This window comes from Lagopus muta, chromosome 5 (assembly GCF_023343835.1).
Source record: "Lagopus muta isolate bLagMut1 chromosome 5, bLagMut1 primary, whole genome shotgun sequence".
Lineage (NCBI taxonomy): Eukaryota > Metazoa > Chordata > Aves > Galliformes > Phasianidae > Lagopus > Lagopus muta.
In genome coordinates, this window is record NC_064437.1 from 172945 (window position 1) to 459561 (window position 286617).

At 45.6% G+C, this 286617-nt stretch overlaps 6 protein-coding genes and 1 long non-coding RNA gene across 17 annotated transcripts; 2 read left to right on the forward strand and 5 right to left on the reverse strand.

Annotated features, from left to right (window-relative positions):
• Positions 1-3620: 3620 nt before the first annotated feature.
• LHX8 (LIM homeobox 8) lies at positions 3621-22404 on the reverse strand. Of its 9 annotated transcripts, XM_048947073.1 has the most exons (10): positions 16451-16846; positions 15772-15956; positions 14873-15046; positions 14435-14593; positions 11445-11566; positions 9829-10049; positions 9258-9361; positions 6332-6427; positions 5126-5309; positions 3621-4353 (listed from the first exon to the last, which is right to left on the reverse strand). In XM_048947073.1, the coding sequence occupies exons 3-10, from the start codon at positions 14951-14953 to the stop codon at positions 4277-4279; spliced, it is 1044 nt and encodes a 347-aa protein (XP_048803030.1). In that variant the 5' UTR covers positions 14954-15046; positions 15772-15956; positions 16451-16846; the 3' UTR covers positions 3621-4276. The 9 variants fall into 9 exon arrangements, 8 of the variants coding, with proteins under 8 accessions (XP_048803030.1, XP_048803025.1, XP_048803029.1 ...); XM_048947068.1 differs by lacking the exons at positions 15772-15956; positions 16451-16846 and adding an exon at positions 17330-19558; XM_048947072.1 differs by lacking the exons at positions 15772-15956; positions 16451-16846 and adding an exon at positions 17000-17282.
• Positions 22405-82372: 59968 nt separating this feature from the next.
• On the reverse strand, positions 82373-86622 carry TYW3 (tRNA-yW synthesizing protein 3 homolog). The gene is made up of 5 exons (XM_048946245.1): positions 86359-86622; positions 85606-85704; positions 84825-84896; positions 84374-84507; positions 82373-83618 (listed from the first exon to the last, which is right to left on the reverse strand). The coding sequence occupies exons 1-5, from the start codon at positions 86605-86607 to the stop codon at positions 83396-83398; spliced, it is 777 nt and encodes a 258-aa protein (XP_048802202.1). The 5' UTR covers positions 86608-86622; the 3' UTR covers positions 82373-83395.
• A 112-nt stretch (positions 86623-86734) lies between these two features.
• On the forward strand, positions 86735-92770 carry CRYZ (crystallin zeta). 3 transcript variants are annotated; one of them, XM_048946244.1, is made up of 9 exons: positions 86735-86975; positions 87126-87250; positions 87568-87720; positions 88267-88430; positions 89054-89105; positions 90390-90539; positions 90843-90944; positions 91034-91129; positions 91395-92770. In XM_048946244.1, the coding sequence occupies exons 2-9, from the start codon at positions 87134-87136 to the stop codon at positions 91554-91556; spliced, it is 996 nt and encodes a 331-aa protein (XP_048802201.1). In that variant the 5' UTR covers positions 86735-86975; positions 87126-87133; the 3' UTR covers positions 91557-92770. The 3 variants fall into 3 exon arrangements, with proteins under 3 accessions (XP_048802201.1, XP_048802200.1, XP_048802199.1); XM_048946243.1 differs by having other exon boundaries at positions 86736-86963; XM_048946242.1 differs by having other exon boundaries at positions 86736-86939; positions 91395-92769.
• Positions 92771-92965: 195 nt separating this feature from the next.
• On the forward strand, positions 92966-117326 carry ERICH3 (glutamate rich 3). The gene is given in 19 exon segments (XM_048944262.1): positions 92966-93333; positions 97723-97816; positions 98649-98774; positions 99211-99246; positions 99770-99841; positions 101581-101709; positions 102328-102411; positions 102849-103007; positions 103464-103682; positions 104082-104262; positions 105601-105787; positions 107383-107681; positions 110123-110341; positions 112463-112966; positions 113736-113882; positions 114008-114076; positions 115063-116537; positions 116540-116563; positions 116979-117326. Coding segments are annotated over 19 exon segments (4449 nt in total). The 3' UTR covers positions 117036-117326.
• A 128-nt stretch (positions 117327-117454) lies between these two features.
• On the reverse strand, positions 117455-164881 carry TNNI3K (TNNI3 interacting kinase). Its single transcript, XM_048944841.1, has 25 exons — positions 164739-164881; positions 164035-164143; positions 162610-162695; positions 161047-161144; positions 160444-160554; positions 159046-159144; positions 157436-157574; positions 154933-155077; positions 154748-154852; positions 153626-153720; positions 152829-152978; positions 151213-151299; positions 149927-149983; positions 148826-148918; positions 148683-148740; positions 148365-148559; positions 147921-148025; positions 132312-132364; positions 131630-131682; positions 131143-131275; positions 129469-129578; positions 125013-125072; positions 123292-123461; positions 120988-121067; positions 117455-118833 (listed from the first exon to the last, which is right to left on the reverse strand). Exons 1-25 carry the CDS (start codon positions 164776-164778, stop codon positions 118763-118765), a joined length of 2502 nt encoding a protein of 833 aa, XP_048800798.1. The 5' UTR covers positions 164779-164881; the 3' UTR covers positions 117455-118762.
• A 3785-nt stretch (positions 164882-168666) lies between these two features.
• FPGT (fucose-1-phosphate guanylyltransferase) lies at positions 168667-174372 on the reverse strand. The gene is made up of 5 exons (XM_048944263.1): positions 174184-174372; positions 173813-174011; positions 173391-173558; positions 171853-171945; positions 168667-170990 (listed from the first exon to the last, which is right to left on the reverse strand). Exons 1-5 carry the CDS (start codon positions 174370-174372, stop codon positions 169540-169542), a joined length of 2100 nt encoding a protein of 699 aa, XP_048800220.1. The 3' UTR covers positions 168667-169539.
• An 8762-nt stretch (positions 174373-183134) lies between these two features.
• On the reverse strand, positions 183135-186365 carry LOC125693569 (uncharacterized). The gene is made up of 3 exons (XR_007377155.1): positions 186321-186365; positions 184750-184826; positions 183135-183829 (listed from the first exon to the last, which is right to left on the reverse strand). It is a non-coding gene; the product is annotated as an uncharacterized LOC125693569 (long non-coding RNA).
• Between the last annotated feature and the right edge of the window lie 100252 nt (positions 186366-286617).

Consider the following 286617-nt stretch of genomic DNA (forward strand, 5'->3'; position numbering starts at 1 on the left):
CTAAATGGTTTATGGGTAGCCTGGATCTGCTACAGTTTGTCCTGGAACCACTGAGCTAAACAGAGACCTTCATAAATTATGAGTTCTTATTTTTGAGAGACACTCAGTGTCTACAGCTCGGGAATGAGCAGAAGAAAGCTGAAAATTCAACAATGCAATTTAATTCTGGTCTGATTATTTTATTTGAGAATTTTAGAATATTAATGAGATTGGTGATAACAAGAATAGAAACAACTTCCTTTCAGGGTAACAAGGGCGGCAGCTGTGTGGGTGGTCAAGATGCTGCACATGTCTCTTTCTGACAAAAGCAAGATAAGGAAATAACCTAGGATAGAAAATTTGGAAAATAAGTACTGGCAAGCAGTTCAGATGATTCCTTCTCCTATTAAAAAAAATGGAATTACAGAAGAATAGGTTCTAGTCAGTATTTTAGTTCATTACCTGAATGTCGGCATAAAGAGAGGCTCACTGCATTTCTGACAACAGAGAGCAGACAACACTGGGGAGTTCAGAACTGCGATTCAGAATGAGTGACAGCTTTGAGAAGCAGTGAGAAAAAAGCAAGGTGAAATTCAGCGTGTTACAATATAAGCTGCTCACCTAGGCTGCAGTCATCTATGGCAGCGAGGCAGCAGTCAGAAATGAAAGTTGGAGTGTGGTGCTGCTAGAAGAAAAGCAGTCATCACCGCAGCGCACACAGCCACGAGCAGCTTACATGCTCTCTACTCTTCCAGGTCAGCATCATTGAGGGCTTTGCTAAAACTGAGTTTTGTGCTTTGAGATGGTGGGCAAAGAAAAAAGCACAGAAAGAATCAGACACCTCACAAATACATGGTGTGAAAAAACCCAGAACCTCAGTGAATCAGTTTGGTTTGGCAGAGAGAAGAAATTCTTTGTTTTGGTGTTGGGGTTGTTTTGTGTGGAGGGGAAGGAGGAAGGGAAGAGAGCATCAGATTTCCTGAGGATTCTGCAAAAATATCTACTGTTGGAGACATTTAAGACATTTCAGGACAGTTTAGTCAAGTAACTATATCAGCAGTACCTTGGGGTGAGAAGTAGACCAGAAAATGCCCATGTGATCACCTGATGCATCTACATATATATATATATATACATATATATACACATAAACCTGTACCTCCACTGAGCAGGTGGAGTTTCAAAATGTCTGTATTGCAGTATTTAACTGCACTTTGAAATACTTCTGAAGGATCTTGAATATTCTAGAATAGATATTTCTGTACCCTGCAAACCGAACTACTACTACTGGCTTCTAATAACAGACTTCCCATGTTGTGAGATTCACACAGTGAAAGTTTTCTATCCAGATTTTCCCCCCTTTCTGTAAGAGACAATATAGTGCATTTTAAGTCATATTTTGCAGTGTAGTTGTACTCACCTGTCCTAACACACAATAATACAGGAGCCAACCCCAGCTTGCTGGCTGGACCTGAGGGGGAGAAGACTGAAAGTCGATAGCCGATCTTCTCACAGTACATTCAAGACAGATGTGTGTTTATTTTGTTAGTGGTGTTTCTTCCCTTGAGAACTTCTTGATACAAAGTATGTTTTATATAATTACAGCTCAATTTTCAATTTCTTCACTAATAGTATCAATGCCACATGTACAAAGTGCCCTCAGAATAAAAAAAATTAAGGGTCGGAGGGACAAATGCAGTTCTCTGCAGAATTATCCAAAGAAGTAGAACGCTAAGCATAGATCTGTACCATCTTCTGTTCAGGACAGACTACTTTTAAGTGACATGTTAAAACCAATCTGTTACATAGATTAGTTTATTCTACACAACATTGCTTTTCAGCTTTGAAAATCAAACCTACGTCATCTAGAAGGCTCAGCATGCTATTTTGTACTCCACTGTAGTACTAGTGACATTCTCTTCCTTGAATTTTCTGAGCACAATGCCTGTTAGTGTTTCCTGCTTTAAAGAAATACAACAACGGAGCCGGGTCAGAAGAACTCAGCAGCGCGTTGTCAAAAATGCAAGTGCACAACAAGTAGAAAAAGATCAGCCTTCAAGTCTAAAGTCAAGCTACAGCAACAGCTTCAGTTGAGAGCATCGGAATAAAACTCCTGGCCTTCCATACATTTGGTCAGCTGCACACAGCCTGGCAACTGAAGGTAGGCAAGTAGAGCAACCTTTACATGCTCCAAGGCGATGCTCACAGCTCAGATCCACTACTGGGACTCCCTGTTTTTAACTCCGCATTTCCCTCCTCACTTTGCAAATAGCTGCTCAAGCATTCACAGTAGCCAAAGATAATTTCCTCCTGATTCCTTTTTTCGTAAGGAAGCAGTAACACCGCTCATTTTCTTTAATCCTGCACTGTTTGTGGAACTGGACAGGTTTCATAAGTAGGTCTGCCTTTCTTTCTCTCGAGGAACCGGAAGCTGCTCGGTTCTTCACATTAGAGTGAACAAGTAGTTTTGTTCTTTTTCAGAGGGACTCACTTCAAGTCAAGTTGCACTTTAAAACAGGACAGTTGAGTAGTAGCTTACATTACCAAATTATGTCTGATTTACCATCACTCATGGTGCTTAACTTTAAAACTTCAGCAGTAAGATTCTCCTACTTGCACATCAGGTCTTACAAAACAACAAGAATTGGTTTGTCTACTATTATGCATGCAGTTTTGTATCATGCAGCCACAGGGGGTATTTCAGGTACAGAAAAATGATGTGTTTAATTCAGCATTTCACCCAGCTATTTCAGCACGATGCACGTTAAAATAAAAATGTAAAGTTCCATTCAAGTTCCACAACAGCTTGTGTCCTCAGCATTATTTGTGGCAGGGTGTATCAGCCTAGACAAAGCAGTGTGCTTTTGCTACTCAGTTGCTTGGGCAACTGAGTTTAATTTATGGAACATGAATAATTCAAAAGTTGCCATTGAAGTGATGGCTTTGGAGACCATAATCTTTCTATGGTGGCAAACCAAACTGAAATGATTTGACCAGAGCAGATAAGAACTTTCACACACTAGAGACACTGAATCCATTGGGAGAGGAAAAAAAAGGACTCACACCTTCAAAGATTTCCTTCAGATGCAAGTAAAGCTTAGGTGTGCAGATAGGATCTACCAGTCTTAAATCCTTGAAGTTTCCAGTCCGTGAAGACAAAGACCAGTTCAGTTGATGGTATGCACTAGCCTACTGGAGCGCCCTGCTTTCTAATTCCAGCTTAACAGTTCTAATTCACTTTAACAATTAGATGCAGCCTGGTCTTGAGCATCTGAATGGACTGCAGTTTCTATTTGTATGCAGTGTGATACAGGTCAGTCAAAACATGGAACTGAAATGCAGACTATTTAGACATGCATTGCTCATCCTCCTGCTAAACAAAATCAAAGGTAAAACCATTGAAAAAAGCAGAAGCTGAAGCAGTATACAACTAAATATGAAAGCAGATCTCCACTCACTGACTTAAATCACAGTCAAGCCTATCTTGTGCATCCACAGTTTCCCTTGCTGTGCAAGTGTGCAACCTCACTCTGAAGAAAACTGCTGTTTTGTGAATATTTACTTTAAAGCAGGCACCTATTTCTTGTGCTTCAAGACCAATCTAAACCCATTAGAAACATCTTCCAGATCAATTGAGACAGGTGAACACTCCTGAAAAAGTCTAGTGCAGCATACCAGGTGTAACCTGGAGTTTTCTTTTAAAGTTGAGGATTTAAGTTAAGCACTTCACAAATGCTCACGGTTCAACCATAGACACAGCAACGCTTTTGCTTAGCATGCTACAGCAGAAACTTTATTTAGTTCATTTTGAAAATATTTGCAACCAAAATTTATTTTTGCAAATTCACAGAAATAAGCTTTAACATATAGGCTGTATACAACTCAAATACAAGTAATACTTTCAGCAATAACTTACTAATACAAACTAATGATAAGCTACAAACTCACAAAGAATTGTAAACATTTTGCACAACTGTCAGTCCTCTCTTTTAGGCAAAGTGCTCTTTTGATGACAAATAAATTAACAAATACATAACTAGAGTGATCTACTTCCAGACAATACAAAAAGATGTTTAATAAGGCTTGTAAACAATGTAATATGTAATTATGCAGAATCCATAAAAGTGTCTTGCAGGCTAAATGTATACTTACAGACTTGGGCAGCAAAAACGTTCTTGAAAATGTTTTAGTTGTTAACTAAAAAGTTAACATCAGTATCTTTCCAACGGTAACTTTCATACACAGTAAGTGACTTAAGCTTACATCCTTAGTAGCTTATATCCCTGATGGAGAGAAATTAGGTATGACTTATTGGCAGTTGTGTCATTGAGTGGGGTAGCAAAGGCTGGAGTCCAAGAGCTGTAGGTGAATGAGCTACAAAAACAGAAAGATTTACTTGTCAGCTTCATCGGAAGTAGAAAAATATAAACTAGTAAAATCCCACTGGTCCCAACCACCGAACCACACCGAAGCACTGTTCTCTAAACAAGTCTGATGCCAGGAGGCACGGGTGGCATCACAACTGCTTCCACCAGCCCCATACTTCAGGCCCAGAGCTCACTTGCCTCCAACCACAGCCCACCTCACGCCACTCTGGAGAATAATGAGCTCCGGCCACACGTGCAGCTGAGAGTCCAGGCCTCCCAGATCTTTCAGACACTCCAAGTCATGAGTTTGAGCCCAATTTGTTGACACATCAGGACAAATAACACACAATAACATTTTTTAAAGCAAAGCTGCCCCCATTATTTGTTAGTGCGAAGGAAGCTCAAGTTTTCAGTACACCTACAGTTCATGTGGTAAGGGTCCAGGAGTGGCTGGTCAACAGTTTTCACTAAAATTAGATATTGAAGAAAATACAGCATGAATGCTGCAAAAACAATTGTTTGAATTCTTGCTACTAATACTCATGGTTTGGAGGGAGCACAGGAAGTAGTCTTCACACCCAGACCTTCAGCTATGCTACTGCAGTGAGTGCTCCTGATACAAGTGCCTTCTTCACAAGGCACAGAGAGCAAATACTGTATTAAGATATTCTATAAAGCATAAAACAAGAACTCTGGTAAGCTTCTTTAATGGGAGCCTGGTAAACTGCTCTTGCCACAGTCAAGAATGATTTTACTTGGATGTGCAAAGTTGTACCTACCATCCATGTAACTGTGCAGGGCAGTTAACATAGTCCCATCTGGGGGTACATATGCTGAATATGCCATTTCTTCTAGCATGGGTGGAGACAGCCTGGAGGGCTGAACTGCTGTGACTGGAGCAGCAGATGAATGGTTAGGACTAACGTGTTTCTTATGGCGCGCTCTGCAATTCTGAAACCACACCTGAAAAAAAAAAAGGAAAAGATTTGCATCACGCAGATCAGTCGCATTCTGCTTTGACATTAACTTGATATAAACCTCAGAGCTCAGGTAGTTAATTGGGCCTCAAATGTAGCACCGATAGTCCAAAAGAAATACCTACTTTGAAGATGCATGGCGCCTTAAGCACACATATGAGCAAGTCAGGAAAGCTTCTGTAGCAACAAATGGCCCACAGGCACTGCGAGGGACTGCGTGGTTGCTGGGGCAGGCGCCTGGCTAGGCACCCACAGCTGCTGCATGCAGGGGCATGGCAGGGGTGCAGCCACCTCCTGCGCCTCAACGCTGCTGGCAGGAACAGATTGTTCAGGGGACACCGATTTTTCTTTTCCATGTGAAGTGCGTGAGCTTCAACTTTTCAAAAGCTTTACCACAGTTTCCAGCTACCTAATTCCTGTGTATCTGTCAGATCTCCTGGGCTAGGAGGAGATAAGGGAACAGCAAGCTTCTTTCTAATTATATAAATTTATAAATCAATATAACAAATACGTTTATATAGAAAAAGAGCATGAATGTGATGGCTGCCAAGAGGAATCTTCAGGCAAAGTAAGAACCATAAGAACCTAAGTTTGTGTTTCTCAGTTTTAAATGGCTTGGGCATATATTTTACCTCTGCTCTCTAAAACAGATCGCTAGGTAATCGGTCCTAATGTCTGCTGTATATCACAAATCATCTTCAGAAAGCACAGCTCTTAAGAACGTGCTACTGAATTCATGAATTTATGTTTATGAGAAGCTCAGTGCCAATTACTGCTCTTCAGGCAGTAAAGTTTCTTCCTTGACAATTTCTAATCCTCCATACAGAGCGCAACACTGCAAATTGCTCACAGTGACATTTTGGTTCTAGACCTACTCCTAGCTAAGAACAGTTTTAATAAGCCACCACATTAGATCTTTCTCCACCTCACAATAACTACACTAATTGTTAAACTGCCCCTGAGCATTTCCAACAGATGAGTGGCAGATTTGTAACGTAGAGCAGTCACCTGTATAACGCGCCTGCTCAGGCCTGTTCTTTCTGCCAGTTTTTGAAGCGTTTGTGCATCTGGATTGTTGTCCTGAGCAAACTGTGCTTGCATAACCTGAAAAGATAAGAGTTAGATTTTTTTTTGTGCAGTCCCAAGGGTGGCAACAGAGAGTTCTCTCAGACTGTGATCCTTTTCCTTCTCTGTTCTAAGGGAACTGTTGTAATCTCTAGTCCCCAGACAGTCCCCAGTAAAAGGGAGAAAAACATATTTTAAATAATCCACTAAATTCACACCCAAAATAGAAGCCCCTTATACTGCTTAACTGAACCGCGACTTTTATGAAAAATGAATTATGCTTGGAAACAGTCAGAAATGGAAGCAGCATTCAGTTGTGATTGTACTAAAGGGGCTGTGTGAGAAAACACACTGCGAAGCAATTCAAGCACACTTGATGAAGAGAATGGTTACAGCAGCAGGCCACAGCAAATGGCATCAGGAGGAATTGAGCTTTGGTTGGGTTCTTTGAGCTTGTCAATTGCTACCTGCCTCTCGCACCGTACAGAGCAACTTGATGCTCTTTCCAGCTATGTGGAGAACGGAGGCAACTTGGAAGCTCCTCGTACTGCATTTACTTCCCAGTGATGTGAGGGGCACTCAGGCTGCACCCTGACAGACCTGTGCTATGCAGCTCTTTGGTTGGACCCATCTTTTGTTACAAATCATCACATTAATCACCTGAATTGCAGTTCTTGAGGAAGTAGATGTCAACCTGACCTGCATCCTGAACAGCTCTGGAACATGTAAGATTTTACCTTAATTAAGAAGTAAGACTTCACAGATTTCTGCAGGACTTCTTCAGCAATTTAGTAAACTGCAGTTTCTCATTTCTGGATTTTGTTCCTTGATGGTCTGCAAATTTTGCCTTGCTTCATCTCTGAGGAGCTCAGACAACTACTCTTCAAATTCAGAATGTTTAAACTATTTACTTTCCTACTGAGTTCCATAAAAGAACATTAAAAACACAGACATCCTTCTACATCCTTAGGCACACTACTGGAGGTCTTGTGTCAAGAGCAGGTGCCGAGATGCACAGATGCACTGAGCAGACAGCAAGCGTCTGAAAAGATCTCGTATCTGCTGAAGTAGGCTACAATCCAGTAAAACGGAAAAAGCAAACACGGAAGTTTAACTGATGTCAAAACAGAAGAAGGCCTGGATCCAGTTCCTACTCCGAGAGCTGGACCTGATGTTCATTCAGCTCGTGTTGGGAAAGTCTCCTTCCTGCAGAAATTCACACCTGATACCCAGAGCCTTTGCACCTTACTCCCCTTCTAGGTTGTGCTCTTGTTTTAGATTAACAGCACCTTGACTTCAGTCATGGATCAAACAGCAAATCAAGCATCATACAATCACGTGCCACGTTAAACCAAGGTGTGATAATCAGTGCATAACTAGACTTGACCGCTTTTACTACAGACAAGGGCACGTGGCAAAGCAGAACAGTAGAAAATGAGCACTGCAGTAACAGTGTGCATCCAGGAACTCACAAGGGAATATAAACTGAACATGAAAGACACATAGCTAGAGCTAGGGAGAAAGCTGCTTCCTTTCCACTGCAGATTCAGAAGTGTCAACCTGGTCTCGCTGTTGCCCTCCTCACAGTGAGCTGGCACTGATCGAGCTGTTTTTCCCTGACAGGCTCACTTGGTGAAGTGGTGATCCGGAGGCAGAAATTAGTCATATTTGAGGCAATCCAGAGTCAACTCTTGTCAAGACAGCAACAAGACAAGAAGCTCTGAGAGCAAAGCAGATGCAGGCAGCTCCCACCCCCACGGGGCAGGCATAGCCCTACCAGGAGTTTTGATTTCATACTTCCAGAATTCCAAGGCTCTCACTTCCCTTTTGTCCTGACACTGGAAAGGAACATAACTCGTGGTTGAGCTCATATAACAGGATATTGAGAAAACATGTTTTGATAATGCATGATCAAGAACAAATTGGACAGTAAAAAAACTGCTGCCAAGAACATCAAATGCACTTCGCCTCTATTTCACTCCACTCAGCTCCATGAAAGAGCTGCCAGCTCCCTTCACTCTCAAACATGCAGCATTGCATACTGAAGCTGGGCTCTTGAAACATGACACCAAGTCTACAGAAGGCAGTATGTTTAAACAGGCAGCAGCAAAGCTCAGAGATACTTTGAGATCGAGCATGCTTGTGGAGCACCTTGGGAGGGATGAGAGAAAGGGAAGAAAAGAGGGAATGACAGCAGACATGAGTTCCTACTAAGAGCCTGCCTTCCGGTGCACATCAACATAGCCAAGACATGATCTAAAAGACAAGCATGTAGGAAAAATGACGACGAGATATAAACATGCAATTATTCCCCTTCCTCTCTATAAAACAAAGAGAAACAACACATTACTTGACAGGAGCTGAGCTGTATTCATGTGAACATTAACAGGAACCCACGACGCTTACCTGTTGTTCTGAGAACACAAACTTGTGCAGTCCTTCACCGAGCACTGCAATAAAATCGAAGCTTCCTGCCTGCTAAAGTCTTGAAGTCATATCCAGTACCCATCTCTAGTGCAACTCTTCATATTACGTAACTCTAAAAATATTCTTTATTATGTGCAGTGATGTAAATGTCTGCTGAAATAGATTTCATCGAGCAATCAAAGTAGATCAACCTTTTTTGTTTCCACTCTGCAGAATTACTGGCTGCCCCCAGGGAAATAAAAAGCTCGAAGGGTAACTATTTCATATGAAACCGCTGGAGCTAACAAACTATTCCAGAAACATGCCGTGTCTTGATAGTTTTTGAAAAAGTATAAAGCATACAAGCTTATTCTTCCCCCACATATGCATCTGATTTCCTATCAGTTCAGAAGTTACATCCTGCATAAACCTGAAGTACTCGAGTTTTTAGCATTGCCTCTACCTGGAGTTGATCTGCTGTGAAGCTGGTCCGAGCTCTTTTTGCTGGCTTTGGATGATTAACATCTTGTTCTGTTAGCAGTGCTCCTTCCACACTAACCCCATTACCTGAAGCATTAAAAAGAAGACACTGTCTGCTAAGCATTCAAAATGATGTTATTCATAAATCAGATGGTCGTCTAACAACTCACAGTGGCTGGCCAGCTGAATTTCACGTGCAGAAAAGCCATGTTTTGTTCAAAGTTAAATTGACCTGACGCCACCACCCATCCTCCCCAACTGACTCCCTTGCAGATTGGCAGAGGAAAGAGATGCAGCATGACATTTTATCAACTAGATAAGCTTTGCCTTCCTTAGGATAGGAAACAAGTTACACAAACTCTCTCTCTCTCTCTCTCTCCCTCTCTCTATATATATATGAAAACATTAAGTAATTTGCACATTATTTTAATTCAAGAACCTGTGCTTCCAGCCTTAGTAAAGCTGGATAATTAGCTCTTTTAAGACGGAAGATGAAGTAAAACCCAACAGTTTAATTAAAACTAACCACAAAGAGTTCTTAAAAGCAGCGTTACCGTTTTCAACTTCTCTTTTCAGATTGTCCAACATGCAGTCATAATGTACTCTACAAAGGACTTTCTCTTCAACCAAAGCAAACTCCTCTCCAGTAGAAAGCTGTCTTTTGCAGGAGAAGCAGGCAAAACACGCCAAGTGGTACACATTTCCCTTAGCCCTTCGGACCCAGTCTGTGGAATGAATGTGCCTCCCACAGCGGGAGCAGCGCGTGCCGTACCGCCTGCAAACAACGAAGGCCAACAGAAGGCTGGAGTCAGATGCTAGCCAACCCAGGCACAATGGTTGCTCCAGCAAGGTTAGAAGAAAGTGGATGTGGAAGCACAGCTGATATCCACAGCAAGAAGACTGACCACACAGAGCCAGAGGACCATGTAACCGTGCTTCTACAGCAATAAAATCAGCAAGGTCGCATCTGATAACTCAAGGCAAGATCTCCACTGACCTATAAAAGTTAATAATTTACTTACAGCAAAGAACAACATTAAAGCATTTAAACTGCTACGTGAACTCACAAATCTCGCCTTTCCTTTTATGAAAGTCATCTCTGTAAAGTTGTGGGTGGGAGATCGGAACAGCTGGCTTCGTGCTCGAAATTCCCCCGGTTATTCAAACACGTTTCACTATACAGGCAGCCCAGGTTACTTAGCTACAGCAGCCTTCACTGTTCATTGTCCCCTTCTGCTGAAGGGGAGAGAGCCTGCACCTCCTTTTCTTCCTGAGTTATCATCACATTTATGATTTTATCATCTTCAATAGAAGTTCAAAGACAGGCAAATATTTACACTGTTACTGTATAACGTTCTTTCGAGAGGAAACTGACAGCCAGGTTATGTTGGATTACGTAAATGAACATAACTTTGTTTTTCCTCCCCTGAAGTTCACCATCCTCAGCCTCAGCTGACAATAATCCACTCTCTGTACAGATGTGAATCCCATAAATATTTTGCCTGAGGAAAGTACTAGTGGTCACAGCAAATTTTCTTCCTGCTTTCTGCACTGAAGATTCTCTTATCTTGAGCACTGAGGCCATAAGTGTCTTTCTATGCCACTGAGAATTAATAATATTCTCCCTCATGCAATTAGATCCTAATATTAAGAATGCCTCACGTTCTAAATCAAATTGATCCTAGAAAGGTGTAGCTGCTGAAATCCTTTTTAAAGGTTAAAAGACTGACTTGGAGTTAATAACAGCATGTGGTATCCTAAGTCTCATACCCAAGTGCTAGTCTGAGCAGAAAATCATCTCAGCTTGGCCTTGTCATCTTAGTCAGCATTACACTAAGAACGATTCTTTGCACATAAACTAAATTTACTGTTATTTTGATAGACTTTGACTAACACCCACCCCTGCTTCGTGTCCATAGAGGTGAGTGACTAGAAATTCAGTAGCTGGCACAGATTAAGTAAAAGGTTTGTTATGTAGTTGCATCAGACAGGTGCAGGGCTTCCAGGTCCCTCTGCCATAAATATCCATTTAATTGCTTACAAAGTGATAAACTATATGCGTGTAAATAAGCGAGCGGTGAGAACCTAAGCACCCATTTTATTTACAGACTAAGCAAAACAAGCAAGCGTGAAATTTTGTTAAATAAAGTGCTACTGCTGCACGGCATACCTGAAATAATCAAGTTTGCAGAAGATATCCTTATCTTTGATGTAGCAGCTGGTGTGCCTGCCGAGGGACGTTCTGCAAACACTGCACGAGAGACAGCGAACGTGCCAGCAGAGGTCGTTCACCTGCAAGAACACCGAAAGAAAAGTACTCCTCAGAGCTTGCGCTGCCAGCATGCGTACTTTGTACTTACAAAAACTATTTATTTCTTTTCATGCAACCAGAAAAAGGCAGAAATGACACGTGCCATGATTCACGGAAAATAAATCCTCAAGGCAAATCTGCCTATAGAACCGCATGTGTTAGGGGCTAATGAATGTGACAAAAGTCTTCAAAATAAGCTTTCATGGCTTTGTAATTCAAAGCACAGGAAGAGGAAGCAGGAGATCCAAGTTCCATGTGGATATTTGGTGCCTGGCTCTGTCCTCACATTATTGGGTTAACAGAGCAAGTTCTAGCATCACCTTACTGCTAACTTGCACTCTGATTTCCCAACCTGCAAAATCTGTCTACAATGAACAAAATCTGCAAAGTGATTTGAAGTTTTACAGTGCAAACACTGAAGAAAAAAAGCAAAACAGTCTGTCAAGTAGAAACACAACATGAGCTGCATCTTACCAGACGGCTGGTAAGCACAGCTGGTGAACGGAGTGGGAGCTCTGAAACATCAGCGGTTGTTTTACAGCTAATTCAAAAATTGTTTAAAATATAATATCCATAGTGCAATTACAGCCTGGAAAGCAGCAGCAAATCAGGGGCTTTGAGAAGCCATGGGTAAATTTTGGGCAAATAAGTTACCCAGAATTTTCATTTCTTCATTCTTGTAAAGATAATTCTTCATTGTGCAGACATTCTGCACCACCCATCAGACAAATCATTTCATTTGAAAATCCAGTACTCCCAATGACCAAAAAAATTAAGTGATAACCCCATGCATAATTCTGTATCATACAGGAGAACTTCTGTGATCCAAACAACGTCAACGGGAAAACTTATGTGAACCAAGCAATAAACAAGTTTGCATATGTACTATTTCCTTTAAAAACTTCCGCACCAATTTTCCATCCAATAGGGAACAGCAGGTTTGCCAGCCCTTACATGAGGAATGGCAAAGCAGGGATCTGCCTTCCGTCAGAGCGCTGCCAGACAAGGCACAGAGAAAACGCGATGCTGCCTGACGGGTCAGGCTGAGGCAGACCATTGCAGTCATCCTTCATGTAATACTGCAGCTCGCAGTCACCCGGTGCTCTCCCAAGATCTATCCTCGTTGGCAGCCATAGTTTCACACACTGACAAATTTGCACCACAGTATAATGTGAAATCGTTGATAACAGCTGTCACCAAATCGATCCTCTCAACTATTTTGTTAGATGGGCACAGTGCAGGCAAAAAGGACGGCAGCACCAGGGCCGGTTGAGCGCGCTCCACAGCGGGGCTGCCAGGGGATCAGCTCCTCCAGCCCAGCAGGCAGCCGCGCACCGCTCTGCACGGAGCCCCACGCACGGACTGCTCGGCACAGGCTCTTCCACAGAGCTTTGTCACACGGCTGACGTGATGCCACCCACCTGCCTTTATCATTGTACGGGGCTGAATTTAGGAGACGTAACTGCTGCAGATCAGTAAGACGTCTCCCGGTTGTCTTTCCCTATCTATACAGAAAGGAATGATGTTTAAGTTGAAGTCAAAATAGTCATTTGGGGATCTTTTGCTCTGAGCTGCATTTACACAACTTCTCAAAGAGCAGATAGCAACATTCAGGAGATGAGCAAGCAGAATGCCGCTGGAGTTCACAGAACCAGAAGCAATTTTCTGTCATCCCTGCTCCGTTATCCTGCTCCGAGCGCAAACGCACATACAAAGGTGTCCGGGGTTTAACGGAACAAAAGGCATGCGGAAGCTCTCCACGACCTGTGCATACCCTGCTTTAAATGAGTGCCGACCTGGCATACGCATTCCTTTGACCTCCTCGTTACAACTGGACTCTAAAGAAAATTACCTAAAAAAAAGAACGTTCACATTTTCGGTGATGCTACAGACTTCCACTTTGCAGGATATATTATGAATTCAGTCTGCATCTGTTGGAATCGAGCGACCTAAAGCACAACTTTCTAATCTCACTTCTGAAAGGACAGAAGGCAGGACTCTGACCCAGCATAACTTCAGTGGCTGCAATCCAGATGGAAAATTGCCACCTTCGAACTGCCTTGACATCTTATATTCAAAGCCACACTTTTGTTAAATAATCATGCTTAGTCCTGAATGCTAAAACTAGCAAAAACACTTTTCAATCATGCCAACTTCTCAGAAATTACTAGAACCCCTTTTTGAAAGAATACATAGTTTCCACCTTCTGAATAGGCGCTGCTTTCCTTTCAGATTCACAGCATCGCACTGAGTTCTTTAAGATAACAACGAACGGGTCAGTGCTACCAACTGCTTTGTCAGGAGCATACAGCACAACCAACACGTTACCCACACCAGCGTTCCTTCTCACTCCCTTATGAAACACGAGAAGGATACGCAGCCCTAAAGCAGGAGAGCGTCCTCACAACACAGGTATCGCTTCAGATCTGTGAGGCCCGAATCTCACAGACGCACGCTTCAGAGCTTTGAAAACGTCCGATTCTGCAGTAATTCTACTCATCTCTGCAAGTCGAAGAACAGGCTCAGATGTTACGGATGCCGACTGCGCAGCAACGGCGATGAAGGAAAGCGGACGAGAAGCATGCGAGAGAAAGGGCAGGACTCCTCAGAGCTCGGCCGTCCGCCCGCAGCGCCATCGCGTTTTGCCACCGCACTCAAATCGGCCGTCAGATGCGCAGGACGCGGCACGGCTGCGAGACGCCGGAGCCCCGCGGCCCAGCTCGTCCCTCCCCTCCCCGCACGTCGCGGTGCCCGCCGCGGCGCTCCGCCCTCCCCGCGGTTCTCGGGGTGCGGGACCGATACGGCCGCCTTGGCGGTGGAGAGGCGCGGGGCCGGCGGGACGCGCTTACCTTCAGCAGGTACTTGTCCACGATCTCCAGGCCGCAGCTGCTGCACACGCACTTGCTGGGGGCGCAGCCGGAGCCAGAGGCCATGGACCGCGGCGAGGAGGAGGGCGACAGGGCGGCGGAGGAAGAGCAGGAGTCCTCGTCGGCCGCCGCGGGGCTCTCCTGCGGGGAGCGCACGGAGAGCTCTATGAGCGCGATCCGCCGCCGGCCTCGCGCAGAAGCGGGGAACGCCGCGGGGAGCCCCGCCCGGCCCGACCCATTCGACCGCGAGCACCTGCGGGGCCGCACCGAAGCCCCACGGGTGGGTCACGGCGGGAGCCGGAGCTCGTCCGCCGAGCGGAGGCCGAGGGACCCGAGCGGGGAGAGACGGAACCGCCGGCGGCCGCGGAGCACACAGCCCGGGTCCCGTCCCGCACCAGGCAGCGGCGCGCGTCCGCTCACCTTCTCCGAGGGGCCGCCGAGCGCGGGCAGGTCCTTATCCTCCAGCCTGCACACGAACATCGGGTCGCTCTTCCAATACATGGCCCGGCCCTACCGCATACCAGCTCCGCGAAGGGCGGCGGAGCGCCACGAGGCTGCTCCGGGAACCTCGCTCTGAGCCTCTGCCCTCAGCGCCTGCCAGAAAAAAGTTTTGTGTGTGAGGGGGTGGGCCGTGCCGCGCGAGGACGGCCTTCCGCGCCTGCCTGCTCTGCCCTCCCGCGCAGAACCCGCCTCCGAGCGCTGCCGCGGCAGCGAACCCGCACTGGAGCTGTTAGACAGCAAAGAGCACCGTCAAGGAAAAAAGGAAAAACCCAAAGGACACCACATACTCCTCCTCTTTCCCCCCGCCTTCCCTCCCCGTTTATCTTCGTCGTTTGTCACAGCTTCTCCGCCTCCAGCCCCCCGAGACTAAACAAAAATTCGAGCTGCATCTCCCTCCACATCAGCGAAGGAACGCAGCGGTGCGGGTGCACGGGAGGGATTTTCCGAGCCCCGCAGCTGAGCACAGCTCTGCGGCTCACGCACTCCAAGCGCCGTCTGCGCCGTGTTCACGCGTGCCTTCGCCGCCCGGATTCCATTATGAAACCTTTCTCGTTAAGCTAAAGAAGGAACACCTGAGGTGACCAAAGGCCGTTGTTCTGAACTCAGCCTGTTGCTAATTATCACTGGTGTGTTCGTCTGCGCTGCATTTGGAGGCTGCTCGGGGCCGCCCGACCGCAGCACTCCCAAAAACCCGGCCGCGTCCCCTAACGGGGGGGCTCCCTGTGTTACTTGCGCGTTTTTACTACGATTACAAACTCTCCTCCCAGAGTTTCCCCGACTACTGCCGCGCTCGGGACGGTGCAGAATGAGCAGCTCACCCGCCGCAGGTGGCGGCGATAGCCGCGGACTGCTGCTCCGCGCGTGCTGAGCCGGGCAGGTGACGCTAATTAAAACTGCCGTTACATCCCTGTCCTGTGCACCTCTCTTTGCGAGCTTACTCCGATGACAGATGGTGAATTTTCTACAAGGCGAACGGAGAGAGCTGCCGCTATGCGGTAATGCTCTGAGTTTGAGAAAAGGGAATTCAGTTTTTGAGGCGCTGTAAGAAAGGATGAACCCCATACTCCTCACTCCCCTTTCGCCTTTCTTTCGGGTTTGGGGCCCTGTCTGCGAGACTGGGACGGAACTCCATGTACCGCTGCACCCCGTTCGCTTGCGCGGCGTTCTAACCCCTCAGCCCGAAAAGAATCTCACTTAAATCATTAGGACCCCAACAGCTGCCGCCCAGTAACGTAGCCGGGACGCTGGGGGACGCGGTGCTTCGCTCTAAGTGCAGCGAAGTTCGGGACGGCGCGGTGGAAGCCGTCCGGCCGTGCTGGGCAGCGGGAGCGCTGCGTCCCGCCGTGCCTGCCCCCCCCCCCCCCCGTGCTCCCCGCCCCAGGGGAACTCTGCGCCCCGACGGGCGGGGCGGTCCGGAGCGACTCCGATCCCCGAGCGGCCCCGCGGCCCTCCGCGCACACCTAGGAGCGGCTTTCGGGCGTCTCCCCGCCCGGGTACCTGCACGCCCACGGCGCCGAGCGGATCGCGGAGGGGAGGGAACGGCTACGGCCCCCGTCGTCGAAACGCGGCCGGGAGTGCCACTGCAGGAGGCGAGCGGCGGAGAATCTCTCTCCGTCCGTCCTGACCGCCTGACCTTCCCCGTCAGATAAATCCCGAGGCACGGCACGAGAGCTATCGCCTATTCCAGATGGCACCGCGGAAAAGCGGCACCTGCCCTGGGGATCGCCAGAGAGATGCGACGTGGAGGAACCAGAGGCAGAGAGCCGTGGAGGAGGCCGGGGGCCCCTGCAGCGCCCTTCGTTGCGCCTTCGATGCTTTCCCCTCGGTACTAACGAGTTTACTGCGCAGTGTTGGCGTGCGCTTCACGGAAGGCTGCGTTTTGGATTTCTGTGAAGCAGCGCCTTCCTGCACGCGCACCTTTAATCTCTGATAAACACAGCGTCAGGAGCCAACAAAATCCTTTCGCGCGTTGTTCCCCGCAGCGATAGCAAAACGCGCAGCAGTAATTCATAAGATGTGTGCTGGAGGAAGGAAAAAAAAACGCACGGGAGATTTATCGGTGTTTCTTCTCGTTCTCGGTGCACGCGGCCGCGACTGCACCGCGCCCCTCAGCCCGTCCCGCGCGGCTCCCCGCGGCCCCACCCGCGCTCTGCTCCGTTCCCGCGGCCGCGTCGGTCCCGCGCGGCGCTCTGGGTCCGGCCGGGGCCGATCCCGCGGCCAGGAGATAGGCGGCCCCGGGGACGCGAAGCCACCGAGGGACGCGAAGACGACGCGCCTCGGGACCTCAGGCGGAGACAGTGAAGCTCGGCTACTTCCTCAAAGTCCTGTCTAAACTTCTTCGCTTCGGTTACCCTCTCTCGGAATATTAGTAAGTACCGCTAGCGTAGCATCGTTTTTGAGGAGGTGAAAGCAGGCGGCCGCACAGAACTTAGTGTCAGGGAGCAGCGGGCCGAGGGGAGCGGAGCTGCCGGGGGCGGTCTGGGAGGGCCCGTGCTCGGCCTCGTCCCGTCGGGACTGAGAGCGCTGCGGAGAACCCGGGTGGGAGCGCGGAGGACCCTCCGATGGGGGACCTCGTCTGTTCCTCTGAGAAGTAATGCAAGGACAGATGGAGGAAATGCTAATCATCTGCGCGCAGGTGAGATCTTTTAAATATGTGACGGCAGGGCACGGGGCTGAGCGCGGACAGCAAGAGTTGTAACGAGAGGGTGTTGGCATTGGGCTTCTCGAGCAAAAAAAGTACCGCGGAGCACTGCGCGCGGCGGGACGCCTGTTTCTGAAGGGAGCTCCAGCAAAACGTATTCACAGCGAAAACGAACGGTCTGCTGAGAAATTAAACGTGGCACCGCGGTCTGTTTGCAAAAAGCTGACACCGACACCAAACTGTGGACAATCTGAGCTGCCGCTTCCGATTGCCCTGCCGGGCTCGGCCCGCTGTCGTCGCCCACCGCTCTGGGTGTCCCCGGAACAACGGCTGAAGGCTCTGACCCACCCGCGCCTCCGCCACAGCCGGACCCGGGGAGGTGCGGCGGGTTTGGACTGAGCGCGGGGCTGCGGAGGCGAGCGGCGCTCCGCTCGCGGTGTTTCACATCGCTGCCGAGGGGAACGCGGTCCGCCCTGCGGGATGGAAATGAGCTTTCCTCTGCGCAGCCCGGTCTCGCACCCTCACCTCCCCGCTCGTTTATGTCCCGCGGGGGTCCCCGCGCCCCCCGAGGGCAAGGCGAGGACCGCCAGCAGACGCTGCCGTGACTCCGTGCGGTCCGCTCTCTGTGCAGCCCAGGTCCACGCGGTCCCTTTCTTGGCCAGCAAGCTGTCTGGAAAGGAGAGATGGGTTAAAATGCGGAGCTGATAACTGTGGGGACAAAATTGACTTCCATGCACATTGCCTTTTCTGTCTCAGGCATTCTCTTTCTCATGCTTTAACATTTGCCCACCTATGGGTATCTGGAGGCTTTTCATCTCTAGGTCTCAGCATCCTGATCTCGGGGGGATGGGGGTGGAGGGGATGGATTGGCGGCGGCTCTGTGGCGGAAGTCAGGCAACGAAGTGAAGCCAGCACACTTGGGCTTTCTCTTTGTGAGTTCTCACTCCCCCTGGCTCCAGCCTCTGGTGAAAGCTGCAGAGTTTGGTCTACTCCTGAATTTCTGTTTCTGGACTGGGTTAGCAAGAAGTAAACCAATCGAGTCAGTCTCTTACCCGTAACTTGTTTTCCATACCCGTGTAACACACTTTCCTTGGGCAGGGCCGTTTGTCTCCAGCTCTTGCGTCCAGCATTTTCTGTATCTTCTGCTCATGACTATTCCAGCGTGGAGCTCTGTGTCTCTTGGTTGGGAATGGCCAGATGGGTCTGAGGGAAAAGTTTCTGTGTCCGACTTGAATGTGTGAGACAGTGGCTCCCTCACCAAAGTTCAGAACCTCACACAATGTACGTTTTTATTCTTTACTTTGCAGGAGGTGTAAGGGCAGAGGAGGCAAAGGACAAGTAGGGTGTTAGTGGGGTACAGGCCTGCATTTTTTAAGGGCAGTCGCCCTTGCACTGCAGGAGGAAGTGCAAAGTCATTTCAGCGCCCTAGAGAATAAGGGCAGTAATTTTGCCCTTTTTACTCTTTGTTGCACTTCTTGGTCCCTGCACCGTGAACAGGTATGTGAAACTTGTGCATGTTCGAGTGGAGTGCTGTGTCTACGTGTTCCTGACGCTTTGGTGAAAACTTTACATAGAAGTTGACTTTTCGAGTTTGTAAACATCTGTGCTAGTTGTACCATACTGTCATGCAGACAGAGAAAGTGTTGTGGACAGACGAAAATAAAGCAGCAGTCGAATGTTATGAAAGAGCATTTTGCCCTTAGCAGAACCAACACGGAAAGCATCGACTATGTTCAGAAATACACGGCTACAAAACTTACTGCCTGCTTTCCGTTGGAGGTACGTCCTCTTCTCTAAGAGCGCGGTAACTCCACGCTGAAGGGCCCGAAACGTTTCCCTGGGCTGTCGGATCTGCCCGCTTAATTCCTTTCACTTTTGTTTACGCGCTGAATAAACACTGCTCTGTGGCAGCAGACCTGAGCCGTCAGATGGAATCGGGGGGCGGCGGGGGGCCGCCGCAGCGTCTCGCGCAGCAGCTTCAGTCACCGCCGGTGAGGACAAAGCGCTTTTTTTTTTTTCCGCCGGGCGCCTTTTGCCGGGCCGCGGAGGGGCGGCCGCGTCGTCCCTTCCCCACCCCGGCCTCTGCGGAACGTCCGACGGAGGACGGGTTCGGTCCGCCGAGCCGCCGCTCCGCGCCGCAGGCGCGCAGTGACCGGCCGGAGGGGAGCGCGGGGCTCCGCGGCTGCGCTCCGTTCTTCGCCGTCGGGCTGCCCCGGCCCCGCGGGTCGCGCCGCGCTCTGCGCACGAGTTGGCAGCGGCCGCCGCGGGCGGAGGCTGGAGGGAAAGAGCGCTGAAACAATTGAGATGGCAAAGAAAAACATTTGGAGACGAGGCTGTTGAAGCGAAACTTCCTGCTGGCTCCGAGATCGAGCCGTCGGGCGAGAGAGGGCGTGGGGAGGGCGGTGCGGGACGGTCCCGGGCTCCCCCGGCGCCGAGGACCGGGGTCGGTGCTTCCAGCCTCCGGGAGCTCCCAGGGCGGCGGGACCCGGACTGCGGCTTTCCGACAGGCGAACGCCCCCCTGTAACAGCTCCCAGAAAGGAGAGGTCCTAGAGTGAGCACAGGGGCAAATACAAATTACGGGCAGGAGAATCGGGTCTGAGGGTCTCCTCGCGTGAGCTCGCTTGCAGAGCAGGCGCCTGCCTTTGTCTTTCACAGGACTTTCCTTCATCTGAGTCGTACCACCGAATGCCAAGCGCAACTCAGGGCAGGAATCGGAAGTTACTCGTTTCAACGAATGAAAGCTTCCCTCCCTTACACGCCAACAAATGCTTTTCAGAGAAAAGCTACATTTGCTGCCTTGGGATGACATCCCTTCTCTTTCCAACGCTGAAGGCCGTGCTTTGGCAAGCAGCATGCACGGTGTGATCCTTAGTCCCATCTTCTCACACGTACCATACTCTGAGCACAACAGAACTCTTGAAGTGTGCTTGCTTTTGCTTGACATTTAGTCAGGGATTTCTAAGTTGCTAATTATTCACAGATTTCATCTTTTATTTTTTTTTCCCCTGGAGCTCAACTGCAGATGTTCAGGGGGCTTTGCCTCAAGTAGTGCTTAGCTTGGTAGAAAACAGGAATCAGGTAACAGTGTTACCTCTGAGGCTGAGAAAGTCTCTCAGACTTTGTGTTGGGACTTTCTGGTGAGGTGTCCCTACAAGGAACTCTTCCTTGCCGTGTGAATTAAAGGACAGATTCACTTCTTTTCACAATGTAGGCTTTCATAATTTTCCCCGGCTAGTTTCTTACTTTGTAGACTGATAAAGTGCTCACTATGCGAATTAAAATGAAAACGGCTGTCAAAAGAAGCACATTTGGGCATCCCTAGCTGGAGGTGTTCTGTTTACTGAATTGTCAAGCTGGGAAGGAAGCTCATGGAAAAGGTGATTAATTTGTACCAGACCTGAAAACCACAGAGGATCTCCAGATCCCAGTTTCCTACCCACAGGTTACAGTTGCCAGAATATTTGCAAATATGTATGAACAAGAAATCAAGGCTCACACAAGATTTATAATTTTGTGACCAGTACGTACAAAGTGCTACTGCAATCCTCTGAAATAAATTTATTTTGAAAGTGCAGCTGCAGGTGTTCAGTTGGTGTCCTAAGCAGAAATAAGGGACCTCATTGCTCTTTTATCTAACCCTTGACTGACATGTGGTAGGGGAAATGGGGGAAATTTTACTTAGTGCCAGTGTGATGTTGCTGTAGAGAATTAAATGTGCAGATAGTGTTTCAGCCCAGACATTTACTTTTGTTGAATTCTGTGCTTGGAATTAGACGGGTACTTCTGTGCAGAGGGCATGGTATGGGAAATGCCAGCTAGGTTTAACACAGTCCTTTTGTCCTCCTGCTTGTTTGTAGAAGTTTTCTGAGATCAAATATTCATTTACACAAAAGCACACTGCTCAGTGCCTCGTGCATCTGTGAGCACACTGCAGCTCTGATATTGAGGGATCTGGATCCAGCCCTATTCGTGATGTGACCAGCAGGACCTCTGGCTATTCTGCTACTGAAAGAAGAGTTTTACAGAGCATAAGTTATAGAAAAAGTTGCAGAACAGATTGATAACTTACAGTGCATTTTACTTTGCATGCATTACCTTAAATTCATTGCTCACATACATGTTGTTGCAGGAGTTGTCCTCACTGCTCTGCACAGAACCGTCTGCTTTGCAGGGCCCAAGAGCCATCGCGTTCTCACGTTATGCTCTCAATATGCCTCGAGCCCCACAGTGAAAGTTTGACAAAAGATAGCGTTTTACTGATAACCTAATAGCCTTTTCATTACTTCCATTTGGGTTATGAGGAGAAGAGAGGGGAAGAGGGAATCACTGGAGATCTCAAAGGCAACTGTTTCAAGCACTGCCAATAAACATTCAAAAATGAGTCAGCTCTGGCTGGTTACCTAGACAAGACTGTAACACAAAGCAGCACTTCACTGTCTCACGTTTTGCTGTTCTTTAATACCATCTGAATGTTGATGCTCGAGCAGAAGAAGAACTATTTATCTAATTTTTGAGGAGAGAGGAAATTATGGGATGAAAGAAAACTTAGAACTGGTGGAGCGCTGAGGTGCAGTTAGGGTTATAGAGCTTGCAATACTGCTGCCATTCTGCTGCCGTGTTGTGCACACTCAGATACTTAGATCATCAGCAGATGGCCCCTGATAGCATTCAGTGGCAAGGTTACAAAATGGAAAACTCGGCGGGTCTGTGCTCAGCACACCATGCCACAGGAACGTGGAACTGTGGACTTCGTATTGTCCTGCTCCTAACTGCTGGAGGGTCCCAGAATGTAGAGCCCAGCCAGGGCTGAAGTTCACGGTCAAGTGGAAAGACGAGTGCGTGAAAGCTGATCTGCCCTGCGCGGCTCACGCCAGCCATGCTCTTGCCAAGGTCTATTTGCTTTTGCCTCCCACATGGCTGTGAGCAGAGAGGGGAGATGTGGATCCTTTCTGTTCTATTTTACTGTTTATGCTCTGCAGTGGTTTTTGCTATGTATCCACTCCTGCTTTGCACTGTTATTTTGGGAGCCTGGGTTTCCTGGTAAGACAAGATCATGGTTCAGAAGTAGAAATTACATTTACCCTGTCTTTGCTGCATCCCGTCTGGTGTATCTGCAGTTCACGCTGGGACTTGGGGGATTTTCATGAAGGTGACTGATCATACCCCAAATCATGTTTTCATGTAGGAACAGGCCAGGGCATATGGTGCTCCTTTATGTCTCCGTGGCAATGTAAATTGTGGTATGCAGGATCCCATAGCAAGCATCTCAGCTCAATCTCTGCAGAGGCACAAAAGGAGAACATAGGGATTCTATTCAGTGCTAGAAGTTACAAAGGTGTTGTTTGGCTATGGTAGCTATAAGTAGATGTTTTGTACAAGAAGAATGGTGTTTGACCAGGCATCTCTTATACTGAGAGATGAACAAAGGTGAAATAATGAAGGACTCCTTCCCATGATAAATGAATAATGAAGTAGGTTTAGAATGACTGGTGCAGCAGATACATGAAATGATCGAACGTGTCGTGCCTCCTAACCACAAATACATCTCCTAGAACAGCTGAAGGCACCAGTTAGGACTCATCCTTCCAGCAAGATGCGACTGGTCCAGTCCATAGCAACACTTCTTGAGTGGATACAGCTCACTGGTATGCTTGCCAAGATGACAAACAAGGTACTGTGCTCTCTGCCTGCTGTCCTGCATATCATTAGGAGCTCTCCCTGCAATGCTTCTTGATTTATGCCATCATTGGCCATCTGAAGTGTGGAGGTTAATTTTGGCTGCTTCTTTGGTGCATCCCTGTGTAGTGGCCTTTGCTGTTTGGTGTTCAGCTATCAGACTGGCTGAAGATCAGTGGCTACGTGGCAGGTTGCCTTTCTCAGGCTTCCTCCCTTGCATGTGCACTGCATGCAGCTGCAGGCTCAGCTCTTGTTAGGCTGCAGGAGCAGCCCTGCTGCGTGGGTTCATATGTGCTTGCTCAGGGTGACAGGCTTATCATGCTGGGGAAGAAGCTGGGCGCCACTCAGGAAAAGGCCAGGTGAGAGGAGAGATACATGAACCACACCTTGTGGTGCGAAGGCACCCGGACCATCCAGCAGACCCTCTGCTCCACGCTATGTTTTCCTTCTGCCTTGTAGCAGGGGCATGGCTTCTAGGCCAGGACTCGCACTGTGACTGGCAGCAGACATGTGGACATGTGTAGGCAGTTACACCGCCCTGGATATGAGCGCAGGTGGGGCTAATCTCAAGTCCAACAAAGATTCGGAGCCTCCAACTTCTAGCTGTTGTGCACACATTTAATTTATCTCCGCTGGAGTTTGTGGGGACTCTGCTCTGCATCTTTCTCAGCTCATGGCAGAGGAAATGTCTTATCTGGATGTAGCAATTTTATCTGGATGTGGTTTTTTATCTGGATGTAGCAATTCGTGATTAGGATTTGAAGAGAGGACTTACAACAGCTTGGCTGAGTTTTACATACTTATTTTACACTGTCAGCAAAACAGATCAAAGTGGGATGAGCAGCTATAATTTGCTGTCACTAATTATCTGATTAAAACCTTGAACACAATAACATTTTTATTTGAGTTCAAAAATATGTATTTAGAAAGAGGTGTGTAGAAGAAACATGATTTATTCTCAGGATCATCCTTAAAAAGCAACATTCCATATATTCCTGGATCCTGCTTTCTCTGTAGTTGGGGTCACTGGAGGTGTTCTGCTCAGTGAATCTAGCACTGCCTTTCTAGTGCTTCTTTCCTGCTGCCTTTCAGAATTTCTAGAGATGTATTTTTTACTGAAAGTGACAACTAGAACAAAGGAAGTATGTTTTCAGTGATCTGACTTGGCAAACAGACTGTTTTTATCCCTTGTGTTTAAGTACCACCTGTGTTATGGTGATAAGAACAGTTAAGGAAGAACAGCTGCTCTGCAAGTGTACCTTCACGATTTTGCTGACCACAAAATCTCTCATTTTGCCACGGGGAATGTAGCAGGCAATTCCTTCCACATCACTTGCTGAGAACCACTATATATTGGCAACAGCAAATTAATCCTTTTAAAGATCAGTTGAGATAGATGCTCTCACAAAGTGCATTAGTCTTTAGGTAGGTTCATGTAAGGATGTGCAAGAAGACTCCATTCATCTTGGCCCGATAGAGGGGTGAGCTTTTATCATTTCCGTGATCATCTGAAGCACAGAATTCCTGCACTGAGAGATGGTGGGCCATACTGGTGCAAGATTTGTCTGTCTGCAAATCGCCTTCTGTTCTTTTAGAAGAGACATGATATTCAGGCGGAAGCACAAGCTAATGGTTGTAAAGCAAAATGCTTCAAAGATGACCAAGAAGGAAGAAGAAAACAGAACTAGTCCAGCTTAGTGAACAGAAGTCGTGCTTTAAATATGTGCCGGCTTACATACGTGTGTGCTTCCTTCCATTTAAATTCTCACGTCAAAACAGATTCTTTAGGGAAGCGCTGGAAGAGCAGTGTATCCACTTAAGGGGTGTAATATCTTCCTCTGCAAAAGGGCACTGGAGGAAGAGGTTATTTTAAGGTTATATGCATACAGTTTGCAGTGCTAACAAACATTCCTATGGATAGATTGTGTAAACACTCATGTATTTAAGGGCAGGCTTCATGTCAGCTTTTCATGGTACATCCAGAGCTCTGCCTCGCAATCTGTAACCATGGATCCCATCAGCGATGCCTTTGCTGCTCGTGTAGAAGTTCAACTATCCGCAGTGTGCATCTGAAAGATGTAATTTAGGCCCAGGTTGGCCCTGCGTGAGGTTTATCCTGCTCTGGGTAAAGACAATGGATCTATTGACTTAAATGGGGACGAGCCCGGGCCCACTGCCTTTGGCACAGGACATTGTCTAGGCTAGCAGGTCCCTGTGTAAATAGCTTGCAGAACCTTTGATGGCTGCTTCTGATGCTCAGCCACTTGCCTCACATGTAGGCAAGTTATTCGGCGATGGGAGGTTTGGCACAGTATCCAGTTCCAGAGTTCCGAATGGAAAACACGCTCTCATGCCCGAGGCGCGCTGCAGCCGGCTGTGCAGAGCTCCGCACTGCGCTGCCCTGCCTGCTGCTCGGGGCTCTGTGCAGGAGCTGCTCGGGGCTCTGTGGGGCGGCAGCCCCTCCTGCAGTGCTGCCCGGCTGGGCGCCCGCAGAGACCTGTGGCCATGGCGAGCCAAAGCCGGCTGCTGCCAGGGAACGCTGCACCACAGATCTTCACTTCTGCAGTTTTTACAGGGGGTGTAAAGCGCTGTTCTGCAGGAAAACGGTGCCTGTTTTACTTGGCGAGGCCAAGCTCGGGCTCGAGGACATTTTGAGGCTCTTTGACTCGCTCTGTACGGAGCAGACCGGTTTGGAGTTCAACTACACCTCCCGAATTGGAGTCACGGCGATTCAATTGACTGAGTTGTCAGATTGTTTATATTCCTCTTAGTATTAAATCTTTCATTCCTAAGAAAGGCCACCTTAGACAAATGGTTTATTTCACATAATGGGTTATTTACATTTTTGGATGCAAAAACTAGTTACGTATTTGGTGATGACAAGCGTGGATGTTCTGTGTTTAAAAACCAAAATTGCAGCGTTGTTCGTGTAACAAACCTCCTGTTCCACACTCTGTCAAAGTGCCCGCCGCCTTCAGCCTGAATAATGACTGCAAGATTTGGTCTTCTCTCTGAGGATTTTCAGTTTCTCATGGAAGTATGCTTGTACACAGATGAAATACATATGTTTGTTTGAAAATGAATGGCTACACTGATATTTTAGATATGCTGAGTGAAACGGTATAATCCATAAATACGGGCGAACACTTCATGGTGCAGCAGTGCTTGCATTGTGTTTTTCATTCTGTAGTGAAGTTTATGACTTTGGCCTTTCATTCCAAAACAGACTTTTTTTTCTCCTACTTTTCCCATGAGCACAAATTCTTAAAAAAAGAAAGAAAAGGATCGAGCAGTCTGATTAACAAAACTAAAACTCTTTACTGAAAAGTTTCTCTTTTTTGACAGTTTTATTTTGCAGTTTATTTTACAGTCTATTGAGCAACATTAGTTTCAAAAACTGAAAAAAGTATTTCCAAAGAGGCAGAAATAGAATGCTTTGTTTTAGCTGAAATGATTAATCACCATCTTTACTTTAAAACTAAAGTTTTTTCCAGGGTGTTGTGTTCTTGACAGGCTGTGTGCCGTGAGGCATGGTTGTCCATCAGAACATTTCCAACTGACACCGGCATGAAGTCGCAACATTTTTTGTTTCGAGATAAAGCCCAGTTTGTCTAATCAATTGATTTCTGCTTGGGGTTCAAGCTCCATGCACGAGTCTCCCTGAACATGGGTGGGATCCAGCCGTGGTGTGGGGGATGGGGAGGGATGGCTTTGCTTAAGCAGGAGAGGTGCTGAGGCCAAGTGCTGTCCCCGTTGAGGGGGAGGTCAGATCAGAGCTGTGGGCAGTTCTATCGGCTGTCCAAGTGGAGAAAACACACCAAATTGTATCTTAAATATTCAGGTTAACCTCTGCAGGAGGACCAGCAGGTTTAACACCAACCATACCAGATTTATGTGCATTCAGCTGTCGTACCACTGATGTACAATAGAAGAGATCAGACTGCATTTCTTCTGAAACCAAGGCCGTTTCTCTATGGAGGTGCATAGGCAAAGCTCTGCTGCTGTGCTATGGACTGCCAGAGGGCACAGCCCTGCTCACAGTGCCACCTCCTGCCCATGCCATGGGAGATGTGCTGCAGGCCTGCAGGCACAGGAAGGGTGGGAGAGCTGGGTGTTAAATCTGTGCACGCTTCAGGTGCCCTGCATGAATAGCCGCTTATTTTTGGCAGACGACGCACCCTCTGGTGGGAGCCTGCTGGGGACTATTCCACCACTGCACACAGAGCACTTGGAAGGCCTCCGAATCAAAGCAGTACTGGTCTTGATGCAAAGCCAATGGAAATATCTACATTACATTTAATGGCCTCTGGAGCAAGCACTTACGGAAATGTGATGTCTTACTGGGCTGCTTGCTACAACCACACCCATGAAGGTGAGTTGTTCAAATGCCTCCAAAATACTGAAACTATCAGCTTTAAACTTGATGTGCCAGCTTCTTTTCCTTTCCTTTCCTTTCCTTTTTTTTTTTTTTTTTTTAATTTTCTCTTTCCAAGGACAGATAATTTTAGTCTGAAAAGTGAGAAGTTTGTCTTTAGATCCCAACTAAAATATACAAAAAAGGGAACCCCTGATAGCTTTCGGTCTGTGCCACAACAGATGCTCCCCCATTCAGACAGCTCAGGCTGTGGTCCTCCTTCCTGCTGAAAGAGAGCCCCTCATGATGTTCCCCTCAGACCTTAATGAGTTTAGTCTGCATTACTTCCTCTTCTGGTGACATTATCAGAAGAAATTACTGTGTACCATTACCTTTCGGCAATGAAGGCTGACAGGGCCTCCCTCCTCTCTCCTCTACCAAGCTAAGTGCACTTCCCCAAGACAGGAAGGTATTGTCTAGCTTTGACCCTTTGAAGTTCCCCTCACCTCCACCTACAGCTTGCTGCAATTTCAGTCTGTGCTCCCCTGTCCTGTGTGCTCAGAGGTGGTGGATGCCCCTGTGACTGTTACAGCTGTGATGCCCAGGACAGAGGATGCTGCGCAGGGCTCCCCGTCACCCCTCCTGTCCAGTCCTGTTGGCTGGGCCTGCTGAGGAGGGCATGAATCTGCAAGCTGAGAAGGCTGAGGGGATGTAGTGTAATTATCTCTCAGGTGACTTCAAAACTGCTGAAAGAAAGAAAAACGCGCCCAGAAAAAAACGGCCTCTCCAGTGGTGAGAAGCGAACACCTCACCAAAGTGCCAGGTTCAGCCTTCATGTTATTTCCACTGGTTTCTTGCTCAGCAGCAATCCCTTTGAATGGACCTGGTGCTTGTCCTGGTGTTTGTCCTGTTACCAGGTTGCTCTTGATGGCCCTGGGCTGAGCCGATGGAGATGCACAGACTGTGGCAGGTTTGTGACACTGAACCCAGGGTTCTGGCCTATTTGAAGAGAAAAAAAAACAATTCATAAAGCAGTCAAGTTTAATTATTCTTGGAATAACTGCATGTGATCTCCTTAAGTATTTTTTACAGCAGACAGAGCAGTGCTGTCTGGCTGCAGAACACTCCGGGCTGTGCTGGGCATGCAGCACAAAGCCAGCCTTCCTGCTCCCCGTTGGTGCACTGCAGCAACAGAATTGGTGTGGAGATGTGGGAATGTGCTGCCTGCAGGGTGCAGCTTGGTGATCCCAGCACCGCTCACTCCCATTGCACCTCAGAGACAAGCATGACTGAATGTGTGGTAGCTTGGTGGTGACAAATTGTCATAACCATACCCTATGAATGCCAAATTAAGTCCTTGGTGAATGAGGGCTGCATTCGGAGGCAACTAATTGTGTCTGTCCTGTGCTGTATATTCCGTGTTTGTATACATGACTGTTCAATATCTTACGAATTTTCTCACGGAATCGAACAACACCCCTCTTAAGGGAGTGGTTTCCCAGCAGTTATGAAAAACAAGATGTTTTTCATCTGGAATACACAGAACTACAGCCAAACAACACTTTGTTACAGAGTCTTTTCCCCTTGATTTTACTTTTAAGCATTCATTGCGTGGCTGTATCATTCATCTTGAGCATTTCTGAGGAGTGTGTCTCAGGAGGGTTTTCTCTCCTTAGGACTCTGCTGGCCTCACTTTATGTCTTTTGGCTGTGTCTGCAGCCAGGCATTGTTTAGCCTGCGTTATGTGACTCAGAATGGTTTCAGTTTACATACACTTTATCATTCTGTATCTCCAATAAAATCACTATACCCAGATACTTAGACCTCTATACAGTTAGATAAAGAGCTGTAACTGTATGCATGAACTCCAAGGGCACTATAAATGCCTATAAATATCTATCTAGGAAAAACGAGGAGGCCTTGTTGCAAAAAGGAGTATCTCAATTCCTGTCTGGTAACTTTGAGTAACAAATGCACTGTTCTGTGGCATCAGCACTGGGAGGGTGAAAAAAGGCTCAGGAAAATGTTCCCATTTCAGAGCCTCTTGGCTTCAGTGCTGACTTCATGGGTGCTCAGGAGAAGAATCTTCTCTCCTGACCGTGACTTCTTTGCTTCTTTCTTTCACCTTGTAGGGGAAATTCACTCTTCAGAGAAGGAGCCGATGCAGTTGTTAGCAGCAGTTAGTTCTGGTATTGCTTTCTTCCCTTTCTTCTGTCGCCCAAGATGCTGCATTGCAGGCAAATTCTGTGGCAGTGCTTGAAAGCACCACCCCCTCCGAGCGCCACGGACGGGGAGCTAACGTGGCACAGTCCTGTGCCAGCACGGAGCAGCTGGGCCACTGCTCCTCAGGGGGCGCTTCTGGCTGCAGCTGCTGTTTGCCAGGGGGAACAAAGGACCTTTCCTGCTCCCAGGTATGACTGCAAGTCTCAGACCCTGAGTGAGGTGTTACTGTGGATTTGCATTCCCATCACTCTTCCTAAAACTATAGCTTATGTAAAATTTCATTAACCCAGTTACTTGGTTCAGAACTTGGAGAATTAGCGTACTTTCCTGTAACTGAAGATTTCATATAAAGCTTGATCTTGGTGTAATTCTCAGTCTCTTTTGTAATTTTATTGGGCCTCAAAGTTTTCTGTGGCCGGGGGAAATGCTCTATGTAAAACTCAGAGCTTCATCTGGTAGTGATTTGTCATTTACCATGTTTTGGGCTTGCTGCCAGGTCAGCTGTCACCAAATGAAAGGAAGACCAAGGAATAAAATGATTATCAGGAAAAGGCTTAGAAAGGTTGCAAATGAAATAAACGAAGAATAGCTTAAAACTGAGAGGAGGATATGTATAATCAATCACAGAAATCACAGGGCAGGCAGCAAGGGAGCTCGGGTTTCCCCTAGGCTGGAGTCCTTTTCACACTCAAGGCCCTTTATTGTTATCCTTCAAAGATGTGTGATCGAGTGGACCACCAAGACAAAAATTCTAGTGAACCTGTAAAACCATGATTACCTCCACTTTGTGTCTCTTTATATGGAGTATCCGTTATTAGTGATATGGTGTCTGTTACGATTATGTGTTCTGCAGTGAGAGGGGAGGCTGAGACGCAGGCAAGGAGAGAACAAAGGGCTGCCCCAGCAGTGCTGCACAGGGCAGGGATCAGAGAGGGATGTCCTGAGGTGCACCTCTCACACCTGGAACTGCTGAGAGAAGGTCCTGGGAGTTAATGGGAGTTTTGGTTTGAAGGAGTAAGCAAGACAGAAGAAAAAAATTGTAATTCGTGCATCAACTTTCAGAGGTTATATTTGGTTTACGTAAGGGGTTGTTTATTTATGTTTTGACTACTGGGTTTTGGATTAAATGCACACTTAGACAGGGATTGCGAGTTGGTGTTGTGAAAAAACAATAGGCCAAGAAGAAAAGGATGGTTCAACAGATACTTTATGCACACATTAGCCTCTCCTCAAGCCTGTGAATCTTTCTGGGGACAGTTCTGCAGCTCTGTCAGCAGCCAGCTGTGAAGGGAATTTCCCACAGCTTTTGATGTGTTCTTAGTTTAGTCGTTATTGTTCTCAGCTATGTGAGGTCAGTCAGTAAAATTGAATAGCTGCAGAGGCAGACGGATGGCTGGCAGAGGTCTCACCGTGCCGCTGTGTGGCTGTGCTGTGCCCTGCTGCAGGGCTGCTCTGGCGTGGCGCGGTGCGCTGCCCTGCCTGCTCAGATCGCTGCACACTGTGTGAGCGCCCCTGTGCAGATGGCTGTGTTGAGCCCTGGGTCAGGAAGGCATGAATCCATCCTTCCGTTTCTTGTTGGGGTTGCACTGAGAGAACGGGCATGCTGGTGCAGAAGCAGTTTATTTTATTCACCCCTGTGCAGCGGTCAGAGGTGAGGGATGAAGTCTGGGCCCTCCGTAAGAGCAGGAGCACTGTAATCCTCCTGCACGTACCTGATGTGCAGGTGTAAGCTTCTCTACATGCGTGTCACCTCTTGATACAACAGCGTTGTACAAAGAAGCAGTAATTCCACTGAAGGATGGGGACCACTTGCTGTCCAGTTAATGTATACTATCACTGCTATGGAAGAAAGGCTCAGCTGTCTCCTGGGCTTCTCCCATTGTTGATGCTGTCCTTGGAAAAGCCAGTAGGGAAACGCCGTTCTGCCTTCTCCCAGCCCCAGAGGAGTTGCCTGAATAAGATGACTGTGAGATTGGTATCCTGGGGCACCAGGGAGGAAAGGAGGGAAGGCTGAATGAATTTTTCAGCAACTTTCCTTTAATCTCTCTGTGAAGGAGGATGAGCAGTGATGTTCCTATGCTGGTGGGACTGCAGCTCCCGCAGCCCTATTCACACGAGCAGTAACAGCAAGCATGGGTATTTGTTGGGCCAGAGAGGAGCAACACTGGGGGCAGCATTCTATCACTGTAAGTCAGGTGCACCCCCTGGGCTGGCGAGTGAGCCTGGCTGGGCTCCTTCATAGTAGCACAGAGCCTGCAGAGCTGCATGGCCTTGGCACTGAGCTGGGGAGGAGCAGACTGAACTCTGATGCGATGTGTGAGGAGGCTGGGGTTCTGACCTGTGATCAGTGGGAAGAGTAGGAATTTTCTTTTACTTGCATTGTTGAAAAAACTTCAGTCAGTGTATGCAGACAAGCTGACTTTCCCTTGCTACTTAGTTGATGTCCATCTAATAATGTAATCATGTCGTTAGCTTTTCTGTTATGGTGTTTTTCTCCCTGTGTTTTTTTTTTTTTTAATTATTTTTTATTTTTTCCCCTCAAATCCACTTGCTCTTCCTTATTTGCAGTCCTTATTGTTGTTATCCTCCTCTGGATACTAGTGCTACTTTCCTTTCCTACATTCCCTTCCAAATCCACTGGTGCTCTTCCTGCCTTTAATTTTTCCCCTGCTTTGAGATGCATATTGCCTTAGCTACCTTCCCCGCTGTGCCAAATTGGTCCTTGAGGAAGGCAGTGCCTTTCCTCATCACATAACATGCTGATTTTCCCTTGCAGAAAGCAGTGGCTGCTGTCAAGGGAGGACTGGCCTTGAAGATATGTGACTTGATATCTATGATGGTTGTAGTCTTCCAGTACACGAGCGAGTGAAATTTTCTTGTCTTGTCCTGTTCTGTGGTCTTTTTTTCCCCTCTTACTTTCTTTCTCAAAGGTGCTCTGGTACACACAGAATAAGGAGCTTAAATTGAGCTGGTAGCAGTTTCCTTGTGATATCAGAACACTGCAATACAGCTCTGTTTTACTCAGGAGAGTAGAATGCTGCTGCTTTAGTGTCAGATGCACTCTATTGCGCCACTTGTTCTCCCCACCCAAAGACTTCATTGATGCTGAATACTTGAATATGCTGGTGAGCAAATGAGTCTGTACCTTTTTAAAATAGTTGTAGAAACTTAAATAGTGAGCCAAATGGAGGACAATGATCAGGGAAACGTGTTTGGTTTTTTTCCAGACCTTTAGACTGACTTCCTTAGTAGTAATGAATACAGTGTTACATACAAACCTAACTTAGGAAATGCTAATTTGAACTGAATCTTGTGGGTACAGCATGCGCTAGAAGAAATATCGGTGTATTGTTCTTCAACTTCTAGTTAGTGAAGGCCAGGATCCACTTAGAAATAGAAGGAAAGGCTGCTGAGATAATTCAGAAACCCTGAGAAAGACTGCTGGAAAACATGGCAGTGATGACTTAGAAATGGATTTGTGTTCAGAATCACAGAACGGCCCGGGTTGGAAGGGACCTTGAAGATGATGAAGCTCCAACCTCCCACCACACGCAGGGCCACCAACCTCCACATTTCACAGCAGCCCAGGCTGCCCAGGTCCCCATCCAACCTGGCCTTGAACACCTCCAGGGATGGATGGGGCATCACAGCCTCTCTGGGCAGCTGTTCCAGCACCTCACTGCTCTCATAGCAAAGAAATTCTGCATCTGTAGAGCAGTGACATATTTACTTTTTCATATTTGGGAAATGTGGAACTCTATGTCATGCTTTCCTAACTGTGAAAATATCTACGGCCATCACACTGACAACACAATAATTCAGCAGATCTGCAGAGGTCAGCCTTTGAAATGTGTTTTAGTGTGTCTGTGTGCATCATTTGAGTCTGTGTAAGAAGCAAATAAATTAGTGTGGTGCAATTCAGCCTGTTCCACACTGCAGTGTGTCATGTTGAAGAATCAGTGGGAAAAGTTGCCAGAAAAAGAAGATGTGTAGCGTTCTGATCCCAAGCTGCCAGCTGCTCCTTGCTGAGAGCCTGCAGTGTTCTTGGATTCACACCCACAGCTTCACTCAAATACATCAGTTAGCAGCTAATACAGTTAATAACGAGAAGGTGCATTTACCTCTTTATTGCTGTTGTTACTGACATTCTGAATAAATGTAGGCTACAGGGGTTCATATGGCAGCTTTGTTGGAAACAAGTGAAGGTAAATGCTGTGGGGGTTGGCAGACTTCATCTGCTGTCATCCTTGGAGACGCTGAAACCTGATCTATTGTCAGAGTTCCCTCACTTTGAGCAGGGGTTGCCAGATTGCCTTCCACAGTTTCTTCCAACCAAAATTATTTTATGATTCATGATAACAGCATTTCAGAAAAAAAAAAAAAGTTTGGCTTATTTATTTATCCTCTGCTACTGCTGCTTTTCTGTGAGAATGTCCCATTTTGAGTAACGGCTTCACAAGATTTCTGATTTTTTACTGATACATTTATGAGCAATTTGTGCTCCCTTTGTACAGGTGGTGAATTGGTCAAAATCCACATGTTATACAAACAAACAAACAAATAAACATTTTCCTTGATTTTCTTAATCCAAGCTGCAGGATTTATCTAACACTTTTGTCTTCTTACAAACAATATGAATGCTGTTTCTAAGCTTTCCTTGGTAGAATAATAATAGTATCCTTTGAAAACAGGAAAAGTGAAAAGAAAATATTTACAATTCTGAATAAAATATCTATCCAGGCAGGCAACAGCTCTGACAAAGACAGGGGATGTCCTGAGGCCGACAGAAGTCAGTGTAGTCATGTGGGCAGTAAGAATGGCAGGGAAGGGTAAGAACTGTCACTTTGTCTCTGAATTGAAAGAATTTATCACAACATTTTTCACTGCACTGTAAGTAGCTAACAGACTAAGTCAAATTAAATATGCTTCCAGGAAGACTTTCTCAGCTCATTACAGTCTTTTTTTTTCTCCAAGCTTACAGATAACCTTACCACTATTTCCACAGAATCATAGCTAGGATTGCAGAGTACCTGTGGCTGACTGGGACCTCTGCCAGATATTGCCCAGCATAACCCTCCTGCTCAGGCAGGGGCAGACAGAACAGGCTGCCCAGGACCATGTCCAGTTGAGTTGTATCTCCACAGATGGAGACTTCACAAGCTCTCTAGGTAACCTCTGTCAGTGTTCAACCACCCTCACAGCAAAAAATTGTTTCCTTATGTTCAGAAGGAGCCTCCTGTGTTTCAGTTTGTGCCTATTGCCTCTTGCGCTGTATTCATACACACAGTAAGCCTGTCCTGAACACTTTCTCCCTGAGACAGAAGAGCCCCATATCTCAAACTCTGCTTATTGCCCAGCCCAGGAAAGCAGCTCCCCAGGGCAGAAAGGTGCAACAAGCTTGTTCCTGCAAGATTTCCATCTTATCTCAGACTTGTCGCCTTGATGAAACTCAGTTTGTGAAACACAGAGGAATTTCTCAGAGGGCTCAGTGTCCTCAGGAGCCACACTTGCTGCCTGCAGCCCTCCTGGCACGCTGTCCTTGGGACGCAGGAGGTGGAGGCTCTGGGCACAGCCCCGGCACGAGCCAGCAGCTCAGTGGGCCTCCTCTTGGAGGCTGTTTCTGGACAGTGCTCCCCTCAGCGCTCCTGCCTGAACCAGCTTCTCCACTGCTGCCAGACAGGAGAAGCTCAGCTCAGCCTGGTTCAGCTGCTTTGGGCATATTTGGGACACGTCAGGTCAGAATGTTACATTTTTGATAGGCACGGGTCAACTGTTCCAGACTGAAAGCAAGGGCATGCTTCACTTGGTTTTTCAGTGCAGTGAGCAGTGAGAGCGGAGGGGTGAGATCGGTCAGAATACGGAGCATCCTGGACACATGGACAGTCTTATTATGTATAAAAACAGTTGAAACTTAAAACTGATTGGAAAAAAAGAAGTGACACAAAAATGAGATTCTTTTTGATGACAGGATCGACTTCCATTAAACCATCCACAGTTGAGAGCTTGCTGCCTTAAAGAGGCAAATGGCAATCTTGATTTAAAACAAACAAACAAATCTCCCCTTTTTCCTGTTTGCTTATGCCACTATTCCCACTATGTAATCTGAGCATAAAGGAAAGCATGCTGCTAAACTTTCTGAAGCCTTCATTTAGCATCTGCATGTAGAACTTTAAAAGAAAAAATACAAACAAGTTGAACATACATATGGAGACTCAGAAGATTGTATCACAGATAAGGAAAACGCTTAGGATTTTCTTTTTGTATGTGTAATGCCTTTGCAACCTACTCACAACGTTATTCCCTGCATGAGGGCCCCCTAATTATTTCATCATGCAGCAGGAAATTCTGGTAGGTCATATATAAACAGCCCGAGGCAGGGACCTCTTCATCAGATAGAGCGTGACATCTGACATCTGCGCAGCCTGCCGCTCGCATGCCACAATTAGCCAGGCAGCCCCAACACTAATGCAAGAGCAACTGGGAGCGTGGGGCTAACCGGTGTGGCAAAGGTCTCCCCTAATCCCGAAATAAACATAGGAAGTGTCCCTTCCTAGGTCCACGTCCACACTGAGCTCAGCAGCGGCGCAGTGCCGCCTGCCCACACGCTGTGGGGCCCCGGCCCTCCTTCACAGCAAGCTCTGTCCACGCGTGGGGAGATGCACACAGCCCTCTGTAAGCTCCGTGCAGAGCCAGCTGTCCGCAGGAGCTGTGCCGCGGCCAGGATGCTGTGCCAAGGCAGCAGAAGAGCAGTGCAGTTCCTGTGCCGTGCTTGGAGCATGCCCTGGCACTGGGGCACCGCTGGGGATGGCGTGGCTCCACCAGCTGAGAGGCAGAGATGTCACGGTGAGAAGCAGCTGGGAGCAGGAGACAGCTGACAAATCAGGTGACTGTGAGGAATCAGGGCTCTGTGTCACACACGATCCACAATTGCTTATTTTTTCTTTTAACCGTACTTATTTAGTTCCTCTGTAAAAAAAAAAAAAAAAAAAAGCAAATTATTTTTCCTAAAATGAGTAATGGTCAGTGGTATTTCCTTGGCACAGAAAAATGGCTCCTAAGAGAAACTGTTGCAAGTAGCATTCCAGGGAGAACTTTGAAGTAAGTGGAAAAGTGCAGGAAAAGTGTGTGCCACCATGCTGCCCTCCAGCATTTTTACCTGAAATTCCCTGCTCTTCACCTCCCCTGCCTGTGCAGGCTTGCCCAGGTCCTGCCGTGAGCTCAGGAGGGCTGTTCAGCACTGCTGGCTCTGGCACTTGGTTAGCTCATGTGCCTTTCTTGGATGAAAGAGACCCCGGGAAAAACAAAGGAAAACTCCAATTGAAGGAATGCCTCAGGGAAAGAACAGTTCCATAAGGTGACGTGTTTCTTCCCTCTGGTGTGTATTTCCACAGCCTTCAAACATACCACTCTCTTTCATTCCTATTAATATTGCTGTTATTGTTCAGACTATTGGTTTGTATTTTCATACACCATGGCTGCATTGAACTAAAACTTTTCTTTCCTGAATGCATTTTTTGTCTTCAACCTTAAGTCCAGTACTAGCAAAGTCTATGTTTAGCAGTTTTCTGCAGTCTTTCAAAATCTATTTACATAGGAAAATGTTCTTTTTGTTAGTGTGCATTTAAAAACATGATAAATTCTACAAGATTGAAGAAATCGAAGGCAGCCTCTTAGGCTTGCTATAGGACTGCTGGGGCACGAGCTCTGCTGAATCTCGCACTAAGAGTCTTCATACAAACAATTCATAATCGGTCTTTTGTCAACTTTCAGTCATTCAGTAATGCTTAGGATTTCCTGAAAAGTCAACTTTTTTCTCCCCCCAGGGTAGGTGACCGAATCAGGTTAAGTTTGTTTGCTGCAATCAGCCATTTTACAGTCAAAGTGTATTGCTACTGAAACTCCTATTTTCCTCTGCTCTTCCCCAGCATACTGTCTGCATTAGCTGCATTTATAACCAGCCAGTTCCTCATTAACTTTTTTCCCAAGCTACTTTTCCCTTATTCCATCACGACAAATTTGACTGTGAACTTTTACTTTGAAAACTGTAGCACAGAGTATTTTTTTCTGCAATTTGTGGAAGTTTAAAATCTAATATCTGTGATGGATTTTCTGTATGCTTTCTGCTTAAATAATTGTGTTCTTATCCTGCATTCCTGACCTTGGTGGTATTCCTCAACATCTCTTTTTCTGTACGTTTAATAAAGGGAAATATTCAACCTTAAAACTTTCAGATTTGCCTGTCAGTGAAAAAATAAAAAACCTACAACCTCTTTTACACAGCTTCTAAGGGGAAGTTCCCATTTACTTGTAGCTTTCTCTGCTGTATTTGCAGCCTAAGACCAGGACGTTTAGCTGGAAGCGATGTCATTTTCATTTTTCTTTAATCCATAAGCAAGAACAGTGTCCTATGAATGTAAGGCTAATATTACCAACAGCAAATGATGGTGCACTGCCAAACTTCAAAGCATTCAGTTTATTGTCATCTTATTATGGAATATATAACAGATCATTTCCCCCCTTCAATAAACATTGAAGCAGTAGTTGTCACAGGGGTGGGTTAGGAGGGAATCCTCTCAATCCATTTTTTAATTCACTTTTCTGTGCAAAAGGGAGCCAGCACGCTGGTCACAAACCGGTTTCCCCAGCAAGAATTATCTAATGGAAATTAATGGCGTTCCATTTGCTGTAAATGGAACAGTCCTGTACCTCTGGCAGTGAGCTTGTCACTTTGCATGCTTTGAAAAATGTTCACAAACATTTTCATTATATTTAGAAGATACACCAGAGTCATTGTTACGATTCTTGCTGTCTTGCACTGTTCTGCATCTGACAGCTCCTGGCAGGTAACTGGGGAAGCTCTGCAAGAACTGCCTCTAGGCCTTGTGGCAATCGTTGTGGAGCCATGTCAGACGATTCCTTGACAGGAAGTGCAAAGTGGCTCCTTCACTGGAAGTGGATCTTGATTTGCGGGTGTTACCCTTACAGCCCCTCTCACAAACCTGGCTATGATGCAGGTGGGGATACAATTCAAAATCTGCTTTAATAAGACTGAAACAAGTACAGTTAGCATAAATAAGAACCTCAGCTTAGGCTATGATCGCCGTTTCTGTTGCTCCTCCCTTTCACTGATCGATACACCACAGACATGGTGCACCATGAAGTATTACCACATGACATGTGTGGGGTAAAATTAGCTTCTTTCCAGAGTAATCCAGTGTGCAGTGTTTCTAGAAAAACTACAGTTATTCTGTTAATACTCCTCAAACAGTTTATCTCTACTTTTCATCCATTTCCAAAAAAATTTCCTTCTGTTGCTGGTTTCATTCTATGCTATGAAGCCTTCTGCTGAAGTCTCAGGAGTTCAAGCCATAGACTTTCCCCCAAGGAACTCATGTTCTCCTCAAGTAATTGTCTACTTGTATGTTGATCACTTCCAGAGAGCTCTCCTAGGTCTGCCCCAGAAACCTTAGTCTTGCTAGGAGAGGCTGAGCTGTTACTCTCATTCCAAGCCCTGATCCCCAAACCTTTGCACTGTAAAATCTTGGTGCCTTCCTCTGCAGGCACAAAGATTCCCAGGGGCCTTTTTCACAAGGTTCTTTTGTTGCTGGCCCTGGTCTTCCCTTAGTTTTTAGTGCAAAAGCAGAGGTCATGTTTGAGATCTCTAGCCTACCAGAACACAAAACTGTGTAAATGGCTTTTATCTGAGGCATGCCGGTAGAAACCTTGGGACTGTATAAGGGCTTTGGGGTTGATTTCTATGTAATGAGTTGATTTCTTCTTCAGGCTTAATTTCACATTGAAAACAAAATTTAACTGCCCCATTATAGACATGAGCCAGGCAGCCACTCCAAGGAGGCAGGGTACCAGGAGAGGGCTTTGCAGAAGGGGAGCAGGCTAGGGAAACACGGTCCTGACTCAGCAGACCAGGATAGCAGCATTGCTAGATGCTGCTGCAGAGCCAGATACCCTTCCTGGTTGCTTGTTGTCTCCATGTGGTTGGGCAAGATGGCCCTTGGCAGTGCAGATAGCTGCATGCATTGTCCAGGTAGAAAACACGGGGAAGCAGCATTACTGTCAGCACAGGAGAGAGGCCAATACTCAGCCAAATGTGAGCGCTAACAGGCCATGATGGCCCTGACCTGCCTTGTCTAGGGCTCACAACCACCCTCCTGCCCATGGGACCAGGAGTCCCACTTAAACTTGGGCCCTGTTCTTCAGTCTTTGCCTGAATGATATTGCAGTGGTGCTTTTCTGCTGGGTAGACCTTCAGGCCGTGCTGCAGGTAGCTTGTTACCTGATCAGATCTCAAATGTAAACTGAAGCTTATCTCCAATCCTGTCTTTGGCTCTGTCTCCTGGGCAGGCTTGAACTCACATGGTACGCTTGTTTCCAGTCCTGTCTCTGGGTCCGTCTCCTTTTGATCCTGATTGAATTCCCTGGCTGGATGTTGGACTCGATTAATCTCCATGCCTTGTCTGGGGCTGTCAGTAGATGCAGTTACCAGCCCCTGGCTCTCTTCGTGTGCCATGAGATTGCACCAGTATCACCCTCAGCTCATTCCTGGTATGTGATTGCTGCTCCCTGCAGCCCTGTCCCAGCACAGCTTTTCCTGATGCAGGGGCAGTGAGGGCTGCTGCAGCCAGATCTGAGGACAAAATACAAAGAGAACAAGTAACTATGGGAGACCTGGGCTTGGTGAGGCTGAACATGATGAGCTGTGTACTCTTCTGTACTCCTTGCTCTTATGTGCGGAGGAGAGGCTGAACAATGTGGAGTTCAAAGCTGCCATCTCAGGAAACAGCGCCAAGAATGACGCACCCTGTGGAAAATAACAAAGCCAAAGGCAACGTCTGTCATCTGCAAACAGCTGCAGGTTATGTCTAGGCAGGACTGTGTAGGTGCTAAGGAGAGAGCATGGCACAGGTGGAGGGGATGAGAGAAGGAGCAGACAAGAAGACCGCTGAGCCGGAGGCGGCTGGTCCTGGTGTGGGCTGCAGGCTGCCACAGGCCTGGCTGTTTTTCCAGGTGCAGGAGGAGGGCAGCTGCAGTGCAGCGCTCACAGGGCTGAGATCTCCTGTTCTGGCTCACAAAAAATGACATTTGTAACAGATACCCGCTGCTGATTATGAGCTCAGTCCTTTGCATGGGATACATCCAGTGAAAAGGCAGCAGTTTCAGAATACATCTTTCTGGCACAGAGCAGGACAGAGTCATACTCCTTAAAGTTGCCTCAACCGAAGGCAGAGCCCACAGCTGAAGCAACTTTGCCTGATTGGATGTGGGTCAGCTGGTGATCAGAACTACAGCAGCAGCAGGAGTTATCTATCCTAGGGAAAAGCCCGGGCATTTTCTCTAAATTCTCATTTCTGATCTGTTTGTAGTGCATGGTAATATGCGTTTGAGCAGGTTTTTGATGTAACTAGTACAGTTACAGAAAGAACTTCATAGGTCCCAGGGGATTTCTACGGCAATAAAACCTTTCCTGAGCTTGGTGCTGTCTTGTGCCTCAGTTGGGTGTGTGTTTTCACCAATGCTTCTGTAATTTCTACCTCATTTGAACCTTCAAATACTGCAGGTAAGCTTTTTTTTTTTCCTTTTTTTCTAAGCTTCCTCCATCATAGGATGCTGTTTGATGAGCTGTTTCTATTAAGAGTTTAAGAAGTGAATTTTTATTCCTCTGCCAAAACCAACTGAAATTGATGAGGGGTTACAAGGTGGTGAAGTGTGAAGTGAGAGATTGTAAAGGTATGGATGCATGTAGCTCTGCTTAATGCTTGGTCTGTTTGTTTGTTTGTTTTGTGTTTGTTTGTCTGTCTATTCTTCTGTGCAACTTTGCAGAGGGAATGTTTTCTGTTTCCTGTGGGAGACACTGGAGAGAGATGGGCGATGATACAATAAATGTTTTTCTCTCTATCTGGCGTTTCAGGTCCTGCCAGAAGCTGTTAGAAAAACTGGTCACACGTTCGTGTGTGCTCATTGGTTCCACTGGGAGGCAATTTCTACACATGGCTGCTTGTGATTGGCACCTGAGACATTTCCCCATAAAACAGAGAAGATTTTTGATGATGTTGAGAAAGAACCAGAGCTCAGGCTAAAGCTGAACAAATAACAGGCAGTTCTGCGTGAGTGAAATTGCAGACCTGGGGTAGATATGAGCAGAGTCTGAAAGAGTGAGCTTGTTGCTGAGGTATGGTGTCGGTGAAAGAGACACTAAGGGGCACAATGAAAACTACAGAATGCTGTTGTCTCTGGTCTAGCTGCTGTGAGAACCACTGTGTGAAGCACTCCTTACTCAGTGAAGTGCTTGAGAAGCTGCTGGAGTGTGCTACTGTGTCTGAGTTAGCTGTAGTCTTAGTGCTAAGTGAAAGTGCCCAAAAGAGTGTTGCCACAGCCAGCACGGATGTGTTTGATTGTGCTGCAGTGAGAAGCGTACTTGTGCAGCAGTGGTTCTTGTAACTCTGCTCTTTGTTTTAATTTTTAGGTAGATCATATGTTCTTGAAATTCTGTCATGATGAATGGTTGTTAATTGTTTAAATTCTTAATTGTTATCAATTTTTCTAGGAAATGCTGGCATAGAAAACTAGTATGAATTAACTAATAACTTTTTTTTTTTGCTCGTGGTAGGCTCTCTAAACTATTTAGAACTGAAACACTGAATGTAAGAGTCTTCTGGCTTATGAGTTGATTACTTGAGCAGCTGTATTAAACTTGTCAGTCTCTGCAGATGGTTACAGCTATTAGGTATGAAGCATGCTGTTTGGTGCAGAGAACTGGCAGGGGTGGGTGGTGACGGACAGGCACGATACTGGGAAACCTGTCCCTGTGCTCTGGAGCTCTGGTGACCTCCATACAAACTGGTCCCACCTGGAGAGGCAGAAGGACTTTGCACTCTGAGAAGGGATTTCTTATGCATGAAGAGCTGGTTGTGAACTGCCCAGGAGATCAGAATCCATGTGCTGTGGTGTGGGTCTGTTTATGTGGGCTACTAGAAGAAAGGAAAAAAAGGGAAGAACTATTTTAAACTCAATCCTTTACCAGTTTTGAACCTGATCTATTTGTTCAAAAAAGAATGAAATCCTATGTATGCAGTGCTTGTTTCCCTCTTCTGATGTCAGTTCTGGAAGTACCGGTGTCGATGTATCTTTTAGTATGCTGGTCTGAACAAAGGTGACTGTTAGTTTAAAAAAACTCATTTGGCTGCGTTTGGAGCTGGCGTCCTTTTTAACAGTGCCAAATAGTTGTGGTGCTTAAGAAGACCTTGAACAATTTTCCAGCTGCTTTGCCAATTCCTCCATGGAGCTGCGTTGCTCAGTGCCTGGGACCCAGCTGTGCAGGAGAGCTGGCTGATCAGTGGAAGGTCAGGCTGCGAACTTCCTTGATTCTCAGCTACTTGAATAATGGGCTTGTAAGCAAGTTGGTGTCACTGCACCTCCAGAAGCTGTTGCTTTGTTTGCCTAGATCACTGATTTGGCTTGTATCAACAACAGTAACTGAGTTCTGAGATAATTATGTTTCAGAAAGCATGGATCTGTGAGAGTCACCAAATGTCTCGTTCCAGATCAGCTGAGCAAACAGGTTGCAACCAATTCCTACCTTTATTGCTCCTTTACTCCATAGCTGCTCGGTGGGAATGGCACAGGTGCTGTCTGCAGTTATGCTATCTCATAGTTCCTTTCTAGAGACAGGATGCTGGAAATCTGATGAGATTGAGGCGGGTTTGTCTAGGTCAATAGACATGATGCTTTCTGATTCAAGTTCATAAAGGCTCTTGCATGCATCCAGCAGTTAAATGGAAACTGCTAGGATTTGAGCACCCATTACATCCTGGCCTGATTGCTACTTGAGCTCAGTGCATGCTTGGGGTATTTTAGAGCTGGCAATTGGACCATGTGTTTGACAGGTGATTATTTATCAAGAAAGCCAAATGCTTTCTGCTTTGGGGCTTCTGCATATTACGTGCTAGGTTCGTAGAGACTTGCCTCCAGGAAACTTTAATTAAGTTTCACTGGTTCTTTAAAGCTTATAGGTAATCAGCTATATCTGGGGGAAAAAGGGAATAAATCTGGCAAGTGGTGCTGAGCTTCTGTAGAAAACAAAGATGTTCCTGTCAGATATTTCACTAGGAGGTTCTACTGCAAACTTGTGACCTTAGCAACAAGCAGATCTATGGTGTCCTTCTCAAAGAAGGACTTCTTTCCCCAACCTTTCTCCTCTTCTTTTTTTTTCCACATCTCCTGATATGCAGATTGGCTTCTGAGATCAGCTGTGTAAGGCTCTTAAATTGATTTCCTGCAAGTTGTGGAAGTTCCAGGCAGGGGCAGCATGATCTCCTTGATTCTCTGTAATGGCAGACGTGTTTGACTGTGTGAGTGAAACGTTTGGCTTAAAATAAGTCTTTCTTCATGTCATTGCATCTATGGCTGATGAGGTTTTGAGTGGTGATATGACAATGGAAGAGTATGGGTAATCGTCCCCCCTCTCTCTATGACCCTGTTAAATGCAGCATCTTGTGAAATCCATGATCCCTGCAAGGAAACACTTCAGGCTTCAGCAGTGAGAATGGGAACAGGGTATTTTCCAGTATCTGTAGGAAACCTACTGTAAATGCAGAAAGCAAACTGTGGAATGGATGGAAGTGAAATCGGTGTCAGGGTGGCCCTATTGAAGAGCTCAGTCTGGACTCGACTCTGCTTACCTGTGTCTTTAAAAATCCTTCACTAACAAGTTGAAATTTAGTCGTTAGCAATTATGTCATCAGCACCATCTGTTGGAAATAGTTGAGACTCAAAATGCTGAAGCTTATTGAGTAATTCACTTGCACCAGCAACTGTATGCAATGAATACCCCCTGCAGTTGTCTTCCTGAAGAAGATAAAGATCTGTATTTCTCTCTCTGCACGAGAGTCTTATAATAACTGTTGAAGAAGACTGAGAAATATCTAATCTTTATTAGGCATTACATAAATGTATGTATAGTGTGAAATATTATTGGAGGTGGTAATGGTGGAGTACCGTATTCCTACTTAAAAAGACTAAAGATGCATGTGTTGAATGTAAAACCTCAAAAATAAAAATCCTCTGAAAATAAAAATCCTTGATGTGGATGGGAATTGCATGAATGACTTTCTCTTCCTTTTTACCTCTTTAATGAAGAATACAGGTAAAATTGCAGATTCAAAGACTTTTGAGTACTGGGGCAGGCAGGGGGTTGATTAGAGTTCTCTAATTATAACTAATGACAGAAATAACATAGGCTCCTGTTTTGCCTAGATGATGTATGAATCGAGCCACCTCACCTTAATACGATATGCTTCCCTTTTTCCTATGGCATATTGTACAAAACCAACTCAGAAAGCTGTGCTGCTGTTTTGGATTAAGAGCTGGACACCTCAGTCTGTCTCAGCACTTGGAACTCTTTGCACTCCCGCTGATGAGAGGTGCTATCCTGCAGTGGTGTAACAGCAGGTACTGGAGATTAAAGCTGTTTTGAGTGTGCTTGCTCCCTGCAGCCTGTTACAGGGGAGGCTGGTGCCCTGCTCAGGGCTCTGTGTGACTCGGTCACTCTGAACTGTGTGTGCTGTGTGAGCAGTTACCAGCAGACAGGCTTCCTCTGACTAGAAATGGCTGTGCTGCTTCTGTAGTGCTACCCTGAGACTCCTTGTCTGTACTTTAATGCTTACACAAACTTTGATCCGTGTACAGCCCCCTAGGCAGCACAGGGCAGGAAGAATGCTTTTGATTCAGGCATAGAATGGGATATTGACAGAAGTGTTTATTACCTTTCTCCTACCCTGACAAGTGCTCTCCTTGAGTCCTGTTTGATGAGAGGAGGTCAGGACTCCCTGCGCAGAAGTTAGGTGCCGGGGAGCAGGGATTCAGACTCTCCCTGTGCAGATGTCTTATTCCTTGCAGCTGACTTCTTACGTGTAGCTATCTGCACAGGGTGGAGGACTGCTTTTAGGTAAGGACTGTTTAGAAACATCTTCTAATCCTGTTTGTTTTGTCCACTAATGAACACTTTCACCGAAACAGGCACCTTATTTCATGAAGTGAAGTCCTAGTGCCTGCGGGAACAAAAACGACAAGTATCTTTATTATTTATTGCTCTCTGTCAATATCTGTGTAGCTGAGCTTCCTAGATAGCTGTGGGAGTATTAACAGGAGAGAGGAAGAATCCTTGAACCTATAGCTGACTCTAAATTAAACAAGCTAGCATGCATTTGTAGCAAACTAAAGAGCAGGATGAAGTGGAGAGCAGTTAAATACAGCATCTTTCACAGGTGGACGGAGCACAGCTCCAGCTCTTTGTCTCAGTAGCTGTACCTGGATAGACTGCAGCGTGGTTACCAACCCCCTTCCTGGTGGGAAGGGGCTGTCTGAGCACACGTCACTGCTTTTGCTCTGTGTCTCTGCCTGTCCTTTCCCTGCCCCGTGGCCATGAGGCCTACGTGTGGAGCAGCCAGGGCACATGGTGCCTGCTGTGGCTGACCGTTCTGCTGGCACTGCAGCCAGCTTAATCAGCACAGGTGCAGGGAAGGGCTGTGCCACCTCCCCCTGCTGTGCCCTCAGATCTCCTGGGCAGGGTGTGGGGAGTTGTCAGGAAACCCAGTAGGACGTGGCTGCCCCTGAGCAGACCCTGGCATGTTTGCCTGGGTTACCCTGGTGGCTGCTGCCCCGAAGGGATTTGTTCAGGTCAGCTGGAGCCACAGCACTACAGATGCAGGGAGCTGCAAGAGGAGATGCACGTTCATCTTGGTGACCATTGCAAGAGCAGTGGGACGCAGGAGTGCTGAGAAAGAAAACCAACAATCTGGCATGCAGACTGCAACAACCAATCTGGTATTTTTTCCTTTTTAATTTCCCCAAGGAGTTGCATGCATTTATTAAAATGTTAAAATCTATTGTCTCATGCTTCCCCCAGGCTAATCCCAGAATTTGCTAAACAAATAAATAAATAAATCCCTTTTTGTAGCGAATACATAGTAAATCCTGTTCTGCTTTATTAGGATTCATTGCAGAACTCAGTGCAGTTCATCACTTAAGCTTTGCAGTTGCAGATCTATATGAACAGCATGGCTTTGCTCGCAGTGAGAGATTCCATGCAGACAAGGGGCAGAGTTCCTTAAATCTCAGGAGAAAATGAATATGTGCAATACATGTGGTGAAGTGTAACTATGGAAGTAGCCCAAAAAACTGTTTTTCATGAAACCTGAATTTCTTTTTCTTTTTTTTTACTCCAAGAAGCAGAATCAGTGTTTCCATTTGAGATGGTGTGCAAAATAGGAATTGCTTTGCGATGCTGCAGAAGAACAATTAGAAACTTTTCACAAGAATTAAATATGTGCTGCGTAAGTGCCTTTCACGGTCTGGGCGCCTGAATGTTATCACCAGCCCAACCTTCCCCGGTTCTGGAGCCCTGGGCTGCTTGGCGTTGCTGGAGCACAGCAGGGCGCTGGCAGCAGTGCTCCTGGGGCTGGGCAGCCAGCTCTGGGGCAGGAACACAGCTGGCTCACAGGCAGCAATTCTCCTGTGGGGCAGCAAATCTGTTGCCTACAGGGCCAGGCTCTTGGCTCTATTAAAACCAGAATAGAAGGAAAATTGGGGGTGGGAAATCCCCGAAATACGATCTTTCAGAAGTTTCCACCTATTTCCTTACTTTCTTGTTGCTCACAGGCTGAGTTAGAGCTGGTTACTGTGCTGGAGTTGAAGGATAGCTCTTAAAATGGCTGTGTTGAAAGAAACAGATGTGAATTACCTGTGCTGTATCAGATGTATGACATACAGACATACTTTTTTTTAAGATGAGGTCCCCTGCTTAGATTCTCAATATAGGATAAATGGCAGTTTTGCTTCGGTGGTCAGAGGAATTTCAGAGTTGTACTTTCATTAAAATTACACATTAATTAAGTTTCTGTCAAATACACTCTGTGGTGCCTTTTGGCCTCACTGCAATAGAAGACTGCTGATGGTTGTACTAGACTTCCTGTGCCTTCTCCTAGAAACCCTGTGCCTGTTTAGCTGTTGATATGTCACCAAAGGATAAATGCTGTAAGTTTAAGCACTTCCAGTTACACCAGCTAAACAGTCACAGAAGACTGCAGGTAACCGATCCCCTGAAAGACTGTATGATAGCCTGTAAGGGTTATCATAATAGTTAATAGTTTGGAAATATTTTTTTATTCATCATATTTATGAGTAGTTCATGAAATAGAACTTTGTATGAAATCTGGTTTAATTCCCTGGTAAATACTTGAATCTCATGTTTAGTGGGAGCTGATACAGTGTAGAAATAATTGCAGGACAGTAAAAATAACAGCAGTGTAAATTAAAAGCATAAAAATCTGGAATAGAGCAATTGCCAGGGAACCGCAGTATAGCTGGAGAGCAAAGCTGGGATTTGACAGAAGTTTCAGTTCTTAGACTACTGTGTGCTACAGTGTAGAAAGTGGGATATAAAAACTGAGGTGCAGCTTAACTGAGTCTATACTGCGTATGTACAAAGGCCTTTGACTCTTTCAGGTGCTAATTGTAACAGACAACTCCTTTTGTGTTTGTTTCTGTTTTGAACCATATTAGACTTCTGGGAGGAGCAACCAGGTGTTTTCTCAAGGGTTTGCTGTTACTCTGTTCAACTAACAGGCAGTGAGTCCAAGCAGAGCGGTGGTGTAAAACTGGTTGAAGAGTAGTAAGAGTTCTGCTAACTGGAACGACTCACCTGTTTAAAGCTGCCCGTTTGTAAGACCTTGCTCTCTTACTCGCTGCCAAGTAAATCTACTAGACTGATTTTTGAGTGTCTCATTTGTAAGGTAAGGGATTAATTCTGTTGAGCTGTGGGGCCATCTCCTGCTTTCCTTCTCCTTCTGCATGGAGAGCTCTCTTGCTTCTGTGCATGTCAGCCCGTGCTGTGCTGCTCTGCTATGCAGCTCCAGAGAGCGCAGCCTGACTTCTTGTGGGACCAGCTTCAAATCCACAGCTTGCTGCTAAGGAGCTACAGAGCAAGGTGACACCAGTCCCTTCATTTTCAGCTGAATGCAGCAATGCAAGAGATTTCTGCACTGTCAGAGCAGAATTATTCCTGTGTTTCCAAATGCACTATAGCAGAGGATGGCTCTTTTGACTCTATATCGTTCTCAGAGTCACTCAAGCATATGATTATTATTTCTGAGACTTGTGGTTGGTACCATTAAAGATTTAAAAAAAAAAAAAAAAAAAAAAGTCCTAAGGCTTATTGCACTATGCACTTCAAAATATATATATATTATAAAATATATATTATAAATATACACAATTCCTTGTTCCAAAACCTTACTGTGCATAGCAAGAGAGACCGTGAGGGAGTTCTTGAAACTATCTTTTCCTCTTTTTCTAAAAGAACTCAGTTTTCTATGTCTGACCTTCCTTTTGGCTTTATGATGCAGTGCCCTACAAATGCCCTCTGCACTTGTTAGTATTTTATGTTTCTGGTAGGGCTGAGAAGTGATTCCGAGTTGGTAATAACAAAGTGAATATCAGTTGCTAGTGCAATATGCTATTGCTTCAAGCTCTCTCTCTGACTTCCCTTTGTGTTGGAAGTGATCTTTGTTTCTATGTGTTGTGGTTGCTGGAGGCCCTGGCAGGCAGTTCTGAGATGACTCACCAGAGGAGCAGAAGAAACAGAGAAAGCAGATGAGAGGTAGATGACTTTCTTATATATATATATATATTTTTTTTTTTTTAAGGGATTTTCATGAGAAATGACTCTATTCTGAGGCTGGAAGGAAAGCAATGGTTGGAATTGTATCCAATGGCTGACATCAGTATCAGCCTGTAGGCAAGTTATAAGGACAGGATTTGGTTTGAAGCACAAAGAGCCTTCCCATCCAGATGAGCTTTGTTAGCTTCAGCAAGCACTGGGGGTGTGAGGGTTTATTGAGAGCTCTGCCACACAGTGTCACACCTTCAGCGTTTAAAGAAGGCATAAAGCTCAGTGTTTGTAAAATTCTGCGTGACTGTTTCCTTTAAGCAAAGGAGGTAGTGATCAAGATGTCCTGCCTGCAGTACCACTGGAGGTCTTCAGTGTTTGTGAGGACCTGTCTACAACGTACCCTGGAATGGGCAGAGTATTGGCATCCAGCACCCCGTGCTTAGCTGTTGAGGACAGCTTTCTGGTTGTGATTTGCATATGGAAGCTTCTTTCCTTAGCCCTGTTTTCTGCCTTTCCCTAGGCATATAAACAAAATTTTCACTGAAAACTCATACATCCTTTTGGACAAAATTTTCTGTCATACGTCTGCTGTGAAAGCAAAGAATTACATATAATTACAAGTAAAATATATGTCAGTGGTGCTAGGAATGTGATCCGTTTCACTACTGGTGGAACCCCTGCTTAAATGAAAGTTGTAACAGTTGCATCTGGTCCAAAATATTTTTATTTGCAGACAAAGGAGCAATGCATTGCTGTGGTGCTGTCACTGTCAGTATTTTCTTCCATTTGCATGTTATGACTTTGCATTTTGCAACTACTGAGTGTCTGCATGCATTTCAGTACAATGAAGTCTTTCCTTACTAGGAGAACTTTGTAAATAGAAACAGCCCAGCTGGGAAACAGCTTTGTGATATTGACGAGATCTCAGTCCTACTTATGTGTCACCTAAATGTTGGCCTTGAGTTTTACCAAGTCATGCTATTGCCAGAACTGCTGCTGCAGTGCAAGCTGTTGGGAAGCATCAACTGGACCAGAGAGACAGCTCCAGTATTGAAGTTACTGGATTTCTGTGGTCAGACAGAAATAAATGTGTGAGGAACGACTCCAGACCTATAAATGCCTTGAAAGGTTGCTATGAGCAATTAAAGAACATATAATGAAAAGAAATCCAACACAAAATATTGTGCCTTGAAGAGAAGTAATCTTCACTTTGCTTTGCTGTTCCAAAGGCAATGTGTGTGATGTTTTTATTTTGGAATTTCTAATATTTCAAACTAAATATGCATGGAGGCTGGGGAGAAAAAAAAAAAAAAAGTATTTTAAAATGCAATGTATCCTGAAAATAAGTTAGTGCTTTGTCCAGGTTCCCATCAATGTGATTTCAGCACCATGAGTGATGCTAGATGGCTAATGAGTCAAGGGAATAGAGAAAAGGACCTGAATTAGAGACAGTCTGTGCTGGATTAACCTAAGCTGACAACTGAGCATCCTGCAGCCTCTTGCTTGCTGCTTCCCACCCCCAGTGGAGTAGAGAAGGTGATCAGGAGGGTGAAGGTGGGAAGAATGAATGGTTGGATATAAAGACAGTTTAGTAAGTGAAGGAAAACAGAACCAACTAATCAACCATCCAAGGGATGCAAAGGCAATTGCTCACCTCTCAGCTTACAGGTCTGCATGCAGACAGGCTCTGAGCAGTGGCAGCCTTGGAAGGATCTTTATTGATGTGATCAGTCACCTAATTGCTCTGTTATTGGTGCTGGCAAAAACCAGAAATGTGCTGGAAAATCTGGAGACGGTACCAAAACAGAGAAGGGTGGCGATGTCATGCAGGGGAAAAAGGCAATTTTCCTGGAGTGGAGTGATGAGAATTTTAGCAACTTCTCATTGCACAGATTGCTGTATTTCTGGACTGGTAACTAGTTGTTCTGTGGTACGTGGGGAGTTCGGTAATCGGAAGCAGTGAAAATGATGAGAAACGTGACTGACCATAAGCCACTCGTGGGCTGCAGTGAGAAGCACAGTGTGTGGGGTGAGGTCATTTCTGGGACAGCAGATGCTAAGGCTGTTGTCACCAGTGCTGATCTGCTCAAGGAGTGGCCTGTTCTGACTAGCCTGATTTGCTGAACCAAACCGCCGGTACAAATAGGGTAACAGGGAGGCCAGAACCATCCAGTGCGTTCAGCTTGGCAGCCAGGAAAATGTTGTGAGAAACACAGCTCAGGCTGACTGTGCTCTGTGTGTGCCAGTGGAGAAAGAACCGTTCAGGCTGTAAGAAAGTACTGTTACCAGAACTGTCGCAGTGTGTGAGAGGTGTCAGAACGGCCAAGGAAGGCTTAGGCCACAGAGCTGTCTGTAAGGAGACTGAGAAGGAGTGTGCCCAGACTAAGGGAGAGAGATGGCCGCTAAGCTGCATGTGCTGACCTTGGTGGCCTCTTCCACAGGTGGTTGTTCTCCAGGAGACCTCCAAGAAATGCAGAGCTGCAGTGGTATTATGTAACCAGGAAGGGGCAGCCAGCATCCTGCAGGCTGACTCCAGGTTATCACCTGTGCTGGTGATCTTCCAGCGAAGAGGTCGGTTCACACGAGTGTTTGCTGCCCCAGGGATTTTTGGTGACTGAGCTGATAGCCCTGGAGCAACTGAGTGAACACCAGGCTGCTGTGTTAGTTTATCTTAGCTGTGCTTGTGGTGTGTGGCATCCATGGCCCTTTCTAGATTCCAAGTAGTGTTGGGCAACTCTGAGTTCGTATCTCATTGTGTGCCTGAGCACTTCTATGAAAGCAGAGCAAAAAAGTTGTTACACTGTTTGGAATTATTTGTTTGAAGTTGTTGCTTCTGGGGGATGCCTAGGAACAACTTTCTTTAATTTCTCTATTTTTTCCTCTGCTAAAGGATATGTTTTCAGAGGGAATAACCACTTACTGTTGAGTTCTGGGTGTCGGTGGGAGCGTTAGCATTATTTTTAAGTGGAAAATGATTTCTAAATAGACAGAATGCCTTTTCTTTGAGTATTTTCTTTGAGTATTTCAGAGTAAACCCAGAAACCAAGGAAAAATATTGGAAGAAAACTCACTTGTCACTTGTTCCTGTTTTTCCCAGGAGCTGGAGGCAATCTTAGCTGGCCATAGGACTCAGCTGCTGCCTGCTCTGCCACAGCACTCACGCTCTTCCCAGAAGCACTGCCTTGAGTGGTAGTTACAGGAATGTCCAAAACCAGATGGTTGCATTGAAGCCTAAATGATTCAAAAACTGAAATGCTTTAGTCTTAAATTCCTCCCTGATGTTGCTCCATCAGAGCCAATTGATTTGGCCTCCTGTACCAGCATCCTCCTAAACTCTGCCAAACCTCTTCAAGCTTGCTGCAGTTGCTCACCAATGGTTTTATAATCAGTCCTCTTACCGCGCCCTCCCACTCAGAGCAGCAGGACAAAGACATCTTATAAAGAAGAGAGCTACTCCTGCCTAGGAGGTAGTATGCAGCTAGAAGATGCTTTCTACTGTGTTTTAACTGTGGCTCTGAGAAAGCTGGGTGGCTTGTAGAGACAAATACCTGAATTTTGCCTGTTTTAATGTGCTGCTCTAATTGTGTCAGAGTGTCAGCTGTTATGAATGCTCTCTTCCCCAGAGAAGGGAGAGTTACTATAGTGAGAAGATTAAACCAATGCTTTGAGAAAGCTGCACATTACTATTTTTTAAAGGGAAATTAGCTGCTAAAACATTTCCCTTTTCAGTGCTTTAAAAAAATTAAAGATTGCACTCATTGAAATCTGTAAGCATTTGGCAGCAAAACTGCTCATGTTAAGAAGCAATAGATGGCTCAGCAAGTGATAACCTGACAAGATCCATTTTTTCTGGGTCACCAGTTCAGATCCAGATGGATGACGACCAGCTGTTCTTTGGAGAAATGGAGTGTAGCTGCCCAACCTGAGCCCAGTGCTACAGGAGGGTATGTCGGCCTCCTGTTTGCAGCTCCTCTGCCGCTGAACTCATCTTCAGTCTCAAAGGCAGGTGCATGGGTGGGAAAATCGTAGTGGGATTAGAAGAGTGTCAGAGTGGGGGTGGCAGGCTCTCCCTGCCGGTATAACACTTTCAATTTATTATTTATGTTGAAGATATTTTCATTAGCATCAGTATCCCACTAAGAGTGTGCTGTTTAAATTTCCTTTACGGGAAGGGAGAGAAATGGAGAAGTTGATTTCCTCCCCATTTTGCAGTATCCCCAGACGTAACTCCGGTGAATTTTCTGGATTAACTCTGGTTTAAAAATCAGAGAAACTGAGAGAGGTTCTGCATATGCAGTTCTTCAAAAAGGCATTTCTTGGAACTCACCTCATAGTGCCACGTAAATAATTACATATTGCAGTCTAAACACGATATTTATCAGAAATGTCCCAGAAAGGAACACAAAACTACAGCACTGGTGCTGACAGAGCAGCGACCTGCAGTGCCTGGGCAGGGAGTTCTTCCACCCAAGGGCTCTCGGTGGGGGGTCGGGGCTCTGCTGCTCGTGGTGCCGCTGTGCCTATCTGTAATGCAATGCTGCATTTCCCTTCTGGAGGGGGTGAATTACATCTGGTAATGATGTTATTCTTATTGCATTCGTGTGTTGTGCGGACCTTGAAAATACATATCCAGCCATCTGATACAGCTTTTTTTTCACTATATGCGTTCACTTGCTCTTCAGCTCTGAGGCATATTGACTTAATTCTCTCTTTTCTAATGCTGTGTGTGGTTTAATCACATACTCAGGAAGAGGTGTAATTATTAAACCACAGGAAAGTTAATGATGGGTATTTGGTCTTCAGCATAGCTAACTTTGGTGTCCAGAATTTGGCATGCCATTCAATGGGGAAACCAGCTTGGGGATGTAATCCTCAAACCACATATGGTTTTCCAGTGTCTTATGCATCTTTTTTTCCCTGTATCAGGTGGAAGCATAGCTTGCTGATTGTTTTAGAAACGTGTTTTTACAATCCAACTGCATGGTGTTCACTGTGAGGCAGAACATGGTGCCCTCTGAAAATGATTCCCTGGAATTATCTCCTATGTGGGGGAAGGGTGCTTTGCCATATGCAAAGTAGATGCTACATAAAATTTGCATATTTGTGTAAACGTTGCCTGCAGTACTTGTCATTACACAAATGCATAATTCAGGGTGTTCGGTTAATTCTAAAGCTCCTAATATACTTTGCTTATTATGTATAAAATCCTTAGGAAATTGGCTAATAATTGCTCAATGTTTTCTTTACTGAAGGGATTTCCTGGTAGCCTTGCCAATGGCAAATGCTCATTTGTAGCTCTCTTTTTTGAGTTCTACTTAATTACAGATATGCTAAACTACATAAAATTTTGTATCTGTTGAAATGAAAGGAACAGAATCCATTAAAATGCAGTGTTTCTGCTTTTGGTTGGTGTTCTATTTAGCAAATGGTGTTCTGGAGTCAGCGCCCTGCTTCCTGTCCATGAGGTTGCTTAATAGTAATACAAGTTTAGAAGCAGGACCAGTATAATCACCTTTGCATGAAGTTTGGAAAACCAAAGAAATGTGGTTTTACAATAGGATTACCTGAGGAGCTCCTGCATTGGTCTCATCACTGCTTGCATTTGTCTTTGCTCCATTATCCGTTCAAACAAATAAATCGAATGCTGGAGAGAGAATTTATGTGCAGAAGATTAGGGAACAGTCAGAGTTTTCTTTATGGGTGAAGGAGATTTGTGCAGGGGCTGTGCACTGTTTATGGTGTATGAAGCCCTGAGGTGAAGGGAAGGCATATCAGTAACGGATGGACGGTTAGATCAAGAGCAATTGTATGAAAGTGGGGAAAATACCCATGGAGTAAGGTGCTATTTGGTGTGAATAAAGGCACCAGGACTGCAATGAGCAAACTTGGACACCCCCCCCATCTGTTTAAAGAAAGTTAGTAATTGCTGTGAAAATAGAGGCCTTGCAATATTCTTAGGGCGAGATGGGCATGGCGTGCTTTCTGTTGCTTCGAATGGAATAAACTAGAATTAAATTAACAAGATCTTCAGTTGTGTTCTGACAGTTCTATGCTTCAGTGTTTGCGGTGCTTCTACTATGACAGGGTGTAAAATTAACTCCCTCTAATTAGGGCATTTACGCTGAGCTTTCTGTGGGGTGGGACTGCTATTAGAAATTACAGAAACACTGAAGGGCTGGATCTGGGCTCACATACCAACTTTGCACCAGTGATGTTCTATTACATTCGCTGGGAAGACTTTCTGATTTCATATATTTCAGTTTAAGAATGCCAGGATTCCTGTTGTAAAACAGTCCTTACAGTGTTGCTTAGGATTTTCTGGCCCTTTGTGCATCAGAGGGGACAGAAAGCTTTCCCACAACGAGGTGGAGACTGTGGAGGAGTGGAAGTCTCACCTGCTCTGGGCACTGCAGAACCAAGGTTTGGGACAGGAATTCATCCTTCCTCAGTCTGGACACCTCATCTGCGTCCTCACCCTGGCAGCTCAGAAGGACAGCTGTGGTGCCCTCAGCACTGATGATGTTTCTGCACCCTTCACGTACAGGTAAGTTGCACCGGTGATCCTCAAGGGAAGCATTTGTTTCCCACCTCCTGTTTGAGAGTTTTCTGGGAGCCAGGAGGACCACGCTCCTGGGAAACTGGCTGCGTGCTGCCAGAGGTACGTGTCTGTGTCACCACCTCACTTCAAGGAAATCAGATATCAGATGGTCTGAAAAACGAACATGTGTGTGGCACTGGAATTGTTCTCATGTTTTACGTGAGGTGAAATCCAGGAATGTGCTTTTGTTTTCATACGTTTGGGGATCTCAAAATAACAGAATGTCATTGTGGAGCAGGGAAACCGTGGTTCGGTTGGAAAGTTTGGAAGTTCTTTTTGAAGCAGGAGAGTATTTTTTTTTTTTCTTTTTTCTTTTTTCTACCCCAACCCCCCCCCCCCCCCCCCCCCAACTCTATAAATAACTCTTGGCAGGCAGAAACAACCTTGATTGCATGAGATGAAGTAGAGCAACCAGCAGGCTCTACAGCAGAATAAATGGCACTGTGCCAAGAGCTTCATCAAATGAATAATAGCTTCCACTTGACAATCAGTAAAGTGCCTCTTCTCCTGTGGATTTAGTTTTAATGATGATTAGAGAGGATGGGCCCCTAAAATTTCTCTGGTAGAAATGACCTCCTATTAATTTCTGTTACTTGAAATGCTGAATTTCAAAGCTATTTTACAGCTGCAAAACCAAAGGCACTGACATAAAGGATCTATTATCTTTGTAATTGTAGCAACAAGTACTAAATTTGTTATTGATTAGCAGAGACTTCTTTAACTTTATGATCCTTCTGCTGGCTCTGTCCCTTATATAATGTTCTGTGATTTCCAGATTGCCGTATTTAACGAGTATAATGTTTGTTAGAGTGTGAAAGTCTATCCTGTGGACTAGAACCCCTTTCTGCACTACTGCCTTTTTCTAATTTAATTCCTCACGTTTGGTTCTGATCGCTGTGGATAGCAAAGTACGTGTTTCAATGTGTGTGGTACAGAAGAGCCTTCCCCAGGCGCGCACTGAGGGCAGGTCGGGGTGCTCTGTCAGTTGATGCCTCAGGGACGGCCAGAACACAGAAATCCTTCTTGCTGTTGTTCTGAGCAGAGGGTCTTCCCGGCTCAGCTGAGTAAAGAAACGTGGGGATTTTAATGACAAAGGAGTTTAATTACCGTGAAAACATGGGTGTGCAAACATACCGACTTATCCCATACCTCATTTCTTTGGTGTGGTGTTTTGTTAGCTTGATTTATAAAAGCAAAGTAGTAGAAAGAAAGTTTGGAGAATGCTCTTGGAGCCTCTTCGAGAGGGGGAGTTACGAGAGCGGTTGATTACGTCTCGCCTCTTGATTAAAATATAGAGGCAAATTGCAGCCTGTCTGGGCTTCTGTCCTTGGGCTGCCACTGCTGGTGCGCAGGGATAACACGCTTCGTGGTGTTTAATAACACAGTGTGACTTTACAAAGATGTCAAACACGTCGCACAGTCGCCCCAGTGTTCGAAACATCCCGAAGGAACCTGTTTCACTGCCAGCACGGGGCCAGAAGCGCCCGGTTCCATGCGAGTGTCTGCACTGTAGGGGAGAGCAGCCCTGCCCTGCCCTGCGTGCCTGTACGGGTGGGGAGAGGAGCCGAGCCCTGAGGGCAGCGGGCTGGGGTCCTCCGATGGGGCTGGGCATCGTGAATGGGCTGAAGGGGGGGGTGATGGGGTCACCGGAGTCTGAACTGTGCAAAGCAGGAGGCTTTGATGGCTGCTGATGGTACCTAGAAGAATGCTGGAAGGAGCAAATGCAATGAGTCACCTGGGCAGGAGGAGGCACTTTAGTCGTGCTGGTCAGAATAGTTGAAGGAAACGTGTGAAAAGCAACAGAGGCAGAGAGATGGAACAGAGTGAGGTGGTCAGTTGTAAGCGTTTGCTGAAGATATCTTAAAATATTTTGTTCTGAATTTGTTTTGCTTTCTTTTCTTTTCTTTTTCTTTTTTTTTTTTTCCTGTATTCACATAGTGAAAACCAATAACAACAACAAAAAAATTGTTTTGAACCACAAATTGGAATTTTTCATTTAGAATATTGAAACTAGATGGTCTCAGTTTGTCATAACTGACCTTTTCCCTCCACACAGAAAACCCACTGTTGATGAATCAGCATATTTATTAAATAAACATTTCTCTAAATGTCTTGGCAGGCAGTGTAAGTAAACATAGCAGAGCAGGCAAGCAGAGATGGTCATTTGTTCCTGGAACTGGTCATTCTATACGCGTATGGTGGGACTTGGGATTTTCTTCCATTTTGTCATATTTGAAAATTGTTTTGCAAATCTCTTCTGTAGATATTTATTTTGGCTGCCTTTGTGTATTGCATGCTATTGTGGTTTTGCCAAGTCAACAGAAACTCAAACTGGAATTCTCGATTAAGAGCTTTGCATCTGCAAGTTTGGGTGTTGGGCGGCTTGCGAACCTTGCCTAGTGTTTGCATTGAACTGCTGTGGCTGTGGTGACTGCTGCTGTGAAGTCGCCTGGCATTTGTGCAGGAAGTGAACTGCAGAGGTGCCACATGAGACAGAGCAAGGAACTACAGGATGTGGGGGCTCAGGTCTCCCTGGGAGCTGTGGGCCACCTGAACCTGGTGGCAAAGGGCCACGTTGGTGCTGGTGCCGTGGGAGCTGGGGGTGGGGCTGTGCCTAGCTTATCTTGCCAAGGACGATGTGGGGCTTGCACAGAGCGGGACTTGATGCATGTGTTTGTTGTGAGGATGTTATAGTATTTCATCTGTTAAAGATCGATCTTGGATTTGGTTGCCTGTTCCAGGCACTTCTGCGAGCAGATTTATGGCGTTTGCTGTCTGCAGCACCAGGATGTAACGTGGAGGTGCTCAGAATAGTGGTGGCTGTGTTTGCAATGATGGGATGTGGTCTCAGGTGGTCAGTGCATCATCCAGGCAGTAACTCTGCTCACTGGTCTGTGGGTTACCTCCGCCCTGTCTTTGCAATGGCATCACAGTCTGTTTTTTCTTCTACAGCTGCTGGGATCTGTATTGTACTCTAACACATTCATGTTTTTATGGTTACTGGCAGAAGTTTGCTTTCATTTAGCATGGAGTGCCCTATCGCTTAATCTCAAGTTCTCTCATAGATGATATGTTATCAGTTAACAACATAAAAATTAGGTTTCTAACCCTTCAGACATGTACTCCAGGAAATTTTCACTGAAGCTATTGGAACTCTTATCAAAGTCTGGAGAATACAATGGAGTATCCAGTGCTGGCAACACTGAATGTCTTTCATGAGATATCCCACCACTTCAAAACTCATTTCCTGCTTGCAGTTTGTGGGAGTTTTCCACTACCTTGGACATTGCTGTGCGGTAACCATTAGTAAATGCTTCTTTCACTGCAGCTGTGTGCGACTGACACAACGCTACGCGGTGCCAAGGTAGTCATGTAACCTCTGTCTGCTGTGCAAGAGCTGAGAAGGTGAGCAGATGCAAAGAAGTGCTGAGAAAATCACATGAATGTGGTGGCGAGGATTTGTTTCTTTTCTCAAGGTGCAGATGCTCTGTAACATAAATTGTAGATCTGCAAAGCTCACGCATAGATGAGACAGCAGTAAAAAAACCTGCTTTTGCAGAGTTCTACATATAAATGTTCTTTGCATACCGCTGCATCTTCAAAAAAAATATATCCATCACTGTGCCTAGAAATGCATGGCCCTTCTCTCCTTTCTTTTTGCACCGTCCTTCATCACAGAATAACTTTCCATCATTTCAGCTGGAGCTTCAGTGTAAGTGCTGACACTCTCAGGACATGCTTGATAAGGTTAGTGTTGGTCTTTCGTATGGAGTCAAGTATTTCTAGGCTATGCAAAGATGCTAGCACTGCTTGTGGAGCTGTTAAAGCCCAACAAGGCTGTAGGGAATGTCCTATCAGTGATGCTGCCAGCATTCTGAGTTAAATTTGACCCAAATGTATTGAAGTTTGAGTTTGTTTTCAGTTGCTGAGTATGGCTTTAACTCAAGACAAGAGAAGAAACCAGGTTATGTGGCTTTAAACAACACAAGAGTGATTTCCCTTGCAATTGTTTTCATTTTTCTTCATGTTGATGTTCAGTTGAGTAAGGTAATCAAAGCACTCTGTAGGAATGAGAAACTTTTAAAGTATTTTATCCCAGCAGAGAGGTTCTGATAACTTGTGACAGTCCAGAACACAGAAAGTTGTCAAAAGTACCAATTGTAAATATTAGGAATCAAAATTGCCTTTAGAGACCAGTCCCTTGAAAAATGCTTGTGATTTCAACTTGCAGAAATCAACCAGGCTCATTTGGAAAGCTTTGTCACAAACATAGGTGTATTCTGTATTTTCTTAAATTTTGGAGATGGTTCATAATTTTGCACAAGAAGCCTACCTCTGTATTCTTAGTTTTTTTTGTGGTGATAAAAACTACAATTATATTCATCAAAAGTCCTTCATTCTTCCAGTTTGCATTCTCTAGCTACCTTAAAGAAAAAGATGCAGTCAATTAGTTTAGCAAATTGTGAAGTTACAAAGACCAAGAATCTTCCTTCCATAACAACCTCCTAACAGTTTCTTCAGCTGGAGCTCAGAGGTTTTGTACTGCTGCGAGTTGTGAGCTGCTACTCGTGTTGCAAAATGGAACTGCAGTCTTGAGGTTCCTTCTTTGCAGAACTGAAGTTAATTTTCATTTTATGGGACAGGTTCTTCTCAAACGGGTGGTTGGAGTCCTATCAACTGGAGGTCAGGCTATGGAAATGTCAGGAAATCTGAATGCAACTGTAATCCTATCGTACCTTATTGTGTTGGATTTAGCATATGAAATCTCTGTGAATGGACATTCGGCTAAGTAGAACTCAAGGCAAAAATGAAGAACGGAAGGCCAGATCTTCAGATGCTGTTAATTAGCTTATTTTATTGATTCTGGTGTGGATTTTGAGCCAAGGGAGGTGAACTTGATGATCCTTATGAGTGCCTTCCAACTGAGGATAGTTTGTGATTTAATGAACTCTAGGCTATCTGCAAGCCATGCTGCCTATGTCTGCCAGTGAATTAGGATTGTCTTCACTGAAATGAAAGCCAACTAAGCTTTTGTTTTGGCATAACGTTCATGTATCACTGTTCCAGAAGCATTTAAGATGCGCACTTTATCTGTGGACTTAGTGCAGTGTCCTTCCTCTGCATGGCTGAAGCTGAACTGTCCACCCTTATTGCTGAACAGGTGGCAAAGCTTTGGCTCCGTTGAATAAATGGCAGTGAAGTCTGCAGCAAAGTTGTCTTCAACAGGCTTTTATTGCTAATGTAAAAGCTTTTTGTATTTTATTTTCATATTATGCAAACAAGACTGCTTATGAATCCTGATTTTATTTTCCTTTTACTTTATTTATGAGGAACATGGTGTTCCTCATAAAAGTACATTAAAAAAGCTTAGACCTCAGTGAGGATGAAGTTTAATCCTTGCTGTTCACATAGGATTACCTCCTGCCATGAGACAGTTGGCTAAAATAGCCTAACAGTTTCTTGAAGTCAGTATGCATTTGTCTTGAACTGGTAAGCTCTAAAGCTGAAAGTGGGATGTAGCCATGCTTATTGCAATATTCCCAAGGAGCCCTGCATAACAAATGAATGTATTTGGAACTCTGCTTTGTCAATGTGGGAGTAATAATATATTCATTCCAAAATATAACATGGAAACTTGCATCCCTTGCTCTTTTTGTGGTGATCAATATAACTGTATTTCTCCAGTATCGTGATACTGATCTTCCAAAGTGTGAACGCCGTGCATGATGCAGCTCAGTGACTCACCCAAAAGAGAACAATGCTCAATTATCTTTTTTTAATATGCATTTTTTTCAGGAAATTTAAACCCCAGAACAGCCGTGTGGAGGCAATCAAGTGTTTATCAGTGAGCAAAGCCTTTTGTGGGAGCGTATTTGCAACAATGTATGGGGAGGGGCTGGATGTTTCCTCACCATCAGTGTCTGTGGGGAGGGGTCCCTGGAGTGTGCTGAAGCCCTGGCCCGCTCCCGGTGTGAGGAATTAATTCAGGGACTCCATATCTCTGTCCATGACTTGGCTCAACATCTTGCAGCAAAGAGAGCACTGAGCAGTAAGAAAACCCTGCTCACAATAGAGAGCTGCCAACACTTGAAAACCTGCCAAAATCCAGGCTAATTAGGTGCAAATTAATTAGATGGGAGAGGTGCATGTGAGGAGAGAAGGCATGTTAAGGACCCCCACTGGCACCAGGGCTGTAAGGAGCTAAGTTCTGCTCATGTGATGAGCCAGGTGCTCTGCACAAGGCTGCTGCAAGACTGACCTGTCACTGTGGCCTTGGGTGGCCTGGGTGTGGGTGTCTGTGAAGCCCTCTGCCCTTCGCTCAGTCACGTATGAGTTTTGGTAGCAGCAAGTTAGTTTCTGTTTGCTGCAGATAAAGCTGATGTGTCTCACTCACCGAACACAGATGTCTTCTCTTGCTCCTGATGCTTCCCTTTGCCTCTCCCTGTGTGCTCCCTTCCCCTCATTAGGCAAGTTTCTTGCTGAGTAAAAACTGTAGAAAAATGTAGAAAAAACAGAGGTGTTCTTTTCGGTTTTTTGTTTGTTTTGTTTTGTTTTCAGTCCCAATGTTCAAGCAGTGTGCAGTCCTTGTCCCAGGGTATTTCTGAGCTCTCCTCCAGGCCTCCTGGGCCTCTGGAATCTGTGCCAAACAAAGCATTGGTGTTATGCCCACGATGCCAGGCAGCCAGCCACTGTGTGCAGGTTGTGTGAGGGAGGGAGGGCTGGCAGCACCACGAGTCTCAGATCGCAGTCGGTCTCCTTGCTTTGGCAGTGATTCTCAAGCCAGAGCGTATGCTTCCCTCTTGCTTCAGTGAGACTTAAGCATATGAGTAAGGCTAGGCATGTGCCTATGGTACTGAGAATAGATGTAGCAACTTGTGTAAGGTGAGCAAACTAAAAGGATGGCTGGCATGGCAACAGCTAAAGAAAAAAACCCTCAGTGCAAAAAAGCTGGTGTGCCAGGAGGGGCAGAGTGCTTCCTCCCAACTTGCTTGTCCACTGGGTGGCTTCAGGCACGCTCAGCCAGCTTGCTCCATGCTGGCTGAATGGTTAGTGAGTTCCACAAGTGAGTTTATCGGAGTGCCTTTTTTTTTGTTTGTCACTTTTGCTCATCCCAATATTACATTTGTTGTGTCCATGTGTACAGAGTTTGGCTTTCACTCAGGAATATTTTTGTTTGGTGTTATTAGTCCTGAATTTAAAGTTAATCCTTTGTGTTCGATCACAACTTTGTCTCTAGTAGTAGAAAGATCCCATGCAACTCCAGCAGGTTCTTAAAAAGATCACTGTATGTCCTTCTAAATCCAAAAGTGTGCATTTTTAAAATAGTTTTAAGGGATAATTTCAACAAAATTGTATTACTGAAGGTGTTGATTTTGATGGAAGACTATAACCCAGAAAACTCAGAAGATCACTTCAGCAAGCCGTTGCCTAAACACAACTTCATTAGAATCTTAAGAACCAGAGTCAGATAAAGAAACCTCTTTAATGTACTTTGCGTGCTCAAAATGAGCCATTTATCAGTTTCACTTAAAGAGAAATTGTAAAGATGATGGGTGGGGAGCCAAGTTTTCTTTAAATACTGAGCCTCTGAGTTAGCATTATTGTCTTGGCTGTGTTCCTCTCCGAATGATATGATGCAGTCTCCAGATAATCTTAGAAAAGAAATTGCTCTCCTGTGAGTGAGTCTGAACAGAGCCAAGAAAAGGAGGAAATTCCCATGAAGACGCTGTGTTACTCTTGCTCAAGAGTACCTTGCTTTTTCAGGAGTACAGTCAAAAAAAGCCATGTATTTGTGTACAAATCAGTAGAATGTTTCTTGCATGGGTTGAGGTGTCATCTTCTAAGCACCACGTGCCAAATCTCTGGGATCTCTGTAGTCTCAGACAGAAAAGGCTGACAAGATAGTCCTCTGAGTGCTGAGTCCTCATCTCTGCAGGGCTCAGGTGTGAATAGCTCCTTTTAAAGGCAGATTTTGTAATGTGTGAGTATTAAACATCAAACCACACAAAGTCAGTTTCTTTCCTACTGCTAATTCTGCTACTCTTCATAGACTCCTATAGCAAAACTAAGCATTTATGTTTGCACTGAGAAATAGATACATGTATAAAAATCTGTTACAGATGTAATAACTAATAAATACCTCTATTTTGATGTTTAAAGTATCAAGTATTCAATGTTCTGTGTTGGTATGTAGGCAGCTATTCGATAGATATGGTGGCAGTGCTCAGGAGTTTATAGCCCAATTCCTGGGTTTCAGATCCAGTAGAAATGATTTGTGGTGATTGCAGGTGACTACTTTTGTTCAGCTGTTCATGCTTTTAACAGTGAAAGGCAAGCAGGGACCTGGCAGCCAAGAACTTTGAGTAAATTGAATTTTACGGAGAATGCCATGACTAACACTGCTATCGTGACCTTGCTGTTTATTGGGATGGCTTTGCAATACTACAGTGTTTCGAAAAAATCATTTCCATATGAGCACTGGTGTGAGATTTTACTTTCTGAACATATCCTCCTCAGTTTGCGGGATGTTCACCGCTGCGGAGCTAGGAGGAGTAGGAACCTATCTGTTTTCAATTGATTGTCAGAGGACTCACATACTTAGGCTGTGTGGTTCAGAATTGATTTATTTTGTGGATGTGAAGTTGCAGTTATAACATTTTATTGAACAGCCATCATTGGTAAAGAGAAAGTTCAGGCACGCTGTAAAGAGATTAAATACCTCTGAACCCAGGGGCTTTGGTCTGAGTGGTGAAACAGAGAGCTGTCTTCTGTTATCTGAGAGAGAGGGGCCTGGGATGCTCCACTGTCAACCTGCTATGAGAACTTGGTTTCATAGTGAGTACTGTGGCGTGGGTGATAATCAGTCTTCTGGACTATTCTGACTATGGGCAAAATTCCTCTTTGCTTTCCCCTCAGTCTTTCCTTAGAAGAAGCTCTGTTTTTTGGCTAGGACAAAGCCAAGCTGTGTGTCAGAGTAATCTGAGCTGATGCACTGATGGTTACAGCTAAGGGTCTTTTAATCACTTCTGCGCCTCTGCTTTCTGCCGTTTCTTGCTGGACTGTACATGCCTTTGAGCACACATTAGATGTGGAAAACGTGTTTGGAGAACAAGCCGAAGACTCTGCACATCAACGTTCAACTTCCCACTGTGATGTGGTGTCCTTTGTGCCCCAGGTAAATCATTCAGACCTCCACTATGCCTCGATTAACATTCTGCAAGTGGCGTGCAATGTTACCTCTTCAGGGTTTTAGAAGGAAAGGTGTACGAAATACAGTGAGCTGCACAGCCTCGATGGCAGCGCGAAGTACTGCCCAAGCCTTGGGGTCACAAGTGCACCTCTAGCACCAGGTGCTGGGCACTTTGCTTTGGCTAATGATGATGGCAGCTCAATCACAGAGGGTGGATGAAAGGTTCAGGTTAACAACTGTGTTTTTCTCAATCTCACATTTATCTGTTATCTTTGCTCTGTCTCCTGATCTGATAAAGTCATCCAGGAATGGGTTAAAAGAGTTTAATTATAAAGGGAAGATATGGCTGAGGTTTTCTTTAAACTGTTGCAGAACGTGAAGCATGGGGCATGTGAGATAAGAAGTGGATGTCAGCTTCCAAGAAGAGCTGAGTAATCATCTCAGTGATGCTGCCAGCAACTTGCTTCCTTTTGATACAGCTAAAAGGTTACTGGAGGGTTGTTCACGTCACTGTGACTGCTGGGACTCTGGGATTTTGGTGACAGCTCCTTTCACTATTTGTTTATTTCTCTTCCATTTATTTGGAAGAGTGCATATTTTTTAGTTTGTTCAAAGGAGTCCCCTTCGTGTTTTTTTCTCTCTCAAAGAAACAAAACTGGAAAGAGCAGAGTCTTGACAGTATTTTGGCTCAGACCTTTGGCAGGTATTGAGTGAAAATATGGTGTGAAAAGTGTAAGCTCACACTATTTATGTCTACACTGAACAGCTGGTAATACTGGATTGCACGGTTAGGTTTGTTACCTTTGAGTATCAGTCACTCTTTGCAGCTCAAAGGATGCCATTTACCATCGTCTGACTGCCAGGTCTTTCCTGGTTAGATTTATCTGTGAAAGCACAGATAACTGCCATTACATTTTTTTCAGAAATGTCCATAACTCCTGCTGGTATTTTCTGGGACAGATAGCAGAAGCCTCAGGCCATTCCCTGCTTCCTATCAGTTTCAGCAGTTGCTTAGTGCTGCTGGTGCAAAGGTGGTGCCACATGTTGTAGAGACCAAACACTTATAGGGGGATGAAATCACCCCATCTTCTCCTGGGTGGCCATGGGCTGCCCCATCTGGTGCCCACTCCAGCCACTAACACAGTGCCCCGTGGCTCAGGCTGGCACACAGCTTTTCATCTTCTCTTCCCTGTACTCCCTGGGGCTGAGGAGGTGATTTTCCCCATCCATTCCCCACCAGGATCCCCTTTTGACACCCAGTTTTTCAGGGCAGGACCATGGCAACGTTGCCTGCTCTTTCTGAGTCTGCTGGTGACCTTCCTTGAAGAAGTGTGCACCAGGAAAGCTGGTGTGGACCTGGATCTAGCTGCCCTGTAGGGTGACAGCAGGAGGGACCATATGACCACTCTGTGCAGACACATGTGGAGCTTACTTATGGCAGCATCCCTTCTGCAATGCCCTCTGACACCAGCCACCCTTTCTTGTATGCTCTCCTTTGAGTTCACTTGTGTAACCCCTTTGGGGCAGGCTACGTCCCTGTCTGAGCCTGGCCTTCTCACATCAGCTTCCAAAAAGGAAACCTTCCCAAAGCCAGAGGTGAAATCATGCATTTCCACGCTTTACCACCTCCTGACTTTTCCTCTCCTTCCATCTTCAATAACTTCTCTTTTCTAAGTCTGTAACAAGCATCTAAATTATTTGTTCCTTGTGAGGGGCTCAGTGAAATGTAGGCTCAGTCTCTCACTGTCACCTGTTTGAGACTTTTGTGACCCGTGCAGTCTGGATGGCAGTCACTGTGGGCAATGGTTACTTCTCACTTGCAAGCAGGATAGAACCAAGACTGCAGCTAAGGCTTTGTAAGCGGTCCTTTCAGGGTATTGCATCTCCCTGGACATGTCTTACATTGCTCCCCAAGGCAGCATCGTTTCAGTGAAGAAATAAATCTGCTTCTATTCTCTTTCCGAGAGGAAGCACTCCTTGTGCTCTTCTGATCCTCTCTGCATTTCTCATTTAATTTCTATCTCCTATCATCCTCACTGACAATAGCAATGATAATGCCAAATAATAATTATGATAGTAAGACCCACCAGTGCCTTCTGGCAGTTGTAGGAAGAATAGGGCATATCTGATAGTCAAATTTCACTAAAAATTCTCTCTATATATAGAAAAATAACAATAATAAAAAAATAAGTTGGCTTTAGATTCAGCTTTTTGAGCAAGAAACAATATTCAATTTTTTGTAATTCTGATTTTTTTTTTTAACACACTTATAGTTTTTTAATGAACTTGTGGGGAAAAAAAAAATATAAATTTTTTTTCTCCCATCCTTACCACTTCAGTTCTGCTGTTTAATGCTGTGAGGGACTGGCTTTTCACCTGTATGTTGCAGACCCTGACAGTGCTGCCAGTGGAGGGCCAGAGGTGGAGGTCCGAGTCGGCAGAGGACGGGCATTTTGCTATTCTTATTTCACTCCATCCCAGAGGAACTGTGAGGTTTCCTGTCATTCTGTTTGCTCCCTTACCGGGCAGTGGAGAACAGAGGTACGTTCACCTCAAATGGGAGAAAGGTGAAAACTCACTACACCATTTCACCAATGAGGTCCTTGATTGGAGCTTCCTTCATTCAGGACGCTGAAGTGGGAGTACATTGGTCTTCAGGCTGTGATGAAGCCCCGTTCCATTTAAACAGCACTGAATAGCAGAACTTTTGGTAGTGTTTTGATCAGGTCACAGTTTCCGCTGGTTCCTGTGACATGGCACAGATGGCTGGCACGAAGGTTGAGGCCCTGATGGAAGGGCTCTGCTGCTGCTGCCGCTGCTCAATGCAGAGGAGTTCTGCCTTCTGGAGGCACAGCCCTGTGCTGCTGCCATGGCTGCTGGTACCCTTGACATCAGTTCTACGCCAGGCTGTTGATATCTCACTTCTTGTTTAAAGCTGGCAGCATTCTCAGTGTACTCTGGGGCTTGTATCTCAGAATTGCAGTGTCAGCAGCCTCAGCTGCTTTGCTTCTGTGGAAGGAATTATAGTTAACCCAAAGTATGCTTTGCTTTTGTTCAGATTTCTCCTGTGATGCCTTTCTTGACAATTAATCCAACTTGGTCGTTCCATGTTTCCTGTGAGCCCATTTCTGAAGCCACTGTGGACATAGGTGTATGAACTGGGGATGCTCGCGCAGCTTCTTTGCCCTTTGATTAAAAACAAATGACACAGGCTGCAGGGCAAATAACAATATTCACCAATCTATTTTTCTTTCTTCTCAACAATTTGTTTATGTTGGAACTAAGCATTTGAGGTTTGAGCTGAGGTCCCTTTGCTTTGCTGTGGCAGAACTGACTGCTGTGTTTAAGTGGCACGCTGTTATCTTTTTTTACTCAGCTTTGGCCATGCATTTTATACCTCTGTACTCTCCTTTGATTTATGTTTGTTGTTTGTCTTCTGATTTTCTTTATTTTAATGTTTCCACCTTTCTACTTACTGATCATGGCAAACATGCATGCTAGAGAGTTTGACAGCTCATACTCAGTACAAATATTCTCCATTTAAAAAAAAAAAGTAATATATATATATATATATTTGTATATGTATGTATATATATATATATGTGTGCCCTGAAAATCAAGAAAGCAGGTTTCCTATCAGTCACATATAGAAGATGGCTCCAGAGTTGAGGGCCTAAAAGCTCTATCTTCTTTTCTGGAATAGTTAGATTCAAAGGCAGTGAACAATGAGATGATATGGATATCCCAGAACCTCTCAATGCCTGCACTGTACCAGACCTCAATTCACTTAAAATTGAGCAAAGGAGAACTGTTCAGGGGAAATACTCCACCTATTCATCTTCTTGCTTGTACTCCTTAAACTAAATTCAATGGATGATAACCTTAGCTGAGATATATATATATATGTAGATGGACAAGAACAGATTGCCTGAAATTTTTACCCTGAGGTTTTTTTAATTGGTTCCAGCTCTAAAATAGTGCAAGCCACTTATATACATGTCTGAATGCTCTTGATATGAAGTAGCTATACATCCTATTCCTAAACAACTCTGCGTGAAAAAGGTTTTAGTCAACTCTGCAAAGAGCTGAAGAACTCAGCAATGATATGTTGCAGACCCTTCAAAATTATCTAAAGTGGAAAAATAGGGTCAATGCAACAGTAAATCACATTCAAGATGAATGAGCTGGAAAAGTAAAATTGAAATTATTGAATGAGATTTTATTACTATCTGCTGTGAGTGCTGTGGGATTAAAGAAAAAGGCCAGATTTCCTGTGGTATGCTAGTATAATCACTGTGATTTTATCACAGCTATGTCAATTTAGTGCAAAGGAAAACGTGACCCTATAAATGTTTGTGATGAGAGGTTAGCAGCACAAAGAAAACAAGCAAATTGTGTAGCTTTCTATGGCACAGAGCTGATGAAGTCAGCAATTAAAACCTGTATGTTGCTCCACGGGCAGCTTCTGTGGATAGAGATGCCAGAGAGCAGCAGGCAATGGTGAGATGGCACACAGCGATGTCCGCGCCCTTGCCAACCAGGAGCTGGGGAGCAAGGTGCAAGCCTGGGTTGAGATCAGGCTAGAGAAGCTCTGTGCAGGTATGTCCCCCATCCCCAGCACGCCTGCAGGGATAGGACAGCCTGGCGCCCTGCTGGGAGGACTGGCTGATTCAGATTTGCACTGCAGAGTTGTGGGATGAGGGACAGGTCTGGCTGCCGTATGGCCCTTGCACCAGGCTCTCTGCACAACATCTCCCGGCAATAGCAAAAGCTGGCCTTAGCCAGCAAGCGCTGACCTTGTCAGCTGAGCTCCTGTGAGGGAGATGTGATGCACTCACGGGCCGTGGAGATGGTGAGAGTGGAAAGTGCAGCTGCAGCTTGTCGGTCTCACAGCTGCTCTGGACCACCTGCAGCAGGGTCTTGCCCAGCTGACTTTGAGTATCTTGGAGGATGGGGGGCCCACAAGCCCTTTGACACCCAGGCTAGTGCTTGATAGCACTCGAGTGGGGAGAAAAAATAAAGAAGGAAGTTAACTATTTGATTTAAATAGAATATCCAGTGCTTTAGGGTTTTTTTCCCTGCATCTTGTCCTGTCCCTAGGTGGCACTGAGTGCAGCCTGCCCTCCTTTTCTTTAGTTTCCCTACCAGTTATTCAAATACGCGCCTAAGGTTCCCCTGGTGCCTTCTCTCTTTGATACGAAACATCCCTGGTTCACTCGACCACTACTCCTGTGGAAGGTGCTCACCTTGTGGCCCTGCGCCTGTCTTGCTCTGGTATGTTCACAGCTTTCCTGTATGGGGAGCCCAGAGCTGGTAATGGCTCTCCAGGTATATCGCACCAGTGCTGAGTAGAGAAGGGATAATTTCCTGTTGGCAGAGCCCTTCCTGTCGGCACTAAGGGTGCTTTTGGACTTCTTTGCTATGAGGGTGTGTTGTACAGAGAGAGGCCCAGAGTTGCTACACAGTGGGGAGAGCTCCAGGGGGGAGAGGGAATGGGCTCTTAGTCCTTTGAAGGAGCAGTCGGCAGTGCAGGGGCAGCCCTGGTGTCTGTCCCTGCGCCCCATACTGCTCCTGTCTGCTGCCCAGCACAGTGTGTAAGAGTCGCCTTACAGCCAGGCTGATGATGCAATGATGTTTTTGTTTATTTTTTCCTTTGGGCAGTGCCTAGAAGGTAGAGCTTGCAGTACCTTGCTTGCAGTTATCTTGGGCTAGGTCCAGGAAATCGTACTAGCAATATATTGTTTGTTAAAGAAGGCTTGCACTCTGTTCCAATGACAAAATTATATGTGTGAGTCATTCTGCCAGAAATAGTGCAATGAGTCTTTGGTAGTTTGGAATCTATGTCAGAAATAAAGCTTGGACAGAAAACAGAGATTTTTTGGCTTCAGGTAAGCAAAGCGAACCCCTCATGGGGGGGAAAAAAAAAAAGGTTGCAATTTCAAGTGGAAAATGTCGGATGAGGGAAGAATGTACAAAGAGTGCCAAGAAACAGAGTTCTTTCTCTGGCATAGAACAGAGGGAAGCCTTTCCAGTTGGCGGTGGGGCACCCAGGAGCAGTGCGGTGGTCACAAGCTGGCAAACGTGCTGGTTTTTCACTCTGGTCAGTTACTTTCAAGTAGGCTTTGTGAGGTGCAGTATGGAAACGTACATTATGTTCCTTCAACTACAAATGCTGGTGCTTCTAGCAAGTGTGCTACTTAATGTAAGTGTAAACACCAGGCAAGAAAGGGAGCTGCTTTTCATAGCTTGGGAAATCATACACCGAGATAAATGTGATGAACTGTTTCATTCAGTTGTTAGTGCTGAGAACCAGTCTTGGATAAAGAAATGCCTTTGGTCTGGGATAACCAAAATGTCAGCATAGCAATAATAATGAAGACAGGCAGAGATTGGCTTCCTCCCGCAGTCCAGGTTCATTGATTTCATCACTGTGAAATAGAAATTCCTATTTCTTACAGTACTTTGTATCTCCCTCCATTTTTATTTTATTTTTTAATTTAATCATTTCCAACTTCTAGTAGCCTCTAAAAGCTGGTGAAGAATTAAGGCTGTAAGTAGCCAACCTTTGTCGTAGTGTTAAGCGTCAGGGGCATTAAAGCAGTTTAATGTATTTATGGTGGGAATTAGATGTCAGACATTGTTCAGCACGGCTTCAGGCTGAGCTCTGCAATCCGCAGATGTTTATCCTGTGAAAGGGACAGAAAATCTCAACTTTTGAGCGCCTCGTTTTAGGGTTCTCTTCAGTTTCTCAGCTTCAACTATCGCAGACGTCCTCTCACAAACACTGTCTAAAATTCTTCCACTCACATTTTTATTGACAAATTTAGGTCTTGAAATGTATCGATCATCTCTCTGGAGTTCCTTTGTGAAGGACTAGAAATAAATTACCCTAGGTCAAGTTCTGTTTATGCAGTGGGTTGTTCCTGCAGCATTACCTTCTTGACTTAATAGCTTCCTTTTGGATGACATTTCTCCAAGAAAGAAGACAAATTGTCTGAGGTCAGCCTGCAGATCAGCTCAGAGCGCAGGAGGAAATTGCAGCTGATCAGCTAAATGCAGGGCTGTGCCCGCAGTGCAGGCAGCACGCCGCTGCTCCACAGGACGCACCGTGGGAGCGCTGACCCTGCCCTGCCGTGCACTGCTTTCAGCTGTCTTTTTTCCTTTTCTTCTCCCCACACTTGGTCCAGCTCAGACCTTTCTCAAGTCCGACAGACGTAAGTGGCCTGGTGACAGTGAATGTTGTCAGCAGAGCTGTCCTTCCTGCACAATGCTGAAACGTTCAGTGCTCCACAATCTCCTTGTATTAACCCAGCGATCACCTGGCCGTGTCCAAAGCTCTCAGCTATCTCTGCAGGCGTTGCACAGTTGAATTTTCCCTCTCTTTGCCTCCTGCAGCCTTCTTTGTAAGTGAATACGAAGTGCTGGAAGCTTGCAGCCCACTCTGCTCTTGCAGCTGCACAGCGGCTGTGCTCTGGGGATTGTTTCCTGCTGGTGGCTCAGGACTGGGGGAAAAGATTCAAGGGCTGCTGCTGGTCCCACAGTTCTGCTTTTGGTGAACTTGATGCTGGTTCACAAATGTGTACATGGGTTTCTTGCTCTGAAAGTAGTGCCTTCTATTTATTTCCACAAAAAGCACAGCAGATACGAAGAGCACAACAACACTATTGGATAGAGCAAATCCTCAGCTACAAAACACTGTTTTTCAACACAGTCTCCACTGTGAAATGTGCATTTTTTCTAGTGCCGAACAAGAGCCTGCATGCCATGCTCTTTAATGTCTACACCAAAGGACTTGATGTCCTGTTGCCACTGCCGCCTCTCTGTGCTCAACATCCACTCTTTGGTGTCCATCAACTTTAAGCACACATCGATGAATGTCAGTGGGTTCCAACTGTTTCTGCATGAAGGAATCCAGTGGCACACCTTTGCTTCAGATGCCATTTGGTCAGACTGCCCCTCTGCTGCTATCTGTCATGCAGCAAAAAAAATGTAACAGGATGTTGGCACAAAGGTTCAACCTCTGCTACCATACTGCCAACATCCATCTCTGATGTTGAGGGCCATTGTAATAGGAGGCATTACTTTCAGAGCAGCCCTGGCACGTAACAAGTAAATATGATTGATTGAGAGTACATTTGCTGAAGCTGATGGCTTTTAGTGGTATGAAATTCACCGTGAGGGAGCAGCCAGATCTGCAGGCACTAGCTGGAGTGGCACCAAACCTGTGCATTTTGAAGCCATGCTTAAAGAGCCAAGCTGAAACTTGGCTCTGTGTCTTTCTCGCTGCACACTGTGCCTGTTGGGGCAGGACCCGGCCTGTTTCCCTCTGTACTGCTTCTTAGTTATGGCTATGGCTCTATTTTAACATGCACCTCCCAAGCACAGCCAGCCCATATTTGAGGTGCTGGAGTTACCTTTTCCCTTTGCGAATTCTTCTGTTTATTCTGTGCTCTACGGGAGAAGAAAAATAAAAGTCTCCCTTTAATTAAGCTCTTTACCCTTTGAAGTTGTTTTGGATTTTTTTTCCATTGATGATGTAATTTATGTAAATAATCATCTATCTATGAAAGGAGTGCGTCTGTCAAAAGCTAAAATAAAAAACATCCGTCATTTTGAAGTGATTAACATTCTCCAGATGTTTAAATCATCGGATTTCAGGAGTTTCCCTTTGTTGTGATAATGATATAGTATCCAGAACAAGAATGTTTACTTTTTTGCATGGGTCAAACGCAGATTTTTCACAATCCCATTAAAGCGTGCTGTCTGCTGTAACCGAGTGTGCAGGTGAAAGAATATGCAGTTATTATTATTCCCCTTAATTGTAAACTGCTGCTGGTAATTGTACTGTAAAACTGAGACAAAAGGAGCAGACTTGGAGGGACCACCCCTGCCCACTGATGTAATCGATGTACGGAGGTCGGTTTGCACAGAGATGTTATCTGCTCTGCCACCCTGCAGTGCTGCCCTGCTGCTGGGGCTGGCTGTGGGCTTTGGGCACAGAGCAGATGTAGCTGATAACACTCAGTGACAGCTCCGAGCTCTCGCTGTCGCATGCACTCAGCTTGGGACTTCAGGGAGGAAATAAGACGTGCATTCCTCTGTAACATGAGGGAGCTCGTGGCTGATCAAGGGAGCCTTGCCCAGGCTCTGCCTGCAGTGGTAACTGGAGCCAAAGGGCCCTGCTGGAAGTCAGGGGGGTTCTACTTGAGGAAAATGGCCTCACGTGTATGAAATGGATCGTTTCCCTTCTACAACCCCTGCACGGCACGTCCTGTGACGGTTAGGATTATCTGACAACAAGAGAAATGTGTGGATCCCGATGTCCTGGTGTTGCTGGCCAGGCAGAGCTCTCTGGGCACTCCTGGGCAAAGCGCCGAGTGGCCGAGCCGCCTCTCAGTGCTGCTGGTGGCTGAAGCTCTCCTGAGATGTGCCTTCTTTTGGAAGTATCCAGAACAATTGTAGATGATGGTACTGGGTAAATAATCACAGCTTCTTCCAACATCTCACTTGAGCTGAAATGTCAACCAAATGATTGCTCAAAATTTAACGTTTTCCACTTCTTCACTTTCCAATGTAATGTGCCACGTTTTGGGATGTGAAGCGAGCAGTGTAACTGTGCCCTGCTCTGCCCCGCCGCCTTCCCTGCACGGCTTCTGCAGCACTGCTCTCCTCTCGGCTGCTTCAAGCTGACTTTTTAAGAACAGCAACACAAACCTGGTTTTCCCTTCCACCCAGAACTCACATCTCTCTAAAACTGCGCTCACATGAGGTCCACAAGGGGGAAGCTCAGCCTTGTGCCAATCCCCAGTGCGTGCTATAGAACTTGTGCCTCTTCCCAGCCATTATCTCATCCCCTCTCGGTGGCCTTTGCACCACTGGAAAAAAGAAGGTAAGTGAAAGTTACGTTCTGAGGAAGAGGAAAACCCTTACGACACAACATGTGATAGGGTCTTTATTTTTCTTTTCCATTTTCTTTTTCTGTCTGGCTTTTTGGACCTGAACTTGCCCCTGGCAATAAGAAAGAGAAACCTCACTTCAGCACATCTTTCAAAGGTCTAAGTTACCTGAAGTAAGGTTTCTGCAACATGTGGCCTTTGCAGGGTCAGTTACTTGTCAGTGTACTTCCTTGACATGGCCAAAATAACTCATTAATGACTTTAAGAGTTACTTGCAAATGAAATAGATTTGCTCTGCAGCCAAAGAGAACAGCAAGCCAGGCCAGTTGGGAGGTAAGTGAGCAGCCAAGGCCCCCAGTGCTCACACCACAGCCACCTGGGTCTGTGAGCTGGGAGCTTCTTCCCCTCCAGGCCTCTGCTTCTGGATCACAGTTACTTTGTTCCTGTGATGCTAAACTTGCATCTTTAGTTAGCTTAGATGGTAGAGATGGACGAAGGGCAGTTTTTCTAGGTTGTGTTCTGCTTTATTTTTTATCTTTGTTTTTCTCTATTTCCATGGCCCCGATTGTAATGGATGCAATAGCACAGCTGATAACACTGCTAATAATGGGTAGAGCTCGCTGTCGATTTCCCAAGCCTTTACCACAGTGAAGAATGGGCTCCAGCCTCCCTGGAAGCTCTGCAGCAGCTCCTCACCCCGCTGTCTGTGTGGGATGAGGCTCTCCCCCCTGGGGCTGGCATGCAGCTCGGCTCTCTGCTACCTGGGGCTCAGGCCCTCAGATGTGGGCATGCCGTAGAGTCGGTATCTCAGCATTAGCTGGGATGGATTTGATTTCTTGAGAGTGCCTGGTATGATGCTATGTTTTTGGTTCTAGGAAAAAAGCAGTGTTGATAACACATTGGTATTTGTTGTTCCAACCCACGTGACGAACCCAGTGGCTGCTCCAAGCCCTGCAATGGTCTTGCAGTTGCTCTAGCCTCTTGGACTGACCCTGTGGTTACTCTTACCCTCCCAAAGAGGGTCACAACCCTCACAACCAGCCCTGTGATCACCCCAATCCCCATGACAAGCCCTGCAGTTCAACCAGAGAACCAACCAGTGCCAGTGTCATTTGCTTCCATAAGAAAAAATTTGTTCTGCTTCCCTTGTCCCCTCCCAGCATCCACCTCACTGTACATCTCTGGAGCAAAGCTGAGAGCAGCCAGGAAGCACAGTGAGCCACTGGAATGGATGCCTTCCGGGGGGGAAAAAAAAATAAAAAAAAAATAAAAGGAGATATAAATGCAGTTCTTGTCCAGAGACTGGCTTTCAATTGAACAAAATTCTACAGCACCTGGGTGGGCAGCTGTTCCACCCATGTGTTTAGTTGACATCTGTCATAGGAACCTGTCACACTTCTCCATTTCTCACAGAATCACAAAATGGCCAGGGCTGGAAGGGACCTCAAGGATCATGGATCTCCAACCCCCCACATAACTGCTGGTTTGTTATGTGCCATGGAGTCCAGCTGATGCCCAGTTAGCTTCAGCTGTCTTCGTTCAACTTCATGCTTTGAATTAAAATTCACACATTTTATATATATATATAAATACATATATATATATATTTAAGAAAAAATGACTTGGAAGAGAAAGGAAAGGCGTGGAAGGGGAAAAGGCAAACACAAACTGCTACTCGCTTAAAAATATCACTGCTTGATGGAGGCTAAAAGGTGGCAGCTGTGCCAAAGTAGTGGACCCTAAATAGCTGTGCAAAAAAGAGCATGGAAAGCTCTGATTGCTGCAAGTACAGTAGTGAATGTGTGCTCTCAGCCTCAAATCAAGCGAGCTTAAAAAAAAAAAAAAGAAAAAAAAAAAAAAAAAGACCCAATCAAGGCAATAATGGCCTCCACTTCACAATCAGAGAAGTGCTTCTACTTCAGAAATCCTGCCATTTATGGCTGATTGCTAACCCTGGCCTCATTTCTAATCTAAAGGGTGAGCAATAATTTGGAAAAGGAATTATAACAACTTCCCAACCATTTGGTAAATCGTTATTATTTTGAAGGGGTGTTGGGAAGCTGTTGCTGTTTGTCAGGTTTTTTTCCCACTGCCGCTCTACCATTTCCACCACAGCGATTCTCACTGATGTCACACCAGAAGAAGAGTAATGTGCAGTGGAAATACATAAGAAAAGCTGGGAGCGGTGTCAGATCCCAGGGCTGCGGGAAGGGAACACTAAGGGAAGGGGAAGGCTCCCTCCCGTGGTCCCGCAGTGCTGCCCCGCATGGGGCCAGGGCTCTTAGCTGTGTTTTCTAGGAAAAATCCAGAGTCGGGGGGTTGAGCTCGTGCATCTCCCAGCCCTCAGCCCCAGGAGTGCCCCGATTGCCCCCTGGCCAGAGCACAGGATCGCGTCCGATGCCTTCTGTTCTAAGGGTCAAAGCGCTGAAAAACAGATGTCACAGAACAGAAAGACGGGGACTTGTGCGTGGTGTCACCTGCATCGGTTCGTGCTGATGAAATCATGGTAGTGTTTTGGTAATAACAGGCATTTGTGAGCAAAACACCTCTTATTTTAGTGAGTTGAGGGCAAAATGGAATGTCATCATCTCTCCGGATGAATGAGCTCCACGAAATGATGTGAGATGTTTTGTGACAAGGACAATTGCTATTTCCTGAAGGATGGCAAAATTTCATTCAGTGGCTCAGGAGATAAACACAGGCACGGTCTGACTGCGGCTCTGTGCCCCGGTCCCTGGCTGTGCAGTAGAGGCATCTGACGCCGTTGTTATCTGTCTGTATTTTACATGATTTGAGGAGAAACCGATTCGAAAATTTCCAATGACCCGGTGAAATCCGAGCTACTTATTGCAGGACAGAAATATACAGCTCCAATCAAAATAACAACTTGGAATGTGTTTTATTAAATAGAGTTCATTTAATATTACCCTGGAGTGCTGTGGATTTGAAAGCGCATTCTTGAATTTGAACATTCATATCTTAGGCAATAAGAACGAGAGGAGAACGGCCGTTTGTGAGATTGAGCCATCCGGAGCACATTCTGATCCCCTGCAGAACCAACCACGGCATTCCCCAGGCGATTCCCCAGCGTGGTGTGTCCTGGGGTCCTTTGTCATTCTGTGGTGAAGGAGGTGCGGGGAAAACACACAGATCCTGCACGGCACTCTGCCCGTTTTGCTGCCCCTGCTTTGCCTTCGCTGCTCTACGTTTGCAGTATTTGAAGCGAGTGTACCTGCAGCGAGAAAACAGAGCCTCGTTCAGCCTCAGTGGAGCTGAGGTCTGAAAGAATAGGAAAAAAAAAAAAAGAAAAAAAAGAAAAGAGAAAAGATTATAGATTGTATGCTTAAACTCCACGAGCATTTCGCTTGTAAATATTCCTAGATTTTCGTCAGCGGTGTTATGCAAATATATTTAAGTTAGCAGATGATAGAGGAGCGTTGCTGTCAGAGCGCACCGATGCAGAACTGCTCGGGGACAGCAGAGCTCGGCGCAGAGCTGCGCCGTTTGCCCCTCGCTGAGCCCCGCGTGGCAGCAGCGCGTTTCAGGGACTCGCAGTGCCGGCATGCGCAGCACAAAGCTCAGGAAACGGCTTTTCTGAGGTGGTGGTGAGGTAAAAAATACTCCGCAGTACGGCGTGGGGCGACAGGGCGGCCCCGCCACTGAAACGACATGTGAAATATCGCATCCTTTGTTATTCATGGGAAACCCTAAATGAAAATGTAATAACGTTTATTTGCTTTGAGACCTTACAGCCCCCGTAAGTTGAGAGGCACTTCTTTCCCCTGGCCGTTAGCGCCGGTCGGGGCTGTCCGGGATGCGGTGGGAGCGCGGATCCCTCGTTCATAGCGAACGTTGGGAATAAAGAGACTGCAGAGAAATACGCCGAGTAGAAACATCGTCTGTTCATTTAGATGTTAGCGAGCTACGGCTGCGGAGAGCCTCAGCTTAGAGTTCCCGTGTCATTTATAACACTAATGGCGAACCAGACCGCATGCATTTCTAGTATCAAAATTACAGGCTCCATAAGCACGATGCGTTATCTTTCCTAGAGCTGTCTGTGCCTTAATGAAGGACGGAAAGTCGCGTGTTCAGCCTTAGCGAGAAAATAAACAGAAGCCCCGAACTCTGAGCGTCCTGGGAGGGGATTCGGCCTCCGACAGCAAAGCGGCCGCGGGCTCCAGGCGGGCGGCGGGCGGCGGGCTGGGGGCTGCGCAGGGCCGGGAACCGCTGGGCGGCTCCCGAGTGCGGCTCCGTGCTGAGCGCGGCCCTGCGGCCCTACGGCTCCTGCTATCGGGAATCCGCCGCTGGGCGGCCGAGGAACGTCGGCACGCGGGGATCGTGTTCGGACTACTCCCACACGCGCGGATGCTGCGCTGCAGCGCGCCGTGCAGAGCGACAGCTCGCGGGCCCGCAGCCCTCGGGGCAGCCCAGCGCCCAGCGCAGCCCAGCGGTGCCCTCAAAAGCTCCCGCAGAACAAAGTAGCGAAACGGACACCTGTCAGATCCGCTGAATAGATGCTGAGTGACACACACCGTGTTAAAATACTGCGAAATTATGCGTGAAAGGTGCCGAATTAGAGAGAAGGAGAAGCCCGTCCTGTCACACGGACGGACGGCTCCGCCTGTGAATGGCGCGCGGCTCTCGTTCGGGGCCGCCCGGCGCCTTTCGGCTGCTCGGGATGAGGCGCTCCCCAGCCGGGATCGTCCGCGATGGGAGCGCTGCGGAGGTATCGGTGCGGGGCACGGCGGTGTCACAACGGAACCGCCACGGGGCGGGCTTGGGGGACCGGTCCCCGAAGTACCTCGTTTTGTAACTGCGGAGTGTGCTCACAGTGCGCTGAAAGGAACCTTCTCTGTTCGATGGAGGTTCCGCTGCAATTGAGAGAGATGTGCTTTTATTTGTCATGGTGCTATGCAGAAAATGAAAACAAAGAAAGATTTTTTTCGGTGTAAGACTGATAAAGTATTGTGCTTGCTTGGTTACTCTAAATGCACTGCACCCAGAGAAAAGAACAAACGCTTATGTCTAATTTCTGTGTGGAATTCGGATATTACTCTGTTTTAAAACGGAGCCCAGGACGATTTGGTTCCGATGTCCCCAGGCTGTCCCTGCTCACACCGCTGCCGCAGTCAGGCAGCACTCCTAGAGGGCTTTGCTTGAGCTGGTGGTAACAAATTAAGCGGGCAGCTGAGAGGAATTGTGCACGTGATTATTGCATTATTATCTGTTTTCTGAAGACTCAGAAATTCCCTTTCAGAGCTTTTAGTTGTTGCTGTTGCTGTTAACGCACCGTACGCTGCAGCGTTACTGTGTGCATTGCGTTCAGCTGACGGTAGAGCGGAGTTAAACCTCCTCCTTAGTACCACGTTTTGTCAAATCCAATTGCCGGGATATCGTGAAGCCGTTGTGTATTTCCAGAAAGTGAAAGCGCTGATGTCCTGCTCAGTTCCAGCGCACGATGAACTTACTAGAACAAGTTATTATAATATTTTTCTAAGGGACTACCGCATTTGTAGCCACACGTCGTTAAGCTCACAGCGCGGGGCAGCTCCAAGCAGAGCTCACGGGAGCGGCGCCCAAGAGCCGAGCGGTGCGGTGCCGCAGCGCGGGGTTTCACCGCACATCGCCCCCCGCGGCACGGCGCCCGGGGCTGCGTGAGGAATGGGGCGAAGGAACGCCTTTGCTGGCCCAGAAACAGCGCAACGCGAAGCCAATGACATCGTCCTTAGGAACGTTCGGGTGTTTTGAGAATTAAACGAGGAACTTGGGCGGAAGATGCCTTTTCGTTAGCAGAGAGGCCTCGCGCACTCTTACACGCGGCAAGGATTTGCCGACGGTTGGAACCTCTTTGCCTATCGGTGATTCCATCCCTACACGCGCGGGCGGTGCGGGTGGTGCCGCTCTTTGGGTGCCCGCTCCCCGGGCTGGCCGCGCGGTGCCGCTGAGCGCTGCGTTACATCGCAACGGGGCGGAGCGCGGGCGCGGGGAGCTCCGGGCCGGAGGGATCGCGGCGCTGCGCGGGGCGGGGATGCGGGCGGCACTGCGGGCCGGAGCGCGTCTGGGGCAGGCCGGCAGTCAGAAAAGCCTTGTGCACATCGGTCAAAGCTTCAGGCGTTTAAAACGATTCCCCGCTCTACTCAGATTCACGCGACTGTTCGGTTTCGTTGTTGTAGGGTCTTGGATTACCGATTTGCTTAGTTATTTCATGAAGTTCCTAACAGTGTCCAATAACCGGCGCTAATAATTAACAGCAGTAATTAAGGCGCACTTTCTCTGTTAAGAGACCCTACCGCCCTCTGGACTCGGGACGGCTTCGGGGGGAATGCGGGACGGCACCGAACACCGCTCCGGACTCCACCGCGTCTCCGAGCCCCGGCCCCGCGCCCGCAGCGGTGCCGCGCGACGAGCAACGGCGGTGTCCCATCCGTGCGGTTCTGTGCCCCGCAGAGCGCCCAGAGCTCGCTCAGATTTTTCAACGCGCTTTTCGAGAACGCGGCACATCAGAACGCTGGGAACAATTCGCGATCGTTAACCGGCGCTTAGCATCGGATCCGCTCCGGGGGCTCCGCGCGAACTCCCCCGCAGAGATGCCCGCCCGCGCCGCTCTGCGCAAACGTGGCCCTGCGGAGCTGCGGGGCCGGGCCGAACTGCGCCGTGCCTCGCCTCGCCGGGCCGTACCGCGGCGGCTGCTCATACCTTCCAGCCTCGCCGAGCTCCGTTACTAGGCCGGCGCGTGCACGCGGGCTGACGGGAACGCGCAGCAGCCCCGGCCCCGGCGTGGAGGGGCTCCCGCGGTACGTCAACACCTCACAGGCTTGGCAGCTGGCCGAGCCGACATCCACTCGTTTGTTCGGTTTCATCATCCCCGCAGGACAGCGGCGCTTCGTCCCCTCGGCACCGAACACAAGCCGTACCACGGCCCCGGCTGCCATCGCTCATCTCCTGCACGCAGCCGACAGCCGCGGGCAGCACCTCCGCCTGTGCCGCCGCCCGAGGTGCAGCCCGCGGTCGGAGCCCCGCCGCTCCACGACCCCCAGCGCGGCCCCCGAGCGCGGAGCGGCACCGCGCGGCACACGGCCGTTGGTTCTGGCAAGCCGCTGCTGGACGCAGCGCTTTGAGGATCTGTTCAAAGCCCTCAATTACTTTTCCCTTCGGCTCCTACATATTATGCCAAATTTTTACGGTGGAATTAAAATGTTCCCAACTCACAGGTTTATGTAATAGAAACAAGTACGTGACCCACCTTGTGAGCTACAAATCACTGCACCAAACGCTGCTTCCCCCTTCCCAGCGCTGCAAGCCATACAGCTCCTAACTCAGTGCTGCTGAGATTTACAAGTTCCTCATTTTTTTTCTGCACAATAAACTACTGTATTATGCACTGACTTCTCCAGTGCTACAATACAGGACTATACAAACTACAGCACCTTCTGAAGCCCATTAGTGTCATCTGGGTGACCTCCCGCTCCCAGCTGGGACTGGAGCTGTGCCCAGCCCCCAGAAACACCTCTGTGAGGTATGAACCACCAGCACGGTGCTGGCTGCAAAGAAAACCACCATTCAGCATCTGCTGCCGTGGAAGTGCACATGGCAGTGTGGCTGCAGCCTGAGCTGTGAGGCCAGGAAAGCAGCACAACCTGCTGCCCAGTGCCAGGGTCAGGAAGGGGCTCAGAGCTGCCGCAGGTACTTCTGTGGTTTTCTGTTCTCATCCCCAGCTCCATGCTGTACCTCTGCTGACGCAGTGGCTCCGTGCTGTTCTGAAAAGGCCCTCTGCATTGCTGCACATAGTTCTACAACTCTCCGACAGCGATTAAAAGCTTCAGTTTTATGGCTTGTCTGCAGGCCTCACCCCAGCAATGAAAGGGGAATGCTTCACAGAGAATGTGGCCAAAGACTGCAGCAAAGCAGTGGCCTCTATGATAGCTGACCTACGCAGTAAGACAATGCAACAGCGCAGTTAGAAACAAAGAAAACAACCTCAAACATTGAGGTTCTCTTCTCTGTGCTTCTGTGGCCTTAAGCCTGTTCACAATTCTGTTTAATTACCTTGTGTTCTTTTTTATTTTTTTTTTCCTCCTGGTAGCAACCAGCAGTGTTACTACTTAGAACAGAGCAATATTTGTATCTCTTATAAAGAGCACCATGCACATTGTCCAGTTTGCCATTTGCCCTTCAGTGGCTACAGCGTGATTTCAGCAAAAATATCAAGGCTGCCTTCTGGGTCATCCCCAGGCTCCAGCTCCTCGTTATGACCCTCTGCAGAGGGGAGCACATCCTGCACTCTGGCAGTCCTCCTCTTCCTTCTGCGAACATACACAGTGTGAGCCTGCCCTGTGCCTGTGGAGGGCGAGCTGCTCACGCCGCCCGCTGCTTCCAGGGCTGCCTCCAAGCGCTTGTAGAACCTAGGAAAGAGTCGTGCAGTTATTTTTGTTCTTGCTCAGGATCTGAAAAACTACTCTGAGAAATGAATGCTTCTGTGATACAATCAAAACATATTAAGAAAACCATGACTAATGTTGCAACAGCCTAGTCAGTTCAGGAAGAAAACTAGAAGTACGTATAAATGTGTCCTTGTGTACACCATGCCACTTCTCTTGGTAATGCTTGTGGATTAGAAGTCAAACTGTTGATAGAAATACTCGTATCCCATTGAGACTCAGCTAATCTCACATTTGCACAATGGCACTGGTGATCAGGGGCAAGTTGGTCGTAGAACCTTCTGTGCTCTATGGCTTTTCTGCCTATTTTGTTCCTTGTCTGAAAAGAACCACAAAGACTCCTGGAATGTATAACCTTCCACATTATAGTACTTTTACAGTTTCCACACTAATATTTCACTTTGGGAAACTACACAAAGCATGTAGTGGATTGAAGCATGCACTGAATACTGAAACGGTTCCTGAATTATCAGCAAATGCTGCTGTTATCATCAGATAAATTCTACTCAGCAGCAAACATAGCCTGTAAACTCATGTTGGTTACAGGTTTCTGCTTCAATAGTTTATAGCCTTCTGAATTAAAAAAATTAATTGAAATCATAATTTGGACTTCTGGGGTTTGTTCTTTTAATTTATTTTTCTTTTTACATAACATTTACTATGCATTTTTCACTTTCAGATTTAGATGTCACGGATAGTATTGGTGTTAGCTAACAAACCTGTCAATCCTCCTTGCATTTTCTTCCATTTTCTCATTAGCCACATGCACCAGAAATTCAATATATTCTTCAGAGACCATCAGTTTCCCCATGTGGCTCAATGGAACTTCCAAGCAATGAGCGCTCCGGACAGCCTAGAATAACACAAGCAAAGATTTCCCTAAAATAAGTTTAAAAAAAATATTATTGTTATTTTAAATCTTCTGAAGGTTATTTAGGTAATACGAGCAATTCACTGGAGGGAGAAAACAAACAAATAAAATAATCAAAGTGACATCCACACAATTGCTTGGCTGGCTGACAGCTGAAGCAGAACATTACTCCTCTGCATTGCATGCCTCATGACAGCTGTGTTTCACATTACAATTCAGACTGGTGCTCTTACATATTTGAGGCTAACATGAATGAAGCGTTCTTTCACATTCCTTACAGGTAAGTGACAAGTACTTACCATCATAATTTTTCCTCCTCTGCCAACTGTAATGCCAGAGTTCTTGAACCCAGACTCAATAGCCACGGAATGCTGGAAAACAAATAAATGTCTTTAACAAGTTGTGTACACTTTCATAGCAAGAAGTAATTTCCCCTAATGAATGCAGTAACAGTTCAACCATTTAAATGGTTTTGAGAACAAACCCACATCGTATCACAGATTTTGGTTGGTTTTCAAAGAACTGCAGTCGACGGCCTGTCTGATCCCAACCCATCAGTCCAGACAGGACACTCCTGTCTCTCCTGGCACTGCCTGACTGTGATGGGCTGGCAGTCACATAGACAGTCACACAACACTTTCATAGGTAGAACTTCAGCAGTGCTGCAAGAGCAGCCAACCAACTCTCTTTTCCATGAATGCAGGAAGAAAACAATCATGCATTGCTCTCCAGAGTCATTCTGAAACAGCAGAAGGCAGAGACACTGCTCCATGAGTTGAAATGCCGGAGCCAGACCAGCAGCAACGTCTGAAAACCCATCTCTGAGCCACCGGGAGCAAACCCAGACTCACCAGCTAAAAGCCTGCTTCAACGAGAAGGCTACACTGAAGGCTGTTCTCTAAAAAGTATATCAAAGAAGTACATAATGTAAATTTAACACCGTGTTTGCTCCATCAGCTCTTACTGCCTCAGCCATTAAACACATCTGGGGCAGCTTTCAAGTGCCAGAGCTGCTGCAGGAGCCAGAACTCCTACATGTCACAGAACAACCAGGTCAGGTGGTGCTTGCTGTGATTTTACCAGCAGCTGTGCGTCCTGCAGCTCCTGGCACAGCACATGGAGAACAAATGGCTCAAACTTGAACATGACATTGCCGGTGGCGTTTTCCAGTGCTGCCATCTGAAAAACATACAGTGTTTCAGTTAACACTGAAAATTTGTACTGTTAGTACCAAAGCTGTAAAAAGATCATTAGAAATGCAGCAAGCGTGATCCAAGTGAACCCGTTCTTCCAGCCGCTTTCAATTTTTCATTGCTCATAACACACAAACAGTCCACAGATGCTCATAATTCTATAAGAAACTCTCCTTCACTGTAAAACCCAGGGATTTTCCCCAAGCCATCGCCCCGTCAGGCATCAGCGAGGCGTTTTTTGGGTTCCGAGCAGGGCACCTCGCTGCCATCCCTCCGCCGTGCCGCATACATCACAGACAGCCGAAGGGCAGCCGTTACTTCCCCCACTGGCAGTGCTGCTCCGCACTTTGCGGTGGGATCGCTTGGCCCCAGCGCCGCTCCCCGCCCCGGATCCCCAGGCTCACAGCACCGCCGAGGCGCTGCGCGGATCCCCGCAGCTCCACCGCTCCGCGCCGCTCCCGCCGTCGTTCCCTCGAAATTCCGCCGCGGCTCGGCAGCTCCGCGCCCCGCTAAGAGCGCGGGGGCACCGCACTCCCACGGCAGCCGCACCGCTTCCCACTGGAAGCCCGTCGTGCCGTTCGTTCCGCACGAGGCTCGGGAAGCGCAGCCCGACCCGCACGCCGCCCCGCGCCCTCCTCACCACATCGGCGCGGCCGCACGGCTCGTGCGCCACCAGCAGCCACCGGCAGCGCCGCTTCGGGATCCCGGCGCTCAGCGCGGCGCCGCCCTCCGCCAGCACGAGGCGCCCCGAGCAGGAGCTGGTGGTGCAGAACGGCGCGCGCCCGTTCAGCAGCCGCACTACGCCCGCCGCGCGCTCGTCCAGCGCGCCCCGCCGGCTGCAGTCCTGGCGCGCCGAGCGCTGCGCCTTCCAGCGCCCGAACGCCGCCATGGGGTGGCGCCCAACCCCGCGCCTACGGCGGCCGCGGCGCCGCTCCGACGGGCGCCCGAGAGGGACAAACCTCTGCGCGCGCGAAGGGCTCGTCGTGCCGCCGAATTCCGCCCCGCGCTGATCCCGCCCCCGGCCGCGGGTCGCGAGGTGCGGGGTTGGCCGCGAAGCGCTTCTGCTGGTTTTCTGACTGTTGCTTTAAGAGTGAGCGGAAGCGGGGCGTCACGGGGTTTCGTTACCGCTCGGCGGTGCGTGACCGCGCTCAGAGTCCGTTTGGTAGCGCCGCGCACGCCGTTTCCGCAGCGCGTCTGCCCGTACCGCATCAGCATTGTGAGGTGCTCGGAATCAGGGGAATCTTGGTTGGTTTTGGGGTGCGGTTTTTTTTTTTTTTTGTGTGTGTACGGGAGCGGGGCTGAGTTCAATCTTCTGCTTGAGAAGAGGTGGTTTCGTTTCTTTCCTTTGACGGTGTAAAATAAAGTATGAAGTCGATGCATCGTTGTTACGTTTTCGTTTATTTCCAGGTGTTCCGATGGCCGCGGCGGCCGCAAGGGGCGCGATGAGGGCGGTCCGGGTGTTTGAGTTCGGGGGTCCCGAGGTGCTGAGGCTGCAGGCTGATGTTCCCATCCCCGCCCCGAAGGACATGCAGGTCGGTGAGCTCTGAGCCCGGGCAGCCCTGCGGCCGCAGCCACGTGCGAAGCAGCTCTGCCCCTCCCGGCTCAGCAGCTGCCGTCCGCCCGCTTGCAGCCCAGGACGTGGCATTTAGCACACGTGTGGGTTTTTGCGCTGTTGCGTTGGCTGCACGTTGCGCGTGAAGGATTCCGTGACGGCTGGAGTGCAGCACCGGTTGTTTATCTCAGCACTTGAGCGCTGCTTTGCTGCTCTGTTGAAACGCCGTGATGCCGTGCTGTCAATTCTAAATTTAAACCTTTTGAAATGCTACTTAACAAATGTAATTTTTTTCAGGTGTTAATTAAGGTCCACGCCTGTGGGGTAAACCCTGTGGAGACTTACGTCCGCTCTGGGAACTACGCTAGACTACCGGCTTTGCCTTACACCCCCGGCTCCGACGTGGCTGGTGTGGTCGAGAGCGTCGGGGAAGGCGTGACTGCATTCAAGGTACTTGACGGGGCTTTAACTCCTTGTAGTTTGCAGAGCCGAGTAGCCGTGCGTTGTGCTGGGCGCTGCCGTTCTGTGAGTGGGGCTGGCTGTGTGCCTGGGCTCCCAGCAGGGCGACGTGTGCTTGCTCAGCGCCGCTGCGTCCTCTGCCCTGTGATCGCTGTTGAAGAACAGATACGGTGCTTGGTTACCTCAGGGTATAGTAAGAGCATGGCTTTTTTCCACACTAAACAAAAATGATTTTTTTGGTTTTGTTGTGTTTGGAATCTGGGTGGCGTTCTCTGATGTTGAGATTCATTGAGGTTAACACTAATGGGGCAGTAGGGTTGTGTGTCACACTGTAAGGAGGAGGCTGTTGAAATTCTGTGGTTTGTGTTGGTGGCATTGATCGTATGCATTAACACAAAAACCTTCTCTGTGGCAAAGACAGTTGTTGGTTTTTAATAGGAAAGCTTCTGGGAAGAATCCAAACTTGTTCTTGATGTATATTAAGGAAGGAAGTAAGGGAAATGATTAATTTCTCTGTTTTGTTTCCCTGCTTTCTAGAGAGGTGACAGGGTTTTTGCCTCTGCTACGCTCTCTGGAGGATATGCAGAGTATGCAGTTGCTGAAGCCAGTACAGTCTTTCCTTTGTCGGATAAGCTGAATTTCAGTCAAGGAGCAGCGATTACAATACCCTACTTCACTGCTTACCGTGCTCTTTTCCTGAAGTAAGCTGCCAAATTAAAGCTTGTGCATTTTGCTATTGAACTTTTAAAATACTAAAGCCAATGTTTTCATTGTCCTGTTAAATGAGGGAATGTGGAGGCATCATTGTGTGGAGAGACTTCAGCTACATGTACTGTGCTGCTAGAGCCTGTAAGCTACTGATAGCATTTACCTGGGAAGGGAAATATTAAGAGAACAGACCTCAAAGGCTTCCTTAGTACACATCATGTAATAAATGCTGCAGCACTGTACAAGGAGTAAGAGCCAGTTGTGTATCAGCTGGAGGAGATGGAAGATGTGGAAGTCTGGTCTTGCTTGGTGGAGGAGATGGTTAAAACTAGCGTGGTTTATTTGAAGACCTGTTTGTTGCGGGGGAGACCTTGCATTGAGGTGAATACCAGGATGTTGACTTGCTGCTTGTTGCATGTTGATGTAACTGCACGTTACTTAAATTCATAAATGATGTGGTTTGTTTTGTGTTCCTGTTTTTTCCAACGAGAATGATCGTACTTAGCCATAACATGAATTGGGAATAATACTGTGTAAGATAAGATTTGGTACAGTGCTGTGTAGTGGCCATGTGTTGTAATCATCATGCCAATATTGTATGTCTTTTTTTGTTCAGAGGGCATGCCAAAGCAGGGGAAAGCGTACTAATTCATGGTGCAAGTGGAGGTGTAAGTATTCTGAAAAGGCAAGTCATTAAAAATTGGGTTTTCTGTTCTTGTATCTGTCTTCCCCTCTGTTCTGTGATTTCTGCTTACATCCATACCAATAAATTGATTAACAAAAAATAAGTCTTTCTTCGAACACCTTGTTTTCCTAAAGCAGAAATCTTGTTATCCCAAGTAACCCTGAAACTATGTGAGGGATCCAGTAAGGCCCCTTGTGCAGAGGGTTCTGTGATAAATACTTTGCTGCAGTTGGAAGGTGAGCCAGAAGCTGTATGTTAAAGGTGATGGCAAAAAGCTGTGGTTTTTGGTTATGTGCAAGATGTTCTCAGTTCTCTGAAAAGCAATCACTAATAGGTAGCAACTTTGCATTGCTGGGGTATTATTGCCTAACAGCTAGCTTTTCAAGGAGAGATACTGGAGTATATCAGCTGATGGCTGAATGCTCCTTGAAATTGCACACCTGGTTTGCTTTGGTGTTACGTGGTGAAATTTCAGATCTCTGTCAGATGAAGTTCAAATTTCTCATCTCTTGTACTCTGCATCTTCAACTTCTGCCGATGCACAAACAGCTGCCATCAACTGGCAAACTTTTGTGAACTGTTTGTCAGACAGTTGATGATGACAGTCTTGTGGGAAACCGTCCTCATTCTAAGATGCTATAATACTGAATATCAATTTAGTAATCTTTTTTTTTTCCCCAAGGGATAAACATAGTGTTTCTGCAGTTTATGTGCCTCTTGAAGAGATGTACTGGCTTTGGTTTGTTGAAGAAAATACTGCAAATCTGTTTTTCTACGTGTTGTGACCGTTGTTGCGGGAATATTTACAGAAGCAGTGAATAGATGTACAGGGATGAAGCACTTGCTGCAGCCAAAAGATCTTTGTTGCATCTTTTCTTCTAAGTCATGCTGTTTTCCATAATTATTCTTAAAAATGTGTGTTCTTTTGAATATTTATCTGAAGATCAGCCTGGCTGTGAAGTATTTCAGTTACATTTCATAGGCTCCAAAGCCAGCTTTCTCTGAAGGCATCCCTTCATGCTGATGGCCGTTAAACGAGCATGCAGACAACACAACAAGACACAGAGCCTCACTATGCCTGTGGAAACATCCTTTCCTTTTTTTTAATACTATTGGGGTATCTTTAAGATCCAAATTAATTACTGTAGCTGAAGAAATACATGACCAGGCGAACTTTAAAAATAGTTAAGTTCCAACTGGTAAATGTGTCAAATTTAAAATGCAGAGTTGTTTTTGTTGTTCTGATTTCCTCCTCTTTCTCTCCCAGGTGGGAATAGCAGCATGTCAGATTGCCAGAGCTTATGGCTTAAAGGTTTTGGGCACGGCAGGAACTGAGGAGGGTATGAATATTATTCTGAGAAATGGTGCTCACCAAGCATTTAATCACAGAGAAGCTAATTATCTTGACAAAATTAAGGTGAGTACATACTGGGTCTAGCTCATGCAGCATCTCTCTATTAACTTTAAAGAAAAAAGAAAGTGAACACTTGTTTGTGGAAAATTTTAAGAACAAATTTATGCAGTGGCATTTCGGAAAATCCCAGTATGATAGTTTTCCTAACTCAGCACCTGTACATCTGCTATTGGCCATCAGCCTTAGCACAAAGTCTGTATATAAAAAGCAATCAGCTGCCAAAGGTGTGCTTTCAGTAGTATATGAAATGTACAGCAGCACCAAAACACTAAGTGAAGTAACTTTCTATGTATTCTATTCTGGTAGGAATATACCAAGATGCAAGGAGTTAATATAATAGTAGAAATGCTCTCCAACGTCAATCTGGCTGCTGACTTACATCTGCTGTCCCAGGCAGGAAGGGTGATGGTACGTATTTTCTGTCCCTTGGGTTTGCATGTTGAACTGTGCAATCTGACAGTGAGAACTTAAACTCTCTTTTAACATGGCTCTAACAGGTTGTGGGCTGCAGAGGTTCCATTGAGATAAACCCCAGAGACACCATGAGCAAAGAGTCCAGCATCATTGGTGTTGGTCGGTTTCTTGAAACTGAGGTATGAAAATAACATTTTTTTTTTAGAGATTTCTTCGGTGATCTTTTCCTGTTGAAACAGTTGTCTGTGTTAAAAACAGGAGTGAAAGCATAATTTGACTATGAGGACTCTGTGTGCGAGTTCCTTTACGTTTTGATTTAATCTTAAGAACACCATAACATGCTTTTGGGTTGCAAGCATCGATTTGACGCTGGCAGAAACAGTTCGTACTTTTCTAAAATGCAGAGACCTCGTGGTGGTAAATGCTGCCTCTTATTTTCTGTAGGAGGAGAGGCGTGAATGTGCGAGGGCAGTCCTTGACGGCGTGGAGTCTGGCTGGCTGAAGCCAGTGGTGGGCCCCCAGTACCCCCTGCAGGAAGCAGCTAAGGCTCATGAGGACATTATTCACAGCAGTGGTGCTCGAGGAAAGATGGTACTCCTGCCATAAAGTATTTCTCCATCTACTTTATAGCTCTTCTAACTGCACCTTTGCTTACGTGATTCATTGAACATTTTTTTTAATAAAATGCATTTTTAATCAGGTTTCAGAACAAGAACAAGTGCTAGCTTACATTAGTTAGTTATGCTGATTCATTAGCAGTGTTTTCTTTTTGTATAAGCAATGTTGGGCAAAATTTATGGTAATTTGTGTAACTTTTTTTGGTTGATGTGGAAATAATAACTGCACTGGTTTGACACTGTGATGGGAAACTGGGAATCTCAGCTGGAGTCTGATACAAAGCACTACTTGAAGTGAGGGCATTGGGAAGCTGTAAGCAGTGCAGAATGAAGCCTGCTTTGTGAGCAGATTGACAAAGGTATGAAGCCAATGACACACATGTAATTAAGGCTGTAAATTCATTAGCCACAAAACTTGTTTCTTTCATCTTGTCACAGAATTTGCTTGGAATCAAAGCTCTTTTTGTCAGGATAGTTCACTTCCTAGCTCAAAAAATGGCCAAAGAATCTCTCAAGTATGAATTACTTGAAAGCAGAAGCAGTTCTGTTTTGCTGTGCCTGACTTGGAGCCTAGCTGACAACACCCCAGTTAATGCCAAGAGTAACTGGAGCTGTGTGTGCAGCATATTTGCTGCTTTGCAAACAATCATGCTGGCAGAAGCAGTTGATTCCTTGATGGTACGTGGCTGTCAAAGCAATTGCAGGTCTTCCTGTGACCCATATTAATTTTAAAGTCACATGAATCCCTGCCTGTAATGAGGAGAAATGGGTCTGTGCTGCTTTCATGGGTAACTGAAATCAGTGTTATTTCATGACTGGATCTGTATGTATTGTTGGCTTGTTCCAAATACAGCAATCCAAACCCCATTTCTTTGAAGCGTTGCCAGTTCTTGCATTCAGAATGCAGCATGGTGTTACAGTTCGGTGTACCTTTCAGTGGAATGGTTCTCTAATGAGAATAGCCCTTATCTTTAAGGATGGGCTCTTCTGCTTCTCTGAGGAGAAATGACCCTGTCCTGAGCAGAGCCTTGTTTGCCCATGAAGGTTACCTGCTTTGTGGCATTTGGCTTGGACTCTGTTGGTGTCATTGCGGCACACAGCGGTGCAGTTCTCTGTGCAGGGTGACACCATTTTCTGAGCTGTGATTTCTCTGAACGGGCACTCATTTCTACTGCTATTTGTTTAATCTAAACTGAGAAAGTAGTTGGCAAAATCTTTTGGAGTGTCCGGACTTCTCTGCATCTGCGATCCGTTACTGAAGAAGTGTTAAGGCAGAAGAGGACCCCCCGTCTGTGTCTTTAAGACTCCTGCTCAGATCGTAAGGCTTTGTTTTAGTCTCAGTGGGCAGCTGGTGGGAGGCCATGTACATACGGAGGTGGCAATGAACGCAGGTATTGTATGAACTTCGGGTCAACGCCTACCAGCAACAACCTGAAACGAGCGCTGGGCAGGGCGTATCTGCAGCGTGGGTTTGGAGGGGCTGAGCGCAGCCCCTGGGGAAGGCGCAGAGGAAAGGAGCGCCTTCCTCGGGCTGCCGAGGCGCGGACAGCCGCCCGCTGCGAGAAACGGCAGCCAGAAACGGGAGGCCGCGCCGTGCCGGCCGCACGGGGGCGCTGTGGGGGGCGGCGCTGCTCCGCCGTTGGCCCCGCCCCGCAATCCCGTGTCCTGGCAACGGCGTGGGACGCGAGCGGCGGCGTCGGGCAGCACCGAGCAGCACCGAGCGCTGCCCCCGGAGCCGGCGCGGCCATGAGCGGCTCTCAGCCGGGGTGAGTGAGGCGGCGCGGGGCTGGACGCGGCAGGCGATGTCCCGTCTCCTAGTCCGGCACGGCGCGGACCGAGGCGGGCTCTGTTCCTCCGCTCTCGCCGCTGCGGAGCTCTGCGCGGCGCCGCCCGCACGGCGGGATTCGGGGGCGTTCGGTACGACGGAGAAAGGAGTGAGGATGCGATAAGGGAGCAGCGCGGGCTGCGCGTCGGCACGGTGTTTGCAGGTCTGGCTGTGTTCCAAGCGCAGCATCTCTTCCGTGAGGCAGCACACGGAGCTCCAAATTGAAACACCGAGCGCCTTATCCCGGAGGGTTTTTCTGCGGTGGTTGCCGCAAAGGGCAGTCGTGCGTTGCGGGCAGCGTCTGCTTTCGGTTCGATTGCTGGGAAATGAGCACATTGCGTGCTCATAGCGCTCCCAGGGTCGCTGTCTGCACCCGCGGGCATTCGGTGAGGCGCTGGGGCCGATAGCAGCTCTCCCTGGCATGTGAAACGTCTCTTCCTGCTGTGCTGCACCCTTCCAGCAGCTCCGCATCGCAGCTGCACGCTGTGGGCTGGGGACAGAACCAGAAGTGAGAGCTCTTAGGCCGAGGAGCAGCTCCTGCTGCCCCCAGTTCTGTGCAGCACTGCTGTGCACCAGCTGAGCCGTCGGTGCGCGGTCTGATCGCTCCTATTTCAGCCCGTGTCGTCTCTCTCCCTGCCGCTATGCGTGGCTGCACAGAGCCTGGCTCCTCTCCGCCATCTGCCGCTGGCTGTTGAGGTGCCCAAAATACGAGAAAGACATCGAGGTGCTGGAGTGCGCTGGAGGACAGTGAAGCTGTGAAGGAGCTGGAGCACAGAACTTTGGGGAGCAGCTGAGGGAACTGGGGTCATTCAGCCTGGAGCAGAGGAGGCTCAGAGGGCGCCTCATTGCTCCCCACAGCTCCTGCAGGAGGTCAGGGTGAGATGGGGATCGGCCTCTGCTCCCAGAGAACAACGGCAGGATGGGAGGTGATGGCCTCACACTGTGCCAGAGGTCCTCCCTCTTGCACTCAGCTATCACCTGAATAAAACTGCACGCTTGCAATTTTGTGGCCTTGAAATAAAGCAATTAATTATTGTTAGAATCCCAAGCACCATCAGAACATCAAGTTATCTACTGACCTCAGTAAGTTCTGGTTCAGCAGTTGTACTCTTGAATGGTTTCTCGTAATTGAATGAGTAGTAGCTGACTTAAATGAATGCAGCAGCCCCATCTGTGCCTGGCGCTGCAGTTTGAAGGCTTTGTGCCCATAAGGTCGGTTGGTGACTGCTTGGGCGTGTGCAGCTTTCCTCTTTTGAAGGAGGGCTCCCAAGCATGTTAATGACTGTTTACATGCATTAATAGTGATAGGACAAGGGGAATGGTTTTAAAGTGTGATAAGGGAGGTTTAGGTTGAATATTAAGAGGAAGTTTTTCAGCCAGAGGGTGGTAAGGCACTGGAACAGGTTGCCCAAGGAGGCTGTGGATGCCCCATCCCTGCAGGCATCCAAGGCCAGGCTGGATGTGGCCCTGGGCAGCCTGGGCTGCTGGTTGGCGACCTGCACACAGCAGGGGTTGGAGTGAGATGATCACTGTGGTCCTTTGCAACCCAGGCCATTCTATGACTATGGTGATTGCAGATGGTATGACCTGCATCCTAGCAAGGCACAGACCTCCTTGTGTGGAGGCGGAGGATCATTTTATTGGCTTTTCATCACCTTTTTGAAAGAAAGGAATCCAAACACACCCCAATTACCTTTGGCATTCCCTTCACTTAGCTTAAGCCTGGGGGCACCAAAGCAAGGCATTCATGTAGGAAGCAGCAGTTTGTGTTCTGGATGTCTGTATGGCTTGCAGCTGGCAGAACTGTTCCTTGAGATGAGCTTGTGCCTTTTAGTGACAGTCAGGCCAGTCCCAGTGAGGATTCACAAAGTCCTCCCAGGACTTAATGCTCTCTGCAAAGCTGATGGCCTGTTCTGGGACTAGGAGGGAAGGCAGGCAGGCTGGGTGCTGAGGCAATCATCTCCCATACAAGCCCTCTCCCTGTGCTGTGGGACACTGAACTTGCTGCTTGTGGCTGGCAGCCTGTGCTTCTGCATTATGGATTTGTTCTGTCTGAAAGTTTTTCTGTCTATATCCTCAACAGAAAGCATGTGCAGTGCAGTAGTTTATTAAAGTTAGGAATGCATCTCCATCAGAGTGAGAACTGCTGGTTGGACTGGAGAGGCAGTGAGCTGCAGCTGTAACATACAGCACAGGAGCTGTCTATGACTCTACCAATCAATAACTAAAGCTTTGATGCCACCTTAGATTATTTCTTTGGTAAGCAGCCACTAACTTACTTGCACTGTAAATAATTAACCCTGAACTTTTGCTACCTAAGGCCAGTGCAGGAGGCCTACTGAGATTTTGTCCTGCTGTCCCCGAATGGCCATCAAAGTCACTGTGCCACACAGCAGTGGCTCTGAACACAGTGCATGGGGCTATGTAAGCTGATAAAAAACAGGTGCTGTTAATCAAACAACGGTGGCAGTGAAAAGCAAAGCAAATCCTGTAGGTATAGGATTCTGAGCAGACAGGGCCTTGATCTGGGGGAGCTGCAATGATCTGTTGCGTGTTCTGTTCTGTTTTGTGCTCTGTGGGTCTGCACAGCTGTGTGCTGCAGTGAACCCTCTGGGCAGGTTCAACTGCTGTGTGTTGGACTTTGGCACCTCAGTACAATTTTTAAATGGCAAAATAAACCTTGGTTCTTCTGGTGTCTGTGGCTCTGTTCTGCCAGTTAATTGGAATATTTGTTCTTGCCTTAAGGACACGTTGCTTTCATTAATGGGGAAAAAAGAATTGGCTCCAGTGACAGCAATTTATATCTCTGACTGAGTTGTGGAGGTGCTGCCAAGGCAGTGTCAGTGACACGGGCCCACGAGGGGCGCAGCCGAGGTGCTGCCAGTCCCCACTGGCCAGCAGTAAAGCTGCCTTGTGGCACAGACCAGGAGGGGCTGGGGCTGTGCAGTGCATGCTGCTTCCATCACGGCTCCTCCAGGGCCTCTGGGCACCCGCGGATAGCATCTCTTCTGGTGGGCTGTCAGCCCAGGAAGGGGATCAGGGCTGGCCCCTGCAGTGGGAGAGCAGGGCTGTGCTCACTGAGCGCCAGGCTTTGCTCTGGGTTGGTCCAGTGACCTCCTAAGGTCCCTGCCAACTCTTCCCCTCTCCTTGAGGAAGCAGGAAGTTTTTTGTGTGTTGAGTTTTTGCTTTAGAAAGTTTTTTGTGGTCAGAGGGGAAGTGCCTTTTACTGTAACGCAGCCTGTGAAACGTTAGATGGAAGGAACCAGGTGGATTGGAAAGGAGCGGGACTGGTGTTTCTCCTCAGCCTCCATATGCTGTCTGCAGGTGATGCCACAGGCAAACACTTGGTGACACTGGTGTGATCTGCAGTTCTGAATGCAAATGCAAGCAGTGAATGAAGAGAGTGATGCAGCACCGCTGCTACAGCACCGGTGTTTAGTCAACATGCATAGGGGGGCACAGCACTGTTGGTATGAAGTTCAGCGTATTGTTGGTAGGCTGTTGGTGAGGTTGCTGTGAAACCCCAGGTGAATTCCCTGTAAATCCATCATCTCCCTCAGACTGTTCTTTTGTTGCTCTTTCCTTTCTTGTGTATATTTCTGTGCATGGTAACGCAGCCTGGCGATGGACATTTATTTTATATTATCCCATTGAAATATAAGTACTAGGGGTACGGGGGCATTTAAATTTAAAGCCAAAAAAAGCTTGCTGTGTAATTAAAACAGTATTTCATCTGTGTACACAGATAACAGGTCAGTATAAATGCATTATATACATCTGATTGTATACATTTTATCAACGTAAATGGAGTTTGAATATTAAAAAAATGAAGCCTACTGCCACGTTGTTATTCGTCTTGCTTTGCGGGGGCTGAAATGAGGGAAGGTTACGCTAAGAACTATTTAAAAGCAGGCTAATTATGGAGCCTTCCATTTTTGTGTTCAACTCTCCTACATCAGGTTCAGTTCTTAGAAGCTCTGATCTTTGCATTTAGTGCCACGTAACAGAATAAGGGCAGGGGGCTGACTGATGTGCTCGGAGGAGGCAGCTGATGTGGGATTGTTGCTGGGGAGGCCTTCAGATGTGGGCTGTCTGAAACCTGTGCCTCAATGCTGGCGCCCTGCTGGGCACCCAGCTGCCGTGTCCTACAGAAGCCCATTCCTGGTGTGTTCTTCTTGGGGCACGAGGTGTTGCTTCTACGTAACCTAATGGGCTGTCTGACAGCATAGTGGGCATGAATCATCGGGCAGCATTTTGTTGGGTAATTGTAACCAGCAAAAAGTGACTCTGTCAAGGGGATTTCATGGCATCCGTGTTGATTTCATTTCAGGTTCCTCGCAACCTACAACAGTCTGACAGACAAACACCTGGCTGGATATTTCAGCAATGCCCGGATAAGGAGGCATCTTCAGAGATCAGGACTGGTGAGACTGAAAAGTTTCCTTTTCTGTGAAAGAAAATAATTACGTTGTTAATTTTAATATTGCAGCAGTCAAAATACTGATGTTCTCTTGTTTACTTCTTAGAAGGATGAGTTATCCTTGGTAAGAATTTGACCCATGCCAAACAGTCGCAATGATGCTGTGCCAGATTGAAGCCCTGTGATTGTGCTTTGTCTCGGGCAGGATTGTTTAACTCAGGCATTTCCCACTCCACTGTTACCAGTGTTGGTCAGCAGGATCCATGAGGTTGTGATTGGGGCTGTGGAGTATAGGGCTGGAAACAGAATGGCAGGGATCTGGGTGTAGCTGAGCTACGTGCTGAGCCCCATGTGCCAAAAGGTTGAAAGGTGCTGGTAATGCTGAGGAAATGCTTGGACTCTCCTTGTTTAAATAGTCTCAGAACTGTTCTTCAAGTGTTCAGTGGAAAACTGTAAGATTTGGTAAATGTGCTCAATATTTTTAAAAATCCTTGAGTGGATTTTTGCGCAGAGGCAGATGCAACCCTTACACAGCAGGCAGGCAAGTATTTAATTCCTCTCTGCTGAGTTATGGGGGATAGCCCATGAAGAGTAAGGCTGAGCCTCAGCTGTTACGAACCGTGACTGCTTCTCTCCTGCTTTCTTCGTTTGGCTGATTGGGTCCATGGTGAAACTGCAGTCCTGTGCTGGGAAGGTGAGCCCCAGCACCATGGCAGAAACAAGAGGTGATGGCTAATGGGTGAGAAAGTCATGCTCCTGGGAAGCTGCACTCTGTTTAGAAAAGTTCATTTTGTCCTCCTCTTCTTTTTAGTTACGTTTTACATTTTTTATGGCAGATCTCAAAAAGTGGAAGAATAATACCAGAGAAAGAATACCGCCGGAATGCTCTGAGGAGGGATCACCAGAGATACGTTCAGGAGTGCCTGGGGCGGGATGTATTTCTGAAGGTCCTTGACATGGAGGTATGCATTCACTGCTGGTGGGCAAGCCTTCTCAGGTCCTTTTTACTGGCACTTGTGGCTGTTAACTCGTACTGGATTGTTTTCTGTAGCTGTGCCCCCACGCTCCCATGAAAGGCTCTCCTTTGCTTGGAAAAAGGGCAGTTATTGTGCTTGGCATACCTCACGTGAAACCTCCGTTGGCCTTTAGTTCTTATGCTGTGCACTGCCTCAGCCTTGCTGCATTGGCTCACTGCTTTAACACCCCGTGGTGTTAAATAGGTGCAGGGTGTCTGAGATGGCTCTGTTTAATGTGGGGGATGAGCAATCTGTAGGAGAAAGTACTGTGCTGCTGCTGTAATCCAGGAGCACTTCCCTTTGGGAGTAAAGGGTGGTGAGAAAGCAGCTGGAGCTCTCAGAGTAACTCAGGCCCTTATCTACTCATCTCCTTTTCCTACAGAGACGTAGGCACACGGTGACCACACAGCACACCCTGGTAAGTGATTTCTCCAAAGAGCTCCTGCCATTTTGAATGGAGTTGAACAGAGATGCCATGTAACAAACACAAAGGCTGGAGCTGGAGAAGCGTAGAAAAGATAGCTTTAGTGATACACCTGAATCCTCCTATTTCTTCCTGTACACGATGACAAAACTAGTTAAAATTAATAGATTATAAGATAATATCTACAGGACGAGTTTGTCTAATTTTTTTTTTCAAGTAATAATAATTTAAATATAGTTATTTGTCTTATCTGAGTACGAAATTTGAGCACATCCCTGCTCTGTATCATGGACACAACTGATCCCTGCAGCTTTAAAATGCTCATTTGTTCCCTTACCAGTGTTAAGATACAGAGGTGCAATGCAAATGAACTGAATCACCAGCGGTTTAATAATAGGGTTCAGCAAGGGTAATGATGAGGGAGAGGGCAAGTGATAAGCAGAACAGAAACAAGTGTTCTTGTGTTGACACCTCATTATGTCTCTTACTGAGATTCCTCTTTCTCTTACATTGACAGCGTCATCATCAGCTGGAAGTAAGAAGGAAACTTGAAAGTTCTGTATGGAAGGAGAGGGTGCAGAAAACCAGGGTAAGACTTGAATGCTACTGAATGCTGGTGGAATGTGACAGTTTTGCTGCGTTAAATAACAGCCATAATGAGTCAGGCCAGAGATTTATTGAAACAGGTGTCCTGCCTCTGTTGCTTATGGAATAAGTAAACAGGCAAGCAGGGGATGATCCGGGTTACATCTTCTACTCTGCAATTCAGAAACTTCCATGCTTGTGTCTGATTTCTTCTGAGTGTACTTCTGCAAAATTCTTGGTTGTGCAATTTAAGAAATTGTGTGAAATAGTACTTCTTCCTTTGCATTTCTGCACAGTAACTCATTTACCTATTGTCTGATTATTCTATCCAATGCTTCACTGTTTGCAATATGACAAAGTTAACAACTGCTCCCCTTTTCCAAGACATGGCTTTGCATGCCTTTCTAATATTCCTTCTCAGCGTTCCAAGCTGAAGAGCCTCAGTCTATTGAGTCTTTCACACATGAGGCTTCTCATTACTGTTCACATTTTTTTTAACCTTTTCTAGTTCTTTGTTTCTGTTTTGAAATGGCAAACCAGAACTGGATGAATAATTAAGGATAAGTGATGCAGCTCTTCCCTCTTAGTAATCCTAGACTCTGTCTGCATTTGATTGCTGCTGAGCACTGAGCTCATGTTATCAGCTGTTGGCCTCTCCATGTGATATTTACCAGAACCAGTGTGTAAGTAATGAAGAAAGGTTTGAGGTCTTCCCTTTGGTGTCATGTAGGTAAAGCTTGATTCTGTGGTTGTGACTGCCAGGCAAGTCCCACAGAAGTCAATGGTTCTTCTTTGCATGAAGTCACCTGGGTGCATATGGGAATATTTTTTTTCTCATTTTGGCTGAAATATCCTCAACATCTTATTTCTTTATAAGGAGCCTGCATACATTGAGAGGAATATATTGGGAAGATAGCTGTTTCTTTGAGCAGTGGAAAAATGATGTCAAATCTCTTAGAATTAGGTAGTGCATTTATGAGTAATTAAGAAAAAAAAAGGAAATTTACTTGAAAAATACTCATTATTCTGGTAACTGCAAAAACATAATTTACTGCCTGAACTGCTGCTAGAGAAATGGAAGCCACATAATTCTACTGGGGAAAGAGTGTGATGAAAACATCCCGTTAAGGGATTCTGGATTGGAGTAAATTTGGAACATAAATGAAAGCTACTTTCAGTGAGCAATGTAAGGGAAATGCCTGTGGGTAAATGCTCTGCCGTGGTGCTACACTGGTATGCAAGGACCTGGTAGGAGTTAGCAGTAATTCAATTCTTACCTCAACTGGAATTGCCTGAGTAACCAGTCTGAAAGGAAAGGAATGGCAGATGACAGAGAGAGTGAGAGACACAGCTCTCTATTTCCAGAAGGGTGGTCAGCCCAATGTGGTGCTTTGGAGAAGAAAAGGCAGGGAGGGGCAGTGGGGCAAGGAAGTAGTGGAAGCACTCAAAGTTAAAAAAGAAAGAGATCTTCAACCAAACCGAGGCTGGGAGAGAAACAAAGGCTGGTGAATTGAATTTGGTTGTAGAGCCAATACAGAGAAATGAAATAGAGGTGGGAACAAATCTTTACCCTTATGCTCTCGCTCTCCCCTTCTTCTCTTTATTTTATTTCTTTCCTTAGCAGATCTTCCACTGGACCTAGGCAGGCTGACTGCCATCACCATCCAGTGAAAGACAGACAGAAGCGAGCTCAAACATGGCTGTTGGTTAGTACCTCAGACACGTGCACTGTTGTTCTTCTAGATGGAGCGACCCAGAAGACCAGTGGAAGATGCTAACCCTGTGCACTCCCCACACCCACCGCTTGGCTCCAGAAATCCTTACGGACGCCATCCTTTAATGGCTGGAGAACCAGCTGCTCGTTCACAATTGGTGAGTTCCACCAAATACTTCATATGCTGTAATGCAAGCACACACAAACCAGTGTGCACATATACCTGTAACTTCTGTGCTTAACCTATGCCATCGACTGCCCTGATGGTTGCACACAAGATCCTCATCCTTCATTTGTGGCCGACTTCATGTTACATTAAAGAGAAGTCTAGAGAAGCTGATGTTGCAGGAATGGCGCATTAAAACATGTAAAAATATATTTGCTTTGTGATAAATCTGTTTTAATCTTTCCTTTTTATCTGCCATGTTGCCCAAAGTTAAATATGTAAATATGTACATTAAACATCATCATCACATGGCTGTAGGCAAAGTCTACATATGTTGTAAAGCCCTGACATCAGTGGAGGCCCTTTAGAAAAAGAAGCTGAAGAGGTGGAATAAGAGAACGCTCTTCCAGAAGGCTGCGCTTTGGAGCTCCGCTCAGAATCTCCCTACTATGTTAACAGGCAAAGAAGAAATGTTAGTGCACTGAGGAAGTGCAATGATCCCAAAATCTAAGATCAAAGGCCAAATATACACTCCAGTTCTTACTGGTTTCAATAATGATATTTGGTGATATTTAGAACTGAATGACCTTCTCCTCCCTGTCCCATACAGAGGGCTCCTGGGCCTACAGTTGATTATAGAGGTGGACATCCTTCTGATCAGCAAAGATCCAAGGAGTTGGCCTTTTTAAAGGCAGTAAGTGATTTTTTAATACGTTTTCTTAGATGTCAACATTTTACTTGATATTCTGGATGAAAGAAAAAATGTCAGAGAAATGCTGAGAATTGAATAACGATGAGCATGCTTTCATTGTGCGTTTTCTCAGCGTTCATGCATTCAAGTCACCAAAGCAGAGCATATTGCTGTAGCTCCTGTGAGTTCACTGCCTTTGTTTCAAGGCTGTACTGTGAATGAACAGGAACAGTTTTTGGACTCTTAATTAGAGATTCCTGAAGGGTTCTGGCTCTACAAGACCGAGAGGTACTAGAAAATTAAATTTCCTGAAGGTATCTGAGCACCACTCTTTGATGCTGATTACCTTCATTGGCACTGTATCTTTCTCCTGTATGGTGCTGTTCTGTATGGAAGCTATGCCCTGAGATATTCTAGCTGTTTTCTTTTTCCTCTTCTAGGCTTCTTCCCATCGACCAAATACAGCTCCAGGAAATATGCAATACCCACTTCGACTTCAGCCGCTCCACAGCTGCGCTGCAGCAGGGGCTGTTCCAAGGAGTTCAGGCTCTAAACAAAAGTGCCGCACGCTTGAAAATTACCAGCAGTTTGCTAGTGGGGTGAGACCCTATTTCATTTGGAAAACAATACCTGTTAGGCACAGCTTTGTAGTACTGCCCAGTACTGTAGTTCCCAGAGCTGTACACTTACTGCTGGTTGACATGCCTGCCAAACAGTTGACAACAGCCTTGACTCAAACTCTCCTTTTTCACCCCCTCCCCCCCCAATAGTCAGGTTGTGCAGAGTTCTTTCTGCTTGTGCTCAGGACATTTATCTGTGTGTGATGTTTCCAAGCAACTCACCTTGGTTTCTCCATTTGTGCCTGTTGCTTTTCAAATGGAAAAAGAAGGTGTTTGGCACAGAAAGGTTCTCACAGAACTTCTTGATGCTTGAAATTCTAAAAGTATGTATGTTACTAAATGCAAAGAGCAGTCAAACCATGGTTGGTTCAGTTATGCTCAGTAGCTATTTTTGCATGGCCTTTTTAGCAGTTACTTTTTTTGTTGTTGTTGTAGAGAGAGAGAAGTGGGTTAAGACTTATAAACTCAATGGAATATGCATCTGGGAAATCCCCATACCGACTCCCTGTCATTAACAACTATCTGATACCAGTGCCACCTCCTACCCTGCAAAAAGGAGACAGGAGTGTAAAGGCAGTGAGAAATGGGACTTCCAGAAGGAGACGATTTCGTCCCACCACTGCACCAAATGGCTTAGAGCAACTTGTAGCCAAGGTAGGTTATTTGTCTACTTTTGTGTTCATGGGCAAGTATATTACCTTCCTAGCTGACATACTCAGAGCTTAAGCAAAATTTAGGAGTGTATGAAAGTTTCATATTTTACATTGGATCTTCAGCCAGCTTTGGCTCCTGGAAGTAAAGCTGTGGGAATACAGGATTGGATCATTAAATTTGGTTCCTTCAATCTCACACAATTCAATACAAAGGATTTTCAGTCCAAAATCTTTTATTGCCTTTCTGCAATAGAACTGTAAAACACTTTTCATCTTGAGCAGCTCAAGGCCTGTCTTAAAACGCTGAAAGTCTCAGATGCAGGTGGCGTGCATGTGATCTTTGTGTTCACCTTTGTTATGGTTGAAAACTGAGTACATTTTTGTGTATTTTCTGCTGCAGAATTCTGGAGAACTCCCTAAGCCCTCATTACACAGCAATGCATTTGTTACCATGATCTTTCTGGGAAAAAGTGTGCATTTGTCTCACGATGATTCTGATTATAGAGATGAAATCAAAGTCTATCAGCAGCATTGTGGAGGAGAAAACCTTTGTGTCTACAAAGGCAAGCTGTTGGAAGGAGGTAAGGATAAAGATGGGAGGAGTTCATTTTGATACCGGCAACATCTTCTTTTTGGCTAAAACAATGATGTGATATTGAAATGATTTCAGCTGAGCTCAGTCTTGATATGTGTGCATCCAGGGACTGTGCTCTGTCTGCCTCTGAACTAAAACTGGATCTTCTGCTTCTCAGTTGAAGATGAGGTTACAATTCCTTTTTCAATTTGTCTTAGAATTATGATATAAAGAGTTTAAAGAGCTAATTTAACAAAATGCTGTAGCTTAGATTAATTTTGTATGGAGATGTATAGTTAATAAAATAGTTGTAGCAGTAAACTGTCCTTAAATCCAGGTTATCTTTTTCTGACTTGCTGCAATACATCAGTACATGTTTATTCCAGAAGGAAAAGTAACTAGAAAGAGCCCAGTTCCCATCTCTTCTATGTGAATGCAACTCCATCAGTTTCTTTACAGTTGCTCATACTGGTCAATCTCATCAATATTCTGTTCTGGGAAGTTAGGAAGGGGGAATGACTGGGAGACTTTCACTGGTGAAGCAGAGAGTTATGTGCCTCATTCTAGCTCGCAGAACTGGCCATGTCTGGATTTGTCTTTTCACTGAATAGGGGAACATTGTTCAGAGATCCCTGCACTTCAGCCTGTTCACTGGGGTTATGGATGCACAGCAGTGTGCCCATAGATCTGGCCCAAAGATGTTTGTTGCAGCTTTGTCCCAGCCATACAAAAGGTGTCTTTTGTGCGTGCTTTCATGGCTCTGAGACACATTTGCACCTCTTGGGGAACCTGACAGAGCAGTGTGACTTCCTCCATACTGAGGTGTGCTCAGTTTGCTTTGAAAGGATGCTATGAGCTGTGGTTAAAGGCAGTACAGCCCAATCTCTCCTGGCACAGAACTGAGCAGCAGCGTCAGTGCCCCTACCATTTAGATGCCTAGCAGTACCCTTACTGAATGGACTGAAAAGACTCCAGAAATGATATCTTTCAGCTGCTTAGTGTTGCTTATCAGTAAGACCATGTTACTATAGGCCTGGAGCCACTAACATTGCAGTGGTACTGACCTAGAATCTGGACTGCACTCTGCAAGGAGCTACACTGCGATGGAGTTTTAGCTTGTTATGTTTGTGTCCATCTTCATAGTTCTGAGTTGGAAAGAGATAAGACTGCTGTGTTCAGAGGAGGGTAGGGTTTTACCAATTAATTTATAAAGCTGGGAATGAAAGAACTTGACCTGGAACAGCTGGTTGCTCTGGCAATGATGCAGATGGAGCCCAACAAATGCAGTGGGCTGACAGTAAAGCACAAACTTATTCTTTGACCTCTCTCCTTTCCATGGTTTCAGAGACATTTCAGTTCGTCTCCAAGAGGCACCGTGGTTTCCCATTCAGTCTCACCTTTTTTCTCAATGGGATGCAAGTGGACAGGTTGAGCTCTTGCTGTGAGTACAGACATCAGAAGCGTTCCAGGCTTGGAGGCAGACATGGATACTTTGGATTTCTCAATGTGGAGGGAGCATCTCCTTGCTATAGGTGCGGAGACAAATGTCCTTTTTCATAAAGTGTTACAAGCTCAGTTTTTAGAGTGTTGTTTCCTTGTTATTAATCTTCCTGGTGTACCACAGCTCTGTAGAGCCTGGTTGGTTTCTGAACACCTCTAGGAAAGTGCATAACTGAGCTTTTACCCTTCAAAGGCCTATATTCAAGGATTTTGTAGTGGAAATGCTAAGTCATGGCCTGAAATGATAACTGAGCACCTGGTGGGAAGGCAGGGCCAACCCAGGGGGGCTCAGGTGCATGTAATGCAATGCAATGCACCTGAGTGACTGGAAGGGCTGGAGCCAGGATCCACCCCTTCCCAGACCTCATTTAAGGGTTGGCAGTGGAGGTGAGGGTATCTTGCTGGAGATCCCTGCCTACCTGAGGCCTTCCAACAGTAAGCAGCTTTTTTCTTTTGTTTCTGTATCCATGGCTGCTTTTGAGCTTGTTCTCATTTGCTGCAGCCTAGGATTGTGCTGCTTTGCTATTATTGCTGTATTTTCTATCACATTATAGTATTAGAGTTGTCATCCAAATCTGCTGATTTTCTGCTGCCTCTTCAAATACACTGTGAAGTATTCATGGCAGTGGGCGATGTTTGCATCATAGCACTCATCTATCAGCTTGCCAGGGGGCCATCAGTGATTCACCAGGAGGAGTAGTGGTGGTGCAATATAAGTGTGCTACCTGTGTGTTTCTGATAGTATCTGTAGGGAATAATCTAGTGCTGTTTAGTAAACTGTAGTTTTCGGGATTTTCTTTGTGATAGTGGAAAAAATGTATGTTTCATTTTTAAACAACGCTGCCTTTCAGGTGGGATTCTGCTGAAATACTACTGGCTGCTGAATATAAGAGTATTGAATATGAATTTTGATGATTTTCATGAGCCTCCTAACCATAAAATAGAGGGTCTGCCATTCATTTTCTTTATGCTAGAAGAGCAGTCTTAATGTGTTGCTCCAAGTGCTTTGTGTTCTAGCAGTTTGGGTTTCTGTTAGACAGGAAAAACAGAACAGATATTTAAAATAATCTAGATTGAGTCTTCTTCACCCACAATTATTTCACTCTGCAGACAAATTAAAAAGTGTCATCACTGTAGAAGCCAGGTTATCATGTTATTTGGTGTTAAAGCAGAATCTGGATCCAACACGCTTGGAGCTTCTCTCCCGTCTCAGTAATTATATCTGTGCAGATCATGCTTGGTGCAACTTGAATTAATCAAGAATGGCCAGGGTTGGAAAAGACCTTAAAGATCATATAATTTCAACATCCCTACTGTGGGTAGGGTTGCCAACCGCTGGACTGATGTTCACTTCTGATAATCTTGATTTGTTTATAATTCAATTGTGGGGATGGCCTTACTGTCCTTAAAGGCAGATCTGTGTCTGTGAGCATGTGAGGATTTGAGAGTGTTCCTCAGAGCTGTCTGTATCCTTGTCTGAGAGGTGAAGTGGAGGCAGATATGTACCTGATTTCACATCTAGTAATGAGATGAATAGGTCACTGTCTGCTCTTTTTGCACTGTGCACTGACAGAATGTCACATTTCCCAATACTCCTTGTATTGTTTTTTGTTGTTTGTTTTTGTAGATGCATTATTGCGATGGGTCTGGACAAAAAGCCGTCCCCTCCCAAGAGGGAGATGGAGGAGAACTGTGAGGGAAAGCAAGTGGGTTCCTGGAAAGATGGAGTTCGCAGTGAGCCATGTGGTAGCAGCACTGATCAGAAATCAAGCAAAGAATCGGTGCTAGTCATCTTACCAAGTCACGAAGCAGATGTGGAAACTGTTGAGGACAAAATGGAGACTGGACAGGATTACCAAAGAGAAGAAGGGACGAAACTACCCAATTGTGAGGCTGAAGATAGTCAGGAAGATACTGGTAAAAATGGTACAGTATTCCAAAACACAAGTGTGAGATGAAATCTAGGAGAGGCTGATTCCGGAGAAAGTATAGCACTGTGGGCCCCCAGCTTCACCTGAAGAGCATACCTCACATGTGAGGAATGTGCTGGGGGTGGGTCAGTGGGCAATAACTGTATCTGGGTAATAAACTAAGCAAGGGTCCTTTCATCCAAGTAATGGAATGAGAGGCTTTTGCAAGAGCCAAGGAAGCAAGTCAGGCTGAAACAAGAGCCTGAGGTGGATGGGAAAAGAGCAGGAGGGCGAGGCACAGTGAAGGGACAGCAGTGGAGACAGAATGGCAGCAGGTGGAGAAGAGCAGGAAGAAGAAATGAGGCTGTGTGGGAGTAGGGATCCAGTGGGTCTGAAATAAGACATCAGTGTGAGATGAATGCAGAGATGGTGACAGCTGGGGTGGGAGGGGGAGGACTGCCTGCCTCCTGATGCTACGTGGTGGGGAGGGAGGTGGGAGAGATGTGCAGCAGCAAAATGTCAGCAAGATTGAGAACCTGGTGAAATACTTTGGTCTGCTCTCTTACCTGTTGCCAGTGGCAGTGAGATGCTTTGTTCACCTAAAGCTCTTTCCAGTCTCTTTTCCACTATGCTTCCCCAGGGCAGTGGGCATGTAGCCTAGATGTTGGAGCTCAGAGAGTATTTGGGCACTGCTCCCAGGTGTAGGGTTTGGATTCTGTGTGGAGCCAGGAATTGGGCTTGATGATCTTTGTGGGTCCCTGCCAACTTGGGTTGCTCTGTGATTCTGTGCCTGCCCCAGCTCACTTTCTGGCTGTCTGTAATAATGGGACGGTTGTCCTTTCCCGAGCGCTCCCACCACCAGATGTGGCTGCCTGATTGTGCCCCTTTTGTTCGAGTCCCACTTGGTTTCTGTTGATTGGAATTTAAAAGAAAGGAGCAGAGAGCATCTGCTCTTGCTGTAATTCTCCCTAAGGGCCGTTTCATATGTCAGGCGAAGATGACATCTGCAATATGAAAATGACTTCATACTGAGAACAAACCAGTGCCACCTACACAGTCTGCTTTGTCTTTGGTTGGCATACACCAGCGGTGTACCCAGCTGCCTCGGAAGGAAGGGACAGATATTTCCACCTGTTCTTTCACTACACCTCAGCATAAAGCCCTTTTTTGGAGTATGTCTTACTTGGAGAGAGGCTTTCATTCCTACTTCCTATTCCTTTTTTGCCTTCATGATTTTTGCACAGCATCCTCGTTATTCCCGGTGGATGTTTTTGTGGTTAATCAGGCTGTTTCCTTTTGTTAGGCACCTTGCTGAGATACCAAAGGCCTTACTTCTAGCAATGCTGTTGGAATCTGTCAATTTTACAGTACAGAAAATAAATCTACTTATTCCCTTAATCCTCTTTGTCTGGATAATTGTTTATTTGCTTAATTGCTTTTGCATCAGATATTCTTCACCTCTGTCTTTGGTATCCAGTCACTTCAGGACTTTAAAAGTACTGGTGAAAAGAGAAAGTAGTGAGCAGTTATGGTGAAAGGTGAGAAATGATGGCCTGAGGGGCAGCTGGTGTGTCAGCAGTGGCTGCTCTTCTGCACAGTGCAGATGTGTTGCCTCTGCTGTGCCATGAGCTGGTGCTGGCAGCGAACCTGCTGAGTTGTCAATGGTAATCCTGGCTTTGCTGTGCATTCCAGTGCCTGGGATGTTAAGTAGTGCAGCCTTGTCTGGAAAGGAAAGTGTGCTCTAATGTATATGCATAAAGAGAATTCTTGCCTATAGATCTGAACAGAGTTATCTGTCATATGTTACAAGTTGTTGGGCCAGCAGTCTGGGATGAAGGCCAGACCCTGTTGATACAAAAATGGCAATTCTGCTGTAAGCTTCATTTTTCACCAAGATTTTCACCTGGGAACTGAATGAACATATTGGAGAAGTGTGAAAATAGAATGTTCTCCTGCAGCCCCCTTTAGCTGGGTTTAATTCACTTTGTAAGTCACTTCTCTGTTAATTAGCCATGTCAATCCACGTTTATCTTATTTCCCAATTACTGTATATCACCTTTCTCTGCTTTTCTCTGCTACTTCTATATTTGCAACAAGATTTTCTCCCGTAATAAGAGATTGTCTTGCATTTTATTTCTGAGTTTGCCTAACTCTTCTAGTCTCCTCAGTGGCTAGTGTTTTTCTAATTTGTTTTTAGTGTATTAATTATACTTGTTACATCATTCTGTAGCTTTATTGCATTTTTGCTACTCTACCTATTGAAGAACTTGATGCTTTTCTATGAAATTGTACTCTTGCAATTCCTGTCTATGGTCTTAGATTATCTCATGTCTTCTAAAAGGAGTGAGTAAGCAAAGGGAAAAGAAAATTAATGTAGTTAACCTCCATCTGCTGAAAAAGAACTTCAAGAGTTGTGAATTCCATCTGCTGTTTCATTGTGTGGCTCTTCTATTTTAGAGTATGATGAAGATTTTGAAGCAGATGAAGTTAATGAAGAAGGACAGACTGGTGATCAAAGGAATGGAATGTCAAAGTCATCCCCAGATGATGAAAAACATAATTTAGACTATGAAGAGGAGAGTAAAGACGCGTCACAGAAGGCACTGCAGGCCTCTGACAGTGAGAAAGATGAGAGTGATGGGCGTTCTGACAGTACCTCAGAGAATGGCAAACGAGGTCAGCTTTTTATGTAATGAGGCTCACAGACGTTGACCTGTGCGTGTTTTACATTTTGTGTACGTTCAGTAATGTATATTGAATCTGTGTGGAAAGATTATGTAATTGAGTTGGTACTGAACTGGTAGAAGATGGCTATCTTGTCTGTTCTTATTGATTCTACCATCTGTCACTGAACCGCAGCCAAATCTGTGGGGCGCTGTGTGTGCCAGCTCACAGCAGACACTGCTGAAATGTTTAGTGGGGGAAGTGGAGGTGGTGCCAGTCAACAGATTAGCCCTAAATGTTGTGGGCAAACACGTAATGATCACAGGCATCCCTGAAGCCGTGACCATTACACCTTCTAAGATGAAAAGTGCACGTTTTCAAAAGTCACCTGCATGCCTGAAATAATGCCTTTTAGATTTGAGAATTACTCTCTTCAATGACTGAATAATTGGAACCTCAGCTTTATACCCTGCTACATCATTGCCGCTATCCTGCTTTGGAGAGGGAAGCGCCATCACCTCAGCTTTCTGTGCTGCAGGCAGAGCTTAGGCAGTGTTTGAGGGTTATAGAATGGCAGCATGGTGGGGGTGGAAGGACTCTCACGGCCCCCCCGGCCCACCCCTGCCATGGGCTGGGTGCTGTCACCAGCTCAGGCTGCACAGGGCACATCCATGGCCTCGGGCACCTCCAGAGCACTCTAGTTCAAGTCTGGCCGTGACAAAGAGCCAGTCGGTGTGATGTGCTGTGGTTCTTGATCCAGGTGTAGGCACAAAGGTGTGCAGTGAGGTGTTCTAGGCATTATTATTACTAATTCAGAAAGACTAAGCTATCCCAGAATATATAGTTAGCATATATATATCTACATTAGCAAATATTTTATATTTTATTTATATATTTTTAGCATATATATATATATATTAGCATGCATATGTAAATAGCATTTTCTATTATTCAGTTTTTTTAATCAGCCCCTGTAAAGTCTAATGTTTTACCTGTTGGCCTTCATCTTTCCTGGCCACGCATCTTCACAGAGAAGAAAAACTCTCTGGCAGTTTCTCATTTATTAGACAAACAGTACAAGAATTCCATTCATCACATGGTGAATAACCAAAAGTGAGCTTTCTCTTCCTTGTGGCATGGCAGTTCATTTCTCTCAATTTCTCCTCTATGGCTTTGTGTGATCCTGAGGTGATTTATGTGCCTCTAGCTTGTCATAGTGTGCTGTGACTTCTCCATTTACTGCTTTTTTAAAACATTAATTCGTTTATATTCCTTTCATTTGCCAGTGCTAATGTGCGAGCTCTTTTCTCAAGTTAAATGTAAACATCACTTTTGTGTTTTTGAGATGAAATAAAAATGATGCAGATGCTTGTGGAAGATGTTGCAGGTTGGAGACAAATCCAGTCTTTTTGTATGAAGTTTAATACCTGATGTAAACTCAGATCAGATGCTTAAAGGAGTAAGAAATGAACAAGAATTCGGTGCTGCTTCCTCAGTGGATTTTCCTACCACTGCAAATAACTGGTCTCTTTTGCTTAGTGAGCCTAAGAGGCTTTTTCTTCTTTGAGTTTGACTAATTGCTTCTTGAATCTGTGTGAACTTTGGACACTGGCAATGCCCAGCAGAGCAACAAGCTCTACTGTACAGCTAAATGTTAATGGGTAATTAGCAGTGTTTGTTTTCCTGAACACTTACATCTATGAATTTCACATGGTGTTCCATGTATATTAGGGGATGCAGTGATCCTCATTTCCAGTTCTACTTGAGTGCTGTATGTGACTGCACTGAAGGACCGTTGCAATTGTTGAAACCTTTTATCAAACTGCACTCAAGAAACTTTTCTAAAATCTTTTAAAATTGTACTTACAGGGGTTTTCAGAAGTGTATTTCTGTGTGGTTGATGTTGCTACCTACGTTCATTTCCATTATCAGTAAGAGAGCGATGTAGCATGGCTTTGATTTTAACACTAATACATTTGGACAATGCTCTTCTATTACTGTTATTGGATTTTTGTCTCTATATCCTGAGATGGCTTAATTCAGAGGTTCACATCAGACACTCGTCTGTCTGTGCCCAGTGAATGCAAATGGTCTTTAGTAACAAGTACTAAATTTGTGTGTTGCTATTTCTAGACAGGAGCTCTGTACTCTCTCTGTCATCCACCAGCACTCAGTATAGCAGTGAAGATGAGTCTGATACTGAGAAGATGAAGGAAAATGTTGAAGGCAAAGAGGAGCGTGATATCAAAGAAGCATCTGATAACACAGCATGTGCACAATATGGAAATGAGAGTGGGGAAAATAAACTGTTCAGAACAGAGGACAGTCAGAAAACTTTCTCTTTGGAAGAGGAAGGAATGGATGAAGCAGAAACGACAAAAACAGAAGCTCTGACATCAAGGGAAAATACTGAAGCTTTTCATGAAAACATACTGGAGATACAGCATCAAAGTCCTGATGTTACTGGGGAAATGAAACAGGCTGGGTCAGTGGAAAGTAGCATAAGAGGAGAAGAGGAGAAGAAAGCAAACAACAGAAGGGACAGTGGGGAGAAAAATGTTTCAGTGCCTTTGGAAAAAAATATGATGGAAGTGGAGGATGGAAATGAAGAGTCTCCTCAGAGTGATGAAGGAGGTGGTGAGTACAGTCCCTGTGCAGAACTTTGCTGTGATCAGTGCATGCGAGTGTTGCTGTGTTTGCCTGTGTGCTATGCTCAAGCACTGTCATAGTCAGCATGGAGAATCAGTTGCTGGACTGTTTTCCAGCTGCTACAACACTCTGTATTCCTGTGTGATAAACAACCAGAAAGTACTCGTGTATCCCTTCACAGCTTCCTTGCCTCTCTTTGGGCACCGACCAGGGCCTTTACGTCTCCCTTGCAGTGAAGGGCTGACTGTGAAGCATCACAGCCACTGCAAGTATAGGGCAGAAGGTGACTTCCCAACCTACCTGTAGATAAGTAGAGGACTTGAGTCACATGTCTTAGTTTGAGAAAGTGAGGAATCATCAGAAATGTAGTTGGCAGCTTAAAATAGAGAAACACATCTTTTTAAAGAAAAACAGTTATGGAACAACTACAATTTTGTGTCCCTTAGTCAGTGTTGTTGCTTGTTTTGAATCCCTCCATCCTCACAGAAGTATCCTGCATGTCTGTGAATGTGCTGTGGAAGATGGCTGATTAACGTCTCAGTAGGTGCTCCTACATGAATTTCTCCCCCTGCTCTCAACCCCTCCCTTTTTTCTAATGGTTGTTTCTGTTTGATGTTAATCTAAAAAGAAGATCCTGGTGCCAATCACTCTGCAGTAACCCCGCATACCTCCAGTCAGGCTGCAAGAGCTGAAGGACTTTGTCCTTCCTGCTTTCTGATGGTTTCTCTTCCTTGCTTCTTCTGTGATTTTGTGCTAGTTTCTGAAGATGATAGATCAGCACGGGAGGAGATAACAGAGGCAATGGGAAATGACCATCAGGTGAATTTTGACCATGAATGTAGTGATTCTCGTGCGGATGAGGAAGTAGAGAATGCAACGAGTGCAGAGAGTGATCCCAGTGAAGGTGAGGCTGCAGGTCAGGGGCATGGATGGAATCTTATTAACCTGAAGTCTTTCTATAGACGTGTTGGCCTTTTCACTTTGCTTTCTGGGCTTTCAAGTCCTCTTTTGTGCTCTTTTCTTTTTCAGCTTGCATGACCGGCCAGCTCCAGCAGCCACGTGTAACTGATGTGCTCTCAGCAGTTACAGTGACCCTGGGTAAGGAATCCAGGCCATGTAAACACGGCGTGAAAACAGCTGAGTTGGGGACAGGGGTCACTTAGTGAGTTTCCCTTCCTTCCTCGTGGTATGGGTCCTTCTGGAGAAGGCAGGTGTCAAGGCAGGTGGCATAGGGCTGCTTACACGGGTTGTGAACAACAGAATAGGAATGAGACTGAACTCCAGACCTGACCTCATGAGACCAAGATGGGGTTCTGTGGCATGTGCAGTTGCCCGAGCAGAAAGCAGTAATTGTGGAGTGCAGCAGTAGTGCAGGAAAGTGAAGTGAGTCTGTCAGGGAGAGATGATGTTGGACAAGGCAGCCTTTTCCTGGTTTGAGGAAGGGTGGCATAGGAGAGGCAGAGCTCCTGCTCTGTTCAGTGGCACAAAACTTTCAGTTCTTTAAAGAACCAGAGCATGCTGTGTTTGTGCAAAGCATGGCTGTGAGGCAGCTGGGTGTATCACTCAGGGATGGGTCCTGGAACCACTGAAATGAGGGAGCACTGTGTTAGATTCCCAGAGATGAGTGAAGGCCCTTGGTTATCCCCAGTGTAATTAGGGAGTCCGCGAGAAGCAGTTACCCATTGCACACAAGCACCTGAGTATTTTCTTTCATATTTATGCATATTTTACATGAACAATTAACTGCCTGTTTGTGAATTTCTGAATGTTACTGTCATGCTTGTAGGTATGTTGTGTACATCCCTGCAGACAGCGAGTGGGGAGAGAGGCAGGAAGGGCAGAACAGGCAGAGCAGGACATGATGCATCAGTGTTTCTGCTTACGTTGATTGTGCCCAGTGCCTGCATGGCAGCACCAGCAGCTTGGTCACAGCGCAGGTGCAGGAGGAGAAGCAGCATCTCAGCCTCCTTGGCACTGTGCTGCTGCCCCCTCACTGCTTGTTAGAAATCATGTCTTTGAGAGTAAACCTGTAAAAGAGCCTCGCCATTAACAGCTCACAATGAAACAAATGCTCTGTCTTTCAGCAGCAGCTGGTGGAGCTGTCCTGGCAGACACAACAGGAGCACCCGGCACGCAGTCGGAAGCAGTGGAAGTGGCACATATGGGGAAAGACCATGGGGAGGATGGAGGGCATGCTGGCACTGACTGTGCTGGGCACACAGCAGCACGGGCAGGAGAGCTGCAGCCTGAGGGAGAGGAAGCAGCCGTAGCCCCTGAGAGGCGTTTGCTTGTGGATGAATTGGCACCTGCCAGGGGGGCAATGACAGAAGGTGATGCTGAGGAGAGGGAACCAGGGAAGGGGACAGAGCCAGGTGCAGAGGTTGAGGATCAGGATGCTCCCACAGGTGCAGGGGAGAATATGGGGCCATGGAGGAACCCAGCAGGTGAGGGAGAGGAGCAGGTGGGCATGGTGGCACTGTTGGGTGTGGGAGGGGCCAGGGGGATCACTGGAGGACAGAGGGCTGTGGATGAGGCCTCTGAGGAGCAGAGGGTGGTGGGAACAGCAGTGCCTGTTTTGGGGGGGATGATGCCTGAGGGACGGGGAGCTGCAGGGGATGCAGACCTGGCAGAAGGGACTCCTGAGGTGGGTGACCTTGCAGCAGTGTGGGCCACAGAAAAAGCTGCTTTTGAAGGGCAGAAGACTGTGGAAGAAGCTGGGGCTCTCCCAGGAACAGCAGAGAATACAGAATTTTGCACTGGAAAGGAAGAGATCCTAAAGCCAAATGAGTTTTCTCAGCTGCAAGTCTCAGAGGAAGAGCAGGTGGAAATGGATGCCCTTGGGACAGCAACATTTGAGTCCGACAGACCTCCAGAGGAGGAAAGCAGCCCTCAGTCAAGGGAAGAGGACATGGAGGAGCCCAAGGACTCAGGCAGAGACCCTGCGTTACACACAGTACCTGGGCGAGAAGTTGGGGAGGATGCTGGAAGGGACTCTGCCAATGGAGGGTCAACTCCATTGGAGCAGACAGCAACAGCAGGGGATGAGGAGGGCTCAGCAATAGTGCTTTTGAGTGGAAGCCTCCCTTTGGGCAGTGCTGCAAAGACAGACAGAGCAATGGAAGAAAAATCTGATGGGGTGGTGATGGGAGTGTCTGGAGAGAGAGCCAGAGCTGAGTCAGAAGATGAAGAGGTGAGGGGGGGAGCAGCAGGGCCACAAGAGCAGGTGGCCATGGGGCAGGGACTGCTGGAGTGTGGTACAGGTGGGGAGCAGGCAGTACTGGGAGAGGGGAGGCCTCCAGGCCAGGGTGTGATGGGGAGCGAGGCCCTGGAGGCAGCACAGGGAACCCAGGGCAGAGGCTGCCTGGGACTGTGGGGGCAGCAGCCTGCAGTGCCTGCATTGGGGGCAGCACCAGAGGACACAGTGCCAGCAGAAGTGCAGATTGAAGGGAAGCTGCCAGAGCTGGGCCTTGGAGAAAGTACCCAGAGAAAAGAGATGGAGGCTGTGTTGGAAGGAACTGTGGGCTGCTCTGATGCACAGGAACAGAGGATTGGGAGTCCTGAACAAGGGAGCATGGCCACAGTGAGGTGAGTGCTGCCTGGGCCCTGCTGGTACCTTCCTCGTGGGGCTGGTGGGAGCAGAATGTCATGCTGTGCTGCTGCCCTGTTTGCTGTACTCCCCTTAAGTACCTGCCCCTGGTAGCTGGGGCGTGGGGGTGAGAGATGCTTCTGCATAGCAGCTTCTGCATGCTGGTGCCCAGGGCACACTCTGCCTGGTGCTGCTGGAGCTCGTGTCTGCCTGTCCCCTCGCGCTCTGGCAGCTCTGTTCTGCCCCGTGCTGCTATAGAGCAGTGCCATCCCTGTGAGCCCCATGCTGTGGGTCAGCATGCAAACTGCTTCCCAGGTCACTCTGGCAGCTAATGGGAGGGAATGTCAAACAGCAGTGTACTTGTTCATCAGTGTAAGGCATTTTCAGTGAAGCCAAACATCATCTTGTTGCTAGGATGTAAATCTGGAAGCTGTTGTCGTACCCCAGGACAAGGAAGAAACTATCCTCTGAGCCTTTTCTTCAGTCCCTCAGTGCTCCTTCCCACAGCGTTCACACCGACCATTGATTTGTGCCCTGTGGATGTTCTATATTACTCACAGTACCTTGGCCATCGCTCACACACCACAGCAGCTCTGCAGTGTGTAAGTCCATAACTACCAGCACTGTCCTGCAGTTGCCACTCTTGGATTCTCTGAGGCACGGAGCAGTATTGCACTGAGTGTCCCCTCCTGCCTGCCCCCTGAGCTACTGCAGGCCGATGGATATGTGTTTGACAGTACACGTGCTTGGCTTTATCTCCTCTCTGTGTGTTTGTCTGTCTGTTATTTGGCTTTTTAAACTACAAGCGCCTCACTGTGAAGTGGGGCTGTGACCTCACTGGTGTGTGCACACATGCAGAAATGTTTCCAGTGCTCATGCAATGAGCTGGGTTTCACGGGTTGGGATTTTCAGTGATTTGTGTGCGCAGTTGCACAAAGGGAGCATCATGGCTGCTTTGCTGCCTGCAGCCCATGGCAGCCCCCCTTGGGTCACACCCTTGGCCCCACATCTGCCTGCTGTGCCGGGGCTCCAGCAGGACAGGCCAGGTCTGGGTACCAGGCTGAGTGCTGGTGGGAGGTATGGCTCACTTGCTGGGGTGATGGTTTATTTTGCTGTAGATCATCTGTTCCTGGTATGTATGTCTCAATATAACAATCTGAAATATCGCTGTGGTTGCAGGCACTGCTGTCCTTAAAAGTAGGAAAAGAAACCTCACTGTCATGTTCTGTATGAGAATTTCAACATGTTTCTTTGACTTCTCAGGGAATGGCACGAATGAATTCCATTCCTGCAAATGACTTTTAGGGTATGTTATGACATGACAAGGGCCAATGGGTGCAAACTGGACCATAGGAGGGTCCACGTAAATGTGAGAAAAAACTTGTTCACAGTGAGAATAACACAACACTGGATTGGGCTGTCCACAGAGCTTGGGAGGGACATTCAAAACCTGCCTGGGTGCATTCCTGTGTGACCTGATTTAGCTGGTCCTGCTCTCCCAGAGGGATGGGACTGGGTGATCGTTTCAGGACCCTTCCATTCTTTGACAGCCTGTGATTCTGTGTGATTTTGTTCAGTAATTTACATTTTGCAGAGTTCTCATTTGTATTGGTAAATGATCACTGCTCTACAACATGCTTTCCTCTGAAACCTGGTGCATCTTTCAGAGAGACCAATTAACAAAAACCGCTTTCTTCAAGGAGCCAGCTATTTTAATTACCAGTAAAGTTGTTTACAAGCACTTGGCCAGGTAAAGACTTTTCTGCCCATAAAAGCTTTTCCTGTTATTTTCAAGTGTCTGCTGTTGATGTATTACCAGGAGATGGTACAAAGCAGCCATAAGTGGGTGCATGTTGGTATGGATGTAAGTACAGTCCGTTTCCCTGCTCTGTATTCTGTTTCTTAACCTGGCTTCATTTCAGGTTTCCCTTCTGGTTAAAGGTTTGTTTTGGAGTGCCTGTTTTAGTCTTTTTGTTACTGAAAGACTGAAGCATGTGATTTTAGTAAAAGTTTTGTTAAAATCAGATACACACCACCAAAAGAAGCTGCCTCCTCCATGTCAGCAGCAGCAGGTGATGGCACAAAGCTCATCATGGGGATGCTCACCACCAGCAGATGAAGTGGTTCAGTTCTGGGCTGCCCAGTCTGACTCTTGCTGCTCAGGTCCTGGGAGCCCTCTGCAGGAAGTCACTGTGCTGTCAGCTGCTCTCCTCGAAGCTGCTGCTGCAGGAGTGAAACCTCATGGTGCTCATGGGGTCCGACACATAACCTGCAAGGTGCAGAGCACAGCTCAGTGCATCCTCACAGGGGGGAGAAGTGCTACTTCTGCCTTCCTCTGCAGTGATAGTGACAACAAAATGATGTGCATGCTATTATGGGATGTGGGCACAGACCTTCTAGTTGTCTGCAAATCTCCAACCTCATCTACAGAGGAAAAATCTAAATGGGAAGTAGGCAGACTGATCAGTCAGGGGAAGAGGTCGTGAAGCTTTGGTGAGTGGCACAAAACCATGAATCTCATTGTTTTAATAGCACAGGGGCAGTCTGACATTGAAAATACCTCATTTTTTCCCTTTCAATTAGGGTTTCAGAGAGCTCAGAACCTGCATTCTGGCAGCTGCTTTTAAATTTGGTCCTGATGCTGCAACATGGACAGCAGCTGCTCTTAAGAGAGCTGTATTTCCAATGTGCTTTTCCACCTGACATGCCATGGAGAAATTGTCAGCCAGAGAGAACCTTGATTTATCTTCTAATCAGGGCATGTTGTACTTTGAGGGCTGGGCGATGAAGCATTGCTTAAAGGAGATTTCACTCACATCCTCAATATTCCTCACAGGTCTGTGCTGTCCTTCACTGTCCAGCTCTGCTCCTCAGCACTGATGTTGCTGCTGTTCTCCACCATCAGCTCATGACTCCTACCATTTTTGTCTCCTTTGCCCACTACAGAGATGGCTGACACAGGCAGTGCTGAAGCCTCAGTCTTTAATTGATCTGTGGCTCTTTGGTAAGAGTATATTGGAGTTTTGCTTCACATCAAGTGAGGCTAAGTATACTGGCACCACTGCCAACCATGAGCGATCATGTCAGAAAATGCCTTCCTGCTCTGCTAAGCAGGGTTTCCTGGCATGTCATGCCTGCCTGGGGGGCTGGGAAGAGCAAGACTGTCTGGGAAGTTCTGAGCAAACACAGGAAGCACCATCTGTGGTGCTGTCACAAGGTGAAGGTAACTGCATGGTGCTGTGCTTAGCTCTGCTCACTGAATGCTGTGTTCACAGGGGATGAGCTCTGGCTGTGTCACCACATAAACAGGAAAGTGACATCCTGTCAACGTGTCCCTGAAGCATCTTAGGATGTTCAGGCAAACAGATCAGCTCGTGCTGGTGGAATGAGCAGCACTGTGAGATGGCAGCTGGAGCCTTTCCAAAATCATGTTCTCAATAGATATGCCCACTTCTACAGTGCTGGGCAGGAAGTTACCGAGCAGGGATTTACTGTTGCTTCACAGCTAAGCACAAACCCTGCACTGCCTGATGGCTTGCACACAGCCAAAGCTGCTTTTAACCACAGGAGGCGTTTCTTGGATGCTCAGCTGAGCCTCAGGTGCATGAAGATCTCATGAAGGTGAAATTAGCATTCGACTTCTAGATTCTATACCAAGAAACAAAGATTTACGCAAGGTCTGCATCCTTTCTGCCATCTGCACGTGCACATGCCCTTTAAAGGTTGTACTCATTTTAACTGCAAAGAAGCAGCTGCTGACTTCACAAGCCATTCAGAAATGGGGAATGGAGGAGCAAGAAGCAGACTTCCAAATTGCTGCTTGCAAACTGAGACCTGAACAACGGCTATCTAGCAAGAGTTTTACAGGGACTAGGATGCACCAGAAAGCTGCATTGGTGGCAGTGCATGAAAATATGCTCAAGTGTGATGGGATGGAAAGCCAAGATGACAAAAGGAAGGAGCCACCAGAACTTCTGCTCTGGTGGGAGCAGAACGATGGGATTTTTTCTGAGAGGAGTGAGAATGTTGAGAAGGAAAGGTTGTGCTGCTTCCTGCTGCTGTGATACTTTAGAAGTAGGATGGTCTAGGTGCTTTGGTTTCTTTTGTTTGTGGTTTTTTTGGTTTTTTTTTTGGTTTTTTTTGTTTTTAAATAGAGGAGCAGCCTCTATTAAAAATGAGGAGCAGTGAGGATATAATGCCACATTCTTTCCTTATTCACAGATCCACATGCACAGAGACCATCTCCAAAAGCCTAGGGTGCAGGGGAAAGGGGGGCAGGAGCCACAGGAGAATGGGGTGAGACCTCGCTGTAACTAGCAGTGTGCACTGAAGATCAGCTTTCTTATCAGGCTGCCAGAAAACTGCAGCTCTGCATTGTTTAACCATACTGAGATGCTAAGAGGAATATTCTGCAGTAACTCACCGTTTTTGTCAATTGGAGGGTACTGGAAGTTTCTCCTCATGTCATCCAAAGACAGACCCTGAGAAGGGTGCTGCCCAGTGCTGCAAATCAGATAGAAGCTGTCAGTTTACATAAGATTAAACAAGTCACAGAGTTTTTCCTGTACATGCAGAAGGAATGGGCATCATACCCCAGCTACTTAAAAAAGAGACCATTAATCATTGTCAGACACTGTTGTCAGGCTCTGTGGGAATACTGAAGATGGAAAGAAGTGAAACATCAACATTAAGCATCTAATAGTGAGATGAGTTGACATTAAGCTGCCCTGTCAGACAATTAAAACGCACTGCTATTACATCCAACTCGTCACAAGGCTGCAGCAGCCCACCTCTCATTATTTTGCACATAGCAACAGTTACCATGCAGGAGGGAGGTTTGTGTTTGCTCAGCACAGCCAAAGTTACAAGGCAGGAAACAAACGAGTTCAGTGTCAGGGCTGTTCCAGCCCGTGGTACACAGAGCTTCCAGCAGAAGTGTTTCTGTGGTGAAGTGGAGCTAGGAAAAAACCCCAGAACGTGGCCCAAACCTGCTGAAAACAACCATAATTCCAAAACAAGGAAAGGAAGAAACAGCCCTAAGGAACAAATGCAATCAGAAAGCAAGGTTGTTAATCGATCACATCAGTGTAACACATAATTGAAAAATTGAAGAAACCATTCCTTTTGTGCTGAGTGCTGTGCCCCTGGGTAAGCCTTCCTTCCTGGGTGCTATTTGTTGTTAGTTGGTATGGCAGGACGTGCAACAGAAGCTCCCAACTTTAAGTAACTGCTGGCACCACAGAAAATCTCCTTTTGGTGTGCTAACAAACCTCAGCATGTTATGGAGAGCACTGAGTTACATGACAAGGCTCCCTGTTTCCCTCTGATGCAGCTACACTCAAACCTAAATGCATCACTCTCTTATTCTTTCCCTGCACATCCGTGACTCCCAGCAGTGCCATCTGCCCCTTCACAGAAAATAAAAGGCTGCTCACATTTCCTCCATCCTGACTCAGCCCCCACTGCCACGTCCTGTCTGTACAGCAAAGCAATTCCAGGGACCTCTTATGTCACCAGATGAACTTTTTGTGTGTCATTTGTTTTTCTAAGTGGAAGATCTCAGTGACTGCCTGCACGTGTTTGCCTTCTGCCTCTCCGTCTGAGCCCCCAAACTGCAAAAGCCCGATCCGCCCTGCTCCTCCGATGCAGCTCCTCATTTCAGCTGCCCGTATTCCTCATTTCCCATGTTAACTGCAATGAGGGCTCTGCTATTACAATTTGTGACTGCTAAGTGGTGCTAAAGGGTAAAGTTTAAACTAAGAGCACAGCTCTTCTGACAGAGATTGAGAGCACAGTTCCATTTTCACATTACTCTCAGTCTGCATGGGACAGAGAAAGCAGATTGCTACATTTGCCCTCAGAACCAGGCAGTGGGGTACTTGCCTCAGACGTTAACTTCAGTGTTACAGTAACACACAGAACCCACATGTTGCTTTGCCATGAAAATATTAGGATTCATCCCAGGATCCCAGGGAACATCAGCAGCAATGCTTGGTGAGGCTGAGTTCCCTTTGCTCCCCTAAAGGAGAAGAAACTTCACATTTGTGTTTACTGCCCTGTGTCTGCTGGGACAGCCCAGCTGCTGTCTGTCTTCTCCTCAGTCTGGACACTTTCACCTACAGCCCAGACTGTGGCCTTTTCCAACCTTAATCATGCGATCAGAGTACCACAGAGGTTAGAAAAGACTTCCAAGCTCATCAGTCCAACCTGCCCACCATCACTATTTCCCACTAACACACGTCCCTCAGTACAACATCTAAATGGTTCATGAACACCTCCCTGGGCAGCCCCTTCCAGCACCTGGCCACCCTTCCAGGAAATAAATTTTTCCCAACATCTGACCTGAATTTCCACTTGCACAACTTGAAGCCATTCATTCTCACCCTCGATTTTCTACTAATTTGGTGTGAAAAATGCAAACGCTTAGATGTTGTTTTGACAGCAGGACAGCTTCCTCAGCATTCAGATAACCCAGAGCACAGTGCTATAGCAGCTACAGGAGAAGACAGAACTGCAAAAACACTCTTCCAGTCAGACCTGGAAGGGGATCTGCTGTGCGATGCATAACCCAGGGTGTTTCTGCTTCCTGCACGGCCTTACCTGGCAGTGAGGGGCAATCCCTGCTATAGGGAACTCCCATTTAAGGCAGGCGAGCCACGCAGCCCTGGGAAGAGCTATGGCTGTTTAGGAGCAAGAGCCCTCTTTCCCTGCAATGGCAGGTATGTACCTCTGTGACCAGACAGCGTAAGCTCTTGCATTCAAAGCGTATTCCAACTCAAAACGACTGCGCAGTGCTGCGACGTGACTGCGGCCAGGTCCTCCACGTGCAACAAGACAGTCTGAGGATGAGGAGGGAGACAGAGAGCCACTGCTGTTGCTGGAAGCTGGAGAGATCAACTGCATTTAAACAAAAACATAACAGGCACTGTTAATGCACGCAGCGTATTATTTTTTTCCTCCGCTCTTGCAAGTTGTGCGTCCCATATTGCCTTTATATTTCGGCTGAAAAGAACAGTGCCTCTTGACTTTCAGCAGCTGAGGACATTGGATGCTGTCTGCCAAACCAAGCGGTTGGTTCATTACCACCTGAGGTTTTCAAGCTGGGGTTGTAGGATTTCAGGAAGACCCACTTTAGCCCAGCCCTGAGTGATGTGGCTCGGGAGTATTCCCTATGCAGCCAGGGGGCATTGCGGCATCCCCTATGGAGCCACTGCCTGGGACTCCGCCTTCCGTGCTGAATGGCGGCAGAGCTGCGTGGTGGGAGGACTCCGAGTGCCTGGGGGTCAGTGAAACAGAGAGCTAGCATGTGAACATAAGGGTATTACATATCAATGCACACAGCAGCACGGACGCAGCCTCATTGGAGCAAGATGACCTCACCACACCTGGATTCAGAGAGATTTAAAAGAGCAGAAGTGATTTGCTGAGCAAGGAGAAGAAAAAGAAGAGGAATTAGAAGGCAAGTTCTCATCCTTCAGTGGCTGCAGCATTTAACTTACTATAGATATTGTTCCTTAGAACTCCCCTCAGAAAAGACTTTACCCTGGACACAACGGAGCTGAAATCTCACTCTCCAGCTTAAAACGAACAAACAAACAACTTCCTCTCCCCCCCACCCCCCCCCTTCTTTTTCTGCCTAAGCTCTTGGCCCACATTTCTTCCCACATATGCTGCTGCCTATGTATCACAGAAGCCAGCTGCCCCATGAGATGGAACACCTTCTCATGATTCAGTGCTTATGTGTTTTTTCGACACATAAAAGCTTCCACCTTCACATCGAGCAAACACCTTCCAGCTGCATCCAGAGCATGGAGAAATGTAATGGTGTACAAGTGCCTTTTCCAACTGTTAAAATCAAGAGTAGTGACGTTTCAGGAGGAATTAATTTTTTTTCTCATCTAACTCTTTTAGATGTATACAAGCACACAGAAAATATGTTTTCAGAAACAGCAGCCCTGAATCAAGTTTGGTTTCTGTTTGGTCACTTCTGTTACACAAAGCTGAATGCTGACACATCTGCCTGTGCCACAGCTGCTGCGCAGAGCAGGAATTTGCCTTTGTGTTCATCCTTATTATGTTTTCTCTTTCTACTTTTCTCCCAGGGGTTCAGCCAGTTTTTCTTTTCTACTTCTTTAAATGAAGCAGACCTGGGTTTGCTAGATGTGGAGCACAAGCCTGCTGAGGCCTGCAGTGCAGTGCCCTGCTGCTCGCGTGTTCTTCAGCATTCCTCCCTCTGAGCAGCTGCTGACACAGCAATATGTGGTTCCCACAGCCTCCCTCTGGCACCCATGAACCCAGAATTGAAAACATGCCTTAAAAATGTGATGTTCTGGCTTGCAACAGGATGGAGCAACTTGCAAACTCCACACTGCTTTCCTCATTACCTGCTCGTACTCCTGAGCACACATCATAGACATGGAGGCTCCACAGAAGAAATGAAGCTCTTACCTCAATGTTGCACAGACATTCTTCCAACTTTGTGACCACTTCTGAGAATTCTGGTCTACCCTGTGAACATAACAGACAGAACAGAGCTGTATTAAGTAGAAAGAGCAACTTCTATACTTAAACAGACTCACAGACAGATGAGTAACAAATCCCCTCCATGTCCTTCCTTTGAATTTCACCACACTGCTTTCAGTTTGCTTGAGAATCTGATGGGAACTGTGTGTTCAGTGCTGAGCTCTGAAGTGAAGAGGTGTGTGTTTAACGTTGTCTACATTATTATTATTTTTCCGAAACAATCAGATTTGAACTAATAACAGGCCATAAGATTTCTGTAAAAGTAACAGTAGATGATTGACTATGCTTATATATGAGGAGGAAGCTCTTTGCCTGTAAATAAGGTTTTTAACAGCAACAGCTGTGAAGATCAGAGAATGAACTCCTGAGAAATACTTGCACTTACAGAAACCCTTATCTTCCCCTTTCTGTGTGCTTGCATGGTTCCTGCTGGAGAATTCTGACCACTGAACACCCACTGAGCCCTGAAATTCACCATTTAGTTCACCATTTTCCCTTACCAGGTGACTCCACTCACATTATCTGTCTCTGCTTTTATATCTTTGCACCTTCAGTGCAATGCTGCACAAAGAATGCTGTTGGACAAAGAATAGTAAGGTGATGCTTTTCACTGCTCAGTTATATTGTTTGTTCTGCTTGCTATGATGATTAATTAGCAGCACAGGGTCTCTCTCCTTGTGAGGAATGACATCCCTGCATCAGAGATTATTATGCATGCTAGATACATACATGGTGTAACTGAGACACTTTGAAACAAGTGCTTTTTATTCTGTGCAGTGAATCCACAGCAGCATTTAGGATTTGTACTGACAGTTTCAGGACAGGCACTGTCTGCATGGACTAAAGGCTCCCGTTGTTCAGTCCCTGGACCTCCTGGAACTTTCCTGAGGCCTTCAGACATAATTCAAAGTCTTTGTAACCAGGTGTAAAGTCATTCCATGTAGGAAAAGGCCTTTAAAAGAATCCATTTCAGTAAGTCTTTTTCCCCACATTTTGTGCAGAATTTGAGTCACCCACTGGCTGATTGAGCTATCAATTGCCTTCCAATTCTGCCGTGCAGCTCTCAAGCATTAGGAAGATTAAGTGATGTTGGAGTGATGCTGATGAGCAGCAAAGTGCATTAAAATTCCAAAAGGGTGTTTTATTTTTATTGGTGCTCAGTGAACTGCTAACAAGTTATAGTGACTCTGTCACATACTGCTCACTTAAGTCAACCATTTAATATAACATCTTATTAATAACTTTAAGCAGAATGGGAGCTACTTGCTGATGGTTATTAGCAGCTGCTTTATAGTTCCATGGAATAAAACAAACAAACTGCCCCCTCATCTGTAATGGAACTTTAGTTCATAAAATGGGAGACAAGTGTATTCAAGTATCCAGGAAACAGTAATAGCACCAAAATAAAACAGCTAACCATACCCTCCATAGCAAACACATTCTATCTGCAGTTTTCAAGCTGAAACATAAGCTTACAGCATGGACTACAGTAAGGGGACAAAGCTCTCCAGAGTTATTTGGGAGCCCAGAGTCACACTGACCTCCCTCCGCACTGTCCTGCTGCAGCACCTACACACGTGCTTTACTTAAGAGAGCTTTTGGGTATCCAGAGCAAGGACAGGTTCAGGCACATGATTACCTGCCTTTCTTAGCTGGACTAACTGAAAGAGGGGCTCTAGGGCTCTGCTTCCAGGGTGAAATTCAAAGCCAGAGTCCCTGGTTCAGTAATGTGAAGCAGCAGATGCTACAAGGCTTCTGTAACACCAGGAAATTACACAAGCTCCAAAATCTCTTCCCATTAACATGTGTTGGAACTCCCACTGTTAAGTGAGGTCCCTGCATGCCAACACAGCACCAGCAGAGCAAACATACAGAACAGTGATAACAAATCCTAAGCCCTCTCCTCCAGTGTGTTTCCTAGTGCAGCTAACCCGCTCTAGAGCAGGTTTGTTGCCTCTCCAGACAGCTGAGGGCCACGTGCCAAACTGTGCATGCAGCTGCAGCAGCAGCAAGTGCAGAGATGGCCCTATGGAGCCCACAGGGTCACTTGCCTGGCAAAAACAAACCTCTGTGAGAACTACATGGAGATAACCTCAGCTGATGCACACCATCCTCCATTGCTGAGTGACACTATCGGACTCAGTGAACAAACCCATCGTTCTGATGCTCAACAAGTGCCAGAGCAGTAACACCATCAGTAAGGCAGCTCTGATGGGTCTGTGCCAGCAGGCACCCACGCTCCCACAGTTGCAATTTCATGTGCAAATACACAGAGCTGTGCACAAACCACCCAGTTAGGAAATACGGGTGGGATGCAGAACTGGAAGAGTTCTCGGTATCAATCTGCTCTGGAGGATTTGATGCTCACTATAAGGACAGCGATCCAAAGACTGTTCAGTAAATGTATTTGGATGGTCTTAGCATCACGAAATCCTGCAGTGGCTCTGATGGCCCTGCCAGTCTGGGGATGGTATTTTTACAGCTTTGGTTTAGTTGGTTTTCCCTTTAGTGCAGAAATAGCAACAGTTTGCAAAAGCTAATATAAAACTATCTTTCTTTAACCCTCATTTCTGAATCTCAGAGGGGAAGAACACTGTCACATTCTATTTTCTTTATTGCTGGTGCTATTGAGTTAATTGGGATAATCGGCTGAATCTCCCTTTAAAAAACTGTTCTGACTGTAGCATGAGAAAGATGCAGCAATAACTTTCTTTCTTCAATACCACAAACTCTCCCTGTGTTCCTGGAAGTTGTTAGCATTATTGCAGTGAGAATTTTCAGCAACTCACAAGCCATAAAGAAGTGTTTGATTAAATCATCAGAAAAAAAATGAAAAGTAATTCAGCTGAGAACATTTTACTCAGTTAATTGAATAACGGTACTGGTGGTGGGAAGAATCAGACAGCAAACATCCTGTACTGCTAGACACAAACAGAACTCAGCCTATAATTGAAAGAAAGATAAGAGAGGAAGGTTAACTGGCCAGAACAGAGAGTGGTGTTTACGACCTCTAACACACAGCATGAGATTAATTTAACGTGAGAAATCATATTTACAGTGCTCAAAACCACGTCTGCTCTCTTCAATGTGCAAGTTGCTGTACTTGAAGCATTACTGTGCTTGACTTATTAAAGTTTACTTTGACACAAACTCAAACTTTGTTAGCCATTTCTATCTTAAATTTAGGCAGCACACTAAAATTTATGGCTCTCTTCCTTTATAGAGCATCCATACCCATTATGATGCTGAGGACTGCCCAGTCTCCACGACACTGTCTCCCTGTCTCCCTTGCACCCCCTGCCCAGCAGGCTGCAGATCTTAGAACTCACTGCATGCTCTCATAGCAAGGACTTGTGTTGGACCCCAAGGTTTTACCTGTCAGTTCTGAACAGATCCAAAGTGTTCCTAATTCAAAACATGCGGGTCTGTCTTAGTTTCAGCTGGGACAGTTTTGCTTTTCTCCACAGGGTCTGATATGATGCAATGCTTTGGCATTAGGAGAAAAAGCACTGTCGGCAACACACTGATGTTTTCATTGTTGCTGAGCAGTGCTGTACATACCAAGAAGGTAGAGATTCTCATAGTGCCCTGCCAGGAAGGGGCTGTGGAGCAAAGGAGCTGGGAGGGACAGAACCAGGACAGGGACTGAGAGGATATCACTAAGCCATAACCTGCTGGGACCAGCATCTTGGACTGGGCAACGTATCCTCATTAATTTTATCTAACCTCTATTTGAGAGAAGGAAAGTAGAATCCAGAGTTATTCGTAACAGCAATTGAAGAAAAAGAACACGAAAGAATCAGAAGTTCTGCACATTATGTGCTGAGAGCGATTGCCATGAAGAAAGCAGCCCTGGAACAAGGAGAGATTGCAACCTGTGCCCGTGTCCTGCCCATAACCACTCCTGGAGCTGGCTTGGTGCCCAGGAGGGCCCTGCTGGCCCTCTTATCTCCTGCTCAGCTCTTGTGCTGATATCTTTTCAGTGCACCAGATAATGGCTTTAGGACATGGTAGAAAAATAGGTTTACACTTTTTAGCGTAACTTTTAGGGCAACTATTTTGATGATACAGATTTCATTTTTCATGTGGAAAAATATCAATAATTCACTGAAAACATCTACAGAAGTCTGAGAGCAAGAAGTACTTTTCTGTTCATCACAAGTCAAAACTGAACTTCTGCACCACAGTCGCTCGAGTTTCCAACAAACGGCTGCCGATCAGCTGCTTTCCCCTCAGCCTCCAACTGCTCTGCGCCTTCAGCCCGTGCCACCACCTGCCCCACTGCATTCTGCATCAGAACTCATCTCAGTGAGCTTCTGGGGCGCGTGGAGCTGCACCCAGACCTGAGCCCGCGGCTGGGGCTGCACGGGACAGCACTCACCTCTGGGCAGGCGTTCCAGCCCCGCATCAGCAGCGCGCAGATGGGTTTGGGGATGGAGTATCCGATGGGCGGGCGGATGTGGTGGTACGCCATGTCTGCCGCCGCTGCCGCTGCGGGAACAGCCCGGCACAAAGATGTGAGCATCCAGGAGGTGCGGAGCCCCTAGGAAAGCACAGCCTATCTGCTGGCACACAGCCGGGGCGCAAGGCGCATAACCACCCGGCCCATGGCCCCTCGTAGCTTAGAGAGGCTCCAAATCCAAACTGCTTCTACAGACAGCTAAGGCAACCTGCGACACTGAATGGAACAACACCGCGGTTGTGGCTGAGTGGGGATGTAGACAATCTAATTGTGGTTAAGCCCTAAAAAAATAACCTGCGGTCAGAGTATGTGGAATGTGCAGGGAGCCACGAAACTGCAGTCGTGAGATAGCAACAATACTGTAATTTTTTAACTATATCCCACTATTGCCACAGCCTTTGCCATAAGAATAATTTCAGCCACAGTTCATTCTTACTGCAGTTCTTGGCTGCACACTTGCTTCAGAATGCCAATAGCATATAAATCCTGTGATACTGTGACTAAACACGGACAGGAGAGGCAAACACAGCTTGCCTAATGTCGGCTGCACTCTGGTGAGTGTACTTTTGGAATCATGCATTGCCTAGCAGGCACTATGCAAAAAGAGAAGGCAAATGCAAAGTAGATTAAGATTGCAATGAGGAATGCTCCCTCTTTCCACCAAAGGTACTGCAATTTACCACCTGACGGCAAGTCTTCTTGTGCCAAATTAACAATTTCTGCCATCAGTTTTACAGGATTAGGAAAAGAGAAGGGGAAAACACAGGTGTGTTTTCACTGTGTACGCACCCATCATACTTGAGAAAGTTAATTTGCCACTTTTTTTTTTTGTCTCCTTTCTCTATTAGCAGGACTTTTCTTTCAGCTAATAAGCATATCAGTTAGGAGTACTTCAGAGAGACTGTACTAAAGAACACGTTGGATTTCATTTAGTATTTGGGTGCTTTGTAAAGCAATTGACCAGATCAGGGAATAGCACAATGACAGGCTGCTGAGGAACAGAATTAGACATACAGATGCACATAGAAAAATAGATGAGTGAGCACAGATATATTTATGCAATATTAACAACATTTGTATTCTGCTTGGGCACAACCATTTGTATGAGCTGAAAGAAAGCCACCTTTGTCAAGATCAAAATGCTGTCTCCAAACATATAATGCTGTCTCCAAATAAAAGAAAAATTTATCTGACAGCCATCTGAGAAATCTTGCACATCTCTGCCCCCAGCAGCTCTATTCTGTACCTCAAACCCACTTAAGAACAAAACAAGAATCCCACAATTTTTCACCAGTTTTCACACTGGAGTGAAATGCATCTGTGCAGTTCCACCAAGCTGCCTCCTGAGCGCAGAACGCTGCACAAAGATGCAGACACAGGAGGACAAAGTGCAAAGGCTGCTCTCAGTGGCATGGGAGGTTGAAAACCTCTACTGTAACAAAAATAAACAGTAGATGGCATTACAGTGGGGGTAGATCTGTGCCTTTCACCAAGTCTTGCCACCTAATAACGATGCTTAGTAAAATACTAATTAATGCTTTTCTGTGCAACTGGTTCAGAGCCCCTTAAGCATTAATTCACTGCGTATCTTACCTGGCTTTAGGTGAGCAAATGGAATTTCGCCCGTTAGCAGCTCCCAGAGACACAGAGCATAGCTGAACACATCAGCTTTGATGGTGTACCTCGTGCACTGAGTGAACACCTCGGGAGCCATCCAGCGCAGGTTCTGCATGCAAGGAACATCAAATATTTATTAACAGAGTTTATTTCCTCCTGTGTTTTTTCCTTTAGTTGCACTGTTGTTCTTTCTTTGTTTCCTTACACCATAAGATAACGGATAAGTCTACAGAAGGGAGACCTGTATAAAAGTTATTTTCTACTGCAGATTAATGATTTTTTTTTTTGTATTCACAGATGTCTGCTAGTAAAAGAAGGCTAAAGGAAGGAAAAATACTGAAACAGCTCCCACACTATTCCAGTTCACCAATCCCATCAAACCTACTTTTAAGGTTATTTTCTCCTAACCTGGATTTGCCCTTAAGCTTTACATTAACTACGTGGAACAAAAGAAAAAACAAACCCCAGGCTGTTTTGTCATGTTGTCTTCATCCAGGGATTGCAAAAATCTTGATTCTGAAACACACAGAACATAGCTGGTTTTACTGTCGAGTCACTGCAGGCACCTGCCTTGTAAAAGGTATTTCTTAATAACACCAGGGCCTGGAAAATCCAGACAACCTGCGACGGCTGCTATTCAACAAGAGTGCACACAGGCAGCAAGACTTCTCAAGCCTGGGTGCCAAATGCTGCACCCTTATAAACCTACACGTGTCTGCCAACATCAGCAGCAGCTTATAGAGCTGAGGATCTCAGCCGAGGAGTTTGGCTGAGGCACACTGTGACAGTGCACAAGCTAAATGTTCATGGAGTACAGCCTGGCCTACTGTTGAACAGAAAGAGTAAGAAAGGTCCATAAATGAAATAAAGAACTTCATTCTGCCCTTTAAGCTAAAAGGAAAGAAGCCTGTCCTGTCACCCCACGACTTGGCTGTTCTCACTGTCATCTGGGCTTTCTTCTCATGCATATTACAGAGGGGCAGCAGCATGAGACAACTTAGAGACAGAAATAGAGGTATTCTCATCCTTAAGAGTCTTTTGCCACTCCTCTCATAATAAAGTGAAGAACTTAGTGTTTCCTCAATAAGCACTTTCAGTTTTAAACAGTTTTAGGTTAGTTTATAGACCTATCATAAAATCATTACCTCCAAAATCAGCAACAACTGCATGCCCATCCTCATACAGCAGAATATTGTGACTAGAAAAAAATTAAAGATAATTGTTTAATTTTGTCTTACAGGTGGTGACGATTTTACAATTCTTGCTTCACAGAAGAAGTCTCGACAGCTTCAAAGCTCCTGCCTAAGAAAATGAACATCTTAAAATGTCTCCATCTGCTGATGAAGAGAAGGCACATCATGCATCCTGCAGCCTTCCTCAGCATCTAGGAAGGAACTCACTCCTGCTTACACTAATGGAGATTGGTAAGATTTCAGCCCTGCCCTCCATTCATGTTCCTTTTCTGTTTTGCTTTGGAGATCTAACAGAGCACAGCTGGTAAAATACATTCAAGCCAATATCCAGCAAAAATTGGACACTGTCTGCTCACTGTATGTGGTTCTGTGTTCAGCTATCATGATGGCTGCAGTTCAGACAGCAAAACAGGTGAGGGCAGCTGATCAATGACAATAATTTGAGATTCCAGATTAACAAAGAACACCACACAAACAAAAAAAGCTTTTTGTTTTTACCTGCTTCCTGGGGAAACCCTGGACATAACAGTCAAGGTCTGTAGGTTCAAAGGAAAACATTCTCTTTGTAAGATGCCTGCTCTGACATCACCCTGCTGTTACCAACACGTTATCCTTGAACTTCATGTACTCCTATCACTCCCAGCAGTGCTATGCTCAAAAGAGATTTACCACCTGTCCACCAGCCTCAGAAAAGCAATCCAGACTTGTGAAGTATGAGAACATTTTGCAGTGCACAATGAAATTCGTTAACCTGGATGACTACAGAAGCACAGCCCTAAGCATGCTGGGAGCATTCCAGGGGTTAAATAAACTCAGGTAATTAGCTGTAATTTTTAATCTCAACTCATCGTTCGAGACATTGGTGTGCAAACATCTGCTCATTGTGGAATCACATAAATAACTGGGACCCAGAAAATGTTCTTCAGCAGATTAATGGTAACCACTTGTGCTCTGATACAGAAGACAGAAACCCACAGGAGAGTCAAGGTCACACACCCAAGTTCACGTGCTTATTTATCAGTAAAACTCACATTTTCATAACTGGCAGTGCATTTCAACTGTGGAGGTGGGACCTTCGTTGGCATACCCTTCCAAAGCTCTTTGGAGAGCTGTTCCATATCAAAGTTAGGTTCCATGGAGGGTGCAGCTATGAATGGCAGCAAGGGAGGATTTGAGGTAACATCTGGCATCTCATGGAAGGTGCTCACTGGTCAGAGCTGTGGTTTGGCCAAGCAGAATTCCATAGACAGAAATACTGTATAACACTTGTGCACTGAGCCCAACGCTTCCTGAAAACTGAAGCTACTGTGTATGGAATGCACAGTTAACCTCATTCTGTCCCTGCACCTCTTCGCTCTGTCTCCATGTGCCACAACCAGAGCTGCCTGCACACTGTGGATGGAAAGGATTTCAGGTGTAGCCTGGGTGAAGCTGACACCCCTCTGTAAAGCAAACTGCAGACAGAGCAAAATTCCAAGAAAATATGACACTTGTGTTAGAGGCATATGCTAAGTTTTTGTTCTATGTGGGTTCTTAATCTTTGCCCCAGTTCTTGAAGTAGGAAGGAGGTAATAAATGCGGGAAGACTCATTCAGTCAGCAGTTGTATGGGGCAACCTGTCAGGACACCTGAGGTCAAAGAAATCATTTACCCAAGAGAATTGCTTGCACTGACTCTGAGAGGTGCTTTAATTTCAGTGAAGTCTTCAAAACCATGGGAACTACAAGGCTCAGTGAATGTAAAGAACTGGGTAACCAGCACTCTGCCTAGGGCTGTTGGCAGGGATATATTTGGAGGCTTAAAGTTAAATCCCTGGATTTGTCCTAAAACTAAACTAAGCCTAAACCAGGGCTGAAGATATAAATCAGGAGATGCATGGTAGCTTAAATCCATCTGCTGATGTTGAAGAAAATTCAGCTCTTATTTGCATGTTATTTGTTCAAATACAGTGATGATGTGGATAATATCTGGAAGGAACACATATTGTATACAGCCTATCAATTAGAGGATTTCCAGAAAGAAGCTTACAACTATGAAAAAAACCAGCTACAAAAAGATTTCTACAAAAGTCTATGAATATTTAAGTTTTGCACAAATGTGGTTTCGTGAGCAGCTAGGCAGGACAGCTGCACACCAGATCCAAGTAAGAGAGTAACTCTAACACTGAAACTGTGAAAAGAGAGGTACTCCAATTATGTAGAACCAAATGGACATTTTCTATACCTTTACACCTTGCTAGTTTAAAATAAGAGGGAAAAAAAAAGGAACATTACAATTGGAAATGAATGAATTCTCTTTTTGGGGCATTTTATCCAAGAACTTGCATTGAATAGAAAACAAAGATTAGAAAACACAGATGGGAAAAGCAGGTTTTTTTTTTTTTTTTTTTTTAAATGAGTGATATTTTCCATGTTAGCTATTTCATAGGGAATCTGCTAATTCACATTTCTGTGCTACCTAAAGGCATTCATCTTCAGTTCGGTGAAGGAGGTCAGTATCAAAGGACGATGAAGGACTGGTGGACTGCAAAGATGCAAATAACCAGGAGTGAGATCGTATTGTTTGGAGTATGTCTCCATTTTAGATTTATTAGATGTGCAGCCTGCACCTGTCATGTGGATCTTCATTCCCCACGGCAAACATGAATTCAGACAAAGATTGAGGCTACCTTTTGTTTCAGCTTCTCAGCTTTGTCTAGAAATACCAGATCTGGAGCAGAGCAGATGCTGCATGAAACATCCTACTTGTTGAGTAATTTGTCAAGAGACAAAAACCAGTAGCAGTTTCAGCACATTACTAACCTTGCTCATGTGTTAGCTTACGGTTTGAAACCAAGGTCAGCACTAGAGCTGTTTGAGCTACTTCCTCTTCCCAGCTAATTGAACGAAGCAGGGAATGCTCAGTGAGTGAGTGGGATGGAAGGGAAGGCCACTTATAAGCAGCCTCATTGCAGCTGAGGCATCATAGCACTTGCAAATTTTAGGGCAATTTCAGGGTTGAAAACTCTTGGGATGATAAAAAGCAGCTGAGAAGTGAGCTATGACTTATCTGGAACAAGTCTGTAGAGTGCATCAACACATCACACTTCCACAGCTCTCTGCTCCTTGGATTCTCAAGGACACATGGCATGAATGGCTGTATGATCAATGGATATCAAGATGTTACAATCACAATATAATCAAGAGAGTTACGCAAAGTGGACAATGATAACAAAAGAGAATAAAATGGAAGGCTTACCCTTTGGCTGAGCTCACCAGAAAACACCAATAGAGGCGATCTCCAGAAGAGATCCTTCCCCACTGGCAGCCAGCTCTTAAATAGGTCAGGAGAAGGGGAGCCTGGCTCCATCCCTTCCAGCAGCACAGCTGAATTGCCTCCACCTGTGCTCCTCTGGCTGGCTCATGGCTCACCTCAGGTGATCAATCAGAGGTTCAGGCCGTGACTCAGCAGTTCCCATACAATGGCAGAAGCATGGAAGGGCCACCCAGAGCCAAGGACAGCTGCTGCACAACTCTGTAAAGAGCCCAGCGCCAGGCAGAAGTCACAGCCTTGTAAGCAGCACTTCTGCACTGAGAGCTGCTCTGCCTGGACTCATCAGCCTTCCCTAGAGGCAGGGGTACCTTGCCTCCATGCACTAACATGACAAATACCAGTGCTGCTTTCAGCTCAGGATTGGCATTTTCAAGGAGCACAAGTATGTCTGTGTGGCTGTACCTGCCCACCTGTGTCGGGAATCCTTAACAAGGAGCTGCACTGATGAAGAAGTTCTGACTCTGTAAGAACTTACAGCGGAAAAAAATTCACCCATACGTATCTGGCACTTCCACTGCAACTTCACTTGAATTACTATACCAGGGAATTTGGAACCAGTCTGTTTTCTGTCTGTCATCACACATTGACAATTGGAGGACATCAGCAGACAGAGCTGTGGCTCTAAGCCATACAGTGGGAAATTGGATAAGCAAGCTGTGCTTCCAGGTGGCTGGCATTAAAACAAGTAACCAACCTAATACAAGTACCTGTCCTCTCTATGAGGAGAATTTCAACCTCAGAGAAACACATAGGGCTTGAAACCATGGCTCCTCTAATTATTACATCTTGATTGAAACTCCTGGCTTAAAAGCCCTACCTCTCCAGCATCCTCTGGCTGTTGGATGACCTTTGCTGGTGGCAAATCCTCCACCAAAGCTGTTCTAATGCTCAGTTTAGTGGTTGGCATCCCTGCTTACAGCAAGGGTGATCTTTAAGGTCCCTTCCAATCCAAACCATTCTATGATTCTGCAAAAGGTGTTCTGGTTTCAAGTCCTCTGTCAAGGGAAGGAGGCAGGAGGAAAAGTCTGGAAGAAGGACAAAGCAGGAGTAAGCATGCCAACAGGCAGTACAAACTGCAGCTCCATCAGAGGAGGAAAATCAAAGCCTGAGTTCTATCCTCATTAAGAGGCTGAGCTGTGTTCAAGTTGCAGTGTTGTAAAGATGCCCATACATATGGTCCACACATATGCTGGGGACACTATTTTATTTTCTGCCTGTCCAGCTCTCTGTTCTCCCAGAATTTCACCCCCTTTTCTTTTGATCATGATGGTGTCTAACCTTAAAAGAAGGACTGCATTTCTCCCTGCAGCTATCAACACTCATTTCCTTCAGTATCTGTATTTCCAGGCTCTCAGTTGTGTATTCCAGTGAATATTGTAAAGGAAAAGGTTTAGGACTACAGGGCAGCTTGAGCTTATTTCCATCCAGAAAGCATAAGGTAAAACTCCTGCTGTGAGATGTTTCATTCCTTAATAATTACAAAAAAAAAATAGTAATAAAAAATATAAATATATAATAAGGAACTTGAATAGCTGTAACCTCCCATTTCTACCATACGCACAGTTTAAGAGCTAACAAATAGTTATTGAATAAAGCACACATTGATTTAAAATAAGTTAAACTTGCCATCTAACTCTGCCTCAGCTCTTAGCTATCATTTTGCTATTTCCTTTACAACAACAACCCCCCCCCCCCCCAAAAAAAAAGAACAGAAGCAGAAATGAGATTTTAACATAACGATTCTCTACAGCTGTGTAACAGAACAGATGGCACACTGCTCCTTGCTGCACCTTTTAAAATCACGTGTATAAATATCACATGTATAGGAAAGAGGGGACTCAGTTCTGCTCTCCAGGCACCAATGAGGTCTGGAAGCGAGGCCTTGCCTTTGGGCAAAGCAGTGCTGCACCCCAGCTGTGTGCCTGTCAGCTTAGGGAGCGTTATCACCTCTGAGGGTCAGAATGGGGCAGGATAACTCCTGCCAACCTTCCTGCTTATTTTTGAGCTCAGAACTAACAGGGAAATTGCAGTCCATTAACTGTTCTCCCAAATGAGCCTAAAGGGTCTTTTCTGCTACAGCCTGTTCTGGCGAAACAGTTTGATGTAGCACACAACAGCTAAAGCTTCACTTTATTTGGAAGCCTCAGATAGTTTCTTTCAGTTCTAAAAGTGTTAAGAGACATTTACCTCATTGGTAACTATTTCAGTTGGTTGTAGCTCTGAAACAAATTCAGATCTGGGCTGAGCTGTGATTTGCTGACGACCATCCACAAACAACAGAAACTGGAAAAAAAAAAAAACCCTACAACTTCTGATTTCCCCACCTGCTGATCAGATCAATGGCACATCAGTGTTGCTAAATAACTTCAGAGCAACAGAAATACAGATCTTTTCAATTAACCACATGCAACTAGCATATTATTTACTCAGATGCAAGATGTTTTGCAGAACAAACTCCTCAAGAGAAACAACAGAAGCCAATTTACTGTGTAACATTTAAAACAGGGCTGAAGGAGGATTTAGGAAAACAGAACAGCCCTGCAATAGCTACTAATATCTGGATTTACAACTTAAAGCTTTTAGGCACCGCTACAACCTGCCACAGAACGCTGAACATTCAGCTCCCCTGAACTGATAAGCTTAAGTAGTGTGGCTGAACATCCGCTTCGGATGCATCCTCGCTGGTGAGACAGGCACTCTGACAGCCAAAAGGCAGCGAGCAGAGCACAGCCTTCAGTGTGATTATAGCACAGACGACATTGCTGAAGCACAGACCTTGCTGGAAGGCTGTTAGCCTGCTCTGTTACACGTGCCTCACACATGCAGTAAGTTTGTAACTCATAGGGAGCCTGCAGCAGATGTGGAACCACAGTGAGCCACAAAACAATTCCTGCAGGAAACTGATAGTGTGCAGAGGCCAGGTTCATGTCCCAGGGAAAACTAAGGCTCGAGGTCTTGAAAAGAAATTCATTTATGTGGGCAGCTGGGAAAACAAAAACAGATAGGATGGGAACATTTCAAGATTTCGGCATTTGGTTTTGTTCTGAGTCAGGATGGAAAGAAACGCCTGCTTTATGTGTGTGTGTGTGAGAAATGCAATTTCCTGCCCCCCCATAAACAGCTAAATAATCTGATTGAAGTATGCCAGTCCAAATTCGTTCTTTGCTGGTCCGCGTAATAAATTACAGTAAGTCCTAGAAGCCTGCATTCTTTAGCTATCAAAAGGGAAAAAAAACTAGCCATTCCCAGGTGTAGTTTCAATAAACTTGGTGCATTAGTGAAAATAAAGAAGATATTTTCAACTTCTTGAAAGAAAGAAGCTCAGAGGGAGTTAGGACGGCCAGACCGAGGTTTGCGTGCAGAGCGGTCACTAGAGGGAGATGCAGGGCACCATTTGCAGGCACATCTCTACCTCCGAATTTCCTTTCCTTGTGCATCTCCGTGTATGGACCAAGTACAGCCTTTGTTAATATCTATTTTAGCTTAGATGTACAGAGAATTCAAATTATGTTTTCTTTGTCAACAGTAAGAAGCACTGGGTAGAGAGCAAGTGCAGTACTGTTTCAGACATTCTACATAAGAAAACTACAATTATGGAATAATAAGACACAGCTGCATGCTCAAGACTGCACTACTTTCACATTGCCCTCCACCTGGACTACAGAACTTCCATTGGGAAAACCGGTTTGACTCATGCCAGCCATGTCTGATGGAGTTGCTTATGATTTGGAAAGTGAAACGCAAGATTCACGCCCAGAATTTGAGGTGACTACGGAGTTTGGAACATCAGTTACAGTCACCACACCATGTAACTTCAAACAGAAATCAGAGCTCATAGTGGCTAAAAAGACACTAGGAGGAAAAAGGAAGAGCTCATCAAAAAGACACAGAACATTAAATAACCTTTTTGGAAAGCGCCTTCTTCTAACATGAAGTATAAAAGCCCTGTGGTTATCCAGGGGAAGAGGTCAGCTGATAGACGTAGGGCACTTACAGATTTAAGCAAAGGTAAGCTATGAAAAGACTGATTGCCTGTTCCTCAAAGTCTAGAATATACAGTGATATTCCAGGTGAAATACAGGCATTGCTCAACCAAACTTACAGCCTACATTATACATACTCAAACACTACAGCAGCCATGGATACAGAAAGAAGGAAAAGAAGCTCCTTACCCTCAGAAAGCCTCAGATACACAAAGATCTCCAGCAGGATACCCTCACCTCCACTGCCAGTCCTTAAATGAGGTCTGGGCAGGGGTGGATCCTGGCTCCAGCCCTTCCATCACTCAGCTGCATTGCATTGCATTGCATTGCACGCACCTGAGCTTCCCTGGGCTGGCCTTGCCTTCCCACCAGGTGCTCCATCATCGCTTCAGGCCATGACTTAGCAGCTCCTTAGCAGTAAGGATAAGGTGTTTCACAATACCTCCCAGCTGAGAAAAACAATTCCTTTCACTCCCGAGTTTGTATCAGTTTTTTTTCCAGGCTTCAGGATTATTTCAGATTCATGTCTTGTTCAATATGACACTCTCAATTGAGGGTCTTTTAGAAAAGAAATTGGACTGTGAGATACAATAGTTTGGGAAGCCATAGTCTGAGGTCAGTACATGGTGAAAAATAAGGGATAACCACTGGTATCCAGGTTGACTAAAAGGTGATCTGATTCACTTCTCTGTATTTACAGCTTCTAAGATCTTTTACTCTTATCCTCAAAGTGGATCACTGTAATATGAGTGTGAAGTTATAAATGGGCATATCCTGCCATAGGCATTGATTTCAGAGGATATTGCTCTGTACAATCATCTGATGTGAGCCATATACATATTGATTTCATCAGGGACCAAATTACTTTTCTTGTAATATTGACTTTTTCAGTGCAAAAGCACATACACAGGAGCAAAACTGCCTTCACAGTAGCGAGTCAAGGCTTTCAAAACAATTAAAGACATTTCTCTGCTGCCTTCCTATTTCCTGAACAATGTTTCTGAATTACATGCTGCCAGCCTGTATGCAGAAGAGAAAGCTGGCCAAATAAAACATAGGTGCCAGCAGCAGGAGTTCCAATGAGTTCCCTGCAAATTGAGCTTTCAGTGCCTCAATGCCTTCAGTGTGATGTATGCTCAGGTGTAGAAATACAAACTTAAGAGTTCAAAATGTTCAAATTCTTGCCGTGATACCCTGCTGCCTCTGCCATTTTTAGAAACTTTGTAGCCCCATAAGACTGGTGTGCCAATGGCAGAACGATGCCTGGAGATTTGAGATTTCCATCCAGCTTTGAAAAGAAGCCGTATGGATCCCAGCTTTCTGTGAGAGGCTTTGTGATGTGCGCACAGAACAGAAAGCAGAAGGCAAACTTGTGAAGAACAAAGGGAGGAATTGCTGAACGCGAAGCTCCGATTGTTGCTCTGTTTGTTTCTACTCCCAATCAAGACAAAGAGCTGCCAGCAGCCCAGTGAAGAAGGAACTCACTGCATGTCCCAAACAAAACACTACGCTCATCTCAATTTGGAAAGATCAACTCAAGAATGTCATGATGTTGCAGAACCAAAAGCACCAAGGTAGTTGTTTCATATGTGGCATGAATTATGGCTATTGAGAAGGTGTTTGTGACATTGTCATCAGCAGGAAAGGGTTCATAGGCCCAAGGGGAACTGAAATGTCATTACATGTGGGGGTTTAGGAGAGAGCCATAGATGCAAACCAAGCCCTGCACACAGCCCTGAGCTGGGTCAGCCAGCACAGGGAGGACTCGCACCCTGCAGAACTGCAGCAGTCCCATCCTGATGGGTCTGCAGCTTCGGGAGCAGCTGCACTTTTACAGGTAGCTCAGAAATAGGCTGAAATTTGGTCAAGATCACTTTTTTTATAGCAGAAAAACAAAATCCTAAACATTCACTTGTTTTTCAGACAACTTCAATACTGTCAGAGAACACAAATGTATGTTGCAGCAGGGACAAGAGCTGTCATAAATGTTAGCAATCTGAGAAGAGGTGGAATAACATCTTGCTTGTACACCTGTGCTTTTTTTCCTTTCTTTTTTTTCTTTTTTTTTTCTTTCTAAATAAGAAAAGGAGATTGTGCTTTGTACAGACACTTGATGAGAGAGGAAGCCTTCGAGATCAACAGGGAAAGTGAATGATGGCCATGCTCACAAATCCATTTGATCTCAAGAGAATCTGGAGGGAATGAAGAAAAGGGGCAAAACACAATCCTTGCCAAATAAATGTTTGCTAATTAAGTATTTGCTAACAAAGGGCATACACTCTCGTACTTAGAAGTGGTATGATAATGTGGATCATGACTGTGAAGGCAAAATATCCTTTGCCTTTGGTAGCTTGTTACTTAGTGAGAAAAATGTATATGGAATCTATTGAAAATTTACTTACTGTGAGGGAAGCTGTTCCAATTGATTTAATTTTCAGCAAAGAACACATAAAGAAGCAGAACAACAATTGCACGCTGTCAATAAGGAGCGAGGCTTTAAGAACTAGCATTACAAACACAGATCTTCGAAGAACTGAGAATGTGGGGAAAGATTCACAGAGTGCTTTAGCTCCCAGTAACTCTGAGGATCAAGATCTTCATACAGCAGCCACTGTACGGTGCTTTTTTATATTTATATATTTTTTTATATTGCAAATTGCAATATAAAAGCAAGTGAATGTAGACACAACAGTGTTGACATGATATTTATCAAAACATTGGCTGATTCAAGTAAATTCAAGAGAGTGAAAAGCCTATGAAAAAAAGAAATGAAAAGGTTGGCAAGAGCATACATGCTGAAGGGAAAATGAAAGTAGTATTGATGGTCTCAACAAAAAAGCATAAATTCCTCATGTTAGAGATGTAGATATGAGCAAGAACAATCAAGTGAAGAATACAAATTTCAGCATGTTACAGTTTTTAGGGCAGATAAAATTTAAGCTCTCCCAGGCAGGACTTCCACAAATCACTGTCTACGAATTCAAGCTTCACCTGAACCCAAATTGCAGGAAAATAAGTGCAATCATAAAAATGTAATGGGTTCATATAATGTAGGCACAACTCTCTGTTTATCTTGATTTTAGCTCTCATATATATATATATATTTTCCACTGAAATATTTAAGTGATTTGAGTACAACACGTGCTTTAAGATTCCCCCAAGAGTGCATCAATCACACGTAAGGCTGACCTGAGGCTGTTGAATGCAGACACGTGGATCACACACAACTGCTGACTTTTATGTGGCTGCAGTTCAAATTTGGCTTCTGTCAGTAGCAACAAAAATTATCACAGTTTCTCAGTGGGAAGAAGATGTGCTGAGCCCTGGCCTCAACTTCCATTTGCTCAAGGCTTGTATAGGCCTTGAATACATGCAGCCCTCATAAGCTTAGTCAGAACGTAGGAGTCAGTTTTTGTGGAGAAGCCCAATGGAGGAATAAACAGCCCTCCCCCCCTTTCCAGACATGGCTCACGTAAGTGCTTCCAACAGAAAGTGCTGAACAGCCCACCTCAGTGCTGAGTGCACGAATGTACCTGGAAGCAGGAGGCACCTCAGGCTCAGTTTTGTCAATCTCTTACCTTCAATGTGCACTACACTTACTCATTTTTCTAATGTAAGAAAATATATAACCCGCAGTGTATAGAAGATACAACTCACAAATGCCATTATTGCATCAATGGCACTTGGAAATTTGAAAACCACAGATGGTGAGAAAGAGACTAAACCTCTGTTGTGAGAAATGGGGGAAGATAAATCTGGTCTGAGCTGACAGAAGGTTAATAATGATCTCAGCAGAATCAGAAATTAATTGTCCTCTGTTGAGGCCACACACAGTTAGAAATGGTGAGACCAAGCATCAATCTCTTCATGAAACAGTGGAAGGAAAGAAAGATGAAAGAATCAAAGCGTGTAATTGCCCCAACGCTGCAAAAGTGAGCAGTGCTGCAGCCTGGCAGACACAACGACTCCCTGCTTTCGAGGCAAAAGATAGAGAAAGCCTATTCAGTGCATGCTCCTTTCCCAAAGAACACAGCCATAAAAAGACCCTTCTACCTTTAATACACTGTTGGTATAATGAAAGGCAACTGCTATTTTAAGATTTTAAGGGGGCTTTATAACAAAGAGCAGCTGCAGACACCATCCCCATTACCACCAGGCCTCCGTCCGCCCTTTCATCTCCCTCACTAAGCCATCTCAGAAACTTTCACAGAGTTGCAGCCATCAAATGAGGGTTAGTCGCTCAAAGGCTGGGCCCAACCGTGCTCCGCTCTGACGCCTTAAATTAAATTGATACTAAAATAGTCTCTTTCTTTGTTAAAGTGCTATAATCATTGTGACTACAATCCCTCACCACTGTAAGACTCGATATAAGGAGTAATAAGCTGATACGTGCCACCATTGCTGATAGCTGTCAGAACTTTTTCCAGGCTTGGAAAGCAAAATAGAACTCCCAATTATTCTCCAAACGGCAGGATAACCCCTTTCCCAGGGTAGAGACATGAAAGATTCATTTTCTTCTCTGTTCTGTCAAGACATGCTGCAGATTCATTTAATGCATTATGTGCACTGCATTAGATTTCAGAACTCACAAAGAAGGTCATAACCTTAAATCTAAGGTTAGAAAAAAAATATAACTCCTGTGAAGCTACTGGCAGAACTTAACACAAGAGGGTCAGGATTTCATTCTCAGTCTTTCTCTGCCATTACGATGAAGATTTTCATACAGTAATTGTGTCTGTGGGCTGACTGGGACTCATGCTGAAAACACGGCTTTTGCTCTCATACTAAAAAGTTAAGCTACTATCAGCACTACACATCAACCACGCTGATGTCCTTGCAGCAAATTTATCTTCTGACCCTCACTAATGTGATCTGACATAAGTTCTGTGAGGCAGTGATACACTTTTTGGCTCTTTAGTGAGACTCCCTTTTGGGTGTGGAAAATATTATTTAAAAATCCTTCGTTGAAGAACTATTTGGGCAACAGCAGTGACAAGGCACGAAGATGAGCCATATGATTTGGATCTTCGCTGTCCTTGCACAGCTACCCAGACTGCAGCGTTTGGGTGTGGGGCTTTTGGCCTGAGCCCTGACAGAGAAAAGAGCTCCAGCTCCAAAATAAAAGCATTTGGGCCTGAAAGTAAATGGTGGAGGGGTGTGGGTCTATGGAGGAGACACAGTGGGAAAGTTCGAGATGTGTGAAGTCGGAGGTGGTGGGGGGAGGAAAGGGGAATCTTCAGTGTCAGGAGGAGGACAGCAGGTAGCTGACGTTAATGATGTGCAGTGCACAATCCAGGTTTATCGTATTACATAGGTATATAAGAAAACTAAAATGGGGTAGCAAGTAGCCATTCTTGCTGGTCATTTTTGCAGGTTGATGGACAGGTTGTTCTGTGCAAATTTCACAGCAAATTCTAGTGAATCCATCTTTTGCTTTAAAAACTGGACACTCAGTGGTGCCTAAACCAGCTTTCCCCCAACATTTTCATGTATTTAGGATTGGTGAAGCCATGCTGCTGTTAACAGCTATACATATGTATGTATTAAAAAAAATATGTTTATATATATATATGTACATATATATCTCTTCTGAGAAGGAAAGGTTAAGATAGAAAAATCTCTGTCCAGTGCCAAGTTCTTCCTCACTGAACAGGTTTTCAGTAACAGCAGTTTCTGTCTGCTCTTCATGCAGACCCAGTACTGTGAGATGGGCTAAGAGTCATTGCCAAAAGGATGCACGTTAGAAGCTGCCAGCATTCCTGACTTGGGCTGGAATTGAAGAACTGAATGCCCACCTTAAAGCTCACGACTTACACGGGAGGCCTTGTAAAAGCAAAATGATAATAATCAAAGGCAGAAAGTTCAAACAGTGTTCAAACAGCCTACAGCTGATCTGTGTAACAGCAAAGCCCTAAAATTCCCATGCAGAATTTCTGATTTAAAGACCTGCAGAACTAGGAAGTATGTTTTATCTTCACCAAGGGGCTGTACTTGTATGTAAGATCCTCATGACTTGATACTGTCAGGTATTTCACTAATCTTCTCTGGAACATGCACAGCATGAGACTATTTTCAATAAAATGTAGAACAGATTTTTTCTGTATACACCAAGAACTCAGGTATCAGCCACTGTCTGGATCTTGGCTCTTAGAAATGCAAAAAACACAAAACCATTAAAGGAAGGGAAAATAGGTTATTAAAGGACAAAATGTTATTTTGAAATTACAGTGCTAAGCTGTAAATAAACCGAGAATCTCTCAACTAAAAAATTAAAATGAAACACCAAAATAAACAAACTGATTTAAAGGAGTATTTGCATCCATCTTTCCAGAACAGCAGAATAAAACATATTTGTCTATGTGGGAAATCTAATGGACCAGAAAAGAAACCAGTGAATTACGTGCAGGACTCCACTATTAAGAACAAGTCTCCAAAATGACAAGCTGCAAATGGCAATGTTCTCCTCTGCATTGAGGAGAGGCAGTGAGATGGGGAGACAGGAACTGAAGGAGCAACAGTTGACGTCATCAAAAGGCTGAACGCTGATAGATGGGCTTTGGCTTGCACTTCTGTGACTGTTCTTAAACAGAATCTACCCATCTCACTGCTCACTACTCACTGTATGTTAAGCTTCAAATCTCAAGAGAGCTTTCATTTGTAGAGGACAGATGTTACATTTGAAACCCTGTAACTTACAGGTGTCCCTTGTAGTGCTGTCATTGTACTGGAAGCAAGAAAGGGAACTCTGCCACACTGTTCTCTTGAAGATGCCAATGTCCAGAAAATGGATTTCTTACTCTTTTTTTTTTCTACATAACTCGATACCAGAACCCTGAACTAGGCACAGCCTCACCATTAATTTACTTCTTCACTCAGCAAGGGGAAAAAATCATCTCCTTTTCCCAAAAGGATGAGTGTTTCACAGGTAATCCTTCAATGCAGCTGTCAGTATCACTGGGAAATGGAAACTTGGAGCAAAGATGTGGGGAAGTTCTTTATTTTATCATCACCACTCTGCAGGACTGGTCACTTGAGATATAAACAAGACAAACACTTGTGAATTATTGTTTAAAACAAGTAGTAAAACTAAAGGGGAATGAAGACATTTGTCTGACACTGAAGAAAACACACTTTGTAACTCATCTCAGCCCACTTTTAAAAATCCTTTCAGTAGAGGCTTTCTTGTCACAGCGATCACATGCATATGTGAAGGAGCAGTTTCCAAGCAATCCAGCATGGCTAAAATGTGCAACAGCAGTTCAGCTCTAGCTCTCTTTGTCTGGTTGCTTTCCTCTGTATATACCTATAGGTTAGCCTACTACCAAAGCAGAATTTAGCACAGAATGGCTCGCTGCAGTGATTTCTGATTTAGACCTGACACAAAAAATCCTCTGAGTAAAGACGTTTCCTGTTTCTAACGAGCATTAAACATCAGTGTGCCAAATGTAAGAAAACACCATTTTCTACCATTTTCGTCCTTCACTGAAAATTACTGTTCACCAAGTGTGACTGAGGAAGTTCCCATACGAGCTATTTTTCAATTCAGTTTCAGTTCCAGAGGGAAGCGTGGATAACTGGCTCCATAGAGATTCTCTCCTCCTTGTCAGTGGCACTGTTAGCTGATTCTTGGGCTGAGATCTACCTGATGTGTGACTACGACAAGCATTAAGCAGTTAATCAAACCAGCTGGTGCTCCCTCCTGGGACAAGTGCAGGCTCATCTGATGTCTCTCCTCTTTCAGGACAGGCAGGTAAGACAGATGGGAGGGGAGTCTGTTATTGACCTTAGGGGGTCAAGTGGCTATTTTAAACGAGGTCCTTAATTTTCAGAGGAACAGAAGCTGGTGACAATAATTAATTAATGCCTTGGATTAAAAAACTCTACTGGGGGTATACAGTGCATTGCATATATTGTTTATCTTGTGGGATTAATATATGCAGGATCAATACATGCAAATAGGGTGTAAATATTTTGCAAGCTCCCGATAAGAAATCTGTCAGTGACACGAATAAACAAATAAATAAAGAGAAGTTGCACAGAATCACAGAAGTTGATAATTGTTTGTCACTCAATTTCAGTCTATTAAAGCCTCCAGCAAATGTGGAACTGTCATGCCCAACTATCAAGCCCAACTGATGTGAGCAGACCTTCCTTCCTTCGAGCTCCTCCATCTCAGTGAGGCACCACGCAGGTGAGGCTACAGACCACTGCTGCTGTGTTGAGGTTTCACATTCCCTGACTTTTCAGAATAAAGAAAGACATTTACCTGTTCAAATCACGGTGTATGATAGGTTGTGTGAGGTTGTGGAGGTACTCCATTCCTTTGGCAACGTCTACAGCAATTATCAACTTAGATTGCAGATCGAGAGTTCTATATGTTAAGAAAAAATACGGTATTACTCAAAGTTAATGAACAGACAAAAGCTAAATGCAAATCATTCTTATCTCGAAATTATGAAACTCTGCCAACATTTTAAGCACAAAATAATGGTACATAATGTATTGTAAATGCATATAATAGACTAAATCAAATTTTTTGATGACTTATTAATTTCCCTTGTTCACCCCATACTCTGAATCAGAGCCATTTTCTTTCCAATTGTGTTCCTTTTACTATTACTTTAATCCAAAATGAAAAGGATTAATGTCAGTTCACATGTATTTGTCTTCCAAATTCCGTACAAGTCCCTGCAAAGAACAGGTGGAATACCTCTTTTGTTCATGCAGCAGGGAGAAGAGCGATCCTCCAGAAATGTACTGAGTGACAATGGCAAACTGACTCGGGTCATCCAAACACGCCCCAACAAACTGGATGACACATGGATGGTTCAGTCGACAGAGAATGGAAACTTCACGGCAAAACATGTCCACGTCAGACTTGGAGCAGTAGGTGTTGGCTCGATAGCTTAGAATTGACATGAAAGAAGTCGGTAAGACAAGAATATCATAAAGCCTTACTTATTTATTTATTTTTTAATATTTCAGACAATATAATTAGCCAAACAGAAAGGAAGTCTGGTAAGCTTACCGTTTAATTGCTACGATTTTATTTCTGCATCGCCCCTTGTATACTTTTCCAAAAGACCCTGAAATGTTTTAAGATAAATGAGCGTAAAGATGCTCCTTCTGAACATGAAACATTTAGAATGGAGGCTTTCTTATTCCTGGTACCTGAGCCAATGATCTCATGGAACTCTATTTCAGAGAGCTGAAGATGGAAGTGTGATGGCAAACCAGCACGGAGGAGGAGCACGTCTGCCTTTTCTGCAAAAGAAAGCACTCGGCCTATTGGTAAAACGCAGGGTTACAGTGCAGAATATCAGCATTTAACTTCACAAAGCCATTGCACAGTAAATGCTGCCCTTCCTCCTGCAAATTGTTTGGCAGGTAATCCTGTCCCCTTTTCTTCCAGTAACCACAGTAAACCCCAGTAACAAAGAAATGACTGCAACTTTACGGCTGCCTTGTTCCTTGTGTTTAAATCTTACCACCAGTGAGCACTGTCCCATGAGCATATTCTGCCCATGTTGGAGAAGGATTGCATAAAATCCTTTACATGGAGAGCAATTTCCTCTCCCTCCATTCTTAATGCTCATCACCAATGCAGTGTATGTTATTCCACATCTACTTCTTAGTGACGTTTGGAATCTGAATTTTGCAATGTTAACAAACATCTCTACCCTGTTAAGGCAATTTGCTTTATTGCTATATAATTCATCAGAATATTTCTCAGTGGAGCATGTAAAAGCTGCTATGTAAAGGATATAAGGTTTTGATTAGATACAGAGTGAATACTTGAAAAATTGGAAGGACCATAGAAAGTGATATATTTTGAAGTATGAATATTCATCTGAACATTTTAACTGGATTTGTTTCGGAATAACACAATATATTTTGGAAGTAACTTTTCTTGTAAAGATCAACCAGGCATTTTACAGGGGATTTCAGCAGCATCCTTTCCTCCAAAACAAAATAAATGAACCAACTAAAAAGGTAATTGTATTTATTTGTGTATGTATTTATTAAGCTAAAATGAGATAAACACAGGAATTGTGCTGTGGAGAACTTTGTCAGACAATGAGAAGAAAACATCTGAACGAACTGTTTCCTAAAGCTGTCCCAGGGAAACGCAGCTGCTGCCACGCAGTGTCACATTTGTGAAGAAAAAGAAACCCAGGAATTGTGAGCCTGGCCTGGCATATTTAGGCTGAACAGCACCTTGGGTAAAAGAATACAAAGCTCTGAGTTTTGCCCATTGGTCATTGAGAATACCTTTGGTCATGCTTTTAATCTTTCCCAGGGGGGATGGAACTGACACATAGGAACCATCTGAAATAAAAGAACAGCATTAGTTCTGTGGAACTCAAAGCATACTGACAAATACACTGATAGATCCACAAGCAGGTGACTGCTTAGAGAAAAGCCACAGCAAAAACACCAGATGGAAACATATATAAACACACACACATAGGACTGTGACTTGTTACACTGCTGAATTCTTGAAAGCAATTTGTCTGTAGCTTTACTGAACACTGAACAATACCACCTTTTGCTAATGTAAAGAAGACCTAACACAAAAATTGTGGTCTTTTGCATCAGCCAGGCTTTGTAAAGGCACTCAGATCAGATAAAGAATTCTGATAACTGGGCTGCCAGCAAATGGCTCTGCTCAGTTCCCTGACTTGATTTTTCAGAAGACCTCAGATCTGTCTGTGTACCAAAACCATCACTTCTTGTTCTTCTACTTAAATGGCAGCTGAATTATTTCTAACAATCAGCATTAAAAATTCAGCTGTGCTAACACCCAAATGGATTTCCAATGCATGCATAAACTCAGTTTCCTGTAGACTTACATGCATTCCAGGTACCCTATACCTAAACCTGGAAGAGGTGATACAGCTCTGCAGAGCTGGACATGTAAGAAGGAGACAGAGCCTGCTGTTGGCTGTAGGGCTTTTCCCATTTCCATGGTAGGAAGAAGCAATGACCTGGACAACACACAGTGTGTAATATATTTATCTTCTCTGCAGACAGCATTCTCAATTCACTGTAAAATGTTTTGTTTATCTACTTGTGTTATTGGCATTTCAAAGCCAATAAAAATGAGTAACTTTGTAGCAAGCAGGGTAATAAATTCTTCCCAAGGGAGACTTAGATATTCAAATATATAAAAATATGAAGGGGACCAAGTATGGAAATCCAGTAGTATTGGCAATGAAAAAACTATCAGAGGCAGACAGCAAAAAAAGAATGGCTAAACAAAGTATTAGGGATGTAGAAAGGTGTAAGTAGTTGCTGGGGAATTACCACCTGTCAGCTTCTAGCTTCTCTTTCTATTGAGCAATACAAAATGATAATTTTATTTAAGGGTAAAGGGAGAATTTGGGCAGAAATAGACAATGTGTAAGATGGGAAATGGTGATTTGCATGACACTGATTTGATTTGTGCCAGACAGAACTGATCCAAAGCTCCCTGACATCAGTGGAACACCCCAGGGATTCAGCCCTCTTTGGATGGGAGCACTCAGTTGGGATTAAAGCCACCTCTCAGACCATACCTCCTCCAGGCTGGGAGTATTCGTTACAGGGTGATTCATCCTGAGGCCTTTTGTAGTGCTTCAGAAGGGTCACAATGGCATCGTGACCTGGGAAAGGAGGTACAAGGACTTGCAGGTAAGCCTAATTGTCACTAAAATATCCAAACATTTATACAAAATCCATGGATTTTACATATAAAAACAGAACTATGTGTATCTAAAACATGTAAATGAAGATAAAACAGCGCTCATCTACAACCTAACGTAATTCTTAATTACAGAAATACAGGAAAATATCAGCCAATAAAAGTAAAAAAGTTATTTTCATAAGTCTGCCTAGCAGTGACATGACATGTGGCAATAGAAAAACCACCTGCTTCAGAAATCCTTAAATGGAGGTGGATCACAGCTTTCAATAAGCCGTGCAAGGGAAACCAGTGCCTGAAAGCATTCCAGTGTTACGTCCCAAACTGCACAGGACGTGCACTCTGTACTGCTGCAGACAGTTGCTGTGCTCATGATGCCTGGGGAGGAGCAGAGCTGTGTGAGCACAATGCTCCATCTTCCGAATGCCCGATGTGCCAGGTTCTGCTTGGTAACGCTCAAAAGTCTCTTCTAAACATTTCAAAGCTGAATTTTCCCTCAGTATGTTTTGAGCAGAATATTTCGCCAACGTGATGTTTTTAAAAGGGCCCTGAAGTCTGTTTTACTAATTACAGTCATTCTCATGACAGATTTGCAGTGCCTTGGAAGGTCGAAATTGAACTTGCACTTTTTCCCACTGCTGCTGTGCAGGTTTTTCCTCTTCCCTCATCCTGCTCCCCCAAAGGTGCACCCAGCATTGCTCACAGCTCAGCTCCATAGCAATGGGTTCCCTCAGGAGCAGCAGGAACTGGCTCTGCTCCAACATGGGCAGGTCATAGAGTCACAGAATGGCCTGGGTTGCAAAGGAGCACAACGCTCATCCAGTTCCAACCCCCCGCTGTGTGCAGGTCGCCAACCAGAAGCCCAGGCTGCCCAGAGCCACATCCAGCCTGGCCTTGAATGCCTCCAGGGGCACCTACAGCCTCCTTGGGCAACCTGTTCCAGTGCCTCACCACCCTCTGGCTGAAAAACTTCCTCCTCATATCCAACCTAAACCTCCCGTCTCAGTTTAAAACCATTCCCCTTCAAGTCCTGGGCTCTTATCACAGAGTCCCCTCCTGCAGTTGTTCCTTCTGCCAGAACCCAATGTGCAGCTAATGTGTGGCAAAGCTTAACAGCAAGGGGAGATTCCCTGCTCTGACCTTACAAGAAATGAAGATTGCTGGCCCTGATGTATTGTTCCTTGTAATGCCTCCTTCAGCAATAATATTAAAACTCCTCAAGCACATCCCACAGGCCTTTTCTGAACAGGCTCTATGATTGCTGTTTTAGCAGCACATAAATACCGCTGTCCTTGAGTTTGTGTTGAATTAAACTGATGTACAACTGATATATGAGAAGATAAACACAAGGGCTTGTTGTTACAACCCTTCATGCCAGGAAGCGGAAAACAGTTGCTGAGCGCTCAGCCAATGGGGCCTGAGGGGTAATTCTGTACTCCTATCCCCTGCCCGTACTGTTCCTCTGTAGATTTCCATAGAAAACAGAAATACCTTTCTCATAAGCCCACATCAAGCAGGTCTGCTCATCCTTTTCTCCACTGGACCTGCTGGGATCACAAGCGACCAGATTCATATCAGCTCCATTATCCAGCAAAAACTGCACCAGACGAATATGGCCATGGTAGCAAGCACAGTGCAGTCCTAGAACATCAGAGACGTGTGGGAAGCACAGCTGTCAGAACAGATCTTAGAACTTGTGTCAACACGGATGGAGCACAGACCGATTTACCTGATAAAGGAATATATTACCAAACAAACACCCAAGGCAACAGCTGAAAACAAGTTTGCACTGCAAGAACCGATCCATTGCCTGCTACACAACGTGACAGCGTTTACTCTCCCACCTGCAAATCACACTGAACAGCTCTGTATGCAAGGAGAGCTAGTAGAAACAAAGAAGCCACTCTTTTTGTCTTCATCTGCTGTCTGGGTGTGAGGGGGGCAGCCCTTCAGACACAGCACCCCACATTCCCTAGCAGAATAACACTGAGGACCAATTCTTGAGGCTGCTTAGAAGCCCAGCTGCAGGGCAATCACTTTACATCAGGTTTTACCATTCATATACAGGCTAATGAGCTCCACTCGTTCTCACTGAGCTCTTTGTATTTTTCTGTGCCTTTTAGCTAAATCAATTGGAAAAAAAAAAAGAAATTGAGATCTCTTTGAGTGGTAACTGGATGCTGATCACTGACTTACTGTGTTAATTACCTTGGAAATCCTGACTGTGTATAGGTTCCAATTTTTGTGGTGCTGGTGTATGATTCACACAATAAGGGTGATGATGTTACCTGTATGTCCATCTCTTCCCTGGTGATTGATGCTTACGACATTCTGGTCCAGAAGGAATTTTACAAGTTCTATGTTCTTTCCATAGGTGCAAGCACTGCAAAAAATGGAAGGAAAAGTGAACGTTGCAGCACGGGAATGTAAGTACTTTGTGTAGCCAAAGGCTTCAGGAGAGTGACAGAGAGATTGCAGTAGAGGACTTTTAGAGATGTGTAAATGCATGATTAATCTACAAAAGCAAATATGTTCATTTCTCTTGCCTCATAAGCATTCTAATTATTCTTGTATAAATTGATTTTGCACAGTATACAAAATTAATACACTGCCTTACAGCATGTGCCTTAACCAGCACTTTGCAGCCTCACAGTGCTGTGATCAAACTGTTCTGCCGCCTCATTTCCAGGTCAGAATGTCTGGAATCCAGGAGGTTTCTGGGCAGAACTCCAACACCAGCTTCAAAAGCAGGCAGCAGGAGAAGCCATTACCCAAAGAGGTGCTGATGAACCTGATGCCCTTCCTACATTTCTTTCTCTCTCTCCTCACTCTCGTCCTCTCCCATATATCAAGGTGTGAACTTCTTATCCATGCTGAGCTCCTTGCTTTATCCCTCACTCATCTGGTTGTTGCAGAGACATTTGGTTCTTGAACATTTGGCTCTGTGAAGAAAGGTTGATGGATCTGGACTTGTTTAGCTTGGAAAAGAGAAGGCTGCAGGAAGACCTAATTGTGGCCTTCCAGTGCTTGAAGGGAGCAGATAAACAGGAGGTGAACGACTGTTTGTGAGGGTGGATGGTGATGGGACAAGGGGGAATGGTTTTAAACTGAGACAGGGGAGGTTTAGGTTGGATATGAGGAGGAAGTTTTTCAGCCAGAGGGTGGTGAGGCACTGGAACAAGCTGCCCAAGGAGGCTGTGGATGCCCCATCCCCGCAGGCATTGAAAGCCAGGCTGGATGTGGCTCTGGGCAGCCTGAGCTGCTGGTTGGCGACCTGCACACAGCAGGGGTTGGAACTGATGAGCGTTGTGCTCCTTTTCAACCCAGGCCATGCTGTGATTCTTCTCGGTCATTGCATTGCATGCACCTTCACGTCATTCTGCTGCTAATGGCGGTTTTAAGCCCCTCACCTGTGGAAAGCCGTTTCACTGAAGATGTTCTCCTTAGTGAGACTTTCTGTTCCTGAGAGTTGAATCATTTCCTTGACCACGTCAAACTTCCCACTGTAACAAGCACTGGAGATAAAGGGTTGTTAACGGTGCCAACTTTTCAGCTAGGCCCTATCAGTGAGAACGGAGCTCCCCACGCAACTCACAGGTGCAACGGTGTGTCCCCATAGATGTTAACCACGTGGGGCTGAACTTCAAAGCTGCTATGCAGTAAGAACTTGACAATCTCGTGGTGCCCAAATCGACAGCAGAAGTGCAGAGGAACGTGGTCCTCGTTGTCCTGAGCATTCACTGTCATTGCACCCGGAAAGAGAGCAAAGGAAGTATTTTATATTTAGCATAAGCTGTTTTGAGCATTTAATAAAGCTTTATGTATGTTGCAGCTATATTATGAAACCTCTCAAAGTACTGGTGGTTCTTTTTCTTTAAAACTGAAATTTCTGCGAGCTGCTACACATCAGAATGGCACTATTTAGGGTCCGCTGCAGTGCATCATCCAGACAATTTTCTGGGCTTAGAGTACATAACTGCTTTATTCCAGGACGGAATGTTTTCATACAGACTTTCAGGAGTGGAACAAGACTTACTGTCCCCTTTAGAAAGCTGTCAGTATGGTACAATGCTAAGCAAACTCAGGATACGTGTACGAATGTAATTGTTTTTAAGCACTATATTATCTTCTTAGAATATCAACAGCTGAATAAAATCAGCTACGCAGTGAGAAAATGCATTTAAACAAAGGCAGGAGACACAGTAGGATGTATTTTAATGGACGCTATTAAAACATAAATGCATAAAACATAAAAAGTAAAAGAGGAAAGGGAGAATTTATTGAAATTTCTGGAATTCCAGAGTTTCCATGCTGTTCAACATTTATTTTCCCCTCTGAGGATGATTATACACGTGCTTAACATTCCTCACGGCGTATTTCAGAGGATGGGAGCGTTCTTTTAAACAGCATGGAATTATATGTTAGAATGGGCAAAATTAGAGACATAGAATATTACAGTTAGCAGAGCTGTACTTATCCCTATTTGTTGAACATACTTTCTGCGATTGTTAGTACTTTTTTCCCTATATTTAGGTAAAGAACAGCATAACTGATTGATGTCATAATTGAAAGAGCTGACAAATCCAGTCCACTTTGTCTGACATTTTGCTCTCAATTCAAAAACCTTTGATATTAATAGACTACTGAGGAGTAATATGCCCATTAGGAGTGTCCAGACTTGCAATATGCAGGTTTTTAACAACTGCTAGGTACAAATATTTCCTATAGCTGACTTTCCCTGGACAAAGGGCACACTGCATGCGTTCTGAGGTTCTTTCTTGCCATGATTTTCTGTGACGAAAAGGAAAAATGAATCTTAGAATAAAAGGCTGTTAGAAACTTTTCTGAAGTAATGCTGGATGCTCACAGAAATGGGCAGTCCTTTAAGCTGAACTGAACTTACGACTTCCCAATGTCCTCTGACAGAGAATTCCAAAGATGAATTATGCTCCAGACTAAAAAAAATTGGCCACATAAACAAACAAAAAAGCCTACCAAGCTCATGGTCTGCAAATTTCATTAACTGCCTTCACCAACCTTTCTAGCAGCCTTACGTACAAGGGAGTGAAAAAAGGAAATTGTTTTATTTTGCTATCCTAAGATTATTTTTCACTTTATGGATTGATGTGACATGTTAGGCTTTCTTTTTTTTATTGTGATGTGGTGCCAGACAGATTCATTGTGAAGTGCAATAAATAAGAAGGAAATAAATGTCAAAGTTTTGTAATAATAAATGTCAGTGCTTTACAGTGTGTACCCAGAGAATGGCCTGAAGGACACGAGGGGTGTCAGGGTCACGAGCTTCTACAGCACAACAAGCTGTAAGAGGGGCAGAGGAAGGAATTGTGCATCTTCTCCTTCACTTTGCAGTTAGAAATGGTGTCAGGTTCTTGTAATTATATATCCTACAAGAGGTGAAGAAAACACCTTCAACATCGGGTGATGGATTTTGTTTTAATTGCTACCTAACGTTCATAGAACACATAAATAAACAAGAGGACTTTTGTCACAGTTCAGCCCACTGTGCATCTCTCACACATTTTCTCTTATTGTAAGTAAGAATTCCACAATGAAGGATATGAAGCTTGTGTAGCACAATGAAAGGTGAGCTGAAAAGATTCAGTCTCTGTTCCTATTTTGTTTGTGAACCATTTGCAGTGTCTTATCTGAATTATTTTAAGTCAACTGCTCTGAAGATTTGATTTAAAATCCTTCATCTGTATCCCATTCACTGCAAGTTTACTACATTTAAGTTACTTGATTGGAGATATATATTACACAGCCAAGTCTTCCCTGAAGTACTGTCTCAGTAATGTTGCCTTGTATGTAAATCTTAATTTTGTTTTCTGCTGTTGTTTGTCACCTATGAGTTATTCATGGAAACAGAATGCAATGAGATGGCAGCTCAAACCAAGCACACATAATAAGTGAAGAAAAGCTCCTCAATTGCTTTTTTTTCTTTCTTTTGTTTCAGTTGTCCAGAGACAACAGAAGAACAAATACACAGACTGTTAGGAAGAGAAACTCAATATTGAAGACCTGGCTCTGCCTATTAGAATACAGCGATAAAGTTGATTTTTTAAAATGATTTTTCTTACCATCAGCTTTGCTTCCTTCCTCCATCAGGAGCTTTGTGATATTGAGAAAGCCTTTGGCAGAAGCTAAATGAAGAGGCCTGTCTCCAACTTCCCCACTTGCATTCACATCAGCTCCAAACTTCAGCAGGAGATGAGTTACCTAAGCAGTTCATCAGTGTTGATTAGAATATCACATGAAAATCAGTCTTTTGGCACAATCAGAACAATGCACTGGGTAATACTTTATGTGCACACCTCTTTAAAGTTGGAATGGGGAGAGGAGATCCAATAGGAAACTTACGTTTGAGTTACATGTCTACGGAAATACTAAAATGCTCACAAAAATATTTCTTATCTAAGATGGGATGTGTGGTGAACGGCTGGACACCAGGCCTGCATTTGTTTAAATGACCACCCAGATATTAAAGTAAAAGCCCTTGAAGTCCACACCCAGGTCAGAACTGTTCTCAAGCTTCTTTTATGACCACAAAAGCACCAGATGCTCTCCTCACATCACTTCACAGGACAGCAATGGTTTGTTCTGAGTGCTTTATGGCAGATAAGGAAACTAATCTCTCAGTCCAACATACAAGGTGCTTCCTAACGTGCCTGGGTGGTGAGGTGCTTGTATATGAAAGAAGGATCTCAGGAGCACTTCTTTGGTTCGCAGCCTTGCTGTCACTTGATCACAGGAGTGCAGTCCTTTCCATCATCTCTCTATCTGAACTCTGTTCTTTTGAAAGCTTTTCCTCCAAGTCCCAATGCACTCCAAGAAAGATGACACTGAACTGAAAAATACATTCTATTCTATACATATCTAGAGTTCATCCTTTGATACATGAAAACTGGCCAGAATACATTATTTTAGCTAAAGAGAGGTGTAGAGAATTACTTACGTAAGCCAGAACAGACCCATTATTATATTCTACAAAAAAGGACTGTTCAGGGCAACTGAAAGGATTGCTAATTAACTATATGCATAATTTTTCTATTAAAAAAAAAAAAAAAAAAAAAAAAGAATTAGAAGATTCAATGCCTGCTTTGGTCAGGGTTTGAGATTACGTTTCAGTGAATCTGTGACCTGTGTGAATGAAACAAATGCACCTGGACTTGTTGTATGCACAACATCTCAAGGAAAATCCTGCTCTCCAAATCATGTTTTTTTTCTGTGAACATAAAAGTGGCCACAACTTAATTTGTGAATTCCAATGAAAACGGCAGAAATTACATTTAATTATTACTGGCACATGATGTGCACCTCCTTGCAGAGCCTTAAGGCAGTTTACTCCCAATGCAGTCTCTGGAATATGGGATAAAAAAAGCAACAAATGAAGTAAATCTCTTAGTCGTAGCCTGTTTGCAAATAATCAGTTCTGGCTAGAAAATCACTTGTTTCAAGAGGGCTAGAAGGGAAGACACCAATTCGTTCTAGGGTCCAGCACAGAGGATTGAGTGCAGATATTTCCTGTTAAAATTCAGACTCAAGGGCAACCAGAGACTGACTTAAGTGTATGAAAGCCTTTCACAGTGATCCCCCTGAATTGCAATGCAAATGTGTAAGAATAGACTTACAGTTGCCTGTACTGCTCCACCTTCTATCTTACTGAAATCTCCCCCCCGCCCCATGTTACCTGTTCATGGCCATAATAAGCAGCAATGTGCAACGGGGTGAAGAAAACCGCATCCTGAACGTTCACATAAGCTCCATGCTGCAAAAGAATATCGACAGCCTAGAAGAATACAAAGAGAAATTCCTATTAGAAGCAGCATACAAATGGAGTCAGGCAGTAAAACAGGATTTCAAGATATCGCCAGTTTAAAAGAAACAAAAAGCCCTAAGCCCACACAGGGGAAGAGCTGAGTGCAACATGTAAGAGTGGCAAACTTAAATTAACTGAACGCTGAATGTCACTGATGCTTTACAAATCAGGCTGAAGATGTGTTTGCAAGTAAAAAGCCTGATTTACAAAATAGGAGGAGTAGAAATGAGTCTGTCCTTTTATTTTCTTTTAATCGTCCTGAACGAGGAGCCGTAAACTCATCAGAGTTTTCAGAAGTAAATAAAACAAAATAGAAAATCCTTTTAAATTAGGCCAATCCTCACTGTGCACAAATGTGTTCTAGGAGTTGATAAGCCTGTGGCATTGATAAATAACCCTAAGTGTTTCTTTCCAATCAGCAGTTGGTTTTGGACTTCCAGGAGGCCATTGCTGTCATTAACAGCCAGTAATCACCAAACATGGGCTATCTGAATAACTTGCAGAATGCAAGCCTGAATGAAGCTGCTTTGGATTATTTTCTGAAGCCTGCAGAACTGCTAATCTTTTTTTGTTTCTCTGAAGCACAAAGGAGCCCATGCACGTTCAGTGCTGGCAACTGGGTTACGTGGGCAGTTCTGCACTTCATTCTGATGAAACTTCCTGAAGTTTTCTAATGATGATGAAAAGCTTTGGGCTGTGAGTCACCTGCAGGGAAGCAGTTCCCTGGCAATCTGCGGAAGTCACAGAAGGGGAAACAGCCATCTTGGTGCTGTGCTCTGCACTCCGTACCTCCCACTGAGATTTCCCCCGATGACGCCAATTAATCCCAGCTATGATGATGCACAGTTCTCTCAACTGCTGTCTAACTTAAGGCTATTGATTCATTTCATACCTGCAGCAATTCAACCAGTCAGTTAAATCCATGTCATTCACCAGAACTCAGGCAGCTAGAGCCTGTTACTAAGCAACATTAGTGTTGAGGGATTATTTCTTTACACAGTTTAAATCGAAATATATTTCTTCCCATGTGACTGCCAATACATACGCACTATCGTGTAAGACATGAGGACAGATGTGAGACCACAGTAAGCTTTTGTATCTTCCTTAGCTGGTCCATTCAGTTAAGCAGGCCACTGATGAAACACGTAAGGAAAGATTCAGGTAGCGACCTCTTGAAACATAATGATCTCCCCAGGGTTGCTTCTGCTACAGGTAGTCAGAGATGCTGCACTCACAGATCATTTCCCACAGAGAAAAGGGGAAACTCACCTGGTGATGCCCAGCTATGGTGGCAATGTGAAGGGCTGTCAGAGCTCCATATCCAACCTGCTGAACGTCAGCTCCGCCATGCAGCAGTGCTGTTATGAGTTCTGCGTTGTCCTATGGAGTGTGCACATAAAGCATCTTATTTCTGCAGTAGCAAACAAAGCTGGCCCTTCCGTATATTGAAAATAAATACGAGACTGTCTTTCCTCCTACATTCAGACAGAATTCCAAATGCTGCTGCTCACATCTTTCTTTCCATTCCTAAAGCTCTTGGCAAAATGTAAGACATTGCTGCCTTGGGAATTCAGAGCCTTCTTTGCACCAATAACAGCAATAGCAATAAGAAAGAATGCTCCTCTATCCTAAGATGCAGTGCAGAATTTAATCAACATTTCTAAAGCAACATGATATCCTCATGATGACAGTGCAAAAGCATATGCTGATTTCCCATGCATGTGCTCTCTGTAGGTAACTTTCCTGCACACTGTAAATGTAAAATTGATATTTGCTCTAGAAGTAGCACCTAGAGAGTTCAGCTGGAGAGGGCAGACAACTAAAGCTAATCCCTCCTGATTCCCTGTCATCACTTCATGCAAAATAATTTACCTTATAAGCTGCCAAGTGCAGAGCAGTAAATCCATTTCTTGTTAATCTGGATGGGCGCAGTCCTTTTAGCATAAGAGTTCTTATATGTGATTTGTTACCTTTAAAAGGAAAGTTGGAAAGCGGAGTCATTTACGCACACACCACAACAAAAAGCCACGCGTAGGAATAAATGTCAGTGTGAGTTTGACAACAGAGAGAAACAGGTTCATGAAATATTGCACCCTCAGAATCAAATTGGGTGCCATTTCCTTACCCACTGACAGCAGCAGACCTGGCCACGCGCAGCCTTACTGTTCATAATTCAACAAGGGTTGGTTAAGGAGGGTTGAACTTCTAAAGAAGCAGAATTCTCTTTTAACATCCAGACTACGCTGCAAAGAACTGCATAAATTAACAGATGCTTCCTGGAGCACTGGCTTCTCAGCCAGAGTTCTTCTGTCCTTTCAGAAACGCAGCCCTGCTCTCCCTCTGCCTACGAATTACTGCAGGATAGCAGTTTTGAGGGATGCTGTGGCCATCGGCATGGGCAACTAACTTCATTCCTATCTTTCCGATGTAGTGATGGTCTCAAAAACATACCTCCTTCTGGATAATCATGGCAATGTTTGAGGGCAGTGCTGAGTCTAATAACTTCTCTTCAACCCTGAGGTGTTCACATATTGCACCTAATTAATCAATATTGTGCATTTTCTTTAACTTCCTTTCACTAACTCCATCAATTGCTGTTATGTTACCAAATGCTGATGTTGTCTTTAAGATGAACCTGCACGCTCTGAAATCAAGTTTAAAGATTCTTTTTCTGTTCAGCAGTGCAAGATCAGGTCCTCCTTGATCTAAGGCTGACCAAATCTTATCTGTATATTGTTGTTGCATACCTTGTGGGGCTGAAACCTTATGGCAAAATTCTCTGTCTCTCTTAGCAAGTGGAACAGATGCCACATGTGTGCATAAACTAATGACTGGCCAAGCAGCAATGTGGATCAGAGTGGAAAACTGCACCACTTGTGTGTTTTTATGAACATTCCAGAAGTCACCCTGCAGTCTTTTCTTGCATACTAGGATTCGCTGTCTGCAAAAGTCCTATCAACCCGTATTTTCTGACTAGAGCACTTGAATTACTCTTCTAACTACTGTGATATACAGTGCAGGTGTTTCCACTGTACTAGAAAAATGCAGGCTTTGTGGATGGCAAATACATTCAAACTAGCTCCATATCCTGAAATCTATAGCAAATACACCATACATAATTGTATAAAAGTACTACACAATGAGTAAAGAGTAATGAACCAATGCATATAGCAATTGAGATGAATTAATTGAACATTTGTAATAAAGACATGACAAATTATCACCCACAACTTCTCTTGGACCAACGGATCAGTCGTAATGTGGTTCAGTGTAAGTTGCTTCAGTCTTGTTGGCAAACAGGGTTGAAGGTAATGCTTACAGGTAATTACCAAATGCCAGTGAGGACAAACCCAAGAAATTGAAAATATAATAATCCTCCTGACAGTCATTACAGACAAATACCAACCGTGTAAATAAGATGCTTGAAATACCTACCCTCACATATGCAGCATAAGTGAAGAAGAGAGAGCCCATTATCTGTGCGGTAATTTAAATTGACTTTGCAGAAGGCTTCATCAGAGCTGAAGAAAGATTTTTCAGAGGATTACTGTTTTCATCCTTTGGTAGAATTTATTTCATTTGGAAAACGTTTACAAGAGAAATCTCAATTGAAGCTTTTGCAGACACAGGGCTAAATTTAGATTCAGTTTGCACTCTGTAAACCTAGAAATGCTTTACTGACAACAAGTGGGGATCCAGATTTATCTTTCAGCAAATTAAACCTGAGCCTAACTTGAATTGCTCCCTGAACACCCTGCTACCAGTACCGTCCTGCTAATCAGTGCATTCCTTCTAAACCCTGATAAAATAGAGGAAAAGAAAGAGCAGAAAGCTCTCCTTATAGATAAGACTCTTTCTATAATTAATGAAAAAAGAGGACAGTTTGTTCATTGATTTAAAAATAAAGATTAAAAAATACAAAGAAGTATTCATTCTACACTGATGAACAGGACATAAGCACAGAACTGGTGGCAATTAAGGTAAGTCGAAAGAACACCTGGGAGGCCTTCAGAAAGAACGTCTGTGTTCCTGAAAACATGCAAAGAAACACAACAAAATCATTACATTGATGCACAGACATGGGAACCCGACAGGAGCACAAACAATGCTGGTCGTTGCCTTTTTAAGCCTTACATGTGTAGCTGTAACTTTCTTAAGGACTGTATGTTGCCTTTGACAGTTTAGCATTCAATGTATTGTCATTTCAGGTTGTGAATTCATGGTTTATTTTGAGAAGCACTCTTTTCTTTTTTCTTTCTAAGTGGCTTTGATGCCTGACATTATTTAACTGCTCATTTCCCTAGAGTTAGGTCAGTACGCTTGGGCTGTGGTTGGACTTGATGATCTTTAAGGTCTTTTCCAACCTGAGCAATGCTATGATTCTATGAGCTTTTTGGATGGTGAGGATGTGAGAGAGCCACTCTGCTGAGGAGCACGGCTGTCAGTGCGTCAGTGTTCCTGCTGTTCTAGAAGGCGGCTGCAGGCAGGGATTGGAGTTTCACTTTCAAAGATGACCTGTTTGTGTGTTCCTTCAAACTGTATTACTTCAGAAAAATTCCTGTCTAAAGCAGCACACAGCAAAACTTAAGCATGTCATAAACTCAGATGTACCTTTAAAGATAATTTGTTTGCAAAAGAATATAGTCGTTTGCTCTAAAATATTGGCATTAGTAATTAATAGCCACTAATGTTGGTACTGTGTGACTCTTACCCACGTATCCCCAAAAATAGACATTAAAGAACAGGCATTCTGTAGGTGTGAAATTCCTTCTGTAAGAAAACAATTGAAACTGAAAATGCTGCTCAATAGCAAATACTCCTTCAGTAGGCATTCATGAGCAGATTTCCTGAGTATTTTACCTAAAAACGTGCTTCAGTTCTGCCAGCTCCTTGTCTTTGATTTGCAGGTCATCTTCTAATCGCTCTATGATTATAGCATACGATTCACTGACTTTCTTCTTCCATTCATCTGTCAGCAACAAAACAGAAACACTTCAAAACATACAGAAGGCAGGGACTCAGACTGCGGTGTCCCACCAGCAGAGCACTGCGCTTCTAAACACAGTTACACACCATTCCTGTGCTGCTCTACCGAAGCTTGAAAGCTTAATTAAAACGTTACAGCCATTAATCCATTCTTACTGCAGCCAACACAGACACATATGGACTGATTTCGTAGATTGCTAGTACATCCGAATCCTTGTCAGGAGTATTTTTAATCTGAACAAGAGAAAACTTCAACCACAGGTTTCATTTGTTAGTTCTTATTTCCTAAATCTTAGCATACATCCACAGCACAGACAGATTAAACTTTTAAGGCTTTTCTAATGAAGTATGAGCTAACACAATAATGTAAACTAATACGACCTTACACGACAGTGCAGCAGATTTACTTTGTTTCGTCTTTAACAGACAGATATGGACTAAGCTGCTATTCCTGTCAGCTAAGAACAATACAATACCTTACCCTTGAACTCAAGGGTAAATTTGCGATGATATTCCATCATTTGCAGATGGAGGCAAGGCACACTACAGCTTAACAAAATCACAGCAGTGTTAATTACCAGTGCAAGTTTGGGTTGGTCTAGATTTGTAATTTCCCATTTGTTCAACGTATCTTCTTTGTTTCAGCAGAGTTCTTGCAGTAATACGATTCCTCGCTCAAGAGCAGCGACGGCCCTGCTGAAAAACACCCTGATGGTCTCTGGCTAAAAATAAACCCTGTGCCAATGGAATGTCATGCAACAATGGCACGGAGCACAGCAGCACGTGCTGCCAAGTGTGACAAAATAGCGCAGGTACCTCATCAGCCTCTTTAAAAATCGACTGCCCGTTTCAATAGAAATGTTTGCTCTCGTCTGCTGCATACATAAAACTGGAGGAGAGGAGGCAATTTGGTGGCTGGTTACCAATTTGGTACAGAGAAAGGCGTTAATGAGGTTGAATCCCAAACAGTCTTTTGGGATCCCCGAGGAGCGCTGAGGGTCCTTGGCTTGAAGACAACAGAGAAGATCTCAACTGGTAACATTAACAGCAGCTGCAGCACACAGGATGGCTTTGGAGAACCTGAGTATTTTAATTGTAACGTATACATTGTATCATACCAGGGAACACTGACTTCTTCCCCTTTGGTAACATTTGCACATGTTGCTACATTTTGAGGACATCCCTCCAAGTAAAACCGGAGCTGAGTTTGCTGTCAGGAATTCAGTACGCTGACTTTGCATTTTTCTGTCCTTAGGCAGAGAACCACAGCAAAGCTGCCCCTTCACAGCCACACAGCTGCAGCTCCACAGGCCAGCATGTCTGTCAGGCTGCAAATGAAGGACACGACCTGGAGAAAGCAGGCCTATCAGCCATGCAGACTGACTGCTAAGGAGGGAGGCTCTTTGCTGTGCTCTGGCCCTGCTCCCGCTGGAGTTTTCCCCAGAACAGAGGATGTTTGAGCTGCTTTGCTCACATTCTGAGCAGACTGTGCACTAATCAGCAAAGGGCCAGGACCTGTATGGATATGCATCATGCTGACATCCTTGTTAGCATTTTAGTCAGCACTCAGCATCATAGAAATGCATTAAAAAAATCCATGGTCCAAGTAGACAGGACTTCGTGCTTACATATACAAGCAAAGAAACCATGTCATAATAAACTGATACTGTGTGCACAGATGATTCCTCTAAGAGCTTCTGCTTAAGAGCCATGCAAGAAAGTTGGTCAACAGCAAAATAGTGCTGCTTTCCACTCACATAATCCAAACCTCCTTTAATCTGGTTAGCACAGATCTGCTCGTCTATGTCTGCACCTTTCACATCCATTTCCCTTCAAACAGGAAGACTTCAAACTCATTTTCTCATCCCACTTTGGGATTTCTGCTCTTTTCTGTATCTCCTTCTTCTTTGATTGCTTTTTAAAATTTACTTTATATTTGTATCCTGATACATACACACACACAAATATATTTAAAGCCTGCTGATTGACCTTGACAGTTGTTCTGTTTAGTCTTCTCAGTTGAGGATTTCAGGCAAGAGGATATGTAAATATAGTACACATACATCAAATCTCTAGCAAGCTGCATCCCACCACAAACAAACTCGAACTCCCATGATAGCTCCTGGCACACCGTGAGCTCATCCTTGTATTTGCACTGATTTACACATAAAACCAAGGACGTATTTTGGAAGACTTTGACCTGCTGACAAGATGCCCTGTGATACGTGACCAAATATTTGCAAAGCGCACCAGCCTCTGAACTGATCCTCCACATCCAGTTGCCAAGCAACGAGGAGGGCTGTAAAAACAGCACCCTATGGTTACCTGCTCTGCCACTGCTTCTGTTACCTTAGTGCAGCTTTTCTTCCCTCTCCTGAGGGCAGCCGTGGCTGTGCAGCCCAGGAACAAACTTCTGGCCACCCCCCAGCCCACGAGCCTGCAGGATGCTCGGCCAGGTGCCTCCCACCACTACCTGGGCTAGGAACTTGGTGACACACGGAGCTTTCTGAGCATTCTGTGATCCGTCCCTTCGGGTTTTCCCCTTTGGCTGTTAAAAAAAGGCAGATCTGCTTGTTCTTTATCACCTGTGCTCTCAGAACAGCTCTGGAAGTGCTTGGAGGCTGGCCCGGGGCTGTGTGAGGACACCTGAATCCAGGGGAATAATTAATAACAGCCGAGCCTGTTTACAAACAAACACCAGAGGGAGAACTACACCGACATCAGGGTTAGCCCATTTCTAATTAACATACGTCCAAGGGGCACTGAAACGTCAAGAGCAATGTTTTCTCAGTGAGTATTCAGATGTAATTGCAGATGTAATACTAAGCTGTGCAATTTTTGGTAATGCTCAGGTACGTCACGTGAGCAGGGCGTTCAAATACATCGTTACAGAACTAAAGCAGGAGGAAGCCGATAGCCCACGTAACAAAGCAGGCGCTCACACCTCCTGGGTGGCAGCGGATTGGAGGGGTGTGCAGAAGCACAGCGCTGCTATTTTGGTGATGGCAGCACGGCGGTGGCATTTGCACAGGGATTAACCTTCCACATGCGCAGAGAGGAAAAAAGGAATCTGTCGCATCAGATTTAGGAACATGAGATGGGAATGCTGAGCAGCACAAACTCCTTATCCAAGCCAAGGCGATGCAAAAGATGGAACTTTCTTACCTTGGTTCCCCAAATCCTTCTGGCACGGGTATCTCTCAGCTCCTCCTCCTTTTTTTTTTCTTCTTTCCCTTACACTAATTTCAGCTGCCTCACCCTGTGTTCTTTTCTAAGTGCCCGATTGCTCACGTTTCAATCTCCTGCCTAAAACATTGCTGAACTAATTCTCTTCTCCCAAATTCCATAATGCAATACAGACAGTATGGCTAAATCTCTGTCCATTATTACATGCTCTCAAGGCAGCCTGTGAAATCATTAAGATCATGTTCATTATGAGCCCCAGTATTACACAACAGAGCAAAACTAATTAAATAATGAAAGCCAACATGAATAAAATCATTCAACACTCATTTTTCTCGAGACCACATCTGTCCCAGTTGCACTTCAGGAAGGGTGGAGACAGGCAGGATCCAAAGGCCCACACAGATTCTGCATCCACCTGGGAACTCAGTGAGTCTTCATCAAAATCAAGCTCCAAGTTTCAACAGATGCCTCCTGCTCTTAGGAAGCCCTATCTGTCACTTTCTGCACTGCACCTTCACTGCTCAGACCACAGGATGATCACAAAGTGCCACAGTCGTCTTGTTCTCGGAATCTGATAGTGGAAGCCAGAAACACCAAAACTGCAATTACCTTACTGTTAAATGTTACTATGTGGCCTTGGATAAGTCTCTCAATTGCTTGGGACAATTCCAGCTGGTTGAATGAGAGCAATGCTTTAGATGCTAGAGAGTGAACACAGTTCACTTGCTTTAGCAGTTAAACTGTGAGAAAGCAGCTAAACTTTGTAAAATGCCATCTAAGTAAAATAGTCTGTACATCAAACTTTGACTATTAGTGCCTGGAACTGCCCAGTTTGAAGTCTTTTAATAAGATGTCATTACATTATAAGACAGCCCTTCCTTAAGGACAAGAATTTGTTACAGCTAAAAACACGCACGCTCGTTAAGCAGCTCTAACACATAAAGCAAACAATTATCTCCTGCCTAAAGAAATGCACTAGATAATTTTTCAGATGTGTCATGAAGGATTGACAGAAACACTGGCTTGTCTGTTATCTCCTCTCAACACAAATACTGATTAACTCAGAAATGACATCACATCCTTGGTAGGCTGAACACCCTTTTGTGTTCTGCAGCTCCCATGCTTTCTCTGCCTGCTGAGCTGCTCAGCCAGTGCCCAACAAAATCAACAAGCTGCAGAATTGGCCTGCAGAAGGTCTGACTGGTGAATGCAGAGCTCTGCCTCTTACTGTCAGGGTATGTCAGGAGAGCCCTATCCCGCACTGCCATTCTCATGGCACGGTCCACTTTCTCTATTTGTTAGAACATTTCCACTACTGTCTGCAAATTACCACTGTTTTATTGGTAGTAAGAAAAGGTTATGGGTACATCAGACAATTAATGGGAACACACGCAGTTTCTGTGGCTCACTGGAGACGAGTGGAAGCTTACACATAGAAGTGCTTATGAATAAGTGCAGAATCCAAGACTGAAATTACAGAACATGTATGTGAACATGGACACATATAAAAACATAAATTTGTTGACAGGGCTCTGTATCAAAATGTTGATTTTAAGGTTTTCCACATATGCTGCATGAAACCTGATTTTAAAAATGACAGACAACACAAATCCAGATATTTTGATATCTGTGGAATAAATTCATTCAGACTGCTGACATTGCCGATGGCTAACATTGATCAAAACCCGATCTCTAGAACTCCAGACAAGAATATTTATTGTAGAAAGGACACATGGAGTAGCATAAAAACTTACAGCAGTTTCATGTTTCTTACCCAGTAAATCAAACTTACACCCCCTCCGTTATGTGAATAACAGTGAGCACATGTCAGAGGCACACTTGGTGCAGGAGTGTGAGCAGAAGCAGCCACCTCTTACCTGTCCAGCCTGCAGTTGGTCCAGCACACCTGAGCAGGACAGCATCACTCCACAGAAGGAATTCTGAGAGAGAAATACACTAATGCATTTTTACTTTCTTGTGTGCTGGTTGGAGCACTGGCCTGCTGACCCACGTGCCAGACATGACAGTCTAAGACTTTGACCAGGGCTCCACTCCTTTTTATGCTTTTGCTTAGAAGGAACACTGAGAAGATCTGCTGTACGTTTTGCTTACAATCACTACAAACTGGCAAGTAAATCATCCACAAATTGCAGACAAATTAAAGACAGGACATTTGTTCAAGCACCAGTCCTTCTACAAATCAGATTTATCTTTTTGCCTTTTTAGACAAATTTCATCACGAATTTCATTTCTAAATTTCAGCATGTCTTCTACATCTTTGTAGGCAAGCATTTCTTGAACAGACAGGAGCTTAAAGCCTTTCAGTGTAAAAGCTGACACACGCTGCACAGAATTTAACATGTTCAGTGACATCCTAACAGACTCACTTAAACTAGAACAAACTGGAAAAATCCTGGCAGTCCACAACCCAAACTGTGAGTTCTCACCAGAGAAGAGCTGGTCTGAAACCTGCACACCCCAGAGCTCCAAGCATTCTCGTAGGCTGACTCCAAAAAACCGTAGTGAGTTTGTATCCGACAGCAATTCCACATTCTTTTTCAGATCATCTTCTACACTAAACACCATACTTACATACTTCACCTGATCATCAATTTTTACACTTAACGAACTCAGAAAACAGTTGGAAGGTATGTCTACTTCCAAATTGATGCAGGATCCACTAACAATGCAGTTCTTCCCTACCAACACTCCAGGCCCAATCCTGGAGTATTCAATAATGGATCCAGGTCCTACAAAACACCCAGGCTCAAGTATGCTTTGAATGATACTTGCTGATCCACCCAAGGTCTCAGCTTTGTCAGAAGAGATGCTAAAAGCCTCAGGCAGTAAGTTAAGCTCAAATTTCAGTTTGCTATCAGATGTAAAATGAAACAAATACTCTTGAGTAGTTCCAATGTGATAGAACTTAGAGTTGTTTAAGACTATGACATTAAGTGAAGTTCCTTTCAGAAGAGAACAGAGCTTCTGCCGTACTTCTGCTAACTGTGATTCCTCTTTTGTGGCTTTACTTGTATTTTTTGTGTGATCTTGAGTGGTTCCACGTCCCAGGGCCTGTAGGAAGTCACCATACGCATCTATTTCACAGCACAGAGTATCAATTTGCTTATAGAATGCCAGTAATTGTTTTGCAGTGCCGTGATCAATGTAAAATATACTGTCTGTATACACGCACTCTGAGTCCACTTCCGAGTCACTGTGGTCTGCAAAGGAATCCAGCTGAGAAGAATTCCTTCTTACACAGACTGCACCACACCGGCGCATGGTCTGCACATCTGGTTTGTGCAGGAAACGATGGCAAGATGCGTATTCAAGTCCTCCTTCTCCTGAGAGACTGGATGGATCTAAAACAAACACTCCATGAGTGGTCCCAACAGCCAAATCTGAAGGGTGAGCTAAAGCAGTAAATCCGGGCTTATCAAACGTGATCGTTTCTGTAGGGCCGGTGCTGTAAAGCTCTATGTCATCTGAACAAGTAATGAGAATTCCTGGTTTCATGTGACGAGGGAAATCGATGTACATGGCAAGCTTCAGCTCCAGCATTTGGTAGACAGGATCGCCGAAAGGCAAGGCTGTGAAAATCTTGCCCAGTGCACTTGCATTCGGTAAACGCTGACTGTAACCACCTGAAGAAAAAGACACAGAGGACACTTCCTGGGAGACCACAAGCTGTGAAGTTGGTCCTATGCCAAGCATTCCTCAAAAAAGTCAGATTTAAAAAAGTTATCATACGCCTTCAAATATTTCCTGAGACAGATCTGACCTAACGTCCAAAATTCAGTGTGCCTCAAACAGCTATTTTTACATCTGTGGTTGATTTCGTTACCTTTAGTTTTGATTCAGGGCTGGAGTACAAACAACTCATCTATAAATACAGAAAATAAATGACTCCAGCTGTTTGCTTGAAAACTAAAGGAGAAAGAAAAAACATCCCAAAACAATTTTAAGTGAGAGAGGAGTCAAACAAGCAACACTTTGGTAAGGTGGCCTCTTATTTAGTGGATGGCAACCCTGCCCACAGCAGAGTGGAACTGGATGATCTGTAAGGTCTCTTCCAACCCAAGACATTCTAGGATTCTTTGACCTGGTTTCTTTCTTCTCTGCTAAGTGGATACAGTTTTCCACCCAACACATCTTGAAAGGGCTTTGACAAATTGGGTAAGGCAGCAAACATTTGTTCTGTATTTACAAGACCTCTAGGTCCCTATGCAGCCTGCAGGGAGGAAGAGACTGCTTAAGTGGGCATTTCAAGGCAGTAGCTTAATTCTGATGTTCTGACTGACCAAAGAACCCAAGTGCTGAAATGCTGAAGTGACAGTAACAACTCCAGAAGTTCCAGTGGAAATTCAAATGACCACTTCAGCTCCACTTGAGGTTACTTTTCTAAGAGAACTGCATTTCTAATTCTTTATCTATCAACATCAGTTCTTTGTTTGTTTGTTTTTCAAAGGTGACATTGTAAAGCGTGGAATGTAAAACAGAACTTACCAGAATGAATTAGTAGCACGATAAAAGAAGTCCATTTATCACCGTAGAGATTTTCCAGGCACTGAAGAACATGAAGTGTTGATCCACCATTTCCTAAAGAAAAAAGCATTTTATTATAAAGATCACCAATGATACATTCACTGAAACGTGAAGCACGCGGAGATCTGGCGATGTTTATTAAATGTGGTTTTTTTCTGTGTAAGAAATGAGCTGTCACTTGTTTTTAAAAGGTAAAATTTATTTACTTATTTTTTTTTAACAGACTGCCCGCAGATGCACTGACGTCTATCTGACATTTCCTCAATCAGTTCTGACAGAACAGCCTTCCTAGAGCACTGCAGCTGAGTCACGCAGTGAGGATGCACAGCCAAAGCAAAGGACACCTTGGCTGGGCAGGATGGTTCTGTTCAGAACAGCCTCACCACCCAATGCTTTCCAACTGACCCAACTCAGCCCCAAACGATGGCTCCTGTATGAAACGTCGCACAGCTTCACCACTGACTTCCATCAAACTTTCAGAAGGAAAAAATGTAAAACTTCTGGATATTCTTATGTGCTTCTAAAACAGCAAGATTTCTGAAAGTAATCTGTGCCTATTATTTTATACTGCAGATAGACTGCTGAGATTGGCTACCTTCTACATCCAAGTAAACAGCTATAATGAGCTTAGGATGGTATGGCAGACAACTTTCTTCCAGGTTATTGTTGCACGTTGTTGAACGCATTGAAATACATCAGTGTAAACTACCAGCTCAAAGTGAGCAGAATGAATTTACAAAACAACCACGGGTCAGTTGTATTCCACACTGGGAATACAGAAGACAGCCATACTGTATGAGCAATGTGCACCCACAGACCACTGGGATGGTGTCCCACAGAATCACAGAACGGCTTGGGTTGGAAGGGACCTCAAGGATCATGAAGCTCCAACCCCCCACGGCAAGCAGGACCACCAACCTCCACATTTCATAGCAGCCCAGGCTGCCCAGGGCCCCATCCAACCTGGCCTTGAACACCTCCAGGGATGGACGAGGCATCACAGCCTCTCTGGGCAGCTGTTCCAGCACCTCACCACTCTCTCTGTAAAGAACTTCCCCCTGACATCCAACCTAAGCCTTCCCTCCTGCAACAACATCGTCCCAGTTATCATAATGGAAATTTTCTCTGCAAAAATTACCTTACGTGAAGTCTGAGAAGCACAAACCTGCCATGCTGTGGCAGGAACGACAGTAACATGCTACCAACATCATTAGAGCCTACATCTGTGCTGCAAAGGACATTTTTTGAGCAGGATTTTGAAGCCTCTCCATTGCAAGAGAGCAGTTGCAGTGGTCACACACAAAGCTGAGCTCGGCGTGACTCAACACGAGTACGATCATACGGGTGCACTACATGAGCACAGATCCCCGAAGGACCAGACGAGGCCCCAGATGAGGGTAACATCACAGCGGCTGCAGAGCAGCCCTACAGCCCGCAGTCTGACGCCCTCCGTCGCGCACGGATCCGATTGCTCCGCAGCCGCCAGGCGGGGCACGCACCGATTTTGTGTCCCGGGGGATCCACGAAGACGTGGTACCGCACGCCCAGCGGCAGCTCCCCGCCCCGCAGCTTGGCGGCCAGCTGCCGCCGGAACGCCCGCTCCTGCTCCGCGTCGGCGGCGGTGATGGCGACCAGGTCCCAGAACTCGCCGTGCCTCGCGGCTCTGCCTGTCCGGCGGGGCGGAACGCGGTCAGCGCCGGGCCCGGGCCGCGCTCCTCGCGGGGCCGCGGATCCACGGCAGCGCCCCGCGCCCGCCCCGCGCCCCGCCGGCCCGCCCCGCGCCCGCCGCCCCACCTCGGAGCGCGGCGAACCGCTCCAGCCGCCGCCCCGTGGCCGCCCGCCGCGCCGCGCTCCGCCCGCCCGCCGCCGCCGCCGCCGCCATCGCCCCGCGCTCCACCGAGCGCCGACGGGCGCCGCCTACCCGGAAGCGCCGGGCCGGGCGGGGGGCGGACGCGGAGCGCCGTGCGCAGCTGCTGGAGCTGAGCTGAACCCGGGCTGCGCTGCCGGGCACAATCCGCCGCGGCGCTCTGCCCCGAGTTGATTTTTGTAGCCGTGGGCCTCGGCCTCTTGCGGAGTGTGCGGGCCTCAGAATCGGAGGGAGAGGCAGGATTTGTCTGCGCCTAAATCTTACGGCACAAATGGCTGGAAAGCACTATAGGAAAAAAGAAAAGAAAAGAAAAGAAAAGAAAAGAAAAGAAAAGAAAAGAAAAGAAAAGAAAAGAAAAGAAAAGAAAAGAAAAGAAAAGTAAGAAGCAGCTACCGGAAATAATTTAGAAACTTTAAAAAAGTTACCAAAATTTCATCGTTTTCCATGTCTGTAAACAGAAGACGACAGGCAGGATGCTGTGTGCTCCCGCTGCTCTGTGGGTGGGCTGTCACTGCGGCACGGCCCCCCAGGGCAGTGTGGCTGCAGTCCGTCTGAGCCCGGCTCACGCTCTCGGCTCTCTCTACATTGAGCCCCACGCATCCTCGTGAAACCATATCTCCGATATTCAGTGCGGAGGTTGGTGGCCCTGCCTGCAGCAGGGGAGGGGCGGGGGGGCGATTGGAGATTCGTGATCCTTAAGATCCCTCCCAACCCGGGCCATTCTGTGATTCTGTTCACTGACTTAATTAGCATCAGTGAACGACATTTCCAGTTGCACCTCAGCCCTATGCAGCTGTTGCTGTTGTGCCAAGGCCAGTAGCTCCCCAGGGCAGCCCTGCGCTCATGCCAGGCGGTGCTGTGCAAGCTCTGCACTGCTGTAGCTGGGCACAGGGCAACAGCAGTTACCTGGTGATTCAATGGGCAATGAAAAGGGTTTGACTTAAGAGCTGTAGTTCAAAATAATTTTTTTTCAGTCTTTTGCACATGTTTGAATTGTTGTCAATAGACAACAGGAAGGTCGGTGTGACAGCAGCTATGCTGTGAGCTGGCCGTGGCTTCTTGCCTCTCCTCCTGTGGAGGAGCCTGTCTGCAACCTGCTGCCCTGCCCTGCCCCCCCCAGCCTCATCCTGCAGATGTTTCTGAAGTACATGTTTTCAGTTATCAGATTGAAGCAGTGGTAATCTACTATTTAATCTTTGGAACAAGAACTGAACTGAGCTGTAGGTGTGCTAAGGAGAGAATGTGGCAGAATGGACCGGGAGGAATGCTGCTGTGACTGCTTTCCGTGCTGCCCTATTGCTCACATCCTGAATTGCGTTATGGTTGCACCTGTCACTGAGTTGTATGGAAAGCTGTGTCCTCCAGGTTTGAAATTTACCTCTTAATTAACGAGAATGAGACCTGAAAGAGTTGGTTCTCACATATTCCCAGCTAATGCCCCCTCTGCACTGTTAGATCCTTCAGCTTTTGAAGAAGATGCATCTTTATCTCAGCTCACTCCCCTTCAGCTCCTTATTCTTCAGGCTAAGCAGAATAAAACCCAGCAGCGGTGTTGCAGAAGATAGACAGCTGACACAGAACCATGTGAACTGTCTGGGTGTAACTGTTTGTCCCAGAGACAGGAGGATCTGTGTGACCCCTGTGAGGGATTCACCCTGTGTCTGCCAGCTGCTGTGACAGACATGTGTGGAGAATAAATAAAGAGCAATTATTTAACAGCCAGTGTAATTGGCTGCTGGAACAGCCCACTTAGAGATCCGGTCGATCACTTGGAGTCACTAAATCAAATTGGATGTCTCTGCTCTATTCAGCCAGAAATTATGGGCTTCAGATAGGAATACTGAATGAAGATGAGCTGTCTTATCTGGAAGGTCAGACTAGATAATGACAATGTCTCTGTCTAGCTGTACATCAGTAAATACTTACTGCTGTGCTGAATGCCAACGGGTCTGATTCTGAGCATACTGAATTACAGCCCCGAAGGGCAATTCCTTTGGTCAGTTTCTCCCAGCCTTCCCTCTCAACACACCTCACTTCACCAGCTCCTGCACTAGGGTGTGATGTTAAAACAAGCACATGCATCTCTGAGCACGGTTGTTTCACTTAATCATAATAAACCTAGATCCTATCAAAATATGTTTTCCTTCCAGGAACAGCACACTCACACGCTTCCAACAGAAGACGTGTAATCACACTGTTGCCTCAAATAAAACGTTCAAGCTGTGAGTATTTATGGCAATGCTGAAATTCGGTGTCATTTCATAATTTGAACTGAGCTCTCGTATAGACTTAATTGCCAAGATGTAATATTCCTTAAAAGCACTCATTCTTAGAATTTATAAAACACTGAGAGAATCAGCAGTGCAGATCTGAGCCACAAAGGGCAGAATTCTGCCTTGCTGGAGGAGCTCCCACCTGCAGCTCTCATCGCACATCTTCTGCCTTGATTTCAGCCGCTCTCTGTTTCGGTTCATTCTGCTCCTGGTTTACTTTCAGTGCATTCTTTGTGTGTCTGTGCAGCTGTGGGAATACACTCGTGTGCAGAAATCCTCCTTCAGGCCCGGATCAGATCATAGAATAACTAACTGTGTGTGTTAGGATTAACACCACTGCGCTATCAGAAATACACAGCTGATAACATTTGTCTGCAAAGAGCCTTCCCCCCTCCCCACCCCAATTAGTTTTTCTGCGCAGAATCAATTAATTTGTTAGTCATACCTAATTTAGTGAGAAAAAGCTTCTGCAAAAATAGACATAAATTATTTTATTAAAGCCATATGCGAGGCAAACGTTAAATATTTTACAGGCGCATCAGCTGTACTTGAAACTTCTTTGCTGTTTTTAGTTACCATTTGAAGCTAATATCTGTAATCTATTGGACAAAAAGCAATTGAAACACTCAGCTTAAGATAAATGATCTTTTTAGCTGGAGTATAGAGTCCATAATTACAGCGTGAACAGATTAGGGAAAATAACATTCCGTCATGTCTCTTGTTCAGCACTTACAGAAATTCTGCCTGCTTATTTAATATCCAAATGGCCCATCTCCAGCAGTGTTCTCACTGTTTGATGTGATCCGGCCGTTCTCTGACGCCTCCCGCCCTTCATACAGACTGCTGGCCTCTAAAATTCTGTCTTTTTCACCCACTGAGTATTTTTAGCCACGTGCTCTGTTAAACTGCTCACACTCCCATAGCTAAAATGCTGACATTAAACATACATTATCACCTATTGAAAAAAGAAGAAGAAGGTGTCTCGCTATATGTAAACACACGGCTGAACCACACTGCTAATTGGCTTGGGGCTGAAAGCAGGGCTGGCTCTGATGTTTCTGGTGTTTCCCAGGACCACATCCAGGCAGGACCCTGACCGGGCCCTGCGCTTTGCCAGCTGGCAGCTTCTTGCTTGTGGCAGTTTTCTTGGTCTTATTTTTCCATGCATTGCTCAGGCAACAGTTTGTTTTCCTCCTGGTAAAACAAGCTGCATGGTAACAATACTTTAAGGCTATGTCATGCCTAATTTGTTCTAGCAGTCCAGTGTTACAAAAATTAACTCTCTTCTGAAGGGGCATCAGGACAAGAGACTGCAAAGATCCTGCCTCTCTTAGTCCGTGCTCTGCCTGTTGCTATTCCTCAGCACAAGTGGATTTGCTGGCCCTGAACTTCCCTTGCTGCTGGTCCTCATCTTTGTGCTGAGCTGAGCATGGCACAGCAGCAGCTCCTGTTTGCTGGGCACTGCAGGGCGTTGTTGTTTGCTGGGTGTTACATGCTGGTGTTTCATGCTGGTGTCTCATGCTGGGTGTCTCATGCTGGGTGTTTGTTACATGCTGGGTGCAGTTTGCTGGTCACTGTGTGCCCCTTCTGCCACCCCGTTGATCTCTGTGCCTAACGCTCCTAGATGCCTTCACAGCACGGATATTTCACTCTGTAAGCAATAAGCTGTGGTTACCCAGCAATTAACCCTTATGTGAAGGACTTCATTTACTTTGTACCATAGCACTTTGTATCATAGTACTTCATCCTCCACCATTTCCTTCCTGAATGTATTTAGCAGATATCATTATATTTCTTCCCTGGTGCTGTCCTTGAACAGATATTGAATGTAAAATGAATTTGTAGAGGGCTCTTGCTTCTGTTGACTGCTTCTTACTAGCAAAATTCTTGCATTTTTAAAACGTGGTTCCTTTCTAGACCTTATTGCCATGTTTAACTGTCCTTCTCTAGGTCTAATAAAACCTATTCTCTCTGCTTTACTGTGGCCCCATGTTTTGATATGTGTGGCATTGCAGGCCAGCCCTCCCTCTCTGCCCTGCAGCACACGGGCAGCCAGGCTGTCCCTGGGCCCTCAGGGACACCCTTGCTGTCCCCAGAGCAACAGAATCTGAGAGGCTGTGTGTAACTGCTCCCACCTGGCATGGGAGCACACCGGCAGCTGCAGCCTCTCCTAATCTGAAAGAAAGTACTGAGGAGCAGCGTAATTTGCTTACTGGCTTCTATGAAACAGTTACAAACTGGCAGAGGTGCAAGAGGAGCTACTACTCTGCGTTGTACCCCTGCTGCAAGAGCAAATCCTTAAGGAGTATTAGGATTATTTTTTTTTCCTACCTTTTCTGCTTATTTTTTACTGCTTAGCACCTAGTCTTTCTATAGATGTTCAGTGCCAATCAACAAAATTAGTCCTTTACAATTAAGCAGAGCAACTGCAGGGAAGTGAAGCAGATCCCCTCTTTTCTGTGGGAATTCCATACAATGGCCTGGGTTGCAAAGGAGCACAACGCTCATCAGTTCCAACCCCCTGCTGTGTGCAGGTCACCAACCAGCAGCCCAGGCTGCCCAGAGCCACATCCAGCCTGGCCTTGGATGCCTGCAGGGATGGGGCATCCACAGCCTCCTTGGGCAGCCTGTTCCAGTGCCTCACCACCCTCTGGCTGAAAAACTTCCTCTTCATATCCAACCTAAACCTCCCCTGTCTCAGTTCAAAACCATCCCCCTTGTCCCATCACCATCCACTCTCACAAACAGCCGTTCCCCTCCTGTTTATCTGCTCCCTTCAAGTGCTGGAAGGCACAATGAGGTCTTCCTGCAGCCTTCTCTTTTCCAAGCTAAACAAGCCCAGATCCCTCAACCTTTCTTTATAAAAAAAGCTTGTAAAATGTTTCCATTTTGCTGAGGCTCTCCTTCCAGCAGATGGCAGCATGAATTCAGGCTTTCTAAAGAGTTTAGATTTTTTTTTTTTTTTTTTAAAGAAGGAAGGAAATGCTTAGGAGGCTCAAAATGCCCTCTTACAATGTTGTTTACAAGAATCACTTTTTGATAGAATCGGGAAAGATTTGATAACTATTGATCTTAATGCTAATAAATACTTTAAGGTATTCCTGTGTGAGAGTCAGAGCTCAGCGGAGAAAGATCGGGGAGGAGCTGGAAGGAGCTCTGCTCCTGACTGCAGGGCGCTTTCAGGCCCGCAGTTCGAATGGGAAAAGCAGTGCTGGGCTGCCCCCCAGCCCCCATGCAATGAAGGTCGGTGCCTCGCATCCCTTGGGTATGCTCAGCAAGAAGCAGTGCTAATGGGACACACAAATGATTATTTTGTACCACTCTTGGCCGCATTTTCAGTATTACTATTCTCTTTCCAGGCAGTGTCAGGACAGTGGAGCCAGTGACTGCAGCCGGCCTCGTGGGAAAAGGGCTTTTACATCCAGCTGTGTGTGACTGTCTGCTGGGGGAACCACCTCCTCCCCTGCATTGGCTGGGCTGCCAGCAAAGTACCCTCAGTTCTTCACTCACTGCTTTGAAATACCTCCCACATCTCAGCCTTTGGGATGCAGTTGCAGGACACATGAGCTTTCTCAGATTTTGATGATGGAGAAACAAGGCAGGGACTAATGTCTGTGCTGGCAAGATGTAATGGTTAGGGCTGATATACTGTGGCTGGCTCATACCTGGCCTGGGGAGCTAGAGGCAGCTTGTGTCCTTATTGTTTGCTTTTATTTTACAGCTGCTGGCAGATACCAAGAGAGCTAGATGAGTACATCTTTCTTATTCTGTTACCAAAAAAAAAAAAAAAAAAAAAAAAAAAAAGCAGAGTTTTAGTGTTTTATTTCTGTGGGATCACCATGTTCTTATGTGAACCAGGAAAGTAGGAAAGTAGGTAAGTGTAGGCAATTGTCAGCCTCACCCCACTGACATCCAGAGGTGGTGGTGTCTGTGGGCAGGTAACGTCACGCAGGATGCAAAGGGCTGGCTGTGAGCTCTTCATGTCCTCTGTTCCTTCTGCTCCAGATTCCAGCACACACGTGGAGCAGAGTGCCAGTGGATGCTACCACAGACCAACCAATGGATTTAACATTTTTGCTCCTCGTCCATCCTCCTCTGCCTAAGGGCTGAGTACAGCTCTGGGCAGGATGGTTCATATGAATGAAGCAAGTATGTACACACACCAAAGCAAACGTGTAGTATGTATCTGTAACACATAGGTATGTATAGCTGTGTGGGTGTGTACATCCCCGATGTGCTGCCTTTCCCTCCAGCCTGAGGTCCTCCTGCTTGGATCCTGGTGGCTCTGCACCTGGAAGGAGCCCAGAGTGCTGTGCTCTGACCCCGCACTGCTGCATGAGCGACCCGTTAGAGTGCTAAAGGAATGATGCACCGTGCCCACAGCCAGTGTGGATGCACAGACGTGTGGCCTGGCTCCTGATAAGCAACACTGCCTTTCATTACCCCTTACAATGGCGAGCAGCGTGGAGCCGTTCTCCTGGGGCAGGTGGTGTGCAGCGTGATGCTCTTGCTCTTCTCAATCTCTGTTTTCCCCAAGAGCCTCCTGTAGATAAAGCTGTGCAGTGTATCCCGCACACCTGTCTGCAGGGCTGCTGACCTCCTGCTGGCAGCTGGTGTTGGTCCCAGCCTGCTCAGCTGCTGCAGCCCGCGGAGCCGACGTGCAGCGTCCTGTGAGCGGAAGATAAGGCAGGATCTTGCTGAACTCTTCTTGGGCAATTTCTCTAATGCATTAGGCACAAACAATCTTTCTTTCAGAGTCAGGGATGTGTGTCTCATTCTAATTATTTTTTCCTCTTTAGCCCATTTCAGTTCAAGTTGTTGCCACAAGCGATGGTGATAATGTTCTCTTTCCATTGTTACTATAGAGAGGGGATCGACTATAATTATTTCTTAAATTGAGGTTTTCTTTCATTGAAAGTGTTAAAATATCTGGGTGAATGATAATGGATTCATACATCTCCCAGAGGATTCATTTTCAGGCTGGGCAGAACCGCTCCTTCCATCTCGGTCAGGACAAGACCTGTGTGCAGGGCTGCGGGGGACAGGAGCACAGAAGAGTGCTGATGCACCATGGCAGCATGCAGTGCTGTGTCCCTGTGTGCACACAGAGCTGCAGAGCTTGCTGTCCCTGTGGCCTTATTCCCCAGGGCAGAAGTTGGCAAGCAGCACTGGCTGATCTCCCACATCTGCTCAGAAGCATCGTGCTCTAAAACATCTGAGAAGACACTGTTCCTGCAGCACCAGCTGCTTGGGTTGAACCATCACCTGGCTGAAGATGTGCTGATGTAGTGCTATGCAGTGCAATGTGATTTCAGCTCTGCTGGCTACTTACCACCAAACCGGCACCCCACAACTCTGTCGTGATGCCTCACAGAGCCATAGCTGAGTTGATGTATGTGAGGTGTGGTCACCACAGACCTGATCTGAGCACTCCATTATGCTATCGAGTGCTATCAGCTCTCAGATGTGGTTTAATCTCCAATATAATGACCTTTACAACTTTCCTGCCATCTGAGCAGACTCCATGCCAGCTTGTAGCACAGTTATGAGTGTGAGCAGGAGATGGATGAAGATGAGTTGCAGTAGAGATGCTCGTGCTGGTTAGTCAATGGAACTGCAGCTTTGTTGAGGCTGCAGTCTTTTTCTCTTAGTACTGATGATGTTGAGATCTCTCCTTGGAAACTGAAGCATCGCTCATTGTCACCAAAATTGCTGTGGAGCAGTAGAAGAGCCTCTCCTCCACTGTCATCACCCAGTTGGAGAGTGGCACTACTGCAGGCTTTCCATGGTCTCTATAGGATCCCCAACGTGCTCTGTCACATCTGAAGCACGTGGCTGGAAGGTGCTGTGCTCTGCCCACACATCTTGGCAGACGATGAACCTGCTGATATGGGACTTGCTGAGGTGTGGTCTGAGTCCTGCTGAGCTCAGCAGCCTGCTTGGCACAGGAGTGCACTTCATTAAGTGCCTAGAATGTAGGAGATGAAGCCCCCCCCCCCCCCCCCCCCCAAAAAAAAAAGTATTAATGGTGCTCTATTTCCCTAGCCCTGTCTTCAATAAAAGTCTAATGAAACTATGTCAAAAAGGGTAAGTAACTGTTAGATGTATAATTAAACCTTCCTATTTAATATGGGGCACTGCAAGATCAAATGAATCGAGATTTCCCCTCTGGATATATTACCTTACTGAAAGCTGTCAATACTTTTAACTGGAAAGTCAGTAAAGATGTTTTCTTCAAAGAATGGGAATGTAAGTCACCTTGCTATTGAATATTAGTTTTAGGAGAAAAAAGTGAAGACTATACAGAAACATTGTTGACTGCTCCGGGGAGAGCAGGCAGTGCCTCCAGCTCTGGGTACTCAGTGTTTGGTGGTGTTGTTCTCAGCCCTTTGTTTACGGGTTCGTCGCCAGCATTCCATCCTGCAACAATCTGTGGTTAATAAAAAGATGGAGAACGTTACTGATGGCTCTTCCTATGAAAACAGTGGATGCTCGATTTCATCCTTCTTATCACATCCTTAAGGAAAGAAGAAACAGGTATGGGGAGCCCTGCACAGCTGGGGAAGGAAGGAGCCCCAGGAATGCTTCTGAGTGCTGCTCCGAACAGATTCCAGACACTGCAAAAGAGCAAAGCAGCTTTTAAAGTGCTGGGAAAAATAAACATTTTTAAAGGATTTCAGCATAGTTAACATAAAACATCTTGATTTATAAGAGTCTAATTATTACAATCATTAAAAGGCCGTGATTATCATTAAAAGGCTATTATCAGAAATGAAATGCTAAAAACAAATGTTATATATAAAATAAGATCATACATATTTCATAGAACATATTATACTGCAAAATAAGTTGTCACGTCGCCATGGCAATGACTTTTAAGTTACCCTTTTTGATGCCTTAATGCACTGCTCTGCATGTTGCAGCGCCAAGTCTGAATGTGCCCAATGCTCACAAGTTCCAACTGAGAACGAACCTAACAGGGCAATTATACACCTAGCTGGCCACTTGCATACGTAAACACTGTTTACAGCACAGGACACATCCTGCAGTGTTGTTGGTGTTCAAACTGAAGCTGGCAGGTGGTGAAGGTCTGCCTCTGCCTCTCCATCCTGCAGGATGGGGCTGTCCCTGCTCATTCCACTCCCCAGCACCCTGCAGGGCCTGGTGCCCTGGAACAGGGCACTGCTGACATAGCAGCAAGAACAGATCATCTCCTTGATGTCTGCTGGTTAGCATTCAATAATTTGGTGCCAAAGTTTAACTTTCAATATTGGGTTTTCTGTACCGTTCCCAGTACAAAGCACTCAAGCTTCAAAGGTACGTGCCTGGATCTCACAAACCACAGGCGTGTTTATCTGAGACCTTGATTGCTTGTACTTCTAGGTACCCCTTAATGAAGGAAGCCTTCAGAATGTAATTAAGGCAATATTAGTCTTCTCATCGTAATTAGATTTGAGGCTAGGATAGGTAGAAATAGTTTTATTGTAGGCTATGGATCTCCTCCAGATTGTGTTTCTGAGAGCGATGTTTGGCTGCAACAGTTCTAGAGAAAGAAAGGGGGACTTCTGAGTGATGCTTGTGCACTTAAATCTCATATCTTTATAGACATCCTCTTCCTTATTCGTGTCATGAGTATTGCCCAATTTTTGTACCAAAGAGCTGATAAGTCTGATAAGATCCAAGTGGGATTAAAATAAATTCTGTTTTGTGTCGCAGAAGAGATTTTATGTATCCGACCTCAGGAAAGCAAAAGACATCTGTGTGGTGGGTGCTGAAGTCTCCTGCATTCTCTCATTGCCTGGAATGGAAGCAAACACTCAGCCCTCAGGTGGCAGAGGGCACATACCCTTCCCTGAAGTTGAGGAGCTGAGATAGAATTATATAGAATGGCTTGGGTTGGAAAGGCCACCAACCTCCACATTTCACAGCAGCCCAGGCTGCCCAGGACCCCATCCAACCTGGCCTTGAACACCTCCAGGGATGGATGGGGCATCACAGCCTCTCTGGGCAGCTGTTCCAGCACCTCACCACTCTCTCTGTAAAGAACTTCCCCTAAAATCCAACCTCAATCTTCCCTCCCTCAACTTAAAACCATTTCCCCTTGTCCTGCTATTATCTACCCTTTCAAAGAGTTGACTCCCCTCCTGTTTGTAGGCTCTCTTTAGGTACTGGAAGGAGATGCAGTTATCCAGGTGAATTTCTTCCTGATGGTGTGGAAGTCCTGGTAAACATCCTCTCCTCTGTCACACTTTACTCTCTGGCCTTTCCTCCTTTCCCTCCCTGCTGTGCTCTGGCCCCCCCATCAGCCTTCACAGCCTGACAGGTCATTGCTGAGAGGTCGACACATAAACCAACATCATTCCCTGACACCTGGAGAAGAGGCCCTGGCAGAAATTGCTGCCTGGAACAACACACACTGCAAAATGCCCAGCATCCTGCCTCAGAAAACAGCCTTAGAAATGGAGACCTGTCTGCACCAAGCAGGAAATCAGTCTCTCCCTTTCTCTCCCACTATTTCTAGTGAAGCAACATAAGCTTTTCCTTTTGTGTCATTTTGTTTTTTCTTTTAATTTTTTATAGTTTTTTTTCCATGCTCTTTTTCTGTGCTTCCTTATTTTATTTTTTTAAGTTGGCTTTGTAGGGCAGCATGCCAGATCCATGAGTAGCTGAAAGGTGAAGGCACACTTAGCACACACAGGGCTTGTCCTATATCCTCACCCATTGATGGATCACAGCGTGGCCGTCCAAGGCACATTCCTGCAGACCCTTGATCCTGCAAGGCTAGAGAAAAGGGGCTGGAAAAAGACAGAAGATGTGAGGAGCAGGAAAAGATCTGTGGCTGCAAATAGCAGAAGGAAAGGAGGTGGGGAAGATTTTCAGGGGAGCTCTAAACGCTCCAGGTATACAAGCAATGTTTTGCACTTCACAGGTACTTTTCTTTTGTGGATTGGTGCAAGTTTTACTGCTTCGAGACAAGAAATAGGAATCCTATACATTTAATGGGATTATCCTATGTCTAACATGATTAATACCTGATTAGATATTGATTATTGAGCTGAAAAACTGGGGGAGAGGAGATAACTGCTAAGTGCAGCTCTTTATGTTAATCCATTAATACATTCAGCAAAAGAGGTAACACTTATTTCCTGATGATCCTTGAGCATCTTCTTTCTTGCTGCCCTTACTGTACCAAATCCTCCAATTTCCCAATTAAAAAACGATTCATCAAATTACAGAAAATAAAAATAAAAACATCAGGATTCACAGTTTGTTATTTCATTCCTCTGTGGACTGCAGGCATCTGCCCAGGATTAGCACATCTAAGAGGCAGAGAAAGGAGAAGAATATTTCTGTGTGAGTGCAGGTAAAGGATGAATTCAGGTGGGAGTTGAGCTGAGGGAGAAGGAAGTTATTTCAGTTCATTCTTGCCATGTTATCTTCACCCTGGTTGCAGGCTTTTGTATAAGTAGTGTAATGTCCCTGGAAGCAGCTATAGCTGTAGTACACCCAAACAGCACACCTCATAGATGGGGCAACACTGCAAACATGTCATTTCCACAATTTGGGTGCCTTCAGCAAGCTTCAAGGTGACACTGCAGTCACTCAGAAATTACACAGCTGTGTTAGTGACATTCATGTCATCCTGACACAATGGTGACATTAGCATCTAATTATCTTGTAGTCAATTTAACATCAGTCACATCTTGTATATCATGTATTGTACAGCCTCGACTAACTGAATCTCCTGGGGCATTAGATAAGTTCAGATCACCAAGAACTCTGGTGACTGAGAAAATTTGCAATAAATTTAGTAGGTGTTGAGGGGCGGAACTTTGTTTTGAATTATGGGATGCAACGCCTGGATGACTGGGATGTTTACAATGGGAAGAATGAATGGAAAGAGACTGGATTCAGATTGGCACACCTGTATGACCATCTGACTTCCAGAAGCTTCCCAGCACACCCAGGCATAATGTCTGCATAACACAGCAGCAGCCCAGACTGTGCAACATGGAAAAGGGTGTGGGGATACAGAATGGAAACCAAAAGTAGGAGAATCCTCATGATCAGCCCGGCACAATTACAGCTAACTGACTTCAAAGTCTTCAGCTTTCTCTTCTGCTTAGGGCATCACTAATTTCTCATCAGCAGCAGCTGAATACAGGGTAGTCACACCATTTGTAGCACCTGGGCAGCTCAGCACAATGGGAAAAGGTGCTTCACCAGAGGTGTGGTGATGGAAGGACAAGCACAATAGAGAGGTGCCACAAGGAAAGAAGTTTGCTTACCCCAATCAGAAGATTCCAGGTTTGCAGAGCAAAGCTCCACCAAGGAGGGATCCCCAAAAGAGATCCTTCCCTGGTGGCAGTCAGCCCTTAAATGGGATCTAGGAGAGGAGCAGCCAGGTTCCACCCCTCCCACCCCCATCAGTGAGCTGCCTTCACCTGTGCTCCCAGGGCTGAGTGGATCCTTTCCTCAGGTGATCTGTGCTTCAGGCTGTGACTCAGCAGATCCCATACAGTGTATTACACAGGATGGTGAAGCTTAGTTATATGAGCAGAGGATAAGGTGACCATTGCTAACGTTGCTGAAGGTGAAGGTTGCCTCTTTGTTGAGGCACCAGAGATCCCACCAAGGCTGGTGGGCAAATGGCCATTTTGCTACATGGCAATCCAAATGGCAGTAGGAGCAAATGGCCATTAAAGAACGCCACAGAAAAAATCCAGCCCTGATGTGGGGTAGATAAATGATCTGCACTAAGTGGCCGGTTATGCAGTCCTCAAGACTTTAAATTCTGCATCTCTGAGATGTTTTTTGTCTCTGGGTGAACTCTATTGAATGATGTTGAGTTCTCTGTAAAAGCATGCACATTTAAAAGATACTGCTGTTATTAATAATAAATGCTCCTGAAGAACAACTGATTTTCAAGGTTCTTGAAGGCAAGCACCAGAATGCTTTCCTTTATTTAATTAGATAGCAGTTGATGTGTTTCTCTCAAGAACTGTTTGTTGTAAATGTCAAGTTTTCTGCTTCTCAATATACCCCTTCATTTTTTTCCACAAACCATTTCTGATTCTGATTGATCTTCACTTGCTATTAATGTCTTCTTTGTTGTTTTACTCAAAACTATTATAAATTGATATCTGAGTCTAATGATACTCGTGCAAGAGCTCATAACAGAAAACAAAGCACAAATACTGCTTTACATCTCACTACTGTTGAGATGAGTATCTATTTTTATTTTTTTCTTCTAATGAGTGACCTGTTCTGGGAGCAGCTTTATGCTGGTGTAGGTAATCACACCGAAATGCCATCACCTTTCTTACTGCTTGCAGTCACTTATGGTAATTGCAGAACCTGGTTTTAATGGCATGGTTAGTAACAAATTGCACTGGCTACTCAGAGCAGTTGTCCTGATGTTATAAGTCAGCTGCCTCTATAGTCACAGGGGAAATCTTATCGTTATTCACAGAGACAGAGAAACAAACATTAAATTTAATTGCACCACCGAGCACCACTGTCATAATCTTTATATGACAGTTAATGCTTTCATTACTTATCAATTCACTTATTACGTTACTCTTTCAAACAGCTAAGCATCTAGGAAATTGGAGTAGATCTTTCTCTTCTACATATGTAAAGACGGATAAATGGCAGAATATGATTGAATAAGCATACTGAATAATTTTATTTTATATGAATAGTTTTACTAACTCCTGATGTCATCTTTATATACTTGATTAAATACACTTTCTTTTCAAATTTTAAAAGAAGTTTTCATCCATCTCACACAGGCCTTATTTCAACAAAGCTTGCAGTGCCTCGTTAGAATTTAGCAGATGCTAAAGCAGGTCTTTTTCAGAAGCATTCTTGGCACATGCCTGATCTGTACAGCTGGGTTTCAGTGTATTAATTCCTACTGGCGCGATCAACGTGTACACGAGTGATCCCATATCTGTCAGCAGTGTCTACGAGTTGAAAATTAGTTGTGTCCTTCAGTACTTCCCTGATTTCCCACACTGTTCTCCTGGAGAAATTGGCTGCTCATGGCTTGGGCAGGTGCACAGTTTGCTGGGTGAGGAGCTGCTGGGCTCCGGGTCATAGTGAATGCAGTGGAAGTCCTGCTGCTGGCTGCTCACCAGAGGTGTCCCCCAGGGCTGAGCACTGGGGCCAGTTTTATTGGACCTTTCTATCAGTGAGCTGGATGAAGGGATCGAGTGCACCCTCAGTAAGTCTGCAGATGATACCAGCTTAGGTGGGGACTGTCAGACTGCTTGAGGATAGAAAGGCTTTGCAGAGGGATCTGATTAGACTGGATCAGTGAGCTGAGGCAACTGCATGAAGCTGACCAAGCGTAAGTGCTGCTTTGCACTTGGGCCATAAGAACCTCATGCAACAGTACAGGCCTGGGGAAGAGTGGCTGAATATGTCCCATCCCTGCAGGCATTCGAGGCCAGGCTGGATGTGGCTCTGGGCAGCCTGGGCTGCTGGTTGGTGACCTGCACACAGCAGGGGGTTGGAACTGATGAGCATTGTGCTCCTGTGCAACCCAGGCCATGCTGTGGTTCTGTGATTCTTTGATATGTGCCTGGCAGGCAAAGACCTGAGGGAGCTGGACATAAGCCAGCAGTGTGCCCACGTGGCCCAGGAGACCAGTGGTATGTTGGCCTGCATGGAAACTGTGCAGCCAGGAGGAGCGGGGCAATGACAGTGTATGCCTTTGTATGTGGCAGTGTGGGACTGCACCTCGAGTGCAGTGCTCTGAAGAATCAGATCAATCAGGGAGTCAAACAGCAAAAAAGTCACACAATTGTATTTAAATTTTGATTTTACTTTAATGAGTTTCATGAAGATCTTTTGTGAAGCTGGTTTATATAGAACCGAAATGTAGTGGTCATTCCAAACCTATCCTGATATATGATTTCTTTAATTATCAGACTATATCTGATAATAAAAACGTAAGCATGGGTTGTTCAGTCTGTACAGGCACCCAGCAGTGAAGCCTGCTATGTGGTATTGCCTATGGTTGTGCTTTGCTGCAGAGCAGTTGAGTTTCACATGGTCTAGTTCTTGCTGAGTAAATAACTCAAAGAGTGTGTGAAAATTTCTGTTTGACATCTGGAGAGAACTTAGTTTTGGTCCTATTTTCTACTAGCCTTGCAGATATGCATGGTTGATAGCGGCAGAAGGAAAAAAAAAGGTACTACTAATTTGTCTGCTCGGTGTAGGGAACACAGGTAACTGCTGAACCTCTCTGTTTCATGCTGGCATCAGACAAGCTATATCCATAATTTTGCCTTTAATTAAAAAGGGGGATTGTTTTCTTTGTTCCCAGCAATGATATCAGTAATGTATCCAACAGCAGGCACAGTATGTGCCAGCTTTCTTCTGATTCAGTAATACTTGCTATGCACCTAGAATTAAGCTCTAAAACCAAAACTCTTCAGCAATCTAAGGCTTCAGCGTATTTCTGAATGATTATACTGTTGGTAATAAAGCTTTCACATGGAGTGAGAAGGAGATGAACATTAAAATAGTCAGGTTAAGTGGCACAATAATTGAACCTGCTAACAAATTGGGGAAGAACCCTTTTTGTAATAATTTATTTGCTTTGCATAATACTCGAGTCTAAAGCAAACTTTCTTCAGTGTGCTGTTGATGTGTGTATACTTGATATGCCACGTTAATAAAGCACATAAAAATTGAATAATCTGCAGGTTGTCTTCTTAATGCGCAGCCTTGCCGTTACCCAGGGTGTGCATAGAAAACGAAGAGCTCAATAATTCATGCACTGTGCTTTGTACTTGGCAGAATTCTGGAAGCCAGGGTAATCCTGCCTTGTAATGAAAGATCTCCCTGAAGTAAACCCTTCAGGAGGAACAAACCCCACTAAATGAGAGGAGCCTGGAGCACCAATCCTTGCTGTTTCCAACCGACGGCTCCCTGGTGTCACACTGCAGCTCCCTGGCCATCACAGTCACCATCACCCCTCAGGGTCTGCAGACTGTTGGTGATTTTGCCCACACTCCTGGCTCTGCTGTGCTTTGCAGGTGCTGAGCTGTCAGTTCCTGACCCTAAGTGAGCCCGCTGCAGATGGTGTTTCTCGAAGCAGACCTGATAGTTACACGTGTTGTCCCTTAGCCCAAGGCCAGCAGTAGCACTGCCTTGTCACAGCACAGAACTGCCTGCAGGGCAATAGCACTCGTGGGCTGCAGCTGCACAGCCGACCCCACACCAGAGTTATGCTGTTATCTGGCAGTGACAGTAGTGATAATAATCTAGCAGCTCTCAGCACCTCCGTGTTGCCTCTTCTACCCTCTCCATCACTACCTTCAGCACAAACGACCTGATGAAATCACCACACTCTGGGTCCAGGATCCAATGTGCTTTTGTCACTTCTAATGCAGCATCCAACTCACCACCTTCAGCACAATTATGAAGCAATAAACCAATAGCAGATTACCACCTTCATTTATTTTGTCGCGTAGTTTGATCTGTAGCTATCCAGTGATGGTGGTTGCAAGGCTGGCTCCTCTGTCTCACTTTTTGTTTCAGAAGCAGCAGACACTGCCAGCTTGGAACTTCAGCACTGCAGTGCAGTGGGGAGCAATCCTGGGATGGTTTGGTGAACCACCCCTGGCTGAAGGCGCTGCCTGTGGGCTGTGGGTGTCCCACTGTGAGGGTTGGCCATGGGCACGGCCCGGCTGGGATGGCAGCTGCTGGCGGCCCCAGGCCTGAGGGGCATCACTGAGATCTTTGCCAACCTTAATGATTCTGTATTTACATTATTCTTTAAACTGTTAGCACAACTGTGACAATTGCAGTGGCAGAGATGGCGTGTGTTTTTTCCTACCAAAATTGTGCTCAGTACGGCTACGACAGAATGACTTATCAGTGCTATACTTCGTGTATTGACTTCTAAACTACAGGGCTTAAATGTGCCTCTTAATTGTACATGAGATTTATGAACGTAGTATTAAATTGCTTGTCTGGGAGTTTTTCTTTTAAATAACAAAATGTAAATTGCAAAGCTTTTCTGAAGTTCACAAAATATTTGTCTATAGGTCTATCAGTTCCCTATGAAGAGCCAGCCAGTGCTGTGTTACCAGTGGCTTGCCTGGGGGGATACTGACAAAACATAGTTCAAATTAACACTAGCATAGATTACTCAGTGCATAAACTTGCATAGGCAGAATTAATTTGGCTTTTCCCCCACTTTTTCTGTCCCTGTTTCAGGGAACACCAGGGCCTGGAGCCGAGCAGCAGGTTGGTGGCTCTGTGGAGGTCTGCAGTGCCCCAGAGAGTTCTGCACCTCCGTGGGTCACAGGGAGGCTGAGAGCCGCTGTTTTAATAGAATGTGGAATGCATCAGGAAAAAGTCACCTGTCTTATTTTTAAGTCGTGTTTTGTTGTGTTTTTTTTTTTTTTAATTATTATTTTTAACAAGGGTTATGATTGGATTCTTCAGCAATGTGCCCTTCCAGGCTTAACCAGATTTGGAACCTGGCCATGATTTAAGTCTAGCTTATAAGTGACACAGAAGGTTACGTGGTTAAATGGTTGCCACATCCTGTATGTGGCCAATGATAATTGAGACTGTAACAGAAAAATGCTAGCAGCACCTGCAAGAATTAGCAAAAGGATTTGCTCTGCCTGTGCTAACATGGATTTTGATTTTGATTTTTCCTTCCCCTTTTGCAATTTCTGGCTAATGAATTTCTTGGCAAGAGTACTTGCCAAAAAAAAGCAAATTTGGTCAAATGTTGTAAAATTTTGCTGGCATACAAAATGAGGGTTTAGATTCCAGAATATACTTGCTAGAACCCATTTCAAATGTTTATCTTGCCAAGAGAAATATGAAACATAATCTGACTTGCTTGCAAACAGGCAGTAGACAATAATTTCTGGGACGTATCTGTGAATGTCTAAAAAATAAATACTACTTAAAAGCAAATTGTGGTCTCTCAGGCAAAGGCTTTTGAATAGTTAATTTCTATCTTCTGTTCATGTGACTTGCAGTGCACACTGTGACTTCCTAGAACTTCACAGCTGAACACAACTCAGGAGCTCATTCAGTGTTGGTGTCAGTGCCCATGGCTGAGTGATCAGAAGGCACTGAGACCAGTGTGTGCAGCAGGGACGTGTGGGCTATCTGCTCACCCATACGTCTGCTCCCTCCCCGAAGGGTGCTGGCAATAGTCACTGCAACTCCCACTGCTCCAAGGCTGTGAGCAGCATTGCTCCTTTCTGTCCATTTGTCCAGCCCTTCCCAACAGTACCTCTCAAAGCACAGTACAAAGAAGGCCAGCAGTGTCACCCATCATTTCCGGATGGGAAAATCACAGCAGCAGAGCACTCAGCTAGAGGCATGCATGTCCAGGCTCTGGATGAACCTCTGCTGCATTTGATGTCATCAGAGTTATTTTAATTCTAAGCTAATTTTTTATATTGTCAGACTCAATATCATCAGTGTCGCTACCACGCCTATCTGCAGCAAGGCCATCGCTGCTCTGACACCATGGTCGTGGGTGTCACTGCTGATAATTTAAGCTTGACATTTGAAAGATTAATTTACCATGAAAATGACCCTCAGGAGACTAGTTCAGACACAGGATGACTCATACGTGGAAAATTGGATGTCTCATTGTTTCAGAAGTTCTAATTAACTTTGTTTGATCATCAGAAGTAGTGACTACAGATAGATCATGGCTTCCCATTTCATTTCACTGGGATGGCCACAGGGATCACATCCCTGGTTCCCATTCTTGGGTGGGTGGTTGGTTTCTGTGTCATGATGGAGCTGAGTTGGTCCATTTGCATCTCCTGCGTTTTCATTGAGAAGGCCAAAAAGTATCTGTTGGATGAAATTGGAGAAATTGTTTCAAACACATATTTTTCTGGATAACTTAATCAAATATTATTGCAAACGTTTTTAAGCTCTTTGTGAGCTGTGCTGAGGTGAGGTGGTACACGTCATTGCACATGAAAGAGGTAGGAAGAGGAGGGGGATTCAGCACAACCAACAGCATGAACCAGTCTAGCAGTGTGCTAGCAGTAGATGAAAAGAAAATAATTTCTTTGTTTTCATTTTCTTGGTTCCTCTTTGTGAAGTGAGGTCACGCAAAGGCTCCAACACTCCGTGCTTTACATATTTTGAGTCTGACAGCCTGTGCTCGGAGTTAGCAGTCATCCAGGACTTGGTCTTCTTTTGGCTAATCACTATCTAAACGTTAATAATGGATCTTCAGCAAGCTATTCAGAGTGCTGATGTGTTGTTTTGTTTTCTTTTTTAAATAATAATTGAATTTTCTCTATTGGGGTAAGACAACACCTCTTCTGCAATGAAGTGAAGCTCTGAGTTTGCTCTCACCAGAGCTGCCCTCCTCTGCTTCACCATGGCCCTGCTGCATGGCTGCTGTTTGTGCTTCAGGCTCCTGCACTTCCTCACCTCTGTACTCATCAGGTACCCCTGATGGCAGAGCTGTTGGCTGTACCTACAGACTCCCCTCTCCCTATCGATCCTGGGGCACTGGTGTTTTTTTCCCCTTCATTCCATATGTAACAGCTCTGTCTGGAATTGGTTGAATGCTTCCCAATGGCTCTTGCTTGGAATCTTGGCACTGGTGGAGTTGGAGGACAGACAACTCATGCATTACATTTCATAGAACAGATTTCTTTTTTGAAGAAAAAAGCACCCAAAAAATCTGTATTCACAAAAAGCATTTTGTAGCACGTGTCAAATCCATCTGCACAAGTAAAACACGGAAGGGAGGTAAAAACTGTTATTAAAATGGAAATGCAAAAATTCTATAATAGATAGGGGGCTCAGATGACCCTGCTTTGGCTGCTGCCAACCCTACGATTCTCAGTGCATGGGTCTATGCACACAGTAAATACATCTCCATCAGCACAGGGGAGCTCCGGCTGACATCTGTGAGCCACTTTGTGCACAGTGCCGGGGCTACTCGCAGCCACTGCTCCCAGGCCAGGCTGTGGGCTGGCAGCCAGGGCCCAACAGTCACCTCCCAAGTTTGTTTGCTTGTGTTCACTAAAGTAACTAAATTCTGAGTGCAACGCTTCCTCGGACCATCTCCTGTGGGATTTTATCTGAGCTGGTGTATGGGCGTGTTAAGTGAAGGCAGAGATTTCTAGTCACTGAAAGCCATTATTTAAAAGATTTGTGCCTGTAAAGAAGCAGCTAGATGCCTACTGGGATATTCTAAAGACTGAATTATTTTGGAAATATGCTTAGTTCTTAGTAATGTCAGTATTTTTGTCAAACAAAATCTAAGCTCTCCTTTTTAGGCTCTCTCTTCGCTCTCCTATGAGGACTCTATCCTGGAGCAGAGGAGGCTGAGGGGACCTTATGAATGCCTAAATCCCTTCATGGAAGTGCAAGGGGACAGAGACAAGTTGTGCTCAGCAGTGCCGGTGCCAGGCCCAGAGGCACTGGGTGCAACCTGAAGCCTAAGAGCCACCCCTGCTGACAGGCAGTGTGCTGTGCTATGGAGAGATGGAGCCCCAGCACAGGGACCAGCAAGGTGCTGGAATCTCATTCATAGAGATCCTGTAAAGCCACCTGATGTGGTGCTGGGCACCCTGCTTGCTGGCGCAAAGGCTGGAGCAGAGGGACCCAGCGTGGCCCTACCAACCTCAGCCATTCTGTGATCCTGCATCTCTAGATAGTTGGAAAATTGGGGCGGTTAAGAGCATGTTTTATATCTAAAGGCCATCAGGAGGTTGGCATCTGAATGCCACCATGGCAAATCACAATGGCAAGCTCCCAAGTGGACATTTTATCTCACTGTGTCCTTTCCGCCTCAGCCGGCTACAGGTCTGACTGCACACTGTGTTCAGAGCTGGGACGTGTGGTCAGGATGCAGTGGTGGAAATCTGAGAGCCCCAGGTGAAGGAGGAAGCTGCTGTGTGCCTGGTGAGATGCTCCTCCTGCGCTGGGAAATGCCATTAGTGCAGCTACATGCTGGAACCAGGAGCTGTTGCAGTGCACTTTAAAATTGCACTGCAGTGCCCTTTAAAACTTCTTACCGTCAGAACAGCGTCTGTCTGTGGGGAGTTCAGGAAATCAGTGCTGTGCAGCGAGAGTAATGTGAGCACTCAGAGCAAAGACATTAGTGGACAATGTAATAAGCAAGCGAGCAAATGAATACCTGGAGCCATTTATCATGAATGGGAGATGCAGGCAGAGCACTCTGCAGTTCTGTTACGGGGAGAAGCAGCTCCATGACAGCTTGTCTATCAGTGTCAAGGAGACTCTCTAATTTACTGATATCTGGAGATGGCTGCCTCTGGGGGAAATGAAGACCATGGTTATTCACTCAGGCACCAGCCAATGCGTGGAATATGCTGTGTGCTGCGTGGAATGGTGCTGGTAGCACTGTGCCAGAGCAAGAGCCCTGCCTGGTACGTGCAGTGCTGAACATACCTTTCTTGAGAACAACTCTGGAGATCTGCCCAGATGGTGCACTACATCCGTACCTCCAATGTACCAATTAGCATCTGAGCAGGCAGTGTGGATGGTTACCAGCACTTTCTCTGTGGACCTGGTATTGGGATTTTAGTACTTCCCATTAAAAAAAATAAAAAGAAGTCCTGGCTGCAGCCTGCTAGCTGGCAAGTGCAAAACCCTGCACCTGTGTGCTAGGTCCTGCCTGGGCAGTGAGCAGCACGCCTGCCGCCTCGGTGCCTGCCGGGCCATCTGCACCGTGTCACATGTGATTTGCACTGGAGTGGGAAGGATCACCTGGAAAAAGGAGCACAGCAGCAGTGCTTCTCCAGAGTTGTCTCCTGCCCTTGCATCTTTTATGCTCCACACCGCCATGTCTCTCTGGCTGCGATGAAGGAGGATGTGCTCAGCACTGGCAAACACTCCCCCACTGCAGAAGCAGGCAGGAAGGTGCAGCTCTGTTGGTCGTGGCACACGGTGCGGGTGGGCTCTGTGCCCGGTGAGTGGGAGAGTGAACCTGCACAACTGGGGAGGAGAGTACTTCGGTTTGCATCCTCCCTCGGTAAGAAGGTTATCGAGAAGATGCTGTAAGAGGATGGGAATTCACTCCAAAGCCATTTTGGATTGACAAGTTATAATGGCATCAGCCACAATAGGAACTCCATTTTGTTTGCTGTTAATTTTGAGTCATTCCAGTAAATGTTAGCTGAGAACTGTTTTAACTTGTTTAACTTCTCTCTGTGTAATGGGAAGCAGATACACTCCTAAACTGCAGAGTGCACAGAAGGGTTTTGAGGAGTGCAGTGCTACCCACATACATGCACAGCAACATACGGACCAATGGAGAGAAAAGGAGGCAATGAATTCAGGCCGTGGTGGTGCCAGTGTATCATGTTTCCCTGTTTAAACTGTGTTTAAATACAGTGACAGTATGAAATTATTACTGGGATGAGGTGGGCCATTGACCAGTTTTCCATCCATCCACAATTCAGCTTCAGTTCCTCTACATGAGAAAGCAATGCATCATTGTTTCTTTTGTCTCCCATACAGGTGTGATTCATGGCTCTTGCTCAGGCTGGGATAAATCTGTTGGTAGGAAATGTGCCTCATTTCTAGGAGGGAGGATGACACAATCCGTGTCCTAGAAGTCATTCAATCAAAAGCTGTGATATGGGAGCACCGTCATGCAAAGACATGCTGGTAAGCCTCAATTATCAGCCCAATTTCTGGGGAATTTTACTACCTGGTCCTTCTCAGTGCTTCTGTGTTCTTATTTTTGTGTTTCACTGAACAAGTTTTGGCAAGCACCACGAACGCTTTTGTCCTTTGCAGTGAAATAATGGAAGTTTTTTCCATTGCACTATTTTATGGCAGCATAAAATTTCATGACATTTATGAAACTTTGTGTCGTGGAGCAGGTGGCTTGTTAACTTTTATTTTATTTTACTGGTCTCATTTGTACACATATGATATTCAATCTGTGTCACAAATTGGTGAATTATGCTAAGATATTATCCGATACTGCTATCTGAGGAACGTGATGGTGACGAAGCAAGCAGGTGTATTTCTCTCGTCTGGGTCTTGGTGTTACATTGAAGCGCTCCCTCCTACAATGGGTGTTGGGAAAGGAGAGCAGCCAGGAGGCTGGGGGAAGGTCAGCTGCTCATGGTTTGTGTGTAACTTCAGCTGCCCGCTGAGCTGCTCTGCCCCTGTTCTACCTAATTAAAGGCACTCTGCAAGCCCGAGCTAACTGGGCTTAATATTTCTGGGGGATCTCTAGAATACTGTGGCAGACTAGTGGCTGTTGTGGTAGAAACACGGAGAAATAGGGAAGAGAAATACAAACAGTTGTAGTAGGCAAAGCCTGGATTGCCATCTGATGCAGAAGCTGCCCCAGTGTGCTGCTGGGTGCTGGCTCTGCAGCGGTACGGCCGGGCTGTGCTGCAGCATCCAGCATCCTCCATGTATCCACGTGGCTACAAAGGCACATGTAAAGATGCCTCACTTCCACCAGCTGCAGGGATCCCTACAGCGCTGGGATGAAGGCTCCTGGCTTTCTGCAGAGGCAGCTGTCAGGCTGGTGCTTTGTATGATGAGGGGGTTATTGAGTGTCCTGGTGGAAGCTGTGTTTAAGGCTCCCGTAGTTGTAGCTACCTGTTGCTGGTGGCCACCAGTGTCCCTATGCACAGGGATACAGCAGCATCACATGCGTGGAAATTGCTTTCATGCTGACCTTTGGGCCCATTGCAGTGGTTACAGAGGTTTCTTCTTTTTCCCTTTACTTTTGGTGGGAGTGGTTCCCCACGGTGGTCATTATTGGCACTTTTTGCTGTAATCCCTTAATGGCATCCCTGGCTGTGCTCCTACCAGAGCCCTCCCTGCAGTGACAATCTGTCATTCCCAAGGCGTGGATCCAAGCCCTCCTGTAGGTGTTCCCTGCTCCACTGCAGGTCCAGCATATGTGCTGAACTTTTCTCTTGGCATCTTATCTAGCACAACTGATTCACTTTTACTTTCTGCCATCTATCCTCACCATGCAGCTCGCAAGCTGAATATTATTTTCTGCCGTTGTTCATGAGCCCAGGCAGAAGAAGTTGTTTTGCCTGCATGTTATAAGACAAAAGCCTGGAGCTGTGCTGGGAAGGGCCCAGCAGGGCGCTGAAGTGCACACTGAATGATCATGGAGGGCTAAGATCAAACGTGGGACTGGAATCTGCTTTGTGCAGGTGACAAGCTGCTCCAGATGGAGCTGGGATCCTCAGGTGCAGGAGCCCACCCTGTCCTGCAGCCTGTAGCATTTGTCACAGCATTTTCACCCCATCTGCAGTGCGGGGTTAGGAGCTGTCACCCTGCTGCTGTCTGAGGGCAGGAGCTCTGCACACACTGAGACAGACCCCTGCTCAGGACTCCCCTCTGCCACCCATGAGACACCAGGCTGCAAATTAAACAGAGGTTTAACAGAGCTTGGGAGCACAGCCAGAGTGTTCTGCGAGGCTGCTAGGAAGCAAGAATCTCCTCCGTGCTGCCTGGGTGTGTGAGATTGGCTTTAGCTGTCTTAATGAGACCTTGGGAAGCTCAGAGCGAGGACAACCAGGGTCAGCTTTCTGCTGAGCTGCTTTGGGGATGAGGGAAACATGGGCTTAGCTTTTTATTTCACACCAAGACTGTAATTACATGTTCAAAGAGCTACAAAACTTCTATTTGTCTATAAAACATGCATTATTAATTGGGCCAAAGAGAAACTGACTCAGCAGCCCGCAGCACAACAACTCGGCCTGCTTGGGTCGTGCATCTCAGGCCCCATCACCTCATCCTGTCACCTTGCCCTGTCACCCCCCTCCACATCCCTTCCTGAGATGCTCCATGTCAGAGGGGGACCTGGAACGGAGTCCTGCACCCAGGGTGGGTGCAGCACAGCTGCAGTGACCACCACTCATCACTGATGAGTGCTCAGCCAGGTGCCTGGCTTCCTCTGCGCTGTGACAGTGACAGCAGCTGCCAAAAATCTCACTCTTTGGGCATTTTCAAGGAAATGTAAACTAAACTTGAAAAGGAAGACCCCACTGATGATAGATTTATTTACACCAGCAGGATTGCATTGCATTTTGTGGTCATTTTCACCAGTCACAGATTGGAGATCTTGACCAGAGAGATCAGCAGTGCTGCCACATTGCCTGATCTGTCAGTTTCCCCACTGCTGCTCATCCGTGCTCTCCGGCCAGGTGCTAACTGTGATGAGCTCGGTGGGCGCAAGTCAGGAACAAATCCTCAGCATGAAGTTAAGTTGTGTGGATATCCTCAGGCCTGGGCAGCATGGCCGTGTAATTGGGTATGGTGGAGGCATGGTTGCTCAGCAATAGGTGTAGCATGGCCACAGTGGCAAGCCCATGCAGCAGGATCTGCGTCTGTCACCACCTACAATGCACCTCAGGCTTTGCAGTTGGTTGGGTCTTGGTTCGCTGGTGGAACTTCAGGCAGCAAAACAGCCAGTCTGGACATTAACTCAAATGCTTCAGCTGATTGCTGTTAAAGCACTTAGGCACCACTAACGCAACAGGAGGAAGGCTGAGATCGACGTGTAAGTCTTCCTTAGGGCCTCCATTTATCTCATAAATGCTCATAGTGAGTAATGTTTATGACTTTCGTTTCAGTTTTAAGATGTGGGCCCTCTCTCCAGCTATACCACAAGTCAGCTGTTTGTCACATATTAAAATCTATGACTCCTCCCTGCAAACCTTGCCTCCCTTCAGCTCCTTTCACCAGGATGACTGCTGTACAGCACAGCTGGGGCTGCTGGTGGTGCACGTGTGGTGTGCTGAGTTCTGCAGCTGTGACCTGGATGCAGAGATCCTGACTATCCTCACAGCTTCACTGTGTCTGGGATTGCAGTTTGCTCCCCATGCATCTGGCTGTAACACTGCTGTTTGTGCTCTGCAGGAGCGCTGCTTTCACACAGAACACGGCCAAATGTTTTCAGAAGGAAACAAGCAAACAAACAGAGAACTCAGACCAATAACATTGTAAGCTGACCACACAAGAGCTGTCAGTGATTCCTGGAAACCTTGACCAGCAACGTTTTGTTGTCTTAGAACATCTCAGTTCACACAATATCGATAGTGCCTCCAGAATCCGATGAGTGCTGTGATCACAGAGAATTCAGTCAATAGGTGAAATGGGAGGAAAAAACAGCCCTTACAGCAACCACAAAGGAGTTCTGATTTATTTATTTGTATAGCCACCGAGAGGACACAATTATATTTGAAGTATTAAATAGACTGCGGCTGAGGATTACATTTAAGGCAGATGAGAAGTTTTTCTGTTTAAAAAAGTAAAATAAAGCAAAGGAAAAAAGCTGTGGGAAAAGGAGCCACGGGAAAGCAGTAAATGTACAAAACAGAAGGGTGAAGCACACTGCCCCACACATCTCATTTGAGAATTACCATGAAAGATGGTTAAGTGCTAATGAAACAAGCACTCAGTCTTTAGCTGTCCTCACTTGAATTTAATGGTTCTCACCGGGCTGCAGGATGAGACCTTAATGAACTGAGCGTGCCGTTAAAAATTTGTGTCAGTAATCTATTCTGAATCCTCTCTGGGATGTAGGCTTGGCAGGAACGTTGTGGCACAGCCTTGTGATGGGCCTGCTTCAGGCAGATCCAGCTGTGAGGCCAAGCACAGAATGCAGATTCTGTAATGAGGACGCTGGCAGAGCCGCAAACAAGGAGTTACAGTAATCCCATCTAGATGTTATTAAATCATGTGCAACTGCTTCCAGAACCACAAGGCAAGATTCAATCCAGGCAGTGCTTATAGGATAGCAAGAGGCCATTTAGTGTGCTAGGCTCTCACATCTCCTTTGACAAGCATAACTCCTCAACTTCTTGCAGATGTGCAATGTGGGTATGAGAGACCATCTCTGGAAATGTGTTTTGAGTAAATAATTATTTTAAAGGATAAGAGAATGGATTTTGATTTAGCCAGTTAAAGCTCTTTTCACCCCAAACATCATAAACAATCTTTTTTGATCCAGGAGGCCCTGCCAAGAGATAGATACAAGGACGCAGAGTTAAAATGGAATGCTGCACGCTGACTGTCCCTCAGGGTGGTCTCACAAAGAGCTGCTACTGACGCACTGAGTGCTTATCGAAGGGTTCCTTGGCAATTTTACATCAACACCTACGATCGTAAGAGTGGAAAAGAGACCAACAAGGATCGATTTCTTCCGCAGATTTTGAGTCTCCTTGTGCTGAGCGCTCATTGCGGTGAGAGTTTTCTGTTTCTTTGTTTCTCTGTAAGACCACTGCTGTCCCTTACGTGTGTCAGATGTCCTCATCCAATGGGCCGGCATCTATCACAGGGCTAAGTGTGCAGATGAGAGCATTGGTGGTTTGGAGCCGGAGTTAGAATTCCCTCTTCTTAATTTTTTGGGGGAGAAAATAGATCTGTGGGGAAGATGAAAATACCCTTTTCAGTAGAGAAATGGTGACATTTCTATTTCTCTAAATGATGACAAACGATGAGAAAAGGTGAAAAGACATGGGACAATGTGCTTGCAAAGTTCCTTACTGAAAGATACCAACGTTGGTTGTTCTGTGAAGAGGCTGTGGGCCAAGAATGTACTGCAATAGTCAGCGCTCCAGAGGAAGAGAAAGAGCTCACTGGACCTCATCCTGCCCGACCCTTCAGACCAAAGTATACATCTGCTTTGAGAACTCTTATGTAAGAATAGCACTGAAGAGATAGCTCACTCCTGCTGCAGGTCTGGGAGTCGGCAGCACTCGGTCTCCTATCTCATGACATCCCCAGCCCTGGGCATGCGGATGAAGGCTGCTGGAAAGCTCTGCGGCAGTGCCTTTGCCTGCAGGAAGAGTCCCTGGGTCTGGAGGAGGATGCTGTGAAAGCTCCGCATGGCCATCCTATTTTTGCCTGTTTATCTTGTCAGTGCCAGCCTATTTTGTGGGCAGCTTGTGCTTGTCTCAAGGTATTTGGGTTTGATAATCTGATCAGTGCCAGTCCATTCTTGGCTTCTGTACCCACCTGCTGACTCCCTCGTGTTACTCTTCTGGTGCTCCATCCATCTGTTAAGAATTTACTTACAAAATGCATTAAAATAAGACAGTATGATTTTATGTATTTAGGAATGCTGTTTCCAAAACTTCAAAAATCTGAATAAATAACTGTGTCTGTTAGTCTCACAAAGTCTTGTATTTTATCGTTAGTGATTTACAGGGAATGCCACGATGCTCAGCAAACAGCCCCTTAGCATCCAAATTTACTGGTATTCAGAATTCATTTCATACTTTCTTTCTGAGTAGTACAGGTTTTCAGAGCATGTGTGCATGTGCGTGTGCTGAACACTACCATCAAAGAACGGTATTCAGATACAGAGTGCAACAACAGCTCTCATCAAATTGTTTTTTGACTGGGAAGACCACAGCTGAGACTTAGGCAATGGGTACACTACAGATCCAGCAGATTTCAGGCTCAGGGCTATGGTTTTTTCCATGCACTTTGGTGATTCAGGATGGTCCTGGGGGGACAGAAGGCAGCTTCTTTGCACTGCCGAAGCCGATGCGTGTGCTGTTAGCAGCGATACTGCCATGCTGGGGTACCTGGAAGGGCTGATGCTCACAGCTCACACTGCAGGGCTCATATCTCCACTCCCACCCTCAGCAGAGCTTCTTGAGCTGCAGGAGCAGCTCCAGATGGAATGGGCCCTGGAGATGCAGCTCCTCCCTGTTCAAAGCATTGAATGTACAGGCAAGGAGGCACAGACACCTGTCAGCCACAGGCGGTGTCAAGGAGCTGCCGATGGATGCAGGGAGGTTTTGCAGTGGCAGGCTCTGCTCTGCTTGTGCCCCTGGCAGCACTGGGCAGGGATGGCTCATGGGGCCCAGCAGAGATGTGCGGTATCATCTCCCTCAGGCAGAAGCCAAGGATCTCCCAGCTGCTCCCAGAGATGTAGCAGTGAGGGGGCTGCTGGATACAGCACAGCTGATACCTCTTTATCTTCTTGTCGAATGTCTGCAAGCTGCACTTTGTTTAAATGAAGCCTTCATCTGCAACATCTCAGTAAATGCCATAATGTTATAGGAAAAGAAGTCTGGCATGGCTGATGTGGGGATTAAAATCTTTTACTGTTGTGTCTCATATAGTGAGTAGCGTGATATTGAAGGATTCTAATGCATACAGCAGAGCCAGACTCAGCAAGACCTGAACAAACCCCGCAGGACACCGGAGAACCAGGCTATAATATAGGTCAATGTTTCCATGTGCGGTGTAAGTTCCTTTTGTCTAATTAATCCGTATCTACCAGTATGTTAATGAGAGGGAGACAGAGAAAGCTCATTGCCACCGAAAGGTCCCCAAGGCTGAAAGAAAACAATCCCAGCTTGTGGCTAATTATTTTTTGCTTAAAATTTATTACTCTGAAAGAGAAGCAAACACGGTGTTTATTTGACCCATGACCCTTGTACCAGACTCTCTTTCCAAATGCTGTTCTTTAAAACAGCAATTAAAGAGACAGAAAAGGAAAGGAAGAAGCTGCTGAAAGCAGCACAGCAAAGGGGAAGGGATGGTCACAGCCTGGGATTCCAGCAGTGCCCATCAGGTGCTCACCCGCACTCGGCCATTCCCGACCTGAGCTGTGTTCCTCTCCTTTGTGGCTCCCTTTGCAGGTCCCCTGATGCCTTTTTTCTCCCTGTGGCTCCAGGGGGGAGATGTGGGACTGATCTCAGGCTTGCATGGGTGCCCACGGCCCAAGGAACATGGGGTGCTGGTGCACCCTGGGCGGGACGGTGCTGGCTGCTATCCTGGGAAGGGCCCGGAGCACTGTGAGTGCTGCCTGCTGCCTCCTCCACCTTGGGAGATCTGATTCATGCAGGAGTCTGTAATAAACATATGACAGTTATTTCTGTAGCTAATGGGAATGTAAAAATTCGGATAACGTGTGTTAATCCCGATAAGAAGTATCTCTGATTAGAGCGACCTCCTTACTGCTACGTAGGAAAGCTCACTGTGACCACAGCAGTAAATCTGCTCCTCACTGCCAGTGTGAAACTTTCCTGACAGCTGAAATTGTGACACAGAAGTGGACCATGAAGACCTAAAGAATCCATCACCTGCTGCACACCTTGAGCTCCCAAAACAACTAGGTTGGTTGTGCCTGAGTACGGTCACTTCAGTCAACCTCAGGTGATGCAAAATAGGGGGCCTTTCTGATTTGCACGGTACTGCACCTCTGTGAAAGGAATTCAGTGATGGCCAGCTCTCAGCTATAGCAGTGTTGGCTGCTGCACACAGCTGCTGCCACCAGCGAGCGACTGACGCGTGGCGGTTGCATGGAGGCTCTGTGCATTTGGTGGTGCTTCTGAAACGAGGTTTTTTTCCCTTCTTAATGGCTTCGTATATCCTCTCCTCTGAGTGAGGTTAAGATACAGCTGAGTGTGCCACTAAGTAGCTTGTTTTGTTTTGTTCTGGTCAACTTGAAAGAAAGTATCACTAACTTGTATCAGAAGAGGTTTGTGTGGCGTAGGATGGAGGATACACACTCCAGTGTGCATGTTGTTAAGAGCAAACCTTCAGTATTCATCATAGCCATATCCAGACCTCTTAAACACACACTAAATTTAACTTTAAAGTAATGCTAGTTCAGGAGAGGAAAAGAAAAAAACAAAACAGCAAGCATCATCTGTCGTCAATTTGATAGTCTGTGATATGTGTAACCAATTGTTCTTATTTACATTAATTTGCATTGTGAAAAGCAATTTTACAGTTTCAGTCAGACTTAATAGGCAATTTGCAGCTCACTGCCTAATGGCATAGTTACTTACGCCTGCCCCCAGGGTGCTTTCTAGACCTGGTATGAGACTCAACCTTTCAAATGTTCAATTGAACATCTTAAAAAGTCAAAAAGCCATTAGTTATTAGACCCAGTTCATACTCACCTTGTCATATCTGATATTATTGCTAAGATGCCCTTTGATTCAGATATGTTTTGCCTTAGACTGCGTAAATGGTGATTTGACTCTACGAAGCATCACAGCATGAGTGATTCCCCCGCCCTGGGGGCACTTTTCTGAAGCAGGAAGGTGAAGGTACAAGGGTGTCCTGGTGAGCCCTGCACCGTGCTCTTTGTGGTTCACCCACATTTAGGGCCAATTTTTACCAAGGTGTCTCAAACCTTAATGACATATTTCCTCATGTATGGATGCACGAGCAACTCCTGTAGGTGTGAAAAGAGGAACCTCTTTGAAAACAAAATTGAACAAAAGCCCCTAATTCACAATGATTCAATTTGAGGTATTGCAGATAAACAGAGAAATAATGTACATTTGGGTGATGCTGCAGAGGCTATTGTGATTTCTGTCAATCTTGAGGCACTAAGAAAGGTTCTTTGCTGTACTGAGTAACATCAAGAGCTTGTTGTTCCTCAGACAGCATATTTGATCACTGAAGAGGCACTGAGAGCACCTATCAGCAGTCCTGCAGGGAAGGTCGCTGGTTCTGAGTGGTGCAAAGATCTCTGCAGACAGAGCCCCATTCCTTAATTCCTTAAATGTGCTCTGGTTACATGCCAAAAGTGAAGGGCACAGAGTGTTTTAAGTTAAATCTCATGAGATGAATGCAACGGATGCCGGAGTGAAGCAGGTCACGGATGGTGGATGGGCTGAGCAGTGGCTGTGGCTGGGCTTTGTATCAATGTGCCACATGGAGGCACCAAGTGGGAGTGTGCTCTGTGAGAATTACACAAAATACATTTTGTTGTTCTGTTATCCTTATACAATGATTAATGAAGACAATAGAGAGTTGGGATACTCATTTACATGAAGATACAGGCATGTCTGACATCAAGATGAATCAAGGTCTGTGTTATTGCTGTAGCTTGACAGCAATCTTTTTTCACATGCACAAGTGCTCATTTCCAACTCTCTTCCCAGTGCTGAAATATCTGTCTAACCTATGCTGATATCACATGTATATATATGCATTTTGCAACAAATTATGAAAGTGTGTGAATGTTATTTGATTTCTGTGTTCCCTAATATGATAAAGCAAATACAAAGTTTGCAAAATGCCTTTTTCTAGAAAAGAGTAAGTACTGTGCCATGCTGAAGCAATGTAATACCACCATTCTTCTGCTATAGGAGTCTGCTTTGTTTCTGCAAGAGGGTTTCACTTCAAAAGATGTGGCAATTCACTTCACGGTAGTATAGAAGAGATTCCAAAAAGCCTCTGTGGCCGTGTGCTTCTCGGCTGTGTTGCATTTGAAGCAGAGAGTGGAAAGACAGACAAGGAAAGTTACGTACCAGATCACCCCATATCACAATGCAAGAAGTCCCTTGCCTACAATGAGTATCTGAGGTTGTGAATATCCCTGCCACTTTAGCAATAATTTGCTAACAATGAATTAAGCTTTTACAGAGTTTTTCAGGCAGTTATGTGTCCAGTTTGAAGTCAGAGGAGCACTGTGATGCATGGAGGTGGTGTAAGTAGCCCAGGCAATCTGGTTCCCTCTATATTTGTGCCTCAGAGCATCAGTGATCCAACCCATTTTTTTAAAAAACTTTTTTTTTTTTTTTTTTTTTTTTTTTTTTTAAGATGGCCTTTGCTGTTTTCTCCCTGCTGTGCAATTAAAAAGCACAAAAGCTCAGAAACCAAAGTACAAGAAGTAGAAGACAGCCTTTTAGAATGCAGACTATCGGACATTTTTATAGCACTAGCACGAATCTTTACTACTTTTCTGAGCTTCACTTGTAATGTGGTTTGTATTTTTAGCTTTATATGACAGAGAACCACAGCTATGGCTGCACACAACGTGGCTGCCTTCCATGGAGGAGCGCAGTGTCAGCTCCAGAGCATGAGGAGGGCTGAGCTCTGCCCTAGGCTGTGCTGGTGGATGTCTGGGCTCTCATGGAGGATGTTGCTGTTGCCCTCTCCCAGCAGCTCTTACAGCCTGGCTGCAGGGGTTGCCACAAAAACCGCTGGGGAAATACCTTCTTCCTCTGAGCTGACCAAGGATCCACACCACATGGTAAAGGCCAGGGGTCTGAAACAGCCAGCCCTGTCTGTGGCTTGGTTTGCTCCCCGTCCCAAGGCATTGACTCGAAATCCAAAGGGTGCTGAACACATTCACTGCTGTTGACCACATTTTGGGTCTGTCCTGCAATGTTTGTTCTACATCCATCCCTGGCTCCTCTGTAAGTCAGCTGGGTTTTGGTCCATGTTCTCTAGAATGGAGACCTAACGTTTAAGAAATATATCATAGTAATGGAGAATTTTGCATGATTCAAGTTCTTTTTCCTTCAAATTAATGACTGTAAAGGACAACTTCTAGATCGCTGCAGTGCAGTTCAGATATGAGGTTGGTTTTTGTTTATTAAAAAACAGCAACCTGTAGATATGAAACTGGTTTATTAGCCAGTATTACTATGCTGCTCGGAAGACGATGCGCTGCACCTAACACTCCTGGTAATGGACATCGGTCCTTTCATTTTTCATTGATTTTTGCAAGATAGGTTTTCTAAGCTGAGCTGCATGCCCTCTAGGCTGATGCCGAACACCAAGCGTATTCATTAAAGCGTAGAGAAGAACTCAGCAAAGATATTAATCCATTAATCACTGGCACACATAATGACCTTCATGCCCTATCGCAGCCAGCCATTTCAGCAGCTCCAAAGTGTGCTGATTCCCAGGTATCAAGCAGGACAACACACCCTGTGAGGCTGTCTGCAGGATGAGAGGAGCCCTGGGAGCAGCAGCAGCATGCAAACAGGTTCCCCCAGCTGGATGCACCACGGCCCGAGGCAGAGCCGTGGCATGGGGTCAGCGCAGCACCCCTGGCTGCTGTGTGTCCATGGGGACAGGGCTGGGCTGCCATGCAGGGCTGAGCTATTCAGCCCAGGAGAAACTGTCATAGGTAGCCACAGAGACAGAGGAATCAAGGGTTTTGAGAGACTGAAATTAACTCTTATGCAGATTGCTCACAGCTCATCTGCATGGGCTGCTTTGTGTCTGGAGTCCTTTTCAGTGGCACGGAATGATCGTCAAGGCAAACTGCAACTCGAATGAACAGACGTGTTGTGCTTTAAATCGTTATGCCAGCATTTTAAACTGTGATTGCAGCATGGAATATGGCAGAACATATTTCTTTAAAAGGAATAATGCACAAAAGCACGAAACCTTTTCTGCAGCTATTCTGATAACAGAGTGCAAAGACTGTCTGAAAATACAAGACAACTCCAGATGACTCCAGTGTCTGATTTGCCTACACTTTGTTTTCTTCTACTGAAACTCTGCTAAGCTTTGAGAACAGAAAAAAAAAAGTACAATAAAGAAAGAAGGGGAAAAGAAAATGACTATCAGCTTTATTTGCATGTTTCCAGTGACTGTCTTCAGAACAGCTGCATTCAGGCGACTTGCCTGTAGATTTTAGTTAACTGCTGGGGAAGCTGCTCCATGACAAACATATGATTAATGATCGCTTTTGCATGTCTCTTAAAAATTAGATGTTCTGTCACTAAATAAATGCGTAAATAAATAGGCTGGATGTAAAAGAACATGTTTTTCACCAAAAATGACATCTTTAGTTGTAAATTTTAACAGATGTCATGAAACTGAAGATACTATAATCTATTACAAAAAGCTTTTGAAGTTCTATTTTAATTAGCTTACAAAGCCACCAGGACTCTCGGAGAGAAAATGATACATAAAGTGCGTCTGAGGAATCACCTGATTGTGGTCACCAGGATGCAAAGAGTGTGGCTCAAGAGCAGCAGAACAGAAGAGAAACCAGGAGCAGTCAGTACTGCAGTAACACGTGCAGCTCTGCTCTTTGAGGCTCTGCTCTTCTGGGAACCTCTGGCTGAATGGATGGAGATTGAGACCACGGGGGATTTGTCTCTGAACATGTTCCACTGGCTATAGATGGAGCTCCTTGCTTTATAGAACCGCTCTCTTTATGACTGAAGGTAACCATATGCTGTGCTTCCATAGCATGTGTTCCAATGAGATTCCCAAACCAGAGCAGATGGGCCTGCTCCAGCATGGCAGTGCTGTGTCTCTGTAGCAATGCTAGGAGTCCTGGTGTGTAACCACAAAATAGGTGGCACTTTGCATTTTTGCGTGGTGAGCACAGGTTAAATAGGTCTGTGATTCCCCTAATTGATATCAATTGTAATTAATCCCTCTTCTGAAATCACATTTGCATGCTCACTGTTCTCTGGTTTTCCAGTTCCATGTTGTCACTCCTTGGCTTTCCGATGCCATCTTCTTCTCCTTCGTGCTGCTGCACCATGGAGCTGTGCTCCCCTGTGCTGTGTCGCAGACCTGTTGTGTGCTGGGTTGTTGCAGCGATGCAGGGAGGCCGTGCTGACCACCTCCTGCTCCAGGTGGCTCTGGGATGGCAGTGGCCAAGCAAATGGCTTGTTCTGCTCCTTTCTGAAGTGACTCAGGGGGTGTACGTGGCAGAAATAACTGAGCACACAAATTCAGGTTATGAATAAACGAATGACTGGCAGATTTGAGCTTTAAGTGCAAAAAAAAAACCAAACCCCAATATCATCAAGTTATATCTGTCACTAATGTGTGATTCCAAAAGTCCTGTTCAGAGATTTGTGCAAAGAGCATAGGTTTGGTTATGTCTGCTGCATGCTCTCTGACGCCCAGTGTGCAGTTTTGAGGAAAAACATTCTCCTTTTAGGATGCAAGGGAGAGCTGCTTGGGCCGTTGGTGTGAGGGAGGTGGGCAGCACTTCCCTTTGCCACTGCTTGGAGGTGGGCTGGCAGCAGATCACCCAGCTGCTCGGGGTCAGATGGGGGCATGGCTCCAGAGCAGTCGGTGCCTCTGAATTTATATCAGTTCAGCCAAGATAAGAATCAGACTCCACATTTCCAGCCTCTGAAAGCAGCTGATAAATTTAGTAGGAATAATTTTTTGTTAAAATGTCTTTTGATGGTGTAGCAGAAGCCAGAAGATTTAAGTGTGAGGAGGAAAACTCCAAGACCTGTTTTCTCTGTTGGTGTAAATCGGCCTCGTTACATTGAAGCAAATGGAAGTGCTCTTAATTTACACCACCGGCACATTGGCAGACTCCCATTTGTTTGATGCTAGAATGATGAGGTGCTTCATGAGCCTCAGACAGGTTCAGGTAGTACAAACCTTTCTTTCCAATTTCCTGCCTGCATCCCTGGGATGTGGGACAGCAACCGGGGCATTATTTTACTGTAGTTGTTTTAAAAATTAACTTGTAATGCACTTCAGTCAGCCCTGCCTGCAATATGACAACCTTTCTTTCTTTTTAGATCACATTTTGATTTTCACATGGACGTCCTCATCGTAATGCATCTTCATTTTGGTTTCCACTCAATGTTAAACTGAGACTACTCAGGATTTTTAATGGTACATTTCTCAAGTTTCTGTTGCTATCCTTCAGGAACCCAGACAAGAATGCATTTATTTGAGCCCATAATTTCTTGGTGCGATGACTGGGAGTCTAAGGAACTGAGTACAACTAGCACTAAGCCCTTTTGATATCTCTTTAAAAAGTCTCCTGTTTTTAAGATAACTCACTACATGCTACATCCGGCAGATATAATTCGGGTCTCAGTTCACCTACAGTTTAGGTCAAAAGGAGCAACAGCAAAATTAGAAGGGTTTGACCAGCAAGAAATAATTGTGAGTTTCTTACAAAGTGGATGAAAGAAAACAAGAGCTACAGCAGTGGAGTCAGACCGTGGAGCCTTTAGGGGACTTTGGAAACTGTGAACCTCATGTGTTCAAAGCCTGCTGGGCCACGGGGGGAAGCTCCGCATCATTCCTGCAGGTTTGCCATGTGTGAGGAGCACTTATGCCCATCCCTTTGATTTCTAGGGCCGTCCAAGTTCTCCCTCCCACTCAATGCCTACTGGCAAACCCAATTCTCATTTTGAACTCTGCTGTCCTCACTGTTTGCACAGAGCAGTGGCAGTAAAACAATGTGGCAGGGCTGTGGGCATTGGATGGCACTGCTGAGGATGGAGCCCTGAGCCCAGTTTTCTGCAGACACCTCAGAGTTGCACTGGCATTTGTTACCAACGCTGCCAGCACTCCAGCATTCCCAGCACCACCAGCACCACCGGTGTGGGAGGAGAGGGAGTGAGAGGCACAGGACTGGAAGCTCAGAAGCCTCACACCTCTGGGTCTCCCCACGGCTTTGTGTTTCAGCATTTGTGTTACTTGTGAAGTGCTCCCGTCTAACTGGAAATTTTATAAATGGGCTTGTGAATAAATTTTACTTTCAGTGTTTTCTTCATACTGCTGGGATGTCTGCTGTTTACTGATGATTACATTTTCTGTGTGAGTGCATTTGCTTCTCAGCCTTTAAGTGAAATGCTTGGAAAAAATGTGTTCCTATAGCCTTCAAGAGAAATAACAGAGAAGTTCCTCCCCTCCAGCTCAAGGCAGCTCTCAAAAAACAGCAAGGCTTTAGCACTGGGTTTATCTTAACAATGCATGGTCATTCAAAGCTTCCTCATTGTACTTATGAGGAATGTTTCCAATGCAGCTGTAGAGCACACAAATATATCTAGCCTGGCAGATGGATTGAAGAAAACCTATTTAGTTCAATCATTAGGTCAAGCCAAATAAATTTCTACCTTCTTCAGAGAAAATTACTAACGAATGTCTAGGCTGAAGTGATTTTACCTTCCTTGACACGGAAGATTCAGTTACATCAAACTATAATGAACAGCTGAAAGATGTAATTTTGGTTATAAAAGCAGTGCAACACCTACGCATTCAAAGACAAAATCCTGCTATTGAATGCACCGCAATATCTAAATACTTCTGGCATTAAATATTAGTAAGACTTATTTTCAGAGGAGCTGATGGCTCTGAAGTGCAGTCTGCACTTGGTCTGTACAGACCTTGGTCTGTAATGACCTTCAGAGGAAGAGCAGCTTTGGTTGTGCTCCACACTGCATTACAGATTAGGAAATGGCAGCAAATGGAGCTCTGGCAATGGGAAGGTTGCTGCCAGGACTTTGGGGGAGAAAGAGCTGTTTTATGTCTTATTTGGAGACTTCTCTTTATTTATTGGTGCTTGCTATCCTGTGGCCTGGGTAACTGGCATCAGAAGAAAGTACTGTTTAAGTAAAACAGCTGTGGTTTGTGTTGGAAATAAGTAAAACAGCAGCTCTGTGAACCAAAGGCTGTGTTCTCGGGCATCTGAAACGCATCTACTAAACGCAAAGCGATTTCTTCTACTTCCCAATCTCAGTTTGTGAAGGCCCCGAGTCATCCTCCACAGCTTATCACAATAGTCTCTTGGCAGCTGCAAATGCTTATCTTGAAAGATTTATTTTTTGCAACAGATTGAATTCTCTGAAAAGATCATAAAGATGTTAGGAACCAAAGTGAGAATCCAAAAGGGCTTTCAGGTTTGACTTGGTTAAGCACCCAAATGTTTGGATATTGATTTGAAACTTAGTCAAGCTGCTTAAATCTGAAAATTGGTAATAGGCTTTATCTTCTCCCTCTGTGATGGAAAGTCTTGGCACATGCAGTCCCAAATCCCATTGACCTTTTTCGCTGCCAAATTCTATTGCATTTTCATTTCTAATTTACTGTCCAATCCTGCCCCAAGGTCTCAAGCTTTTACTACCTTTCTGGGTTTCCATTTCCTATTTAGAATGTGCTTTCCTCTCTTGCTTAATAGTTTTCATTTCTTTCCAGTTGAGCCCCACCTTTTTCTAAACACTTAGAGACTGATACATGAGATCAGATCAGTGATCCATCTGTGCTGATATTCTTTGTTCTGCACTTCACCATGTTCAGATGCTTCAGAAGGAATGGGAAAAACACCAAAATTGAAAATTACGGAAACCTTTGTCCATAGGAAATACACATCGTGCCTTCCTGTGCTGAAGTAAAAGGGTTTATATCCTCTCCCTTAACATCCCATTGAAATGACAGCATTTTGTCTCAGCACCCACATGCATCTCATACTTCTCTGCATTCTGTTGTGTTTTCAGTCCCAGTAGTATCAGTTGGTAATGAGTGTCACAGGTTTATTATGAAGCGATTTTGGATATTTCTGCCTACGCTGGCGTTTCCCCTGATGATACCACAAGGTATGCCACCTTTCTGCTGGTTTGCTAATTTTTCAAGATAATACGGCCTGTGATTGTCATTAATATGCTAAATATCACCTCCTTTAGAGCAACAAGAAGGCATTATATAAAATGAATTACAATAACCATCTTCCCTCCAGTTTTTAAGGTGCATTGCTGAAAAAGGGCTGAAATCTGTGGTTGGAATTACTGACCTTTGTCTTAGTGGCAGTTCTTTTGTATTGCCACCTTCTGGCAAGCAGCTGCCTGGCAAAGGGAAGGCATCTCTGCACGCTTCTCTTTGATACGCCTTTGAATATTCCTGATGCCATTTCCTCAGTTGACGGTTCCTGGCGACTGCACCACTTATCTGAAAACAGCAGGTAAAATAAATGATGGTCCAAGTCTCACGCAAGGTCAGAGCCATGTGTGCCCCTCACCCAGCACTGCCCCCTTCCCTGGGCTCACCATTTCCCTTTGGAGCCCACAGCTCCCTGATGGAGCCCTGCGCATCTTCCTGGCAGCGCTTCCCATCTTCTACTCAGCATTCTTTCCCCATATTGGATGCTTTTGATCTGTACTTAGGATTTATTGCTTTAATCAATGTAATCTCCGCAGTGTCATTCCACTAACTGAAATAATTCCTAGCAATGTTTTGTTGATCCCTGGGATTGCTGAATGAGAGTGAAGCTCCGTGGCAGCCCATGGTGATATTTCTTATCTGTGATGCCTGAGTTGAGCATTTCAGAGCTTTTTTCCTCCGTTTTCTTTTAATGAGAGTTGTCTGCTTAGAGATCAGGCCATTTTGGTGTGTTTTCTCTTTGATAAAGCTATGCTTCTAGATGTTCTGTAAAATCCTATTTTATTCCCATAGACTTCTGCAGAAACAAACTTGATTTACAAAATTACAGGGCATTGCTATTGTGTAGTGCCCAGAAACACTCTGTTTGTTGAAGCACAAAAATTGGTGTTAGTTTAAACTGGTTGCAGAGAGAACAATGCTTTTGCAATAAGTATACGACTAGATTAAGGCCAGACTATTCCCAGTGGTGGCAATAGCGTGATTCCAAGCCTCATGTGGTTATACCCACAGTAATGTCATATTGGAATGCTTCTTTATGGATGTCCTGTGATCACACTGAGAGTTGTTATAATAATCCTGTCTGCTAAGGACAAGCAGAAACATTTTGGATTCCAGTGCCTAGTATTTATGGAAGGTTTTTATAGTACAGACTCAGCAGTTTACACACTTCGCTCAATTCATTTAGAGTAATTAGTGTAACACCAGGCTGGATTTGCAAATCTGTTTAAGCCTTTCTCCTTCAAGTGTATCAAACATAAACATCTAAAATATAAGCACCGATGCTAGTTGTGTTACTTAAATCATTTTTCATCTTTATTGGGGTCACCTTGAGTAACTCTCTGCATTGCTGCAGGGCAGGAGGCAGAGCCCTGCCTGCCCCACCGCCCGTCTGCATGGCACTGCTGCCAAGGGGCAGGGAGGGCAGGCAGCACCCAGCTCTGCAGGCTCCTTCCTTCCCATTTCACTTCTTGTTCACTGCAAAACAGAGAATCGGTATTTTTAATGCACTTATTTTTTTTTTCTCCAGGAACGGGCCAATTTTATTCTGCATATCTCCTTTGGGATGTGCAGAAGGCCCTACAATGCTATCTGGAGACATTGTGTGCCAGAAATTGCCTCGAGAGAGTTCTCTTTTATGCTGCATCCCAAACTGCTTATATGGCTCTTCAGCACTCTCCCAACAATTACTAAAGGAAGCACACGCTCACGCGTGTCCTGTGGATGTGACGTGATGAACAGAACTGTTGGAAAATGTGTTGGGGTAAGCAGATTGCTGCTCTGGAGAACATCCAGGCGGTGTGGGAGTGCCATTCTGCTTTGTTTTCCATAGGAAAACTGTAGTTGCTCAGATGTAAATTAACCCTGCGATTCCGGCCTTCCCTTTTAATACTTTATTCATTTGAGATCATAAACATCCCAAGGCTTTGGTGTTTTTGGCTTGGTTTATTTTTTGCAGCTTGTGGTCTAGCAGTACCTGGTCCTGCTGGACAGTGCGTTTTGGGGCCAGCAGTGTTGGCTGTGGCTGAGAGGTGCTGGAAATGGCACATGGTGGGTGGCTTGGTGGCTCCAATTTGCAGAGCTGGTGCTGGTACGTCATGCTAATGTGATGTTTAGTGCTGCTGAGGGATTGCATGTTGCTGGAGACCATCACAGTGGTGTCATCTGCACTTATTAACTACCCTGGCTTTCGTAGTACCCAAAGGATGGCTATGAAGATGGTGAAGGGTCTGGACAGGAAGGTATATGGTGAGAAACTGAGGTCTCTCGGTTTGTTCAGCCAGGAAAAGAGGTGACTGAGTGGAGATCTCATCACAGCCTATGGCTCCACACAGTGTGGAGTGCAGTGGATTGGCAGTGCTGAGCTCTGACAGGAGAAGTGAGGGGCCAGGATGTGTGGGGCTGGCAGGAGAGGCTGCGACCTGCAGGCATTGTGATGGAATGGGTCCTGCAGGCCCAGCCAGGGCTGGGAGAGCAGAGCAGAGCTGAGCCACAGGGCTTGTTAGCACATCAGAACAGCTGATGCGAGACTTGTCTGACGAGTAATTAGGAAATGTATTCTAATTAGTGTCAATCACCTTGTGGGTGTGGAAAATAGGACCACTAGATAACATTGACATTTTGTAACGAGATGACAAACACAGCAGAGGAGGAAAGCAGTCTGCAAGGCACCCACTGATAGCAGTGGGACTTGGCTCTGAGTGAGGGAGCGCACAAGGCCTTGGGGAACAGAGGGCCAGCAGCCAGGCAGCAAGGCTGGAAGCAGACAATCTCAGCAGTGAGGGGTAGGATGCGCTCCAGTCTCAATATGAACACAGGGAGCACAACTTTGGAAACAGAGAGGTTTTCAAAGTAGGCAGGGATAAAGGAGATCCAAAGCTGGAAAGTGAGATAAATAAGAGTTTTATGCACAGAGGGAGTGCTCCAGTGACGAGAACATCCTACCAGAAGACTCCTCATTGCCAAAATGCCTTACTGGGCACTGGGCTGTGGCTCTCTGTAGGGGCTGCTCTAGCTCAAAAGAAATCCATCCTGGAAAGTTTCTGTGTTCAAAGCACAACGGATGCTCACAACAGCCCTTTCTGGCACAGGTCCACCATTACTTGCTCCAATTAATTCCATGGGAGCAGGATGAGAACAGCAAACACTACGGTGCTCTGCGGCTGTAGTTCATCAGTTGAAGTGGCTTTAATTTTGAGAAGTCTTATGGACTCCTATAAGGATCAGTAATCATTAAAATTAACCACACACTGATTTAATCAACATATAGCTTTGTTAATTACTAGCTCTTTCTTCATGTCCATCTGTTTTAAAGGTTTTTGTGAACCTGCAGCAGATGTTCATGTAAATATAATAAGCTGATTGCCGTGCAAATACAAAATTTTTGGGAGCGTTTTTGTTGCAGACTTCTAATTCATTTGTGCTGTTGTCAGTATCATGCCTTCAGTGGCTTAAACACAAAACTGATAACTTTGTTAAAATCCTGTTAGAGATGATTTTTCCTTCCCCTCTCCCTGTGTCCCACTTTTGTCATTTGCTCCCAGCAGGCTGGACCCTGGAGAAGGGCCACAGTTTTTGTAGTGCCATCCTGGGAACTGCCACACAAAAATGGAATAGGGCCCGTCTATTTGTGCTCCTTTCACAAGCGTAAAAAATAATTCCATGCTCGCAGCAAATACAGTTCACTCACATGAGCAGTGTGTGTGTGGGGGAAGCAGTTTGGCAGCGCAGCCAGCTTCCTGCTAAGCACTGTGCTGCTGGGGAACGGAGCAGAGCTGGGGCAGCCTGAGCTCAGAGCACACAGCCATGAGGGTCTGGGTGTGCGGGACAGAAAGCTGGAGGGCATTTCTGTGCTTTTTAGAAATGAATACACTGTGGTATAAATGGAGGCGTATAGCATGCCCCCCCTCCCCCACCCAGGGTGTCCAAATTCTGTCTTTAACTATTCCTGGAAACTCCAACAGAGCCTCACAGAACCCAGTGCAGCTCTGAGGTCAGCCTAGCTCCAGCACCTGCCCCCAGCAGACAGAATGAGATGGCCCCTTGCTGGCTGCCTAGCAGTCATTGCAGCATTCCTGGCCCACGTGGGGCTGGCACCACACAAGTACCAGTGGGACGGGCTCCCTGTGCTTTGCAAAGCCTCTTTGCAATGGATTTTGAAGTCAATTAGAAATGACTGCTTACTAATGTCACATGATGACATAATGGGAAAACCAACAAAATGCAGAAATGCATATTCATAAGTGTTCTAAGTTTCCCATCTGCCTTCCTTAGCAAATAGTTCATTCAATAAATAACAGAACCCAGCTTCAGCTGATGCTGCTCCCCAGTCCTTCACATGTGCTGTTGCTGATCAGAGCTGCAAGCCATGGAGCTGGGATGGAACCCGGTGAGGTTCCAGACGTGCAACCTGTCACTCATTTCTTCCATCCTGCACAAAATTACCTTTGCAGAGCTTTAGCTGGCAGCTGATGCTGAACTCTCATTGGGACGATGTGAAAAACAAAGCATATGTTTTGGTGCTGGTTGGTGTAGTAGAGGGATTGATGAATCATAACACAAAGATTCTTGCAGACAGCTGAAACCTGAGTTATCTTTCATTTCTGTCAGCACTTGAAAGAGCTCTGATTTCTTCTCAGTTTTTGTCTTCTAGGGCTTGAGTGTTCATTTAGCTGTGTATTGACAATGATTTCAGTTGTCCTTCAGTGAGGAAGGTGAGTGAGGAAGGTGAGCACGAAGGCAGCCCAGTAAGTTCCTCTCCTCTTCATCCCTACGCTCAGATGGCCGCTGCTGGCATCAAGTTCCAAGTGCAGAAGACTCGCTGTTTTACAAGGAAGGGAGCACAAAGAATCTGAAGCCAAGAGCACAGAGTCCCAATACAGAGGTGCAAAAGTTAATTTAGAATTGATAGCAAATCAATTAAAAATAGCAATAGTGAATTCATTTAAGGCAAACCTCATAAGATTATTAACATAAGAATTCTACAGTTTCCGGTAATCTTTGTATAATACTTGCTACGATTTATATCGATTTAAAAGTGTGCGCTTCCTGACTGAACACAGCAAACAGCAGAGAAGCTTCCAATTCCCACCACAATTGAATTTTACTACACCAGATCCTTAGATTTCAGATGACAGTAGAAATTAATAGCAGGAATAAAATCTTGTAATTGAAACTGAAATGAAACAGTGTTACAGATGGAACATGAGCTTCAACTTTGCTCCAAGAGCGTGAGGAATCACTGAGCATTTTTTACTTCTTTGACTCCTTTCCACAAATATTTTGATATGCTCAGAAATTTATCTTCATTATTAAGGCTGCTCAATTACCACATCCCAATGAGTCCTAAGTCAAGATGTATTTCTGAATAAATGGCAACTGAGTAAAGACTAATATATTTCTCACTAAATACCCAGGATATAGGCTATAAAATTACTGTGGGACATGATGAAGCAGAAACCCCCTGTTCTCCCCTCTTTTACAATACACATTTCTATAATATCCCTTAATTTCCTCTAAGCACCTTGTTATGCAATGGAAACTGCAACAAGACAGCAGAGATGCAAGACCTCAGGCTGCAGCAAGTAAGAATCCTCTCAGACACAAAAGCAGCAGGTGCAGAAATAAGGAAAAGAAACTGCTTACCTTCAGAATCCCTCCAAGATCTTCATGTAAGCAGAGACATCCTGATGAAATAGATTCTCATCCACTGCCAGCCCTTAAATGAGCTCTGGGCAGGGGTGGATCCTGGCTCCAGCCCTTCCATCACTCAGGTACATTGCATGCACCTGAGCTCCTCTGTGCTGGCCCTGCCTTCCCACCAGGTGCTCCATCACTGCTTTAAGCCATGACTTAGCATTGCCACTACACTCCTTAAATGTCTGTGAAAAGGAAAAGCTCAGATCCTCTCTGTGCTGTTTACCCTCGAGCTGTGAAAGTCTGCTTCCAGTACAGACCCTGCAGCCTCTTCTCCAGCAGCTGCACCCATGGGGTTGGATCCTACTGTTTTTGCAATGCTCTGTGCTGTGGCAAACAGCACTTTTACTTTATAATTTCCCTTTTGCATGACAGTGCAGCAGCTCCATTCTCCTGAGGCCTTTCCTCTGTTTGATCCATTCCAGTTTTGTGCAACGTTGGTGCTGCCATGTGCACTGCAGATGTCATGGAGCACAGGCTTTGAGGTGAGCAGTGCAGAAGGACATCCCTTCAGGTCTGAGCAGAAAGTGGGGCCATCCATCACCTCACCTCACCTGTGACTGTGTGACTGACCACAGAATCAATGCCTTTTGATTTTTGCTTTTGAAAGCACCTTGAAGATCACCTAGCTTCAAGGTCCATAGACAGGGTTGCCAGCCATTAAACCCAGCCCCAGCTTGGGCTGCCGGGGGTCCATCCAGCCTGGCCTTGAGCACTTCCAGGAATCAGGCACCCACAGTTCTGTGGGTGAATATTGACTCCCCTTGGTTGGACCTCTTGAATCACAGCAGATCTAAAATTAAACCTGTAAATCCTCCCTGAAGCCCTTTTCCTTGTGACTGAGTAAGAGCATATTGTCTAGAAAAAAAAATAAATCCATTTTGGCTTATTCAGAATTGTATAATTTCTGTGCAGATTGTTTTGTGTGCCAGGTTGGAGCCCTCTGCCATCACCTTCAGTGTGTTTCGGGCCACTGCAAGCTGCTGAGCTCCCTGGTGTCATGCAGCAGGGAGCCTTCAAGATGCAGGTTCTTCTTGGAGATCTCTGTGCAGCTTTGAGAGTTTCGGTGTGATTCCAACCCCTTTCTGGCAGCAGTGTTCAGTATCTCACTGCCTCTCTCACAGTGGAGGTGGGTGAAGTTTTTCCACCTGCATTTCTTCTGCTTTAAAAGTTAAACTCAAATAACTGTGTGCTTTGTCAAACTGTCCATCAAGTGTGCCATTCACAAATCAAGACAACCTCACAACTTTTCTTCCAGCACTTTCGTTTTTCAGGCATTGTCTCCAGAAGTTTCCCACAATTTAAATTGTAGGAACTGTACCTTCTATTGTTTTTACTTTAGTGGCAACACTGAGTTCTTTTGTTTCAAATCAACCTCACACATTTTAAAACATAGTTTCTGATTCAGCCAGATAATTTGATCTCCTGAAAATCAGTTTTTATGAACCTCATTTTTTATCTTCCTTTCTCTTGATTTGGGAGTCTATGATATGTCTCCATGTCTAAACCTTATATGTTTATATAGAATGGATGTCAGGAGGAGGGAAGTTAAAAAATGATTTTCCACGATATTGCAAATTATGTTTCTGAAGAATGTCAAGCCAATGAACGATGAAAAATGAGATAAAGGAGTTTCAAATTGTATTTGAGTGGCTATTCAGTATTTGTATCTATTAATGCTGCAATTCAGTACACATTTTCAGAAGAACCAAGTTTACCAGCCTTATTCCTTCATTTAAATAATTGCTGTCAGTAAGTGCCTCAACAAACCCTCATTTACAAGGCAATTCTCATAAAAGCCAACAGCCACGTCCTGTGCCATGACAGCCACACACAGCACTGGGTGCAGCTGGTGCCCACACTGCCCTCCCTGCAGTGTTGGAAAGGACTTCACTGCCCCCCATCTCCACCCCTGCCGTGGGCTCGGTGTCTCCACCCCCAGCTCCATCTGCTCAGGGCCCATCCATGGCCTCGAGCACCTCCAGGGATGGGGTACCCACAGCTCTGGACAGCATTGCTGGGGTCTCACCACCTCTGGGTGAATTTCTTCCTTGCCTCTGACCTAAATCTCCCTTCTTGCAGCTTTAAGCTGTTCCCTTTGTCCTACCATCATCTCCTGTGTAAAGTCACTCTCCCTCCTGTTTATCAGCTCCCCTCAAGTATCACGGTGAGGTCTCCTCACAGCCTTTCTCCTCTCCAACAGCTGTTTTACAGCAGCTGATGCTGTTGGTGCTTCTCAGCATCTCCCATTGGCACTGGGAAGTGTGGTCCTTCCACAGGCTGCCTGCATTGGAAGGGTCCCACACCATGCTGGAGGAATTCCACCCCATGGGAACACTGCCCACCACCACCAGCTCTGTTTGCAGAACTGATCCTAGGGCATGGGGACACAGTTTGTGGCCCTGAGAGCCCCAGTGAGCACTCTGTGGAAACACAAACCCTAAGTGAGTGTCCTGCTGTGGAGAACAAACCTGGGGAAACAAAGCAGTCATCGCAACGATCTTTGGTTTGCTAAATAAACTTGGCTGGATTTGCTTTTTGAGAAGCTTACACTATGGAATGAACATAACCAGATTTTTCCTCATTAGTTAAAAAAAATAAATAGCAACAGAGTGTTTTCTTGCTTGCAGACAAATTCGTGACACATTTCTTTACAATGGGACCACAGAAACCCCATTCCTTTTTTTTTTTTTCCCCGAGTTAAAGACATGAAAGATTTTTATCTCCAGATGCTTCCCATGAAGGAATTTTCATAACAAGAGTCTATTAAGCGATGTCTACAGACTTCCAGGCCACCCGAGAGGTTACAGGAAAAAAACAGCTGAAAATGGTGCGACATTGTAAAGACTGCAGGGAGAGTGACCGTTGCTATAGCAAATGAAGGAGCATAACTAACCTCTAACACAGCCTGCTTTGAAATTTGTGTGGTTTGTTAAGGCTTTTTGTTCCCAGCAATTCATTCTCTCCATTTCTGCTGCTGTTTGGTAAACTGCTCCCATGTTATTGGAATTTATAGTATAGAAATGGTGATACGTGTAAAACCTTAATGATGAGTAAAAATGATGAATAAATCTTCCATGTCATCCTTGCCGGCACGTTAGCACATGAATGCAGTATTTGTAGAGAAAGTTGCAATGTTGTATTTTATTTATTTCATTTTATTTTTGGAGTGGGTCAAATCTAAAGAAGAGGGCATCTGGGTCACCCAGTCTGGATCACCCAGTCTGGACTCATTCAGCTTCTGGCTCACAGCAATATGGTGAGGCTGCTGCCTGGTTCGAGATCCTGTGGGCTGCAGTGCTGCACTGCCTCCTTCCTGGATGCTTCCTCCTTCCTTTTGCCCTGCAGCACACACTGCTTCTGCTCCTCCTGCACATGACATCCCAAAGGCTGCAGCTCTGCCTTCCCCAAGCCCTGACCTCCTTGGCATGGTCAGGTGGTGGGCAGGGAGAGAAGAGCTGCAGGTTTCCCTACAAATACAAATACAAGCAAACACTCGGTTTTCAGAAGCGATTGCTGTTAGCTTCACAGGGAGAAAATCTGTTCCAAACACTTGAAGGATGCAGCCTGCTGTTGGCTCTGGGACCCTGCAGCTCACATGGACTGAGGGTCACTCAGCTGAGGCCAGCAATGGGCACTGAGGTCATATTCCATCCTGGTATTTTCAGGGGGAAAAATAAACAACAAAATACTCAGCGTTTCACTGCAGCCCAAGCAGAATTTGCGCTGCTCCTAAAGATGAAGAACGGCAGTCACTCCAGTGCAGGGAAAGCTCTTAAGAGTTAATCATTTGGGAAATAAACCTACAAGTCAGGCTAACCAGCAATGAACCGGTCGGTGAGGTGCAGGCTGCAGCACTCCATTTCTCTGTAAGCAGGCTGATGATAGCTGGGATCACAGGGCATCCAGGCACCGCTGACTGAGCACACAGTTGGTGCTAGACGCTGCAGATCCAGCCCACACTGTGTGCCCTGTGCAATGGGCACGGGACAGGCAGGGGGCAGGGGGTGGGATGCCCACAGCACCTGAGCTGAGCCGCCTGCCCAGGCACCTGCATGGGCACCTCCTGTCCTGTCCCATCACCTCACCGCAATGCTTCCATCTTTTCAGAGAGTTGCTCACTTCTTTGGTGGTGTTTTGGCCCACCAAAGGAATAAGATCTTCATGAATATGCAGCAGATTGTGTGCTGCTGAATCCCAGTGGAATTAGCGTGGAGGACAGGCTTTTCTTTTTCATGTTTTCAGATTGTGACAGGTGCGTATAACAAAGAAAATGCAGAAATGTGTATACATCTCTCAGTGTGCAAATACTATAATGATATCTTGAATGCGAGTGAACCCCAAACCTCCAAATCCTGAGCTTCAGCAGTCTGCAATCAGATCCTTTGAAATTATAAATCTAAAAATCTATAAACCCAAAGAGTACATCTGGAGAACGAGCATTTGAAGTCTGAAAGTATTGTGCCCACAGGACTAATTACGCTTTTGCAAACTTTATCAAAACATTATTGTTTATTTAAAGTTAGACGCACAAGCAGACCATTATAATGGATGGTGACTACTGTGACTCACATACACAAACATCAATTTTCTGGAGAAAGTGGCAATTAAGGGCTTGTAACGGATTTTGGTTATTTTTGTCTCTGCCAAGACAGTGCAGAATGGGAGAAGCTGTGACACACAGGATGCTGAGGACCTGTCCCCTGGCCAAACAGGGCAGCTCTCCACTTCCCACGAGGCACATGTGGAGGATTTTCTCACCATGAAGCTCGTTGCTAACTCTGGCAATGGGAAGCTAACAGTGCCCAAGTGGAATCCTTCTGGGCCCCTAGGCCCACAGGGGGATGTCCCCAGGACAGAAGGGGGTTCTGGAGCCTCTCCCAGCAGCACATGCAGGCGTGGAGCTTGGGTTGCTTACAGCCGAAGCATCACAGTGTGGGATGAGCTCTGCAGTCAGCACAGCACCCTTCGTAAGGACAGCAAAGCCTGCAGCTCATTTTCTGCCTTACTGAGGATAAAGCTGTGACAAGCCTTTTGCTGTCTGCTTTCCTGCATCTAATCTCATCAGGTGAAATGTGTGTTCTTACGAGTCTAAATCCTAGTTAAATATGAATTATCTGGGTTAAATATTTCTCTTGTAATCTCAGGGGTTTTGGGGTAAGACTGGGATGCTTCTTCTTCCCTTCTTGCTCCCACCTCACTGTTGTTGCATACTGGGGGTTCTCCACATGGCTGCAAGAAGAGTCTCACTGAGGACGACTGACCTGGGACCTGTGTGTCTCCTTCAGCATAGGCGTAACTGCTGGCATTCAGACAGATGCCACAGATTCCAGCCTATGAAGCTGATTGCATTACACTGGTCTGCCAATACAGACAGATAGGAGCTCCGTTGCAGTTTATCTGCACAATTAATTTTGTGATGAATGCACTCAGTGTACTCAGCCAGAGCAGTGAGAGCTGTCGGCTCCTGGTGCAGGGATTTACACACTGGAGCACAGCACTGCGTGCTGCTTTGGGCTGTGCGGCTGCAGTAATTTACAGTGCAAGTCAGAGATATCTGCAAGTTAAAAGAGGCTCTCCTGAGAGGAGGATGTGACAAAGTTTAAGTAGAAAGCTGATCCCCTCTGCAGGAATTCAGAGATGCATCTTGATACTGTAAGGCCCTCTAGGATGTGGCTTTTGGCCTTATGCTTTCAAAATGGTATTCTGGCACTGAATCTAGGTTGGTGTCACTTAAAGTGCATTTCTTTTTTGCACTGTCTTGCTTGTTTAATTATTGAGCTCAGCTCTACAATGCTTTGACTTTTTTTGATGCGCGCCAGCTGCTCTGTTGGCAGGGCTGTATTCAAAGATTGGGCAGAGGAAAATGCTTCAGGGAAATGGATGAAACATCCACTATTTCCCACAGACAAGAAGAGGGGTGCTGTGAGCGCTGTGCGGGCCATGGCACCATAGCTGCAGTGCACTGTCCCAGAGCCCTGGCTTGGGGCTGCTGGAAGGGAACCACAGCTCTTCTGCCTCCTGATCTGCACTGCATGGAGCACACCGAGATGTGGCTCCAGCAGCCACGGGGGCAATAAACAGGGAGCAGGGAACATGAGGCTGTGTGAGCTGGTGCTGCCTCTGGCACTGTGGAAGGGGTGGACACATGCCTGTGGTATAGGGAAGAAGGAGGACATGTTTCTCTTCATTGATGCTGAGGCTTAAAGTTAAAACCACATACAAATACAAATAGTCTACTGTGCATAGCACTTGGAGATCTCAGCCTGAGAAGAGTACTGAGCCAGTGCATAAAGATACAACACAGTTCCTATGCAGCAGTGACTCAGTCAGACACAGGGCCCCATCCAAATTCTGCTGCAGCTAATTGAAAAGCTCCTGTTTATTTCGATAGGCTTTGGATTGGGTCCTTAGAAAGCAATTTGGGAAGTGAGGTGAGAAATGCAGGATGAGCGGCGTATCCGTAGCACTGGGCACTGAGTTCTGCTCTTGTCGCTTCTGTTCACAAAATGAATTCCAGCCCAAATGCCAAGCAGCTATCTGCCCAGCGCTGCCAAGGCAGATGTAGATAGGAAAGGTACATTTGTAAATGGGTCTTTTCAATGCATCTCTTCAGTGTTTTACCCCAGCCAAAGGTCTGGCTCTCAGCTCCTGCCCTGGGGCTGCACTCTGGCTGTCAGACCTGCACAGATGGGTGCTGCTGAGCATTCAGCCCTGCTGCCCCAGCCCTGTGTTTCTGGGAGAAGCCAGCGCAGAACCTCGGCTTTGTGGCAGTGGGTTCATGCGAGGCACCTGCACCCTCTGTTCCTTTCACTGTTGCTCTCCAAACTCAGTGCCCATGGGGACATCTTGTTTGGAATCGTGGTACCACCTCAAGGAAGGCACTCGTGTTGCCCAGGACATGGGCAGCTGCATGCTCCACATCTGGGTGGCACATAATTCCGAGGAACTGCTGATCACGTAAAATGAGATTCTGGGCAAAATCACCAAAGTTGGTGTTCAGCACTGACCTGAAGGAGAAAACAGAGGGGAGGATTCTCTGCATTCTTCTGCTCAGTGCACGTGGAGGTCTGCTTCTGCATCTGGGTACATACGCAGGAATTATGTGAGGATTCATATCACCAAACTGCCCAGAGTAATTGCCTCAGTCTCTGTGTCATGGGGAGGGATAGAAGAAGAAAAGGCTGCACTCTTTGTGCCCACGGGAAGCTGGGATCAGCTCTGGGTCCCGTCAGCCATTACTGCGTGGCTTCATTGCCATCTGCCATCCTGAAATATGTCCATTGCTTTGCCTATGCTCAGTCCTGTAAGAAAACCTTGGTCTTGTCACTGCCTTGTGGCAGGTGGATGGGTGTGAGTGCTGGGAGAGGCCAAAGAAGATCATAAATATCAGCTATAGGAAGAGATGTTACTGGGCTCCTGTGGCAATTTCCTATGGCAATAAGCATGCAGGAGGATATTAGAAGTGTCATTTGGGCTTTAAAAGTAATAATAATAATTGAAATATGTTCTGGCATTTTCCATAATTACAGAGCTAACAACAATGAGTATGGATATTTTAGAAGAAAACAAAGACAGTAAGAAATTAGCTAATTGGATCTGCAATATGCTGATGCTACTGGAATTAACCCAAAAAACACAAGTGTAGCAGCATTGGTGCATCCTTCCATCTGACTGGTGGCGATGGCACACAGCAGGGACAGCTCAGAGGGCTCAGTGAGTCCATGAACTGCATGGTGAACAGATCCCACCTGCATGTGATGCCCCTAAATGCTCATGGGCAATGCTTTTGCAAAAAAAATTCACACCCAAAACATCAAAAATCATATTTAAGCCTCAAGTGTTGTAAACATTACTCTTTTGAGGGAGAAGAGTTATGTAAATATCCATTGCACTCTGCTGAACGCTCTGTCATGTCTGGCACACACACACACACACAAACACAAACGACTTGTTGGTGTTTCTCTGACTTATTTCATGTAACCATTGGAGCTTCTGCCATGAGTCTTGGCTCAGGAAGGCCCTCCCTGTTCCTCCCTGCAGAACAATGTGAGCACAGAGCTGTGTTTGTGCTCAGCCTGGTGCTACAATTCCCCATGTGTTGAGGGCCCCCTTGGTGCAGTGGGGAGGAGGATTGGGGCCAAGGGGGCACTTCCTCCAACCCTGCAGCCCTGGGCAGAACCACTGCTCTGTGCTGGACATGAAGGGGTGGCAGGGCTGGGGGTTCCATGCTGCCATGCATGTTCCATGCACCCAACCTCGGGGACAGGTGGCTCGGAGCTGCTGCTCAAAGAGCATTTTTTTCTGTTATCTTTGCCCTTGCAAATGTAAAACGCTGACCTCCCTCCTCTCACGAGCAGGAATTGTTTCTTCATTTAAGTGCTGGTGTGCAGGCTGCCTGCACTTGAAATACAGCACAAAGGCTACTAAAGCAGCTTTCAGCCTCACAGGCCTTCGTGCCTGCTCTGTTCTTTGCTGCAGCTGGGATGTACAAGCCGTGAACCAAGGCTCAGCTGTGCTTTTCCCCACTGCATTTCCATTTTCTTCTGTATTTCATCCCATCGGTCAGATGTGAATTGCATACAGACACCTACGTCTGTTTCTCAGCACACGTCTGTGTGTGGCTGTTACACAGAGCACCCCATGTGCCAATGGTCAGGGTGCAGCCCCAGTGCAGGGATAGGCAGGGGCAGCACCAGGAATGCAGCACAGGGACCACAGAGACTGAACAGGTGTTTATTAACACAGTGCACTTACAGGAAAATTTCCTTTTTTAAAGAAAAAAAGTGCAAAGTTTATTATTTCATGACTGAAGAAGGTTCACGAGTACTTTATTCCCACCCTGCAGACCGTAGCAGCAGGAGCAGGTAGGAGCCTGCCTTGCCATGAGCCTATCTCCTGCACCATCAGCAGGAGTGCGGAGCTCTGGGGGCAGGTTGGTCACATCCATTGTGTGTTGTCTTAACTTTAAAATGGATACAAATACTTTGAAATTGGCTGCTGTTTGTATTGTTTCTCCACTTTCCCCTTTAATGAAACAGAAATATTTCTGAGTGTTGGCCATGAAGGTTAACCTTGGTTCATGTTCCTGCAGAGGGACTCTGAAGCTGTTCTGCATTGCCAGGATGGGCCAACTGAGGCAGTCAAAGGGAAGGTCAGGTTTTCTGTGTCCCCACTTGCCTTTTTCCCTTATTACATAAAATACCACAGACTATCGGCACCGAGCTCAACAGCAGAGCTTTCCCATTGAGCACCGTGCCCCTCCTTGCCCCTTTTGTGATCATTCAGCACCAGCATGCCTGTCTCACAGGGCAGTTTTACCTTTTACCCCTTGTTCCAGTGTGCTTTCAGTCCTGCCCGTTCTCACGCAATGTTCACTATAACACAAACACAGCCCCAGTCTGAATTGCTGCATTCCGGCTCCACTCCTCAGGCATTTGGCCTCGCTGTGTGCTGCTGTTCTTTCTCTTCACACAAATTATAAAATACATCAAAAACATTTTTTGGTTGTAAGTCTGAAGACATAACCATTACTTCTGACTGCTGCTCAAAGCAAACAAAATTTCTTTATTACAACTCATCGGGCCACACTACTTGTCAATTTTATGAGATTTTAAAATAACATTCAGTGTTAACTTGGCAATGAATCTATCTTAAGACACAGTACCCACTCACATTTTATTTCCTCTATTAAGAGAAATAATGTACAAACACAAAGAGAAAGCGTGGATCAAACTTTTTAGTATCCCATGTAGAACAAAGAGCTCCAAGTACGAGGAGCTGAGGGGCAGGAGAGAAGCTGACAGCTATTTTGTTTTGATCCAGCTGCACAATGAATGCCAATATCCTGTTATGGCAGACTTTATTTTGTCTTCCCTGTGCTCATAGACATTGAGTATTGCTTGCTATAAAAAGTACGCTGAGGTCAGATGGTGGCACCTTGTGTTTATTTTGTTTCTGAAGCATTGTGATTGCACTGCCAGAGCCTAATTCATGGATGACCTTTATGCACAAAATTCAACTTAGGGCATATAAATAATGCTATTGATTTGAATTTTAACACTGATTATAGGGGTAGGAGAAAGCAAATGTGAGTAAAAGTAATATACAGCATGTCTCCATCGTTCCCAGTAACACAGCAATGGAGCTGCAGTCATTTCTCTTTGGAAGAACAGCAGACTTTTTTTTTTTATGAGTCACATTTTTTCTTGAATACACAGAAATTCATTGATTTCTGCTTGGTGTCACCAATCCTCTCAATATACGCGTATATTTTTTGCATTTCTGGAGTTAAGAATGTTGTTAATTGTCTCCTAAAACAAAATACAAGGAGTGGGTGAAACACCCACTTCCGATGACTTCACTGTCATTCACACAAACCATGTGCATTTGACTTCTTACTTCAGAACTGTATCTTTTGTAACACAAAGACTGATCAGTTGTGACACAAACTGTGTTATCCACACAGTTCAGTGCCTTGTGACTTAGCCCATGCTGGGAGGACGCTGTGAGCCCTTGGGGTGGGTACAGGGAGTGGTGAGCTCAGCGCAGGGCAGGCAATGCAGGCTGCTGTATGTGCCTGTCCCCATCCTGTGGTGATGGCACCAATGCACAGGAGCTTGCTCTGCAGCCCTTGGGTGGCAATGCCACCAGCAGCCATCCCATGCTTCCACTCCTCTTCCCATGCAGGGATGTCTGCACCAAATGCTCCTATTTGTGAGCTGCAGGAACTGTAGCAGGCCTTTTTCTTCAGCCTCAGATTATATTTGCAAGGTTTCCATGCATGAATGTTGGGAGAAAGCGAACACAAAAGCAGGGTAAACACAGCTGAAGCAAATTCATCAAACATTAAAGCAAATATTTGCAGAGATTTTGGTTTGCAGCCCTTCCACATTTCCAGAATTACAGTGATGGAGCACGGGCACGCAGTCAGCTGGCAGCAGCGAGCTGAGGGAGGTGTGGGGCACCGGGTTTAACTGCAGCCACGTGGTTCTGCTCCTTCGGTTATGGAGAAAGGATCTGGGAGGAATATGGCCTTTCTGAAGAATACCATTATTCCAAAGTCTGGGCAGAGGGCCACAATCCATGTTGGTGGTAAGCAATGGAGAAAAACACAGAAGGGGATGGAGATGGCAATGGTAACGGGGAGGTGTGGGAGACACCCACCTGGCCCTGTGTGCAGTGGCTGGAGGAGGAGAGGAGAGGAGAGGAGAGGAGAGGAGAGGAGAGGAGAGGAGAGGAGAGGAGAGGAGAGGAGAGGAGAGGAGAGGAGAGGAGAGGAGAGGAGAGGAGAGGAGAGGAGAGGAGAGGAGAGGAGAGGAGAGGAGAGGAGAGAGGGCTGCAGCAGTGGGAGGAGAATGCTGACCTGAGGGGTGTGCAGCCGAGTGGGGTGGCTGTGTGGGAAGCTCAGCACTGCTGCTATGGTGGATGCAAGACTGGGGTGAGATGACACGGCAGAAGTGCCAGCGTGGATGTATTCAGGCTGCTTTGTGCTGACACCTCTGTGCTCTGTCGCTTCTTGCTCCCTTTGTGCTGGGGCACACGTGGTGTTTTGGCTCTGAGATGAGCACTGACCGTCTCCATCAGCTGTGGGTCTCTGATTTTGTTTGCTGGCCTTTCTTATATGCAGAAGTGTAATCCCCTGATAACTCAGACTTCTAAATTTTAGACTGTTACCATAACAGAGGATCAGTCCTTTTCTATTCCAGTCAATCTTCTAAGAACAAAGAAGAATGAAATTACAGAGTAGCAGTAATCTTATTTCAGTTAATGATCTCATCTAATAGCTTGCTTGTGACAAAACTCATCTTTTTCTCCTGAACGCTGTTCTGCCACTAAACTGTGGGATCAGGATCAATTTCAGAAATAGGAAAGAACATGTTCTTGTTTGTTTCATTTGAATTTCTCTTTTAATGTGTGGGTAATATCTGCAGTGCCCACTGCTGATGTAATATAGATCTAATTCGCAGCTCATTTAGTTGCTGCCTTGATAGGAAAACAATGCCTGGTGGGAGTGATGATTAGAAAGCAACAGCACAGATATGAAGCATGGATAAATGAAATAAATTACAGAAAAAGTTAGTAATGACGTGATCTCTGTCCACATCAGTCAAGTGGTATTCTGATGCGCTAAATTGCTTTTTCTTGTTTCATTCTTTCTTTCTTTTTATTTATTTATATATGTATTTATTTGTTGAATGATAGCCACGTTATGAAGCAATGAAGGAAAGGAAAGCAAGAAAGAATGCACAACGTGCCCTCTTGTCCCGACCCCGGTGTCATGGGAGCATCGAGTGTGGAGGAGACAGCCATAAAAATGAATTGCATGGAGCATGCCTCTCAAGCTGTTATCTCCTATTTATGAAGAATTAAAATGAGTTAGTTATTTCATATGTGCCAGAAAAATGGGTTCGTTATTGTGGTGAAATGCATAATGACTTACCAATTCCTGATTTCATAGCTGTTGCACTTATTTGAAAACATATTTATATGCTTTGTATCAGCTGCTAACCATTGAATTTTTATTGTACATTACAGAGAAAAATCTTCTGTTTCAATTTGCATCTCACCAGATTCACTGACATATAACACATAATTCCAGTCTTGTGTGATTTACTTTGAGATGTCTGGCCGCAGGCTCTGAGGACATCCCTCCTTACAGCAGGTCTGGCTGCCCCTAGAGCCAATCCCACAGTGCAGAAGGGGTGCGTCGGTGTCTGCCCGTAACAAAGCCAGCCTCTCAGAGGTGACTCTGTACATGCAACTGGACAGGATCTCCATGTTAGCACCCAGGTGACAGACAGTGCTCAGACCCCACAGCAGGCACTGAGGGCCTGCAGGGAGCTATTTGGTGAGCAGCTGGGTGCTTGGTGTGGCGGCAGAGGCAGCAGGCAGCACCTCGCTGGGCATGGGGTGCGGGGCCAGTGTCCTGTTGTGGTGCTTCAAGGCTGCTGTCAGCACAGCCGGGTTTGGATGGGCTAAAATCATGGAACAGCAAAGAATCCCAAGTTGGTGGGGATGTCCAAACTCTGGCACAACACTGCCACAAGGAGCTGTAGAGTCACCATGAGGAGCTGTAGGGCTGCCGTGAAGCCTCCCTTCAGCCTCCTTTTCTCTCAGCTGGGCCAGGAGATCTATGACAGTGTCCTCACTAAGTTTTAAGTTGATTGAAAGTTGGGAAAGCTGTTTCCTTTCTATCCCACTGAAAGTTAAGATGTATTTTTTTAAAATATGTAATTCTTGATTTTTAATGAAGTACAGGCAGGCAGCATTTTAGATGGCAGCTGTCAGTGCTTGATCTGGACTTCAGGCTGTTGTTATTGAGAGGAACACACATGCTTTCCAAAGCCATGAGTCGAGGCTTTGAGGATTTGTGTTTCTTCTGATGATTGTCAATAATACTGCCTTGTGTTGGGTTTCCTACTGTTTGAAATCCCAATAAACTCTGGGGATGAGGTAAACAGGAGATCCGGTCAGTTTGTATCTACATTACTTTAAAGATCAGGTATGCAAGACTCGAGAGGCATCTTTGGTTCTGACTGAGGTCAGATCATGAGGTTTTGGATTTCACCTGACTGTACCCTCCAAGAATGATTTGATGATCCTTATGACTCACCTGGGAACTGCCACGTTAGAATTAATCAGAAGGACCAAATCCTCCTGCAGTGGTGAGGGAAATCAGCTGCGCTGGATACAGGCTGAGATGCAAATTTTAAGATCTAAAGCAGTTTCAAGTACAGCTGACTATACCAGCTATAATCAGTACAACTAGCTCAGCTCACTGCCAGCTAGGAATTCAGTGGCTAACTTTAGTTTCATATCTCACGTCACACAGGGAAATAAGATGCAGAAAATCCTAGTATGTATCACAATTGCAGAGACTTGAATAAGCCATGCTTTCATCAGTGTGCAGTGCTTCCATCAATTGTATGATATTGCTTTTCTCCTTAGGGAATGTGCAATGTTCTTGAAATAAATTTTTTTTGGAAAAACAGATGAGAAATGCTTTTATATTAACCATTTCCATAATAGAAGACAAAATACACTTAAAAGGAAGTTAACATTCAAGGTATTCTGCTATACTTGCTTCTAGTTTAAGTCTTCAGCTTACTTTCTCCAACATCTTACCTTTTTAACCCTTTGCTTTCTTCTGAGGCAGCTGCACTCCACATCAGTATATTGAAAGCTATGTAGTATTCAGATAGACCAATTCTCTGCTCTGTTAACCTGCTTTTACACCAGAGAAATGCCTCTGAAATCAACTGCCTGAAAAATCAAACATGATATCTACTGCCCCTTGACACATAAAGAAACTAATGGTCCAGATCCATCCATTGATTTACGCTGTGGTTGACTTTGGTTTCAGAGGTATAACAACTTGTACTGGCAAATGTAATGACCCCAAAAATCAAATGGAAGGGAAGTTTCCACCTCCACTTTAGTTAGGGTAGCAGCCACAAAGATTCAAGATGGGGTTGATCACCAGTTTAAATTTCATGACTGAGAAGGTAACCTACTTAAAACCTTCCCTGCTTCACTTCAAGAATTAATAGTCATTGAGCTTAATGCTGAAAGCTGTCATTTGAGTCGTGATCTGCAGCCAATATTACTAATAATTAGCATTGCTGTGGAAAATACAGAAAATATTTAATATTGAATTCTATAACCTAGAAGCTTCAGAGAAGAATAATTGCATGACAGCAGCTTTGTTGAGTGACTTGTATTTGTTAACTATCAGCTTAGAAGTTTTATCATTTTCCTTGGAAAACCTCTGATGTTGGCCTTCTGAGCTGTAGCATTGGACTTGCTCATACATTCTGATGGTCCTACAGAGATAAACTCACCAAAAATAGTGTGATTAGGTTGCAAAAAAAAAAAAAAAGATTCTCCATTTGCTTCACAGTGTGACGTAAATGCCTTTAAAATTCATTTCAGGGTGGGCTAAGAATGGGAAAATGCACTTTATAGATTCCCATTATTTTAATGTAATTCTCTAACTTCATATGTTGCATCTTCTGGGCCTAATATCTCACGTTAAATAACGTGAGGAGAAATCAACATAATAGCTCAAAGGGCCTGTTTGCTTTCACACAAACTCTCCTTTCCTCTGTGTATGCATTTGGATTGGTGTATCAGGGCCTTGCCAATGGAAGTAATTGCATTTCTTCCACTTTCATTGGAGTCAGATGAGGCAAAGGTCACCTGGTATTGGCAGGATCCTCTGCAGACAGTAAGATCTGGGTGTTACTGCAAAGGTCACCTATTATGAGGAATACAATTCAGTGCTGTGATCGTTCTACATTATCCTCAGTACTACATTTAGTAAAAAATCTGGGAGAAATAATTTTGCTTAGAGACCCTGAACAGGTTGAATTAATGTAGCAATAGAAACCCATTTGTGATACAGGGCACTTTACAAGGATGCAGCTTTCAAGCCTCCTGTGAAATGCCTGCGCCTGCAGATGCTCAGCAAGGGCAGTGTGCCTTGTCAAGCCTTGCCATCTCTATCAGATATCCTGCAAGCTATAAATGATACAGGGAAATCCAGTCCCTCTGAATCAAATCACAAGCAGGCAGCCAGTCTAGGTGAGCGACAGGTGCCAAATCCATGGTGTGAGATTCCACAAGGTTGTGTTGCACATTAAGGCAAGGACAGAGCAGAGCTGTGCTCTGATTCACCTGGACAGACCGCTGCTCCCATCAGCTCTGATTGCAGCCAAATTGGGGGACTGCGAGTTTGGCCGATAGGACAAAGTGTTGAGTCCCATCACCTCGTGTGAGTGCAGATTAATACAAAATCACCAGCAGAGTGCTCTGCATTTTCCTCATGCCAGTCAACACTCAGCGCTTGGATTTCAGATCCAGCACTGAAGGAACGTGGCTGGGCCATGGCAGCAAGGAGGGCTGCTGGCTTCCCCTGTACTGCTGTGCTTCCTCTGTATTGCTGTGCTTCCTCTGTACTGCTGTGCTTCCCCTGTACTGCTGTGCTTCCTCTGTACTGCTGTGCTTCCCCTGTACTGCTGTGCTTCCCCTGTATTGCTGTGCTTCCTCTGTACTGCTGTGCTTCCCCTGTATTGCTGTGCTTCCTCTGTACTGCTGTGCTTCCCCTGTACTGCTGTGCTTCCCCTGTATTGCTGTGCTTCCTCTGTACTGCTGTGCTTCCCCTGTACTGCTATGCTGTGCAGCTCTGCACGGAACGACACTGAACGGAACGTCCCCATCTGCAGGAGTGCTCACTTTGCCAAGGGAAACCACACAGTGCACAGTGCTGAGTTAAATTAACACTGCAACTTTGCCATGAAGAACATGAGGCCATTACAGAACACGTGCCCAGAACTGACACAAAGCACTGAACCAATCCTAACGTCGGCATTAGGTGATTGCTGTGAAAAAGTGCTATTATTTTCACAGCTATGGTAGACATGCATGGGATGTGATTATGGCTCTGGTAGATTCCAGGGCTGTGTGAAGTGCTTTCGAAGGCGATGGAAGTGGTCAGGGTGTTAATCTGCCTTTTTTCCTCATGCTGTAGCTAAGTGTTAGCTCTGGTGGAACAAATACATGATGCTCTATGTTACCCCCAAATCTCAACTTTTGAACTGCAAAACCCCTCCATTTTGTTTATTTGTAGACTTGTAGCTACGAAATCCTCAGCACAGTAGTATATCTTGATAAGCTTAAAGAGTGTACAGCTCGGAGCCTGTAAGTTTATGAATTCAATTTTTGTGTGAATTCAGCAACGGTGTACGATAAATCTGACCTGAATGTGACAGAAAGTAAGAGAATTCTATATTAATGCTTTATAATGGGTTTATAGTTAAATAAATTTCATGAAAGCATTGGGGTCTCATTGTTACCGAGCCAGCATTCCCCATAGCAATATTTTCACATGATTAAGTTAGAGATCAGATAACCACCTTACGCAGTATATACCCAATAGCAATTTAAAAAATTCAATATCAGCTGTATTATTCTAAAGACTCATTCCATTTTCAATGCAAAATGAGTACAAAATAAAGAGATAAACTAAATATAAAATGTAAAACATGGAAAAATTTATCACTTGCAAACATAAAAGCAAGAAGGGTACAAAAAGAGAACAAAAGCAAATGGAGGCTATAAAAGAATGCAGGAAAAAAGATAAATCTACAATGTTACCCTTTCCATATGCAGTTTAGCTATGGTTTTTTTTTTTTATTAAGGTGCACACACTTTAGTACAGGAATATAATCATCTCTGTAATACACTTTACTACTGCAGGCTAAATTAATTTATGCCGTGCTGAAAATTGTCAGCCCCACTTGATACAAAGAAAAGGGTGTGCTAGCTGAACCACCGAACGTCTGCAGAGCAGCTGATCTGGCGTACAAAGATAGAAGAAGAAAAATGTGTGAGAGCTGAACGCTGGTGAGCAAAGTGTGCTGGGGGAGAGGTGCAGCCAGGACGGGGCTGGTGCTGCATCCCAACCCTCGGCCCCTCGGGGTGTGCAGCAGCCACGGCCGTGCCTCACTGGTGTCGCTGCTGCTGAGGTCGTGCCAGTGATTCCATTATGAACTTGTTTTCGGGAGTTATAATTACTATATATTATCTGTGAAAAGTTGCCCTGAGCTGACATTTTGCATGCGTGGTTTACACCCAGGCATAAATTGTATTCCTTTTGTTCCTTGGCTAAATTGCTACCCGTGTCACAAAATGTGGCCGGTTGTAGAGTTCGTAAACATAGCAGCAGATTGTTCAGTGGGAGCTCTGGGTTCACACAGCCTGTTTCTCAGGAAATAAAAAAAAAACAAAACCTTTCAGAGAGAAGCTGGAATCATGGCCACATCGTATGCATTATCCAGTGACCCTCATCGTAATTCCAGTCCCAGAGTTACCCATTTGCTACTCACTTTTGCTCTGGAGAATTAGCTATGTCAGAAACGAAGAGCTATGAAACTGAGGCAATAAGGAGAACTGTTTACCCTAAAAATAAATTCTGCAGCATTTAAAGTCCTGTGGTTGAGCAACAGATGGCATGCACTCTGCCTGTTGAGCCTTCCCCCGGCTGACGCAGAGCATGTCCAGGCAGTTGGCTGAGGTTGACATCAACCTGCAGCTGCGCTCTGCATGCAGGCATTGCAGGACTATGTTTCCCATCCCGTGCCTTCTCTGTGCCACCCCTTCCCATGCCACGCCATCCCATCTCATCTCGTTCCATCCTGTCCTCTCCCATCCCATCCTATTCCATCTCATCCCATTTTATCCCATCCCATTCAGCCCTGTCCTGTCCCATTCCATCCCACCTCATCTATCCTGGGCTGCTCTGGCACAGCCCAGTGTGGAGCGCAGAGCACGGCTTTGCTGCATGGTGCTGGGGATGGCACTGCCACTGCTGGCACCGTGTTGGGGTTCTGCTGTCACTGCCGCCCTCACTGTCTGCACACGTGAGGATTCTCCCTGCTGAAGTCAGAGAAGAAAATCTGAATTTGCCTTTCCTTAAGCAGTTATGTTTGATGTCAGCCTCACAGGACAGGGCATGAACACCATCCAGCGAGGCTGGATTTATACTGAATGTGACTCTTCTGAGACCATTGGACTTGTCGGCCCATCTTTCCTTGCAGGGCCCAGACATGCACATTGCACGCAGGCAGGCAGGTGTCTTCATGCTGCTCTGGAACTGGACAAGGCTGCAGCTGCCAGATGCCACCTCCACTTTCACAGCTGGCCACCACTTGGCTGTCAGCTGGCCTCCTCCTCTGCGACAAGCAAAGAAAACATCCACACTGTCGTGTGTTTTTAAAAGCCACTTTCTGATAGGAACAGCTTCACAGGAGGGCTGAGAAACTCCTGCAGAGTTTTTCTTGCAGCCGTTATGCCTCAAGAGCTCCCTAAGTACTTCAGCATGTGAGGAGCAAAAAAGCTCAGTGTAGCCACAGTGGAAACCCAAGAAAGAAAATCTTTGGCCACGGGTCGGTGTTTCTTGTTCTTTTTCTCTGGTCCTTGCCAATAGTTTTCTCTGTGAACCTCCAGGCCCGGGGGATCTGGAGCTGTAGAACTGCTGAGGGATTGCTGTGACTGCGTTATCTCAGAGGTGACCTCCTGGTTTATTTTTGGTGGATGCTAATGGACCAGCACTGGGCTGTATGAGGAGCCATCCAAAGAGAGACAGTGTTCAGCCTGGACTCCTCAGCCTCCTCCTGAACGTGCTGGGTCCCCAGGGGGCAGGCAGGGGCTGGAGCTGGGGCTGGTTCCCATGGGTGGCCTTGGGGCTTCCTGCGCTCTGCAAAGCACTCCATTCTGACAGTGCCCCTGGAACTTGGCCACTGAGACAGCAGGTGGGGATGAGCAATGAAAGTGATACACAGGCATGTAAAGCTCTGCCTTCAACAGCATCAGTTGTTGTAAAATTTACGTAATGCTAAATGGTATCTTTCTCCCATACCCTGGCTTTGTTGTCTTGGATACCAGTACATACCTTGTTGTCTCAGTGAGGTCTATCAAATATGTGCATTTTGATGCTCGGTGTATTTGCCTGAATGTTATAAGCACATTTTTTATGCTGGTAAATAATATTAAGCAACTGTGTCATTTATGCTGGAAGATCAAACATGCTTAACCTCTGTATTTCAACACCTTTTTCTCCTCCCTTGAAATTTCACGTGCAAAACACCCCACCCAAATTCTAATCGAATTGAGACTGAGCATGGCTTGCAAGAAGCAATGCTCTTCCTGTAGGATTTTACTGTGAAGTACCTTTGTATGTGCCAACGCTGTCCAACCCATGAATAAAAGCAGAAATCAGAAGCCTTGTTTTCAAGCAGGAGCTTACTCCTTTCAAGATAATGTTTCAAAAGATGCTCTGAGCCTAAAAAATTAGCAGATGTTCAGTTTCTGTGTGTCATAGCAGCTCCAGATTCTCAGCGGAGACACTGCAGACTACGAATACTGCAGGCAAAGGTAGGAATAGATTCCCCATCTCTGCCTTCTTGAACACTTGATGTCCCAGGCGAAGGTAACGTGCAGCTGGAGCAGAAGGTTTATGTCCCAGCAATTGCACAAAATCCAAACTCATCACGTTCCTTCTGCTTCATACCTATTCATCAGTCTGCAGGAACCTTCATGGCACTTTAGTGCTTGACAACAGGAAACAAAACATCTCATTAACAGTGAATAATAAGATTTCTTTATTTGCTTACAGAGACAGGGCTCGATTTATTACACAGATAAAATTACAGTACTGACGACTTCATATCCTGCGGCTGGAGGTGGCTAAAAAATTATGGCTGAGACCTTAGTCTCAGTCTACTGAGTCAGCAGCTAAGTTCTAAACATCTTTGTTATCTGGTTGGTTAATTTATACCAGTGAACACAGTTTAAGTAGCTCAGGCAAGCTAATGGGCTTGCTGTTACGGTTTACAACATTAGTTCAATTAAGTTTCATTTATCAGCATCAGAGAAAGAAGGCATTGAAATAATGACAAGAGAATGATAATATTGTTAGAAAAGGAGCCAAATTTGTCATGATTAAAGAACAAAACTGCAATAGAACCAACTGCCTCATCTGCAATTTATGAAGTCAAGAGATTATCAAATAAACATGGGATAAATATTTGAGATATGCATGCACAAACCGTACCTCTGAGAGGAAAAATGTTTTCCTTAATATTAATGATTCACTGCATGCTTCAGAATTGCTTTTAAATCACACCTGAGGCCTAGACACTGAATGTGTTTACTTCTCTTACAAACAGCTAGGATAAAGGTATGGTACACAAAATGAAATTGGAAAGCCTTAAATGACATGGGATAACCAAAGAGGCTTGTTAAATAAGGGCTAGCTTTTGAGGAAGATGATATGAAAGGCAGAATACACACAAATCTCTCAGTACAACGAGATTTTGTAGTTCTTTTTTATCTTACAGAGTGGCAGAAATGCCAAACATGCAGAAGAAGCAGGAAGAATGGAAACCATGATATTTCCAAATGAAGAAATCTGCCAGGAGGTCCCCAGTCCCACACATGCTGCACCCCAGCATGTTTCTGTCCCCTATCCTGACCCACCCCACCCCATCCCACCCTGTCATCTCTTGTCCCACCCCACCCCACCCCATCCCACCCCATCCCATCCCATCCCTGTAGCTGCCCCTGCCCAGTGCTGCCCACCTGCTCGTGCTCCTGCAGCAGGGGATTGTTGCCCAGGTAGCAGCTGCGTGGCACAGGTGCAAAAAGTTCATGCACTTGCAGTCTCACTGCCGCAGCCAGGCAGCTCTAGGATTAAGAGACAGAAGTGGATAATTCTCAATGCGTTTTATTGGCTTTTTGAGAAATTGATTGGCTTGACTTTGCATCATAGCTTTGAAACTGAACAAAAAGCAATCTTAACACTCCTTGGCAGAAACAAGAGACACTAAATGCAAAAATACATATATAAGTCCAGACTGGCCACATATAGCAAAGGAAGACCAAAGCAAGCTAATAGCCAGTCTTTCCTGGCTGATACCTTGGAGAACTCTGAGCATAGCAGAGGCTTATCCTGAGAGCACTGCTGTGTGTGAGAGCATCTGATGAGCAAAGCCAGCACAGGCACTAACAGGACATGCAGAGCCTGTGGTTATTCCAGAAAGCAGCGTGTGTCAGCGCTGCTTATTGGCGAGAGGCTGGCTGGGTGCAGCGCAGTCAGTCATCCTAACAGCAAAGCGTTCCGAGTCAGTGAGCTCCAGCATCTGCGCACGGCAGAGCAAAGCCCTGCACACCCCGCACTGGTGCACGGGGGCGCTCAGGTGTGGCTGCAGGCAGTGAGATCGGCACGGCCAAGCAAGGCAACTGACTGCGCTGTGTGGGTGAGAGGGCCATAGAGCACTTCAGGCACATCCGCTCCTTTCACAAGGTTCTTAATTAGCACATTTCAAACAGGGACCAAAACCGAAGTGAAACCCAAGCATTTCAGAGGGTGGTGTCACTTCTCTCCTTCACACAGAAACGAGCACCACCTCCACCTCTGCACAAACGAAGAAATGAAATGGGAAATGTAATTCTCTTCTCTCTCATGAGGAAATTAGTTTCAAAGGCAATTTTACAGTAATTATTACCATCTCCAATGGATTCGATTTTCAGAAATATTCCATCTAATGTTGTGATGAGGACTATCACATAATGATGTTTTATTTGATGTTCCGGCAATTTAAGGGTTCCAATAATTTGTGTGCATGACCAGATTAGAACAAAAACACATTTACAACTTATAAGCTTTGTGGCACCAAAAATTTTATGGTGAAGAGATTTTGACCTTTGGAGGATATGAAAAACTCAGAGGTCACATGATCCTTATCTTCCCAGCGTGGCATGTTGATATAGTCTGTCATTTTGACTCACATCCCCTAATAATGAGTGTGTTTGATCTTTTATTTCTCATAATTCTCTAAGTGTCACATAGTTGTAAATTTATTTGGTAATCTCTCTACATTCCTGTTACAAGACCTCACTGAACAGTCACACATCTGCCACCGACTTCATCAAGAGTTAGACTGAAAAGCTTTCTTGTCCATAGAATTTCATGTAAATGAAGTTCAGGGAAATCTGGGGGAAGTTTGGGGAAACTGCATGGAAAATACCTACTGCTCTGTGCAGCCATCACTCGGTTACTCAGTGTTTGTTTCGGATGGCTTTTCTGGTCAGCTAACTGTGCCACTCTGCAAGCACACTGCCAGTATGAGGATATTTCTGAAATATCATGTTAGAAATTCTATCTAGCTTTGACAGTTTATTGTTTCCATACCCACCTCCTGGCTTAATTTTGGTGTCCATTGAGAAGACGGAATTTTTCAACTGGTTAAAGAACAGAGAAAACCGACCGGATGGTTTTTGGTGAGAGGGCCCCTATCCCCACCACAGTCATGCTGCATTTCCAGGACAGCCAGGCTGGCCTTTCTGGTTGTGCTGTTCTGAAGCTGCTGCCTCTCTGCAGCTGTCTGAACACCTCTGGGTGGTGGAAAAGGCACTTTGAGACGCTGCTGTCCTTTCCCTGCCTTTGCCCATGGCATTTGCTTTGAGCCACCTCTCTCACAGCGGTTGAGTACCTGCAGAGTGGTTGTGTTGGTACTGCCAGCCATTGCTTTGGTTTTCCCTGGGACATTGTCTGCCACGACACGTTGCTGAGTGGTTCTGGCACATCAAATCCGTGTTTAATAAAGCCAGCACTTCAATAGCACTTATGATAGGGTCAGCAGTTGCCTGATGCAATTAGTCATTTATTTAGTGAGGAAATTAAGAGACTGGAGGGCAATAGAAAACAACAGAAGCAAGAGGACGGCTATCAGAATGGAAAGCAGCCATTATACAATGGATGGCTGCTTATGTCCGATGCCCCCCGAAGTCTTCCGGGATAATCTTGCAGGCAGAACCCAAACAGACCACGAAGATAAATCCCGAGGCACAGTGTACCATCTCCTGTGTCACTGCACATTCTCCTCCTGTTTGGAACAGAATTGCCAGGATCCAGTGACAGTTTTCTGGCCCTTGGTGATGACACAGGAGGTGAAGGCATTTTCTGCAGATTTGCCACCTAACCTGGGCTACAAGCTGCCCTCAGCACAGCCAAGGGTGGTGCAGGCAGCTCAGTGCCTGGGCCAGAACTGCAGCAGCCCTGCTGTGCCCCACGTGAGCAGTGGAATCCTTCCTCCTCGCCGATGCTCACTGCACGCCTGCAGAGTGATGTGGTGCCACTGCTGCCAGGGGGTGGCTGCATCAAAGGCGACGCAGATGCTTGAGCTGCAGATGCTATCAGAACAGAAAGACTTCCTTCACTCATGAGTGGCTTCATTTAGAACATGGTGACAGCACGCATTACAAGTTTTGCTCTGAGATGCTCCACTCAGCACATACCAAAGAGAAGCAACAGCAGCCAGAGCTGCTCAGAGGGGCGGACGCTCCCACTGCGGTGGAGTGCTGTGGCCATCCCAGGAGTGCCTCCATTTACATGCATCTGATAACTCTGTGAAGGGAAAATGGGAACGTGCTGGCAGGTGGCCTTTCGAATGAAAGGGCACACGGTAAACTCTCTGCTTGCTGCCTTCTCACCCTGGAATACTAAAGATGTCGCACAGTATAGATATGCCTTTCCATTTCCCCTCTATTTCGTCTTTTTTTTCTGTTCACATTCCAAAAACTAAATAGAATGTTAAAACCCAGGGATGAGTAAGATGCTCTTGGGTTTGTTCATTGAGCTTGCGGTATGCAAGTTCTGCTGTTTATCCTAATGGTCCGTGTCAAACACAATGAGGATTACAGCATTAGGCTTCATGCCTTTGTAGAACACACAAATTAGAGTGAGCCTTTATTCTGTAAGCAAGACGTGAAAACAAAATTAGTGTTACTTTGTGAAGCAATTGCATCAAGGTAGCGTCTCTTTTAACAGCCAAATGTGGATGACAAACACATCATTTCCTTTACATTTCAGCACAGCCGCTGATATTCAAGCAGAAATACCTTGACAGGAAAAACCACCAGGCACAACCAAGAATATTTCAAACAATTAATTAAGAAGTTCTTTATGTTGACAGAGTGACGCTATCACACTGACACTCACTTCCTGCATTCCTAAGGCTTACCTCTGTGCTGTGGAAGACCCACGACACAAACCTGAACTCCTCACTGGGTTTGCACTGTATTATCCCCACAAACAGACAGCCCTCATGATGGCATTAAGTGCTGCTCCTCATTCCTATCCTCTGCCCAGACTTCTGAGGACCTTGTTGAAACCAGTCGGGTTGTTTGGTACTATAGTGACATTAGGAAGATGTGGATTGAGCACCAGAGCTTTTGCTGTCTGCAGTAATTCCTGAGCACTGTGGTCAGCCAGAGGCTCCAAGCTCCATCCAGCACTGCTCCACGCTGCACCAAGGCGCTGAACTGAGCAGGCTGGGGAGCCCAGCTGTGCACGGTCCCTGATGTTTGTTGGCTGATGTGTTTGCCTGCAAAACCATGACACCTGATTTGATTTGCTGTGGTACTTTTTGCATTACTGGTGATGGGATTCAGCTCAGCAGCCGGGAGGACCTCTTGCTGAATTGAGCTGATGCAATATTTATACGGTCTGCAGCCCAGCCTCCTCTGAAACTCTGAGTTCAGCTCTCTCCTGGGTACCACTTGTCTGGTGCTGGTGAGAATGAGAAGAGCGGACAGGCAGAAAGTTTAAGAAAATGACCTAGAGGAAAAAACAGGAAAATAAAAACATTAGAAGGTATTTTCATTTCTGGAAGAATACTTATATGGTCCACAGCAGTCATTTCTCTCCCGATGCTGTCATTTTATCCAAAAGACACTCAGATTTCTGCACACAGACGCTGCATGAGCTTAATTAAAGTCAATTCTATACAAGGACAAAAAGGAGGACATGAATGAAGAAATACATCTCCACTGTCAGAGCTCAGTGCCCAGCTGCCAGCCCTGCCCTCTTGTGCTGGATTTGTCCTGAGGCCCCCAGGTGCCGCCCGCAGCCCTGCAGTGTGGGGTCTGCTGGGGGTCTCCCAGGCACGGCATCCCCATCCTGGCCACTGCCTGTGTGCCTGTGCCCACCTCCCCGAGGGGACAGCAGGGGCTGCTGGCTGCTACATGCTGGGTTCTGGTTGCTGGGTGCTGGGCAGACTGGATCACGGTGCTCACGCTGTGCTTACAGGGAGCATCTCAGGTTTAACATCATCTCTATAGGAGTGTTGTGGTTGAGACGCTTCATTCATCCTCAGCTCTGATTTCCTCATCCAGAGCCACAGGCACCAAGTGAGACAACAGCAGAGCTGCGTCTGCCTGCTCAGTACTGCCTACTAGTGCATTTTACCAGGGATTATTCTTGGGTTTGTGGCTGCATGCATCCTGAGGTCCTCTCACCACGCAAACGCACTCCCACACGCGTTGTTTGTGGGTGAACTCTTCCAGCGATTGCTGCAGTGCAGCCAAGGCTGTGTTTCACAGGACTGCTTGGAATCCTGCTGCTGGCTTTGTGTACTTTGTGAGCATTTCTGCCAGTGTAATGCTGTAAGAGGTGACCATTATTTGTCATAAACAGTTGAGAATTCTGGCATTTAGTCATGAATATATAGCGGGTAATCAGAGGTGCTTTTAGGATTGGTCATTCGCTGGTGACTTCTTTGTAAGGGTCTGACCCAGAGCCCATTAAAACTAATGGAAAAACCCTCAGTGACTGCAGTGGACCAGATGAATAATTTGCCCAGCACACTCACAGTCCAGAGACGTGGAGCAAGATGATGATGCAGTGCTGCAGCCAGCGGAGGCCTGAGTGCTGTGCTCTGCCTGCAGCCCGGCGACTTCTCATGGTGATGCTGAGCACCGCAGTCAGGACTGCTGGAGGCTGCCTGCCCTTGGAAGCCAATGCAAGGATAATTACAGGTAATTCCCAAACCACACCTCAAAAACAGGGCAGCACTGTGGGATGTGGTTGGGATTTCCAGGTTGCTCACATTTCTCACAGAACAAAGTATTCAGTAATAGTAGAATTACACGAGAAAGAAGAATATAAGAGAAGACTACTGTCTGTTCATGTGCAGTCATTATGAAGATGCTGAAAGATCCCTGAGACCTGGAGAGTGCATTATAGGAGGAATCCTAGTGCGTGGCTGTTCATTTGTTAATATAGCCTTTAGGTTAATATAAGATAGCCCGTAGATTAATATAGCCTTTTTGCTGTTTTGTCTTCTTTAGCAGCATTAATATCATGAAAGAACACATATCCACCCAGCACATTTAAGATAAAGGAACAATCAAGAAGTGGACAAATGTTTTAGTATTTGGATATTTTGGTTCCTGCCAATAGGGTACTATGCCCCTACACCTTGTGAATGTAATTAGACATTAACATACACGGGAGAACTGCAGATTTGTTTGACAGTCAGTCAGGGGGCAACACTTACAATGAGCAGAGAATTCCTTCATTCCATGGAGGAAGACCCTGGTCCATTTTAAAATACACTTGCACATGGTTCCTTGCCCTCCGTCTCTGAAGACCTGTTTCCCAAGGCAATGATAAGGGCAGTATTCTGACTGCTGGTCTCTAAGGACAGAGAAAGGGTAAAATGCCACTGAGCCCTAGCAAGACAAAGAGCAGTCATCCACCAGGTGGATGATGCCCCTCTGAGGCACAGGCACCCTGTGACACCTCTCACACCATCGCATGCTGTGTGCTGTCTAAATATATTCCCAGAGATGATAGGTTGCATACGGCATGGTCGTAGCTGGGAGTTTGCAAAGAGAGCCCCAAATAGCTTTTTGTTTGCAGTGGCCTTGACAGCACAAATTTTCAGGGTCTTTGACAACGCATTAAGGAAGAATAGCAATAGCCATGAACCCATGTTAACTACCATGGTTTTTACAACCAGATCATTTAAACATATCCTGAGCAAAACGATGATGTGAGAATGTTGTTAGCAAGCTTATTAGTCCTCTGGAACTGCCAAGCTAAACCCATTAATGGTAAGAATCTGACACGATTAACGGTTGTGGAGACATTCTTTTGAGGACTTGAGAAATGTGAATCATAGAATCGCAGAACGGCTGAGGTTGGGAGGGAACACCTGGGATCATCCCATCCAACTCCAGCTTCACAGGGTCACCTGGATCACATTGCCCACAGTCATATCCAGCTGGGTTTGAGTATCTCCAGAGGAGACCCCTCTGCCTCTCTGGACAACCTGTGCCAGGGCTCTGCCACTCTTACAGTGAAGAGCTCTTTTCTCATCACATATGGAACGCCCTGGGTTCCAGTTTGTGCCCGATCCCTTTATAGTGTTTCCAGGCACCACAGAACAGAGCGTGGCCCCGTCCTCTTGGCGCTTTCCCTTAAGATATTTGAAGAGAGTGGCCAGATCTCTCTCAGCCTTCTCCTCTCCAGGCTGAACAGCCCCAGGGCTCTCAGCCTGTTGTCGTAGGCTGTTCCCTGGACTCACTCTGGGAGTGAACAATCTGATCAGTTCAGTTACATCAGTTGGCTTTAAAATGCCCATAGCCAGATGTTCCCTGGCCATATCCCCATGTGGTTTTTGCTGGATGAGAGCCTCGCTGTTTTGGAACTTTTTGTGTGTCTCTTTTAGGAGGTGTGTAGTAAAGGAGAAGCTCGAAAAATTATTAAAATTATTTTATGGGCAATATGATAATAAGATCATACCAGCATTGAGGCCCAAGATGCAGGAAAATAGTCACTCCTGTTAATTTTGTAGTAAGGTTGACATTTCCTCTTTCAGTGGCACAGAATTCACATTCCTCAGCCCAAATTCTGCTTTTCATTCTTTTCTTTCTTTTTTTTTTCTTTCTTATTTTTCAACCAGGAAAACTACACTCTGCTGCCTCCGCTACAGTAACGCAGAGAATTTCCATGAATAATGGCCCACATTTCACCACTGACTGACAAGCAATTTCATTTGCCAGCATCTATTTGTCAATGAGGAATGGGAACTGTAAGTATAGGCACAGAAAATCACTCCAGCTCCTTGCTGCTGCTGCAATCTGTGGTGTCGCTGTGCTGCAGTACACACCAGCTCAACTTTGCATAACAAGAAATCATTGCATTATGTTCTTTATAGTACCATGCACGGAGTCTGTGTTTGTTTTAAGGATGGAGAGGGTGTGTAATAGCAGCTCCAGGCCGATAGCACGCTGTCAGGTCGCACCAGGCAACTAGCATAAGTTAAGCCACAAAACTTTAAAACCACGAGTTTGTGACACATCGTTCCACAGACCCCAAACTGGAGAGCACTGGCAGATCCTACTGTAAGCCATTGTTTGTGTTTCTGTACACAGGCACAAACTCTTAGCACAGCTACTCACCAGCCAAAGGGTTTTGACATTGGCTCTTCAAACTTAGAAGCACTGAAATGCTGGAAGGAAAACAAATGCTGTGCTGAAAAATATGATAAAAATACGCCTGTATGTGTACTCCAGCTTTGGTAGATGTTAAATAAGTGCTGACTCAGATAAATATTTGGGTCTGGTTTCCTATCAAGTGTCAGAGCAATAAAAGGTGGTGGGTGCTCTGCCTTGTGGAAGAGCCGCAGCGCTGCTTCATTATGCAGATTTGATACCTGGATTGATTAGGCCATAGCTGTCAGTTGTGCCTGGCACCAGCTGCTGTGCTTGCTGCACAGTGCTGCTACAAGGCAGCCCTGCAGGATGCTGCCAGGCTGGTGCAGAGGCACAGCACAGGCCCAGGTGTGAGCCGCATCCTGCTGCAGCCACAGCTCCTGCTGGGGATTTGGCTGTCCCTCGTGCCGTGCTGTGTGTGCATTCCACGCCCTACTCGTAGGAGTACAACAAAACAGAGGTAAAGTAGTTGCTGAGTATTACAGAAATTATAGAGTACAGAAAGATAAGATGAAAAAAATAAAATCCAGAGTAAAAAAAAAAAGTTGGGTTGTAGTGTTAACATTTTCAGAAGCAAGGAATGGCTCTGTATATATCCATCCTGCAGTTGGTTCCTTTGCTCTGGAATGAAGGAGGGAAGCAAAGGGGCCAGCTTCCAGTGCCCTTTGCGTGGTGCATTCCTCCACTGCTGCTGTACTCAGACACCTCTCCGAAGCTCAGCTTTCACCCCAGGCCAAACGAGGAGACGGTGAGATTTGCTCTTGAAATTATCAGCACTCAGGCAGAGCTGTGAATTGTGCTAAGCTCCCCAGCCTCATAGCATTATCATAAAGTAATCTTCATGCAGAATCCAGCTGCCTCAGCAGTTCCTGTAAGATGCCATACTTGAAGTATCAGGGGGTTATTTTTATTTGTAATCACTTTTTCTTACAATCATGCAAATTTGGGTCATTTTTTGCCTGACAGTTTCAGCCAGTGACGGGTGCTCCCCAAGCTGCACTGCTCTCAGACTTTCCCCACCACACCGTGAGCTGACTCAGCAGCTGGGCACAGCCCAGACCCCACCAGGCACCCTGTGAGGAGGGCGAGGGCATCCTGACAGCAACGTGCAAGGCACAGAGGGTAAAGCCAAGCATCCTAGCAAGTCATGTTTGATTCAAACAAAAAGGTGTTCAGCTACGAGCAAGGTGAGACGCTGCATCCCAAAGTGCCACTGTATAATTCTCTGCCCTCTTGCAAAGAGGGATGTAGCACGTAACCACCAGATCCTGGTCACCAGCAGCACCAGTGTGGCAGAGCCTGCTGGGAGGGTTGGCCCCTGCTGCCCCATGCCAGGCTTAGTGCCACACTGCTGAGCTCACCAACAGCGATTTTATGCGTTTAGCTGTATGTATATCAATGTCTTTAGATGTCAGTGTGGTGCCTTTCTCTTTGCTTTATGCGTAGCTGCAACTTAAAGGATATTTAAGGAAGAGAAGCAAAGAGAATTTGACAGGAAGGCACAGATTTGATCATGGGGGTGTTTTGTTTTTGAAGAGAAGTTTTGGAGAAGCCAGCCAACTCCAGAACCACCAGCAGGAAGGAAGCAGGCCTCCCCCCATTACTTGCTGGGTAGCTGGAAGATTTATTCAAGTGCCCTTTACAGCCATTCCTGCAGCGGGCATGGTTCTCTGCGCCCTCACCTTTACATTTTGGTTTGGTTAATATTTTATATATGGTTTTTACTGCCACAGAAGCAAACAGTGCATATGAGAGGCGCATACTGGATCTAAGACATCTGTTTTGGGAATATCCAGGCAATTAGCTGGGATTTACTCACCGGCAGCCAGGTGCATATGTGTATGATTTATAGAATTTGCATACGCTTGATATGATTTGTATTTCTGATGAACACAACAGTATTATTTCCATTCGGCTGGCTGCCTACAGGCCCATCCCTGCAGCCCGTGCTCCAGGCGCCTCTCCGTGCCGCACAGCGGCTCCAGCACTGCGGCTCAGTGGCTGATGGGGTGAAAAGCTCAGGGGGTTCAGGCAGAGCTCTGGAGCAAACCTCCCACCCTAACTTCTTTAACACAACTGACTGCTCTGGTTAATTTGCTACTGCACAGTTTTATCTTTATTTTAGAAAAATTAGTGGCTAAAGCCTTGCTGTGTGTCTCTGTTATTTTTTTTTTTTAATATATGTTTTAAATACAGAAATGTCAGCAATCTTCACTCCACCTCATCTGTGCTTTACTACTGCAGCTCTCTTATTATTTATTCATGTAACACATGATAAAATAAACAAGACATCTGTTTATGAATACAGCATGGCTAACACTCCAGAAGGCTTCAGGCTTCATTTTTGCTTATCACTAAGCTGGGTGGTGAAGGGCATCCAGATTTTATTTTCCTGTTGCTACACTGTGAAGCTGCTAGCTGCTGACAGCGAGGCCCTGCTCTACAAGCTGGCTGTGCTGGGGCAGTGCTGCTGCACTCAGTACCAGCAGGACCAGCAGCAAGGCTCTGGTTTAGCATCAAAGGTTTTCCTTCTTTTCCTGAGGCAGGAGCATGAAGGACTCTTACCACCAATACTGAGACCATGAGGCTGCTCACTGGCACACAGCGAGGGATCAGGGGAAAGCTCCAGATGTCAGTGCTGAAGTCAGTGTGAGTGCAAAACCCAAAATCAGTGTGCTGTCAACTGGAGAGACTGAAACATTCAAAACTTCAGGAGCTGAAAGTTACTTTCAAAGGGTGTTCATCTGCAAAATCTGCTAGAAATATGAGCTATGTTCTGTTAGAACTTTGGACTGTTAGTCTGTGCTGTGATTTCACTTGGAATGAAGAACAGCACTGCGATGGGCATCCAGCTCAGAAGCACTGCAATCCATGCTGAAGGAGACTGACAGCTCTTCAGCCTCGAGGTTGGGCTCCTTCCTGGTGCTGTTGCGAGCCTTCTAAAACTAAGTGACACAAATATTCCAGGGACGTTTTCAATACTTCTGTTAGCATCCTCTTCTACTTTAAATTGTTCCTGTATGCTAATTACATCACTTTGAAAAGAGAAAAGAGTTGTAAGGCTACCCCAAATTTTTTTTAGCTATCTTGTGTACTGCTGGGACTCCTTGGCTTTGATAAAATACTCTATCTGATGGAAACTGTTTCATCAAAGATGTTCCAAGAAACAGTTCCATAAGAGGAACTTGTGCTTTTCTGCTTTTTTTCCCCTTAATCATTGCTCTACTTTTCTTAACTATTACCAGCAGCATTTTGAGAGCCTGCAGCCCAGAAATGGTACTGCCAGTGGAAAGGGAGAGCCTGGATACAGGGAGGCCCATGATGGCCGGTCAGACCCAGTGGCTCTGCAGGTCTGTGGGTCAAGGCACTGTGGGCACAACACAGCACCATGTAACAGCAGTGTGTGGGGCCAGCCCAGCACACCTTCGTTTGGGCCACTCCACATCATTTAAGAGCTGAGAAATCACGAGTATAATGAATGTTGAATTTTCACGGTGCAAAGCTAGCAGGAATGCTTCTGTAACTGATAAAGTGGGAAACTCCACAGCACTGAATGACCCTCCGGTTCACTCAGGTTCAGTCTGGTGTTAATGCACTCTGAGCAATGTCATGAAACATGTACAAGTGCTGGTTGGTTGGGCAGGAAACCTGCTGGTTCTCTCATGCTGTCTGTGCCTGTTGCTGCTTACTGTGGGGTTCTCAGCTTGCTGACAGCACTCGCAGCAGGGCAGGAGCTGCCCAGCACCCATAGAGCAGTTGGATAATGCAGGGAGTTCATCCCCTGCAAGGAACACCCTTCATCAGGTGTGCGCTGTGATGTGTTCGTAGAGCTTGTGACAACCCTGATGTTTCCCCTTGTTCAGTGCAGCATGAAAAAACCCTCTTGATTTACAGGTTTGTGTGGATCGTGAGCTTTGCCCAGCTATTAGCCCAAATAGGTCCCGTTCTCTTCCGCATTTTTTGCATAAATGCCACGTAGAAACTGTTGGAAATTTCTCCTGATTGGAGAAAGTATTTGATATCAGAGGAGCATAGGCAGCAGAAAAAGGCAACTGTGAGAATACGCAATGTTCTGTAATGAAATGCAACACTACGGCGCCCCTGAATGGAAAATGTGTCTTAAGTCTTTCCATGAAGAAAAAAAATGCAGAGAAGGAAGCTGTGTGACAAGACTACAGAAGCTGCAGTACAACAGTAGTGAAAAATATTCTGGTAACTGTAGGGAAAATCTTCATGTAAATACTGCTGTTTCACTGTAATTGTAATACGGTGAGGAAACTGTAAACATGGAAGCCCTAAAAAGTTTGAATGAAGGATGGCTTTTATCCAAAAATATCTATGCAAGCAGAGAAGAGAGAGATACATAGTAATACAGGAAAGGGAGAACATGAGACATAAGTGGAAATGGAAAGGTAAATAGAAACGTAAATTCACTCCAGTAACAGCTCGAGGTGGTCCCAGGTCACACTGCGTTCACACCAGAAGCCACCCTGCTGCTCTCGGGGCCAACCCTGCACTGTGGGGAGCTCCCTGCATGTGAGCCATGCCACTGCCGTGTGGCTCCTGCCTGCTAACAGCCTGATTTCAGCCTCACTGATTAAACCAGGTAAAACTCATTCTGAGGGGTGTGATAACACAGCATCCGTGCAGTAAAGAATTCACCTCAGGAGAGGCCGTCCATGCACACAGAAGGTGTCCCTGCCTCTGCCCCGTCCCAGCAGCACCCGTACTCCAGCTGCAGATGGGTTTCTGCACTGCAGTGATGTGCAAAAGTGCTGGGTATTTGGAGTGGGGACCATCAAATAGAAGTCCGGGTGAACAATCATCTTTTTCCATAGAAAAGCCAATGTTTTTTCAAACAGGCTGAAAAATGGCAGAATGCCTTCTAAAGGAAAATATTCCAGAGATGTGTTGTAGTGCTTTAAAAAACATGGACAAATATACCAGGACTGAGTAACTGGAAATAAGGCAGATCCAGTAGAAATGAAGAATGGGATGAACTACACTCACAGCTGACTCAAAAATCAGTGAGATATTGATGTCCTCTTTAGGATCTATCTTCAGCAAGATAAGTGGATATGTGTGAAGAATTTTGAAAGTTACCCAAAAAGAGCAGCACTTTGTGACGGAAATATATGGAAAACATTATTTAGTTTTGCCTAATATTCATGCTAAGTTGCTATGGGAGGCAGTAAATTAAGTTTCGGGGCCTTATGATAGCAGATTTTGAAAACCTGTTTGAAGCAGTCTTGAAAGCCAGCAATATAGCGAAAAACGGATGTAAAACTAATATTGAGAGAGTAAAGGAAGGCTGCGAGGCACAGGCTTCCCCAGCAGGGAGCAGGGAGAGTGGGAGAAGGTGGTGCTGGAGCCCTGCTCAGCTGTGGGGCCCATGGGGACATCCCTGCCATGTCCATTGCAAAGCCCATTGCAAAGCTGATCCCAGGCACAGGGCAGAGCCCAGCCACACCGGGGTGTCCCTGGAAAATAAATATTAATGAGGAGAAGCTGTGAATTGCCGAGTCTTCCTGCAAATTATAAGATGACTGCAACAGACTGTGGAGGGAAAAGATATTTTCTGAAAAGAACTTTTGAGCACAATGCTTCATTCTCTGCAATACTCATCTTCAAAAAGCAAAATGGGGAAGGATTAATGGTCTAGGAGCCCGAGCATTCACACTTTCTGGAACAAAGAACAAAGATGCTAAGCCTGTCTTCAAATGTCCCTGTTTTCTACAAAGGAATATAATTTTGCTTCCGTCATCATTTCAAGAAATACTTTCTCCACAATGATTTCTTCTTCGAAGTCAAAGAGCTGAAATCTTGCACAAAATAAAGAGAAGAAAAAAACGCTCATATTTTCTGAAAAGAAAAAAGGGCGACACAGACTCTTACTTTCCTGACAGAGGCAGAACCCATTTGGAACAAGAAGAAAGAAGAAGCCGGATGCTGTTCAATTAGGAGCCGTGATGGGTTTGTCCAGGCCATGGCAGCGGGGCCGTGCCTGCAGGGAGGCACACGTGGAGGTCGCGTGGCTCACGCCGTGCCCAGCTCCCAAAGCCTTCACCTCAGCTGGGAGGGAAGCCATGCCTTAGGTCTGCGTTTGGAGATTGTCTCCCAGTGCCTCTTGCCCAGCCATGGTGAGGGCTGTAGAAGAGCCGTGGCGCTCCTCAGCTGCCATGGAGAGGCCCCCAAAGCCTGTCTGCCCCGCTGCCACTGCTGTGTCAGACCACTGGAAGGGCAGAGGCTGGCTCTCCCTGGTGCATCACCTTCATCCACACCGACATGTCAGCCTTAACTCCCTGAGTGATGCATGGGCAAAGCCAGACCTCCCAGACAGGCACAGCCCCTGCTGATTGCTCAGTGTGCTTTCAGGTCACACAAACCATGCAGAGCATTAGGACTGAAAGGAAATCTGGAAAGCCAACTGAATGCATGTGAGAAATAAATCAAAATCACACTCGCTTCTCCTGCTGAGAGTCAGCAAAATGTAAGGGAGATGCACCGGCTGCATCGTGCACTTGATGGTCACCAGAGACCTTGCTTTCAGGAGTATCTCTTAATGGCCAGGCATGCATTGTGAGCATATAAATATCTCATCTGAATCAGCCTTTCTCAAGCTGTAATATTATTATGCAGAAAAAAACATTATCAAGGTAAGAACCTGACTAGTGGAATAGCTGGCAATGCTCAGAACAGTCCCGAGCAGCCTGATGAGCTCGTGTATTTATTGTGATTGAAGAAATGAGCCTGGCTGCTCTGAGATAGCAAGGTGCTCCTACCCACACCGAGCACCAGTGTCTTACAGGGGGTGACCTGCCTGACTTCCAAGTGCTGCTGCTGTGAGCATTGCCATGCAAGAGACGCCATGTTAATTTATCATCTTGGACAGTGATACTTTCAGGAATGACACCGTTACAGTATCATAAAACACTAATTAGCTGTCACTGTCACAGCTTGCTTAAAGTTGTCATTTCGTGGAGGTGGCACCGGGAAGACGTGAAGTGTCAGCAGTCAGAGACCCTTGTTCTCAGGAAAGTGTGGGTCGATGCTGTTCGGAAACACCTGAGAAGGCATCAGATCCAGAGAAACACCTCACTTCTGCCTTTTTACCATGGAAATATTTGGCTGCACTGGAAGAGAGATGAAAAGCTCTGCGACTTACTCCTGTGTGACTGCCTTCCTCCCCACCATGCTTCCTCACTTACAGATAGTGTCATGTTAGCCTGGTTTGGATTACGAGCCCGGATGTCACATTTTCTTCATGAACCACAGTGTCTGTGTGACGAGCAAGTAACAAGTGGCTGCAGTGACCGACAGCTGGCCAGTGTCCTCCTGGTTTGCTCATGGAGGGCTGCTTTGGGAGGTGTGCTTGGCTGGACGTTGCCTCTTGCATGTGTTTCAAGGCTCGTTCTTGCGGCTTTGAGATGATAGTGAGCTTATGGTCAACTTCCAGGTAAGGAAATCAAGGCATTTTTAGAGATTTTGGTTTGGATCTCTTGGCTCCTGAAATCTTTCCAACATTTAATGGAACTGTGACCTATTCAGACACATGGCAGCTTGCTCACAACAAGTGCCAGGATCAGAGGCAATAGGGGACACACAGGGTTACTCCCATGTGGCTGGGAGCAGAGTGCTGCCAGCTCTGCATCACTAACGTTGGCTTTATGGATTTCTTTCAGTGCCAGGTTTTAACATGAGTGCACAGTTCCTCTTCTAATTTCCTGTTTCTGTTTCCTAAAACACTGGAATTACTTCTCAATCTTTATGTATCCCTTTCTGTTTTGTACCATACAAATATCATCTCCTTGAATCCCAGTGGAAGGATTTTTAAAACATACTATCAGGCACAAAGAAAGAAGAGGCTTTACATGTTCTCTGGTAACCTTGCCTAAGTGGGCCAGTACCTATCACCCTCTCGTATCCTGCAGTAATTTCTTTTATACTTTTCTCAGCCACTTTGTGGTGCATTTATTGTCTTTTTGTGAGGATCCTTTTCTCTGTTTTCATCAAAATACCTGATAAAAGAGCAGAGAGACCCTCTTCCTCTTATTCCACAAGCTTCTCCTCCATGTGGTTTAATTTCAATAGTGGCAATTTCTCATCTCTTTCTTCTGCTCCTGTTCTGACGCAGGCAGTCAAGCCAGCAGACCCTGGGCTGGTGATGGTTCATCAGCCTGGTATTTCCCCACCACTGGCAGCCCCTGTTCCTGCGCATCTGAGGAGATGCTCCTTGCAGCAGCCAACCCTCCTGTCGCTGCTGACATCACTCATGGACTGCACGTTTACCAGCGTGGAGTGCTGACAGGACTGAAAACTCCAGGTGAGTCCCCATCATTATTTACACTCATCACAAACATTTACTTCATTACTGGAAAGGCTGATATTCATACATGGGGTCTAATCCAAACCAGACACAGTGTTCTGTACTTTCCTCAGCTCACAGTCAGCAGATTGCTTTCTTGTTTGTGGCCGTTGTCCTGTTCTTGTCACCCAGGCCCTACACTGCCAGTTTATTTATTGTACTGGCACAACTGGGCATGACCCTCTCTGGTTGCCACCATTCTTGTTCATGGCAATGGAAGACCATGGATGGCATGGAAGACCGATTTTCTTTTGCTCCATCCCTATCCTACTTCAGTTATATGAGCTTCTTCACACACGTTCTGAGGAAAAGCAGAGTGACCAGACATTTTGCCATCTTCTCAAGAACAATTTTCCCTATGGCAACTCACCGTGTTGGATTCAGCTCCCAGCTCTATAGTGGAAGGACAGCTTCTTAATAACCTCTCTCCCTTTCTCTCTCTTTCTTATTGTATTTTGGTTGCTGATTTTTTTTTACTGCTATTATTTTTTTTAACACCAACTCAAACTCCTTCTTTGTACACATATTTTCTCTATAATAAGTCTTGTGGAGGTAGCATCTTCAAGTGTTTAGTGTAATGATGGGAGCACCGAGGCAGCTATGTGGATAATTTATTTGATTTAAAAATGCTGCCACATTTACTCATGAAAAACTTTAAAGAAAATTAAACTCATTAAAAAAACCCACATAAATTGTTTTTGCAACAAAGCAATTAAGAAATCTCAGCTCTCCAGCACGGTGGGCAACATTCTAAATAAAATAAAGCCCAAATTACCTTTTGCTGGAAACAAAGCAAGAGCTATCTCTTGTGACTTAATAAGAAATTGAGGTTTTTAGAATTAATACAAAGATGTAGCAGCTCCCTTCTATGTGTGTTGCTAAGCATTTTGCTGAAATTGCCTCCGTAAGAAAAGCAAACAATTCAAAAGGATCACATCTATGAGAGAATTACTTTTTTGTCAACTAAATTACTCCTCTTTACAGGATGCAGAAAGGAGTCAAGGATTTTATTTTCTTCCCCCCACTGCACAGATACACGAAGGTTTGATGGGTTTTGCTTTGTTTTATTCCCTTCCTCTTTAGCTTTGCGCTTCTTCTCAAAACCCCCGCGTTTCTATGGGAACAAAGCAAAAACCGAGTCAACCGATGGCAAAGTGTGGGGCCTGCCCTACAGATCCTACAAAGGAATGGGCTCCATTTACACCCACAGCCCTGCCAAACACGGACACAGTCCCAGCAGCCGGAGGCTGGCCCAGCCAGCGAGCCACGGCGGCAGAAATCCACGCGGCAAGAGCCAGCGTGCCATGAGCGCCGCGCGCACCGAAGCCGGGCTGGTGGGCAGCGCACAGCCCTCACCATGCAGGGGCTGCCGAGGCACAGCCTTGAGCAGCGAGCGGCAGGCAGGCCGTGCAGCCCGGCTCTGCGAGGCGCTGGAAGGCGGCCAGCTCCGCAGGGCCCTCCCGAGTCTGCTTAATTGCGTGAAATAAGATGAAAAGACAGGCTAATGAGATACCCCATCTGCCAGCCAGCTAAAATTAAGTCTGCCTTCTTTAGCAAAATGTGCTCAGATATCTGTGTCCTTTTAATATCCCTTCGTATGGCCGAGCAGCTTTCAGGCGTGTGTTGGTGCCTCCCAGCTCCGCTTTTTCCTATAGTACCCCCGGTGTGTCCCTGAACAGCAGGGTAAGTGGAAGAATTTGGCTGAAGGATTCTCTTTCATCATGAACTTATACAAGAGAGCATCAGCTAATAAACACAGGAGCCCGACCTGCTCATTATTACATTATACTACATGATTCACTGACTCACGATAACAAATTGGTTACGAATGTGACATAGCAGGTGGTCTTGTGGTGCTTCTGAACTTCTGAAGAGAAACCAGGACACAAGCACAAGGAAAGAGAATTCACATACCTAAGGGTATTTAAATAGGGGAAGTATATTTAAGGACAGGTTTTGTATTTTAGCCAGTCCACCCTCTCTTCCCACACAACTTTTGTGTCCTGAAATTGTTGGTCTGTTTAGTTTGCTTTAGCAATTGTTCTACTGATGTTCAGAGAAACGTACCTCACATTACCAGTTACCCAACCAAGCTCCCATGCTCTGAAGGCTTCACTACGAGGATGCAGTCAGGTAGCAATGATCTGCATGCAAACTGTGCTCCTTACCTGCTGCAGTGCACTAATGAAAAGCAGCACCAAAATGCTGTGTATGGGCCTAGGAACTCTGGCATACAATTTCTAAGGATTCAAAGCGTCCTGGCATGTGCCAGGACTTGCTGCCTATGAGGCTGAATGCTGAACTAAGCTGCAGCCGTTATTACATGTGCATCATTTCTACTTCTTTAGACAAACCCAGCTGATGAATTGAGTGGCATCTTAATTTTCCTTTCACCATCCATTGCTGTAAATCAGGAATCACTTCAGTAAGTTGGCAAAAGTTACAGCAGTGTAAAGTCATGGACGTAAAAGAGGAATCTATGAAAGCTTAGAAACAATTACCAAACAACTCACACAATTTGAAGATTACATGAGTACAAATTCTTAAGGCAAACTGCACTCATCTTTGCAAAACACGTATCGATTTTTACCATGCCCATTGAGAAATAAGTGTTTAATAACTTTTCCATGGATTAAGTCTGATGGATAACGTATATTTTTTTCTCTCCGGAAACTATTGTTCAAAGAAAGTAATATATGTTAATCAATCTTGTGATAATAGCTTTCAGGATAACTGCTTTATTAGAATTCATCTTTGTTTTTCTTTTTTTTTTTTCAAATAATTTTTCCACAGAGCAATGAAAAGTGGGTCAGGTACAACAAGAATGATATTTTGCTGATTATTTTTAAACTTCATTTACTTTAGGACGGCGTTTTTGGGGGTTTTGGTGTTTCTTTTCAGTACAAACATTCTGAACACCGGAAAGGTTTCCTTTGAAACTGGTTAAGCTCAATTACTACGTGCACACCTTTGGTCAAAAGTTTTACCAGCTCTGGTGAGCAACTGAAACGAGGAACAAATGTGTGTGAGTACAGCCTACGACACATCCATCTGCCAGCAGCACCCGTTTCCCTTTCTGATGGCCCTGTAGCAGGCACAGAATGCGGCAGCAATTTTAACCTGAGCTGGGACTGTTAGGTGGCTGGAGCAGAGCTGCCCCTCGCCCAGGAGAGCTCCATGCTGTGACTCCATGAGGCTGCCATGCCAACAGAGGAGCAGCGCGTGCCCAGCACCAGGCTTGGCCTTGCCCCTGCAAACAGAGGCAAATGCTGAACAAGGCCCGCTTGAAAATTAACTCTGAGATTAATGTGAAGAATGCTGCTATAGCTGAAGAGGTCTGTACAGTATGATAAGAGTGGGTTTTAAACGAGTTCACATTCTTGTGAAAATTAGTTGGGGATCCTCATCAGTGCATTCAGGAGAAAAAGTATTACTTTAATGTCGACAGAATGGAGATAAAAAGGAGATCTGCTGAAGGAGAAATAATGAATTTACACTTTTAACATTCATTTGGAGGTGCAGAAGATACATTACTCTACATTATGCCTATATTAGACTTAAATAAAATTCATTATAAAAACAAGATTAGGAGAGAGCGATGCAATTTGAAAACATGCAGGACTTCTGTGACAGCTTAAAACAAAGAGATCTCAGGGTGGTAATAAGCAGCAATACATTTGGATAAATGTATTTTAAAAATATATTAAAAGGATGTAAAGGGGCAGCACTAAAGATGCAACAGCATGAGGATGCAGGGCTGTCAAACTCCTGCTGTTCACAGTTCTGTTGTGCTCCATCAGAATCCCTGGGGTTTGGGCACTGCAGGAGCCCTGAGTTGGAGGACTGACTGCAAAAACAACTTCCAAGCTGATGTTGAACTTGTGTGGGATTTGCTGCTCCAGCTAGACGTGCACAGATAGCCTATGGAGCCTGGTGGGATTTATCCCAAGGTACAGAAAGAACTGGCTGATGTCACTGTGAAACTCCTCTCCATCATTTGTCAAAGGTCTTGGGAATCTGGAGAGGTCACAGTCAACTGCAAGCTGGAGAATATTGTCCTAGTTTTCAAGAAGGATAAGAAAGAAGACCTTGATAGCTACAGGTCTATCAACGCCTGGCAAAATTATTAGAGAAAATTACTCTCGGTGCTACTGAAAAATAGCTGAAAGACAATGCAGCCACTGGCTGGGCAATCATCAAGCAGATGAAGATTAATAAAAGCAAGTGTTGGATTCTGCACCTGGAATGGGACAGCTCTGGATCCATGTACAGACTGGGGGATGAGAGGCTGGAGGGCAGCTCTGCATGAAGTGGGCTGGGGGCTCTGGTGACAGCAGAGGAGTCCAAAGGAGGGCTGTGGAGATGGGACAGGGCCTGAACAAACTCCCCAGGGCTGTGGGAGCACAGCCTGATCTGCCAGAGTTCAAGGAGTGTCTGGAAAACATTTCTTAGAGCTACAAGATGGAGTTGATAATAGATAATATATAATATAGATAATTTCATAATATGGATACACCTGCCATTTTCTTCTCCCAGAATGTGTGGCTTTGCAAAGTTAATTTGGATTCTTACTATGTGAAACCGCTTGGTATCAGTGTTGCAAAAAGCTGGTTCCTTGTTGGTTGAGATCCTTGCCTATTAAAAACATTTGGAACCATGGGGCAAAATGCCTCCTGTAGGAAGAGGTTTTTAGAAGTGTACTGATAACTTTGAAGCTAATTTTTAGTAGCAGCATTATGCAAATTTTGCACTTAAGAATAGTTGAAAGAACACCTCCCTAATTATTGAAAGACTGCTTCTGGAGTGATACAGATCTTGGAGAAGTGTTGGAATGGGCTGTCAGCCATGAGCTCAACACCAGGAAGGGGGAAGAGAAGAAGCATAGAGGGAGCAAGGACACAGTGATCATTGGGCAGCTACATTCCATTTAATTAAATGCATATTCTTAGTTCCTCAAATTTGATTCCAGGAAGTCCTTATTTGCAGGCAAATTTAATACTTCAAAGAAACAGCAGGACAAAAATTAGGAAGAAGAATTGAAAAAAAACCAAACAGCTTCAGAAAAAGTAGGCAAGCTGCTCTTTCAGCAAGATATGAAGGGAGCTGAGACTATGCATCAGCACTGAGATGTCACGGGACCACAATGGAGACTAATTCTGCATCAAGCAGAAAGCAGGCACGCTTCAAAAGGACACATTCCTCTCTTCTTTTGTATCACTTCTGAATCTCAGCTGTTCATTAAAAGTTTATAAATGTAGATTTATTCATCACTCCAAATTTTTCAAGATGGAAAGATTCAAAATATGTTTCTGCTTTGTTAACACTTTTACTCATTCTTCCTTGGCTTCTCCTGTGCAGAGCTGATGAGTAGGAGGGGCACACCGCAATGCTGGAGTAAAATGCTAGTGCAATATTATCAGAGTTCATCTGGCTCATGAGTTTAAAGCTGATTAAAGCCTTTACTAATAAAGTTATTGGGACAATATGCAACAAAAACTGCAAGCTGAGACCTGGGCATTGGGCAGGTCCAGCGGCCCTCCAGCAGCACGCGGGGTTCTGTGGGTGGTGCTGCAGGAGGAGGGAGCACCTGGGGCTCTATGACCTACTTATGGCTGTGCTCGTGTGACGCCTGCTGAGCCAGCTGTGACACACCAGAGAGCAAGATTACATGGCAGCCGTAGGTCTTCAGCTCTCACTGAATAACTTAACTACAAAAACACGAGACCAATCCTCTGCTCCTGGAATCGACAGCAAAGAGCGCGAGCGGAACTGGAGAGGGGTGAGGAATAACCCAGGTTTGAGAAAAGACAAATTGCTACTTGAAAAGTTTGCAGTTCTGCAGCATGGTCCCTTTAATAGCTTATTTAGGCTTCCAGAATATTTCGGTCATCACTCGTTCACTGATATTCTCAAATCAAGAGAATTTCAAATATAACTTTTAAAACAATTTTGGCTACACCACGTTAAGTATTTCATGTTGATTGCCAGCTTCAAAGATTGGCACGAGAGGCAACAAACACAGCGCTGGGTGCAGCATTATCAGACGTGGGAGGTCAGGACGCAGTGAAGCATTGCTGTTAGAAGCAAGTAACAGAACTGAAAATGAATTTCTGTGTTTCAGGAGCCAAAAGCAGTCAGCTCCCTCCTTCCTTTCACACACCACAAGGAATGTGTGCACCTCTATACACGTGAAGGTATAATGACAGAAGAATTTGTCTTGAGGCAGTACATCAAAGAAATTAACAGAATGTTTTTCTTGCCTTTCCACAGGTAGCTTTCTATAAGAGCAAACCACACTGACTGTAAGACACTGTAGGGCCACTGTGATTTCTTAAGGCTGAATCAAGGTCTCACATTTTTGCTGGTGGGGTCCTTAGGCATCCAGGAGAAGCATGGGTGAGTAGTCGTGGAAATCTTACAAGAAATTCTGTTCACTTCATGCAAAATGCTTATGATCAGCTTATCATCCCAAAAGTACTCACAAATTATCTTCATGCCACAACTAACAAATGCAGAAGATTGTAAAAATTAACAGAACTTCTAAAACTTGTGCAATTCCCAAGCAAACGAAAGATTCGGCTGCAATAACGACTTCAGTTGGCTCTGATAAGTGCACAGGCTGCAGCAAGTAGAAAATTATCATAAACATTGACAACTACTTATTTCTTTCTTTTTGCTATGGACAAAGCTTACCTATCATTCTTGGCTGACATCAGCAGTCAAGCCTCAAAGTCTTGCAGGGTGAAGCTGCAAATCACAGTGGCCAGCTCTATTTATTACTGCCAGCAGTTAATAAATCACCTGCTTGAGACTGTGCAGTGCTGTATTCGTGGGCACTGAATCTGGATTGACCAGGCTGCAATTCCCCTGATCCTTCTTCTTACGGATAAGCACTCTTCCTCCTTCCTCATCCTCTGGGACACCCAGGAGCTCTTGAACATAATCATCGATGTCAGTGATTGCTGCCGCCAGTTCCCACGTTCGCCTGGGTAAATGTCACCAGCCTTCCTGCCTTTGATTAACATCTCATTTAATTTAAATATTTATTGATCTTCACCTCCTGTTTTTGACAAGGGACCTTGCTGTTGTGTTGAAAAGAGTATTTTCTCAAGTGAGGGGCCACGATCTGCCCATTTCTGCTGTGAATGCAGATTGCTGGGTTCAGTGCTGAGGCCCTTTGCAGGGCTCTGCCCCTGCGCTGCTCCGTGCCCTCAGTGCAGTTCTCAGCATCCAAACACATTCTCTCATCATTTCTAGAATGTATTCTTTTGCATGACAAATGGATGCTGTGATTTTTCTGAGGAGAGATTAGGTCATTGATACCATATTGGTTAAGCTTAATTACATTTTTGATTCTATGAATGCAATAAATATCTTTTCTATCTATCTTATTTCAACAACTCTTGAATTAAAGATAAAATACATTTTAGGTAGTACTTTCCAAACATTCAGAGTTGACTATTATATCCTTCCACTGTTCCATCCGTGGGTGACACAGAATTCATGTCCTCCAACGTCTCCAGGATAAGTTTCTAAGCACTGTTCTCCCTCTCATTGCACATAAGCTGGGAAGTTACTGGCGTGCAGCTGTACATGGCTCCATTTTACCTCAGTTTAGAAAAGCAAGTGACTTTATAGACTTCAGTGTTTATGCAAAGATTATCTAACAAGCAAAAGGATTCATTTTTCTGTAGGCTTTCAGCTATGACTCTTAGACAGCTTAATGGGAAGTGTGCCATCAGGTAGAAAGCTGAGTGAATAATTGGATGTAGACTTTCTGCCTCGGTGACTTTGCCTTCTTTTAGCTGAAGAAACATCTTCCAACTACAGCTTTTGTACTCTGAGCGTGAGGGAGCAGATGCCATGCACACAGCCAGCGCTGACTGCTGGAGCAGGTGGGAGTCACCTACCAGCCCAGATGTCACTGGTTTGCTCCTCCTGTAGTCTGCAGGTGCTCCTTCACCTTTAGGCAGTCCTAGAAAGGTGTTGTGGCCAAATCCCCATTATTGCTTGTACAGCTTTGAACAGTGGAATTTCTCAGCCAGCATTCACTGAAATGTAAAGACATTTCAATCAGTGAGGACCAAGAAGTGATACAAAGAGTCCCTACAGAACTGGGAAATATCAAGGTACAACATCATTTTCTTGCCAATGGGCAACGCGTTGTGCAGGCAAGGCTATGTTCCGAAACAGCTCTTTGCCAGATGTATCAAACATGGCAAATGGTGCAGCTCCACCAGGGTCTGGATATCATGGAGTTACAATTACAGGTGAGGATTAAAGATTGAATTTATAACACGACCATTGTCAATATTTTTATTCAGTCTTTGTGCATGGAGCTTTTATAGGTATATGCTTGAGTGCAATCATCTGATTTTTTATTCTTTTATGTTTGTGAATTCTGAGAGATGCAAATTCTTCCCATTATTCAGTTCACATTGCTCTACAAATACAGCAAGTATTGGTGCTACACTGCTATCTCTTTACACATACAGGGGTTTTGAAACTCAGAATACATGATCTGTACATTATATACAGCCTTGCCCAGTATCTCAGTGCCCCATCCTGCTGAGCTCTGCCATGTTATAAAGTCCTCTTTCTTCTGCTCATCATGTAGGGTTTTGTCAAATGAAGCCTTGGCTTTTTCTTCCCCCCTCCTTCCCCAGTGAAATGTGAATTTATAAACAGTTTTCATTATGATGACAGGAAACATATGATGCTTTATTCAGGGTGCAGTGCAAGCATATTTATACTGTGATACTTGCCCTCCCTACATCATCCTAGGTCTGCACACAGGATTACCTGCTCAGCTGAAGCTCCTTGCTGCATTCCTAACTCAGAGCTGTGTGCCTCCTCCCCGTGCTCCCTCTCTTCAGCCCACTGCAATCATGAGTGCTGCTTTGTGTTCTTCTGCCCCAGAACTGAGAGGCACAGCATCCAAACCAGCTGAGGGAAATGGGGCAGAGCTCTCCTGTTCACACAGACTGAGCAACTCATCCTCCACAGATGGATACTGGGGGTTCCAATGCTGGTAAGGAATGGGAGGACCCCCAGCACCCCGCTGCCCTGCTATGTGACCCCCCAGCTCCCATCTCCGGGTCCATGGCAGTGGGCACACTGCTAGGCAAGGACATTCCAGGGCTTCCTCAATTCTAAAGAGGATTTCCCAAGTGCAGGAAAGTATGGCAATATCAAGGGTGGAAAGAACAACCCATGAGTGCTAGTGGACATGACTGACCACTGGCAGCATGGGGTGATGAACCTCGGCTTCCTGTTGTTCGTATTTTTACTCTTACAGCACTCTGACCACTACGCCTCCTTAGCAGCTACCGTTTCAAGAGATGCAATTCTGAAGTCCTGGAGGAATTATTACATGTACAACTTAATTAGTATTTAGATGGGGACCATATGTCTTATTGATTTGATAGTGTAGTTGTTTCCAATAGATCGGGTAAAAAATAAGGCAATAAATGTCAATAGCTGCCAGTAGGAGTTCCGGCAGGAAGAAAAGAGCCTTAAAAGCGCCTGGTTCAAGAACCCGAGCAAATCTGAGCTGGAAATGGAGTGGGAGCACAGTGTAATTTTAGTGCTCCTTTTAACACTGCAACGGCAACAGGCAGCGATTAGTTTTGGCATTTTCTTGCATAATGATGTGTTGGTGGTGAAGCATTGAAGTAAATATCTTACGAGATATTTTTTTTAATTACTTTCTTGGCAGAGATTGCTAAAACACCAAGGAACTTTTACAGATTTTTCCCTTAATGGGACAAATAAGTGATTATAGAACACGTCTTTTAATCACAAAGTGTATTTTTTGCTTCTTTGATTGGTACAAAACCAAGATCCTGTGCAGAAATCTCAGTTTCAGTGACACACAAAGAACAGTTTTGAAAATAGGCCACACATAATAATATGAATTTAAAAATCTGCCACTAAAAAAAATAAGAATCATTATCCACGCACTCTAACCAAGAAGGCAAGCAGGTACCTTATGACTAGCATGCAGTATAGAGCTTTATGGCAGCTAGCAGTTACCATTTTTCTCTGTCAGATTTGCTATCCATTGCACAGCTATTCTTCACTTAATTCTGGTGTCCAAAACTCCCTTGACTTTGCTGAAGTTAATCGCAGTATACGTTCCTGTATCTGAAGAGCAACTAAATTGTAGATACAGCTTATTATTGAAGATAGAACAGGATCTTTTGAGATGAAAGATGATGAATAGTCAACACATATCATATTTACTCTGTATTCAAACCAGAAGTCTGGCTGGGAGCTATTCCCATTCCAGGCAAACAGAGGGAGAACACAGTGCCATTCTCGCACCTCCCAGCTCCAAAAAGCAGCTGCCTGGGCAAAGCATCACTACTGACTTTTGTTTGAAAAGGGAACAAATGAGCCAAATAATTCAGAAAATAATTTCAAAATAATTCCAAGAGGAGTGACCCTGCACAACACAGTGAGCAAAAGGAAGTGAAAGTCATCGATTACAGCATTCTCCCCCAATTGCCACATGATATATGATGGTAATAAATAACTTTTTAAGATGTAAAGAGGATGATAAACGTTTTCCAGCTGGCTTTTCCTTATGATATAGCCTGCAGTCCTGCAGCAGGGCAGGTTTCTGCGCTCAGCTTTGATGTATGATGCTTTACACATCATCTGACGCTGAGCACTGGAGATTTGATAGAGTGCTACAGATTTCTCCCAGTATATAATCAACTGTTATTATTGCAGTTCTAGCCTTTATTGGATTAATTTGATGGCCTTGTGCTGATATTTTCTGTGGATTTCTCATACATACTTGATGTTGAATATATACACTTCTTCCAAACAGAATGTCGGAAAGGGAAAGCAGGAGCATAGATCTCTGCTAGCAATTTTCCTAAGCTTTGCTTGAAACAGCCAAGTATAGCAACATAAATTTACTTAGGTGTTGTACTCAGCAGTGAAATTCCAAGCGTGGCCGAAAGCGGCTGGGGCATGACTTGCTTTTCTGCATCATTCCAGGAGAGGCAGAGGATGCAAAGTAAGCTGTGTTAGTTTGGTGTGCCTCAAACAGTTCATTCTTTTTGCTAGCCAGCAAGAAGATTAAATAACACCTCAGAAAACCATTTAAACGTGCACAGGGAGATATTTTAAAACATCCATCAAAACACGAGTTGTTTGCTGAGAACATCACCCGCTGTCTGTGGAACTGGCACAGCTCAGACCCCTCCACCCCATGGTAGAGCAGGATAGGCCCCAGCCCCTGCTGTGCTCCAGCCCAGCTCAGCAGTGTCCATGGAGCCCCCAGCTCTGCCCCTGCTCAGCTCAGCTCACAGTGCATCACACAGTGCAGGTGTGAGTGCTGACACTTCTCCACCTGGGCAGGAATGGTTTCTTGCTCAGGCCAACGGAACGAGTTCTATTCATTTGTAGCCTGTGATTGCAGAAGTCACTGGCACATAAAGCAGAGGTGGGGGAAAATGTTCTCACACCGAAAAAAAGCTACGTATGTGAGCTTCTTGCAGCATGTCTGCTTCCTTTTATTAGAGTATTTACCATTAACTTTATCCCCCAGTGGCCAATTACTGTCCTTTTTATTTCTTTTTATTGTGAGGCTCAGAGGATGCTGTGAACAAACCCTTTCTGATATTCCTCAGCAATTACTGCTGAGGAATCTCTCTCTTCTCTGCTCCGAGTACCAGCACAGACCCACAGAAGCTGTCTGCACCCCTCCATCCCAGCATTAACCCCACCTCACCCTGCCCTCCCTTCAGCTGTGTTTGAGCCAACAAAACTCTTGCTCCAGCTACTGCTGCACCTACTCACACCAGCCTCAATACCATAAAAATGTGCTCCAGAGGGCACTGCTGGGGAGAAGCTTCACCCAGCATTGATGTCAATCCACAGGGATCACGATGCCTCATTCCCAGCAGATCACCCTGTGAACCTGTCCTGGCTGTAGCACAGTAACTCACTGCAGCTGGGGCAGCCTGGTCACCACCCCATAAATGGGTTTGTAGCAGCTCTCTGTCTTGATGTGGCTTGGGGGGTGCAGCACTGCTCTGCAGCTGTGCAGGAATCTTCACTGTGTGTTGAATGGTGCTGTGGAGAAAGGAAAAATCTGTAAGGCTTTTACAAACACACCTGACATGTAGTAAACAGATGAAGGGAGCATACTAGTTCTTCAACCTCGTGCTGGCTTGACCTTTCTGCTTGGCTAGGTGGCTGTGTAGTGCATCTCCAATTTGTCATTCTTGTATGTTCCTGGATGAGTCTGGAATAACCCGAGTACCTTCATCTGCCCTGAGCTTGCAGAGCCCTCAGGCAGGGGCTGGTCTGCAGGGAGTGCTGGATTTTGGAAGGGGAAGAAGAACTAAGTGCAATATCAGAGTAGATAGATACCAGGCATTTGTGTTTGGTAAATAAGTGGTGTGTGATATTAGCAAATGTATTAAATCCCTTCAAATATTTTCTTTATTGTTTTCATTTTGCTGATTCACACTGACTATTGCTGTGGCCCTGAGCTCCTTCATCCTGCCCCTGAGGGTTGGTGACAGTGGGATGGGTGCCACTGCCCTCCGTATGTGTCAAAAACCCTGATAGATGTGCTCAGAAATATGGCTCAGCTGCTGAAATAGTTTCATTACCTTGATCTATCTGATTGCACCCGTGTTCAGGAAACCATCTTCAAGAACCACAGAGATGTGGCATGGAGCTGTGATGGAGCTGTGACACGGTCAGATGGCATGGTGGGATGGGCTGGGGTTGGCCTCAGTGATCCTGGAGGTCTCTTCTGACCTTACTGATTCTATGATCTTGCAGGAACTTGTTGCAGTTTCACTTTTCCACAGAAGATGTGTGGAAGGGATGTGTTCTGGATGCTTTCTTAGGTGACACTGCCAGTTGGGTGTTCATTGATCGTCATTGCTGTCAACGTTATTGTAGGGATGGCTCCTCTTCAGCAGTTCAGCCAGTTCAACACATGAGGACTGCATGAGAAACGAATCGCGCAGGGCTGTGAGATGCATGTGACAGAGCATTTATCTGAGCCTCGTGTTCCTGTGAAAAGCTAAACTGCATTACACAGGAGAGCAGCAGGAGGCCACCTCGCTTTAAGTGATACGGCTTAAATATAGAAATCAGAAATAAGCGCATTCAAGAGCTGGTCTGGCAAATCCACTCTAACCTCACTCCACTCTATATTCATGTATATATTCTTTTTAATTCAAATTTTGACCTTGGCTACAGTGTTTTCTGCATAAATACAATGTAAAGACATGCATATACATAAAGGAAAGCATAAGGCGCTGCAGCTAGCTATTGCTCTGCTTTAGCTTCTGCTGTGGTGTTTATTAACTTTCCACTTTTTTATTTATTTTCTTAGGAAAAAAAATAATTGTTATTAGTCAGGACTCCAAAACAGATAAGGAAGACTGTGCCCAACCTAAGGAAGCTTTGCATATCACCATAGTTACCAGACAAGAAGATCATGTGCTCAGTAAGTCTTCCTGCTGCTGATGAGGGAGTGACTCTGTGCAGTGAAGTGCCCTGAGTTCTCAACACGTACTTACAAACTATTCATGTTCAAAACAAAACATGTGAAGAATGATAAAAAAAAAAAGAGAGACTTTGTAGACATGAAAGCATTTTCTATTATGATGTATTCAGCTTTTAAGAAGTGTGTCTGTAATTTTGTGTGCTCACAGATGGCAGGAGGTCTATTATTTATAATAGCAAATGGAATTTTAAAAATGTACGAGGAGAAAATATGTCCTTTGCAGTCTATTGTTTTAAATGATCAATCACTGAACCGCATCTCAGATTTGTTTATTTCATTGTTATCTTTAAATCTCTTGAAGATGGACCAGGAAAACAACATGTAAACTTGTGCTGTACTCTCCGGGAAGCTTTTCCAGAGTGCAGAACAAGTCCCTTAAGGCAGCTAAACCCCTCTAAGCTGTCATTACTTAGCACAGTTAATCTTCATTGCATTTCTTTGTAAGTGGGGACAGCCAGCAGCAAACTCGGTTGTGCCTTCAGGGGCTCCCACCTGAACGGTGGGGGAGGCAGCCCCTGCCCTGGGGGATGTGGGCAGTGCATGATGCTGTGCTGACTGCCAGTGGTGCCTCGTGCCCCAGTGCTCCTGTGTGCTGGGACGCAGCTGCCTGCCACCTCCCCATTCTCGTCTCCACCACAGTCAATTCAAAGAGACTTTCCTCAATAATGTTAAAAACCTGGCAGATAGGACAAGGGAAAATGGCTTCAAGCTAAAAGAAGGGAGATTAGGGTCAGGTATGAAGGTGGAGTTCTTTCCCCAGAGGCAGTGAGGCCCCGGCACTGCAGGTGGCGAGGCTATGGATGGGCTCTGGGCAGCTGGTGGGGTCACCCATCCCACAGAACACTGGAAGGAATGTATGGGCCCTTCTAACAAAACTGTTCTGTGGTTCTGAGATTCTACCATAACGGTGCTAAGTGCATGGTACAGCTGGTTGAGCGCTACATCCACATCTGAGCTTGCCTTCTTTGGACATTTCTGTATGAATTGGTTTGAAGCTCAGCTTTGAAGTGCTGCCATATAACAACACCATGTTCTTATTTGTATTTCACAAGCCTTTTGCAAAACTGAGGCCTTATCATTGTTCCACAAAAACGTAAACAACAGCCAGCCAACAAATCTGGAACAAAGCTGAGCTCTCTTAAGCTGAATCCAAGATCTGAGTGCTGGGGTAGGCTGCTTCTGGAGGCATCTAACAAGTGGAGAAGGACTTCCAAAAATGGGCAGAACAAAAGTTCACTGTTGGGTAAATCATCCTGCAGGGTGTAACTCATCTCCCCCTGGGAGACGGTGCTTGCTGGGACTGCCACCCAGTTCATGGTGCTGTGGGCCTTTCACTCCCACTTCCCAACAAGGGCCGTGGTGGAGGGCACACGTATCAGACAGTTCTGGCAATAAAAAATAACACTCTCATTAGAGCTCTTTAAACTGGGAAATCCTTAAAAGGATTTGGAAACCAGTGAAGCTTTTCCATGGTTTCCCTTCTCATGTTGATGCTGAAAATCTGGCAAACCTTTAAGAATAGTGGGATATTTTAGCAAAGCCAATATCTGTTGCTAGTAGGAACTATTGAAAAACAAGTGTCCATTAAAGCGTTTTAATTATCTTCTGGGAAATGTATATATTTTTAACAGTGAAAGAGAAGCTTTCATGGCTCAAACACTGGCTTTAACCTTTTCCCTTGTTTTACTTAAGCAGAAGTACTGTAGCTGTTGGTGCCATAAATGCCCCATACAGTGAAGGATGAGTTAGCGAATCTGCCACCGATCAATGCTCTTACTGGAACAGGAGCCTTCAAAGCATACAATTCAAAGAGCTAAAACCAGTCCTTTAAACTGATAGAGGAAACCTCTGTTCCCCATCTCACAGGTTCCAGTTCCTATGTTCTGATGATGATCCATCACCTCTGGGAAGCGCCTCTGGGGCAGAGCAAGATGTTCTTCCGACACACACCAACCTGCCCAGCAGAAGCACCAGGTTCCCTGTGCTTCCAGCCTCCTGGGACAGCAGCAACAACGTTCCTGGTGTTACCCAAACATTAATGGGATTTTTACAAATAAATTTACAGTGGGTGAAAAAGTCTGGAAGCTAAGCTTCGCTTCATGGTTTATTCACTATTTAAAACAAACATGCCGAGGACTGTTAGTAGGTTTCATTAAATACCTGCACCTCATCTAGATGTGAGCTGTGGCACTGTGCATTCGCTGAAGGAATGGGAATGAGGTGCGGAGGCACATGGATAATTTTGCAATCAGCTCTCTGCCTGCCGTGTGCCACTGTGCCTAATATTTTCCCCTGACTTCCTTCTATCACCGACATGGGCGATGCTGGATCACTTCCACCGCTCCACCTTCCCCCTTTTTATTCTCCACACTCTCTGCCCTCTCCAAAACCATACACAATTTCATGCTCAACAACTCCTGCTGTCAGAAGAGGTTTGTGACGGGATGTGCATGCATATGAGCTGCTCTCGGGGCGCTGCCTGAGGCCGCTTCCCATCTCCTCTCACCCTCCCACATGCAGGTGACAGAGCTCCGTCTCCTGCAGGGCTGCTGGGCACAGCTGTCCTGGTGCCGGGCAGCAGGAGCACTGCCTTGTGCAGGAGCAGCAGGGTTAGTGTTGCTTTTTAACACAGATTGGGGTTGTAGCAGCGCTGACCTGACCTCCAACAGCACCTGGCTCGGTGCGGCAGCTTCCAGGCTTGCTTGAGCACAGCCTGCAGTGGGTGCTGCCTTCTCTCTGGGGGGCCCTTTGGGGTGACCAAAGCTTGGCACCTCTCCTGCTGCCTTCCTGCCCACGTGTGCTGGTCCTACCGTCCCAGCAGCTGCTCAGACGAGTATGACTGTGGTGCACAGCTCCTCTCTGTTTTTCATCCCAATGTCAATGTTGAAGATTACATCTAAATTGGAATTTGAGCTGTTTTCTATCTCAGATGGTTTGAACAGATTATTCCACCTCTGTTACGGAAACCATGTATGTACTTCAAGACTATTATTCCCCCTTTCTTTCTGTGATTAAACTGATCTGCTAAATATTTCTTAAAGGACCTTCTTCTTCACCTACTGTCCTAGTTCCCAGCTCCTTCTGCCCCCCAGCACCTCGCTGGCAGGGCAGCAGTGTTTCTCTTGCTCTCTGAGTGTTTCATATTACAATTTGCTCATAATGAAATGCATTTCAACCATTTCTGAGTGTGTCACCTGATCACTATTAGTAGCTTCTAGAACCCCAGCCTGACAATTCCTGCACATCAGTAGCCTCCAGCACACACATCTTAGACAAAAATAGTGAATTGCAATTGATGCAGGGTGCTCAGCTGCAAAGTTCTGCCCTTCTGCTCTTCTATTTGGATAATGACCACAGTTTTTCACTGTTCTCCAAAACCCCTCTCATCTCTTGTATATGAGCTTCATCAGGGTGGTGCTTGCCTTGCTTGATTTTGAAGATGCCCTGTGAAACAGCAGGAGAGCCCTGCCAAAGTCAAAGTGCTCCTCAGCATCAGGTCCAATGCTGTGCCTCAGAAAGCATGTTGAACTGACATGAGATGCTCCTGGGAAATCAATGTTGACTTCTCCCTTTGTTTCCTGGTGAGGGCTTACAGTGTCCTCACTTGTTCATTTCATTATTTTTCTGGAAATAGTTCAGTGTCTACAGGCCACATGCCTTCCATTGGCCTTTTGCCTGTGCAGGACATCCTTTCTGCAGAAGGTCAGAGATGGGAGGCAGATCTCAGCATGAACTGGGCTCTGTCATCTCCCTCACTTGCTGCTTTATTGACTGAAAGGCATAGAGTGTAAGAAGAAAAAATTTCCATTTCAAATTTCTTACTCATCTTATACTAAAAATTTGGTGAAGTCAAATAATTTTTGACATAAAACACTGGGTGAAGACGCATCAGAATTATTGACTTCAGGTAAATGGAGATGTGAAGGAAATCTAAAAATGATCTGTTCTCAATTTGGTTTGTGAACAGAGTTCAGCAGCAGTGTATTTCCACAAGACAAGCAACACCAAAGGGAGCCGAGAAATGTGCTGCTGTGCTGTTACAGTTCAGTGCTCTGAGCAGCCTAGGAAGCTGGGCTGGCAGGGGGAGGAGAGAGGTGTGGGTTTTAATGCAAATCCCTGCAACTCCAAGGTCAAGTTCAGTCTGTATTCAAACCTCCAATTTGCTTTCTATTTGAATACACCCAAACAGGAGAATTTAAAGATACTTTCTGCTACCACAACAAATCCTGGTGATGCTGTTCCTGCCCAGCTGGGTGTCAGCCAGTGGCCTCCCTGTGGTGCTGGGTGCCCACTGCTTCCACTGTGAATGGAGCCAGAGAGCAGCACAGCATTTAGCAGCCAGGGATGGGAAACACAGAGGTCTGAGTCCACAGCTATCACTGCAGTGCCCAAGGAGGAGCCCAGCTCAGCAGTGCCCAGCATCACCCTGGGCTGTGGGACACCCCAAAAAAGTGTCCATTTCTGTCACTGCGTTTAATGAGACTTTGACAAAGCGAAGATTTGCTCATTGCAAATCTGCTGGAGGCAAACCTGAAATGTGCAACTCTGCGGGGCAAAGTGTGAGAGTGAGAGGCATGCAAGCTGTGGACTGTCTCAGCTGTAAGATACCCTGAAGTCAGCTGCTTGGGTGGCTTCAGCATATTCACATTTATTGCAGGGCCTTGTTTCTCAGGCTGGCTGGGCTGGGGGTTTCTATGGAGAGCTTCGGTCAGCTCCTCTCCCATATGACTCCCACTGCCACCAGAATCCTCACTGCTCTGCTGCCTGCAGCAGTGTTACAAGTGAGAGATATGGCAGCCATAAGCAAATGTTTGTAAAAGCATCACACATAAGCAAATTCATGTCATTAATCAATTGCATCAACATTCATGTCAGAAAATGAAGTGGAAGATATGCAAAACCCATGGTTGCAGATTGACTTCTCCACAATTAGAAGTGCAGAAAAATGTGTAATAAGTACCAAATCTGTTTCCAAACAATTAAGGAGAGAATGGAACTTCAGTATACTCTCAACAGTTTTATAAAAAATGTTTCAGTGTTATGAATGTTAAAAACTATGCATGCATCCATTTGCATAAATCCATACATGCAATTATCCATATTAATATGGGCAATAAACAGACTGTGATCTTCTGCACGGCACAATCAGATAGCTGATGCTTGATCCCTAAAGCTTCTCTTGATGTTTACTTCTCTCTGTCCCTCATTTGTGCACAGATGCAGTTTGCTGCTCCCTCTTGAAACTCAGTTAGATGTGCTGGGAACAAGGTTAGCTGGTGCGTTTGTGCGTCTGCATCCAAGCCTTCCTGAGCAATTGAAATCCCACGTTGGCTGGGTGCCTTGTGAGAGGAAAAGCACCGCTGTCATGCATGAGATGGCTGTGACTAATTGTCCATAGCTGCTCTGCAGTCCTTTCCTCTTCCTAACAACAGCAGCACATTTGGGAGTCTCAAAGAGTCTTAACATCTTTTACGAGAAGCTATGCAGAAGAGTACTGCTATAACAGAACTGCAACCAACTATGCTGAATTTTGGGTTGTGGGAAATATCTCTTAGCTTCTGAGTTCAGGCTTTGTTAGTTGGACCCAAGGAAAAGATACATCTCTGATGGAAAGAAACTTTATCAAGAAGGTGTACGGATACATTCCATGGCTAAAGCCAGACACACATCAGCTACATCACTATTCTCAAGTGGCGAATGGTGCTTGGGATCCTGGGCACAGTACTTCCAAAGACACTTCTGGTGCGTGTACTCCTTGCAGCTCAGTGTTTGCTGCCCAGATCTTTGGCAGTAGCTGTAATGCTCTGGGTGCAGAGGAAGGTGACTTTCCTAGGAAAACGTAATGTCCTGGCCAGGAAAACACAGACCAATATTTAGGTAGAGATGAAGGTTTCATTCACACAGTTATTTACTGGAAGTTTATTGCCTTTGGGGCAGAGAGCAGCTTGCTCCACCTATTTATGGCTCAGAACCCAGAGGTGAGCCCTGTGTCCCCATGCTCAGCAAGACCCCACTATGCAGCTTGTGGGCCCTCCAGGATAAACACGTCTGTCTGAGGGCTGAGACTGCATCTTCAGTGAATTCTTGGGTGTGTGGTTTGGAAATCTGCTCGCTGTTAATATTTTCACAGCAAGAGTTGACCTGTAGATCACAAGAAGAAGAAACAAAAGGAATGCAAATATGGCCTCGCCTATTTACAAATTTTAATTAATTATCTGCAAGCAAATTTTGTTGTCGCAGATCTTATTTTGGTTTCTCCCCAGACAGACTGAGCCTTTTTGTGTTCACACTGGCACATGCAGGAACCCTCCAGTTGGATGACATGTGTCACTTAAGCCCACCCCAGATTTGGGTTTGATGCATGTCAACACATTTAAACTCACAAAATTTAAAAGGATTTTCTCTGCCTTCTCCACACAAGCCCTATGAGGAGCAGCTGAGGGAGCTGGGATTGTTTAGTATGAAGAGTGGGCTCAGGGGAGACTTTATTGCTATCTACATCTACCTGAAGTGTGACTGTGGTGAGGTAGGGGTCAGCCACCTCAAGTTGTGCCAGGGGAGATTCAAGTTGTACATTAAGAAATGCATCTCCAAGAGAGTGGTCAGGCATTGTAACGGGCTGCCCAGGGAGGTGGTGGAGTCACCAGTCCTGGAGGTGATCAAGAACCATTTAGATTCGTACTGAGGGACGTGGTTGAGTGGGAAATATTGGTGGTAGGTGGATGATTGGGCTAGCTGATCTTGGAGATCTTTTCCAGCCTTGGTCATTCTATGATTCTATGCCTGCTCCTCAGTTGCAGGGGGAATGCAAAGAGTGCAGTCCGACTTCTAATGCCAAACCCAAACCCCACTGGTTGCTCCATACGGCGCAAACAAACCCATGTGTGTACCCACAGTTAACAGAGCCATGCTGGAGCCAAGCAGCTGCCCTGGGACATGATGAGAGCAGTGCTGTGGGCCCATCTTCCTGCTGCCTTTCAGTTCATAACATCACATTTAGACATCAAACCAAATCCTTGGCAATCTGTCACTAAGATCAGAAGAGGGATGGACTACTGGAAGAGGGCAAGCCTGAAGCTTTGCTCAGAGCAACATGGATATGAGACTTCTGGCTGAGGTACCCCATAGCATCTGGTGCTGCCCACCATGGATGGCACACACTGGCCATGATACAGCTGCATTGACTACAGTACAGCATTTGGCCTCAATATAGCTGCATTTGGTTATGATACAACTGCGTTTGGCCACAATACAGGTGTGCTTGGTCGAGATACAGCTGTGTTTGACCATGATACATCTGTGTCTGGCCACAGTACAGCTATGTTTGGTCATGACACAGCTGCATTTGCTATGATACAGCTGCATTTGGTTGTGATAAAGCTGCATTTGGCCATGATACAGCTGCATTTGGTAACTGCAGCCTCATCACTGTTATTTTCAGTTCAGTACAAGTAAACAGAGCATCTCGCACGTAACAAGCATCATAACCAAAAGCTATTTCGGGGAATTAATCTCTTAGGTTAGATTAAAGTAATAGGGATATTAAAACTTTGAGCCAGCCCGCACCTCCTCATCTGCTGCTGATGGCACAGGACAGAACTGTACCGACCGCACCGCCAGCCGTAACATTTGGACAGCACAGAATTTCACATTCATTACCACTGTGATGGCTAACCAGGAACTTTTCAATTAAAATCCAGCTTCAGCTGCCTTTTGCCACGCAGAGCTGATGTGTGGGTGCTGGATGACAAAGGGCACTGGGCTGTGGTGGAGCACGGTCCTGGGCAGGGCGGGTGGCACTGCGGCATGGTGTGTGCAGGTTCCCAGCTAACAGGAGGCTGTTGTCACTGTTTTCAGGTGTTCCTCGTAAAATATGAAATAGATTAAAATGAAAGCAGGAAAAAAAGGTTTTTCCATAACCGCAAACTGACTCTGCAGGTGTTCTTCAGAGCACGGCTGTTTGCTGAGCCCCAGGTTCCCTCAGCAGCTGCAGAGCTCTGCACCTCACTCCAGAGGAGGAGCTTCTGCACTCCAGGAGCTACCAGCAGGGCATGAAGGAATGCCATGTTACTGTGAGGTGACACCTGGCTCCTACCACACAGTTCATCTTGCGCATGCTTTTACTTTGATTTCAACATACATTTTATATGGAGAATCATGAAAACGAAACGAAGAAGAAAAAGACATCAGTGCTACATTACAGCTGCGATTTTACACACATAAAAACCCCTAAGTGGAGCTGTGCAAACCCATTGGTCTCACTTTGCAGGGGCTGTTGCAGAGATGTGCTCTGGCTTTTGATCCACCCCAGCTTGCTCTCTCCCTGTGGCCCTGCAGCTGAGCTCACTCCTTGACTCAGAGCAAATTTAATCAAAGTTCACTTTGACACTGCCCCGTCAGCCCTGAAGCTGCCCCTCTCACGGATTTCCTGTGCAAAGTTGCTTTTCATAGAAGACTTTAAGGACCTGAATGAATAATGTAGGATTCTGAATTCATAGCAAAAGATAAAGGACACTTGCATTATGCTATTGCTAATGTTCCACTCTGCCGTGAGCACAGATCGGTCACGGAGAGGCTTGCAGTAAGTAGCAAATGCTTCTCTGCATGTCAGCAGACATCTTGCAGTCACTGGCTGGGGATGTACAGAGCCTGAGGCCGAGCCCACATTGGTGCATAGAGGCAGCTCCTGGAAACAGTGCTTTCTTCAGATCCTGCCTTCATCTCGCTGCTGACACTGCTGTGAGGCAGCTCTCTGTGAGCACGCTGGCAGTGCTCAGCTGGCCTTTGACCTTGTTTCGCTCCTCCTAAGTCTGCAGCTGAGTTAGGAGCTGTGTTTCCCCTAAGGAAAGAGAGAAAACCCCACTTTGTGACCATGGTGAAGGCACCGAATCCACTGAACCCACCGTAGCACTGAGCACCATGGCCATGGTTACTGCCTACACCCACAGCTTTGGTATTGTCTTTGGATTTGCTGTAATGTTTTTGTTTTCATGGGTTGCTGCCTGTTGCAATGAAAAGTTATTTTTCCTCTGATGATTAAAAGTGCTCAACCCCAAGCCTATGGATTAATGATCATTAGTAATTTAAATGGTGAATATTACTTGAAGGTTGGATTTCATTTCATGTTATATAGACAACGGTTAGATAACACAGGCAGGGAAAATGCACTGAATTAGCAGCATGCTTTGCGTGTAGTTGAGGGGATATATGTATTTATAGATCGATAGTTAGATAGACAGATAGCTGTAGATATGACAGTGCTCATGCTTTTATCTGCAATTATTTGTTCAGCCTGAAATAAATTTGTGCTGGAATCACCAGAGAGCACCTCCTCTTCCACACAGAAAGAGCTGAAAGCTGAAGATCAGAAGAGCAAAAGGTTCACCTGAGGACATGCTTCCAGCCATGAAAAAACAGCACTCTCCTTTCTAGAGCAAGCACCAATGCACAGATCTCTGCCTTCACAACAAAAACATCCAGTAGAGCCCACACAGGGAATCTGGGCCAAAGTCTCTCTAAAAGGAGTCCAACAAGATCGATTTTGATGCCGTCCCCCAGTAACCACACAGGACAGCCCCAGGAGGCAGGCAGCCCTGCGGGGTCCACAGTGCTCTGCAGCCCCTGGGAGCGGCGCTGGCTGCTGCCCCACGTACCACCGCTGGAGCTTTGGTTGCATCCCATGTACTCTCAAACAAAGTGTCTTTTGTTTGTTTAAAGTTTTCACTCATTTAAATATTGAAAATATTATTCCGAATTTTTTTCCAAGCCAGATTTCTTTTGACAATTATATCAAGAGGATTTGGACGGTGCCAAGTTTTGGGGTTTTGTACGCTAATTCACAATTGTGCTCTGTAGGCACTGGTTTGCTGACAACCATCTGTTTCAACCTAACTTTTTTCTTTAAAGTCTGCCCAAGAGAAATTAAAATATCAAAAGAAAGAAGTTTAGAGGGTGCGAGAAGGAAGTGAAGGAGAAGGAAGTGAAGGAGATGTACACTGAGCACAGCTCTGGGATTCGGGAAGAGTGGGTGTATGCTGCTGCCCCCCGCGTGCAGATGAGCCCACCACCATGGGCACGAGCAAGGCTTGCAGCAGTGCTGCTGGGGTCTCCCCAGGGTCACCCAATGGAGGTTTGCTGCTTTTCCCAAGTCTCAATTTGCCGTAGCCTCTTCCCTCACAGGGAGTCTCATAGAGAAAAATGCCACAGGAAATGACAGCAGCAATGCCTGTAGGAAACATGGAGCTCTGGCCAGCTCCTCACTGTATGATCGGCTTACCCCACAAGCAAATTAACCATTTGTAATTTAAATGGTACTAAAAAGCAGATGGAACATGTTAATTAAATGTCACGGCTGGCTTCCCGTAGCCTTTTGGTGTGGGGTGCCGTGCCAAGCGCTCAGCAAGCACAAGGGCAGCAATGGGTGTGCAGGAGCCATCGGGGCTGCCTGTGTGGGCAGTGGGGACAGCCCCAGGCACAGCTCAGCACCTTCAGCACAGCCCAAGAGCCCCTGGCTGCCCCTGCTGCCTGTGGCCCCGGGGCATGAGCTGGTATGGCTGTGAGCTTTGCTAGGGGAAAACCAGAGGTGGGAACAATGGGATTCATTCACAAAGTATAATTTTATCACAGCTGCTGTCTTTCTCTTTGAAATAATTTTGTGAAAGACAGAATTATTGTCATTTGTGTCAAAGCATAATTTCCTCTGTTAAAACAAGTCACATTATGCCCCATCTTTATGGAACAACACAACAGAATTAAAGGTTTTTTCTTATATATACATACATGAATCTGCTGGTGGTTGCTGTCTCTGAAGTAGCAGCAGCCTGGCAGGAACAGAGAGCAGCCCAATGCCCCGGCCCTGACAGACCCATGAAGGAGATGCTGAGGGCCCCATGTACTTTAAAAGGGTGGATAGTTTTAATGAATGGTGAATGGTTTGAAACTGAGACAGGGGAGGTTTGTTGGATATGAGGAGGAAGTTTTTCAGCCAGAGGGTGGTGAGGCACTGGAACAGGCTGCCCAAGGAGGCTGTGGATGCCCCATCCCTGCAGGCATTCAAGGCTGGATGTGGCTCTGGGCAGCCTGGGCTGCTGGTTGGCGACCTGCACACAGCAGGGGGTTGGAACTGATGAGCGTTGTGCTCCTTTGCAACCCAGGCCATGCTGTGATTCTATGATATGCACACATCGTGCATGGCCAAACACACTGATGTGTGTGGAGCTGGGTGCACCATACAGCAGGAGACCTCAGGTGTGCCCCTTGCACTCAGCTCTGCAAGTTGGTGCTTTTTGCATTCCCTAACGCAACCCTATTCCCACAGATCGGATTTTCCACACAAACAAAACATCAGTATATAGCAGTAGTAGCAAATAGTAGCAAATAATAGCAATAGAAAAGCAAAGTGAACCATAAGGTCCGTGCTTCACACAGGGCAAAGCTCAGTGATGGCGGAACTCAGAGTCACAGAGATGAGCTATGCAGGAGAAAGGCTGGGACACATCAGTGAGGGTGTGAATGGAGGATCCCCACATATACTGAGAAACCCCCACCAGAGAGCTCAGCCTGACTGCAAAGAGCACAACGCTACCGGGAGAAACAAAACGTGGCTGGATGAATGGCTCTGCCACTAATCAGTGTGAAACTGTTAATTTTAATTAAATTATAGCAAACTTCAAGTAAAACAGATAAGTCCTAATCCTGTAATGCTTTAATTTTCTTTTCTAATATTTTTCTAATATTCTCAAATGCCACGTTACTTACACCGCTTAATCAATTTCATGTTGAATTTCCAAAACTCTGATGGCATACTGTTGTTTTTACACAAAGGAGCAGGTTGCAATTTCCAAAGGTTACCACGAGCACAGCAGTGAGGAAGCTGGGTGCAGTAGGCATGGTGATGAAAGCCCTTATGCCCAACTGCTCCTGCTAACAGCGGATGGAATCAGGCAGGTTCCTCATTTGGTGTGAGTTCTGCTTTTGGAATGGGGGATCTCAAGTCTTTGGAGGTGCAAAGGAACGAGTGTGAGCTGTGGTGTCTGTATGGAGGTAACACAGAGCGTGCTGGAGAGGCACCTCTGGCCCCTCTGACCTTTGTTCCTCATGGGATGTGTATACCAAACAGATGAATGAAAAGGGAAAAATCATGAGACAAAAAAAGACTCAATCAAATCCCTCCCTCCCAATTCGTAATGCTGTGACAAAGATAAAAACAAGAGAGCGGAGTGCAACCAGAGCTGTGTGCAGAGCACTGCTGTGTGCCCCTCGGGGGGAGCAGCAATGTGCGGGAGCGGCAGAGCTCCTGCCCAGGGAGCCATCTCTGCGAGAGCTTTTCCAATAACTCAAACAAGATAAAACACAAATTCCTGCAACAGGCATTGGGATTTTTCTAATGAGTTTGCTCTATGAACCGTTCATAATCCATGTTTATTCCGTCTGCTAAAATTAGGTTTATCTGAACAAAGTTCAGGCAAATATGTTCTTAAGACCTGTTTAGAGGCAGTTAGGCAAACGGAAGGCTTTGTGTCAGATCGTAAGCTCATGCTCTGCAATCACAAGGAGAGATGTCTGTGGTTTGGAGGGAGCCCTTCTGTAGAGGGGGGGCTCCGGCCTGTGGGTGCCTGGTGGGCTGTGGGCAGCGGTCACTGCAGGTCCCCAGGCGCACACGTAGCTTGTACACACCATCACACAGCACATGTACATGCACACTGCCAGGCACAGACACACGAGCACACACGTACAGGTGGGGGTCAGCTTCTTCTCTCGTGTCATTAGTGATAGGAGCAGAGGGAATGGTTTCAAGCTACGGCAGGGGAGATTCAGGCTGGACATGAGGAGGTATTACTTTTCAGAAAGGGGGGTCAGGCACTGGAATGGATGCCCAGGGAGGTGGTGGAGTCACCGACCCTGGGGGTGTTCAAGGAAAGGCTGGATGTTGTGTTGAGGGACATGGTTTAGTGGGAGCTATTGGGAATAGGTGAACGGTTGGACTGGATGAGCTTTTAGGTCTTTTCCAACCTTGGTGATTCTATGATTCTATGATTCTAGGTGCAGACATGGGCACACTCACAAGGCATACATTTGCACACCCACAGAGGTTTGGCCTTCGCTGCTTCCTGCATTCCTGAGCACTTCGCAGAACTGTGTCTCTGTGCTTTGTCACTTTCCCTGTTACAATTATTCCCTTAGAACTGGAATGAAGGAGACACTCTTATGTTCCTCGTTGCCTGGGTGGGGAAATAAATGCATGCATGCATTTATTGTTATGAATATAGGTATTGTTCTTCAACAACGCATGCATAGATACAAATAAAGGAAGAGAAACGGAGAGGAGTAATTGCCAACTCCAGATCTCCTTGCCCAGGTCTCCAAAGGCAGCACAGCGGGCACCACTCCTTGCTAAGGCTGCAGAACTGTGGGCAGTTCCCAATACTTCTTTCTGAAGTGTTTGTATGAGGAGTGCCCTCATACCTCGTTCAGAGGGAAGTGAGCTCTGTCACTTAGCTGAGCAGTATGCATTTTGGCTGCTCACAACCAAGCCAACGACTGAATATTTTGAGAAGACTTTCTGAATACATTTGTGCACGGGATAAGTATCAGGGAATGCACGTCTCCTTCCAAAGGGCCTCCACAGAACAAGATGCTAAATTTAGTGACTAAATTATTCATCATTTGATATTCTCTCAATCTCAATCTTGGACTCTCTGTGCCAGGCAGCAGGGCGTACTGTGAAGACAAACATTTCTCGTGGCTGTTATCCACCACACACCAACACCAGGAGAGCACCGTCTGTGGGATGAGACCCATCCGTGCAGACAGGGGGATGGAGTTCATTTCTCCCTCTGCACGCATTGGATTAACGCCGCACTGTAACCCCAAAGCTGCTGCCTGCAGGGCACTTGGCTTCAGGCTGGGCTCAGGTCTGCACCCAGCATGTGCAGCACCTCCCAGCTGCTCTCAGCACAGCTCTCATTGCCTCCTGCAGCTGTGTTGGTCTCTGTGCGGTGCTGCCAGCACCAGGCCCCCTCCAGCTGCAGGCAGCACAGTGCACAGAGCCTTGGGAACTGGGCCATGGCTTTCCCATCCATTTCCAGGTAAATGCTCAGTGTCCCATCCCTCTTTTTGTGTCTTCTGTACTCATGACAAGAAGGGAGTGTTGCGTGGAATGAAATTTGCGGTACCGAGCTTTAAGATTTTAGGTGGCACGTTTCATAATAAACGAAAGAAGGAAAAAGGAATTCCCCTCTATAGCACTTCTGAGCGGTGCTGAGAAAGCACTGCTGGAGAGCCTTTTCTGCAGCCTGGCAGCAGCAGCAGCAGAGCTCCGTCCCCAGCACAGCCTCCCTCCCCTCGGACTCCCCCTCTTGGTGCAGGCACTGACCTGGCACTGCAGGTTTGCAGCCGGCAGCCAGCCACCCCGGCACGCAGCAGCACAAAGCCTGCAGCTAGCAGCTATGGGCATCTTAAAGAACGCATTCAGGCATATCTCCTTAGAAATCAGCTTGTGCTGGGAAAGACCAGAACACATCTGTTCAGAATCTGTCATGGGTTTTGCTTTTCTGACAGCTTGGAGAAGTTTATCACTGACAAGCTGGCTACCTGCACACGGGGAGGGTTTGTTTTATGCAACATGGTGAGAGAGAGGGGCATGCACCCAGAACATGAGCTTCCAAGCAGCAGACAATCCCGCCTCACCTGGCTCAGCTCACCTCCTGCCCAGATGCAGCCCCAGGATCTGTCTCCTCCTGCCTGTCTGTCCCTGCTGTTAACTCACAACCTCCTCTGTTGGGTTTTGAGTGTTTGCTTGTTTTTGTGCTAGAGGCTTTGGAAGAAGTTTGAGGAACATCCACACACTCCAGTTATACTATTGCCTAATGATTTAGGATGTGGCACAACTTATCTAGCAATATGGAAATCCTGTCGCGTTTGTGAAATTACAGCTTTAGTTGTGTGAGTCAACAGATTTAATTTCTTGGGCAATGAATGGAATGATTTCTGACTCATCCCTTCTTGCCTTAGAAGGTGTGTGGGCACTGCAGGGGTGGGCAGGAGGGGCTGGAGGAATTTCCTGTGGCTCAGGAACACATCCACCCTTTGGGACAGCATGCTGTGCCATGGGCCCACGTGTGCTCTGCTTGTTCTTCGCAGCAGAAGGTGCTGCACGTGGTTCTGCACACAGAAGGGAGAGAAATGTGGCAGACAAGTGGCATTTTTAAATCCTACCACCATATCTTGAGCTGTTCTTCCTTTTCCTGTCCTTTGGTCTGCTTTTCCCCCCCCTCTGTTTCCTACCTGCCTGAGTGCAGGGCTGGTTTGGGTGAAGCCAATGAGAGAGTGGGGCTGGCACTGACATTACAGCTTAACCAGTACAAGAGCCAGTGCTTGATGCGTGCATGTTATCCCTCCAATATACAATCGATGCAGCCAGAAGAAAAACACCTCCATGGACATGTGAACTGAGTTTGAACAGAAAACCCTGATCCTGAGGCATATCTGGCCTCCATCTGCACCCAGCAAAGAGCCGTCACCTTGCAGGGGCTGACCCCAGTCAGAAACTTCCCATCTCAAGGTTCATTCAGCTGATAAGACTGCAATGGCATTACAGGCACATTTATCATCCCGTGTTCTCTCCCACCTGCACAGATAAGGCAACGCAGCCGGGAGTTATTTACGGTCAGTGCGACCATTCTCTGCGTGTGTGCGCGTAACGTAGAGTTTCCGTAATAAGATATAAATCCTTTCAATTATTCATCTTCGCTATATTTTCAGCAGCAACATTTTTTTAGTTATTCAACTTATTCATCTCTGCTACGTTTTTGGCGGTGGCATTTTTTAATACTGTAACTCCTTCCCCTACAGAGGCAGCCATGGATCTCTGTCGGCAGAGATGGAATTCTGTGGGAAGCGATGAGAACAGCTCTCTGCAGCTACTCAACACAGAGATCTTTATGCAAGGAGCTCCCCAAAGCAGATAATGAAGAAATATGTGCCTGCTTATGTATGCGGCTACACCAGCACTGATGACTCACCCTTTGATCGAGAGTCATTTGAAGTAAGGAGCCGCCTTTAAATGAAGCAAAGTATCAATGTAAATTAAAACAGCAAAAGAAGCATGACATGTCGGTCCCAGACCTACCATTGACTCCACTAAGAACAAGATCAGACTCATTATGTACCCAATTAACCAGGCCTAGCAGCAGACACCCAGCGGGCGTGGGATGGGCTCAGCCCAGGCTGGCTGCCACTGTCCCCAGGGCAGGATTGCTGGGACTGGAGGAGCACAGCCTTTGGGCACAGGGTTAACTCAGCTGTAGCTCATGCCAACACGATGCCCTGTGGAGAGAGCTGTGAAGGAGCTCTTCACAGCAATGGAAACAGAGCAAAGGAAAAGGTGAAGCTAAGGCAAGCTGGGGATATGGAGAAGCTGAAGGTTATTTGGGCAAGAAGGATCAAAAGGAAGAAGTTGGGTGCGCAGACAAAACAACACTCTATTTCAGGGCTTTGCTATTATTTTCTTAAATACTTACTCTTTCTCCTATGAGAAGATCCTCTTTGCTTTACCTACCCTTGGCTCACGTTATTCTGTCTTGACTGAGACTTTGCTGATGAGACACATTTCCAAGAAACAATAATTACAGCGCTGTTCTGTATGGATCACATCCAGCACGACAACTCCCTGCATCAGAGGATTTCTGTGGCCGGCCCACCTATGGTGGATTTGCTTTTTTTGATTTCCAAATAGCAGCACAGAAACATAACGGTGGTCTCAAATAATCACTTCCAAGGTTAACTTTAGCGGTAAAATGTTGATGGAGTTATTTCTTAGAGAAGAATTGCACCAAACTCTTCCACAGTCCAGCAGACGGATGGGAACTGGCTCCTCGACAGCACTGGTGCTCCAAACCTGGGCTGCAGCGCCACGAGCTGATGCCAGCACCAGGGCTGGAGAAGTGCCTGCAATCATCCTCACTTTTCTGCTCCATTTTATCATTCCTAATGAGCTCTGAAAGCT

Excerpts from the sequence above, each read along its gene's own strand:
- FPGT (XM_048944263.1), bottom strand. The coding sequence starts at position 174,372 with ATGGTTTCACGAGGATGCGTGGGGCTCAATGTAGAGAGAGCCGAGAGC. Across the intron at positions 174,012-174,183 it reads TGGAAAACGATGAAATTTTG|GCGCAGACAAATCCTGCCTC; the intron begins GTAACTTTTTTA and ends CGTAAGATTTAG. Across the intron at positions 173,559-173,812 it reads GCCCGGCCCGGCGCTTCCGG|GCAGAGCCGCGAGGCACGGC; the intron begins GTAGGCGGCGCC and ends CCCGCCGGACAG.
- TYW3 (XM_048946245.1), bottom strand. The coding sequence starts at position 86,607 with ATGGCGGCGTTCGGGCGCTGGAAGGCGCAGCGCTCGGCGCGCCAGGAC. Across the intron at positions 84,897-85,605 it reads TGCAGGACGCACAGCTGCTG|CATTCCGTGGCTATTGAGTC; the intron begins GTAAAATCACAG and ends TTTGTTTTCCAG. Across the intron at positions 84,508-84,824 it reads GAGGAGGAAAAATTATGATG|GCTGTCCGGAGCGCTCATTG; the intron begins GTAAGTACTTGT and ends GTGTTATTCTAG.
- TNNI3K (XM_048944841.1), bottom strand. The coding sequence starts at position 164,778 with ATGGGAAATTACAAATCTAGACCAACCCAAACTTGCACTG. Across the intron at positions 161,145-162,609 it reads CTTATGCTGCATATGTGAGG|GTAACAAATCACATATAAGA; the intron begins GTAGGTATTTCA and ends TTCCTTTTAAAG. Across the intron at positions 132,365-147,920 it reads ATACACCGTGATTTGAACAG|TCACAATATTCTGCTGTATG; the intron begins GTAAATGTCTTT and ends ATTTTTTTCTAG.
- CRYZ (XM_048946244.1), top strand. The coding sequence starts at position 87,134 with ATGGCCGCGGCGGCCGCAAGGGGCGCGATGAGGGCGGTCCGGGTGTTT. Across the intron at positions 87,251-87,567 it reads CCGCCCCGAAGGACATGCAG|GTGTTAATTAAGGTCCACGC; the intron begins GTCGGTGAGCTC and ends AATTTTTTTCAG. Across the intron at positions 87,721-88,266 it reads AAGGCGTGACTGCATTCAAG|AGAGGTGACAGGGTTTTTGC; the intron begins GTACTTGACGGG and ends CCTGCTTTCTAG.
- LHX8 (XM_048947068.1), bottom strand. The coding sequence starts at position 14,953 with ATGTATTGGAAGAGCGACCCGATGTTCGTGTGCAGGCTGGAGGATAAG. Across the intron at positions 6,428-9,257 it reads TCACAGCAGATCAACTCCAG|GTTATGCAAGCACAGTTTGC; the intron begins GTAGAGGCAATG and ends TTATCTTTTCAG. Across the intron at positions 4,354-5,125 it reads CCTGCACAGTTACATGGATG|CTCATTCACCTACAGCTCTT; the intron begins GTAGGTACAACT and ends CTGTTTTTGTAG.